This window comes from Castor canadensis, chromosome 17 (genome assembly GCF_047511655.1).
Source record: "Castor canadensis chromosome 17, mCasCan1.hap1v2, whole genome shotgun sequence".
In the NCBI taxonomy this organism is placed as follows: domain Eukaryota; kingdom Metazoa; phylum Chordata; class Mammalia; order Rodentia; family Castoridae; genus Castor; species Castor canadensis.
Window position 1 is genome coordinate 3405494 of NC_133402.1, and position 265523 is coordinate 3671016.

The 265523-nt window shown below is 45.6% G+C and overlaps 3 protein-coding genes, 1 long non-coding RNA gene and 1 other non-coding gene across 16 annotated transcripts; all 5 read right to left on the reverse strand.

The window, feature by feature from the left end:
* Positions 1-1064: 1064 nt before the first annotated feature.
* On the reverse strand, positions 1065-117519 carry Adcy9 (adenylate cyclase 9). Of its 2 annotated transcripts, none has more exons than XM_074059466.1 (11): positions 117033-117519; positions 115095-116830; positions 39788-39978; positions 29699-29860; positions 28402-28619; positions 24310-24412; positions 20446-20654; positions 16638-16797; positions 15113-15261; positions 12543-12584; positions 1065-6663 (listed from the first exon to the last, which is right to left on the reverse strand). In XM_074059466.1, exons 2-11 carry the CDS (start codon positions 116785-116787, stop codon positions 5472-5474), a joined length of 4119 nt encoding a protein of 1372 aa, XP_073915567.1. In that variant the 5' UTR covers positions 116788-116830; positions 117033-117519; the 3' UTR covers positions 1065-5471. The 2 variants fall into 2 exon arrangements, with proteins under 2 accessions (XP_073915567.1, XP_073915568.1); XM_074059467.1 differs by having other exon boundaries at positions 29756-29860; positions 117033-117518.
* An 11684-nt stretch (positions 117520-129203) lies between these two features.
* Positions 129204-153025, reverse strand: LOC141418554 (uncharacterized). The gene is made up of 3 exons (XR_012443184.1): positions 152984-153025; positions 134184-134266; positions 129204-130492 (listed from the first exon to the last, which is right to left on the reverse strand). It is a non-coding gene; the product is annotated as an uncharacterized lncRNA (long non-coding RNA).
* Positions 153026-176031: 23006 nt separating this feature from the next.
* Positions 176032-227389, reverse strand: Srl (sarcalumenin). Of its 8 annotated transcripts, XM_074060293.1 has the most exons (9): positions 227313-227389; positions 221666-221788; positions 220409-220489; positions 191167-192510; positions 188393-188494; positions 187330-187425; positions 182368-182484; positions 180954-181187; positions 176032-179241 (listed from the first exon to the last, which is right to left on the reverse strand). In XM_074060293.1, the coding sequence occupies exons 3-9, from the start codon at positions 220431-220433 to the stop codon at positions 178430-178432; spliced, it is 2730 nt and encodes a 909-aa protein (XP_073916394.1). In that variant the 5' UTR covers positions 220434-220489; positions 221666-221788; positions 227313-227389; the 3' UTR covers positions 176032-178429. The 8 variants fall into 8 exon arrangements, 7 of the variants coding, with proteins under 7 accessions (XP_073916394.1, XP_073916396.1, XP_073916395.1 ...); XR_012443280.1 differs by lacking the exons at positions 220409-220489; positions 221666-221788; positions 227313-227389 and adding an exon at positions 215412-215792 and having other exon boundaries at positions 176032-178182; positions 178216-179241; XM_074060295.1 differs by lacking the exon at positions 191167-192510.
* Positions 184187-184377, reverse strand: LOC141418753 (U2 spliceosomal RNA). Its single transcript, XR_012443398.1, has one exon. It is a non-coding gene; the product is annotated as a U2 spliceosomal RNA (small nuclear RNA).
* A 1080-nt stretch (positions 227390-228469) lies between the features above and the next one.
* Tfap4 (transcription factor AP-4) lies at positions 228470-241329 on the reverse strand. Of its 4 annotated transcripts, none has more exons than XM_020156539.2 (7): positions 241078-241329; positions 233775-233940; positions 233587-233685; positions 233043-233213; positions 231875-232015; positions 230868-231023; positions 228470-229476 (listed from the first exon to the last, which is right to left on the reverse strand). In XM_020156539.2, the coding sequence occupies exons 1-7, from the start codon at positions 241164-241166 to the stop codon at positions 229282-229284; spliced, it is 1017 nt and encodes a 338-aa protein (XP_020012128.1). In that variant the 5' UTR covers positions 241167-241329; the 3' UTR covers positions 228470-229281. The 4 variants fall into 4 exon arrangements, with proteins under 4 accessions (XP_020012128.1, XP_073915139.1, XP_073915140.1 ...); XM_074059038.1 differs by lacking the exon at positions 241078-241329 and adding an exon at positions 240159-240510; XM_074059039.1 differs by lacking the exon at positions 241078-241329 and adding an exon at positions 235439-240143.
* Positions 241330-265523: the final 24194 nt, after the last annotated feature.

The window sequence follows — 265523 nt, forward strand, 5'->3', positions numbered from 1 at the left end:
TGTGGGAAGTTATTCCCGAAAGACTCGCTCCAACTAAACCTTCCTAAGCTAGTGCTTGTTTGCCCAGCTCAGGGACCTTCATGCCAGGAGGAGAGGGCTGTTTTATTTTATTTATTTATTTCTTGCGGTACTGGGGCTTGAACTCAGGGCCTTCAACTTGCGCCATTCCACCAGCCCTATTTTTGTGAAGGGTTTTCAAGATAGGGTCTCACAGAACTATTTGCCCGGGCTGGCTTCAAACTGCGATCTTCCTGATCTCTGCCTCCTGAGTAGCTAGGATTACAGGTGTGAGCCACTGGCGCTCAGCAAGAGACTGTTTTAAAAGCAAAATGCATGTGGGATTGGTTCTGTTTTCAGTGAGGGACCAAAAGGACATGGGGTACAGGTATCTTCTCTGGATATTTCCATCTGTTGGTTTCTTCAAAGACTGAATATTCTGCAGAACTGTAAACAAGACTATAGCAAAAAGTGTCAATCCAGATATCGGAGTCCCTTAAGTTGACTGACTAGTGGAATTCACAGTGGGACAGCCATCATGAAAAGCAGTTTCTACTCACAGCTGCTTCTCACATGTTCTCCAGTATTGCAATAAATCTAACCACCTAAGCAAAGGGAGCTTTGGAGCATTACGTGGCACGTAGTAGGCCAATCCTGACGGAGTTTTACTCATCTGTTGGAAGTAGTTAGACTAACGTTGTATTTATATGCTGGACTAACTTTATATTTATATGCTGGAAAGTTCTTTGGGAGGCTCTTCAAATATATTTAGATAACACAGGCATAAAACGCCAAACTATAATTTTTTGGGTATTTTTTGCAGTACTGGGGTTTGAACTCAGGACCTTCACCTTGAGCCATTCCACCAGCCCTGTTTTTGTGATGGGGTTTTTTTTTTTTTTTTCAAGATAGGGTCTCATGAACCATTTGCCAGGACTGGCTTTGAACTACAATCCTCTTGATCTCCTCTTCCTGAGTAGCTAGGATTACAGGCGTGAGCCACCAGCACCCGGCTGCCAAATTATAATTTTGAAAAGCAATGCATATATAACTGGGTAGTACCACCATGTTGAATGGTGTTTCCAGTGGAGAGTCTCAAAATGGTTGGAAACTTTATACAGATGGTGGTGATTAAAAGTCACTGTTCCTTGGGTCACTGCAGGTCAGGGGTAGCTTTTTGGAATCCATGAACTTGACATCATATGCAACATCAAGAGGGTTGATTCTTATGTATACATTTCCAAAGGAAAAAAGCCACCCTTTCATCAAATTATCAACGGCTCTGGGAGGAAAAGAAAAGGTGAAGAATCATTGCTGTCACGAACGAACGAGATTCCAACAGGCACTTGGATTGCTTAATTCATGTCCTACAGACTTTCAGACCCAGCAGGAATATGAGAAATTCCCAAGTTTAAATTACCCTAATACCCAGGAGTAATTCTAAAGAGTCATGTTATATAATTTTTTTAAACAAAGGAACTGTATAAACACAGACATGTATATATAATGTACATAATGCGCAAATGTGTGCTTTTTCTTAATCACTCCTTCTCATTTGGCTCTCTTTCAGTTAGCTTCTTTTTCCTGGTCTTTGGGATCTTCTCCAATGACAGAGCTCTAAGCAGTGAAAAGGAACCATGCACAAAAACAATCTTAGAGAAACTGCAAATGCTAAGTTCTGGGGCTTACTGCGAAGATTAGAGGCTGTCTTCTCCCCTGTGTGGGCATCCCATTTTCATGAAGAATCTATTCCCAAGCCTGCGTTCCCAGGGATGCCCACAGTGCAGGGGGCATGGAGGTGCCCTCATTGGTGGGTAATATTCTGTCATTGAAGCCAGCAGACGATGGATCCCAAAAGCTGATGAATAGTAGCTGGAAGTGGGAGAGCCCATGGCCCTTCCCAGAATCTACAAGAGAACTTTTGGTACCCTGATATTGCTCACTTTTGTTTTTTTTTTTGTGGTGATACTTGGATAAATTCTTGACCCACCAGGAAAAGCCTTCAAAGGAAGCACCTCTAAACCCTAGAAGATCCGTATTTTGATCTCAGATTTGGAGGTGCTGTGTAGAAAATGGCATGTGTTTCCCTGTGAAGGACTCTTGGCTTTCAGTGTACTGAAATGGGCTGTGATGTCCCCAGGTTGTTTAGAGCCCTCATGTCACTGTGAGGGAGAGACCGCTCGGGCAACTTTTCAGAACTATTGTGTTTTCTCAACTTCTTTCAAGATGCTGCACAAAATCTATTTAGATGAAGCCCTAATGAAGTTAGCACAACATGTCCTGCAACCTGTTTTTTTTTTTAATTCTGCATAAAAATAAATACAAAGAAAAGTTAACTTATAGCCAGTGTATCCATTAACACCACACTCACACGCACCCTATCACACACAACAGGGCTTTTTCAGTTGTCCTGTTTGGGGTCATGATGTGAAAAGGAAAAGGAAATTCTATTTCAGCCTCTAGTTGCAGACACAAAGGAGTACCAGTTGGGGGATCGCCATCATCTCTGAGGTGGTACTAATCTTTTCAAAGAGGAAATACCACGTGCCAAGGTTAGATTTTAGAATATTTTAATGTCCATTTCTTCAGTGAATGCATTTTGAAATTCTTAGAATTAACAATTTAAAAAGAGCAGAGCAGAGGAAATGAAAAACACAAACAATTGGTTCTTGCTAATTTAATTTCAGATTGTAGACATGATGTGATTTTCAAAACAACCAATGAAAAATGCTTACCTCAAAAAAATCTAGAAATTCAAATGCAGCTGTATCTTTGGAGACTCTGAGTGATTACAGCCCAGGTAATGGTACACTGCCTTTGGCTTTCTGTGTCATGTGCAAATGTGCAGTGTGTCGTCCCCGTGAGTGACGTCAGTGACGAAGGAGCCATGCGAGGTGTGGCACAATGTGGGGGACCCTTTAAGCGATTTGAGGGTTCATAACTGACCTCTATATTTATTTGCGTCAGGTGAAATTATGTGCTTTTTCATCATACAGATGTACAAAATTTGATCTGAGATGGGGCTGAGAAGAAATGAGCAATTGCAACGCAAAGCTACTATTTACACACATTCAATTCTCAAGTATTGCTTCCTGCCCTAGGTTCCTAAGACGTATTGCCACCTGAAAGACGCCTCCATCCTGCTGACAGCACTTGAGCCCACTGCCTAGGAGCCGTCTGTCTCCTGCAACAACTATTTGTTCAATGCCAGCAGACCGAGACGCACGGCAGGTGTGCTGTGGAGATTCTGTGGTTCCGCACTGAGGTATGCTTTGGAGCAGGGAGCTGGGAAGGCCCCAAGAGGCCATCTGCACTGGTTCTTTAGGAAGGCTCGGGGTGTTTTTAAAGACAATTTACACTCTGCGTGAATTGCCCTTCTTTGGGGGCTCCATTTACACAACACTGAACAAGACCACTGGAGGTTAATGATTCTCTCCCATTGGTTTGCAGCTGTGGGGGTCCTGGGAGGAGAAGGGTATGGGTGGGAGGGCATCACAAACATCTTTGTGGTAGGGGAAGGAAAGTGGTTTGACAGGGAGGATATTGAGTGAGACAGAATGACAAGGGCAACTGGCCAGCCTCTCAAAGTTACACAGTCTGGAGGTGGAAGGCAGAGGACAGATGGACACTCAGATACAGGACCTTAATACTGACAGGAGGAAACCCAATGTGCCCACATCCCTAGCACGAGGAAAGTATCAGGTAGTGTTTTTTAAGGGAAAAAAAATCTACGGTATTTTATAAGAATACATTCTTCAGAAGCAAGAGGTATTGACCATCCTTTCCTCAGAGTTGGAAGACCAACAAACTGACAGTCAAACCTGAAGGAATATTTACAGTCACTAAAAACACTCTGGGTCCCGAGAAGGCAGGGCTGCTGGATGGCTATTCCATCCCCCGGGGAGGTGGCTGACCAGATGGAGATGTCATCATGCTGGACACAGCAGGTTCTGTCAATCTTTGGGGACGAGTGATGAGGGGTGAGGCTCTTCAATGAAGGAACACACAGGAAACAGCGTGAATATCTCCAACAGACTCAGAACTACTTCTTAGGCATGTCATGTTATCTGGGAAAATAACTATGACAGGGCCATTCCAGACTGAGTTACTTGACACAGACTTCAGACTCAATGTGAAAAAACATAATTACAAGCAGGATTGGCAGCCAAGAGCCCAGACATGATTTTCTTCAGGTTTTTTCTTTCCTGCCTCCTACTGGCTGGGTGACGGTTTGCACACAGGTGGTTCTGGCCCTCAGTGCACCGTAGGAAGCCCCTCTCAAGAGGGTTGTGTCGGCTCACAAGATTAAATCCTGCCAGCACTCAGCCTGTGCAGTGTGAGAGTGGGAGAGAATGGAGAAACTTCTTAGATCTGTAGAAGCCAAGAGATGCGGCCTGCAGGGATCTGCTTTGAGACCAACCGGTTTTGCTCCAGATCCCCACAAGAGGGAGCACCCTTGCTGGCAGCATGGCACCAAGTAGCCAAACATGAAACAGGAAGGGACCTCTTGTCACCAGTCTGTGGGGGCCCTTTGCAAATCACCCTTGCCAGCCTATTTTCCTCCACCAAAATGACCCAGCACCCCGCCCCCAAACACATAGCCTGATAAATAAATAAATAAATAAAAGCAACCCTCAGACGTTTGAATTTCTCCCTCAGGTGAGTCAGCTTCCAAGACAAACACCTTCACTCCCGACTGGAAGAGCCCTCAGCAGAGGGTCAGGATGAAAAAAAACGGCTTTGAGATACCTGAGGCCTGGGTTCACAAGCTTTGTGCCCAGTGAGCATTTGAAATGTTGGCCTGAATGCAGGTGAACCCCTGAACCCACCTGGTATCAGGAGCATGGTCCACCCACAGCCCACTTGGGCGAGGGCCCAGGTCCCAGGAGAGTGTGGGGAGGGTGCTCGCTGAGCTTTCTCAGCCCCACTTCCCCACACCCCTTCCTGGTGAGTTACTGGCACTTTATGTCAGGTTCATACACAAAAGTGTGTGCGTGTGTGTGCTCAGAAAGGCCAGGTGACTGGGAACACTACTGACATATATATAGAGAAACAAACTCAAAACACAGTATGAGCCAAAAAAAAAAAAGTCTTGTGAGAAAAGGCAATAAAAATGATATCTTAACCACTGCATTTTTTTTTAAAAGTCAAATAATACCAAGAGCCATGATTTCCACTGGTGGCCTCAGTCCTAGACTCAAGGCCAAGGCCATCCCCTGAAGGCACTTGTTCTCCTTCACTTGGCTGAACGAATCCCCCCAAAGGAGGCAGGTTTCCAGGGAAGAGAGCAAAGGAAAGAAGAAATGAGTGGAAATGAGCCCTAAATAACTGTGATCCACACAGAAATTAGGGCTGAAACGACCACATAACACCACGTCCAGGGACAGAAACTGAGGTGCATAGAAAGCACGACAGCCAGATACAAATATTATTGTGTTTTGATGAACAGAGCACCGTGGCAGCTCGGTGCTGCCTCACACACTTTTTGAGACGTTGAGCTTGGTGAGTTCGTTGGCTTCTTCCATTTCTGCCTCTTCACAGTCATCCTTCTCTATGGCTTTGCCAAATCGACACCTTTCTTCCGTTTTGATGGGCTCTTTCCAGGGTCTCTTAGAAGACAGATGCACGTCTTTGGCCTGTGTGTTGTCCTCGGAGCCCAGGGATGTCTTGTCCAAATACTGGACAGAAGGCACCAGGTTGGCAATCTCGTCCGTGGGAGACCGCCCAATGCTGCCATCCACCTGGACGCGGATGTCTGGGGAGATGGACAGCTGGTGCTGCGGCACGACCCCATTGTCCATGCACTTTGGGTAAAGGTAGGTCTTCATCTGCCCTTTCCCCTTGACGTTCACTGTCCCTCGGTAGTCAAAGTCATAGCCCATCTTGCTCAGGGCACGGTAGCTCTCCTCGCTCACCTGGATGCGGCACTCCACTCCGGTGGTGTCCATCCTGCTGGCGATGTTGACGGTGTCCCCCCAGATGTCGTACAGCAGCTTGGTGGTGCCGATGACGCCGGCTGTCAGGGGCCCATGGTTGAAGCCCACCCTGAGCTTGAAGTTGAACCACAGCATGTTGTTATTGAAGTCATCCACCACACGCATCATGTCCTTGGCAAACTCAAACAGGACCCGCAGGTGCTCCTGCGGGTGTCCGCCCTCCTGGCACTGGGCTGTGTTCAGCCCCGAAGCCGCCATGTACGTAGCCCCAATGGTCTTGATCTTCTCAATGCTGCTGTAGTCCGGCTTGCTCAGGAGCTCGTCGAAGTCTCCGATCAGCTCGTTGAGGACCCGGTAGCATTCCTTGCCCCCCTCGTAGTTCTCCTCGTAGAATTCGCTGAAGTTGACAATGCTGGCAAAGATGACTCCACCGCTGTCATGGTTCTTGGAGTAGGTCTGGGACACCTTGAGCTGCTCGGCCACGTGGTAGGGGATGATGTTCCTCAGCAGCCAGTCGGCCTGGTCCCTCATGCTCTGGATCTTGGTGCGGTGAAGATCTGCCTCCACATCCCCATGGTAGTGCAGGCGGTAGCTGACTTCGAACTCTCGGTTCAGGAACCAGACCAACAGAAGCAGGAGGAAGAAGGCGAGGATGAGTTCCTTGCCCACGAGGCTGGCTGGCCTCCTGCTGTCCTGCAGCAGCGAGCTGTTGCATGGGTTCCTCTGGGCACTGGGGAGCAGAGAGATGAGAAAGGACACGCCTACTGAGTGCATTTGTTCTGGGACACTTCCCAACCTCAGTGAACCAGCACCTGCCCCAGGTGCTGCACTCCACCCTTAACACAGGGAAGTCCAGAGCAGCCCGCTCCACAGCGACACTGATGCCTGCAACCAACTCTCTACCCAGGCCTTTAGAGATGACTTAGAAAGAAGTCTTCAGCTTCTTTAAAAAAATCTTTTTTTTTCCCTTAACTTTTTCTTTTGAAAAACCTCAACTTTATGGAAGAGTTAAATGTCTGGTGAAACAGACACTCACACACCCCTCACCTGGATTCAACAACTGTTAATATTTTGCCTCTTGCTCTTTCTCTTACACACACACTTTCTACTAAACGTTCTGATGTCATGACATGTCAGTCCAGAGCACTTTCGTATGCATCCCCTAAGATACACACTTCCCCATGTGAACATTACCATATCCAAGAAGTTTAATATTCTCTGCTATGTTTCCTTCTTAGATTTCCAATCCAACAGCCTCGTAATTTTACAAAGAATTTTTTTTATAAGTTCTCTATTTTTCTATTTGCATGAAAGTTTGACAAAGTATATTCCCCTGCTCTGGGTTAGTTCTGTTTTGCCAAAGTGATTTAAGACAATTTTAGCATTGGAAAAAAAAAGAATACAACCTACCCATTTTAACAGTAATCTATACACACCGTAAGAAAGTCAGGCAGTATAAGGATCTTCCCAGGCAGCCAATACGGTCATTTTCTAGTGGCTACATAGCATCCTGATTCGAGGAGACATCAGACCCCTGCTGAGGGAATGGCTTGTGTCCTTGACTTTTATGACCAGAAAAATGTTGCAAGGAACAATACTCCAGGACCTGTGTCTTTGCTCATATGGAACTGCTGGATCATTTTAGAGTCTCATTAGAAAATTTCAAACTAAGAGGCTGAACCAATTCCTGTTCCCACTGATCGATAACTGAGTGTACTTTTACTGGAGCTGCTCCACTGGACAGTGCTGGTGAGATTAGCAGTGACGGTAACAACCACTTTCAAAGTTTACTTTTTAAACCTGTTTTTTTCTCCTTTAAAAAATACTACATACTTGGTGGCAGAGCACTTGCTTAGCATGTGTGAGACCCTGAGTTTGATTCCTAGCACTTCAAAAAACAAACCAAAAACAAATTGCATACTCATCATAGAAAACTTAGGAAAGAAAAAGAAATTTAAAAATGATCACCCACAGTCTTAGGATCCAGACAGTCCCTGCAACATTTGCTGAATTTCCTTCACTCATCCTCTGTTCCTCCATCCCTCCCTTTCTTTTTTAATAGTGCTGTTATCATTCTGTTCATTGAAGTTTTATAACTTGATATATCTCTACAGTGCTGAGTGGGCAGATAGATTTTACCTTACAATGGCTTGGTCACTGCATTAAGTCTAGTTGTATACAGTTTAGATGGCTCAATTCTTTAGTCCAAGTACTTAATAAGTTTTGCTGTTACCTCTGTCTTAAAGATATTAAAAAATAATGAACTTGAGACAGTTACTGAAGGCCTCCCTAAAGCCCAGTCACAAAAGCCCTGGCTTTTGACTGGAACCCTGGACTGTCCTGATGGGACCGCTGGAGAGTTCCGGAACCTTGGGTAAGCCAGGCCTGTCTGCTGGGTCTCTATTTCCTTGTGTGTAAACTGTGAAGATGGGATGGAGCATGGCCAAGTCCCCTCTGGCCTAAGGTTCTGTGCAGAATGGTAAGCTCAGCAGGCCTGGGGCTGCTCTCTCCGAAAGGCTGGCTGTGAGGGGCCCTGGCTGGCATTAGGGAGCTGGAGTTCAGGATGGTTCCCACTGTTCCTAGGTAAGAGCAGCTCATGATGTCCAGGCTGCTTGTATAGACAATGTAGTTTATACTCCACACCTGCTTTCCTTCTGGAAGTCTGAAATACAGGTATGTATCAGGCACAGGCTGCCTATGTCACCACTACTAATAAAAATCCTCAGCAGGGCTGATGGAGCGACTCAAGGGGTAGAGCACCTGTCTAGTAAGTGTGAGGCCAAGCTCAAACCCCAACTATGGCCAAAAACAAAATAGAACAGAATTCCTATTCTAGAGCAATGAGACTCTACCAGGCTCCACATGCATTGTCACAGCTGACTGCTGAGGAACTAAGCTTGTCCTATGTGACGCCACTGGTAGAGAACTCTTAGAAGTAGCCTTCCCTTTGCTGATTTTGCTCTGTGTCATTTTCTGTAATGACCTATAGCCATGAGCACTGCAGTGTACTGAGTCCCCTGAGTCAAATCAGGGCTGGTCTTGGGGTCCCAACACAGGTTCTATCGTTCAACGAGTGTGAATTGGGGACTGACAAAGTACTCTATGGAAAGACACTCCACACTTACTTGTTTTTGACCACTGTCATTGAAACAAATGACAATATGTATGAATCTCAAGTGTTAAACAAAGTAATGCTTTACTTTAGATGAACAAGACATATTTCTGTCCAGCCCATGAAGCCTCTGGTTGGCTTTAGAGCAGAGCAGGCAGAAGCCTGGGATGGGAGGAGGTCTCCTCTCCTAGTGACAGCATCTCACTGGGCCGGGGGTAGGAACAGTCCCCATCAGTAGACCTCAGCAAGGTTTAATGCCATCTGAATGGTACAAGCTCTGTGGGAGAAAGGGGTGACGGTGCCTGGGTTTCCTCCTTCCAGCTATTGCTCTCCTAACTTTTCTGCCGTGCTGCAGCAGAGTTGACTCTGGAGGCAGAAAATGTGGGCCAGGGCGGGAGGTGAAGGGAAACAGATTACAGACGCTGCCCACCCTATGGTGGGTTATGTCCTGACAACCCACCGCGAGTGGAAAGCATCAAAAGTCAAACGTGCACTTACTCCCCTAACCCCCAATCACCATGGCTTAGCCTAGCGTAACTTTTTTTTTTTAAGCCTATAGCACCCAGTATTCCCAGGTGGCCTCCCATCCAAGTATTTACCAGGTTCAACTCCTCTTTAGCGTCCCAGATCACATGAGATCGGGCACATTCAGGGTGGCATGGCTGTAGACTAGCCTGTGCACCTAACGTGCTCAGAGCACTAACAGCAGCCTCACACTAGCCTCGACAGTCCAAACCATCTAACACAAAGCCTATTTTATAACAAAGTGCCAGACAGCTCACATAACTTCTCGGAAGTGAAAATAAGAACAGTTGCTTTCACACTGTGGTAAAGCGTAAGAATCATTAAGTCAAGCCATTGTAAGTCAGGGCCAGCTGTACACTGTTGCTTTTTACCTCTTCTTGTGAGGAAAAGAGCCCTGATATGCAGCATCACGTTTGTACCCAAAGGGGCTGCAGCTACAGAAGACATCTGTAACAAGCTGGGAAGAGTGCTGCCAGTCTATAACCTGCATTCCTTATTCTAAGACAGAAAGACAAAATTCAAATCACAAAGGTCAGTTTCAAAAAGGAATTTTTGGTGACTGACTGCAAGAGTCAATTTATGACTGAGTACCTGGTCATTAAATCACGCGTGGAAGTAAAATGTCGAGTAAGCCACTGTCATGGAGAAGAGAGATTTTAAAACAGAGAAAACAAAGACCAGCTAAGCATGGCATTATTTAACTCTGGTGTGTTTCCGTGCCATTTAAAATGTACTCTTGGGACTGTGGTAGGGGTAGGGTGTCACTAGGAGGGGCTGGAGGGGATCTGGGATGCTGGGAATATCTTTCTTCTTGGTCTGGGTGAAAGGTACACTGGTGGGTTCTCTTGTGCAGATTCACAGAGCTGTGCTCTTAGCATCTGGGGACTCGTGTATGCATGAGTTGTATGTCATTAAAAAGTTAATTTGAAAGACGATGCTAGTCTGGGCGCTGGTGGCTCACACCTATAATCCTGGCTACCCAGGAGGCTGAGATCAGGAGGATTGTAGTTCAAAGCCAGCCTGGGTAAATAGTTCCTGAGACCCTAACTTGAAAAAACCCATCACAAAAAAGGGCTGGTGGAGTAGCTCAAGGTGTAGGCCCTGAGTTCAAGCCCAGTTACAGAAAACAAAACAAAACAAAACAAAAACCCCAAACCAAACTAAACCCAAAAAAACTGATACTAGGTGTTTTGCTTTTGAATACTGTAGTTGTAATCATTAGTCATTATTACATTGTAAGCTCTATGTCTCTTACATTTTTTATAATGAAATACCTAGCAGTAGCTATAGTACAGAAACAATTTCACAAAATAAATGAAAATCATAAGTGTCTCCCATATTTGCAGTATTTGGTTATGTATATAATAATTTACATCCTTCATTACCAAAAACTGAAGCTGTTGGTGAATTTTCACTAATCACTGTGATCAGTGTTTTTAGGCATGCAGCCTTTACCCTATGCTGAATTCTTACCTCCGCAAATAAGCAAAAATGGAGTTATTAGGTTAAAGGCTATGAACCTTTTTATGACCGCATTTTAACAGATTGTCAAATTACTTCCCCAAACTACTGTAACATTCTGTGAAGTAATGAGGCATGGGGGGAAGACCACAGCCTGGAAGTGAGGAGACTATCCATGACCTGCTGTGTGACTAAGGGCGGCTCCTTAGCTTCTCTGAGCTTCAGCTTCCTCATCTGGAAATGGAGTAAAAGTTAGCTAACATCTCAGGTTATTGTGGGGATGAAATAAACATATCTAAAATGCCTTATAGCTAAAAGAAAAATCACCACTACTAGTAGTTTAATGACTGTATAAACGCTTGCCTACTCTGAACATTCATGTTACAACTTTTTGAAAGTCCAATTGAAAAGGCTAAAAGGAACTGGATGTGGTGCTGTATACCTGTAATCCCAGCACTCAGAAGGCAGAGGCAGGAAGACTATGAATTTGAGGCCAATTTTGGCTCTGTAGCAAGACCCTTTCTTATAAACCAACCAACCAACGAAACAACAACAAGAGGAAACTCAAAAGGGGCTGGGCAGAAATTTAAATGTGCAATGACTTCAGTAGTAAAGACACTGACAGCACTGCCATACTTATCGTTTACCCACATTTCCTGTGCTGTGAACTTTTTGGTCCTTCATCTGTGCAGGCCTTAATTAGCAGTGTGTGTGCGTGCATGTACACTGGGGATTGAACCCAGGGTCTTAGGTGCTTGCTAGGCAAGTGCTGGACCACTTGAGTTACACTCCAGTCCTTTTGTTTTTGTTTTTGAGGTAGTCTCCCTCTTCCTAGCTTTCCTTGGGCTGCCCTCAAACTTGAGCTCCTCCTGCCTCCGCCTCCCTGAGAGCTAGGATTACCAGTCTCCACACTGGTATTAGCTCTTTACAGAACAGTCTCACAAATGTTTTCATGTCTGTTTTGATATTCTTCCCTTTCTTTATAATTTATTGTCAGTTGTCTTTTTTGTGGACGTATTTATTACTTATAAGACTGGAAAGTTATTTTTGTCTAAGAGGCTTGAAAACTAATTTTTACTTTTTCTAGATTTTATGTAGTTTAATTTTTATTTTTGATCCTTCAATGTATTTAGAATTATTTGATGTTTATAGTAAAGGGCAGGTCAAATGTTTATTTCAAATTTCAAATATTTATATTTCAAATTCTATACAGTTATTTCAAAATATTTTAGGGGATAAAATATATTTCCTTGATGTGTGAGATTTCCTCTGTAACACATCTTACATAAAATTAAGCTAACTCTAATACATGCCTTCATCTTCATTTTATTTTCCCAGTAAGCTACAATTATAATCTGATAATTCAACAACTAGCTACTTTCCACTATCTCTTTTAGATTCATATTATTCCCTTTATTGTTGTATGACTGCTGTCAGAAAGCCCAGAAATAAGCAGTGATAAAACAGTCACTCTCATCTGCTCAGACCCAGGCCTCTCATTAAAGGCTTACCTGAAGTTCAGTGCTGCATCCAGAGGTGAAATTGCTATGGAACTGAAATGAAGATGCAGAAATTATTATTACAAAAAGCAAAGAAGACAATAAAGGCAGCGAGCGGGGGAGAGTTTAAGCAAACAACTTCCGTTTTTGGGAGCAACTAAACAACGCCCACGATCCACATGGCCACCTCTTTTTCCTCCCATCTGTGTCCCCAGCTCTGGACCGCTCAGTGCTCTGATGTCTCCTCTTCTTTTGCAAAAGCTGAGTTCAGGGCTTTTTTGAGCACTCCACATGCTCCCTGCCCTGCTAGGCCCAGCAATGGGGATGGGATGGGTGGGCTCATTGGGTTTTCCATGTAGGAGGGGGTCCAGGGAGCTCCATCCACCACCCCATCCCAAAACCTGCTGTTTGGAATTTGGGCAGGAAGGTGACGCGTGATCCCCACCACTTTGTCCTCTGAGTCCAAGTGAAAAAGCCCCACAGCTGTGACTAAATGTCAGTGTGAATGGCTGATGGGAGTAAATGTCACGGTGATGGGCCCGAGGTTAAAGGCTCTTCGTACAGAGCTCTGTAATGACTGTAATTCCAGATGACCACCATCCTTACAAAGGTAAAAGTCTGCTTTCTTCTGCTTGAGGCAACTTAACCACTCATTACAGTGTCCTCTCAGACACCGAGTGGCAGTTCCACTTTACATCCCTTTCTGAGCTTAAGAGTGAGGAAGGACGTGTGCCTTGCCCATTACTGACCGCTGCTTTGTTAACACCCAAGGACACACTGGGAATGCCACATTTGACACTGCTCATCCTGGGGTGGGTTGGCTCGTTTTGTGGCTTTTGCATTTACTAAAGCAGTGGTCCTCAGCGACAGTAGTGCCATTTTGGGGGTAACCTAGGAAATTTGGGGATCTCCCTGGTTATCATAATAACTTAGGGAACTAGAATGTTAGATGCAAAGCACAATGAAGAAATGTCTCATGTAACTCTAAAATAGCCTGCTTGTCTAAACCCTCTGTAAGTATGACTAGGTGCCTCTCCGATACATGCTAGCAGTGAAACACTTTTATAAGAAGCTACGGAAAAAGCCTGATGTTTAGGAGAGGTTTATTACACAAACAGAGCTTAATGTGCTAAAGAGATGGTGATATTTTTACATAAAGTTCTCACTCTGTGCATTCTGCTGCCCAAGGAGTTACTGTATTTCCAATTACATATTAAGTTGACAAAGCTTAAAAGCCACAAAACCAGTTGCAGATGTGCAACAGGCAATTTGAGACTCCCTTTAACAAACTGAGAACCAACACTATTCAATTAGTGGAGCCCACGGAAGAGCAAGCTCCCGGGCCTCCTCATTGCCATCTCGTATATTTTTATTTTTAAGATTTTTGTGGTAAAAATCTCAAATGAGAGCTGATCCTGTCCCCAGAGAACCTGGATGCCTGTTTCTTTGTCTGCATTCTCTACTCCTCAGCACCTGCCAGCCACAGTCTGAAGGCCATGGAGTCCCAGAGACTGAACCTCACTCCCTTGGATGTGGAGGGACTTCAAGATCAAAGACAGATGTCCCTGAAGGCTCCTTCTTCCTGGGTCTCATGTCATAACATGGGGACCGCTCTCATTTACAATAAGAGCCAGGTCAAGACTGTCACTTCCTCCACTCCAACAATATCTAGCCCGTCTTGGAACAGCAACCTACTTTGAGGAAGGTTAGAACAGCATTCTTTTCATCTCTGTGCCAACCTGGACATCTGCTCTAACTTTCGTGTGTGTGTGTGTGTGTGTGTGTGTGTGTGTGAGTTCTTTTCATTTTTTTTTAAGATTGGTTCTTGTTATGCAGCCCAGGCTGCAGTCAAGCTTGGGATCCTCCTGAGTGCAGAGATTTCAGGCGTGAGTCATCATGCTCGGCTTTCCTTCTGCTCTTTCATTGTCCTGATTGTGTTGTGTGACATGGCCTCAGATCTTACTTAGATTTCAACTTACTTGTACAAGTAAATTCAAGTGTGCTACACTACATTATATCTTCCAGGGCAGTCACCCAAGGACATCTATATTGATATATACACATATTGACCATCATTTACCCAAAATGTTTGGAGCAGACGTATTTTGAATTTCTGAATATTTGCAGACAAATAGAGACATTTTGGGGATAGGAACCAAGTCTAAACACAAAATTTGTTTATGTTTCATATATATCTCTCTTATAGGTATGTGTGTGTGTGTGTGCGTGTGTGTGTGTTGTACACACAGCCTAAAGATAACTGTATGCAATATTTTGAATAATTTTGTGCATACTGAACCACCAGGCCTTCTGGTGTCATGGCGATGCTCAACATGCTTTAGATTTCTCAGCATTTTGGATTTCAGATTTTCGGATTAGGGATGCTCAACATGTAGTATGCTGTTATAAATGATGCTTTCTACTGTGTATTTTCCCAGGGCAGTTGAAATGATGTATGCTGGAAGCTATCTCAGGCCATCACCACCTGCCAATGGGGAGGGAATCAGTGCTCACATGAAAACTCAGCTGAGCCTGAAGCAGCACCGCAAAGTGGTTGTGAGTTCAGGGTTCCAGTCACGTACCTGTCTGGGCACAGGGAAATATAGAGCAGAAGCAGCGGGCCGGCCCCCACAATGGTGGCAAGGGAGGACCTCATCCAGGAGCTGAGCTGGCAGAAGTTACAGTAGTGGACGACAGCCACCAGCACAGCTGAGCCAGTGAACATGGTGAACTGCAAGAGAAGCCAACATTAGCACAGCCCGTCCCCTTCTCCCTGTGCATTGCTCCCACATCCCACCTGAGTGGAGCATCCCAGACAAGAGGACCTGCTCACCTGCCCATGTCTCTGTTTAATATCAAACTTTGCCATTTCTGACATCACCAACTGGCCCGTCTATGTGCAGTAGCTCTTATGTTTGGCTAACCAGTGGTTTCAAGGACAGACTGCACATTTTTAGACTCATGATCCAGTGCTTTAGCTATAAGTTCACACTGGTATGAAAACTCTCCTCCAAGTGTGTGGAAATGGCACACATCATTTTGGTGGAAAGAAAGGGAAGCTGGATATGAATAATAAAAGAAAAAAAAAAAAGAAAGGGAAGCTGCCCCCCACTGGGGACCTACCACCTTGGGATCAGTTGTCTCCCAAACGCCTCTCCTTAACGTCCCTACTGTGAGTAGGCACTTAATGCTCTGTGGGTGTCAGAGCATCAAATGCAATGAGCCCAGCTGCTCACATCACCCGACTCACACCAAAGACATAACCCACACAGCAGAGTTCGCTCGCACTTCACGCAGCTTAACTTAAAACTCCTTCCTTGAACAGTGGCAGCTGATCCAGGTGCAAGTCAATTACTCCTACAGACTGGCTGGCACATTGTCTTGTATCATTTGGAAACATGAGACAGATGTTTCTTTGTAAAGAATGAAGAAAAACACAAATGCCACTCGATTTACAGTTGGGTTACACCCAACGAGCCCAACACAAATGTAAATAGTCAGACTGGGGCACAGCGCAGTGTAGAACACGGCCTATCATGTGCAAGGCCCAGAGTCCACCCCGGTACCACCAAAAAAAAAAGAAAAAGTGACAAACAAAACGATCGTACGCAATTAATACCACTAATGTCACTAATTTACCGAATGTCATAGCTTAGTCTAGTCGACCCTAACTGCTCAAGAATATCTGCATGAGCCTACAGTTGGGTGAAGTAATCCAACACCAAGCCCTTTGGCAATCAAGTGTTGACTACCCAGTGTAACTGACTGAGTGTGCCACTGAAAGTCAGAATTGAAATGGTTGTATGAAGTCAAAAACTTGAAAATTGAACCATGGAAAGGCAGGGACGGTTTGTAACTGATTTGAGACTTGGTAGAGACTGAAAAAAGTTGAAAAGGCTTCATGTCCACTGGGGAATCTTCCCAGTGTGGCAGTGGCAAGTCCACGTTGCCATGTTCTGAAAGACAAGCTGGAGGCACTCACAGAGTGCGGCTGGTTAAGGGGCTGTATTTAAATCACTGTCCTAAGTGACCAGGCTTGTTTAAAGAGAGGGAGGGAGGTTGTGTAGCCTAGAGAGCATGAAAATAAGATGGCCAGCCATTACTTACATGTATGTTTGTCTCAAACTCAGAGGTGATGTGTGAGTAGACAGCAAGGGCAGGCAGGGATACCAGGATGGCCCCGATGCAGTGACGAGGAAGCCAGCCAGCGATCCATTCCAGTAGCCGCTTCGCGCATGCCATGACGTCCTCCAAGAAGAACACCATCCTGGCTCAGAGGGGGGAGGGGAGCAGAGGGGCCCATGGTGAGCTCACCAGGACTGATAGCCTCAGTTCCCTCCACTGTCCTGTGCTGCTGCTGGCCCAGGGGGTGAAGGGGGTGAGTGCAGCAGGCTCTACATCCCTCACACTTGGAAAAAGCAAAATGAACTGGCCCCACTCAGTTCACTTTACCTGCCTCTAAGGTCACCAGTTGCATTGTGGTAAAATGTGCTTGTCAAGAGCCAAGCTTATGTCTCTGTAGGCTCAAAGGGGCATGTAAGACTAGTTAACAGTGAAGCCTACTGTGAGGCTACCATCCAGTTACCTGTTCCCACCTGCTTCTGGGGCAGGAGATCTTGAATAGGGCCATTCTGGAGGTGATCTCTGGGGCCTCTTTGTGGTCATAAAGGTGGAGGGCTGCTCCTAACAGAGCTGGACAGAGCTGGGGATGGGAATGGCCTGCAGGCACAGGCAAGGGCCACACAGTGGAGCTCTGCCTTGCATCCCACACAACTGCTACACACGCCTGGGGCCCACAGAGGTAAGAGTCCTGCCAACAACATCCCAGCCGAGGACCCAAGTATGTTTTTGTGTACAAACAGAAGTTTGGGAGGTGCAAACGCATGACTCTTCCAGGATTGCAACTCCTCTGCAGACCCAGTGAAGACTGTCCTTTATTTCACTTGGGACATCAAGGGTTGCTCACATTTGCAGTGGGGATCGTGAGCGTGAGGGAAACAGCAAATGACTCTGTTGTTTCCCAGCAGCAGTACCCTGGCATGGACCAGGTGAAGTAACTGTGTTTTTTAAGCGATTTTCTTTCATTTCTCCTGCACATTTCAGTGACAGCGCTACAACCAGGAGAATGATATTAATGTGATAAAACTCTTCTCATGAGTCTGGGGAGCTGAATATGTGGTCTGGGAGCCATGGGTGAGGAGAGGATGGGTCTTGGCTAAGCAGGAGGCTCCCTGAATTAGGGTGGGGTCAGCAGTGGGACACAGAAAAGAGGCACTGGGGGTCCTTTTGGAAGAGAGTCATGGACTTTGTCTCAAGTCCACTGCCTTTGCTTCTGGAGAGGCCAGGAGCCGCTGCTGTGATTCATCAGTGCAAGGACCCCTTGCACATGGCCAGGATCCAGGCCTTTGGTCCTGAATCTGTGGTCAGCGGCCAGGAACTCCTGACTCTCTTGCGTTGCCCACACAGCTGAGGTGCAGCCTAACTGTGACATCTAGAGAATAATGGAGGCCTTGGGGTATCTTTAAGAACAGCCACAAATCTGCTCACAAGGCAGGACAACAGGCCCTAAAAGGGGGAACAGAAGGAGCTGAGTCCCAGCCAGAAGATGGGGATGTTGGGGTTTCTTTGTGAAACAAAAGAAACAAAACCACAGAATCCTGAAGGTGAGACCAGCATGGTCTCAAGCTTGCCTGGGGCTGGAGTGGAGGAAAGAGAACTGGGCTAAGGTGCAGAAAGCCTTCTGGGTAAGGCAGGCGGCACCCTGACGTCACAGAGGAAGATGCAGAACTGGTTCCCTGGGGACCTACATATTTCACAGTATAGGTCTTGATATGGGATATAAACAGGGACCTCAGAGGGGCCAAAGGAAACCTTTCAAGGTCTCAACCTCTCCTAGGCTATGACAATTGCTGGCAAGCTGAACTCAGTCACCCCAGTGCTCAGGCAGGAGCAGAGTGGCCGCCTCACTTACCAATGGCCCAGCAACCACCTGCAGCCTTCAGCATCTGAGTCTAGTTAGCCTAGATTTTTTGGAACTGGGTCCAAAGGAGTAGGGTTAACGCTAATGGGTTAAAAGTAAGAAGGTATGGAGACAATGGCAGCGTCAGGAGACCAGGACCTACGTGCCCTGAATTAGACAGAAACTGGAGGGGAAGGGGACGGGAGGGTGGGGATGGGGGAGCGACTATCTGTGGGTAAGGAGATTCTTTTGGGGGTGATGGGGAAATGTCTTATAAATATATCATGGTATGTTTATACAGCTCTGTAAATTTGCTAGAATTCACAGAATTCTGCACTTGAATGTGTGAGTATATTGTATGTGAACTGTCACAATAAGGCTCATTTTAAAAAGTAGTTGGGATTCAAAGCCTTCACCGCCATGGCCTGGGTTCGCTCCCCTGTCAGGGAAGCCTTTTTGTACTGGAGGTGTGGCTCAAGCCACAAGTGCCTGTTCTGCAAGTGCAAAGCCCGGAGTTCAAACCCTAGTCCCACCAAAAAAATAAAAAACAAAAAATAAAGTCAACTCACCCCTTGTTTTGGGCTGGAAGCATGACTCAAGTAGCAGAGTACTTGCCTTGCAAGCACGAAGCCCTGAGTTCAGACCCCCATACCACCACAAAAATAAAAGAAAAACTAACTAGGGGCCAATGGATGTCTTAGCTTGAGTTCCGCAGAAGCAGAACTTGAGTGCAAGCACTTTCTTTGGGAATGGGACCCTGTGCCCAGGTGAGGGGTGGGGGCTGTGACAGGGAGGAGAGGTAGCCAGACAGGGTGGCTTGCTGTGGGTGGTGGCTTGATCCTGGTGGGGAACTGGGAGACAGCAGAGATATGCCATAGCACAATTGCAACCAGAGAAGAGGGTGTGGCCTCTGCAGTGGAGAAAGGCCTGGCACAGAGCCGCAGAGGCCTTCAGGATGGAGGAATCGAGGCAGGTATCCCAGCCAGCCCACTCCCAATAGGAGAAACTTATTTGGAAGCCTCGGGGCCAGATCCACACTGTTATTTTTTTTTTCTGCACTGAGATAATGGGTAAGAGTAGCAGAAACTCACAGTCAAGGCTTCTCCCCATTTCTGTTTTAGCCCCAGATCCTGGGAGCAATTACTTGTGGACTTTGCCAGGTGAGAGACTGTCCTATTGGATGTGACAAGACTGGGTAAAGTGGTTGTGGTGCAAAGACCCTCTGGTGTGGTACCCACGAAGCAGGAATGATCAGTGTACCTTTAAGAGGAATGCACCAGGAATCCGCACCTGGTCAGCAAAGATGAGAACTGTGAGCTTCCTCAGACTAGTCCTTTGTCTCTTTAAAATGGGCTCTTTAAAATTACTGAGCTGCAGGAGTTCTTTGCACACTAGGTATTAGACCCTTGTCATAGATGTGGTCCACTCTATGGGTCCCCTCACTTTCTCCATGGTGTTCTGCAGAGCACGAAAGTTTTAAATTTTGATAAAGTCCGGTTTATCTATTTTTCTTGTTGCTTCTGCCTTTGGTGTCATAGTTAATAAAGTTCTCAGAAGACTGACACCTGCGATTTCCTCTGATGTTTAGAAGAGGCGCCTACCAGGCATTTGTTCCCTAAGCACGTCTCCCTCTTCTTCCTCCCTTTCTCATTCCTGTCTTCCCACGTCTCTTAATCTCTGGTTTAGGGAATCTGGGGATGAGCTGTGGCAGCCAGGCTGCTGAGGGCACTAACCCTCCCTAGCAAGTGGGTCCCAACTGTGCCAGGGCCAGTGTCTGCAAGGATGGTGCTTTGAAGTAGGGTTGGGGGAGGAAATGAAGCCTGGCCTCCAGAAATATTAGCTCAGAAGGACAGCTGGCTTTGGACTCTTGGCCGTTGTGCCACAGTCAGGAGCCAGAAGAGGGAGCTAAAGGCTAAGCGCTGCAGAGCGGCCCCTGCAGCTGCAGCCGGTGCTCACCTGATGGACACCACAAGGGACAGCACCTCCAGCAGTAGGTTTGCGCCAAAGACAGCCAGGGCGGCAGGCGGGGGAGGCATGGCAGTGGCCCCATACTTCAGGAAGCAAGTGATGGAGAGAATCAGGAATACCGTTGTGGACAGACATACATCTAGGAGGGAGCTGAAGGTGGCACTGGCGAATGTCTTCACAGGAGAATTCTTTATGACCTGTTTGGAGCGGGAGGGACTTGGGATGAACTGACTTCACTACAGGTGGCAAAATTAGCAATGACTTCCCAGGGCCTGCCTACTGCAGACCAGCCAGTAGGTGAGCCATCACCTTGCTGTTGATTGCCCTGTGTAATGATGAGAAAACTAAGGCACAGAGAGGTTAAGAAACTTGTCCAGGGTCACACAGAAATCAATTACAAAACAGTATGTTCATGTAGACACATTACATTTTGAGCCTGAAAGGTGAGTTACTGCCTGGCAGAGTCAATGAGTTCATATCTGTATAGGCAAGCGAGTGGCAGCAAATGCTGCAACTGTCCCTGGAACAGCTGGGTCCAAGGTTAGGGGATGTGAATGCTGGCTTCACCACTTGGCAGCAGCAGAGAAGAGCTCCCATAGGCAGAATGAGAGCACACAGCTGTCAGCAAGAGAGACTTCATCTGAGCCTGCCTGGCCTGTGTGCTGGGTGCAGGGGTGGATGTAAACCAGCCCCCATGGGGGAGCTTGCAGCTTGAATGTGGGAAGGGACAGCAACAGGACATGCAGGAGGGCATGTGAAGTACAATGAAAAGCCATGCACGTGCTGTTAGGGAATTAAGGGACTTCTTTCGGTTTTGGTGGTTCTGGGGTTTGAACTCAGGGCCTTGCACTTGCTAGGCAGGTGCTCTGCCACTTGAGCCACTCCATCAGCCTGTTAGGGAATCAAGGGGGGAGGAAATAGCTAAGACATGTACATATCTGAGAGATGACTAATTCCAGCTCTGTGTGGGCCCTTCAGAGCCATGATCTCAGCTAACGAACTCAGTCAATGCTCACAACAACCCAAGGAGGAGGAAATGCTACTCTGCCGATGTTGGTGTGCAGGCCAAGGAGAGGTGGCAACCCCAAGGTCACAGAGCAGATGATGAGCTGATTCCTGTGTGTGCCTGGACCCTTCCTGGGGGCCACATACCCGGATCCATGGTGAGAAAAAAGAGGGGAAAACCACTGAGGTTGCCTTCCACTCAGCCTTGCAATCTCTGGCAACCCAAGCAGAGCTTGGAGCAGGGTGGGACTGGAGGTGTGTGGGAAGGAGAGGTCTGTACCTTGTCCTGGGTCTGGTGTGTGCTCCTTTCAGACAAACTGGTTTTGGTGCCCCTATCCCAGCCAGGCCCCATGAGCTGGATGAGATGAGAGAAGGGGGAGCTCAGACATGGGGCTGAGGTCACTAATCAGCCCTGATGTTGTCCTGGACCTGCCCAAGCAACCTGGGGGCAGGACTGGGTTCTGAATCCCATCCAAGGAACTCAGAGGCTCTGATACTGTCCTTGTGCCTGGTCCTAACTTCTGAAGGTCTGGCAGAAAGCCTGGGAATCTGGTAAGGCTGCCCACATTGACTCCCCTGCATAGACACATATACGTCGTTGATCTCTTTGGGGCTCCATCTACCACTGTGGGATTGCAGCCAGGGCTCAGCCAGGAGGCACAGGGCCTGCTGTGAGGCCCCATCAGGGCAGCAAGTGAGGGGACGTTCATTCACACTGAACACCAAGGTTTCTTGACTTTCCCAATTCCTGGCCCGGAGGGCAAAGGCCCCACATGCCTTGCTTTAGGGATTCTGAGAAATGCTGCAGGGATTACTGTTGAAAGAGGTGATGTCAAAGGTCTAACATGTATGACTAGAGAAGACCCTTGTATGGCTGGTCTCCTCTTACACAGGAGTTTCTGGTGCCAACAAACCCCTTCTTAGACTCTGGACTCAGGCCCCCTTCCATCTCCTTTATAGTCTCTCTTGCTGTGCTGCTTTGGGTCAGGCATCCCGGACTCACCTCCTTGGCTTGGCCTCTCCCTTCTGCCCATTTTCCCTTTGGGTTCATTCATAAACCTGATACAAAGGATCCCTGGGCCCACTCCATCCCTGTGACTCCATTGCTGTCCATGTCAGGCCCTGACCTGGGACAGTGCCATCCAAACTGGATGTGGGTGGCTGGCCTGCAGTATCTTACTGCCCACATTTAGTTAGGCTCCAAGTCATCAGAGCATGGCCCTGCAGTCTGGCTGCCTGGGCTCAGAGCCCAGCCCTACTACTACTTACTGATGTCTTGTGCCTGTTACCCAGTCTGCCTGTGCCTCAGTGTCCTTGCTGAGAGCAGGGATAAAATCAGTGCTGCACCTTATGAGTGGCAATGCTTACACAAGAAACACCATGCAGAGCACTGAGAATAGTGAGGGCCTAATGTGCAGCTAGCTTGGAAGCTCCTTGCTCCTGTCTCTCTTCCCCTCACCCCCTGGCCCTGCTTTGGATCTGTCCTGCACTCAGTAACATCTTCCCACCTATCTTGTCCATTCTCTGTCCCCTTCTACAACTCAGTTCCATGTTCTGTATAAAACACAGTCTGATGGAGACATTTCCTGCTCCTTTCTGGCCTTTGGCCTTTTACCACGCCCACCCCATCACCCCTCAGAAGCATCTGCAACTTGCTGGACCTGACTGTTCTGTGTCTCTAAGGTTTACTGGGCTGCCTCCTCTCTGGAATGCTCCCTCCTTCCCTCATTTGGTTAGTTCCTGGTCTTCCCACTGAAGTGGGCTTGGTGGTTACCTTCCTCTAAGCCCTCTATGTGGGGCTGCTACCTCACTATCTGGTTGCAGGGCAATTACTGGACCTTCAGCTCTGCTGTCAGAGTGCACCTTTCATCTCTTTATCCCAGCACCTAGAAGAAGGCACCACACATGCCTTCTGTATGGGAGGCTCTACAGCACAGCATGAGGAGTGGCTGAGATGCCTAGCCTTGAAGTCAGACAGGTCCAGCCCTCTCTATGGAATTGTGGGTCACCTACTTATCCTTTCTTATCCTTGGCTTTCTCTTGGAAAATATAGGACACTCATAAGCATCTGCAAAGGCTTTTGTGAGCATGATTTCACAGGCCACCAGCCAGCCGCCCTGGGAGGCCATGGGAGGACTGATTAACTGAGGTTAACGGTATTCACTGTCCCTTGGGGGTTAATAGAAGGTAGGACCTCCAACCCGTGAGGCACAAATTGGCTTTCTCTGATTCACCACGGTCTCTCTAGCACCTGAGCCAGTGCCTGGACATAACAGACCTAGAGTTCTGCAGAACACACAAGTGGACTTTGACCGAAAACTTTTTTGATCCTGGGCTGGGGCGGGTATATACTTTTGTACACCGGACTCCAAAGTGGGGTAGATGGGAAGAAGAAAAATGACATAGGAGAAGCAAAATTCAGCTGGGACCAGAGAGAGTTTCTTAGAGGAAACCATGTATGTTATGACTGAAAGGTCCAGGACAACACGAATTAAGGCAGTGGTGGGGTAGAGGGAACACAAGGCTGAGTGTTGTGGAATGTGGACACATTTCAGGGGGATGAAAGCCACAGGGGAGAGAAGTGAGGCTCAAGAACTGGAGACAGCTACAGGGGCCCAGAAACACCAGCTACGGAGGAAAGGCCTGGAGATAACTAGGCTTGGCTTTAGGATAAAGGACCACAGAATGTGTCCTTGGCAAAGATAAATTTATACACAGTTGCAACTTCAGGCTCACTGATTGTGGGAAATCCACATTAGTTTTCATTTTCCTGTCACTTGCTAAAGTACAAAACAAAGTGAATGATCTGTGAGACGACAGATTTCTGTTGTTGCAGAGAGAACTCACCTCTTCCTGGTAGCTGGTCCTGTATGATCGCTCCAACTCCTGATCCAGGAAATTCAGACTGAACTGATTGATGGGAGGCTTGAAAAAGTAATCTTTCATCAGGCTGGAAGACACAACAAATGTAATCCATCAATACTTATAGCACAATTGACGTATCAGAAAATCACATTTAGCTACCAAAACACCATTCAATGAGCACATCACAAAAACTGCCTCTGAAAGTCACCATGTGATAGGCACTGCTTGACTGCTCCTTGCAGAAACATATGTCCTTGTGTTTCTAGACATAATTGCATGTTATGTTTCACCCCATTAAAGAATGCCCAGAACACACATCATTAGGCCCCGCTTTTGAAAACATATTCCTCATATCTAGGATTCGAGGACTGCGAAGGCAGCTCTTTTGCCCTGTGAAATGACGTTTTCTGAAGAACCAGCAGATCCCCGTACTGAGAGCGCTTATGTTGATTTGGATCCTTCAAATGAAAACAACTCAGAAGCAGCTGCCCTCCCACCTAGGGTACCGACAGCAAATGCCACTGTAAAGCTAACAGGTTGCTGCTGCAAATGGTATTTAGAGTCAGTGTAACTGTAGCGCTGCTGTGCACATGTGGATTGCTGGCAGACCTGAAAGATGACAGAGCTCAATGATTTCAATAGCAGAGAAGTCAAATCTGCCTTACGTGACTCTCATTTTTCAAGAATTGCCAACAAATAGCAATATCCTTTTCATAAGCCAGAAAGTTATAATAAATTTAAAGGAACATTGGCATGACTTCAGACAGCAAATGTGGGTATGCAGTTTCTCTCCCTTGTACAGTGGCCGTTAGCGTGAAGTCAGATAGAACGCACAGGAGTCTGGCACGTGCCTGACACACAGTAGGACCCCATAGCTGCACTCTTTTCCTTGCTGCACAATGGACTCCTTTCCTGTAATAACTTATGGCCATCTCAGACTTACAGGGGAGAAAATGTCCCTGATGTCGGCCCTCTCTCCTCCCTTCTACTCAGGAAGTAGGACAGAGGGGAAAACAACAAAACGGCCAGGGGAGGACGTGCAATAGCCACATTCTAGCAGCTCAGTGGCTGAACCAATGCTGCTACAAGCTGTACTGCTCCTTTTAAGTTAATATTGGGAGGTTACACTTCTGGGAAGGTGTATAGTACAGCTCATTTTGAACCACTCCTTTTACAGAAAGCAACTATAAACTTTGGGAAAAAAACATACAAACAACTGCCAGGAGGCACAGAACAGTGACCAGGGCTGGCAGAGAATGGAGGGGAGTCACCCTTGGAAGAAGGGAACAGCACTAGGTACCTTTCCTATTTTTCACCTTTGTTGTTGTTTTTGGCCTGAAAACAGGTATTAGTCAGCACCGTATGCAGGGTGGCTAAAACTTGGACAGAAATGCCATAGTAGTGGAGTTGGGCATGCCTGTCATCCCAGCACTTAGGAAGTGGAGGCAGAGGGATATGAGTTCCAGGCAAGCCTGGACTACATAGTGAGACCCTGTCTCAAAAAAGAAAAGAAACAAGAGACTAGAAAGTACAGTTTGGGTGACCACAGACGGAGAATGAAGTTGTAAATATTAGAAGGGAGACAACCAGAGAAGGAGAACCCCAAATTCTGCATATAAACTGCTTAAATCTCTGGCTGACTCTTGAAATACACACATGCACGGCACACTCCAAGCAGCCCAGGTAATGCTGAAAGAACAGGGAGCAGAGTTTGGAGTTTGAATTCAGAAAGTTAACAGTTGAAATAAGAAAAAATTTACTTTTCAGAAGAGTATTGCAAAATGAGACTTTCTAGGCACCATACATAATATCCATAACACAACCCAAAGTCATAAGCCACACGGAGATTGGAAACCTAACCATACTCAACAGCAAAGCAATCAATGGGGAACAATTCAAGATTATGAGAGGTTGGAATTAAGAGGCTGGGGTTTATAGCATATGTAATGGAATACATGACAACTATGGCATAAGGACTAAGAAGGGAGTGATGGAACTATATTATAAGACATATTCATTTAAAATGAAGTGATACAATATTAACTCTAGAAGTCTATAACAAATTTAAGGATGTATATCTGAAACTCCTAGAGCAACCGCTAAACTGTGGTCTGAGGGTGTAGCTACAACTGAACTGAATCCCCAGATCACAGTTGGAGATTGTAATGCTTTTCTCTCAATAACTGATAGAATAATATACAGGAAATAAGTGAAGATACAGATAATCTGAACAATACTACTAACGACCTGGACTTAACTGATCACAGCATTCTACAAATACAGAATCAATCTCTCTCTCTCTCTCTCTCTCTCTCTCTCTCTCTCTCTCTCTCTCTCTCTCTCTCCCAGCAGTGCTGGGAAATGAATCCAGGGCCTTATGCATGGTAGGCAAACATTCTACCACTGAGCTACATCCCCAGCCCTTGAATTTCTGAGACAGGATCTGGCTGGCCTTGAACACACTACGTACCCCAGGATGGCTTTGTACTTGTGATCTTCCTGCCCTAATCTCCCCAGTGCTGGGATTACAGATTACAGGCTGTATCACTACACATGGCATATACACTCTTTTCAAGTGCAAATGATTTGTTCACCAAAATAGACCATACATGAGGCCATAAAAAAAGAGTCCCACAATTAATGTGAAAGGACGTGAAATCGCACAGAGCATGCTCTTGGACTACAACAACGGTAGCCATTAATAGCTAATACATCTAAAACCATTTCTCATTAAAAGGAGGCTCCTTGGAGAAAAGGCTAATCCCTGAGCAGGGGCAGGGAACATATAAAGTAATCCTGAAATACTCTGTTGTGCTGAAAAAATAAGGGAACTCCCCAAACAAATGAGGGGCCATGTCAAAGGACCCCAGGAGCCAGCATGAGGGCATATCTTGCTGGCTAGACTTGAGCATCCAAATATAAAAAGCACAAGGATGGATTATAGTCCAGGAAATAAAAGAGGAGTGCATGAGTTCAAGTTAATAACAGATGGATGATAAAGTAGCAAATGAAGAGGGTTCTTCCTTCCAGTGGAGGCTGAGCACCAAATGACAAGTGTGCTGGCAGTGCTGGAACTGGAACTCACTGATTTGAACCATCACAGTAAAGACTGTTTTAGGCAAGACTTATCAATGGATATTAAAGTAAGGAAGTCTGATAAGGAGTGGGATAAGTACAAGATATTAAAGTATCTTCCCACAGATGGCTTATTAGGCATAAGGAGAAAATAATCACCATAGAGGAACTGGTGACACCTCGATTGGTTAATCAAGATTATCATCACTAATGAGGACAAATGTACACCATGTGCCTCTGGATGCAACACCCTGAGGGCCAAAGCCACAGAACCTGAATCTAATCATAAGGAAATGTCACACAAATCCAGCCTCAGAATATTTTGTAAGAGAACTGGCCTGTAATTTCTAAAAATAGCAACATCATGAAAGACAAAGCAGGGCTGAGGAACTGTCTCAGATGAAAAAGACTAAAGAGGGGCTGGCGGAGAGGCTCAAGTGGTAGAGTGCCTCGCAAGTGTGAGGCCCTGAGTTCAGTCACCAACAACACACACACAGACAAAAGAGGCCTGACAACTAAAGGAAGCAACATGTGCTCCCAGACGATTCTGGGCTGGAGGGAGTGTCGGATCATCTGACAGAACTGGAATACCGACAGTGAGTTAGACTGGACATCACATCAATGTTAAATTCCCTGAGTTTGGCAATGAGTTATGTAAAACAACATCCCTGTTTTTAGGAAATGCAGTGTGAAAGGGTAAAGACGATATAGCCACCATACTGCCAAATGATTCAGGAAGAAACAAAATAAATTTCATACAGAAAGGAGAATGGAGGAAAGAGGGATAAAACAGACTTAATGTTAAAAATTGGTAGACTAGGCAGAATACAAAGGAATTATACATAGTATTTTTGCACATTTTTAAGTTTCAAATTACTTCAGAATAAAAATAAATAAGTTTGTATAATGACAATGGAGGACAAATGCAAGGATAAGGCAACTCAGAAAGCGAGAGCTACTTCTGCGACCCTTCACCACTCTGCGATGGCCCCGTCTTACCTGTCTTCTTTGATAACGTCCACGAAATGGGCGTCGGTTTTCTCACGGATGTTCTTGAACCTCAGTGGAAGGAGGGCAGACTGGTCTAAGCTCACACCTGCCCACCGACCTTTTTCCTGCAGGATCTCACACAGGGAGGTTTGGCTATTGGTGAGCTTTTCCTCCTGAGGAGGGCTCAGAAGTCCATTCTGGGTTTTGGAGTTGGGCCCTCCAGAAGCCTGCCTCAAGACAAAGAGGAAGCAAGCACGAGAAGTGAAGTAGGGGACTAGAGCACTGCTGAGTCCCACCTGACCCCATGCCATTCTGAAGCCCTTGCCTTAAGTGCTGGATGCCCTGACCTGTCTGAGGGACCTTGCCTGCAAATCTGCCTCCACCTACCTCTCTACTAGCCTGCTTCCCCTGTGAATCTGCTTTGGAAGGGCATCTCCAGCTTGTCAGGAGTCAGAACAGTGATGTTGTGGGAGGGCTGAGGGTCAGGAGCTTGATTACACAGAACTAGGGCTCTAGGGAGCTGCAGGAAGGTCTGGGGCAAGGAGGGGTCCAGGGAAAGGAAACCCAGGCTGCCAGTGCAGCACTCAGAAGCAGGTGGATTAATAGCAGCTTGTGTTTTGGGGGCCTCTGTGGCTTCAAGTAAATGGGCTGACCTGCACACACAAGTCCTTTGGCAGATGCTGGGGATTGGAGAATGACAGAGATCGTGCCTCGAAGTCTTACTGTAGTGCTCAGGTTCAGGCTCTACTCTGCTTTCCACTCTGGTCCTGCCTAGGTCTCTAAGCTCTGTTTTCCAGCAGCCTCCCTGTTGCTGCCCTGCCTCCAGCCTCTCTGAGGAGTGTGATTCTCACTTGAAAGAGGCCCTTCTTCTCTTTGCACATCTGAATTCTACCTTATGTTGAATCAGGCTTCCAGTCCACAAATCCTCTCACCACTCTAACTCATGTGTCTTAAAACTTATTGGTCCTGAAGGAGGCTGTTCAGCCCATAATCATTCGTTCAATCATTTTACTTCACTTGGGTTAGGGTTGACTCTCTATACTGTTCTCCCTCCTTCCCCCACCCTTCCCCTTTTTTTCTCTTCCTCCCTCCCTCCCCCTCCAGTCCCTCCCCTAGTCCCACCCTTCCTCTCTCTCTTGTAGTGGGTAGTGGGGACTGAACCAGGGCCTTACATATGCTATACAGCACATACGCTACTCAGCCCTGCCATCCTGTCCTCAAAACCCAAAGACTAGAAGGTATGGAATGCTATTACCTAAGAGGAGTTATGCTCAGAACTAAGAAGTTGACGAGACAGGAATGTCACCTTAGGTGGATGCGCCAGGAGAGGAACTGACAGGAACAACAGCCATGAGCTTGTTACCTTGGTGCTGGCCTTGGGCTCGTCTTGACAGCCATTTTGCACAGCTCCTCCTTCTGCACCAGCTTCAGATTTGGGAGCAAATGTGATTCCACATGAAGAGCAAGTCTATAAGAAAAACACAGTCCGTAGGAACACGCCAGGAAACATCACCATGACATGCAATTCAAACAAGTCCGTCAGTGTTGTTGTCATTTTCTGTCACACAGGAATGTCATGACCAAAATGGAAGGCTTACTGGGCCACTCAGGGAGGAGCTAACAGTGAACTGGCAAAGTGAAGATGGAAACAGGCAGAGCAGCATTGTCCACAACAGCCAGAGCGGAAACTCCGATGTCAATAAACTGTGGGTTAGCTGTAGAAAGGGGTCGCATTCATCTCAAAAACAATGAAGTGAGGGCATGCAACAACACAGAGAAACTTGAAAACTCTGTCCTTAATGAAAAAAGTGAGACACAAAAGGCCACATATGGTGTGATGCCATCTACATGACATGTCCAGAGAAGGTGGCTCCATAGAGATAGAAAGCAAATTAGTAGTTGCCAGGGGTGAGGGGAATAGGGGATGGAGAGTGAATTCATGCAAAATCCTAATTCCCAAGGTGATGGTAGTAGGAGGTGGGGCCTCTGGGAGGTGACTAGGATTACTGCCTTTATAAAAGAGACCCCCAGAACTCCGTCACTTCTATCCTGTGAGAAGGGGTCACCTATGAACCACAAAGTGGTCCCTCACAGGACATCAAATCTGTTGGCATCCTGCTCTTGGACTTCCAGTTTCCAGAATGGTAAGGAATAAATTGCTGTTGATTACAAGTCACCTAGTTGATGGAATTTTGTTACAGTAGCCAAATACACTAAGATAGACATTTTTCAGGGGTGATGGAAATGCTCTGAAATAACTGGGGTAACAGTTTCATTTCCTTGTGGATATTCTAAAAAACACTGGATTGCACACTTTAAAACAGTCAATTTTAGGGGAGGCTGGAGGTGTGGCTCAAGCAGTAGAGCACCTGCTCTGCAAGCATGAAGCCCTGAGTTCAAACCCTAGTTCCACCAAAATAAATAAATAGTCAATTTTATTGTATATGAGTCATATCTCAACAAAGCAGTTACTAAGTAAAGAAACTAGCCACCAACTTATTCTAGAACACTAACAAAGCTGAGGTTCTTGAGCCCTCTGTGACAGAGAGCTATCCTCTTAAGTCAGGCTGAAGCAAAGGTAAAACTCAATCTGACAGGTGCAGCAGAGAGAGCAAGACTGCCATTTCTCATAAACCAGAGTTTAAGTTGTCACTAAATTACTTACTAGCATGGAGACCCCACTCCAATCACTTTATCTCAGTCCCCTCATGTGTAAGATAAGAGGGCAAACGCTTTTCTTAGAGATAGGTTCTAAGGAGTAACTGAAATAAGTATGTACACAGCCGAGCACAGTTCTTGGCACTTGTACGTCCTTATCAGACGTATTATTAAGGTGATGAAGCAGCCTAGGAGCTGTCACTGGGATGGCAAGGAATGTTTCCAGTGAAGAAGACAAACTGCAGCCGGAGAGACAATTTCCTTGCAGTAAGAACTATTAAACTAGCCAGAAACAGTGGCTCATTGCTGTAATCCTAGCTACTCAGGAGGCAGAGATTGGGAGGATCGTGGTTCAAGGCCAGACCAGGCAAAAAGCCCACGAGACCCCCATCTCAACCAATAAAGGCTGAATAATAATAATAATAATATAAAAGGGAAACTTTTGGGGGGAACCAGAGGAAGGAGAAGGGGGAGGAGGAAAAAGAGGGTGGAAAGGGGACCATACGTATGTATGGGACTATTGTCATGAACAGCTTTTTACAATTAATATATGCTAATAACTTTTTTCTAAAAAGAGCTGCGTAGTTTAGGTATCTGATGTCATGTGGTTTGAACATTTGTATTCACCTGAAAGATGGAAACAGATGTGTTAAAGTAGCTCACAAAATCAGTAACTAACATATCTGAGCAAATTTTAGCTCCTAGGTAAAATTTGCTAATAGCTCTTTAACTGATAATATACTACAATAAAATTATTTTAAAGAATCTCATGGTATTGGCTAAGTTAAACTTCAAAACATTTTGCCAATGGAGTCACTGATCTTCTCAAATGAAACACACCCACATACACCCCCCCCACACTCTCTCCAATACCAAGCACACAGAGTGACCCTCAAAGCCCCCAATGGAAAAGTGAAGCAAGTGTGTCCAACAGACATACTCAGCAGGACCCCAGAAGGTTGGGGGAGAGAGCAACTGGCCTTGGTGCTGGTGGAGGTGGCTAACTTGCTCCTCCTGGGGACACAACGATCATTTTAGGGACCAACTGGTAGATCAGGTAAGGGAGAGACACAGCTTGGTGTGTAGGGACAGACTGACAGACATTATAGATTGAGACACTAATCTAAGTTAAAACTGTAGGTTTGGCAGGAGCTGTGGCTTATGTGTATAATCCTAGCTATCCCAGAGGTGAAGACTAGGAGGATAGAGGTTCCAGGCCAGCCCGGGCAAAAAGTTTGTGAGACCACTGTAAAAAAAGAGATTCCAATAAAAGCTGGGCATGGTGGTTCACACCTGTCATTGCAGCTACTCAGGAAGCAAAAATAGGAGGATCTTGGTCCGTGCTGGCTGGGCATAAAGTGAGATCTTATCTCAAAAATAACAGTGAAAAGGGCAGGTGGTGTAGTGGTACAGTTCCTGCCCAACAAGCAGGAAGCCCTGAGTTTGACCCATAGGGTGTCCAATATAAAACAAAATGTAAGTTCTAAGGACTTTCACCAATTTCAAAATGAGAACAAAAGAGTAAAAAGCAATTTCTCTGACCCCTTTTAACACTGAGACTAGACAAGTAGCATACCCCAAAAGTCCTGGCTTTGGAATCACCTTGTCATGGACTGAATCTTGGTTCTACCACCTAAAAGGTGAAACTTTTAGGTGAAACTGAGCCTCAGTTTCTTTCTTTGCAAAATGGGGTTATGACTACCTTGAGGAATTATCATAAGGGCAAAATGAGAAAATACATGTAAAGTGTGTCAGAGGTCTTTCCATGCAGTTTTTATTTTTTATTTTTTGTGAAACAGGATTTGGCTATATAGTAGCTGGCCTGGAACTCACATAGCCCAGGCTGGCCCCAAGCTGGTGATCCTCTTCTGCCTCTAGCCTCTGAATGCTAGGATTATGGTTGTGCACCACCACACTTGGCTTCAGCAGCTTCATTTTGTGCACCAGGTCCACTCACACAGTGCTGACTTCATGGAATACGGAACGGAGAAGCATTAGGAGGACACAGCCTTGCTCTGTGGGAGAACTGGTTGGTTGGTGACCTCTCTCATGGGCAAAGGTCGGGCGAGTGGGCACAGAATCCCAGGCCCCCGGCAGGGCCCCAGGCAGGAATCTGAACACTGCAGGAGGTTACTTCATCGCACTTTGAAAATGCTGCTCTTTGCTACTCTCTTTCTTCCTTAGCTCCTCTCCTTTGAGGGAGCGTTGATCACAATTTAAAACAAGACAACCACCTTAGAGAAAACCACGCTACTCAGCGCAGACATCTCCCATCTCAACACTCCCTTCTGGTCTACAGAGAAAGACCCCCTTCTGAACCAGAAGAGTCCCTTCATAAAACAGCGGGTGGGTTTGCTTCCCTCTCTACACCACCGCAGCCATTTTCCTTTCACTCTTTCCCATTTCTTAATTTTAGTCTGGATTAAAACATCCCTTACAACTTTACTGATATCCCTTACAAGTACTGTTACCCCTGTGAAACTCTCCCAATCCATTAAACATCCATCTCTCCCACAGCTACAGGTACCTCCACCCCTGTGGAGACACCCAGGAACCAGGTGGAGACACACCTCACCATGTGAGGAAGCATGGCTCACAGAGCAGCAATGCTGGCAGGCATGTTAGATAAAATCACTGTTGTAATGATAACTGCTATGATTCAGGAACCTCTATGTGCTGAGGACACAGCAACAGGTAGGTCTGCAGCTTCACGTATATGATGTCAGTGGATCTGTATAACCACACTGAGGCAGAAATGAGCCTTCTGAAGATGCAAGAGCTCATGGACAGAGGGGTTAGACTCCAGGGCTCCAGCCCCTGACCACCACAGGGTTTCCCTTTGGCTGCCTCTCCTGGCACAAAGAGGGCCCAGGAATAATCCTGGCACTTTGATCTCCTGGACTACCATCCCCTAAAATGACCCAGCCACAATGACTGTACTCCTGGTTCTTCTGAGTGACTCCAGGGAAGCTTCTAAGGTCATTCCAACAGCATATTCCTCAGGCCAAGGAGTTTGCTGGCCGTTGCCTAGGTAATCTGAGATTCCTTGGAGAAGATCCAAGAATGCACTGTACAGCTTCCCAGACTATCTGTGCCTCCTCCCCCCACCTCCATGGATGTGGGCTTTGCAGGAGTTACTCTTAACACATGTGGGCACCTTCACATTAGGTCTTTTCTTCAAGACTGCTTCTCACAGCAAGGTAAGTCATTCTGAAGCCAACAGTTATCCCTTTCCATAACTGTCACAGGTCGGGCAAGGAAGCCCCTCTGGAGAAGAAAACATCAGAGAAGTCCTGCTTTGCCTGGTTAGTCTGCTGAACATGCCTAGCCAGCAGGGTATTCGGATTCTAGAAGATGCATACTCTTAACAAGAAACTCTTGTTGAATGTGGCAGGCAGGGGGAAGAATGACAACAACAAACATGAGTCACTGATAAGTTCTTCATGTGTATCAGTTTATGATGCAGTCACTATGATTAGTCCCATTTTACATAGAGGACAGAGAAAACAAGGAATTGCGTGGAGTCACACAGTTGGAAAGTGGTGGAGTGTCAGTCCAGGCAGCAGTGCCTACAACCCTGACGCCACGCACACAACACTGCCATGTAAGGCAGAAGTCGTGGAGCTAACTCCTATGCCACTGGTGGCCAGGGCTTTGTTATTTAAGCAAATGCATTAGGTACAGGTAGGAACACTTCAAAATAGATGATTTCTGCTCAGACAACATTAAAGGAAAACAGAAGCAGCAATTAATCACAGAAAAAGAAACACATCCCAGAAGCTGTAAGAACAGGAAGCAGACTGCTATGGATGCTGAAGGCAAAATAACAAACACACACCTGTAAAACTCAGACAGACTATCTCAAGGCCACACTGTGTGGTGCCCAAGGACCATCAGCCCTTCACGACCATTGCGCTTAAAACTCTTATGTCGACAGTTTTGGTGCAGCCACAGGATGTGCAACCATGGCCATTATCAGTTCACACGCCCACCTAAAACAAATGTAATTTCTAAACTTCGTGTGTGTGTGTAAAACATAGGCTTATATTTTCAGTTTCTATAATGGACTAAAGGCCCTTTACTCCCTCAAACTGGGCCACCTGAGTCTATTCATAATGACTTAACATCCAGGTATAAAGAGGCAAAAGAAGTGATATTTATTTAGTGTGATTTTAAAACATCACAGAGACTGTCACGAAAGAATGTTTCTGGGCCTCAAAGGGAAAGAATGAGCATTCTGAACACAGGACACGCCCTCTCTGAATCATCCCTATGGGGCAAATCCATACCGTTAGCTTCATAACTGGCTGAAACCCTGTAGAAATGCCCAGGTTCTGAATAACAGATTAAGCAACTTACAGAGATCTCCAAGCAGGTACATTCTTGGTGAGGCCTTTCAGAGATAAACTAAGATGTTTTAAAGCTCAACGAGTTCATGGGTTAGGACTAATTTGGTTTTCATTTTCTTTGTTCTTCACAAAGACACTGGAAAAGCTATTTTCATTGACAAACTTGCAGTCTTGATCCAACCATCACCCAGTGTTGGTAACAACACCTGCTCCAGAGCTGTCACACTCAGCAGGCCAGTATGCCCATGTTTCTATATCCTATTTTTGACTTGGTTATATCAGATAGCATCTATCCCCACATCAACAATTGACTGCAATAATTTTAAGAATCTCCTTCAAACCAGAATGGAAAGGGTAAGCCCTTCCCAAGAGAGTCCACAGCTTCCTGTGACCAAATCTGACATCATCTCTGCCTCCTCCCAGCCTCTTCTTCTCCTGCTATTGTCAGCATCCATTGTTCTGCCTGGAGGGAGCAGATGTATGCCCAGTACTGACCCGGCTTCGACTCCAAATCTGTCATTCGTGGGCATGGCTTCACCTCATCTCAGACAGCTCTGAGAGGTTTCCTCCTCAGTACCATCTTGCCTATGAGAAACACTGGGTTAAAGAAATCCTGTGATTTCTTCACAGACCCAAAGGCAAGGCTTTGAGAAGGACCAGCAGTTTGTAGTCATGGCTCTTTCCATGATACCTCTGCTGCCCCTCAAGTCTGACGGGCAGAGTCCTTGTCTCGTTCTGTTTGTCCCTCTCAACTGTCCTCAAGGTTCCAAACGTGGACCTTGGAAGCATCAATATACACTCAGCTGCAAAGCTGAGTTGCCACGGTTTTGGCATCTCTCTCCACCCCACTGTGTGGGGCAGCGCCCTCCTCACAAGGAACTCTCACTTCTTATCACTTCAAAAAGCCAATACTGGGGTGTGGGAAGGGTTCCTTTGACCTATAACCTCAGGACCAAAGCCCTTGGCCCATGACATTGCTATCATTTCCTGGTAGGTGGTTATAGTACTCGAGTGTTTTATGAGAGAGTAGATAAGAATTTGCCAGCCAAGAGGTAGAGAATTTAAAGACATATAGGATACAGTGGAAAATAGATTCTTCCTGGATGTTACCTTGGTTCTAAATAGTTCTGCCAAGGTTTCTAAGTTTGGTCCTCTTTATCTACTTCTCTCTGTGTATCATTATGGAATTAGAACTTAGGTCAAAAGAAGTTGTAATTATTGACTGCATTCCGGGCACTGTGCTGGACACTTGGGAAATGTCTAAGTAATTTAACTTACAGTCCCTGTACTCAGAGCACACAGAAAGAGCACAGGAGAGGAAGGTTTAAGATTGCAGTTGATAGAGCCAAGGGTACAGACTATAAGAAGTAAGAAGGTGGAGATGAAGAAACAGCACCACCAGCTAGGGAGGCACAGGAAGTTGCAGAGAAATTAATTAGAGATGCTGTAGTGGCAAAGGCCAGGAGAGGATTCCAGGAGGAGGAGGGGCATGCACCCCCTCAGTGACTGCTTACTGACCACACTCCTCTAAGTTTTGGTCCTGGGAATGATGCTCCCACTATACAAGCACCCCCCAAACAGTGTCACCCACAGCATGTGCCCCGCAAGGTACAACTTGAGAAAAGACACGTGCAAAGAGGCCTAAGAATGCCACGCATCCCCGCCTCATGGGAGGCAGCAATGCCTACGGGCACACTAATGTCTCTGAGAAGCCCTGCAGTAGAGAAAGCCCTTCTGTGCTGTTTAATCCAGAATTTCTCAAATCAACTGGAGCGCACAGCCTCTTTGTGTATGTAACACCATCCTACCTCCCCAGGATCCTTCCTGAGAAACTACAGCTCAAGGAAACAGACTTTGAAAGTGTGTTTCCGACTCAGCAAGGCAGGTGAGGGCAAGAGAGTGAGGATGGAGTCAGAAATCCATAGGGAGTTCACTCTTGAATGAGGTGGCAACAGCAAAGGAAAAGCGGCCTGCTGACAAGAAGAGCCAAGAACCCTGGTAAGGGATTAGGAAGGGCTAGAGTCAGCACATTGGAAAAGCTCATCGCGGTGCAGATGGTAACCACTAAGGCAACAAACCAATGCCACCTGTGCAAGGCACAGACAAATTTGTATAAATCCACCCAAAGGACACAGGAGTGAGTCACTGGTATTTTACATTTCTACTGTCCAAAACCTCTTACTTGAGGGAAGGTCTTATAGGTCAGATCATAATTTATATAATCTTTAAAGCAGACTTAGTTTTCCATCTTTCCAGCTTAGGATCATAGCGAATATGATTTGTTCATAGTAATCCAGTGCTTGTGATTATGAGGTGCTTAGACACCTACTCTCCTGTGAGCCTGGGAGGCAGCATGGTAAGAAGAGCCCTCTATGGCGGCTACATGGGTCTTTTAGCTCCTTGCATCTTCCGCCCCAACTATGGAATCCACATAACTCCAGTGTTCTGAGACAGCCTATCCAAACCATTCAAACATCTCAGAAACTATACTTCTCTACCTGATTCATCTTTGCCTCCTTAAAGGGACACAAAGATTTTGTTGTTGTTGTTATTGTTGTTGTTGCTCAAATGCCTTTGGCAGCAGTCCACAGATCACTAGATTTTTCAGGAAACTTTCCAATTATTTGGAAAATATACATGACATAGAGTATGCTAAACCATTTGCCCACCCAGAACGAAACAGCTATCTATGACTAGAACGAAATGCTCTTTCAGGATGAATGAAAACCTGAAAGCAATTTGGCATAGACTCTGCTACAAAAACTGCAAGTGTGTGATATGGTGACCTCAGCCACTGCAACCCCTGATGGGTGGAAACACAACACGCACAATTCAAAATGTCAGGCGACTACAACAAATCATTTATTTTGGGCTTTGAGCTCTGTTTCTCTACTTAAATACAGCTCTGTGTGAAGCCTGGAGGAAGCCATTTCTCCCACGCAATCAAACCATATTTGGAAAGCCACATTCGTTTATCCCTCCCTTCCCATGCTCAGTAACATTAGCTGAGAGCCCCTCCATCTGATGCTTCAAAACGCCAGGCTAGTGCGGAAGCTGTCTCTAAGGAGGACAGGCATTCAGGAGATTTCAGATGAATCACCTGTCCTAAGCGTGCAGAAGTGGCATGAGAGAGTCGAACACTACCGTCCCAGGGGCCCACTCACTGTGGCTCTGCCCTCCCCCTGCCCCAGGGAACACAGGGAAATGTCAGGAGATGTTTTTGGTTGTGGCACTGGGGAAGGGTGGGATTACTGGCATCCAGTTGGCAGAGGCCAGAGATGATCCTGACTGCACAACGAGCCTAACTACACAGCACTATCAAGTCATGGTAAGAGTGCCAAGGCTGAGAAGCTGCATTAAATTAGCAAAGCGCACCGGGAAAATAATCAACGAGCTTTCTCAATAAGCCTGAACGCAGTAGTTACCAGTAACTGCATGACAGGCATGATGGAGCCCAACATGGTAAAATAACCTGAATACCCCAGCTGGCTGCCTCATTATGAAGACTGTTAAGCTTAAAGACCATCAGCTAGCTTTCAAGTCTGCTAACAAATGTGGGTAAGTAGAATGTGCTGGATGAAAGCTGTTACAATAGCCCATCATCCTAACATAACATTTGTTATCTGGGAGCACAGAATAGTGAATTAGAACCATTATAATGATCTTGTTTTCTTTTTAAAAATGGAAACAGCAAATATTTGAACTGTAAAAATAAGCAGAAGGTAACAGTGGGGAAACTAACTCAAGTCAATGTGAAAACTGAGGAATAGCAGTTACAAGAAACAAGAATGATTTCAAATGCCCAAAGTTGAGCATGTTAATTCCTGGGTTATTTATCATGACATAATGTCGATCTAGAAACAGGCACTTCTAGACCAGATGATGTCTGTTCCAATAATGAAACACCTAACACTCTTGACAATGTGACTTGTTCCAGTGAGCTACATGGTAAGATTCACCCACAGCAACAAAATTCAAGATAATCACAAAACTTGATTTCAAGAGACACAGGAGTATTTGAGAAAGTGGTTTCTAAAATAAAATAGAAACCAGCTCTGCAAGCAAGATGCAAAGAAAATTACCTTTACTGTCGTTTATCATTAGCTTTTAGAAATCCCAAAAGATACCACAGGCCGCAGAACAAGAAAATAACTAAACTCAAGTGAGAAACAACTTTATGTGAGGCAGAAAGGAAATGGAGGTGTGTCATGTCAAAAAACAAGGATATTAAAAATGCAAAATGCTGCTAACTTTATATTAATTTTAAAAATGTAAAAGCCAAATTGAAAGGCATTCCAAGTTGTTTGCCACAGGCTGCCTATTACTTTACATGTTCTATTGCAGAATTAATATAAAGTTTTAGAAGAAAGAAAAAAAAAAAAACTAACCTTAACGTTATCAAAGGTTTTGACAGTCTGCGCCAAGTCACTGACACTCCCTGATGATGCTGTCCCCTGTCCCCTAGGGCCTGAGGACAACCGTGAGCCGTCAATGACCTCAAAGCCAGAAAGCAAGGCCTCTGCACAGCTGCAGTGAGACTCCTTGGCTCTCTGACCCGATATCAGGTATGTCTTCAAACCTATGATGGATAAAAATTACAATCAGCACAGATTGAAACCACCGTTGGTTGAACTGCAGCTTGATCTTGCTCTCTGTGGAGAACACACTCCTGAAAGGTGGAAGTAAAGTGAAAATGTGAGTTTGTCATATTTTGTAACTACCTTCCCGGTCTTCTCAGACAGATGTAGCCTCGGGGAGACCATTTGCCTCCAAGACACACCATTTACTCATACTGCATTCTCTTTGAAGAATGCTGCATGTTTTACCTTCAGGGACTCAAATGAACATTAAAAATTCCTCCACGAAGGGGTCACGTGACTTCTTTGTAATGGCAGCAGAGCAGATTGATGGTTAGCTCTCCACACTGCTCAGGTTGGTTGTGATCTGTAAACACCTATTCCTGACATTTTTAAGGGGCAGTTGGGATGCAGGGGAGACCTCAACCCCAGGGAGAGTCCTTTGTCCAGACAACTGCCCATCTGCTCCCTGCCCAGCTCCAGCACTGCAAGAGAATATACAGACAGCTTTTCCTGGAGCATGCAGCACAGAATGCAGAAAGGAGGCTGAGCAAGGAGACGTAAAAAGACCTGAGCCATAGAGGACAGTAACAAAGTCCCAAGGTTGAGTGTGCCCTCAGCAGGAAGCACTAGCAGCAGCTGCCTGCCTTTGCTGTCACGAGCCCTAACAGAATGCCTTGACACTCACATCTCTGAGGTCTGTCACCACTTGGTAATTGTGATACCAGATCGCTGTTCATTCACCAAACATTTACTAAACATTTCTGTTTACCACATGCTGTGGCAGGTACAGAGGCGATGAGAGTTGCCCCCTCAGTCATGGTTCAACTTGTGTGGAGCCCATCACATGAAATGGGCCCAGGCCACAAGCTGATGTGACACAGTCAGGTTGCAATGCGTGGGAGGAAGGCACACGGGGGGCACTCTGGGAAGCACAAGACAAGGCATCTTGCAAAGACTTGGGAAAGTGAGTGCTGTGGTTTGAGTTTTTTTCCCTCCAAAATTCAGGGGTTGCCAATGTGACAGTACTAAGAAGTCACGAGGGCTCCTACCCCATGCATGGGGCTGAGGCCCTTGTTATAAGAAGATTCATGCAGCATTCTGACATCTTGCCTTCCCACCTTCTGCCCTGTGAAGACACTGTTCCTCTCCTCTGAAGGATGAAGCCCTCTACAGTCAACCAAATTGTATCAGTGCCTTGATTTTTGGACTTCCTAGTCTTCAGAGCTGTGAGAAATAAATTTCTGTTCGTTATAAATTATCCAGCCTGTGGTGTTCTGTGATACCAGCATGAGCAGACTTAAGACAGAAGACCACCAAGATAACATGTCCCCCAGGTAAGGTCAACCCAGGCAGCAGGTGTTTCTAGAATAGTCCATGGAGGTCCTTCTAATAAAGCTTTTGGCAGGCACAGTCAAAAAATGGTACTGAGTTAGTGCAGCTGGGACAGAGAGTGTGTGTGGGATAATGGCCAGGGGGAGCAGGGCCGATGGGCATCACCACAGTCTGCATCCTGGAAGCTACTAAGAAGCAGGGAAAAAAGAAGGCCAGCTGGAGGGCCAGCCCAAGGCTGAAGATGAGCCAAGGAGCTGGTGGAATGCCACCTACCGTGGGTGGGAGGGGAGTGGGAGACATGGTGGAAATGGGGAACTTAACCCCTAAATGTGGGGATGACAGGCAACATTCAGAGATACAGTGAGCAAGGGCTTGGCTTTGGGAAAGGAGTCCTGAGAGTTGAGCTTGAGCTCCATCACCTCCGAAATGTGGCACCTACATGGACTACTTCATCCCTCTACCATTTGGTTCCTATAAGGTGGGCTGAGAACAGGACCACTCCATGGCAAGGCTCCAATGATTCTTACATGTAGCCTTCACAGGGCCTGGTGCACAGTGTGTACTTGGTAACAGCACCTATTATTATCAACATAGAGTGTGACCTGTTTGTCACCAAGAGCCCTTTTCATACTCCTTCTATGTACAAAAGTATGTGCAGAGCTTTTCAATCAAAATTGTTCCAAATCTGTTTCTACACTTGAATTTTTCTTTAGGGAGCTCTGAATGACCAACTGTAATGACAACGCTGCTAGTGTTACAAAGGTCAAACACACCTAAGTGGCCACAGCAAGGAAGTTTGGTGGATAAAATTAATACATTTTTATTTAGGGTTCAATAGAAAGAGCTAGTTTAAAGTGAAGCCATTTGTCCAAACCAGAAAGATATCAGAATGATACAGTAAGACAAGGCTTAGTTACCCAAAGGACACACCTTGAGAAAGGTGTTAGGACAAAGTTTCTGAGCTCAAGCTTAGTAGAAGCCTTAAGTCAGCAGAGTTAACGGTTTAATGAGTAACCACACACATGGATCCTGGGTCCAACACTTCACAGAATGGCTCTTCTGGAGCAGAGGGTCAGAATAAGGCAGCTAAATGATTTATTTTGTTAAACACACACACAGAGAATAAACATCATTTCTGTTTTTCTTTCCTGGTAGTTGATTTTCAATCTCACCAGCACTTATGTCTTTTATTAGCTTCATTTTACAATGGCTGCAGAGGGGGAGGCATTTCCTAACATGTTCCTGTCTGGTGGAGGAATCTGTCTGCAGCTGTGTGCTGGGATGATTAACATGGTCAACATCCCTGAGTGTTCTTAAGTACCATCAGTCTTCCTCATCAGTGGATTCTGCATCCATGGGTTAAACTGACCATGGATCAAAAATATTTGAAAAAACTGCTTCTGTACTGAACCAGTATAGATTTTTTCCTGGTCACTAGTCCTTAAACAATATAGTACACCAAATATTTAAATCATCTAGAGATGATTTAAAATATACGAGAGGATTATAGGTTATATGCAGATATTATGCCATTTCACAGAAGGCACCTGTGTGTCCTCAGACTTGTGTCTATGGGGGTCCTGGAGCTAACCCCCATGGATACTGAGGGATGAATGTATATCAACACTTTGAGGACAAAAACTGCTATGCATACATGGGCGATCAGTTTTGGTGAACTGAGTATAATCTGAGGGAGTGACAAAGTCCATTTTGGAAAATAACAAGGATTCAGATATATTTTATCCTGGTCTTTTTCTGAGAGACTCTTGCTTTGGAGTGAGAAATCTTTAGTCTCTAGGAATCAAGGACAAGACTGTCAATGCAACAGAAAGGGAAGAATAACTAGTATGTTTAAAACATAATAAATGCCTAGAAGCTGACATCACTGATGATTTAAACAATAAACACAGAGAGGCAATCAGCTTGGGCTGGTTCATAAACATTCTTTTCACTTTGCCTTATATTTTTCCTCACAAGTAGGTCTGAAATGGCCAAAATTACTTAAACTAAAATGCAATCAGTCAATAAAGAAAATAAAGATTAAAGGCACTTTGTCATTATTTTTTAAGACAGGGTCTTCCTAGGTAGCTCAGGCTGGCCTTGTACTCATGATCCTCCTGTCTTAGCCTCCTGAGTGCTGGGATTATAGATGTATGCCACCATGCCTAGCTTTGAAGCACTCAACCTACCAGGTAGTGTAGGGCCTATAAGGTTAGATATGATATTGTATAATTATCTGTTGCTTCTTAAGAAGACCAAAAGTTTTGATGAAAGTAAAATCATCTGGTGTTAACATTAAAACACTCTAGATGGCTTTTAGTCCTGCCACTTCTATGTAAAATAAATGATCACCAAAATGGACAAGTTCTGGTTTGCCCAATAGTTGATGACAAATCACAGATTCTAACAGCAGGTGGCTCTTGGTGAAATTGAACGTCTTTTTTTTAAAATGCAGTCCAAGCAATAACATATGGACAGATTTAACCCAACAAGGTGAAGAAATAAAAGCCTGTTTAATTTGACCTTGAGTAAAACTTCAGCCTAAGAAAACACACACACACACACACACACACACACACATCCTCTACATCTGAAAGGATTTTTTTTTTTTTTTTTTTTTTGGTGGTGGTATTAGGGATTGAACCCAGAGCTTCATGCAGGCAAGAGCTTTAGCATTTAAGCCACACCTTCAGTCCTTTAGTTGGTGTTTTGTTTTAGAGACTGGATCCTGCTATCTTTTTTCCTTGGTTGGCCTCAAACTCTCAATCCTCCTGCCTCCACCACGCCTGGCTCTGAACAGGAACTTTTTTACACCCAGCTTCCCCCTCTCTACTTGTCATGGGTAATGTGCTGCCACCAAGGTCAATGTGGGTGACTGGGCATCCACTTAGTGACCATGTCCTGTCGTCCTCTTCTAACGTCTACATTTGGTGTTCTAAGTACTGTGATACTGAATGCTAATACTATACGACGGTCCAGTGGTAACAAAGGTCAGCGGTCATGCCTCCTCCTCTAAACAACCTTAGAGCCATGCTTTAATATCATGAATCTTCACCAAAGCCCCAGAGTCAAGTGCTCTGGAAGATCCTATTTGGCACACCTGCCATGTACTATTCCATTCATTCATCTCACTTATTTGATCATTCATTTACCCAGCAAATTAAGTCTGTATTGGGTCCTTACTTAGGGTTAGGACTGGGCTAAGGGTTGAAAGACAAAAAGTGCTCCAGCTGTCAAAACTGAGTCAGATGGAAATTTTTACTTCTATGCTTGACTTCAGTTCCCTTGTCTTTGAAATGGAAATATTACATCATAGGGCTGCTGTGAGAGTTAAATGGGTTGGTATGTGGAAACAGGGAAATGCAAAAAAGAAAGACAGCACTTCTTCTGAGGAGTAACTCAGAGAACACCAGGATAAGAAAGAATAATACAGGGAGTGAATTTGATCAAAGTACATTATATATATGTGCATATGGAAATATCACAATGAAACCTCTTTATACAATTAATACATAGTAGTAAAAAATTCAGAAGGCAAAGAAAAGAGTAAACTGAGGAAGGGCATGAATAAGCAGTAGAGTTGCTGGTCAGCAGTGAAGAGGAGGACAGGCAAGTGGTGACACAACCTCCAAGAGAGAGTTACAAGGATCCCAGCTTATGCTGACAGTGTTCAAGAGGCATGAAAGCACTTTTACAATGAGTTGTAGACAATAAAAGGGAAGAAGTAGAGGTCCAGGCTAACAGTATGGAGGACCATAAGATACCAGAGGTTAAATAGCCGTGAGCCCAGACTGCTGGGAGGAAAGGCACCAGGAACTGAGAAATATGACCAACCAGTCAACTTCTGTTTGCCAAGTAACACCACCACCAATTCACCAGACCCCAGAAGAGGCCAGGCTATCTATGCAGTGGTACCAGTTAATGGAAACTATATTCTGTTCCAACAGAATTAAGAAATAACAGCTAATTTGAAAGGTTAAGAGGTCCAGATTTACGTATAGGACAAGCATAATGGAAAAAAGATTCTAGGAAGAAGAGAAATGAAAAACTAGATTTAAAATCTGAGAATAGGACTGGGGGTACAGCTCAGCGGTAGAGCAATTGCCCTGTGTGTCTGAGATCCTGGGTTTGATCCCCAACACTGTAAAAAACAAACAAACAAAGATCATTTATATGAAACGCCCACAACGGGGAACTCTGAGGAGACAGAAAGCACACTAGTGTTCTCTAAGGGTCTAAGAGGTGAGGCAACTGCAAATGAATATAGGGTTACTTTTTTGGGGTAAGAGATATATAAGACTGTGGTAGTGGCAGTACAGCTTTTGAATATGCTAAATGTCACAAAATTGCACACTTTAGAGGGTTAGTTGATAGTATTTGAATTATCGCTCAACAAAGCAATTTTTTTAAAAGAGAAAAGAATCAAACTGTGAACTTCAATGAAACACAACAGTTCTGAGATTTTGAGAAGGAACAAAGCCAGAAGAAATTTATACTCCCTGAGAATTCAAGGTAAAGGAGTGGACAGTGGCAGGTAAAAGAAAAATACTAAAAACAAAAGTTTAGAGATAGATAACATGGCATAACACATAAATAAGAAGCAAGGCCAAACAACCTTGAGGAACTGAAAATTCTACATGGCAAAACTCAGAAGTCTGGAAGAGATTAAACACAACAAAACAAAAGAAAATTTGACCTTCATAAGATACCTCCAAGAATCACCAGATTTTCAGCTCTTACTTTTGCAGTATAGTCCAAAAAGGTTGGGCCAACACCGAGCCAGAGTGTCAAACCACCAACACAGCACCCTGTGGCATATGTGCACCGCACTGCTCAGCTGGCCTCACCACGCACCCAGTGCCTGGCCACACAGGCAGGAGCTGCAAGCTGTCCTTGCCATCTTGGATGGTACTTCATCTTCATCCAGGAGGAAATTCACATGCAAGGATGCTTTCCACTCACCCTTGGTGGTTCCACCTCCATGCACATCTCTGATGGGCATCTTTGACTGGGAAGGACAGACATATGGACAATGGAACCAGCTTTCCTGTAAGTCTTAGATTAGGCAAAGGGCAATACTTGATTCAAAGGATTCCTGACTAACTCTTGGTGGGAGCAGCCATATAGGTCTTTGCCATCTGTTACTCTGTGGGATCTTTACCCAGACTCTGACTTCCTTCCAAATCACTTGCTGTGAATTTCCGTAGTTTTCAAATCACCCAGGTTGCATTTAGGTTTTCTCACTTTGGATGGGCATTTTGCATCCTGGCTGATACAGTCACTGAAGCAGTTTCTCAGACTGCATTCTCTTGTTTATTGGGCACATGGCAGACTGATTGAGCCCCAAGCCCCTTCTCTTCTTAGATACCTTCAAGGTCTGCAATTTCATTTCAGCACCAGTGGCAGTCTTTCTTTTTCAGCCTTCTTCAGAAGAATTCAAGCTGTGTTTGTGTGTATTTCCAATAACCTCCCAAGTGCTGCTGCACAGAGTGAGAGGCTGAGAACAGAGACCCTCTGCCCCTTGGAGACGTCAGGGGCTGAGGGACTTGCCCTCCCACTGCACAGTATGGGATTCTCATTTAGTTATGCCCCAAGAAAATCGCAACTACGTTGTAGACTCAGGCACAATCCAATTGAAAGTGAAAGCAAGGCAATGAGTAGTTGAGTGCCTTTGTTCAAAAGGGCAGGACAAGAATGGGTTGTGGGGCATCTGACTCACAGAGACTTGGTTTACACAAAACACTGACCTTGAGCTGTCATGTACAATGCAGCCCTCACTCACACAATAGGGCTGGAGAAGTCCTCAGAGGTTCCCTGGTCACATGGTGGAAAGTGAGCTCTGGTCCAGACCCTAGAAGAACCACTGTTGTTAAAGAAGAGATGGAAGTGGGCAGAAGTCCAGGAAGGAAGGTTCCAGACCAGGAGAGATGCTGGGCCCAAAGAAGATGGCACAATACTCAGAGAAGAAGAGACATAAAGACAACTAGCACTATGGGAAAGAGATAGTATTCTACACTGCACTAGACCACGCTTAAAAAAAAAAAAAAGCCAAAAAACAGAAATACACCAATACACAATCACAGAAAACAGTAATTTTCTATAGCAGTAAATATTTTTCTTATTTACATCATATTTTAAAAGAACACGAAAATTATGAAAATTATTACAAAATGTCTTAGAAACAGAAACATGAGGAAATATAAACTGAAGACTGGCGGTCCTCTGGTCTGAGGTGCTTTGAGCCCCGGGCTATACAGGCTTTCCCTTTGTTGAACATGGCACACTACACAACAAGCAGTCCTAAGGTGCTCCTGCTCAGACTCTGTCTGTTTGCTCATGTTTGGTGGCACTGGGATGTGAACTCGCCCTTGCTAGGTAGGTGTCAACTACTTGAGACAGGCTCTCAGTCAAAGCTGCTTTTTTTCTTAGCATTATATTTGAGATTCATCCATATTAATCCATGTGATTCATGTTCATCTGTTTTCAGTATTATGAGGCTTTTCACTGAAGAGTCTATAATTTGGAAAAGAAAAACTGGAAGTATTAAATTAATTGACACCAGTTAGAAACTCTGTGTCCTATTAAAAATAAGTTGGGCCTGGTGCTTCATGCCTGTAATCCCAGCACTTGAGATGCTGAGGCAAGAGAATCATAAGTTCCAGGCCACTCAAGGCTACACAGTGAGACCATTTCAAAAAACAAACAAATAAACAACAACAAAAAAGAAATACGACAAATAGGGCAAAAATATGGAAAAATACCTTTGATTCAAAGAGCACATCTTAAGTATAAATTTAAGAAGAAATAGAACCGCAGTTTAAAAACATCAGGAGAGAAACAAGAATGAAAGTAATGTTACTGAAAGAAAAAGTTACAGAAATCAAACATGGAGAAGATGGCAGGGCAAGATGAGGCACCATAAGATCATGTTAAAGTGGACAAAAATCAGAACAGAAATAAAAGGAATGCTGAGAGGTAATACGCCACTGACCCCAGTATAGAAAACCCTCATAACTGCAGTCCAGGCTGATGTGCCTGCACCAGCTGTGATTGAGAAATGAGAGAGGCGTCACAGCAATCACCCAAGACCAAGTATCTGCCTGGTCCGAGCCAGGGCCTGGGTGCTGCTGGTGAAAGGAGCCTGGATACTTCACCTCGCACAGCTGGGTTTAGAAGACAGACAGAAGTGGGACCCAAGGAAGAACTTCTGCAAAGTTCCTAAAACACTGAGGACCTGAAAGCTACTTCGAGAGATAAGGTGATACCCAGGGAGCAAGGGAGTGGCCTGGATGCACAGAGACCTGTGCTGTGCAAGAGGACTTCCTGTGACTGTGGCAATGCCCTACTTCTGTCCAGGTCAGGAGCCTCTAGCATATACTGAGTACTTGAAACAAGGCTCGGATGAATATGGAGCTGAGCTTGCTGGGGTTTTTTGTTTGTTTGTTTTTGCGGTGCTGGCGTTTGAACTCAGGGCCTACGCCTTAAGCCACTCCACCAGCCCTTTTTTTGAGAAGGGTTTTTTTGAGATAGAGTCTTATGGAACTATTTTTCTGGTCTGGCTTTCACCTGAGATCCTCCTGATCTCTGACTCCTGAGTAGCTAGGATGACAGGCTTGAGTCACCAGCACCTGGCCTGAGCTTGCTGTTTTTGAAGTATAATTTAAATTTTAAGTATGGAAACTATTGTAGTGAACAGTGAAGATCCACATCCTTCCTTACTGGTGGAAAGGAATCAACCAGAAACAGAAAGCTCTTTTTTAATCTTTATTAAATAGAAAGGAGGTAGTAAAAACTACTAAAAGGATGGCTAGGATAAAAAGAAAAGCTAAGTACAAACTGGCAAGCATTAACTCTGAACTTATCATACATGATGACTGGTAGCAAATACAGGGAGAAATTGCTGCATTAACAGTAGACTAGTTAATGCAGAAACAAAAAAGCAGGAGATACCAAACAAAATGGCAGATAATCACTAAGAATAAGGAAACAGGAGAGCTTGGAAACACTTGAATATTTTCAACAAATCTTTAAAGACAGTGCCGGGCATAGTAGTGCATACATGCAGTCCTAGCACTTGGGAGGTTAAGGCAGGAGGATCAAAAGTTGGAGGCCAACCTAGACTATATAGTGAGATCATGTCTCAAAAGACAAAAAACAAAATAAGACAAAAAAAAAAAAAAAAAAAGCCCTTAAAATGGGATGGAAGATTGACTCAAAATCTCATCTGGAGCCTGTATCTATGTTGCTTGACCTTGCTTGACATATATTATTTAGAAAGAATGTTTGTAATACGAATATTTAAAGATACCAGAATTTCCCCCTTTGAATTTTACCACAATTCCTAAAAACAAACACCCGAGCTCTTTGATCTTTCACACCATTACAAGCGACACACATATTTTACAACATGCCACTGTACAAATGACCAGGCTGGGGGCCCTCTGACACCTCAGGGCCTAATGTTTAACTAGGCCACGGTGCTAACAGGACTGGACAGAAACAGCAGGCTGGTGGGAGCAGGTCTTCCAGGAAAGGTTTTACTCCAGTGTTCCTTGCGCTCAGGACTTATCCCAGGAAAGTTCAGGAAGCAAGGAGAATACAATCCAGGTCACCTAAGCCAATGTCCACTGTCTGCTTTGCCCCCTCCTAGACCACCCTGCATCTTGGACGCCTCTACCTTCCCACCAACCTGCAGTGTGGTCATCCAGCAGCAGCCCACCAGGACCAAGGCTGTGGAGTGTGCACTGTGGTGGAGTGGCTCTGAGTGTTAAGTGAACCTCAGAAAACAAACTCCTCCTTACTGCCTCCATGCTCCATCTGGGCCAGGACATCAGCCCTTGTGGCTGATTGACTTACATATCGTGCCTTCCTGGCATGAATGTGGGTGACAATACCTGGTCCCCAGTCACAGACTAGAAGTCACTGGATCTTGACATCTGCTCAGTGTCAGTGTAAGGCTCTCCCTCCTCTGGGTTCACCATAACAGCCCTGTTAGGCCTTGTGAAGTTCCCGCCAGGATCCACACTGACACCTCTGGAATCCAGGCAGTGAGCCACTCGTTCTCAGTCCTAATGGCTACCTTACATTGCACATTTATTATGCTTTTGCCACATATTTAACTTGTAATGTCCTGTTCCCATTCAGAAATAAAATTAAATTCATGTTCATCACCTTTAATCACTGAGACCATCAAAAATATCTCTAGAGGGCTGGTGGAGGGGCCTGCCTAGCAAGCATGAGGCCCTGAATTCAGACCCCAGTACCACCAAAATTTATTTTTTAATTCTAGGAAATAAAAGGAAAAACAAAAACAGAAACAAAAATATCTCTAGGTCTAGAGGAGTGGTGGAGTGCCTGCCTCACAAGTGCAAGATCCTTAGTTTAAACTTCAGTATCACAAAACAAGAACAAAACAACTCCAGTAAATTTGCAAACAGCCTCCGTGCAGCCTTCCATCAGTCACCCTTGGATGCAGTAGTAGGTGCTCAGCAGAGGTGATGACACCAAAGCTGTGGGCTTTAAAAAGTGGCCACAGCCAGGCATGGTGGTAGATGCCTATATACCAGCACTTGGGAGGCTGATGTAGGAGAAGCGTGAGCTTGAGGACAGCCTGAGCTGACAAGTGAGTTCAAGATGAGCCTGGACTATATAGTGAGACCCTGCCTCAAAAAAACTAAATAAGTAAGTAAAATAAATAAGACAAAAGTGGCCCTGAAACACATATGCTCTCTCTATGCTTCTCTCTCCTGCCAAGACAGGATCAGCTGGAGGATATTTTAGAGACTAAGTAATCTGAAGTTCGGTGCATGTGTAAAAGCATATATATGTTTATGAGAATATGTGTACATGTGTGTATATGTGTATATGAACATCTGAAGCAATTTGAAAAGGGAAACATTTCTTAACTTTTTTTGGGTGGTACTGGGGTTGAGCTCAGGGCCTCACACTGGCTAGGTAGGTGCTCTACCACTTGAGCCACACCCCCAGCACTTTTTTGCTTTCGTTATTTTTTCAGATAGGTTCTTGTATTTTTGCTAGGGCTGGCCTCAGACAGAGATCCTCCCACTTACAGTCTTCCATGTAGTTGGGAACACAGGCACATGCCCACCATACCTGGCTTATTGGTCAAGATGGGGAAGATAGGGTGTCTCACTAACTTTTTGTCCAGGCTGACCTTGAACCATGATCTTCCCCAGTCTCTATCTCCCAAGTACCTGGGATTAGAGCCATGAGTCACTGTGCCTAGTCATTTCTTAATTTTTATCCTGTCCATTTTTCAATTAATAATAAGATCCTAAAATGAATCAAGAATGGACTAGGCCTGTTATAAATCCTTACACTGTAATCACCTTATTCTGACTGTGTCTTGCTACCCTCAGGACCTACAGTACCTCACTGAAGGCCTAACACAAGGGATATTCAGATATGTAAAGAACTGAAGCCATTTCTACCAGGATGGTGCATTTGCAAATAGCATTACAACCAAGGAAGAGTAGAATAAAGTACTGTGTGTGTGTCATTTCTCTAGGGACTGAATTCTTCAACCTTCCTCACATAGTGAGGAATAGGATATTTATTGGTTCTGAGTCCCCATTATAGACCAGGCTAGAGACCAGGAAGAAAACTGTGAGCAGGTGACAAAAGCTCTCTACAATAGGGAACAAGTGAGCAGAGGGGCTGTTTGGGACACAGTCAGAGAAGCCCTCTCAGAAGAAATGACATGCGTGGTGCGGAGATGATTGTGGCATGGCTATGGGGAAATGCCCCAGATGGAGGAACCAGTGTGGGAAAGACTGTGGCATGTTCAGCTGGCTGAAAAGAAGGCCACTGTTGCTGAGTGAGGGAAGAAGAGTGGCACTGGAATGGCGCTGGAGAGATGTGCAAGGTCCTGGAAGACATCGAGGGGCATCTGGATTACATGCTAGGCCAGTAGAGGACTCTGCAGAATTTTAAGAGGGCACAAAAACCAGTTTTATTTTTATTTACATTTTAATTTGTTCTAAATTTTTTCATTTGAACTAATTTTAGACATACAGAAAAGATGTAACTATATTCCAAGGATTTCCCTTATATCTCTCACCCCACTTCTCCTAATGTGAACGTCTTATTGTACTATACCAAGCATAAACTGTATTTGAATTTCATCAACTTTTTGTCTCCTTTCTGTTTCAGCATCTATCCAAGACCCCACATTGCTTGTTGTTCTTCTCTCTCTCTCTCTCTCTCTCTCTGCTTCCCTGAGTAGCAAGGATTACAGGTGTGAGCCACTGGAGCTTTTCAAAAGTCACTCAGTCACAGGTGGCGCGAGTGGCTTTGGAGACAGGAGCAACCTCAAGGCTCAAGACAAGGTTGTTAATGTGGTGAAGGCAAAGGAAGAGGGCCTGGTCCAGTGCCCCTGCAGGACACAAGCAGGCATATTCGTGATTTAAAGTCAGGGCAGAATGGACAGGTTGTAGCGTATGAGTGTAAAGATGCTCCCCAGGTTCTGCCTGCGCACACAGATAGAGAGTAATACCTTTACTGAGACAAGTCAGACCAGAGGAGGCAAACATTTGGGGGCAAAATCAGGAGCTCAATTCTGGACCCCTCAGGTTGAAGGTGAGTGTGACATACCCAAGAAGAGGTGACGGAAGTAACTATACCACCGAAAACACAAGGGAGATCTATGTGAGAGATGGACTGTCCATCCTATCCCCACGAAGAGTTCAGTGAAGGAAGTGAGCCTGAGGTAGTACAACGTTCAAAAATAATGAAGGAAGGGCACTCAAGCAATGGAGTCTGAGGAGGGACAGGAGGGATCAGGGGACAGGTGGGACCATAGGATTCAGAGGAAGCCAAGAGAAGGGGAAAATCAAGAGGGGACTGGCCACCATATCAAATGCTGCTGAGGAAGTGCGAGGCCATCTGAGAAGTGAGGCTGGACAAAGGAGGACCATGAGGTCCATGCTGGCCACAGGCCAGATAGGGTGGGACGGGGTGTGAAGGTAAGTGGAGAAAGCAAATATATTTATCCTTCAGAGCAATGTGGCCATGCAGCATGCCAGTGGAATGGGGTGGTGTAGCAGCCTGGAAGGATCAGTGCAGGGCGGGGGAAATGAAGAACACTGGGTGCTGGTGGAAGACCCAGTTGAGGGGGAGATTAAAGATGCAGGAAAAGGGAGTAGGCTAAACAGTGAAGTTGCTGAAAATGGGAGAAAAGAGAGAACCCAGAACTCAAGTGAAAGGACCGGGCATCACCAGCAAGATTATGTAGACTTCCTCTATCAGAAAGGAAAGAAGAAAGAAAAAATATACGACAAGCCCATTTGTGGGCTTTTGGGAAAAGGGCACATTTGGCTTTGTGATGTGGGAACAGGAAAGTAGTATGACTGAGGCAATGCCACGGCATCAGGTGACGTGGGGTTCAGAATGCTGTAGATGCTCTTGTGAGAAAGAATCTAGAATCTTCCAGGTGATTGTGCTGTAGCTGGATAGGTGACAGTGGGAACTTGCCCTCTCAAAACAGTACTCAGAGGCAAAGAAATAGCAAAACTGTAAGCGAGGTACAAAGGTGAGTACATCAATGAGTGGGCAAGCTGACGTATCAAGAAGTCAGTTCATGAACTAAAGCCTATTTTAAGGGTAAAGTGGAAAGAAGACAGGGGAATAGAACAATATGATATGACGTGGATGCCTGGTGATGAAGTGCACAAATTGAATTGACAACTAATTCAATTTTTTAAAGGCAAAGTATCTGAATAGATATTCCTCCAGAGAAGACATATGAACAGTCAATAAGCATATGAAAAGCTCAACACCATTAGTCATCGAGAAAATGCAGACCAAACCCACAATGAGCTACCTCTTCACACCCCACAGGATGGCTCAAAACAACACACAAGAACACGCATGAACAAAAACCAGAACTCTAGTCTTTAGCTGGTAGAAATGTAAAATGGTGCAGCTATCACAGAAAATGTCTGCGATTCCTGAAAATGCTAAACACCAAGTTACCACGCGACCTAGGAATTCCACTCCTAGGTACATCCCTAAGAGAAAAGAAAACATTCATTCATTCAAAAACTTGTAATCTGATATTCACAGCAGCATTATTCACACTAGCCAACAAGCAGAAACAACACAAAGGTCCATAATTGACGGTCTATACGTACGGTGGAGTACTGTTCTTCCAGAGAAAGGAAAGCAGCCCTGACACATGCTACAACACAGTGAACCTTGAAAACACTGCACTGAATGAAAGAAGCCAGACCCAAAAGGTCACATATGCTTTGAATCCATTTCTATAATGTCCTGCAAAAAACAGTAGGGAAACCTTGTTTCACAGACTTAAATACCTCCCACAAAGCCATGGTAGTTAAAACAGTGGAATACCAACATAAAGACAAATCAACAGACAAAAGAGTGAAGAGATCCGAAGTAGACTCTCAAACACATAAAAGTGCCAGTACTGAGCCCGGGGAAAGGCTGTCCCTTAAAAAATAGTGTTCAGCATGTTTGAAATAGTGGAACTGCACTAGGGAACTTGGGGGAGGAGGGAAAGGAAAAAAGAGTGACAGCCAACAATATGGAAATACTTCATATCTGTGCAGGTAGAGGATGTAATGATATGTACTGGAAGCTGCCAAACAACAGGGGGTAGAAGAGAAGGGGTAAGAGAGAGTAATGGAGAGGGTCAAACTGACCAAAGTAAAGTGTATTCATAGCTTGGATACACTGAGAAACCCCTGTCAATATTGACTTTGGAATTAATAATGAAAGACAAGACTGTAAAATAGGTATGGTGTGTGTGGGGGTACTTGTGAATGGAAGAGATGAAGGTGAAAGAACAGGGTTCATGGACTTCATATATATAAAGGAAGCAGAACAATGAAACCTCTTATAATTGCTTTAAGTAGGACAGGGAGGGGGTTGGGGGAGGGGTAGATGGAGGGGAGGAGGTGATCTGACCAGTGTACAATGTAAGGCTATTCAGAACTGTCACAACAAATCCAGCTCCCTGCCCCATACAATGAATATATAACTATAAAAATGACAAAAAATTAGTGTTCAGTTCAGGTTGGATACCTGCTGTTTCATTTGCTGCCGGCTCTAATATGTGCATGAAAAAGTGTCCCACATCAATCATTTAGGAAATGCAAATTATAACCACAATGAGACATCACTATACACCTGATAATATGACTAAAATGAAAAACAAAACATCAAACCCAGATGAGGATGTGGAATAGAGTAAAAGAAACTGTGTGTGTGTGTGTGTGTGTGTGTGTGTGTGTTACTAGGGAGCAAACCCAGGGCTTTGTGCATGTTAGTCAAGCACTCTTACCACTGAGCTACATCCCAGCTCAGTAATAGGAACTCTTATCACATACCACTGGTAGCAACACAAAATGTGATAACCCCTGTGGAAAGACCTCCAGATAAACAGTCACTTACAGATATACTCCATCATGTGCCCTAGCAACCCCAACCCTGCATTTTCACCCTGGAGAACTGAACCTTATGTTCACACAAAATACTATACATGAATGTTTATAGTAATTCTATATTTAATTGTCAAAACCTGAAAGCAAACCATTCTCCAGAGGCTAAATGGATCAACGTTATAGTCCATCCACACGTCGGGACACTGCTCAGCGTTCCCAGGGATGTGCTACAGACAGACTCGTCAACTAGGGTGAATCCAAGGAAAAGAAACCAGTCTTTAACGGCCAGGTACCATAAGGTTCCATTTTAATGACGTGCTTCAAAGGCTCCCAGATTTGGGAGAGGGCCAGAGTTGAGCCTACAAATGGTCAACATAAGGGAAAAATTGGGGGTGACAGAACTGTGGTGTCCTGATTGTACTGGTGGCAACAGAATCTATACACATGTTAAAAATCTATGGAGTTTATTCCAAGAGAAAAAAGCCACTTTGCAAAAGATAATGAGCAAAATAAAGTTGCACAAGTATTACTAAACAATCTTGCAATTCCAACCCAAGTTTCTACTCGTGAGAAGTTATAACATCTATCCAAACTTTGTTCAGAGCAGCTTTATTTGTTGCAACCAAGATGTGGAAATAATCCAAATATACAACAGCTGGTGAATGGATAAACAAGCTGTGGTAAATCCATACTGTGGGACTGACTCGGTATGAAGGAACTAAACACGTGATCCACACTACAGTGAGGGTGAACCTCAAACACAATATGCTGAAGGAGTCAGATGCAACAGACTACATATCGCGTCACCCCATTTCTACAAAGTGGCTAGAAAAGACAAATCCGCAGAGACAAAACGTAGATCCACATCTTGGGGCTGGGAGCAGACACTACCTGACGATGAACAGGGAGGGCTTGGCGGGCTACGGGAAATAAGGTGAATCATACACTTTGAACAGTCAAGTGCTATGATGTGCCCATTATACCTTAATAAAACTGTTAATAAATAGAGCTCAGATAATTAGATGTTCCTATTTTTAAAAAAATGAAAATGTGACCCATCTCACAGTGCACAAGAAAAATTGATTGCAGATACAACTCTGAATAAACGGCAGAGGGCTTGGGAACTAAGACAAGGTCGTACTACCCCAGAGGTAGAAGCACCACAGTCTGACAAAAGGAGAGACTAGCAAACCTGACATGAGGTGGATCCTCATGTCAATGCCAACATTTCTCCATCTTGATCCATAAAAGCAGCCATTTCACAGTAAAAAGGCGAGATCAGAGTGGGAGAAGGTGCTTGCCTCACACATAACTAGCAAAGGGCGGGTAATCCGAATATAAAGAACTCCTTCAAATCAGTAGGAAAACAAAACCAGGCCATTCCATGGAAAAGGCGCAAGAAACTCCAACAGACACTTCACAAAAGATCAAATCCAGCCTGCCAACAGGCTAACGAAAAGGCACTCAATCAGAGAAATGTAAACCAAATGCAGAATCACAAATTAAAACCACCAAAAGAAGCTTCCCACACCCATCAGAGTGGCTAAGATTAGACTAACCAGGAGCAACAGGGGCTCTCAATCCTTGCAGGCAGACACATACACGGTAAAGCACTGGGAGAACCATCTGGCACTAGCTACTAGAGTTAAAGACACTTACTCCATGGCCCAACCATTCCTTTTAATCATTTGTCCAACAGCAATGCATGCAAGTGTGCACCAGGATACTGTGTATCAGTTTTCACAGGAACATTGCAAAAGCCAGACAGAAACAACCTAAATGTCCAAGGACACTAGGGAGAGTGGTTTTATTATAATCAGCCAATATGCTACAAAATGAAAATAAACAAACCTCAGCAACAGGTATAAGTCTCACCAACACAGCATGGAATGGTGGAAGCTGCAGAAGAACACATTCGACAGCTTCCACTTAACTGGATGGAACTCAAAGACAAGCAAAAGGAGTTTAGTGGGGCCAGAAGTCAGGACAGCGACTCCCTTTAGGAGGAGGAAGTGGGTAGTACTGAGAGGGGCATGAGGCGGCCTTCAGAGATTTTCTAGTTCATCTGGGTGCCGGTTGTGGATTGTTGCCCATTTTGTGATAATTCTTCAAACTGTACACTTACCTGAATTTTTATGTATGCACATTGTATATCAATGCACATTTTTATTTTTAAAAATAGGCGATATCTTCAAAAAATGCCAATATCATTAAAGGAAAAAAAAAAGAGGCTGGGCACTATTAATTGACTGATTGACTCGTTGATTGTGGTAATGAGGTTTGAACGCAAGGCCTCATGCTAGGTACTGTTTTAGATCAAAGGGCACTGAACAGATATGATGACTAAATGCACTACATTAACCTTGACTAGATCCTGGGTGAAAATAATAAAAGCTCCCAAGGATATTACTGGAGATGGGAACACTTGAATATTAATTACGTACTTGACCTGAGCATTTTCCAGTATTAAATTTCTTCTTCTTCTTCTTCTTCTTCTTTCCCCCCAGTGATGGGGACTGAACCCAGGGCCTCTAGTATGCTAGACAAGTACTTGACCATTGAGCTACATCCCCAGTCCTTGTTTTTGTTTTGTTGTTGTTGTTTTGAGACAGCGTCTTATTATGTAGCCTAAACTGACCCCACAAACCTCTTGCCACAGTCTCCTGAGTGCTGGGATTACAAGTGTGTGTCACTACACTGACAATGTTAAATTTCTTGAGTGAGATGACTTGTTTGTCTATGCAGGAGAATGTCCTTGTTCTTAGAAGATACATGCTGAAAAATATAAGAATGCAGGGCCATGATACCTGCAATTTACTGTGTAATGGTTCAATGGCTCACAAAGAAGACAGACCTAGCTGGGCACAGTGGTGTGCACCTGTTGTCCCAGCAACTCAGGAAGCTGAAGCAGAAGGGTCATATGGGCCCAGAAGTGGAGGCTAGCTTGGGCAACATAGTGAAGACCCCATCACACAAAAATTAAAAAGCAGATATAGATTACATGCATAAGTGGGCAGATGTATGCATACACATGCACATATGTAAAGGAAATACACATACACAAATGCATAACACAGGGTACAATACATACATGTATGTGTGTAATTATTTATACACATTTAGAGAGTGCACAAATTCAGCAAAATGTTAACAATCAGGAAAACTTGGTCAAGCGGCATATTAGTGTTTTGTTATACTATTCTTTCAACTTTTCTTTAAGTATCAAAATGAAAAGTTGGGGGAAGAAAAAGCAAAAATAAGAGCAAGCCAAAGACCAGGAACAGCCAAATAACCCAAACCAAGAGCTTAAGGGTGCACACTTGGGTAAGCAAACTAGAAAAGAAGAAAGTAACAGCAAGACCATGGCCACCCTTGGGGACAGAAGGCAGTGTCTAGAGGGGGTGAATGGAGCAGGGTGTGTGGAAGGGGGTTTCTGCTCTTTTTTGCACCTGGCTGGTAGATATAGGGATGCTCACGTTACAATAATCAGCTGTACATTATGTTTTGTGGTCTTCCACATCATATCATATTTCACTATTTTTAAAAGGAGGTTTTACAAAAGCACAAACAGATTGAGCAAGTAAAGTTGCCTCCCGTGGCGCAGCCCAGTCTCTGAGCTCTGTACTGCCATGGGCTTGGCTCCCACCGTCTGCCGCCCCACGGTATAGTTACACAATCGCAACACTACTGTCTGCATTTCAAGGGCCCTTCCTATTTGGTTGCAATGATAACAGGCCTAACTTACCCTTCTGATTGATGTAATACAGGTCCTGCATAGTGGTCACTCTTTGTTTTTTTGTTTTGTTTTGGGTTTTTTTGTGGTACTGGGGCTTGAACTCAGAACCTACACCTTGAGCCACTCCACCAGCCCTTTTTTGTGATGGCTTTTTTCAAGATAGAATCTTGCAAACTATTTACCTCGGCTGGCTTTGAATTGTGAGCCTCCTGATCTCTGCCTCCTGAGTAGCTAGGATTACAGATGTGAGCCACTCACGCTTGGCCATGGTGGTCACTCTGTGAAATGAAGTTGTTTTCCAGGAAGTTACTTACCCATAAATCACATATAAACACTTACCAAAAGATAAGGAAAACTCCCATAGGTTTTGGTCCTTAATTCTTTCATCCTGCGATTGCTATGAAGTTAACAGAGACAAAATATTATATACAGCTACTTGGACTGTAATTCCAGTTGAGCTGGTCAGAATGCAGTGGTGGTATAGTGGTGAGCATAACTGCCTTTCAATTGAGCTGGGCAGAATTCAATTATTATGGAGCTAAACATGCCTGATTCCAAGCTGAGGACAAGTCCTCTCTAGCTCTAGGATGAAGGATCCCTATACTCCCCTCTTACTGAAGGTACCTTGACAGGCTGGCTTCAGAGCTAAACTGCCTGGGTTTGGACCCCATCCGCTCTGGACAGCCTGTGCAGCCTGAAGCAATAACTTAACCTTTCTGTGCCTCAATTTCTCAGTCTGGCAGGATGTGACAACACTTCCTGCCTTACAAGCCTGTTGAGGATTAAATGAGTAAATACCATAAAGTACTTACAACTGTGCCTGGCACATACTAGCACTGACCCTGCCTATTCCAAAATGTTATTATTTGGTGGCCAGCTAAAGACAGAAAAAAGCTGTTTGTCATAGATGTAGATGGGTGGAATAATCAAAGATTCTTAAATAATGACTGCCCTACCCCAGCAAGGTGAGCACCAGATCATGGCAACACGCACCGGCCACAACCCCTCCTGCTGCCCTGAGCTTACTCTGGGAGGGTGGAGAGAACACACCTGTTGCTGCCTAGAAGCACTGTTGCTTCTAGGTCCCCTGCCAACTCCCTCTTGTGGACCAGGCTACACACAAAATTCCAATTTCACCAAGCTGACACATGTAGCCTCAGTACAGTCAACCCCTTGGGGCATCTACATATACTCAACTCATTCCTCTCTTTTATAACCACTCTTTTTTTTTGGTACTGGGCTTAAACTCAGGGCCTCACACTTGCTAGGCAGATGCCCTACCACTTGAACCACTCCATCAGCTCACCAACTATTCTTAACTTCCAAATAAAGTTAATAGTGACCAGGTTCTACCTAGTATAATGTTATTATCCTTTTTGTGTGTGTGGGATTGGGATTTGAACTCAGAGCTTCGTGCTCCCAAAACAAGTGCTCTACACTTGAGCCACTCTTCTAGTCCATTTGGGTCTAGTTACTTTGGAGAGCTATTTGCCTAGGCTGGTCTTGAACCGTGATCCTCCCAATTTCAGCCTCCCAAGTAGACAGGATTAGCGGCATGAGCCAACAGCACCCAGCTGCTACTATCCTTATTAAATTAAAAAGTATGCTCTCCTCTCCCTTTATGTCCATTTCCTCTACCTGAGTCATCTCTCTTGGCTGCCCCGTGGAACAAGGAGAGCAAGGCGTGACACACAGCTGAAGAGTTGATGGTGCCCTGAGGTGCAGCTGTGAAGGAGGCTGTAGCACAAGTTCCTGTAGTCTTTACTATTCAGGACAGAAGACAAATGTGTTCACCAGCACTCTAGGTGCCTGGAAACATGCTGATTTGTTCTAGAAACAGGGCTATAATTGGCATCACAATTGCAAAAAGAGTCAACATCAGTTAAGTTTATAAGTCAATGCCATTCTCCAAGAATCACCCACCTGTCCTTTTTTTTTTTTTTTTTTTTTGAGACAGGGTCTCGCAATGTAGCTGAGACTGGCCTTAAACCCAAGATCCTCCTGCCTCAGCTTCCTGAGTGCCACTCTTTCATCTCTCAAGTGCTTCATTGTGGCACCAGCCTCAGCCATCCTAGGAATGTGCTACTGTTTTTGGTTTCCTATTTGGGGAGGCAGAGGCAGTTCTGGTATCTTCTACTTGGCCTTTCTGAACCAGTCCTCACTCCAGGGATCCACTGTCCAATGCTGCCAGGAGCTGAATATGTATACTTCAATTATGCCTTCCAAAACTAGAGAACAGGATTATGTTGATATTTTAGTAACTACCTAATATATAATATGCAATACTATTTGGGTATTAAGTATTATATATTAATTACTCTGAAGTTGATGAAAGTTGATGTAGTTGACATCTTGAGTAATTATGTGAGCTCATTCAAAAGTTAGCCATATTTATTTACTAAGCAAAAACACACTCCATGTGGCCTGCAAAGCTGGTGTGCATGTAACATCGCTCTCATGCAAGAGGAAAGGAAGGACAGCTGCACTGTCTTCAGGGAACTCTCTTCTCTTTTTTCCCTTCTCAGGGAGACTTTCACTTTTCTGGTTTTCTTCTGATTTGGTTTCAGGATTGCTTCGCTACATCTCAAACTTCCAGGACATGGGCATGAGGAGTCCCCCAGCCCTCTGTCTTCACCAAAGACAAGCCAGCTCCTCAGAATCCATGCCATGAGGATTAGGTCTTCCATCTCCTCCCAGCAGACAGGAGGAACTCCATGCATCTCCCACATCCCAACAGGCTTTCAGGTTCCCACAGCCAGATGAACTTGGGATGCAATCCAGGAGCTGGTGCTTCTCATGACAGTGTCATAGTAGACTCTGGTCCCTCCAACTTCTTTAAGAACTCACAAACATGCCACATGTCCTTAGGAAGGTTGTGCAGAATGCTTCTAACTGACCTTGCTCACACTGCCCAGCTGTGTGTTAGCAAAGACCTGTACCATAGAGGATTGCACAAGATTGGGGAGAAGTATAAAATGCAGTGGATGGAGGTGAGGACATCAATGAGTACCAGAAAGGAGACAGCCAGCTGCAGCTGCTACTCATCTCTGAAACCCAGTGACTAAACAGCCATCAAAGGATGAAGTCCTCAGAGCCTCATCTGGGAAAGGATAAGCAGCATGGTTAGATCTCATCCCCACAAACCTGCTCTTCTCCCCTACTCTCTAGGGTGTTGTAGTTCCCTAATCATTCAAACCAAAGGCTCCCATTCACTTCTTTCTCCTTCCTCTCTGCTGAATCAGTCACCTTCTCTCCACTCCCCATGTTCTGCACCTTAATTTCCCCTAGGTGCTAGCAAGTAACTCTGGCCAGTCTTCTGGCTTCTCTTTCTCCCCTTCCAATTCATCTTCTACCTTGTTACCCAATATATTTGGATCTAAAACCTGTTATGGTTGTCTCTTATAAAAAAAAAATAATAGAGTAGGTGAGGTAATATGTGCCTGTCATCTCAGCTATTCAAGAGGCTGAGACAGGAAGATCAATTGAGCCCAGGAGTTCAAAGCCAGCCTGAGCAACACAGTAAGAGTCCTTAAAGAAATGAGGACTGGGGATATAACTCAGGATGAAAGCACTTGTGTAGCATGGTAAGGCCCTGGGTTTGATCCCTGGCTCTACAATAACTAAGTTAATCAATTTTCAAAGGGATAATTTTTAATTAAATTCAATAAAAAATACAGTAATAGCAACAACTCCTACAATTCGCATTTGGAGAACATTTGCCATGTGTTGCTGTGCAGAGCGGTTTCCAGGCTTTAGTACCACATTTAACACATGGCCATCCTGTGAGCAGGTGACACTACAAATGACTGCTAACACAGTACAGCAGTCACTCCTGGATGGCATGCAAAGTTGGTCACCGCCTGCCCTGAACTGCCTTTCCAACCCATCTTCCATGACCACAGTCATGGCCAGCTCCCCGGATATGTGAGGTACTGTTTCTCAAACACTCTACACACTTACAAACCCTCCTGCTCTCTCCTGCTCCTGTGGGGATTCTACTTAATGTCCCCATGCTTGTCTTTTTAAAGGTTTCAATCACACTTGAAAACTGCTTAGAGTACACGACTTTACCCTTGAAAAGTAAACATTTCCTTTTACTGAAACAGCTGCACTTTAAATGTCCTTTCATACAAATAACTCCAGTGATGGCTTTAATCTAGTCTAAAATTTTGGTTTCTGTGAACACAGCATTTTATTAATAATTTGATGGTCACTTATACTTCAAGACAGACTTCCTGGATTTGCAAGTGTCTGAAGAACCTAGGTTTTAGAACATTAAGCTGTACTATTACCCCAAACTATTGTGGCTTGGATGGTAATGTCAAAGGTTTTTTTTCTTCTGTTTTTTTTTTTTCATTTTTATTTTAACCAATAAAGCCTCTATAGAAGGAGGAAGTTACAAAGTAATCAATACTCTCTAGACTTCTTTTTCGTCTGAGGATGGTTGCTTTTGCAAAGACAAACACTCGGGGAGATTGTAGAGCACTGTCTTGCTTCCTGTGCCTTCTTGACTAAAAGGGAGTTGCTCATAAAGATGGCATTCACACTGACAAGCAGTTAAGGAGTGTCTTCTGAACGTTAGCTATTGATCCCAGGTGAGGGTAGTAAAACAAGATTATTAACCTGTTGATTGAGTTGTCTTTATTAATGGTGCTTGTGTGTGTGGCACTTGGCATCTACCTCACCTTGTTTGATTTTCCGATGAGACAGCTCTGTCCCCAGCAGAGACAGGGACGTGAAAACACTTATCCCCAGTGTTCATTTCAAGCCAGAGGTGAACATTCATCCAAACCTTCAGGATGGAAAAGACCACCCAAGACAAGATAGAAAAATCAAACTCAAAGAGGAAAACCATACACAAAGCCTTGGAGACCAGCAAGGCCCTAAGAACAACAGGGTTGAAGAGAAGCAGAGTTTGTGCAGGAGCTTGCTCTCAGAGGGGAGACCGCCTCACTCATCATTCTGTCTCCGCCCTTACTTTAGCCTTCTAACAGTTACACTTCGGGGATGGAGGTATAGCTCAAGTGGTAGAGCGCTTGCCTAGAAGGTATAGGGCCAGCGTCTAATCTTCAATTAGACCCTGGGGGAAAAAAGAAAGTTAGATTCTTTTCTAAATTTCTAGATCTCAAACTCAAGCTCACTTTATTACAATAGCATCTAACTCTGGATTCGCAAATAAAACACTAGCAAATTCCATCTTTATATGTTAGTATTTTAAGGCCAATGCTAGATTTGAAAGAGAAAATAATGTGTAAAGAAAAAGTTGTTGGTTCATAAGTTTAAACAAAAAGTCTTCTTATTTTTATTTATCTAAATTCATTTTTTAAAAAGAAAAAGGAAATATATGACTTCTTCTTCCCACTATAATTTGATTAGGTGATTTTATAAACTGAATTGTTGGAATAATTTGTCTTTTTCTGTGCACTGTGAGATGGAGTATATTAAAAATTCATTAAAAAAGAGTACATGAAGCAATAACAAGGTTGGAGGCGGGGTCATAGCTCAAGAGGCACGGCACCTGACTAGCAAGTATGAGGCCCCAGGTTTGGCATCCAGTACCGCAGGAGGGAAAAAAAAAACAAAGAAAAAAGAAAAGGAAAATAACAAGGTTACTAAATATCTTTGTGACCTTGGGCAGGGCACTGAAGTTCCATGGGCCTTAGTTTTTTCCTTTTAAAAATGAAATAGAGCTGGACACTGGTGGCTCATGCTTGTAATCCTAGCAACTCAGGAGGCAGAGATGAGGAGGATCAAGGTTTGAAGTCAGTCCTGGCAAATAGTTCGTAAGACCTTATCTTGAAAACACCTATCACAAAAAAAGGGCTGGTGGAGTGGCTCAAGGTATAGGCCCTGAGTTCAAGCCCCAGTATGGAAAACGAAAGAAAAGGGAGGGAGGGAGGGAGGGAGGGAGGGAAGGAAGGAAGGAAGGAAGGAAGGAAGGAAGGAAGGAAGAAAGAAATAGCTCCTAGCAAGCACAAAGTCCCCCCACAAAAATAAATAAGTAAACTGTAGCTTAACTAGAATCATCTAAACTACAAGGTGCTTTTAATCAATTCTAAAAATAGTAGGAATTATAAAATATAATGCTATGATTTGAGGGGGCCATTTCTTCTCAAGATGGTTGCCAATACATGGTAAAGGAAGTCAAAAAAAGGGTTTGCAAAGAGAAAGACATATGAGAGATCTGGACTTCTTAGTTATAAGCCTATGGAGCCAAATTATTTCAATCTACTTCTCAGGGAAACCACAGTTTAATATCAACAAGCATGTTACATTTACTCTTGAAATCAGAGGTTTACAGCCACTTGAATGTAAATCAGTTTTAGCTCTGGATACTCGTAAATCCCAATATAGAAGGCCTGCTCTATTTTAGGAGAAACACAGCGAGAGTAACCCTTACACATTTAAAGAGTGTCTCCAGCCTGAGAACCTGGGTCTCCTGTCTCAGTCCCACTGAGTTCTCAGGACCTTGCTCTGAGGCCACACAGCACTAAGGACAGGCAGATGGACTCTGTGCCTGCCTCCGCTGTGTCCATGACAATAAATCTTTCCCCAGACAAACATTCTTCTTGCTGGCTCCTTCTTCTTGCATGGTGATTGGCTCCGGCTCCCCTCTCCAACTGTAAATTCTTTGAGTGATGAGCCCGTGCTGGCTCTCTGTTGCACATGAGGCAAACATGTGATAAATATTTATTAACATAAACCCATATAAATTAATTCAATCCTCTTAGTTTATGGGTATAAGTACAAACTACAAAAACATCATAATTAAATCTTTGGGCAAAGTCCCGAATGGAAGAGTCTGGCTCGTTTTTAGACCATTTGAAAATATGTGAGGGAGCTGAGAATAAAGTGGCTATGAGGAAAGAGCCCAAGCCTGCATTAGAGAAAGTAGTCTGAGCTCTGCTGTGCTCAGGGACAGCCAGTTGTGCCTCACAATTTTCTTGATCCATCTAAGAGAAGAGCTCAGACATTAACTAGCTTAAGAAAATCCTTATGAATTTACAATTCATGTTAATGATGGAGAACCTGAGTTTTACTAAGCTGCCCAAAGTCACAGAGAAAGCGACAGGCGTTAAGCAGGGCTAGCACTACCTACAGGCTGTGTGTGCTCCCCGTGTCCTCACACAGGTGTGTAGGGCACTGCTGCCATCTTGTATTAGCGTTGTAAACAAGGAAAAACAGTGCCGGCTAGCAATCGTTGTTGCTTGTGTGCGTGTGCGTGTATGCTGTAAGCCTTGCCAGAACACATGAAGAAGCCAACCACATTTCCTCTCAAGCAGAGCAAATCATGGATTCTAAACGACTAATGGCAATTTCCAAAGCAGAGATAAACGTGTGCACTGTGCACAGTATCGTGGCTCTTGTGCGGCCACTGAGTTGAGACCTAGTAATGATGCCTACATTAGAGTTCGTGAGAAAGCAGTTGCTCTAGCAGTGCTGGGCTACTTACTAATCACTGTAGATAATCTTCGGTACCAGTGACTGAACTCAGGACTGGACTTGAGCCATGCCCCCTATACTTTTGCTTCAGTTTGTTTTTCAGATAGGATCTCAGGCTTTTGCCCAGGCCAGCCTCTGACCACTGTTCTTTTACCCCTGCCTCCCTGAGTACTTGGATTATAGGAGTGTACCACCGTGCCAGCCCAATGTAGAAAATCTTAAACCAAGATTTTTCACACACCTCACTTATCAAGAAAACATGTCTCTCCCATTGATGATCAGGGGATTTGTATATGTGAGACAAAGCCATTATACTGAAAAGGAAGGAAGGGAGTGAAGGAGGGAGGAAGGAAGGAGAGAAAGAGAGAAAGAGAGGAGGGGAGGGGAGGGGAGAGAAGAGGAGAGGAGAGGAGAAAAGAAAAAAGAAAAAAAACATCTGTTCTCTTTGTTGGGGGCAACCAGTTGACTTATGTGTCTAATTCTGGTATTCATTCAGTACAGAAAGCACAAAGACCTGGACCTGAACTAAGTCCTAGTGGCTCTGCCTGCGCAGAACTAAGAAGGGGCTCTTGGTTCAGAGTTTTGCTGTGACAGAAACTAGAGATCTGTCCTCCTGGCCCCCACTCCACACTCATACTTGGGAGATGAACGGATGTCTCTCATTCTTTGTTCACAGGCAGATTTGAGGGCTTCTGGAGAGTACAGTTCTCCTCCACGGCAAGGACACGGCTACGCCTAGCTTTCGTAGGGTGGATTAGAGGAAATACATTTCTTTTCCCAAAACACCCAAATGCTGAGCCTCATGCAGGTGAGGTAGAGGTCAGGGAAGTGGGGAGAGCCCTGCTCTTGGAGCTCTGCTGGCCTGAGCAGGAGGTGGCCCAACAGAGGCAGGTATGTTGTTGCAGCCGAGGCCAGAACAGGGGCGGGAGACTGCTCCAAAACTATGTAGGCTGAGTTTACAGTGCCTCAAAATCACAGACTAAATTCTGAGCACATAATAGGAGAAAGATCTTAATTTTTGGATGAATTCTCATTCCCTTAAATATTTGTTGCTGTTGTTTTCAAGGCAGACATCCCCCAATTTGCGACTAAACCTCTTCTGCAGGCAGCAATAAGACCTCTGGGAAACAGTGACTGTACAGTGTGCACTTGCCCTTCCTGCAGGGCCTACCTTGACCCACTGGGAAACACGGTGCCACCCTCCCTTCAGTCCACACAAGGACCCACTCTGTTCTGCACTCATTCTGGACAGAACAGGTCTTAGTCAGGGAAGCGTGACAAGGAGAGAGCTTTCCATTGGTCCTGGTCCCTGTCATTGGGGTGAGGGAGAAGCACAGAAATACCCAATAATCAGAATTGTCAGACAGACATCAAAGAAATCTAATTAAATATACCTATTTTAAAGTTATATTTGCACTGTCATTTTAAAATCAGAAAACACTAACATTAAAATGAAGTCTGTTTAAAAAAAAAAGTGGCAACACATCGTTCAAATTTCAATTAGTACTTTGACAATGAAAAATCATCCTAAATTGGTCCCATACACTGACTGTGAAACACAACTTATTCCTTTGTCATATCTTCCCCTTTGTGTAACTTCTGTTTCACAAATGACAGTACAATGCCAAGATGGAATTTATTAGGAAAACTGATCTACTCAAACCTAGGTGAGGCTAACACAACCCTACAGCTCCTGTCACTGAAAAGGAGCACAGGAGAAAGAAATATCTGCAACATCAACATACAGACACTCAATTCACAACAAGAGTAAGGCCCAAATGGCAAACAACAGCGACACAACCATGTCCAACTCCCTGCTTTCCCAAGAGTGGCCCATTTCTGACCTGGTAGATGAGGTTAGGAATCTCACTGGTTATTTTTCACTCTCTCCTGGAACTTTCATGGTACTCTCATACAGGAAGTATGCAACAGGTGTCAATTTGGGTGATGTAACAGCTAAGTCTTTCCACTGAGGCCACTCAAGCAAGCTGCTCTAGTCCCCTGACCACTCCTAATCCTGAGGTTCTCTGGAATCACCTGAGCAGTGCCTCTGATCACTCACTGGAAAGGACTCAAATAATATCCCCAACAAACAAAACCCCTGGTCCACATCACAACTCAAAACCCAAGCGAGTGAACAGAGTTCCTAATGCCACCAGGACTTGAGATGACCAAGCGTCAGTCATGATTTCAATTAGGAAACAGTAATTCCTGGCCAAAAAAAGGCTTTTAATACAGGCGAGCAGAGGACTGGGACAACAAAGGTCACTCCTAGAAGCAAGTGACTCACAACAGCTCACCCAAAAAGGCATTACAAAGAGGGATTTTAAGAAGTATTGCTACCAAGCTCACGTACAGGTTGTGGAAAACCTGCTCTCTGCCACCTGCCTACAGGTCTGCTGCAAATTGCCATGGACAATGAGGGGGTCTCCCCTGCCTCCCAGAGCCGTGTAGAACCTAACCTGGGACCACACAAAACACAGCTGCAGGCTGTTCCCTGTGAAGAAGAGAAAAGACAGGAAGCAGGTAGCACCCAACCTTGGCTGGCCACAGAAAACCAGGTACAGATAAGCGCCCTGGGTAGCTGGACCAGATGAGGCCCAAGCCCAGCCCAAGGATCTCAGCTAATCAGAAGGGAGAGGAATGCCTTTCTGCAAGGTCACCCTCAAAAAACAGTGTCAACCTAAATCTGTCATCACTGTCTAAGCCACTTGAGTCCAAACTGGGTGAAAACGGATTTTTCTTCTGACTATAAAAGTGGCCCTCTGAGTTAGAGGCACTCCTGTAAACTCACCTCATGCTTCCAGTCCAGCTCTTCCTCATCCACAGTCCCAACGCTGACAGAGCAGGCTGGTTCTTCTGGGTCAGAGATGTTCAACAAGAAGATTTTTTCTCAGCTTGTGTTGCATATGTAGTTTCATTTGGGCTACTGCTATAAAGAACTATCCATAGACTAACAGAACCACCTTTTAAGGCAAAAGTGTAGATTTAAAAACACTATATTGCTTGCTGGCACAGACTAATATGAGTTTGCCCACTGTAAGGGTAGGGCTCCATAGCTGCCACTCTCCTGAGCCAGGGAACAAGAGCCAGGCCTAGAGGTCAGAAGGTTGGTTATATACAAGGGGACTGACAAAACAAGTAGTAAAGATTATAGGAAATACCCGTTCCTCTTATAATTGGGTTAGAGACACAACCAGGGAACACGGTAAAGTTAAAATAAACCATGTGGCTGGTACAGTGGTTCATGCCTTAATCCCAGCTATTCAGGAGGTGGAGATCAGGAGGATCACAGTTTGAGGACAGCCTGGGCAAAAGTTAGCAAGTCCCTATCTCAACCAATAAGCTGAGCATGGTGGTGCATGGCTGTGATCCCAGCTACTTGGGAGGCCATAGGTAGGAGGATTTCTATCTGAGGCCAGTCCTGGGCAACATGGACATGAGACCCTTTCTGAAAAATAACTAAAGCAAAAAAAAAGGGCTGGGTGTGGCCTAAGAAGTGCAAGGCCCTGACTTCCAAATGCAGCACTGCAAAAAATCACGCGGTGTGGGCTACAGGCCGCCTCTCAATGCTTACGGCTTATGGGGGGACAGGCGTAGAGTTATAAACGTGTGTGTGCACAGATGTGTGTGGGAGCACAGATATATAATTCACTATCTACGTCCATTAAGAAGGTCTAACATCCATGACTCCCCAGTAGAAAAATACACGTAGTATTCAGACCCGTTTCTAAAAACCATTCTCTGCTGAAAGGAACCAGGGTTTATTGGCTGATCCAGGGCTGGGGCAAGGAACATTCAAGATGAGCCTGGAACATGCTATGTCAAAAATTAAAGGAGTGCTCAGAGAATAACACAAAAACACCAAAAGGACACAGAAGGCAGAATGAAGGGACTCCCACTGGCCTAACATGGAATAAGCTGAACATCAAAGCAAATGATAGTAATTATAACCCAATGAAAAATAGAATATATGAGTCTACTGCTGGACAAATGGAAGGAAAGAAAGAAAGAAGGGAGGGAGGGAGGAAAGCAAATTCTCTTATAGCAGAATGCCAACCAGTAAACATAAAAGAAATGACACTATTAGAAGATCACCATTTGGCAACTATCATCCTAACTGATTCAGGCAAGAATCGTCAAAGGATGCTAAAATTAGTGGGTGAAAGTTTATTGAGAAACAAGATATTCACATAGTCTCAAAATACCTCCCCATAAACTAGTACTTTTTAACTGACAATTACTAAATGATAACTAATTTTACAGTGAAGAAACCTGGTAGACATCACCTCAAATGACAAAAGTTACCATCTCTAGAAACGCGAAAACTGAAACTGCATGTCTCACCACGATGCTCCTGGAAGGACACAATTCCTTCTGCAAAGCTCCTGCCCAAGACCTACGCTCGGAGTCTAATCATGAGCAAACGCAAGACAAACCTCAACTGAGGGACATTCCACAAAGCAACTGGCCTGCTCTCTTCAGAAATGTCATGGTCATGAAAGACAACAAAAGAACTGTCACAGATTGAAGGAGACCAAAGATCTGTGACAACTTATGGGGTGTGTGATCCTGGACTGGCGACAGGGCCTCCGAAGAATGGTCCGGGGCAAGTGGCAGAACACGAAGGCCTATGGAGTAGGTGGTGTGTAGGACAATTTAAACTTCTTGATTTGGGTGGGTGTGCAGTGGCTGTACAGAACCTTGTCCTTGCTTTTAGGAAACACCACAGAAGTACTTAGAGGCACTGTCGGTACTCTAATTCTCAAATGAATCAGAAAAAAGAGGACGGGCACATGCGTGAGAGGCATATGCATGTGTGTGTCTGTGAGTACATGCTTAGAGAGAGAGAAACAGAAAAAGGAAACGTTAATTTAGGGACTTTGGGTGAAGGATATTTGGAAATTTTTGTGTTATTTTGAACCGTTTCTATACCTTAGGAATACATCAAAGTGAGAACACAACGTGCAAAGCCCTTCATGTGCTCAGCATTCCTACAGGGTTGTTCAGTGAGGGAGCCCCTGTTACAAGAAGTCACAAATATTACATGAGTTGTCCCAGGCTCTCCTCATGCCAGGCCATGACACTGGCATAATCCTCTTGGTTCATAGAAAACAATAGCAGATCACGGAGTGCAGCTCCCAAGGTCATGTCACAGAAGCTACTGTCTACCTCCTTCCCACAGGACAATGACTACGGACATGATCATTATCCCCCTCAGCTGGAGTGACTGAGGAGGCAAGTTGAAAATGACAATTTTTAAGATTTATTTATTTATGCCAGTACTGAAGGTTGAACCTGGGGCTTGCTCTTGCTAAGCAAGTGCTCTACCATTTGAGGCACAACCCCAATCATTTTTTTTTAAGTTTCTTTTTCAGGTAGGGTCGCTCAGTTTTGCTTGGGCTGGCTTTGGACCACAAGCAATCCTCCTACCACCTCCATCTCCTGAGAAGATGGGATTGCATGTATGTGCCACCACATCTGGTGCCAATTTGTTTTTGTGGATGTTTTTCTCCTATAGCTTCTTGATGTGCTCTACTCTGGACTAGTAGAAAATGACCATTTTAATTCTCAAAGCAAATGCTGTTTGCCTCTGAGCATGGCTGAGCCCTGTCACTAGGAACTCAGGCTTGTGAGGTGAGGCGGGAAATGCAGGGCCAGAGCTATGGAGCCAAGGTAGAGCAGGGCTTAGAGATGTACACTGGCTCACTCCCCTGGTGGCTACCACAGGATTTCTGGGTTCTCCAGACACCCAAACCACATAGTGCACATCACACTCACCAGGTGACAACTCTTCAGGCTTGGGCAGGATACCAAGACAGAAATGTGTGTTGGTGCTTCCCCTTACTTTAAATACCGAACGGCATCTGATCACCTACATCAAGAAGGAAGAACGTGACAGAACACTTCTTTAGTCTCTTTTAGTTAAGTGCTCTGGACTTAGCGTCCTGCCACACACTATACATAGCTTCTCTCTGGCATTATACTGCTTTTCAGCTGCACCGAGAACAATACAGACTTCATTACAGACCAAGAGTGGCACACTGTATCTTTTTCTTAAGAGACCAACTGAGGGGCTGGGAATGTAGCTCAGAGGAACACTTGCCTTGCGTATGTATACAAGGCCCTAGGTTCGATCTCCAGCACTGCAAAAGAGAAAGAGAGAATACTAAGAACCTACTATATAAATGGCACCATTTTAAGATGTTTTGACATGTCACACATAAACTACTATAAAAATTTCTTGAAACGGGCTACAATATGGAATGAACATGATATTTACCAGGCACTCATTTCCAGCCATGAATCACAGCACATTATCATAAATCTGCCATTTGAAAGTGGGCCATACAAAATTTTCAAATGCAATGAAGTGGGCCACCAAGCAACCTCTACCAAGCAAGCACAAGATCTTCCTAGAATTAACAGTAAAGGCATAAAAGCATTCGGATCAGAACCGCACAAATAGTTAAGTTGGGTAGCGCTTTCATAGTTGTTTTTAATTCATTCAGTGCAACATAAAATAATATTGATCTTTGAGAAGGGCTTTCAACAAGGACAGCAGTTGGCATTTGTCCCCAGTGACTTGCCCTTCATCTGGAGTTCCACATGGGAGCCTCTGTCTATTTATAACAGTGGGGCCCTTGTCACTACAATGGGGGATTGTCTCGTGTAGCTGTGTGTGTGTATCAAGACGGGCAGGATGGACAGGCTGCACTTTCATGTTTCCCTTTTTTTTGCAGATTTAAAATAACATTTTTAAAAAGCTGCCAACCAGCAAGGTCACCAAATATTTTTGGATGGCACAGGGAGTGATTGCAGAGCTGTGGTTCACATCAGATGTGGAGGGCTGGGGCACAGCCAGCAAGCCCTGTTGCACAATATCCTGCCAGTGCCAACTTCAAAAGTCCCCTGCTTCAGCTCACAGGCGACTCTTTCCTGGTAGTAAAACAGCATTGCATAAACTTGCAGGGTCTGCCTGAGAGAAGATGCCAAAGGAACAGGAATTCCCTGGCCATTCTAGTCACCACTGTAACTACCACCACCAGGCCTCTGGCTGCCCTGGCCCCACCCCATCCCTGTCCTTGTGAACCCCTGCCCGTCCCTGCTTTATTTCCTCAAAGCCTTAACCACAGCCATACTACATGTTTTTCTAACATGTGTCTTTTTTTTTTGACTCATTACCCCATTCTATTATATGCTACCTACAAAAGCAGAGCTTAGTGCCTGTCCTTTTGGCTGATGTATGCCTGGCATGTGACATTTATTGAGCTCATACCTGTGGAATTAACTAAGCAGCAGGGACAATGGTGTCAGGAAACACATGGAAATACTGAGGACCGGTACTAAATTCCAGAATTTTATGGCTACCTCTTTCCACTCCTCACAAAGATTCCACATTTTGCTTCCATTGTTTATATAATTATAGAATGTGAGGATGGAAATGGAGTAAACAAATACCTGATTTTCTCAAAGTGTTGTACAATAAAAAAAACTAAGACCTTATAGGGCTCAATTCTGAAATAATGTTCATTCAAATTTATCTCTAATAACTCTTGAGATTCTTCTTTTTACATTTTACCACCTTCTTGCTGAAGATGTTAGACACAGGAAGCACACAGCTAATGGAAAAGTATATCCCTAAGGAAATGAATATTTTAAAAATCATCAAGTTTTGCAAAAGAACCCCACATGTCATCCAACAACTTGACATTACAGTTTTCTTTCAGGGTTTTATAGCAACATATTATGAAACCCTAACAAATTAATTTCAATAAATTCAACAATATATCCACACCTCAAAACCATGGGAGGTAAATAAGAGGCAGGGAGCAGTTCCCCAAAGGAAGGGAAGGGACACAAAGCAGAGAGAGACAGGGGGCTGCGTGGCCCACTCTGCAAAGCCATTCTCCCATATACTGAAAGGATGGGCAGGCTGTGCTTGAACACATGATCTTTGTGCCTCAGCCTCCTGATTGCTAGGGTTCCAGGTGTGTGTCTCCATGCCTGGCTTTGGATTTTTGAATTAGTTCTTCACCATCAAATCTAGAACATTTACAAAAGAATATCCTATACATGCCTAAGAAGTTTTCCATTGTGTACAAAAGTACTGGGGCTTCAAAGCCAAGCCTAGCAGAGGTCTGGCTGACAGCTGGGTTCTAGAGTCACCTGCTCTGATGAGCCCACATTGATCTTCTCCTCTATTACTCATGGTTATCATGGGTCTGCAAGCTAAAACAAGATTATCTTTTAAAAATTTGTGTTTATTTTCTCATTAAAAAGGCAGTACATTTTTTTGCTGGAAATACTTAAAAGAGTCAAAGGACAATACAACAAAAAGTAATAATAAAGCTGGGAGTGGCAGCACACACCTACACTCACCTGGGAGGCTGAAGCACGAGAATTGTGAGTTCAAAGCTAGTCTGGGCAACAGAGTGAGACCTTCTTTCAAAACAAAATTTTAAAAATTTAAAGGGCTGGAGGTATAGCTCAGCATGTGCAAGGCCCTGGGTTTGATCCCATAAAAAAATAAAGACAATCACTAACCCCACCCAGGGTTATCAACACTTTTACACTTTTTAACTTCTTCAGAACTCAGGCCAGGTGAAGTATAAAAATTATACAAGTCTTAGCATTCTGTCTTGTCAGAAGAAAGCTACTAGTCTTTTATTCAAAATAATTACTGCCAATTAAGTTTCTGTCCGCAACTGGAGGAAGGTAAAAGAAGTCTCTGAATTGGACTCCTTTGTAGTGAGGAGTAAAGGAATTTGGTAAGGGGACACCACCAAAAACACAATAGCTAAAGCACACCTAAAAGGCAGTTCACTGACTTAATAAAAGTGGCTGTTTTTAAAGAACAGGATTAGTAAAGATTTTTCATTTCCATTTTATACATTTCTATGCTGCTGAACCTTTTTTTATTTTAATTTTTATTATTGTTGTACTGAAGGTATGTTGTGACATTTACAAAAGTGCTTACAATATAATATATCTTAGTTAAATTCACCCCCTCTATCATTCTCCTTTATTCCCCGCCCCCTTCTTAGAACAGTTTCAACAGGTCTCATTGTTCCATTTTCATACATGAATACGTAGTATTTCCACCATATTTACCCTCCTTCACCCTCCTTTCCTTATGTCCTCCCCCTGTCCAGCTTCTGAACATTTTATAATGAGCTTATTATATTCAAAAAGTTGGAGCAACCCCCAAAGATGTAGTCAGAAGGCTTGGGGTAGGGACAAATCTTCTGGAGCAACAGAACGAGAAACTTGGCAAAACCTCTCCTCAAAAAGTAATTATAAAACTGGACAAGTTTGTCAAAAACAACCATTTCAGGATTGGAAGTCTACCAAAGGCATACAACAAATTGAGAAGTGTTTGTTCAGGAGAAATACTGAGCCTTGGGTTGGAACCATGCAGTCTGTGGGGTTAACCTGACATGCCCCTTCGCTCACCCCAGCTCTGTGGAATGGATCTACCAGGGCAGGCCAGGCTCTAAAAAACTGGCAGCTCTGCTGCTGGAGGGGTTGGCTTGATTTGGAGCAGAGCACATGCCCAAGGGCATTGTCACAAACAACAGTGGTCATGGAAAACTGTCAAAGGTCAATATCTCAGCCAGCCCAAGGCTGCAATTCTGGTATGGCAGTTATCAGATGAGCACACTAGCTCATCTACCTGATGGACAGACTCAGAGAATAAGACAGTTGTTATGGCAGATAGGTGACTTCCCACAAGGCCCTAGTGACCTAGAAGGCTGTACACATGCAAGAGAGAATGGAAATGGCCCTTCATCTCTATCCATTCCTGGCAAAACAAAGACTCATGCACTCACAGAGGAGGCAAGAGGCAGAGAGGAAAAGCCAAGGTTGGTTTCTACATGCCTGATCTCTGCATGTGCTCCTCAACCCACATGCAGATCCTCTGCAAATTATGAGAAACCTTAGTGCCTAGAGAAACTTTAGTCTCTACACAATCAATACAGACAAAAAAACAATCAATGAACCTGGATTTTGTCAATGGTAACTATAATCAAGAGTTCCTATAATATATTAACTAAGATTTCTATTTAAAAAGTGCAGTATGAGATATGTAAAGAAACATGAAGTATTGTGGACTCTACCCAGGAAAAAGAGACATCACTAGAAACTCTGAGGGGACCCAATATTAGACTTAAAGATTTCAAAGTAGCTGTTATAACTATGCTCAAAGAGCAGAAGGAATTCATGTTTAAAGAAATGAAGGAAAGTATGATGGCAGTGACCCATCAGATGGAGAATACCAATAAATAGATAGATAGTTATTATAAAAAGGAGCCAAGTAAAAATTCTTGAGTTCAAAAACATAATAAGTAAAATGAAAACTTCACTAGAGGGACTAAACAGCAGATTTGGGATGGCAGACGAAACGATCCATGAACTTAAAATTATCCAATCTGAAGAAGTAAAAAAGAATGATGAAATGTGAACAGACCTCAGACACGAGGAACACCATCAAGTACACCGATGCCCATGTAAAGGAAGTCCAAAAAGGAGAATAAAAAAAAGTGAGCAGAAAAAAATTTGACAAATTGATGACATTTCCCAAATTTAATTTCAAAAAATTAATCCTCACACCCAACAAACTCGATATGAAAAAAATGACATAAATACATTCACCATGATACATTATAGTTAAACCGCTGAAAGCCAAAAAACAAAGAAAAAAACTTGAGTGCATCAGGAGTCTTCATGCGAAGGGAAAGGTTAACAGCTGACCTCACATTAAAAACAACAGGGACCAAACAGCAGTGAAATGACATGTTCAAAATACTAAAATAAAAACTACCAATCAAAACGAAAAGATAGGGAGGGCGGAGAGGACGGCAGCATATGTATATACACGTGGAGACAGCAGAACGAACCCCACCCAACACTGTTTGAAACAAAGGGTAAGAGGAAGAGCAAGTAGAAACAGAACTGAGAAGGTGGACTTGTTCAAGGTGCCCTGTACATGTGTGGGGTTATCACAATGAAACCCCTCATATTATTAATGTACAATAATTCAAAAAGAAAAATAAAAATAAATTAAAGCTTGCCAATCAAGAATTCTATATCAAACAAAACTATATTTTAATAATAATGTAGAAATAAAGCTTTCCCTTTGAAAAGAAAGACTGAGATAATTTGCTGACTTATAAGAAATAATAAATTTAGGAAGTCCTTTAGGCTGAAAGGAAAGGGCACCAGATGGCAAACTGAATCAACACAACACGTTCAAGAACAGTAAGAGTATTACATAGGTAAATATCAAGGAGTGTTATAAATATTTTCTTCTCTTTTTTAGTCCTAGCCAATGTAAAATACATAAAACAATAGGTACAGATACTAGGCTTATATAAGACACATAAAGATTAAATATATAACATGATACCACAAAGGGGGAGGAGCACATAGAGATTTAATGGAGCAAAGCTGCCATATTTTATTGGAAATAACTGGTATTAATCTAAAATAGACTGTGATGAGGTGCATACTGCCATCTCCAGAGCAATCACTGAAAATATAACTCAAGAAAATTTGCTTTTAAAAGCTCACTAAAGGGTCTGGGAGTGTAGCTCGGTAGTAGAGTGCTCAACTAGCATGCTCTAAACTCTGGGTCTAATCCCCAGCATTACTCAAAAACTCAAAGTTTATGTATCCAGCTACAGGAAGAAGTGCTTCGTGAGAAATTTATAACATTAAATGTATGGACTAGGGGGAAAAAGTCTAGAGTCAATGAGCTAATGTTTCTATCTTAAGGAAAAAAAAAACGTTTTTTAAAGGAACCTAAACTAAACCAAACCCAAAATAAGCAGAAGGAAGGAAATAATAAATACTAAAATAGAAATCAACAAAACAGAGAAGAATCAATAAAACCGGCAGCTGGTTCTTTGATCAGGAACAAGGTAAGGATGTTTGCTCTTTCCACTTCTACTCATCCTGCTCCAGAAGTCATTCCAGCCAGTGCACTAAAGCAAGAAACAGAAGCTAAAATGCAGACTGGAAAAGAAGTACTCACATTCACTAATGACAGAAAAATCCTAAGGAGTCTACAACAAACTACTAGAACTAATAAGCAAATTTACAATGTTCTTAACACACAAAATCAACATCAGAAAATCAACTATTTCTAAACACCAGCAATGACCAATCCAAAAATATATATATAAAATAATTCCATGCCAGAGAAGGTAGTCCACACATGTAACCACAGCACTTAGGCAACTGAGGCAGGAAGATACTGAGTTCAAGGCCAGCATGGGCTAGCACAGGGAAAAAGGCCTGCTTGAGCAACAAAAGGACTCTGTTTCAAAAAAAAAGAAAGAAAAGAAAGGAAGGAAGGGTGAGAGGGAGAGAGGAAGGGAGGAAAGAAGGAAGGAGGAAGGAGGGAAGGAGAAAAAGAAAAGAAAGGAATAGTTCTATCTATGATAGCATCAAAACTAGTAACTACGTAGAAACAAATGTAACAAAAGAGGTACAAAGCTATAGACTGATATTAAACAATGTCTAAATAAATGAAGAGACACTGTGTTCTTGGTTTGTAAGACTCAATATTGTTAAAAGGCATTTATTCTCAAATCAAACCTACCACTTCAAAATAGTCCCAAAAGCTCTTTATAGAAATCAGCAAAAATGGCCATGAGCAGATAACTGCTTGAAGCTTGGACAGCATTCTCTTCACTTTCGTATATGTTTGAAATTGTCCATAATAAAGTGCTTTTTGTTTGTTTGCTTAAAAAAAAAAAGACCAGAGAAAAGAAATAAATGAACAACTAATTCAAGGGCGGTCTTCATATTCCTCATTCTTCACCCTCAGCCTGCATCACCTACCTACAGGCTGATCCTTCTCCTTGCTCCCAGCCCACTCTTGTCACACACTGGCAGTAGGGAAAGTGGATGAGGAAAATAAAGAGCAAAAAACTAGGCAGACAAGGAAAAAAGTGGAAGATCACGGGCTCTAGCTGCAGTCAGTCCTGTAGCACAGCCATCAGCAGAATTCAATCTGACAGCTCACAGTGACTCCACCCTGCACATGCCAATCTCTGACTGCCCACGTGCCAGTGTGGAAGCTACAGGAGACCTTGACAAAATGCCTACTACTGTTATGTTACGCTCAGCAATTTTCTGAGATCTGAACTGGGTACAATTATTGGTGCTCTAAGATCAAAGCATCTAGGTCTTTAAAGATGGCATCTTCAACAATCCCCGTCCCCCCACTCCCACCCATCCTGTCCCAAACACCTGCGTAGGCCTTTCACTTTCAATTCTCAAGTGCACACTCTAAAGCATGGGCTGAAAGGGAAAGCAAGCCCTGTCTCTGTTTCCTGCCAAACATTTGGTACTTTCCAAATTTATTCCTTGTTTCTCTAATGGGATTATACTTTACATTTGTAAAACATCACGTGCCTCCTCTCCAGAGCCTCATAGCACATCACGACAGGCAGGGCAGGGGCAGATCTGAAATGAGGGGAGAAGTCTAATGTCACTTGGCAGGACCCAGCCTCCTATCTAGGCCCATGACTTAACAAGCGGGATGTGTTTTCCTCTTCCTGCACTGCCTCTTAACACACAGGGACAATTCCTACCAGCAGAGAAGGGAACCCTATTCTAGGAATTGGTACAAAATACAAATCTGCCTGAACAGTCTATGATGGAAAATTGGGAAGTTTCATCTACTTTTCACTATGGAATCCACTCCCCTCCCAACAAAAACTTAGAAACATACAATGCTGGACTTTTAAGAAGTATTAAACTGTTCTAATATGTACTTCCCCATAAATCTTTGACTATTAAAAACATATCTGGGCACCGGGGGCATGGCTCAAGTGGTAGAGCACCTGCCTAGCAAGCGTGAGGCCTGGTCTTCTCATTCTGAGCTACCAAGTCAAACCTCTTGTCACTCCTTTACTATATTTGCTTTTCTTTCTCCTCTCCCTAGTCTCAAACAACAATTCTGCTTTTTAATGTGACAGACCAGATTATCCAATAAGATTTCTGTGAAATCCATGAAAAAGTGAGTAAAACTCTTCAGAAAAATAAGTAATTCATTTTAAAACTTAGCTTTAAAAAATTCCCACTGGTAGAAGCTCTCAGAATTTAAAAGCTGCCCAAACATACCCTTACATACAATTCAACGAGGGCTTACTGTTGCGTGAATGTTCGATGTTCTCAGATGAGGGGAACATTTTGATTACATTAAAGCACGTGCAGTTTCACTGTTCAGTTACCTTATCTTTTACACAATTAAACACAATTGAAGTCATCATCTGAGACAGATTTAGAGAAAACTGCTGCTGATGCCCAGCTCTTATGAAAGTGAATTTTAAAGAGCTAAAATGATAGGTTAAAAAACTATCAGAGTAATGAGACAGGGCAGGGGGGAAAGAGAAAAAAATTCACCCCAATTCAAAAATAAATATGCAGATTTTTTTAAATGGATTTGTAAAGCAGATTGGAACAATATTTATAACCAACATTACTTCATAAGCACAGTAAAATAAAATACTAATTTTTTAAAATCCTTCCTCTTGTACAACAGCTATTTTTGTGTAGACCAACCAAGTCACTTCCTTTCCCGGGGCTTCTAACAATGAACATAATTTGACAGCATTATACACACCACAACGCCACTGTGGACCAAGATGATTCTGGGTCAAACTCAAGACTTCTGCTTCAAATTAGAATAGTTATCAAATTAAGATAGCTCTGGAGCAACTGAGTCATCCTACACAGGCAGCTGTGTCAATTTCAAAGCTAAATGCCTGCTGTGGTGTAACCCTACACACAACATCCCAGATGGCTGTATTTTAGGGTCTGTCCTGAACAGAAATGTCCTAAAACCAGCCCAGACTCCAGGTGACCTTTGGGAGCAGGGTACTTCAGGGATTTCACTAACTAAGAGGAAGCATCTCCCTTACCAGGATAATGTACCTCATGCTATGAGCCAAGTGTGCAAATATTCACCTCATGAATGTGTGTCTTCACTAAGTCAGCAAAAGCAAATCTCTGAACCTTTTTTTTAGAGACTGAACTAACAGCAGTTTCACTTTTGTTGAAAAATTGACTCCTTTAGTTAAACAGGCCAGGAGGGAAAAACCTAGCAGGGACATTTTCCTTTCCTCTTTCACTTTTAGGTTTTGAAGGTGTTTTAATAAGGAGTTTTTCTGTGAGGGGAAAACAAGAGTCTTTTAATATTGCAATTTATAATTTAAGCAGCTTAGGAAATACAGTAGACCCATGGTATCTGCAAGTACATGGTTCTAAAGAGACTGCATGGAGGAGAAACTGCTTATGTTCGGGACGCATAGAGCTCGGTACCATGAGTGCGGCAGGCCTGAACATCCCTAACTTGAAACCGCATAAGTCGGTTACACTGTTGTCACAAAAATTACTATTGTGCACATTAATACTACTCACCAAAAAACTTGATCTCACTTCGTGCTCTTTATTTTGAATACTTTGGATGTATGATTTATTTTTCCCCTAATGCCACCCAACTTCCACAAAAGACATGCCACCTTTTTAGCAAATCCAAAATTTTCACTATCACTTAAACACAGTAACTTTGACCTTGCTTTTTGGCACCATTTGCTTTTTAGAAAGCAGATTTTCACAAAATGAAGGGCAGAGAAGGATTCAGCAGATCACATGATTTCAAAACAAGTGAAAATAACAAGGGACTGACTGAGAGTGCCTTCACATACACTGAGCTGCGGAACACACGTGCTGGAATTTTTAATTTTTTTTTTATTTCCTTTTTTTTTCTTGAAGTACTGGGGTTTGAACTCAGGGCCTTCACCTTGAGCCACTCCACCAGCCCTTTTTTGTGATGGGTATTTTTGAGATAGGGTCTCATGGTCTATTTGCCTGGGCTGGCTTCAAATCCCAATCCTCCTAAAGAGCTAGGATTACCCGCATGAGCCACCCTGCCTGCCTCCTTTGATTTTTAATTTATTATTTTGTTACTACACTTGGTCAAAAGTGCATGTAATAAATCACAAATAAGGCAGGCTTCCTGAAAAGAACACAGAGAACATTATACTCTCCCATCAAGACAGGCTCACATCTGATCCACACCCAATGATCTTATATCAGTTTTCTTCACTTAAGTGCCTTAAACATGCACTTCCACCAGTTAGAACGACTCATATAATGACTTGCTAAGAAGCACAGTTGTTTTCCGTAAATAAAATACGTGTCTACTGCAGAAAAACTCAAACAACAAGAAGTAGAACACAAAGTAGACTGTTGATAAAATGTAAGTTAGTCCAGCCACTATGGACCTTCCTCAAAACTAAATACAGAACTACCATATGACCCAGCACCCAGTTCCTGGGCATCTATACCTGAAGGAATCTGAGCACATAGTAGAGATACCTGGCGGCCATGTTTATTGTAGCACTATTCCCAATAGCCAAGTCACGGAATCAGCTTAGGTACCATCAACAGACAGACAGATAAATGTGGTATGTACACACAATGGAGTTTTATTTTGTCATAAAGAAGAATGAAATTATCATTTGCAGGACAATGGATGGAACTGGAGATTACCATGTTAAGTGAAATAAGCCAGACTCAGAAAGACAAATATTTCATGTTCTCTCTTATAAGCAGAATCCAGATTTAAAACAAAAAAGACAGGAAAGCAAAAGGGGGACTATTTGGGAAAAGGAAGGGGAGCAGTGGGAGGAGAGACAAGAAAATGTAATGAGTAAGGAAGGTGAATACGATCAAAGTAGATTTTATACATATGTGAAGGAAATGACTTATGTAACCCATTATTTGTACAATTAATACATGTTAATAAAAATGAATGAAAAAAAGAAAAAGAAAAAATTCAGAACAGAAGTTCCTCTGATCCCACTCTGAAGGATCATCACTGTCTGTAACTTTGTGTATATCCCTTAATCCATACATTATCATCTCTGTACACACATACCTCAGATACCTCTGCTTATGGAAAATGGATCATGTTTTACAGATGGTAAAGTCTTCTGCCTTTTCCAGTAAACAATTAATGGTGGTGTTTTGCCCACATTAGTACATGCAGATGTACCTGGTTCTTAGAAATGTTTTAAAATGTTCTACTTTATGAGTAGACCATAATTTACACTTGACAGATAGTCAAGTGATTTCCAATTTTCTGCTATTACAAGACAGCAACCAAGATCCTCATAAATGCCTTTCTGCATGCTCATGCAAGCACCACCATGGGGTAAATTCCTAAAAGTAGAATGGCTTGGTCAAATGGTATGACATGTACAATTCTGAGACATGTGGCCAAATGCTCTCTAAAAAGGTTTTCTCAGTTTGTATTCCCAATTACTGTGTTTCCAAGTGACTGATTTACCCAACTCCTCATCAACAGCAACTGTAATCAATCTTTTTCATCTTAGAAATGAAAGAGATTTACTTTTTTTCATTCTTATTCCTTTGTGAAAGGAAGTGTGATGCCTCCTTCCTGGGAGAACTATGAAGGCTTAATGAGGAAAGTTATCTATCTAGGATGGAGCCTGGCACTCAGGAAGTACACAACAAAGGTTTATGAACAATGAATACTTCATACCGTCTGCCTAGCAAGCGTGAGGTCCTGAGTTCAAACCACACACAAACCACACACACAAAAAAAAACCCAATAAATACATAGTCCGTGCTATCGCATTGACTTGTCAATTTCCTCACCAATTAATTACCTGTTGGTGGGAATTTGGATGTTGTTCACTTTTTATTATTATCGTCACGTTCCCATCTTTGAGTAAATTGCTCCCTTGTATCTACAGGGCATTTCCTGGGCATCCTCCCAGTGTTGAGGAAGGTGCAGCTCTTCCCTCTGTCCTTTAGAAAATGGGAACCAGCACCACCATGCACACATTCAATTCTACAACTTCTTCTTCTGGTTTAAAAAGTATGTAACTCTTCCCTTTTGCAGCCATTGTTGAAGCAGCAGTGGCCAAAATGAAGTTGAATCTCTTTGTGACTTCTGAGGCAAGCAGGGATTGTAAAGGGCATTTCGATGCTCCCTCCCATGGTAGTGGGAGTACATAGCCCCTTTCCAAAAAGCTGAGCAAAGGGACAATGCTCAATTCATGCCCACCTGAAGGATGATGGAGTTCAGGTGGTGCGAGGACACTACATGACCTTGTCAGCAAATTGACAAGGTAGCCCAGGTCTACACAAAGAAACATGTCATCCACACACTGGGTGCAGTGGGAAAAGCTAATGGCGTAAGCGTCCACGTGGACATTCAATTCAGCAAGGGGACAAGACAGCAAAAGGATCCTGGGGCAGAAAGCTGAGTCTTGCCACGTAGGCAAGGAAAGGGCAAGTATGAGGAAGAAGCAAATGAGAGGACTCGGGAGTAGAGGAAGCTTATACACAACTTTGAGTAAAAACATGGATTGTTCCGGTTGAGGCAAAGCTCAAGAGAAGACATGGCCACCACACAGATGGGCCTCACAGGACAGGTGGAAAACAGCAGGAACAGACTGAAAGTCACAACATGGAGATGGAAATGAGAAAGAATCAATGGGAACAACAGAAATAATAAACGCCTTCTTTTCAAACCATCTCAGGAACTCTTAGTTCCTCTGCATGTCACATGGACTTACTGACAAACCTACCACAGCCAAAGTAAGACTCAGTAAAGTTGAAAATAGATCAACAGAATCCCAGAAAAAAGAAAAAACAGGAACTATTTAAAGAGGTATTGGCTAAGAATTTTTCCAACATAATTAAAAGACATTAAACCACAAATCCAACAAGTGTAGAAGACCCCAGAAGAGATAAAGCCTCATGTCACATCATGTCCAAATTGCTAAAAACTAAAAATAAAGAGAAAACCTGAGAAGCTGTGAGAGTAGGGGTAGGGGGAAATGGGACAACACATCACATAATAGAGAAGAATTACAGCAGATTTCTTATCCAACAATGTCATTCAGAAGACAACAACTTCAAAGTGCTGAAAGAAACATGAAATTCTATACCCTGAAAAGATCTTAAAAGTAAATGGGATTCAAGCTCCGTGGCTTATGCCTGTAATCCCAGCTACATGGGAGGCTGAGATCAGGAGGATTGCAGTTTGAGGCCAGCCCAGACAAATAGTTCACAAGACCCCATCTCCAAAATACCCAGAGCAAAATGGAGTGTTGGTGTGGCTTAAGCAGTAAAACACCTGCTTTGTAAGCACAAAGCCCTCAGTTCAAACCCGAGTGCCACCCCCAAATTTAAAAATGAGTGGAAAAATCTGGGTACGGAACCACAGCATTCCTTAGAGGCAGGAGGATCTTAAGGCCAGCCTGAGCTACCAAAGCAAGCAAACAAAAAGGAATAAAGACTTTTTCAGCCAGGCAAAAATTGAAAAATTGAGATCATATATTCACAGAAATGGTCAATAAGAATAGGTAAAGAGGTTCCTTGGTTGGAACCCAGGTTCACACAAAGAAATAAGGAGTTCCTGAGAAGGTTTTAAAAGAGGGGAAGTACAAAACTCTTTTCTAAAATCTTTAATTGTTCTAAGATCACACTGGGTGATATTGCAGCCACTACCCACAGGTAACTTCTTAAATTTAAATTATTTAAAAGTCAGCTGTTCAGTCCCAACTAGCCACTTTTCAAGGACTCAGTGGCCACAGCTAGCTAGCAGCTACTTGCTGTACAGCGCAAATCTAAAATACTCCCATCATTGCAGAAAGCAGGAAGGCTGGTCAGAGAACTCGGCTCTCACAGGCAATTTATGGCAAAAATAATGTATTATGGGGTTTATAACATGTCAGATACAGTACAACAACAGTCGCAAGAACTCTCACAAGGTTCTTCTTCTACAATGGGAAAGCCATATGCTATCTGAAGCCAGACTGTGAAAGCTAAAGGTGTATGTTGTAAACTTTGGGCAGCCGCTAAAATGTACTAGAATAGGAATAGAGCAAATAAGTCAGTAGAGGAAAGAAAAATGCAATTGGAATAGAAAAAAAAAAAACGAAGAAAAAGGACCAAAGAATCTACACAGGGCATGAGTATTATCTGTTCCCAAGAGACTGGATTCTAGTACAGGTCAATTATGCCTCACTAAACCTGACTTTATTTTTAATGAGAGAAACAAAAAAAAAAACAAGTAAGGAGTCATCATCCTGATGAGCTAATGAGGCTTAGTCCCAAAACAGAGGCATATAAAACTCAAGGCTTGTTTTGCCATACATATAAAGCATCATTTATTGAGAAGTGCTACACTTTTAACGGACTATAAAGTCCCATGAAGTGGGCAAGTACCGGGGTCCCTTGCAGGATTCACACAGTTTATAAGCAACAAAGTGTCTTGAACGTTAAAGTCTATCCTTTGATCACTATGCTAAATTCAACAGGATTCTGAATTTGAAGAGTTTATAAATGGGGTTACAGAGCCCACTTTTGAAGAAACAGGACGGGGCTTGCCCACTGTAGGCACTAGAAGCGCCGGTATGATGCGCACTTTGCCAAAGGCAACACTGGTTGTCCTGATGGGGTACCACGCTGTCAATCTGACAAACAAGACAGGAGGCCAGCAGCAGTGGACACAGCGCACAGGGGTGACCGCGGCCATTCGTCCACTGCGCGCGGACGACTGCGCGTGCCAGACGCGAGGAAGGTGCCCGCCCCTGCCACGGAGCGGGGCTGATCCGCGGCCTTACGCACACTGGCGCGTCCACACCGGCAGAAAGAAAACAGCAGCCAACTCCGCAAAGAGAGGCTGAAAGGTGACAGAGGAAAAAGAAGTTCAGCTTTTCTACGGATGCAAAATTCAGAAAGTTACTTTGAAGCTTACAAAGATTTAAGTAAAACCGTTACACTTTTACGAGCCATTTTATACAGAATATTGAAGTAGATGGGAAGATCATCCTGCCAGTGTTAAGAATGTGTGACACTCACTTATTTTTAGTATTTCTACAACTTAAAGAAAACAGAGTGAGAATATTCTGCTCCTGTTAAGCTTCTTTTTAATCCCTAAATTATTTTCTAAACTCTAGAGGAACATTGATTTATGGTAGATGTGAAGGGGGAAAACTGGATTATTTAAAAGAAATGTTTACGAACAAACACGTGGCCCACATCTGCTAAGCACCATACAACCGGGATATAAACGGTGTCCTAAATAGTAAAAGGAAGAGACACTCACTCCAAAGACTCATCAGAGCAACAGGAAGTAGGGGGCAGTGAGAGAATGAAGCCCTGAGAGGTAAGGGAAAGCCAGACTAAGGGGAAGACAGTGGGTCTGTATCCTAGAGCAGCAGGGGTTCAGCCAATTAAATACCTGGCTGATGAGGGAACGGAAATGCAGACAGGGTGGTATGGAGTGAGTGGTGGACTCTCAAGTCTGGAAACGTTGGTTTGGGTCCTATCATTCTGAAATGCATTAGTACCATTTCCTAAGTGACAGATACCCAGCTTGTGAGTAGGAAAGGAAGGCACAGATATACTAGCTGATGAGGAATCAAATGCAAAACAGAATTGGAGCCCAATACCTCTGGCTGGTGATCAGTGGCTAATCTGTGACATCTCTTCTAGAAAAGCCAACTAGAGCTCAATAGAAAAACCCAATCTAATCCAGGATTTATGATGTTAAGTTTATATAACTTTCCATTTAAAAATTCAACAAACAAGAGATGTAGGTTTTGCTTCTTATGTGTCCAAAGAAAAAAGCTCCAGTTTTCTACCTCACATTCACTTTACGTCATCTAGCTCTTGACACACAAAGAGAGATGAGTGATTTCCCTTGCAGATGAGGTATTCCCAAGCTTTTACCTGTAGTGTCTAAGTGGACCTCGTGATGATAAACCTGAAGTAAGGCACCTCAGGGCTTAAGAATGCCCAAAATGAAGCCAGGTATGGTACTGCACACCTGTAATCCCAGCACTCAGGAGGATTACAAATTTGAGGGAAAATGAGACTTGCACCATCCAGCAGCTGTTATCAAAAGGTCCTTCATCCACTTGATAGAGGATATATTGACAAAGTGGAGTAGTTTATTAGTAACACTTCAAAGCAATCCAAATGATCTCTATATGCTTCCCACAGCTGGTGTGCAGACAAGCTATTCCAAGTAATTGGATTGTCAGGTATGAAAGAAGCCCAAAATCTAAGCCTTATTCAGGGAAATTAGTTTTTTCAAAGCTTGCTCACATGGAGAGTAGCCGAGCTCACAACTGAATAGAATAGCATAACCTTATTCCATCTTAGCACAGTTCCTCGTGCCCTCTAGAGAGAGAGAACATACCGGCAGGCCTTGGAGCATTTCTGTGCAGTGTCTTTGGATAGAGAGATCAAACTCCCACTCCCCAGAGCCAGTGACTAATTTTCTTACACACACACACACACACAGAGAGACGTAGATACACACACCGACATGCACAGACACATACAGAGTTTAATGTCACTATAACTCTTAAGACAAAAGGCATATTTTTGGCCTCTACATTTCAGCTTGATAAAAAAATGAGTTATAAAGACAAAAAAAGGGAGGGATTTTAAATTTATATGGTTATTCAACCACGAAACCTAAGACTATCTGATTTTTTAAAAATCAAACACAATAAACATTTGATTAACTGGCTAGTTATAAGAAGAGCATTTCCAGCTCTGTGGTTTCTTATGAAGTTAAGCACACTCACCATATAACACACTCATTCTACTCTTCTGCATTTGAACAAGAGAAATGAAAATGAATGCCCAAAAATGAGCTGTGGATATTCACAGAAGCTTCATTCATAATATCTAGACAGGTGCTTTACAACTTGAGCCAAGTCCCAGCTATAATATCTAAGAACTGGAAACAAGCAAATGTCCATTAATTGATAAATGGATTTTTTTAATTACAATAGATCAAAACAGAAGAATACTATCCAGCAATCAAAAAGAATGAACTATTGGTACATGCAACAAGGACAAATCTTCCTTCCAAGTGAAAGAAACTAGTCACCAAAGACGGCACACTGTGTGATTCTGTGGCATTCTGCAGAAGGCAGAACTACAGTGACATAGGGCCGCCTGGCAGGCAGAGAGAACCTTTGGGCCTCGGAATTACACATATCTCACTTGTGCTCAGGGTTATACAACTTAAGGTTTTTGATAAAACTTATCCAACTGTGCACTTACCTGTGAATTTTATTGTATGCAAATGATAAATACAACTCTCCTAAATCCCAACAATAGCTAGCTAGAAAATGGAAAAAAGGTCCAATTTACCATAGTAATGAAAAAATAGCAAAATTTAAGAATAAATTTTTAAAAACCTAACAAACTTTACCGAGCAACGTAAGAGAGACTTGCATAAGTGACGAAATAAGCCAGTCTGCTGGATAAGAAGACTGAGCTGTCAAGATGTCAAGTTAATCTATAACCTGACAGTACTGGAATCAAATTGCCAACAGGAGCTTGTGGGGAAACAAGAAGTTACAAAGTCTTATGAACAGAGGTCATCAATGGTAATAGGAGTCACAGAACTGTATTTGACCTTTTCATACGAAATTAATTTATTGAAGGAAATAAGAAACCCATCACTTTCAGAACCACTACAGTATAAACAGCATAAAATTTTTTGGCATGCTTCTGTGTGGATTTTACATTCTAAAAACATCCCTCAGAGCAAGATACAGTCAACAGAGAGCACTTTTTTCCCTTTGCATCTTACCTGAACTCCTATCTTAATCCACATTTTGATTTTCAATAACCTGCCCAACAACATCGACAACAAATCTCACAGAGAAATGCCTAACTCCTGGGAAATGGAGCACAGAGTTTCCTTTGTCTCTGTATGTGCTTTTTTTCTGTTTTCTGGTTAAGGAAAACATTTCCATGTTCATAAAAACAAGGAACTAAAATTAGATAGAGAAGAACTGAACCTTGACTCACGGTAGGGAAAACATTATTTTTAAACTGGGGAATATTTATAGGTCTGTGCTTTATGAAGAAGGCAGACAGGCGGCGTGCTCATGAACACATGCGTGTGGTGTGGCGTGGGGAGGCCAGGGCTGGAGGAAGGAACTCTCCACCACACGCTTACTTTTATGTTCCCGGAACGGCAGGCACCTTGCATATTCCTTGTCTCATGGGACACAGATTAGAGCTGACAGTTACAGAGCACCTGGGAAATCTGTCTCCTTCGAATTAAAGAAAGGGGTATCCACTACTCACACCAGACCATAAGGCCAGCTGCTGCTTCTGTCCCCACCTCAGGCCCAGGAGGAGCTGGCCACGATAGACACTCATCCCTGCAGAGCAAGTGATGCTTCCCAGTGCTCCAGGCGAAAGTTGAAAAATTAGACACATCAGTGAAATCACAAACACTTCACAGGTGACTATTAAAAGAATAAATCTGTTCAACACATTAAAACCACATTCATTTTGACATTCACAGCTCTGCTCAGAAACCTTCCAAGGGACTTTGCCTCATACCACATCAAGTGGAAGTATCTTCCTTTCATTCACACCCACGAACTCACTGTCATGTGTCACAGCACTTGCAGGGAGCCCAGGGTTGTGTGGGGAGGAGGGCCTGTCTGGAGGGCAGGGGTATGAAAAGGGGCCACAAGGTAGTGGAGGCCAGGAGGATAGGGCTGGGAGAAGACCAATCATTCCATTATGGAGGCTGTGGACAGTGGGGGAGGGGAGGGATGATGAAGACAGTGACACAAAAGGAGTCATATCTCTAATGTTTTCCATGGAGGGTCAGCTGAAACCTCATGCTATGAACTGTGGGCTACAGGACCAGGAAGGGGTGCTGAGGCAATGACAACCAAGCCTCGAGGTCAGAGGGCATTCAGAATGCGAAACCAGTCAAGTCAGAGTGAAGCCCTGAGACTGGGAGTCCTCACATTGCCCAGACCTTCCAAGATTCTAATGAAGGGAAGAGCAGGCTCATCTCAGATAGCATCTGAGATGACACAACCCAGAAGGATGTATGAAGAGAAAGAGCCCACTGGCCAGGAGGGGGAGTATCAATAGAATAATGCAATTAAATCCACGTAAGGGAAGGTCTCATTCTTAGCACCAGTGTAAGCTATAGATTATTATTCAATGATATTTCAGTGAATATCTCTTAAAAATAACACTTTAAAATATAGTCCAGCCGGGCACCAGTGGCTCACGACGGTAATCCTAGCTATTCGGGAGGCAGAGATCAGGAAGTTCACAGCTCAAAGCCAGCCCCAGGCAAATAGTTCTCGAGACCCTACCTTGAAAATAACCAACATGAAAAAAGTGCTGGCAGAGCTGTTCAAGTGGTAGAGCACCTGCCTAGCAAGCATGAGGCCTTGAGTTCAAACTCCAGTACCACCACAAAAAAAAAAAAAAAAAATGTGATCGAGAAGCTGGGAAGGCGACGCAGAGGTAGAACGCTTGCCTAGCATGGACAAGGCTCTGGGTTCAGTCTCCAGTTCTGAAAAAAATGTGACCGGGAAGTAATAAGGGGAGCCTAAGAATTCAGATTCAACACAGTGGAGAAAATGAACTTACCAAGACGCCAGTTTGTAAGGAAGCACCAGGACAGACGTGCTCACATCTGTCCTGCCTGACCTCACATGATCCCGCCTCCTCAAATGGGCCATCAGTAACTATGCTGCCCGTCCCGCCTCTGCCTGCGGTATCTGCTCAGTCAGGTGACCACTCAACCCACGTCTCTGGAACACTCATCCTGGTTGTTCTTTTTCTGCTCACTGTTACACTTCTCTGAGATGGGTAGGCTCCAACCCTCCCCACCCCAGCACTGCCACACCAACTCCACGCTGAGGTGACCTCCCAGTCTCTCTAACTCCAGATGACAGCAGGTCAGGTCAATATGCATGTGAAATCAGTAACACAGCAGCCCCTTGGTATCTGCGGGTATCCGGCTCCAAGGAGGACAGTTACTGAGGAAATCTGCACGTGCTCAGGATGCATAGGGTTCAGTGCTGTACTGTGGATGCTTTATTCTTCTTTCCCATAATGCCACAGGCCCTGACCATGCTGAAGACATGCCACCTGTCAACAGATCTCAAATTCTCACTTTAATGAAGCACGTTCACTTTTACTTTGCTTTTGGCACACCATTTGCCTTTTGGGAGGCAGATTTCCACCAAAAAAAAGGGCACAGAAACCCTCAGCAGCTCACACAGTGATTTAAACACAATGATTATGTGGGATTGACTGAGAACTCCACAACAACTGAGCTGCATAATGCATGTGCAAGAATTTAAAACTTTTGTTTTTGAAATGTCTTTGGATTTATTTTTATGTTTTGACTGTGTTGGTCAAAGTCAAATAACAAATCCACAAATAAGGTGAGCTTACTGTACAACAAAGTTACCATAACCTGCTGGCCCATTTCTGGGGGGCACTTCTTATTCTCTGGCAATGAACTCGTGTCTGCCCAACAAGCCTTGGGACCCTAAGAGGCAGACCTCCCAATCTAGCCTCTGTCTATGAACTTGTGTCTGCCCAACAAGCCTTGGGACCCTAAGAGGCAGACCTCCCAATCTAGCCTCTGTCTGTGCCTCTGGCTGGTCCGTTACTTGATGACTTTCACCTGCACACTGTTGATGAGGACACCATCTTGTCTGTATTTATAAGCATTTATACATACATTTGCACACCTTATGAAGGAGGGACTTCTGGCTTTCAGGGTAAGGCTGTTTTGCATACAGGTTGATGTTTTGTGGCACCTGTTTCGTTTAAGGAGAGCAACGAGTCAGAGCTTGGTGATGCTCACTCTGCACAGCTCAGAAGTGTACTCCATCCAGTGCGCATTGAGTTCTCAGCCCCCAGTGATATGTGCTGTGACTTCCCCATGGCTGAATAAATAAGACCCTGCACTCAGACACTACACTCCTTCATAGTGACTACTAAGTAGACCGCCCAGATACCTTGATCTCAGGAGGCAGTGCCCTGAGCAATAGGTATGACTCCTCCTGCCACTGGAAAAGCACATCCTATTCCCCAAGGTAAACTGATACACTGGCACCTCGTTCACAGATCAGTCTCATGCCCAGCATGAATCAGTCCTCCTAAACTGCACAACTCTGAACACTGACAGAAATGAAGGCTCTGAATCTCCAATATGGTGATCCTCATCCCCAAAGCCTGGTGATTCCCCGAGGCCCTCTGTCACTCCCAAAAGGCTGCACTAGCACCATCCACCTCATCCCCCTCTGCTCCATGATTTACACAATCACTGTTCTAATCTTATTTCTTAAACCTACCACTGCCTTTCCTACAATATAGCCTAACTATTTGTTAACACTAATCAGATAGGCTTGTTTTTCATAACAGCTTGACTGAAATATAATTCATAAACCACATAATTCACTACCCAAAAGTATGATTCTTAGTATACTCACAACTTCAGAACATTTTCATCATTCCAAAAAGAAACCTCTCTCTCCCTTAAGCAGTCATTCCCCATTCTCTAAACCCCAGCACCTGGCTACCACTCATTTGCTTTCTGTCTCTAGGATTTCCCCATTCTGAACATTTCATGTAAGTGGAACCCTATGATACGTGGCCTCTTGCATCTGCCTTCCTTCGTGTGTCATAATATTTTGAAGGTTTGTCCATGCTATAGTCTGTGTCAGTGCTTTTTTTCCCCTTTTATTTCTTTATTATCATTACTATTTATTTATTTATTTTGCAGTACTGGGGCTTGAACTCAGGACCTTCACCTTGAGCCACTCCACCAGCCTGTTTAGTGATGGGTTTTTTTTGAGATAGGGTCTCACAAACTATTTGCCCAGGCTGTATCTGAACCACGATCCCCCTGATTTCTGCCTCCTGAGTAGCTAGGATCACAGGTGAGAGCCACGAGCACCCAGCCTCTTTATTATTTTTATTGGTACTGGGGTTTGAACTCAGGTCCTCTGCTTGCTAGGCAGGAGCTCTACCACTTGAGCCACTCTGCCAGCTTTTTTGTATTGGTTATCTCTGACATCAGCGACTCACTTTATGCCTGGCTGGGACTGGACCACAATCCTCCTATTTATGCTTCCCTGCATAGCTGGGATGACAGGCATGTGCCACCACACCTAGCCTTAGTTGAGATGGGGGCCTCACAAACTTTTTACCTCAACTGGCCTCAAGCTGTGATCCTCTCAATCTCCGCCTCCCAAGTGACTAGGATTATAGGCTTGAACCACCATGCCCTGCCTTGCTCCATTCCTTTTATGGCTCAATAATATTGTATTACATGGACAGACTGAATTTTGTTTCTCCATTCATCCACTGATAGACATTCAGGTGATTTCTGCTTTTTGGCTGTCATAAATAATGGTACTGTGAATATCTATACAGAACTCTCCATGTTATTTATGTCCTCAGCATTCCCAGGCATACACCTGGGGGTGGACTTACCGGGACATGAGGTAGCTGTGAGGTTAGCCTCTTTTGAGGAGCTGCCAGACTCCTGTCCATGGCAGCTGCCCCATCTCATATCCCTACTAGCAGTGCTGGGGGTAGTCTGGGGAGGTCCTGAGAGAAGGACTACGCTTTATGCATCCTCATCTTCAATAGGTGCTCAAGAGCTTCACTCAACCAATGGATTAATGCAAAAGTGGTTTTAAAAGAAAAAGCAAAATGAAGTCTGGCCAGAGTAAAGGGTCGCCTTCCAGAACATCTCTGCCTGATGTCCATTGTGCTCTCCTCATGTCTCCTAGGGAAGCTCCCCTGATTCCTTGGACAGTTTTATCTGTCTGCAGCTTGAACAACACCCAAACAAACAATAAAGGACATCTGCAGAGCTAAAAACTTTGGTGGTCCGCCGCAACTATAATTCCAGCTTCCCACAAGGGCATCTTCTCAAGTGGACCAACACACACAGGTGGGGAGCCATGCATTGGCAAGAGGGCCCTGTGGCCATGGCCAGCGCCAGGGCAGGGTAACACCCTCATACCCTGGGCATTACCACCCTACTCAACTTCTCAGCAAGCACAGGCTGGAGGCCCTGCCCACCTCCAATGTCACCTTTCAGCCGCAGTGGACCCCTGCCTCTTCCTCTGCAATCCTCTGCTGATTAGAAACTCTATCTTCTCCTTTTCACTACACCACACTAACACTCAGTTCCATCAGCAAGTTTAGATATTACTCCTTGTGTTAACTACATGAGAACAAAATAAAAATGAACTATGAACCGATGACCATGTTTGGGAGTGCAGCTCTCTTGGTGGCCAGTGTTTCTTTTGAAAATGTTCTATATTAAGGAAGTGTGTGGGAACGCTCTGCTCTGGAAAGTATCCCACACCCCAGGCTCTCAGGACAGCTGGCAAGAGGAGGGTGCCAGTTGGGCACAGGGGCATGGGCCCGCCTAGCCCCACGGAAACCAGGGGAAGCCTAATTTTACCACACCATATTAGACGGTTTGAGCTTGTTTGAACAAGAAAGTTCCTAGAGTTGTTTGGGATATTTTTTTCCTCAGTATTTAAATAATACTTTTTAAAGCTCATCCTAGACACCAATTGTTATCTCACCCACAATCCCAAAGCATTAAAGCCAATGCCAGCTCGAGGGGCACAGCCAAAACCCATGTCTATCACCCAAAAAGTCTCTCGACTATTAGATCTATACCATAATTAATCCTGATTACAACATTACTCCAACTTATAGTGGTCAAAATAATTATTCCAATCACGATTATGTAATTCAAAGATGGGTGTGGTGGTACATGTCTGTAATTCCAGCAGTTGGGAGGCTGACGCAGGGGAATCACAAGTTAGAGGCCAACCTGGGTCACACAGTGGCCACATCAAAAAATGATTACATAATTCACAGAGTATCCATTATTCTGAATTTTCATAGTATTTTCTACAGGGTCATTTTTACAAGTTCCTTCTTTGAAAGTGGCAGAGTTTGGTCAAAAAGTTGAAGAGTTACTATGTGACCCAGAAATTCCACTCCTTGGCAGTATGCCCCAAAAAACTGAAAACATGAACTCAAAACTTGCACACAAATATTCACAGCAGCATTATTCACAATAGCAAAGGCAGAAACAGCCCACAAATGAGTAGACGGAAAAACAAAATGCAGTCTAGCCATACAACGGAGCGTTATGCAGCCATAAAAGGGAATGAGCAATGATACATGCTACAACATAGATGAAACTTGAAAAGCTGTAAGGGAGAAAAGCCAGACACAAGAGAACGCACCCTGTAGGATTCCACTTTACAGGAAATGTTCTGAGTAGGCGAATCCTAGAGGGAGAAAGCAGGTGAGTGGCAGCAGGTCCTGGGGTACGAGAGAATGAGAAATGACCGCCTGATGGGTGCAGGACTTTTCTTTTGTGATGACAATATTTTAGAATTAGACAGAGGCAATGGTTGTACAACATTACAAATATACTTAATGTTGTTGGATTGTCTGCTTTAAAACAGTGTATTTTGTTATGTGAATTTCACCTTAATGTTTTAAAAAATTGACAGAGTATCAGGAGTCCACCGGATAATAGCAAGTGGCAGAATATGAGCCCTGGGAAAGTCTCCCAGCTAACCAGGAGAGAAAGCTTTTGAATGCAATTGGGAAGAGCAGCCACAGGCCAGCACTTCAGATGGAAGGTCACCTAAGTCAGGAGAAACCCTAAGAATCCCTACCCCATGTTTTTTTTTTTTTGTCAGTCGTGGAGCTTGAACTCAGGGCCTGGCACTTGCCAGAAAGTGCTCTACTGCTTGAGCCTTGCCCCAGTCCCCTGAAGGATTTTTGAGTCACAGAGAAGCAGAAATGTTAGCCTCTGGAATCCAAGGGCTGTCTGAGTGGGACATGATTCCCTGTGGAAAGACTGAGCTGAGCACCTGATGTGTGAATTGCCCATGGGGCGGACATCAGAGCAGCATTCACCGTCTTGAATCAGCCTCAATATTAATAATGGTCTACCAGAGGAGGCTGATGCAGCTTTCACCCACCAGACGGGAAATTGCTCACTTCAGTGTCTAAGTCCCCACCCTGATTTATTTTTCTGCACAGCTGGCAGCACCACAGGACACAGTATGCAGCTTCTTGTGTATCTGGTTTTTTATCAGTCTCCCGTATTGTGGTAAGTTCCCCAGGGTGAGGGCTTCTGTCGCCATGTGTGTCACCACTGAGAATGGGGTCTGGCATGTGTTCTGTAGACAAGCAAAAGCCTGAACGCAGACACACTCTAGTTTTCCTCTGAGCTGTGGTCACAGAAAGCAGCCCTGTGCCCAGGGACGTGGCTTGGGGGAGGCTGTAGACACTGATACCCAGAGATCATGACCTGAGGAAGTACAGGCAAGGGCAAGGTGCCACTGGAGGTGAGGGCCTGCCCCCCACACCCCCATGCCACTGCCTGGCTTAAGATTCTACCTTTCTTACTTTCTTTTTTCTTTTTTTGCAGTGCTGGGGTTTGAACTCCAGGCCTTCCACTTGAGTCACACCTCCAGCCCTTTTTCCTGTAGTTATCTTTCAGATAGGATCTCACACTTTTGCCCAGAGCAGGCCTTGGACTGCTTGGTATCTGTCTCTGCCTCCCACATAGGTGGGGGCACACACCACCTCACTGGACCAGGTTTCCTCACTTCCATATGGCACTGCTCATGGGATGACATCAAATATGTGGTTTTCAGTACTGATGGAAGCAGGTTTCAGGGGGATGGCAGTAGGGTAAAACTAGCATTCTCTGGACACCTACCTAGGGCCACATGGTTTTGTATGTATGATCTCATGTAATACTAACCCACATACTTCAGGAAGAAGGGAGGAAGGGAGAGACAGAGGATGGAAGGAAAGAAGGAAGGAAGGAAGGAAGGAAGGAAGGAAGGAAGGAAGGAAGGAAGGAAGGAAGGAAGGAAGGAAGGAAAATAGATATGCAAATTGCCTTTGGGAGGGCATTGGGGTTTTGAACTCAGGGCCTGTGCTTGCTAGACGGGCACTCTACCACGTGAGCATACCACCAGCACTTTTTACTCTAATTAATTTTGAGATAGGGTCTCAATTTTTGCCCCAGCCTGGCCTGGACCACAATCTTCCTGATCTCAGTCTCCCATGTAGTTAGGATTACAGGCCTGTACCACCATGCCAGGCTCAAATTGGTTGGGTTTTTTTCTTTAAGTAAACCACATATCATGGCAAAGTAACTACAGATTGACTATTCTGAAAATTAAGACACTGACAACCTGCATCAGGCAGGCTGGCTGCTGACAGGGCCCTTCAGTAAGAACAAACCTTCCTAAAATAAATGACAACAAGCCAGCACTACTGATGTCAGGTGGCCAATCTCTAGCATGAAAATTCACCTTCCATTTAAACCAAAGGGAAAGAAATGTGGCCAGTTCTTCCCTGGCCACAGATTTCAGCTTTACAATATAAGTAGGTGTAGAATTAACTTAATTTAAATTAACTGTTAATTACAGAACATAATCTACAATTCTCTTTCTCTCTCTTTTTTTTCAGCACTGGGGTTTGTACTTAGAAGACCTTGAGTTTGCTGGGCAGGGGCTATATCACTTAAACTACACCCCAGTCTTTTTTTTTTTTTTCGCTTTAGTTATTTTTCAAATAGGGTCTTGAATTTTTGCTGGCTGACCTCACACTGCAGTCCTCCTACCTATACCTCCCATATAACTGGAATTATAATGTGCTCTACCACACCCAGTTTATTTGTCAAGATAGGGTCATGGAACTTTTTTTTTTTTTTTTGGTCAGGGCTGGCCTCAAGAACCTCAATCCTCCCAATCTCCAACTCCTGCGTAGCTAGGATTACACGTGTAAGCCACTACACCCCCATTTTCTATTTTTACATGTACAAAAGAAATCTGCTTTTTGGTCTGTGGAAAACATGCTGTGTTTACTAAGACAAATTTTGATTCAAATTTCTCTTTTTCCTTCTCTCCTCCCCTTTAAAAATATGCTAAAAATAACTGTAATAACATCTTACTCATCCTGAACTCAAGTACCTAGCAACCTCATTTATTCAGAGTGTAACTGACAACTAAAAACTGGCATGAAGACCAAATTCTTACTCTTTTTAGTCAAACTATATCTTTAGGATTAGCATGCTTGATTGCTTTTTAAATTTTCTTCTGTCTTTTTGCAGAACAAAGTAAAAGCCAGAAGCAAATCTGTTACAGGAAAGCATACCAACAGCTACATTTACTCATAGAAAGAACCAAGCAGAAAAAGTTATTTTGTAAAATAAAAGTGGAAAATACAGAGCAATCTGGGTTTATTTAAAGCAAAGCAAGGAAATCTTATTTTTATAGAGAAATTGCTATATTAGTAAAAGCCAAATAACAAGAAGTAAAAATAATTGAGTCAAGAAAATTACATTTTATTTGGTATATTTCATTGGGCATTTCATTTTTATGAAAGTAAGAAAGTGTTTCATACATTTCAGAAATATAAAACCAAATGCTTGAGCTGATTAAAACAGGAAAACTTATGATTGACTTAACGGGGAAAACTCTCAGCTCTTCAGAAAACTCAACCATCCAAAAAGACTTACTGAAATTAGTATTTTTATCTACCAACATATCAAGTGAGGCTGGCTTCAAACTCAACCATATGCTTCCCCTAAAGCCCTCTATTAACAAACTAGGAGAAATAGAAAAAAATCCCAGAATTTAATATTTAATCAACCTGGAGCAAGCTAGCAAAGAAGCCAGCTGTTAAAAAAAAAAAACTAAACTGGTTATTTGAAATATTTACATCAAATTATAATTCAGTACTAAGTTTCATTTAATCATGTCTTTCAGGAAAACCTGTAAACACTAGTGAAAATGAAATGGCTAAATTTTTGTCAACATGTAATATTAAATAATAAAAGGTTTTTTTTATCATTTCAACTTATTTTCAAACAATCAGCTTCATTATTGGGTTTTTTAAGAAAAAAAAGAATACCTTTTTAATCAACTGATGAATGGATAAAGAAAATGTGGTCTATCCATACAATGGAGTAATACCTGACTAGAAAGAGGAATGAAGCACCAACGCCTGCTACAGCAGGGATGAATCCTGAAAGCGCGATGCTGTCTGGGGTGAAGATGGTACAACACTTACCCAACTTGCACAAGGTCCTGGGTTCAAGCCCCAGCACCACAAAACCAAACAAAAGCCATGCTGTTCAGCGAGTGAAGCCAGATACCAAAGGCCGTGTATTGTGAGATCCCGTTTGTGTGAGATGCCCAGAGCAGGCAAATGCACAGACAGAGACTGAAGGGCCTGGGGGATGGGAAGTGACTGCCAGTGGGTACAGAGTTCCCTTCTAGCATGATCTTTAAAAAGTTCTACAATTGACTGTGGTGATGGCGGCAGAGCTCTTTCAATCTACTATAAACCATTGGATTGTATACTTTAAATGAGTGAATAGCATGGCATGTGAACTCTATTTCAAAACAAAGCTAGTATAAAAAAGTAAATCCTTGCTTAGGAAAACTCCACATACCACACGCAGCCCTGTTTGAAGAGACAGAAGCCTTGGTGCAAGCCAGAGCACCTCCAGGGGAGTACATGGAATTGGAAATTTAATAGTTACTAAATAAAGTAACAGCATGACTACAGTTATGACAGCAAACACTTCCATGAACTCTGAATGGCAGAGAGACAAAGTTGACATTTTAGAACCATCAGGTCTCAAAGTGCTCATGATCACAATTTCTTTCAGGAGCCAGAAAGAACACTGAGATAAGTCATTCCAGTTGAGAAATTCACTGTGAGATGTGTGTAAGAGATAAGGGAAGGCCTCTGAAATGGTTCATCTGCATGGCAGCCCTCAAAGGTTTTAACCTTCCCCATTGTGTGCACACCACGTTGGTCACTTTGGTCCTTGGAAAACATGGCTGGAGCAGGCAGGCTCTGAGCAACACATTCTCTCAAGGAAGCTACAGTTTCACCACCTGGGTGTTTGTTGGGGTGAAATTTTCCCACAGGCAGAGTGACACAGGACCCCAATGACAACACCATCTTTCAGGATGAAGGATAGCTTTTCCTCTTTCTATTTGATTTCAGGTGGCCGGAAAACGCAGCTAAAGTTACATTACTTGCCACAAGCTTCTTGCTGTTCCTTAGAAAGGGTAAGAAATCCTCTTCGGGAAAGGCTACTTTCAAATCAATAGAAAAGGGAGATGCTAACAGCCTATGCAGCTGGGTGGCAGAGGGCTTGCCTCAAATGCATACACAAGGCCTTGGGTTAGATCCCCAGTACTACAAGGAGGGAGGAGCAAGGGACTGTGGACAAGCAAGAAAACATGACAGAGGGTGCTGCCACCTGCCCACCCAGGCCACCGCTGCTCAGGGAGGATGGCTTTCTGATGTGTGCCCATCATGTAAGTAGAAAGGAAGACACACACCTGGAGAAAGAGCCTCTGGAGAGGTGGTGTGGTGGGCACACCTGTGATCCCACTTACTTGGGGGCTGAGGCAGGAGAAATGAAAGTTCAAGGCCAGCATGGGCGACCTGGCAGCTCTGCCTCAGAAACTTTAAGAAGGAGGAGGCCATGGCTCAGAGGCTGTACACTTGTGCCCAAGTTCAATCCCTGCACCAGAGAGAGACAGACAGATACAGATAGAGACAGAACTGCAGAGACAGAGGAAAGAGATATCTGGAACAAAGAAAATGGAAATGAGACCGGAGTATACCTCAGTGGAAGAGTTCGCAGGCCCTGGGTTCCATCCCCACCACTAGGGAAAATAAAGGGAAATGGCAAGGGATCAAGTTCTGCACCAGTGGTCATAGCAAGAAAAATATTCAGAGAAAACCACACACCTTTATAATACCCAAGGACTAAGTAATGTGGAGATGCCTGGAGGCCCTGCATGTTTCCAGCAAGTGGAATTGGATGCCAGGAGCAGGCGCGTCCTTTACCGATGGGAAACTTGCTATAGACATGGTAGGTCCAGTGTTTGCTTAGTTCTTCTTGTGAAGCCATGACACTATGGCATTCATTTTATTGGCAACTAACCTTCTAATCTCTCTCGAAATGATGTTCACATGGGAACCAAAGAACATTTTTTTAAAGAATTTATTCACTTCACATTTTTCCCAAGCCATTTCAAAAGCGTTTCTCAAACTCTCAAAGCCAAGTGAGGTTCCTCTAGCAAAACCCTGCTTTATACAATGAATGTGATCCTGAAAAACATCTGTAAATTATACTTCTAAAATTCAATCTTACTTATACTTAAAGGAAGTAAAGAACCCTTTATAAAGTTAAGAATCTCACACATACCCTGCAATTTAGTGGTTCTGTAAATCTGCGTTTCCCTATGCTAAATTTGTCTAAATGAGGGTTCACAGCTTAAACAAATGGACAAAGGAGAAACCACTTCTCCGTATTAAGAAAAGTACTCTTTCCCAAGCATGAGAGAATCTTGGCTATTCTGGGAGAACACTGGGGCTCTAACGGCACAGCTACTGCAATGTTTACATTTCACAAATACGAGGAAACTGGGAACCAGCAAGATTAAGCAGAAACACAGAGATTTCTGCCCAAATGTGCTGAACTTATTGGCAAAAAAAAAAACATCATAAGATAGAAAGCTAATCTGTGAAAACAAATTCATTTTACAAATAAGATAATTCTGTAACAGTGTTTTCCTTTCAGAAAACCTGCCTCTCCTCGGTTTTTAGACAGCTCATTCACAAAACAAAAATTAACACTGGTACCCAGAGGAAGCAACATTTTCTCCTGGGGAGAAGAACTCAGTTATGAATAGAAAACACAATAAAATCCATACTTTAAACAGTAATGCTTAATAGAGTAAAACTAACTGAATCAATATACAAAAAACCCTTTTACTTAAAATGTCATAGCTTTAGTGATATACTGTATTTTAATACCCATAACAAGAACATAAATCACATGCCTGTGGGTTTTCCTCCTCTCTCCACACAAGGTTGCTTAAAAAAAAAAATGAAGCTAGTATTTCCCAAACAACTCAAACACAAAAATAAATTATTCAAAAGCTGCTTTCTGTACTACATTTTTCTTTGGAAGAAAAAAAGAAACGGAACAGAACTTAATAGCATTACATAAAAATCCTGGAAATTATGCCTAAAAACTAGCCTGGAGTTTTGCCATTCAAAGGGCATGCTGACTTTTATGTGCACAAATGATAATCAAATAAGAATTATCTGGAGCTACACTATTATTAAAGACAAATATGCTTAAAATATCCATTTTTGAAGCTTAAAAATAATTGCCTAAGCTAAGCCATTCGCGCCCACATTCTCTGGACCTCAACTGGGCTGAGGGTTTCAATCTGCGCTTTCCTGCCCATAAACCCTGGCTGCTCTCCCTCCCTCCGGCTAGGAGCCCAGCAGCCCCATTTCATATCCCCAGGCCCTGTGCACTGACCAGCTCTCTCCACCACTGCCCTCTAGCTCAAGACCCTCCCCTCCAGGGTGGAAATTGAGCTCAGCACTCGCCTAGCAAGAGAGAAGCCCTGGTTCAGTCTCCAGTACAGGCACGCACACACACAAAAGAAACAAAAACAAACCAAAAACTGCCCTACCTGCTGCCTCTAGTCAATGAACCACTCTGCCATCCCTAGAAAAACTCTGTTGCCTTTCCTGACCTTCCAGTTTGTTCTGTGTAGATGCTCGGGGTGTGGTCTCATGCATAACAGAGTGTGTCCACATGTGACACACGTGAATAGTTAAAATACTCACTGATAGGATGAACACAATCGTCCCTCAGTATTGGGGGAGGGATAGGTTTCAGGACCTCCCTATAGGCACCAATATTCATGGATACTCCAACCCCTTATATAAAACAGCAGAATATTTGCACACTCTCCTGTGAACCTTCAGTTACCTTTAGGGTACTCGTAAGACCTAACACAATCTAGATGCCATGTAAGTAGCTGTTACATTGTACTGCTTCGGGAATAAAAACAAGAAAGAAAAGGCTACATATTCAGCACAGATGCAGTTTCTTCTGAATATTTCCCATCTGCAGTTGAATCCAAGGACGTGCAAACCACGTTTACAGAGGACCAGCTGTACAACTGAGCCGCTTCTACCCACTAGGCTGTATTCCCGGCACTACAAGTACAGCAGTACATAAAACATCAAAATTCCTGATCTCAAGTCACACTGCAGTGGGGTGGAGAAAGATCAGGAGTAAATGAGCCAAACACACATGATGTCCAAGTGGCCAGCACTTCCTTCCTGGGGGCACTGCTCACAGCAAGTTTCCTAGGAAGGGAATTCCTAGAGAGGAGCCTTCTGAAACCTTCCACATCAGTCCTGGGGTTGAGGCTTCTGAGACAGGGGCACTCCTCAGTCTGCAAACAGGTCATCTACACTTTGGTTTAGGGTTTCTTTTTATTGTTCCTTAATGCTATTTACCTACATTCACAGACACCTGTCTCTTAACAGGCATTAGTGGGAAGCTAGTGTGCTACAATTGCTCTATAATTGTCAACTGTAAGAATGCAAATTAAAGCTTCCAAAGAGCTTGAAGATGCACAGGGCTTTCTTCTGTGGGTAAACAAGCATATGCTATTAATTTTCTTTTCAAAACTGAAGAGGGTCTCACTGAATAAACATATCAGAAAAAAAAAACAGAATTAACGAGATCTTAATACCTATCATTTTAAGGAGCAATTTCTCTGTTCCTTAAAAATGTTACTGAGAAGAGCAATCGGAGACAACTGGGGTTACATGAAGAGGCCACGGAGGTCGACCTGAAGAGGTTTCCCATGGTGTGATTTGAGTATCGAAAATAAGATATCTGTAATGGAATGAAATATATGAAACAAAGTCCAAAAGTCCACATGGATTCTTGAAGAAAGCCACTGGTCACCTTTGGAGGATGTTAAGAAACCAGCTCAGTCTGAAAAGTGTTATATGAAGGAAGGAATGGAGACCAGAAATCTAAACCTTTAGGCATACTCTTGGTCCTGAGATTTCACAGTGGCTAGGACAACACCATGCACTCTTGTGCTGAATGAACTGGAAAGAACTAGAGAAAGGCACCGTTGTTTTGGTGTTGCTGGGCTGAGGAAAGTATCCCTACCTTTAATAACACTAGTTAGTGAATCTATTCTCCCATGAGAGTTACTATGTGACAAGTACTTTGCTAAGTACTTAACACATACTTAACATCTGATCTTTATAACAATTCCATGAGGTGGGAACTGCTGTTCTCTAATACAGTACTTTAGGTTTAAGTACTGACTCCACCACTTAGTAGCTCTTTCTGACTGTGTGACCATCACAAGTTACTGAAGCTTTCTGTGCTTCACTTCCCTCACTTGTAAAATCCAGGTAAGAGTCCCTGCCTTCCACCCTATCCTACACAATTGGTAAGTCTGTCTATTACATGATTGTTCATACTACCTCATCCTTCTAGGTTATATTCTACCACATGGGCAGGACCACGGCTCTGTCTCTAGAACCTTGTCCAGAACTCACGAATAGTATGAACTCGTTCAATAATTTAGTGAATAAATAAATGAGTTTACAGTAAAATAACCACTGTAGCGCAAACTTCAGTCAATATCTCCAGGTTCACAAAGCTGAGGATTTTCCCATAATTCCTCAATTATCAAGGGCCACATCACTGTAAGTACCTCAAAGCTCTAGGGACTTGAAGCAGCCCAAGAACAATATTGCCTGAGCTCCCCAGGGTTTTCAGTAAAGAGTTGCCAAGCTCAGCAGCTACAGTTTAACCAGGGCAAGCTATCAGTGTTTTGGATTTTGGACACTTGCCCTTTTTAATTTGAGAAACTGACACAATCATAGTCCCTGGTGTGTTCTGGGTTTCAGTACTGCATTATACAAGATGTGCACCAAACAAAGTGTAGGAGAAAAGCAACCCTTTTCAGTACAGTCACAATATGACTCGCGGAGAGTTGGTTCTTAGTGACTGAATGGCCCTTGCAACTGTGCCAATAAGTCACTATGCTAATAAGTGCTTCACACTTCACTTATCTCATCTGGTTCTCCCAACAACCCTGCAGGGGTTCAGTTGTCCCTATAAATTGTAGAGCCCCTAGGCAGCTTGTCCAGGTCTTGCAGTAAAGAAATTGTAAAACTGAGAATTTAATTCAAACGTATTAGAAACCAAACACCTAGTCACTAAATTAAACTGCCAAAGGGTGAGCACTTTAAAAAAAATTTTTTTAAGCAAAGTTGATGTTCTCACTAAGGACTGTTAGGATTGACTGGGTAAGACAATTTAACATTTCAAACTAGAGTCACTTGCTACTTTACAATAAATGTGAAATGTCTGTCATAATGCCAGCTTGCTTCACATTCAAGACAACGCATGGTGAGATGCGTTATTTACAAAGTGTTTCATCTTTTTATCACACAGCGCAGGGAAGCAGTTCTCAACGTGGAGCCCCTGGATTCCCACAGGTCCCTGAGATCTTTACAGGACATTTATGAGGACAAAACTATTTTCACCATACCACTAAGACCTTATTCTCCTTCTTCAGTGTTGACATTTGCACATGATGTACAAAGCCACAGTGGGTAAAACTGCTAATGCTGGAACATAGGTGTCACTATGCTCTGACGCCTCGCTCTCGCAAAAGGAAAACACAGTTTCACTGAAGAATGTCCTTGGTGAAGCAGTAAAGATTAATAACTGGCCAGGCACAGGGGCTCACACCTATAACCCCAGCTACTTGGGAGGCAGAGATCAGGAGGATCTCCATTCAAGGACAGCCCAGCACTTTTTGGTGAGACCCCACGTCAACCAACAAAAAGCTGGGCAAGTGGTAGGCACCTGTCATCCCAGCTTTGTGGGAGGCATAAACAGAAGGACTGGGGCTCTGGCAAAAGATGGAGATGCTGTTCAAAAAATAAGTAAAGTAAGGAAGACTGGAGGTGTAGCTCAAGTGATAGAGTGTTTGCCTAGCAAGAGTGAGGCCCTGATTCAACACCCACACCACTGAGTTAAAAGAAATTTAATGATTGTGTTAAATTTCAACCTGGGGTACATGCCTTTTTAACAGCCTGTGTGATAAAATGCAAAACTATTGTGTCCCACATCAAAGTTCCATGGGTGTCAGGTAAAGCAGCTGTGCAGCTGAGGGCTGCAAGGTGAACTTCCCACTCTTCCATGGATCACCGCCTATACTTGAACCATAGGCAAATTGTGGTCATTTAGACCTGAGTGCTGGCAGGCTGTTCCTGAAAAATAAGTGAAATGAGCCTGTCATTTCAAGGAAAATAACTGACAGTACTTGCTGCTTATGATAAAATTCAAACTTTTAAGTGAAGGCCAGAATTTTGAAAATTTGTATCAGCCACTGTGAAGTCAGCATCGGCCCAATATTTAAAGACTTTCCTGATGTCAGCACTTGTAACATCTCATCACTCAAGAAACCAATGGTTTCCTAATGACCAATGCATGATATTACAAAAAACATACCTGGAGAGAAAATCCCATTTAAAAATCCAAAGGGATGGATTATAATGGCACACAGGTTCCATGTCTAATGAAGCTTTGACCAACTACCACTTATTGGGTGTTGGTGAGTATCAAAGAAAACACCCACAACCACCTACCTATTCAAATGCTTCTCCACTCTCCAACGACACATCTGTATAAAGCCAGATTTTCTATACTTTTTTCAACTTCCAGAAACACACTGAATGCCAAAGTGTTAAGAAAATTCAACTAACACACTTAAATGTATAAAATGGTAGATTTGTGTTATGTATATTTTATAGTTTTTTTTTAATTTCAGTTTTTGATTAATCCAGACGTTAAACAGACTTGTTAAAATGTCAAGTGGTAACCCTCTTCTCATCAAAGTTCTTTTTGTCTTTGAGAATATACTTTTGAAATAAATGTTTTTTTATAAAAATGTTTGTATTGACAGGTGATGGTTTTATTACTACTTTGAAATGAATTAAGGAAACATTTGCTTCAGCTTCTCAGTTTGTTCCAGTTTCTCATAAGGCAAATATCGATAGATAAACCAACATAAACAAAAGCTCTTTAATGTCCCAGTAACTTTTAGGAGTATAAAGGGATCCTGAGACCAAAAAGTTGGACAACTACTGGTCTATGGAAAGGCTCTATTCTGACTGTCCCAATCCCAGGACTGCACTCTGTTCTCAAATCCATCCTGTCCTCCAGCTCTCCACCCTCCTGGCCAGGGCTACAGCCACCACTACTGCTACCTCCACTGCTCTGCCTCCATTGCCACAGCCAGCCCCTGGGTGGGGGCTGATGCTCCTGACTATTCCCAGGAACTGAGCCTTTCCTCTTAACACAGTAAGATGCTGGAAACCTTTCACCAGTACATTGCTGGAAAATGCTGGATATGCAATTTAAAAAAAAAAAAAGCTGATTTTCAAGAGCAGGCAAGTTCTGTAAAGTATTGTTTCCTTCACCAAAGTTGATTCAAGTTTAGCCACATGTTATCTTGGTTAATGCAGTACGCCAGGTTCAGCAGCAGCAGACTAACAGAAACATCACTGCCTTCTCCAGTCTTCCTAGAGGAAGCCTACCTTTCACCTGGCCACCTCTCTGTCTGAGCATACCTGGTCATTGCTGCAAGGGCTCCCTCTGATGTAGCTTAGTTCCTTCCCTTCTATTCTGAAATGTGTAAGCCTAGCCAGTCTAGAGGTCACAAGTCAGTTCCCTTCCCATTTCAAAAACTCACATCCATTTATAAAATTCCCTCCAGTGATGCTAGATCCTGTTGGAAAAGGTCTCTAGGTGTCTCATGTACAAAGTACAAATGGTGACCAGTGCCAAATGAATGACATGCCACTGAGAGCAGCTCTGCTGGTGGTCAGCACAGTGGGCCTGCTGAATGCTAAGGATGGGTGGGCATGCTCATACAATGTCAAAACAGAAATACCAATACTGAGCTCACCAGCCAACAGACACACAAAGGCGTGGATACATACATGCACCCGCATGTGCAAAATTCAATGCAGTTTTTCAAGATTATTATTGCACAACAACATAAATAGGCAACAATGACCTGTCAGTAGAAACGCAATTACTACTTGAGCCAGGCTGATTAGTTAGTAAACCAGGATCCCAAAGCTTCTTTACTTACTCTATTTGGTCCTTTTTAATTGTTCCCTTTTTTAATAATACTGCCTGAAAAGATTACCTTTCTTCCTTCCTTCTGCATTATACCAGCAGTTCAGCAAACCTCATCCTTAACTTTCTTGGTCAAAGGCTAATTCTACTAAAAAGCTTGCCTTCAGAATTAACAGCCACGTTTAACCTACTGGAAGCCACATAATTTAGTCTCAAATAGCTGAAAAGGCTGTCAAGGGGGCTCCTTGGACATTTACTCAGCAGGATTGTAGTTACCCTTCCCAGTTGTTGAGCCATATTTTCTGCACCATCTTATCTCTGCCACTTGCTGCCCAAAAGGCTGGTTAGATACGCCCAAGAAACCCCAGTCAAGAATGCAGGTAACAGCTGGGTTGTCACTCAGGGGTGCAGCTTAGACCGAGAATGTGCAAGGCCCTGGGCTCCAGCCATAGCACTAAAAAATAGAAGAATGCTGGTAAGCAGAGTTTCCAAGAGGGGAAGTAAAGATGTCAACTAACAAGTTAGGACCACAGTGGCAAGGGTTACATGCTTAGGGACAAGCCATAATACTATCATCAGGAGCAAGGGAGACACCTGAGCCTGTGACAGCAACTGGCTATGACTCTTAGTTGTGAGCTAAAGGCTCATACCCAAGGGGCAACAGGGAGTCCATACTTCCAGCATGGGACTGGTATCACCAAAGGATAAAGCATAGAGTGTCTTGGTCCACCCACACAGGGGCTGGGTAGGGACTCTTTCTTCTTCAGTGCCACTTGTTAGAAAAGGTGAAGATCTCAGTCCCTGAGGTGACCAAAGACTGATAATCTGTCCAAACACACATGTGCAGCTCTCTCCCCCAGGGGCTCCACAAGTCTAAAGTTTGGCTTGGGGAAAAGTCTCTCTCTCTTTTTTTTTTTTTTTGTATCTGTACATCTATTGGGTCATCAGACTACCAGACATTCCTTCCTGCAAAGATGTAATAGTAAGTGGTGACTTGAAGGAACTGAGCATCTCTGCTCTATCTTCCTGACATCTATGAGGGAAAGAGAAGACAACTGGAGATGTTTTCTAAGTTTCACTTTCTGTCCCTGTAAGTCTACATCTATGAAAGGAAAAACCAACAGCTCTGAGTAATATTCCTCACCTTTTTGGTCAAGGCCCATGGCAGAACAGAACAACCAAAATCCCTCAGGCTTTGGGGTGCAACCCAAATGCTACACTATTCTCTTTATATTTAGAATTGCCCTTCACTTTGTGGATCATTCAAAAATCCCAAGCCTATGCTGAAAATACCTTCAACCTTGGCCATGCTACTTAAGATTTCACACACACACACACACACACACACACACACACACACACCCCACATCCTTTTAGAATTTGACATAAAACAAATGCTGTGTTTTACTTATTTGTTCATTTTTGGACTCCCCTCATGACTCTACTATCAGAACTCCCCTATTAGAAGACCAATTATTAGTTTAAAATTCCTGCCCTTATAATAAGGGCACTGTTTTGGCCACTGCTGTCCTCTGCATTACAACTGTGCCTAGCACAGAATAAATAATTTGTTGAATAAATGAACAAGTCAAGGGTTCCAGGCCTGTCTCACATTCTGCAACAGGATCCTGCATTCTCCATTCACACCACAGACATGGCAAAGGCATCTTACCCTTTCTGACATCATACCACATCCCAGTCACTTCAACTCCAGAAACGTAAAAGACCAACTCTGATTCAAACCATCAACCTCTCCTCACCAGTTCTTATTTAAGTCTAGCTTGAAGTCCTATCTTTTTTTTTTTTTTGGTAGTTTGGGGTTTGAACTCAGGGCCTCATGCTTGCTAGGCAAGTATTCTACCACTTGAGCCACTCCATCAGCCCTTTCTTGTGATGGATATTTTCGAGATAAGGACTGGCTTCCAACTGCAATCCTCCTGATCTCTGCTTCCTAAGTAGCTAGGATTAAGGTCTGAGCCATGAGTGCCTGGCTAAAGTCATCTTAACACTGCTCACACCTGCCCCATCATCTCCACTGTCACTGCAGTTACCTTTGTAACTTCCCACCCTTGGGATTTGACAGGCTACACTCCCTAGAACAGAGAGTGCACTTTCTAAAACTGCAGTTCAGATCACCTAGGCCTTGTGCTTAAGCATATCAATGGCTGTCCCTCGAATCCAAACTCCATGCTATCCACAGCCTTCCTCATCCTGATGAACTAGTACAACTGCCCAACTCACCAAGAAACATGATTTCAAACCTCTGCCTGTGTCATCCACTCTGAACTCACTGTTCTTCCTTGGTTCACCTGGGAAGCCGAGGCTTGATCTCAGGACCCACTCAAGCATGCATCCCTCTCTAACTAAGGCATTCCTGACTCACAAACACACTCTGCCACCACACCGATAACCAGGAGCTCACCGAAGTCAGGAACTGTCACGAGTCCATCTTCACATCCGCAGTGCCAGGCGTGCGGAGTAGGGGCACAATAAAGGATTTTAGAGAGAGAGTGACTGTGCAGAAATAATGAACCACCACCCTTCCTTGTTCAGATTAATTGGGCGGAAGCAGCTTCCTTTCATGCTGCCAGGCTAATTCTAGAATCCCCTGCTCATCCCACTGATGTTCCCTTCTGCAGAGTCTTCTACTGGATACTTTTTAACCCTGTAATCAGGAAAGAGGATGAGAGGTAAAGGCTAACACGAATATGCAGAGAAAATAGCCATCACAAGCTCAAAAACAGGAGACTAAGTTAAATCTTACATGCTTAAGTCTAACCAAGTGCATAAGAGGTGTCCTACAAACTGCTATGGTCTCCCATTAGCAGCTTTGTACATTGGGACAGTTTCAAAAGGGGTCAGGAAGTTGTATAGACACATTCTATTACTGAAGTCTTGTCCACAAAGGTTTTCAAAAGAAGCTGAAGAAAGCAAAAATCACAGTCTTAGGGGAAACAGTTAAAAGGGAGAATATAAATACACTTAAAAAAATAGCTAAGCTGTCTATCTTCCTCCCTCCATGAAGTACTAAAACTTCTTTCCATTCAGAAATACACAATGTACACAATTTGTTAAAAGCTAATTTACCAAATCTACACTATTTGAAATTAAAAAACACTATTTGAAATTAAAAAAAAAAAATCAACAAACCTCTCTACGATTTTGGTGTAGGGCCAGTGTCTTTGAGACCCTTGGTCTATAATTTCAATTTTAAATTACCAATAAATTAACAAAAATGATTAATGCTAAAGGTTCAATGATTTGATGATTTCCAAATATACTTAATAACTATACTTGTTTTTATTTTTGAAATTCGAATAATATACCATATGAAGTACAACTCACACAACTGCCATCATTGTCCTCTGACACAGCACATCTGAGTATTACATAGAACGCAGGGCAGCCCAGCACCACAGGCTAGACTCTAATCCTTGACGACATAACCTGTGTTCCTGGGTCCTAAAGATGCCAAAATGTCAAGGAAAGATTACATCCACACCCCAGTCCACTGACACCTTCAGGCTCAAGAGTAAGTGCCAACTTCCTAACGGGAAAGACATTCATCGCAGCAGAATCTTTCAGGTGAACTGCAAGGTGTCCTTTCCAACCTTGTTAAAGTTCTCTAGGTCAGGGGACCTCTTGGGTGAAAATATTTTGCTACTACATCTATAAATTCTTCAACAACTAACAAAATAAATACAATGAAGAAAAGCCAGGAGAGGCTGAGTGCTGGTGGCTCATGCCTGTAATCCTAACTACTCAGCAGGTAGAGATCAGGAGGATCATGGTTCAGAGCCAACCCAGGCAAACTGTTCATGAGACGCTATCTCAAAAATACCTAACACAAAAAAAGGGCTGGTGGAGTGGCTCAAGGTATAGGCCCCGAGTTCAAGCCCCAGTACCACAAAAATAAATAAATAAATAAAGGCCAAGAGAAGGGGATAAAGTCCCCTTGCCAATAACAAGTAAATAAATGACATGGGGAGCTGAGGAGTTCAGATCACAAGCCAGAGAAAGAAATGCCCAAGAGCATACAGCACTAGTGTGTGACCAACAGCCTACTCGAGCTCAGCTACTGCCATCTCTGGTCTATACTCTCACTTCTCCCATGTCTGATTAAAGCATTGCATCTCCTTTACAGGATTCCCTCTCCTGGGGCTGTTAGCTGTGTAATTATGCAGCATGTTGACACCACAAATACAATACAGCTTTACAAATGGAGGCTTTTAAAAATTGAGGCTATTTTCTCTACATACTTCTAAAATAAATGTTCCCCTCAATCTGGAAGACTTTTGGTAAAACTTAAGAACTGCTTAAAAGAGCAGACAGGGGGTAAGAAATGTAGCAGATTGCTTAGAATCCTTGTTTTTGGTCCCACTTTATTTATATACCATTTTCCCAACCTCAAAAATGTGTCCTATATAAAAAAAATTAATAATAAGAAGCAGCCCAGTAAATCTATCAAGACCAACAGCAAGGAGCTTTAGACTAGGGACAAGGACACAAATCTGAGAGGATGGGGGAGGGAGACACAAAAACTCCCTAGGAGCCTTTCTCACTTTCAAAACATCTGGTGGCTTGTGTAGTTCAATGTTCTAAAACGCTGGGGTTTATGTGGTAAACATTGATAATAAACCTTCATTAAACAAATGAAAGCTGAAAATACAAACATTTTTTAAAAAGAGACCTAGGCAAAGGCAGTGTGCATTGAGAGGTATATAAGTCCATCTAATTTCCCAACCCAACTCACTCTTCCCGTAAGCAAAGGGAGGCCTGGAGAGGACAAAGATTCAGTTTTCACAGTTTTGGCAAAAGGCATAGAGAAATGTTTGCAAGGGACTTACGGGTGAGCAGATGAAACGCAAAGGCAATTTCCTGAAGAGCTAAAAACCTGTGACTGCTGAAGAGCTCTGATGCCCATTTATTCACGGGACATGCCCGCAGAATTTCAGAAACATCAATGGCCAACTGGTAGTATGTAAATTTTCAAATCCTCCTTCCTTCTAGAGGTCTCACCTAGGTTGGCTCTGTCCCAGCATCTCTGTCTGCAGCGTGACTAAGTCTGCAATGTTTGACTCACTGGAGAAAAAGGAACACTGATCCCGAGACAGCTGAGCTGCCTCAGACGCTAATGCTAAAAACAATGTCATTATTTAATAGCAACAGGATGGGGAGGGAGATGAGGAGGCGAGGAAACACACATACCTTTCAACTGGTCAGCAACCACGCTCTGGCCAAGACGTTCAATAACTTTCCCATCTTCCATTTCGTACCGGTCATCTAAGTACTTTGCAGTAGCCTCAGATATGTGAACTTTGCCGGCCACGCCCAGCTGCTCCATGAGATTGGCCAAGTTCACATCATTGGACCACACGTCAAATTTAAATCTCCTCATGCCCAAGATGCCACATAAGACGGTCCCCGTGTGAACCCCAACGCGCATGTTCACCATCTCTTTCTTCTCCTGACAGAACTGCTCAATGGCTTTTATCATGCCTAAGCCCATTTCAATACAGCAGTAGGCATGGTCTGCTCGGGGCTCAGGACACCCTGCCACACAGTAGTAGCAGTCTCCCAGGGTGCTGATTTTCTCACACTTGGTCTCCTCACACAGCCGATCAAAGCGGCCAAACAGATCATTGAGGAGACCCACCAGCGCGTGAGCAGACTTGTTGGCACTCATCTTGGTGAAGCCTACAATATCTGCAAATAAAATACTGACTTCTTCGATCTGCTGCATCTTAAAAGGGCGAAATGCTATAGGAGCTTTCTGGATGGAGGACTTTTTCTTCCTGTTCTTGGGACTGGAGGTGGCATGCCTCTTGACAGAATTCTCACTCTCCTCATCGCCCTGTTTCATTAAGTCGTCAGCTATGATTCTTGGCATGACAGAATGAATCATCCTCTCTTTGAGGGCTTTTTCTACTTCCAGATCTTTTCCGTGCATGATAGACTGTCCCACCTTGAGGAAGGTGCTCCTGGACCTCACCTGAGACATGACGAATAGGTGGACCCCGATGGCATGAATGCAGACATGGAGCAGGGCCCTGCTCAGCAGCTCCCAGTGCAAGGCGCCAGCTCCAGACGAAGGAAAGCAGTTTTCATCTCGAAAATGATAGCCAAAGGTCTCAAAAAGGACAGAATAGGCCACCCCCAAAAACAAGCTCAAGTACAAAGGCAAGTGCATGACAGTGTAGAGCAAAAAGAGCACTTCGATGCACATGGAAAAGCTCCCCACTTGAGATAAGCAAGTGACTGTGGGCCTGGCTGCCAGAGTATGATTGGAGCTGTCAACGCGTCCTGAGAGAGGCGTCAAAACCTGAAACTGCACAGCCAGGGTCAAGGAGAACACTAGCAGGGTGAGAGCCAGCGAGGTCCACGCGTAATGCCGGGCATACAGCTTGGTAAAGGTAAACAGAAAAAAGCCCACACACACCACGAGGAAGCACAGCGCGGGCACCACCATGACAATCAGTTTAGATCTCATGTGGACAGCAAAATAGATGCTCCAGAGAAGGCAGGCGAAGCCCACGTAGAAGAGCGCGTACCGGAAGCGGCGCTGGGTCTGCGGGAAGCAGCGCTCCAGGCAGGCCTCCTCCAGGTTCACGGAGTCGAACTTGGGGTCCCACCATCGGCTGGAGGCCCTCTCGAACAGCTGGGGCAGCTTCTTTTGCCTGCGCAGGCGGCCGCCGCCGCCCATCCGCCGGGGAAGCCCCCCGGAGTCTCCGGAGCTGCTACAGCTGGACGAGATGCTGTACTTGCAGTGCTTGGGGTGGGTGTTGGAGGACAGCTGCTTGGGGTTGATCTTGACCCTCACGCTGTTGCTGTCTCCACTGGAGTCGCAGCTCACCTCGGTGCTGTGGTGATGCAGCAGCTGCTGGTGGGGCGGGGAAGCCATGTTGCCGAGCTCTCGGAACCTTTCCCGGCCGAGTCAGGAGTACCTGAGGGCAAAACAACCACAGTTAGAACGGCCTTGCTACACGCACGCCCCGAGAGCCACGCGATCTGTGCGTGTCCCGAGTGCGGGCTCTGGCGAGCGACTTGGGAAGACACCATATGTTTACAAAAACTGCCGATAAAGGCTAATTTGAAGCCCTCCGCTGCCCCCACTTCCGAGGCGAGCGAGAACTGCTTGGGACATACCTGATGCTCCCGGGGGGTCCCGGCGTGCGGCCACTCTGGGTCTGAGACGCGGCGCGCTCCCCTCCGGCACCGTCGCCTGCTGGTGGCCTCCGCGCCGTGCGCCTCCAACTGCGGCTCGGGAGGGAAGTTCAGACCTTGAGCGCTCCCAGCGCTGCGAGCCGCGTTCGCAAAAACAACTCCGCCGGCGGCGGGCAGCGCTTCATCCTGCAGCAGTGGCGCCCGGTGCGTCAAAGGCGTGCGGGCCGAACCTGCGGCACTGGCCGCGTCCCCTCTCGGTGCGGCCGAGCACCCGCGGGCGACCCCGGCCCCCGCCCCTGGTGGCCGCCCCCACGCTCTAGTCGGCCGTGCCCAAGGCGGGGGTTTGCGCCCAAGCCCGCGAGTTTGCGGAGCCCGCAGGCGGGCTGCCGGGCGGCCGCCCGAGTCTAAGCGGCCGGTCTAGCGGGGCCTGCTGTCCGAGCAGAACACGCCGCGCCCCCGCCCGGGGACCAACGACGCCCCGGGCCGAGCCGCGGGGCCGAACGCAGGGCGCCGCGAGGGCCCCTCCGCGGGCGGCGGTGAGGGCTGCCGCAGAGCCCGGCTCCCGCGACACCGGACCGGACTCACGCCTGCCCGCCCGCCGTGCCCACGCCCCGGGGGTCTTGCCCGAGCTAGAGATGCCGCTGCGGCCGCGCCCGCCGCCGGCCCTCCCACGGCCGCTGCCTCATGTCGGAAGAGCCGCCACCGCCACCATCTCCGGCCCCCTCCCCCTCCCGCTGTCACTGACAGACGCGCGCCCGCGCCGCCCCTCGCCCAGCCGCAGCGCGCACGCGCAGCCTGAGCACGCCGCCGCCGCCGGGTGCTGGGCACGCGCACCAGCCGCGCACCGCCCCTCCTTGGAGCGCGCGCTTGGCTCGGGGCTGCGGCGGGCGGGCGCGCGCTCGGCTCCGCCCTCTGCCTGGGGCAGCTCTGCGCCCAGGCTGCCTGCTGTGGATACCGCGGCCCGGCCTCCCGCCGTGGCCCCACGCGCCGGGAGAATCACCTGCCCCGTCACCGGGCTCCCAGGTCCCCAGGAAAGGCGCAGCTAAACGCAAGGTATAGGAGGGAAATCATCTTATGTATACATCGAAGTGTTCAACCACTGGATACAAAAGAGGGCATATACCACGCACTGCGATGCGTGCATGACCCCAGTGGCACTAGGACCTCCCTGAAACTGCTCTTGGGCGGCCATCGCAGTCCAAGCTTCGCCTGTGGTGGCCTCTAAAGACACCTCCTCCTGCCCAAAGAAAGTTTGCCGTCCCCTCTCTAGGTGCCTCTCCCCTCCTCCTGAACAACTGCTTTCTCCTTTTCACAAATGAAACTTTGAAAAGAATCTCCTTCCCTCGAACACTTCAATACTGGCCTCCGTAAACACTGATACCAGTAAACACAGTCGTGCTGTCCTGACACCTTCTCCTCTCTACACAATACTGAGCCTCCTGCCAGTCACACGGGTTTCCCAGATCCATTCTGGGGCCTACACGAATTCTCACTGTGGAATTAGAGAATAGAAAAGCAAAGTGTGGGCTCTCCATACAATGGCATATTATTTGGCCATAAAAAGCTATGAAGTAGTGACACTTGCTACAAGGTGGATGGACCTTGATTACAAGCTAAGTGATACAAAGGCCACATTACATGATTGGGCTCATATGAAATACTCAGACCAGACAAATGCCTTGAGACAGAACACAGATTGGTGGATGCCAGGGGCTGGAAGAAGAATTGAAAAGTGACTCCTAATGGGGTTGGGGTTTCCTTTTGCTGTGATGAAAAAAGTCTGGAAGTAGAGGTAACACAGCATTGTAAATTACTCCGTGGCTCCTCAACGCTATGGACTTAATGCCTTTGAGTTATATACTTTAACATGGTTTAAATGGCAAGTTTTATGTTGCGTGTATTGTACGATAGTAACGGGAGAACTCAAAGTAGCACATCATTGCGTGATATTCCTGCCAAAAGTGCATAATTTCAATCCAATCATGAGAAAACATCAGACAAACCCAAACTGAGAAATATCCAAAGTAATTAAGCAGTATCCATCAAAAATGTCAAGGTCATGACAGAGACCCAGGAGTCCTCACAAATTAGAAAATGGCACTAAAGGGCTATAACAACTAAGTGGAACATGGGACATGTCTCAAACATGGAACAGAAAAGGACCGTAAGGGGAATACTGGTGAGATTTGCATAAGGTCTGCAGTTTAGTTAATGGCATTGTGCCATTGTTAATTTTCTGATTTTGATCTTTGTCCCATGGTTATGTAAGACATTAATTAACATTAGGGAAGGGAGGGGGTGGGGCACAGGGGAGAAATGACCCAAACCTTGTATGCACATATGAATAATAAAATAAAAAAAATTAACATTAGGGGAGGCTGGGTGTTGAGTATAGAGGAACTCCCCAGCATTTTTTGCAACTTTAAATCTAAAATTACTTCAAAACAGAAAGTTAAGGGCTGGACGTGTGGCTCAAGTGGTACAGCACCTGCCTAGCAAGTGTGAGGCCCCAAGTTCAAACCCCAGGACCACAAAGAAAAAGTTAAAAATAAAAAGAACACTTATCAGGCATCAACCATGTGCCAGGCGCTCTCGTGTATCTGAGGTTCCAAAAAGTAGGGTACACAGCGCAAGCTAGTGAACCTACTGGACACTTTCACTTGTGACCTGTCTGGCCCTCGCTTCGCTCCTCTGAGGTGGGTGTTATAGGCCCTCATTGAGAACTGTGGAACCAGGGATTGGAGAGTAACATGCCTGAAGTCCCATAAAGGGCGAGTCACAAGTTCACATCTGAAACCAGACCTCAGACTTCTGAAGCCATGACACTCCAAGTGGCTCTGGCACAGCTTTCTGTAGGTCTCATGGTGGTCCAGCACAGACCCTGTCTCTTTCCTTGACCCAGCTGGTTGGGAGGTCCTTCTGGAAGATGGGGTCATAACTTCATTTCTCTCTGCTAATGCATTGCTGTCCTCCCTTCTTCCTGGTTTCCTTAGAGAATCAGAAAGTTCTCCTGTCTGTATTTTTCCTCCCCTCCCTAAATCATTTCAGTTCCCCCACTACTTGCAGTAACTTTGGAATTTCTGAGTTAAGTTAATCATGTCATGGGTAGTGACTACACCTATCCCCCCTGTCTTGAGTGCACTTCTGGAAGCAGTTGGGCTGCATTTCCTACTATGGAAACTTCTGTTGAAACCTAAGGGCTGCCAGACATGTCCTGACCTCCAGATTAGGGTGTGAGTCATTCAATAAACCCTCAGAGACTGGTGGACATGATCCTAGCACCATGCACGGAGCCCCGAGGCACAATTGTATGCCATCCCTCTCTCCAAGAGGCCAAGAAAAACGCTTGACTTATGAAAATGGGATCAATTAGGCTTGGAAATAGTCGGATGTAAGGGAGAGTTCTCATGATGCCAAAACCCAGAGGAAAATCCCAGAAGAATTTAGGGTCCTTCCTCTCCACCCCCAGAAAACACAAAGATGCCTGATCCCCAGAAGGTATGGGACAGGTGTAATAGCCTTCTCCAGCCATCCCATCTAGGTTGTTGCCAAATCTGCAGGGCTTTCCCCATTTGTTATGTATACAGACTCTCACTCCAATGCAGTGTGAATCAGAATGATTCCATACAAACTCTACAAAAGCTTACAGAAGTCTCACCTGCCCCAGCCTCTCATCCTCACTCTCCCTCACTTTGCCTGCTCTGTGAGGACCTAGGTGCCAAGCCATCAGAAGTCACATAGGGTGACAACCATGTCTGGCTTTGAGATAATCAGCCTGCTGTTTGAGCTCTGACCAGCGTGACTGTCAGCATGCTGGATCCTGATGTCTTGGCAATACCCATGCTAGTTTTGGCTGTCAGGTGGACAACAATCTTGGAGAGCTGCCCACTGAATGATGGGATCTGGTGTCCAAAGCAGCAACTATACAGCTTTTGCTTCAACTTATGAGGTTTAGCTTGTAGGACTCTACCACATTTTTACCACCACTCACTTCTTTGATCCAGTCGCTGTCACAAGTCTCGAACAGCTGCCTTCACTTTGATGAGACCAGGCATTCCAGAAAAGCAAAAGAAGACTGATTAGAGATTACCAAAATCCCTTGCAGACTCCCCCATAATCTAGGAGTATTTTGACCTAGCCATGTATACAGATTTTAAACCTTGCGGTGCCCGAGCCTCAGCTAGTAAGTATTCACTGAATGCATGGGAATTAAAGGAGTTAAGGTAGGGTCTTTACTCACATTTCCTGCATGGGGAGCAGGAAATATTTCTCCTTTCCCCACCCTATTTCTCCCTACTTTATCCTGCTATACTAAAACAAATCCTTGCTAAAAAAAATATTTTAAGATATAACGTATAAAAATGCTCACCATCTCTAGCAATAAAGGAAATGCAAATTAAAACCACGCTAAGATTCCACCTCACCCCTGTTAGAATAGCCATCATCAGCAACACCACCAACAACAGTTGTTGGTGAGGATGCAGGGAAAAAAGAACCCTCTTACACTGTTGGTGGGAATGTAGACTAGTACAACCACTCTGGAAAAAAATTTGGAGGCTACTTAAAAAGCTAGACATGGATCTACCATTTGATCCAGCAATACCACTCTTGGGGATATACCCAAAAGACTGTGACACAGGTTACTCCAGAGGCACCTGCACACCCATGTTTATTGCAGCACTATTCACAATAGCCAAGTTATGGAAACAGCCAAGATGTCCCACCACTGACGAATGGATTAAGAAAATGTGGTATCTATACACAATGGAATTCTATGCAGCCATGAAGAAGAACGAAATGTTATCATTCGCTGGTAAATGGATGGAATTGGAGAACATCATTCTGAGTGAGGTTAGCCTGGCCCAAAAGACCAAAAATCGTATGTTCTCCCTCATATGTGGACATTAGATCAAGGGCAAACACAACAAGGGGATTGGAGTTTGAGCACATGATAAAAGCGAGAGCACACAAGGTAGGGGTGAGGATAGGTAAGACACCTAAAAAACTAGCTAGCATTTGTTGCCCTTAACGCAGAGAAACTAAAGCAGATACCGTAAAGCAACTGAGGCCAATAGGAAAAGGGGAACAGGTACTAGAGAAAAGGTGAGATCAAAAAGAATTAACCTAGAAGGTAACACCCACGCACAGGAAATCAATGTGAGTCAATGCCCTGTATAGCTATCCTTATCTCAACCAGCAAAAACCCTTGTTCCTTCCTATTATTGCTTATACTCTCTCTACAACAAAATTAGAAATAAGGGCAAAATAGTTTCTGCTGGGTATTGAGGGGGGGAGCGGGAGGGGGTGGAGTGGGTGGTAAGGGAGGGGGTGGGGGCAGGGGGGAGAAATGAACCAAGCCTTGTATGCACATATGAATAATAAAAGAAAAATGAAAATAAAATAAAATAAAATAAAAATAAAAATAAAAAGATATAACGTATATGTGAAGTAATTTGTTCTTAATTGTTTTTAACAAGCACAGTAAGCAACATTTTATATACTGATGAGTTGACAGCTCTTCTCTACCTCCACTTATACTAGAGTTTTTTGAACCTAAAACTAAACTTTGGAGTGGGCATGGAAGGACAAGCCTTCTGCGGGGGGGATCACATTTTGAAGTAAGGAGGATGGGAGAAACTGAGTAAAGCTCAACTGTTTGTTGTTCTCATCCTGTCCTGTGAGTAATGGCGAGGAACAGAGGAATGGGTGCAAGAAACTGCAAGAGCTATGTAGTGGGTTGAACAGTGTCCCCTCAAAATTCTCGACCACTAGGAACCTCAGGATGTGATCTTGCTTGGAAAGAAAGTTTTTTTTTATTGTAGGGACAGGGTCTTACTATGTAACTGAGGCTGGGCTCAAACTCAAGGTCCTTCTGTCTCTGCCTCCCAAGTGCTGAGATTACAAGCATGTACCACTACACCTGGCATGAAAATAGGGTCTTTGCACATGTAATTAGTTAAGATGGAATTTTACTGGATTAGGGTGGTCTTAAATCCAGTGACTTGTGTCCTTAAAAGAAAAGGAGAAGGTACACAGATAGGGAAGAAGGCCATCTGAGGACAGAGGCAACGACACAGAGGCGCATTGCCTAGAATTTGCCAGGAGCCACCAGAGGCTGAAAGAGGCAAGGGGGGATCCTCCCCTAGAGCTTTCAGAAGGAGTATGGTCCTGCTGGAACTCTGATTTCAGACTTCTGGCCTCTAGAACTGTAAAGTAATAAATTTTTGTTGTTCTAAACCATCCATATTATGGCAATTTGTTATGGGGGCCAGAGGAAATGAATACAAGCCATTTCATTTCAAACTCTGCAAGAGCGCATGGTATAATTAGCACTGCTGAGTGATCCATCTGACAGAGTGGACAAAGGGAGGGGGCTTTCCCCCACTTCACAGCAGACTGAAGCAAACCTTTAGTATCACAAGAGTTCAAGAGCTGCTAGAGGTTCCCAAGGACACCACAGGGGAATGGAGATCAGCCCTGACCACATGGGGGAAGGGAGAGGAGGAATCTGCTCATTTTTGTACAGAACAGCTTTGGAGTGGTCTGAAGAAACTCAGGTTATACTTCACTGTGCTGATTTTCTACACACAAGGACATTGAGCTAAGAGAAATAAAATGCTTTGCCTATACTGTTTGTTGTCAAGAGGCTTTTGGCTTCCAGGGTTGGTGCTGCAAGCTCAGATGCCATTCTAATTCTTGATTCTCTGTCTAGAACCTATTTTTTTCCTCTCTGGAAGGTGTCTCTGTAGTTTTTTGTTTTGCTTTGTTGCAGCACTGGGGTTTGAACTCAGGGCTTCATGCTTTCTATACAGGCACTCTTACCACTTGAGCCACACCTCCAGCCCTCCCTCTGTAGTTCTGAAGTTTCACGAAGATATATCTTGGTGTGGGTCTGTTTTTACCCATTGAGTTGGGCACCTGCTGGTCCCTTTCAGTCATGTTCTTAATTGTTTCTTGAAGTGTTTCTTTGAGGATCTCCACTCTGTTTTCTCTGGTCTCTTTCTGAAACTCCCTATTATTTGGACAGTGGGCTTCCTGGGCTCTTCCTCTCATTTTCTTGTCTCTACTTTCCATCTCTGCGACTTTCTTATTTCTGTCTTTGACTTTTTGCTCAATGTTCTGGAAGATTTCCTCAACTTTCCCTTTAATTGAGGTTTCTCTTTCCATCTTATTTTGGTTTTCTCTTCAAGAATTTTGCACAACAGTAATTCTACTCTCAAAATTTTTTCTGACAGAAATTTTTCTGTCTTCTGAATTTTTAATCCTATCCTTTTTTCATTTCACTAATTAATAACTTCTCATTTCTCAGAAGATACCAAAGCATAAATTTAATTTTTTTTTTGCTTAGTGTTCATTTTTCTAGTCATTCGGCCTTTTTAAAGTTAGAAGCTGTTCTTAAATAGTGACAATGCCTTGACTGTCAATGCAATTAGGAGGAGTTACTAAAGAGCTGGTCAGAAATTCAGAGCCAGTGGTGGCACTTGTCAACCACAGGCTTCATTGAACATCAGTGGTTCACAGCCCTGGCCACGCACAGTAGTCATTTGGGATGCTTTTTAACATTAACATCCTGACCCCATTCTTACGTTTTCTGACATAACCATTTGATGATGGGGAGGGGCACCACATAGGTATGTAAAGCTTCCCAGGTGATTCTATTGCTATTCAGACCATTCTGCTTTAGAATATTCCAGCCTAGTCATTTTGTAGGGAACTCTCCCTTTCCTCCACTCCCCACACCTTGGATTAATCAGGCACTCCAGAGAAGACACTTCTAGCCTGCTGCCACTCAGCTGGGAGAGACAACTGGCTAGAAGTCTCAACTATCACTAAGCAAGCCATTCTTGGGGATTGTTTCAATCCTGGTGGAGGGCTGCAGGTTTTAATCAAAGCCCTGCTATGACAGTCACTTGCAGATGTTGCCATATCTACTATGACAAATATGAACATCCTGGGAAGCATTCATCTTTATCCACCACAGTCAAGTCTGGAAAACTTACTCTAAGGACATATGTCTACAATAGGCACATGGGAATACTGAATTATCATTAAAGTTACTCAGATACAAGGTCAGGAGCCAGAAAAATATGAGCAAAATGTCAAACAGAGAAACTACAGGAGAAAGTATACAGCAGCATCCATAATAAAGAGCATCCAAAACAGTGTTAGCTGCCAGCTCCAGGCTGCAAATAACCAGGACAGTTCTTCCTGGAGCTCTCAGGAAGAATGAGGAGTCACGTGTTTTGATGGTCCCTGGCAGAATGCTTACACAAGATGTGATCGAAACCCACCATTGCCAAGTGTGGCGGTACATGCCTATAATCCCAATACTTGGGAGTTCTAGGCCCTAGCTCAAAAAACAAAACAAAAAAAACTTAAAACAAATAAAAAGCACCATTGCAGTAATGGAGAGGGGATCATTTGAGTGAGACCAGTCTCTCTCATGAAGAGTAGAGGCCTATATAAGAGCCTGATAGTTCTAAACAACACTCTTGACTAGCTGCCAACCCTTGTTACTCACTTAGGGAGGCCTTTGGTTCTAAGAGTTGTGCTGCTCTTGGTAGCCATAACTTACAATCCAGAATAGCAGTGTCATTTGCAGCAGCGTCTCCACACTCTCTTACTACAGCCATCAGACAGCTAACCTGGGAAGAGGAGCAAACAGGTGTGTCTGACTTGGTTTGGGTCTGGGCCTCTTCTTGTCGCAGCAGAGTTAGATATGGGTCTTTAGCAATCTGTAGTGTTGCTGAGAGAGAGACACACATCTGTAGGAAAAATTGCTGGACATCTGCACTACAAATTCATGAGAAGTGCTTGTGTTTAATGGGCCTTACTTCAGTGCTCTCCATCGATCTGAGAAATGAGTTCTGTCTTCCCAAGGTGGAATGGATTCCAGGGAGGAGTTGAGCAGGTAGCAGGAGATAGGAACGGAATAGCTTCATAACTCCTCCTGAACCAGCTCTTCAGTATCTTATGTGAAGTGAATTCCCAGAGCACTTGACACATCTATGTCCCAGTGTAAGTACAGAATCAATCTATGAGCCAAATGTAGGCCAAACATTTGCCTGCCGTCTTTCTCCAAGGACACCATTTGACCCTTTGCCCTTCATAGTGTGGAACATTTATCTTCCCATTTGGAGGGGACTTAAAGGGAACTACAACTGAAAATGGACCAGAGACAGGCCAAATTGAGGACATTAAGGCTTGGGAACCAAGAGCCAGATTTTAAGGAAAAGCACCGTATTAATAGGTAACTTGCAGTCTCTCACTTCCCCCCATCAGGCTATAGCAGCTGGCCATGCTCTTAACCTTGCACTAATGATTTGCCTGGAGCTGTGGATAATCATATCCTGAGTAAGAATCTCAAGAAAAACATCTGGCAAAACTCATCCTTGGACTGAAAAGAGACCTTGTTAAAGGAAAATAAATATCTTCTAAAAGAAAACACCTCAAACATATAATAACTATATCAACGAAGGCGACTTTGTCTCTGGGAATCCCAAATATCAGTTCTAAGAACATAAGATGCAATTAGAGGAAGGTTGTCACAGCAAATGATTAACAAGCCAGATGGTGGAAATGAAGAACACACAGAGATAAGGACCTATAGATCCCTGGACGGACTCAAGTCTTATAAATATGTCTTAAACAAAAGACTTGGCATGCTTTCTCCAGTCTGTTGGGATGTGCTTTGTTTCCTGCTTTTCTACTTTCCTAAAAAAAATTCTATACTTCTTACCTAAGCAGACACACCCTTAAATTCTTTCCTGTGATGTCAAGAACAAAGTCACAACAAAGGCCACAAACACAGTACCCTCTGCTACAAACTCTGTACTCCAGGTTGAGGTTAAGGTCTATGGGAACTTTCCCAGGTTTGACCTGATCCTAGTTCCAGTGACAAAACCAAGAGCATAGAAGTCTCAAGTTCAAGCTTCATTCTGCTTTTCCAAAGACCTAGGGATGTTTGGCTTTGACTGAAAAATTAATTCCTTCTGCATAACACTATCACTCTCCCCAGCACACTTCACCATGGCTCCTGGCCCAGCCCATGGATCCATGGAGGTAGGGATGTGAGATGAGACAACCCCTTCATACTCCAAAGACCTATTCAGAAGATTCTGCTTAGACCAAAATGGGTGAGCTGGGGCTTGGAAGATTTATACACCACTTTTAGTCACCCTGATGCTCTTTGGGCCATAATGTTCCCCCAATAAAAACAAGATCTCTACTGTAAGGCTACATCTGAGATACTTTAGAGACTATCAAAATAATTTTGACGTTGAAGAAGAAAGTCTTAGTTCTAGGAATGATACCTGAGTACCTACAGAGCTCTTCCCAGACCCACCCTCTCTCCCATTCAGAATTATGAGGAATAAGTTTCTACTGATTAAGCCACCCAGTCTGTGAAACTTTGTTATGGCAGCCCTAACAAATGAATATAGGTGATATATTTTTGTTCTGTGTATTTTCCCACAATTAATAATAATAACAAGCCTATGAATCCACCTTCATGGCTTCCTTGAGGGCCCAGACTCCTCCACAGCTCAGAACAAAGCAGGCCATGGGAAAGGCCCTAAGAAAGGGACCCAGTAGGGTGGGGTAAGAGCATGAGGGTCATTTAGATAGAGAGTTTGGAAAGTACCTTCAGTATAGGTGGGGTAAGGACCTTGACAGGCAAATCTGGGGTCAAGAGGAAAGATGTTCCAGGCAGAGGGTGGGGGAGTGCTCTCAAAGAAAGGCAGGTATCCAGAGAGTACACTGGTGTCCAGGCAGATAGGAGCTGGGTTGGGAGATGCATTGGTGAGCCAACAAAGGGATAGGTAGGGCCAGAGTCAAAGATTAGAGCAATCATTCCAAATTCTGCCCTATTATACCAGAAATACTTTTCTACTTCTTCTGCCCATTTTTATGTCTCTTCCTTCCCCATCCCTCACCCATTACTACTACCCCTTTTATATCTCTGTAATCAAGAATCTTCAGGGACAGGAATATCAAGTTCTTGAGATAAGATTTATCATGGGAATAGACTCAAGAAAAGCTGCTGTGTGAAGCTTTCATCCACATCCCCAAAACTTACAAGTCAATCCCTCTTCTGTGTTCTCCCAGCAGTGTGGATCTGCTCTGTAATTTACCATAAGGAAATTTAAAATTAGGTGTATGTGTGTCTGTGTGTGTGTGTGTCTCGTACTGTCTTAAGCAGCTGGAAGGTCACATTTCTCCCACCTGAGGGCATAATCTCCATCTTGCAGACCTACTGAGGCTCAGTGGTTCAGGCTTGTCCCATACAGGGTGCAGGAGCACCTGCTGTGAGAAGTCATTTGGTGATCACAGTAGGAGAGAGGGGAGGCCACACAAAGCAAGACCCCAGCTGCAAAATCGTGGACTGCTAAATAGGCAACATGTGTTTGCATATTAATTCTGTTTGGAGCCAAGTTTCTTTAATAAGCACAATTCAAATCCAGGTAACAGTAAGAGCTTGGAAACCATCTTCCCTCCTGTGAAAGCACACAAAGGCACTTTCAATGATACCAAGGTGCAAACACACTGGGACACAGATAATCACAGTGTAACCAGAATGCACACAGCTGAGGTTGGTGAATACAATTTGCAAGAGGCTTGCCCCCAAACCCCTTCCTTTGAGTCTCACAATTGTCCTGTGAGTCAGAGGACAGGTCAAACTGGCCCCTGAGACAAATGGACAGATGCAGGCACTGAGAATCTCTGAAGAGCTCTCTGAAGAACACAGGCATTCCATGACACAGGCAAGTCTAGAATTCCAGGTTTCCCAGCCGAGCCCTCTACTCTGGTCTACCCCAAGAGTAATAACCACCACTTATAGCTGCTTACTCTGCACTTGGCATTTTCCATTTCTTGTTTCCTTCAATCCTTCACTGCTGTTTGAGGAAACCAAAGTTTAGTCAACAAATACTAGAGGAAGGATTTAGACTCAGGTACATTCTTGAAGCCACCTTCTAATTCTGTTGCATTCAATTTACTTTTGTTCCCACGAGTTCAATTCCACTCATTTTTTTATTGTTTTATTATTCATATGTGCATACAAGGCTTGGGTCATTTCTCCCCCCTGCCCCCACCCCCTCCCTTACCACCCACTCCGCCCCCTCCCTCTCCCCCCTACCCCCTCAATACCCAGCAGAAACTATTTTGCCCTTATCTCTAATTTTGTTGTAGAGAGAGTATAAGCAATAATAGGAAGGAACAAGGGTTTTTTCTGGTTGAGATAAGGATAGCTATACAGGGAGTTGACTCACATTGATTTCCTGTGTATGTGTGTTACCTACTAGGTTAATTCTTTTTGATCTCACCTTTTCTCTAGTTCCTGGTCCCCTTTTCCTATTGGCCTCAGTTGCTTTTAAGGTACCTGCTTTAGTTTCTCTGAGTTAAGGGCAACAAATGCTAGCTAGTTTTTTAGGTGTCTTACCTATCCTCACCCCTACCTTGTGTGCTCTCGCTTTTATCATGTGCTCAAACTCCAATCCCCTTGTTGTGTTTGCCCTTGATCTAATGTCCACATATGAGGGAGAACATACGATTTTTGGTCTTTTGGGCCAGGCTAACCTCACTCAGAATGATGTTCTCCAATTCCATCCATTTACCAGCGAATGATAACATTTCGTTCTTCTTCATGGCTGCATAAAATTCCATTGTGTATAGATACCACATTTTCTTAATCCATTCGTCAGTGCTGGGGCATCTTGGCTGTTTCCATAACTTGGCTATTATGAATAGTGCCGCAATAAACATGGGTGTGCAGGTGCCTCTGGAGTAACCTGTGTCACAGTCTTTTGGGTATATCCCCAAGAGAATTCCACTCATTTTTATTGGGTATCTGCTGCATACAAGGTGCTATACAGCCAGGCAATAGGCTGGCTAGACCAAGGCTCCCAAGACCCAGGTTCCTAAGGCAGGATAGTGCCAGGCTGGATAACACCAGGAAGGTCTTGCTTCTCCAGACCCCAAACCCATGACTAGGGTATGTGTTAATTCCTTAGGGCTGCCATAACTAATTGCCATTAATTGGATGGTTTACAACAATAGAAGTATATTCTCTCACAGTTCTGGAGCCAGAAGTTCAAGATCAAGGTATCAATAGGCTCTACAGGACAATCCTCCTCTCTGGATAAGTTCTCCCTCCACAGGCTCTACAAAAGGATCTTTCCTTGCCTCTTCCAACATCTGGGAACTCCCATTGTTCCTTGATTTAGTGCTGATGACTTCAGTCTCTGCCTCTATCTGCACATGGCCTCATCTGTCTCAGGATCTCTAAGCTGTCTCTGTCTTATTCTTGAAAAGACACCTGTCGCTCTCTGCTTTTGGCTGTCATCGTGGATTAGCAGCTCTGCTCCATCCTGCCATGTCCTCCATGGTGTCTGCCTTGCCTCAGGCTCACAGCAATGAAGCCAGCCTATCATAGACTGAGACCTCTGAAACAGCAACCGAGAATGAAAGAATATAAGCATGTAGAAATGAAGAGGCAGTTGTCAGAGAAACAGAGGAAAACCAAATGGGCTACTGAAGAATTAGGGAGCTATAAGAGAAGAATTCAGGCTGAGTCCACCTACAAACACCAGATTGTCCTTCAGGAAAAAGAGCCTCAAGGTCACTGGGTAGGGGTCATGGCTCTGAAGAAGGAGGTGGTGGAGCAGAATTGAAGGGAGGAGAGCAGAGCAGGGAGGCTACCAGTTGTAGCAGATATTGGACATAATCCCAAAAACAGAAGCAACCAGTGGGACATTGGAGGCAGATGCTAGCACCAGGAGAATCAAATTTGAAGTACCCTCCATAGAGAGAGTTGAGATCTCATATAGTTCCCATGAAGAACCAGAGCTCATTCTCTACTGAGGGCAGAGAAAAACAAAAAGTGTGGGTGCAAGAGGATCCCCTGCTTTCCCAGGATGGCTCTACATGTCCTGCTCCACTGATAGGCCATTCATCATTAATTGTGGGCCCTGGGCAACTTTGTCCATCGTGGTGGATCCTCCACCACCTCCACAGCCACCATTTGGACAATCATAACCAAATATGAAGAGGACTCTAAATGATGACATGCATGCCATCACTATAGTCTATTTAAAAATTGCCAAGAATATTGTCTGAATATTTTCCCTTTTTATCTTCTACAGTGTTTCCCCTAATAAATTTTTTCCAGACCTAAAAAAAAAAAAAAAGGACACCTGCCAGGTGCTGGTGACTCACACCTGTAATCCTAGCTACTCAGGAGACAGAGATCAGGAAGATCACAGTATAAAGCCAGCCCAGGCAAATAGCTCGTGAGACCTTATTTCGAAAAAACCCTTCTCGGAAAAAGGACTGGTGGAGTGGCTCAAGGTGTAGCCCCTGAGTTCAAACCCCAGTACCATTAAAAAAAAAAAAAAAGGACATTATCATTAGATTTAGGACCCATCCAGGTAATAGCTCAAGATCCTTAGGTTAATTTTATCCCCAAACACCCATTTTTCAAATAAGGTCATATTCACAGGTTGAACATAACTTTTGTTTTGGGGGATGGGGAGATACCTATCCCGAGGAAGGGGTAAATTTAAGCTCACAGTGTTACCTCATTCCTCTGGCCAAGCCTTGAGCAGGCAGGTAATGGGAAAGCAACCTCAATCCCCTGGAGCCAAGGCTTGGGCAGGGCTAGTGTGTTGGCTCCCATGGCAGTGGGTGAGAGTAATGCAGGGCCAGGCAGGACTGAAATCAGTGGTTTGTGAGATCTTATGAGATTCAGGGGGCTGGGGAAAGAAAGCTAAACCTGTAGGGTTCAGAACAGTGAACAGGGCTAAAATTGCATTCCTGGGCTACTTAAGTATCCTGAGAAGGCAGAGATTGTGTTAATAGCCTCTGCTATGGCCAGGCTACAGTGCCTTCTTGGGGCTAACCTCATTTGACTCTTCAAACCAGAGCCATTATCAGCTGAGGCTGGGAGGACTAAGTAGCCTGTGATCACAGGCCAGAGACAGTGGCCAGGCAGGAGTGCCTGGCTGCTGGATGGGGGACATGACAGAGAGAAGTCAGAGATGCCTGGCCACAGGCAATCTTGAACTGCATTCATATTTAACAAACCTACTATCTATTCCCAACAAGTAGGAAAAGGGGTAAGACATGGGCAGATGAAGGAAGATGTTTCTAAGACCTGAAAGTTACAATAGTACCATGACTCAGGAGGTGAGCAGAGTCTCTGGCAACTCCAGAGGGCTGTAGGACCCTGTGCAGCTAAAGCAGTGGGCCTTGAAGTGGGAGTGCCTGGCCCCATATCCCAGCTCCTCAGCTTGCTGTGCAACCTTGGACTAGTTTTTCAACTTCTCTCAACATTGACCCTCTTTTCTATAAACTAAGGATCAAAACAGAACCTACATCATAGGGCTGTTATGAGGATTAAATCAAATGAACCAAAGAAAGCACTAACACAATACCTGTTACAGAGCAAATACTCAGCTAATGACAGCTAGAAATAGCCAGCCACATTGGAAGGAAACCCTTAAGGAATGTAGATGGGTCGATTTTGCCAGGCTATGGAACCTAGTCATTTGGTCAAACGCCAATACAGATGCTGCTGGGGGAGTAATTTTTAGGTGTGATTAACATTTAAATCAGTAGACTTGAGTAAAGCAGGTCACCCTCCATAACGTGGGTGGGCCTCATTCAATCAGTTCAAGATCTTAAGAGAAAAGAATTTAGTTCCTTGAAGAAGAAGAAATTCTGCCTCTAGAGACAGCTCTCAGACTCAAGAGTGCAATATCAACTTTTTCCTGGGCTTCAGTCTGCTGTACTGTCCCATAGATTTGGGACTTGCCAGTTCCTAAAATTACATGAGCCAATTCCTTACAATAAACTGGTGGATGTTTTACAATAGATAGATAGATAGATAGATAGATAGATAGATAGATAGGTAGGTAGACAGATAGATGATAGATAAAGGGATGGATGGATGTAGATCTGTTTATCTGTCTATCTATCCATTCTACTAGTTGGATTCCCTGGATAACTCTAATACAAGACTAATGGCCAGGAGCCACAAGGACAAACATCACAGGTAGAAGCCCAAAAGTGTGAGCTATAATTGCTGTAGAGGATGAAGAGGCCAGCAAAGCCACAGCACAGGGCCCAACAGGAGGCGTCAGGAAATTACACAGGACAGGCTGGTTGAGAGAAGGCTCAGAGGCCAAATGGAAGCCTTTGGAAGATTTGTGAGTCAGAGTGTGTCCTTGCAGAAGAGACACTGCCCAAAATAAGTCAAACAGACTCCCCAGGTTGTATCTGTTTCTGAAGTAGAACCAGGACAATCACAGAGCATGCTTCAGATTAAGAAGAAACATACCTCTTGCTTTGGATAAAGGATGTCATGCACAAATGCAGAAGCAGGCCACATCACTGCCTGACAGTCATGCTCAAAGTCATGGGGCAGACACACCTGAAGAGGGGAAGGCCTGCAGGAGGAGCAAGGGCTGCCAAGGTTCTCATTTGGAATCTGGGTGAGGCCACCCTACACAGGGATCTGGAATGTGCTGTGCTTCAAAGTGAATTCTTGGTGCATTTTTGAGACTCAGGTAATTCTGAAAGTTGACTGTCATGAGAGAGCAGAATCCACTGACAGAAGGTTCTACTAGGCTAGCAGAGGGGACCTGGCTTTGTCCAGGAGCCCTGCTCACAGCCTAGTGCCACGTAGATGTCATAGATGTCACACTCACAGAAGCTCCAAGAGCTAACCTTGGTCTGTAAATCTGGCTCACTCAGGGCAGATGAACTGATACCACTGCCTGCCTCCCATGAGGAATTGGCCAGGGCTTCCCTCGTAAAAGGGAAGCTTTTATCTTCTTTATGAACAAGCGGGGAGAAGGTGATACCTGCCTTTTTTTCCCTTTTGTCATTGTTGTTGCCATTGATAGTGGTGGTTTTTGAAACAGGGTCATATCATATAGCCTAAGATGGGTCTGGACTCATGATCCTCCTGCCTGTACCTCCCGAGTAGCTGGGGGTCACAGGCTCACACCAACATGCTCGGCCTTTTGTCACCCTTTCTAATGGCTGGTTACTATGTGTCATTTATTTGCACTCATTCTTTCTTCCAATTACATAAACGCCAAGATAGGACAAGGACATGAGCTATCAACCTACATGCTTTAGATGTCAGGGCCAGGGTTCTGTCTCTAGCAGCATAGAGGCCTGGCTGTGCTGGAAAATCCTCCTGTTTGAAACACCTGAAAAAGAAAAAATAATAATAATATTGTGGTAAAATACACAACTTTAACTATTTTTAAGTATATAGTATGTATAGTGGCATTAAGTCATTTCAGATTGCTGTGCAGCTGTCACCATCATTCATCTTTATTTTTTTTTTCATTTTTCTTTTATTATTCATATGTGCATACAAGGCTTGGTTTATTTCTCCCCCCTGCCCCCACCCCCTCCCTTACCACCCACTCCACCCCCTCCCGCTCCCCCCCTCAATACCCAGCAGAAACTATTTTGCCCTTATCTCTAATTTTGTTGTAGAGAGAGTATAAGCAATAATAGGAAGGAACAAGGGGTTTTGCTGGTTGAGATAAGGATAGCTATACAGGGCATTGACTCACATTGATTTCCTGTGCGTGGGTGTTACCTTCTAGGTTAATTCTTTTTAATCTAACCTTTTCTCTAGTTCCTGGTCCCCTTTTCCTATTGGCCTCAGTTGCTTTAAGGTATCTGCTTTAGTTTCTCTGCATTAAGGGCAACAAATGCTAGCTAGTTTTTTAGGTGTCTTACCTATCCTCACCCCTCCCTTGTGTGCTCTCGCTTTTATCATGTGCTCATAGTCCAATCCCCTTGTTGTGTTTGCCCTTGATCTAATGTCCACATATGAGGGAGAACATACGATTTTTGGTCTTTTGAGCCAGGCTAACCTCACTCAGAACATCATTCATCTTTAAACTTTTCATCCTCCCAAATGGAAACTCTGCCTCCATTCAATGCTAACTCTTAATGTTCCCCCTCCCCAAGACCCTGGCAATCACTCTCTCTATATAAATTTGACCATTCTAGAAACCTCATGAAATGAATCGTATAGTACTTGTCCTTTAATGTCTTTCACGTAGCATAATATCTTCAATGTTGCTATAGCATGGGTCACAATTTCATTCCTTTGTTTTGTTTTTTTTTGAGATGTCTCCGTTTGCCTAGGCTGGTCTCGAACTCGTGAGCTCGTGATCCTCTCACATCAGTCTCCCCAGTGCAGGAGTTATAGGCATGTACCAGTAGTTTCATTCCTTTTTAAGGCTAAATAATATCCCCTGCCATGTTTTGTTTATCCATTCCCATATTAATGACCATTTTGGCTACTGTAAATAATAAGTATACAAATAGCTTTCTTTTTTCATCAAATAAATGTTTTGTCAGCATATACTAATTGTACAAAGAGGTTTAATTATGCTATTTCCATATTTGTATATAATGAACTTTGATCAAATTCAACAAAAAACTTTCAAGTCTCTGCTTTTTCTTGACAGCTCTGGTGATTTCCCCTTAGAAACACATTCATTTTTTTCTGAATGTGAAAGGCTATCAATATAAAATTTTTCATGTTCTCTTGTGGTCTTTACAGTCTCTGCTATTATGTCCCTGCACAGACTCAGCTTGGCCTGACTGCAGCCATCTTGAGTCATAGGCATCACAGATGCCGTTGAGAAGCCCTGGCCTCTTTCCTTGCATTGTTTGCCAGCACACTATAGATAAACAAACCAGTAGAGTAGTGTGTGAGTTGTATGACCAGACCTTGACACTGGCAGCACCAGGAATGTGCCTGTAGTCATTATACTGCCTTAAGAAAAACCGGGAACATTCTTGACAAAGTTATTATTTCCTGACCATTTATGAGCCCCCTCCTTCTGATCCAAATTGTGAGAATCCATCAGCCTTGCTGCTACCTAGGACCATGCTTCTATCAGTAGAATACACCGCACTCTGCAATCGTGAATCTGTCTGTCTCTTGTCTTTGCTCTCACAGTACCTTCACACTGGTTCTTGTGTGCTAGGGGCTTGTTTAGGAACAATCCCCTTCCTAAATATTCAAATTGTGTATTTGTGTCTTATCTTCGTTTTTATAGATTATTTTGTCAGATGTTTACCAACTATTTGACTTTTAAAATAAGTAGCCATATTAGTTAGAACTGGGTTCAGCTCTGGGTTAGAAGAAACAGTTTAATGAAATATATTCTTTTTCCTCCTTGTTGAAGTGTCCAGAAGATTCAGTTCAGCACTGGTCTGGTAACCTATGGGGTCAGGGAACCAAGGTCCTTAGATCTTGTTGCCACTTCTTTTCCCAAGGAAGGAAAAGTCAGGGTCCAAGGTGTAAAGGTCACTTTTTGTCTGAGATAGCTGCTGAAGCTCTAGCCAGAAATGCAGGCAGGAAAGAGGAGGGAGGAGCAACATGCACTGTCTTTACATCTCCTGAGAATTGCATACAGATCAGCTACCCATAAGCCATTGGTCAGAACATGGTCAGACGGCCATATCAACTTGCAAGAGTCAAGGAAATGTTAGCTTCTTGTTTTCCCTTTTTCATGCTATGGATGCCATCTTTGTACTTCAACATATGCTGTAAACTCTACAACACAATGTTTTCTTTAAGAGCTGAATTATCTTTTAAGGAAAAGTTTTTTTGTGTGTTTTGCTGGGGATGGAACCCAGGGCCATGTGCATGCTAGGGAAGCACTCTTCCACTGAGCCACACTCCCTGACCTTTATCCCCTGCCCTTTAAACAACGTTTTTTGTTTTTCTTTGGGGAGGGCTGGGGTTTGAATCAGAACTTTGCTCTTGCAAAGCAGGTGCTCTACTGCTTGAGTCACATCTCCAGTCCGTTTTGGAGATAGGGCCTCATGAACTATTTGTCCAGGCTGGCCTCGAACCGAAATTCTCCCGATCTCTGCTTCCCATGTAGCTAGGATTATGGGTGTGAGTCACCAGTGCCCAGCCTGGTTATTTTTTAAACATTCTCCACTTCTCTCCTTATATGTAAGTGATTTCTTTTATATTTTTGAACATATTTCTACAAGTGATTTTTATTTTATTTCAATTTTTGGCAGTAGTGGGATTTGAACTCAGGATCTTGCACTTGCTAGGCAAGGCTCGACCCCCTGAGCCATGCACCCAGCTCAATAGGTGTTTTACAGTCCTTGTCTTTTAATGACATCATCTCCATAATTTGAGTCCATTTCTATTGACTGATTTTACTCCTGATTATGAATTGTATTTTACTGCCCGTTCTGCAGTCCAGTATTTTTTACTGTATGCTGGACATTTCTGAATTCTACATTACTGAATGTTAGATTTCACATTGGACTTTTTAAGAGTATCAGAGTTGGGTTACTTGCGGATTCAGCTGATTCCTTCAAAGGAGAAATAGCCTTTACTCTAGAAATAGCCAGATTGCTAAGGCTGACTTCTAGGGTCTCTGCTAGATGCTAAACACACTCAACAGGACTTTCCTCTGTAGTTAGGCAGAACTCAGATGTTTCCCAGCCCTCGTTGGCTCTGGGAATAGTTTCCTTTACAGTTCTCCAGTCTCCTTTGAACAGCCTTATGGAGCTTCACCCTGTGGTAGGTGACTCTGTTCTGCAAAAGTCTCCAGATTGCTGGAGCTTTTCCTCTGCATAGGATCATTCTCTCCAGGACTGTGCTCTGCAACTCCCACCTGCTTCCACCTCCCTGGATTCCCATCTGCCTCCTCATCTCCATCAAGATTACTGTTTACTCCCTCATGACCAGCTGGAGTATTCCAGAAATGCAAGCTGATTTTGGACTAGAAAACCTAATGCAATCAGCCTTATGTTACCATGCTAAAGGAGAAGACATAATGATATCAGTAGATTGATACAGAAAAAGTCTATAAAATTAGACAAAAATCATTAAATTACTTAACCTAATTTTTTAAAAAGTTCATTGCAAACCTAATACTTAATGGTAAAATGTGAAAATCAGGACCAGAACAAGAATAATATCTTTTACTGCTCTGTGTATGTGTGTGTCTTGAGATAGGGTCTCACTATATGCAGCCCAGGCTGGCCTCAATCTCTCAACCCTCCTGCTTCAGCCTCCCAAGTGCAGGGATTATAGGAGTACACCACTGTTTCTATTTTAAACAGGGCAATCAGAATAGATTTCACTAAGAAGGAAGGATTTGGGCAAAGACTTGAAGGATGTGAGTTGTGTGAACTCACCTGCCTTCTGGCAGAGTGAGGTGTCATGGCTGAGGGACTAGCTTTGAGATGGAGTCTGTCTCTGTGTCTGAGGAAGGGCAATGAGCCCTGTGTGGAGTGAGTTCAGTGGGGAGTGAAAGGAGATAAGTTCAGGGAGGCCCAGGGGCCATAAGCACAATCACTAAGCAGAATCGGGTCTAAACAGCTCCTAGCACAGAATTTGCATGAGTTCTCTTATAGTTTTTAAAAGAATGGTTCTACTTCCTGAGTTGAGCCAGGAAGGCAGAGGCAGAAGCATGGAGGTGCTTTCAACAGCCCCAGGGTGAAGTGTGTCATCTTGGTCTACCATAGTGCCTACAGGGGTAGTTAAAAGTTGTCAGATTATGCACACAGTCCCAAAATAAAGTCAAGAGGGCTTGCTGATGGGTCTGGAAGCAACTGGGAAATAAAGAGGGGTCAAGATGACTTCAAGGTTATTGATCTAAGCACTTGGAATGACTGAAGACTGGAGGAGATACTCCTAACAAAGAATGAGAAGGAGAGCTTGACCTCACACATGCCAAGACTAGAACTTTCTAGGAAGCTCTCGTCATCAAAATATGGAAGCACTAGTCATGGAAGCACACACCTATAATCCCAACACTCAAGACACTGAGGCAGGAGGGTCTCTAGTTTGAGGCCAGGCTGGGCTACATAGCAAGACGTTACATAGCACAAATCACAATCTGACAAATCCAAGTATAGGCAAGGAAGTGGGATCAGCTGTTGGTGAGAGAATAAATTCTACCAGCTTTTTGGAAAATGATTTTGTGTTGTGAAGGAAAGTTGAAGATATATATATATATATATCCTACAAACTAGCAATTCTATTCCTGAAAATATATTCCAGAGACATCACCAATATTCACTGGGAATAATCCTAACATCATTGTTTACAACAGCAAAAAATTGGAAACACCCTAAATGGAGAATGAATAAATAAATTGTGGCATATTCATAAGACAGAATGCTATCTAGCAGTAAAATGAAATAGAGTTACACTCATCTTCAGAGACAAATCTTATGAACACAGTTGAGAGAAAAGGCAAGTGAGATCCATACACCATTGATATGAAGTTCAAAAGTAGGCAAAAATAAATAGTATATGGGTTAGGATATTTTATATTTGGCAAAACCATATAGAAAACAAGGAATAATGAGCACAAATTTTGTGATGAGGATATATCTGAGAGAGAGGGAGCCACAAAGAAGAGCATCCAGGAAGTTCAAAGATATTGGAAATATTTTGCTTATTAAGTGAGTGGTACTTGTGGATCTTCTCTTTTTTTTAAGTCTGTCAGTGCCTCTGTGTCTCTTTCTCTTTTGAGAGAGAAAAGAGAGAATTTACATACAATAATATACACACACTTTTGTATGTATTATTTCAAATAATTAAAAATTGGATAAAGAAGGAAAAAAAATGAGAGGTAGAACTCACAAGTTAGTCCCCCTAATTTTACCAGCATTAGGTCACCCCTCTGGGCAAAAGTAAAGCTAGAGTCAGCAGAACCTGCCTCCTGTGCCTTGATTCATTTGACCTTGCCATCTTTTCTTTATTGGAAATAAATAAAATAGCAACAATCAGGCCATTGTACTCGGAAAAGAAGTGAGGGGTAGGCAGTTGCTCGAGGTTTGCCACCCAGGGTTTTTGAGCAATGAAGTCTCTAAGCCCCCCTCTCACAGAGCTGAGCCAAGACCCTCTCCCACCCCAGTTTTTGCTTTGACATGAGGTCTACCTCATCATCACCATGAAGAGGCATGTCCAGCTCTGGGCCTCAGTAATGAATCTTCAAAATCGAGTGCATAATAACAACTGTGGATAGAAAAACAGGAAATGGGCCCTAGCCCTTCTCCATTGTCATCTCAGAGAAGTTATGTCACTGCACTCAAGGATGGAGATAACACCAACCCTGCCTACCACTCAGGGTGGTATGAAGAGGACCCAAGGACCCCACAGAGAACACCTGAGAATTATGCTATCAAGTAGTGTCTATCTAGCCCAACACCACATCTGTATCCATGAAAGTGGGTGGCTCTGAAGATCTAAATAACTCCCCTCAAGTCACATCCTGCAGGACCTGCCAACCACACCACATTCAGCATCTTATCCCCCAGGGCAGCCCCTTGATCTGCAGTGATGGAAAGCTGACCAGCATGGTTGAGGCCCTGTGTTCCATCCTTTGCAAGACCTGCAGCCAGTGATGTCCAGTTTCAGACTAGTAAAAGCAGGAAAGCAAAAACTATCATGAGTTTTCCTTGATGAAAGCAAGTTTAAGTTCAGGCCTTCATCTCCTTGACAGTTGTTTATTTTAAAACATGGTTTTAAGTCATGAACTAACCACAGAATACACAGCACATTTTAAATTGTTTTTCTGATTGTGGTGTCAAAATTCCAATGATCAATTCATTGAGTAAGTTTGTCTCCCAGAATTATCCAGTAAATTTTTATTAAGTCCTGCTAGGATCTGAATGTTTGTGTCTCCCAAAATCTTATGTTGAAATCTTAACCCTAAGATTATGGTATTAGGAGGTGAGGCCTTTGGAAGGCGATTAAGACATTAGGGTGAAGCCCTCGTGATTGGAATCAGCACCTTATAAAAGAGGCCCCAGAGAGCTGCTCTGTCTCTCCCTCCATGTGAGAACATGGCAAAAAGGCACCATTTATGAACCTAGAGGCGACCCCTTATCAGACACTGAATCTGCCAGCACCTGTGAATCTGTGAGATAAATAAAGCTCTGTTGTTTATAAACTACCCAGTCTGTGGCACTTTGTTCTAGCAGCCCAAACGAGCTACAATAAGAACCTATTTTGTGCCTCAATACTGAAAACAGAGGAAAAGCTGGCAATGGAGAATTGATCATCAGTCTGACCCCTGCGCAGTCAACAATTTTCTTACTTAACACTACATCCAAACACCGTGCCTTTGTTTTAAGTGGACAGATTTATATTATTGTGCCTATCTAGTGGTTGCACTTGATCCTGCCTTGTGGTCTGTATGATTATGAATCAATTACAGATTTTTCTCCCAGACTCTTGTGACCTGGCATCAGGGTGGGGATGGACCTCTGTTATATACACACAGGCTTTAGAAAGATGAATGAGCTGCTGGTTTTGCTTTCTGTTTTCTAACCATGTTTAATTCTATCACAGCCAACAGGAAACTCACTTGGAGATGGGTTATGTCTTGTTTTCTTTTCTTTTGCCATATACTCAGAGTGGGGCTGTTAAGAGCATTCCTTCATCTGTGTGACCTATGTTCCAGCAGAAGACGACACTTTCAGTCCAGAGAATTCCCTCCAGGTAGCAGATACCTATCTGAAAGCAAGGCTAGAAACACACAGAAGGAGAGAGACCCTTGGCAGGGAAGGCAATGAACAAGGCTGAGTATAAGACAAGGCCTCATCTTGTCCCAGATGCACCCTCCCCACCCAATGTAAGGGGCAGCAGGGAAGAAGAGCTGCCCAAGGCTGGGCCTGTGCGCCACTGAAGCACATGGCCTGTCTCTACCTTTTCCTACTCTGTGCTTGATGCTCCTTGACCCATACCCAGCCAGAAAGGACGCTGGGCCTGGGATAAGCCCACTCACAGAGTTGCCAGTTGGATGCCTCGGGTGGGCAAGTTACAATTAACCTCTCCAATTCCTGGAAAACAATGATATTCTAAATCCTTCCTTGCCCATCTCACAGAGTTTTGTGAGACCTAAAAGAAAAACTTAATGATGACATGTCCTGTGTATATGATAAAAAATAGGCTGGAAAAAAATGTGCTTTTGTGGGCAGGCAGAATGGTTCGAGTGGTAGAGCGCCTGCCTAGAAGCACCCAGTACTGCCAAAAAAAAAAAAAAAAAAAAGTGCTATTGTTACTGATAGTCTGAGCTCCTCCACTTAGAGTGTGACCCTGGGCAAACTCCACAAATTCTCTGAGTCTAAGTTCCCTCATCTGTGAGGCAGAGAAAATTTTGCCTATTTCAGAGGGTTAAATAAGTTAATACAAATAAGACAGTGTTAGTTGGTTTATCTAAGACCTAGGAAGACTTCCTCCTCCAGAATAAGAAGGTAAGAGCTTGCTAAGGGAAAGCCCTTCATCCTTTCACCCTCCCTCCTTATTCCTGACTGGAACATAAATGTGAGGTCAGGAGGTACAGAAGCCATTTTGCAACCCTGAGACAAGAGGCCTGAGAATGAAGATGTATGCCAGAGCAACAGAAACATGGAAAGAACCTTGGCTCCTGGTGATCATTACCACCAGTCACAGAGTGCCCGCCTATGAATTTTTTGCTACATAGAAAGGAGGAATTCTTCATTTATATCAGCCTCTAAAGTAGGGCTTTCTGCATCCCAGACTGATATACTGTGTTAATTTATGTTAACTCTGGTCCCTAGAGAGCACAGCTAAGGAAAAGGGCCCAGTAAGCAGTTTTTACTGAGCTGAGCAAGACTGCTGAAGTGAAATTAAAGTTTAAGGACTGAAGGGAAAATGTTAATCATGAAAACTGTAAGTAAACTGAGAATCTGCATACATTGTTTGAATGGGGTTTTTAGGTTCTGGGGTTTGAGCTCAGCCTCATGCTTGCAAGGCAGGTGCTCAATCACTTGAACCACTCCCCCAGCTCTCACCTACATTTCATAAGTGATGAGAATTAGAGTCATCGAGTTAAAACAAAGAAAGTTATCAGTCAAAGTGTTCCTAACTAGAAAAGGTTTTTTAACTGGAGAACATCATGTTAAGTGAAGTTACCTAGGTTTAGAGAGACAAAGGTCACATGTTTTCTCTTGTATGTGGAAGACAGATCCAAATACAAATACAAACATATAAACACACACACACACACACACACACACACATGCAGAACATGTTTCTAAAAGTGGGACTATTAGAGATGGCTAATGGAGGAGGGAAAGAAGAAAAGAATGGTAGAGAGTGAATAACTGAAATACACCACATCTGTGTAGGAACAAGACACAATGAAATGTACTGAAAACTGTTGAACAATGCAGGGTAGGAAGCCATAGAGGTTAGACTGATTAAAATACAATACATTTACATGTAAAATACCAAGGCAAAACCCCACGGAACAATGAACAGACACTTAAACAATGAAGGACAGGAACGTAAAACAGATTGTGTTAAGGGGAGGGTAACAGTGGAAGAAGAAGGTAAATGAAGAGGGTAAAGGGGGATAAATATGGTTGAGGTACTTTCTATACATGTATGAATATGGAACACTGAAACCTGTCAAAGTCATTTTAAGAAGGTGAGTGGGGGAAGAGGGAGATCAATAGAGAGGATGAACCAAGCCAGGGTACAATATATGTATATATGGAAATGTTACAATAAAACCCCCTGTATGACTATCATATACTAATAAAACACTTTTTTTAAAAAAAAGTCTTTTGGACTAATTCTTTCTCTTTCTTTACTTATTTATTTATTTATTCATTCATTCATTCCTTTTTTCTTTTCACTTTTTTTCAAAACTGGATCCCAATATGCTACCCCTACTTGCCTCACATTCATGATCATCCTGCCTGTGCCTCCCAAATGCTGGGATTGTAGATCTGAACCTCCAAGCCCAGATTACAAATACTTTATTTATTTATTTATTTTAATTATTCATATGTGCATACAATGCTTGGGTCATTTCTCCCCCCCTCCCACCCCCCCTTACCACCCAATCCACCCCCTCCCTCTCTCCCCCACCCTTTCGATACCCGGCAGAAACTATTTTGCCCTTATTTCTAATTTTGTTGTAGAGAGAGTATAAGCAATAATAGGAAGGAACAAGGGGTTTTGCTGGTTGAGATAAGGATAGCTATACAGGGAGTTGACTCACATTGATTTCCTGTGTGTGTGTGTGTGTTACCTTCTAGTTAATTCTTACAAATACTTTCCTTTAAATAAGTATAACAAAAGAAGTGCAAGACTTGTATACTTAAAACTGCACAACACCATGAGCCAAAGAGTAGATTAGTGACAGCCAGGTCCAGGAGGTGGGGTGCAGAGTTAATGTTAATGGTCTTCTTTGTAGTAATGAAGATGTTGTAGAATTAGAGAATGGTGATGGTTGTGGTTGTACATCTTTGTGAATATATTAAGTATCATCTGAGCCGGGCGCCGGTGGCTCACACCTGTAATCCTACCTACTCAGGAGGCAGAGATCAGGAGGATCGCCATTTGAAGCCAGCCCAGGCAAATAGTTCATGAGACCCTATCTCAAAAAAGCCCATCACAAAAAAGGGCTGGTGTAGTGGCTCAAGGTGTAGGCACTGAGTTCAAACCCAAGTACCTCAAAAAAAATCTGATTATTCACTTATATAAAAGGGTGAATTTGGGGCAGGGGATCTAGCTTGGAGGTAGAGCACACTTGCAGCATCGCAAAAGAGAAGAAATGGATTTTGATATTGTGAATTTCACAGAGTGTGAATTATGTCGCGATAAGAAAGGAGTGAGTGGAGAAGGAAAAAACAAAGCAAACAGAGTAATGAAACTGACTAGGTCATCAGAGTCCTTTTCAGACTTCCACCGAGTGCATCCTTCTCCACCAAAGATTGCTTCTTTGGCCACGTGCCAGACACATCCCTCTGGTGACATCAACATGGCTCATAAAACAATGAAAAAAAGCCATTTCTGTCCCCCTATCTTATGACAGACAAGGTAGAGAAAATACTCAACACCCTTTCATTCGATTCTCAGCATCTGTCACTTTGATTCAGTATTTGTGGACAGGGTGGCACAGTCTCAACCCTGTGCCTGCACTCATAATTAAAGAACATGCTAAACATCCACTAGGGCTTAATAAAAGATAGAATTTTTCCATCTAAAAAATATAAATGGATAGACATACAATGCCTTGCACAGTTACTGGCCTACAGTGACTGCTCGATAGATGTTAGCTATTATAATTATTGGCAAAATTCAAAGGTGGTCCATTACTTTTTTATTTTTTCCCTACAGTACTGGGAATTGAACCCAGGATCTCACACATGCTAGGCAAGTGATCTACAACTCAAGCCACGCTCCAGCCCTATTATTTGTATTTTGTTTTTGAAAGAGGGTCTTGCTACCTTTGCCTGGGCTGACTTCAAACTTGTGATCCTCCTTCCTCCCCATCCTGAGTAGCTAGGATTACAGACAGGAATCACCATACCCAGCCTCCATTATTACTCTTTCTGAGTTGATTTCTTCTCTCCTCCCAAGGCTCAATATTTCTCCCCATAAGCCTCCTACATCCTGATGGTGGCTGTGAGATCCAAAAACCTGACTCAAGCATCAATGGTTAGCAAGGTTCATTGCAGGACCTTCCTTCTCCTCCCCCAGCTGTCTGCTCTTGAGCAAATCATTCCTTGGGCTCTGTCACACCTAAGTCATCCATACTTGACACCCACCCACGTGGCTGAAAGAATGCACCATTATCCACTGATGAAATGACCCTATTGTCTCCCAAAGTGTTTCAACAGGAAAGAAGAATATGGGTCTGCACTGAGACAGTGAGGTCTCCACAGTAACAAAGCAGGCCAAGACACCCAAAGGATTGGACTTTTGACTGCAGCCCAATGCAGTGACCAATGAAAGAACCAATCTTAGGCTGCCACAGCCCTCACACCACCTCCCCAACACCCCAAGCTGCACTCCCAGTGAGAGTGACAGAGAGGCCAAGCTGGGGGAAGTGGTGCGCCAGACACACGCAGGGTGTTGTCACCACTTCTCCAAGCCCAACGCCCCGGTTGAAAGAGAAGTGAAACCTATAGATAGTCAAGGCTTGCTTCCAACCTCGAGTTCCCCGACTCCGGCCTGTGTGTGTGTGTGTGTGTGTGTGTGTGTGTGTACACAGGCACAGACATACATAGGGGTACATCTCACTTAGACACTTGACACACATTTTCTGATTTAGTCCTGCCTGCCTGAGAAATGTTATCTATTTTATTAATGCAAACACTAACATCTATAGTGACGTTTTTTTCCTATATCAGGAAACTGAAGTAAGGCTGGACTGGTTGAGGACTCCAAAGTCACCCCAACACCCTTCTCTGTCTCATTTTCACCAGGCTCCTAGAACTCTACCCTGAACTGCACTGGGTTTCTTGCCATGGCTCAGATGAGCCTGACACTGTCCAAGGGCTGTGGCTGTGTCCAGGGCTTGTTTCCTTGTACAGTATCCTTGCCTCCTTCTTTGGAGACCCTCCTTGTACAATAGGCCCCAGCTGAACACTGCCTCCCTGCCAGAGCCTGCCCCAAACACCAGGCAGACTTAATTCATCATGGTTGTTTGTTTGGAGACAGGGTTTTACTGCACAGCTCAAGTTGGCCTCAGATTCACAGTTCTCCTCTCAGCCACCCTTGTTCTTGGATTATAGGTATGTGCCACGATGCCCAGCTATGAAATTTACCAGTTCTTCCTTGTCCTTTCCTCTCTTCCCCAGAAAACAAACCTCACTCACTAAATTATGGCTCGTGGGCAAAGTCATTGTCCCTATCCTCAGAGCTTAGCTCTGGAAGAGCACACATGGGACTGACTCTCTACCCTCAAGCTCGGCTCAGGGGTCTGACAGGCCAGATAGCTGAGGAGTGCTGGGTGAGTAAATGAACAAGCACAGCAATATCTTCACATCTCACAAGTGTTGGTTGACAGTATTTCCTTTCAGAAATAATTGATGATATCATGATTTAATTTTTAGGATGCTGATTAAACTATACAAACACATTTTTCTTTTGGTAAAATAGACATAATATAAAATGTTATGTGCACAATTCAGTGGTGCTAAGTACATTTGCACTGGAGTGCTGCCATCACCACCATCTATCCCCAGAGCTCTTTGTCTTCCCAAACTAAAACTCTCCTCACTGACACTAACTCACATCTGTCCCCTGCCCCAGCCCCTGACAACCATGACTCCACTTCTGTCTCTATGAAGATACTCTATCTCATTTAAATAATAATTGCATCTGACTTATTTCACATAGCATAATAAACTCATATTGCAGCATGTATTGAAATCATAAAAAAAACTGAAAGACACTCACTGAATCATCATAAAGTATTTATGAGCCCCTTCTATAGGCAGGGCCTGTACTCATGACTCCAACAAAAAAGAGGTAAATGCCAGTCTCTGCTCCAAGTGTCGGCCAAGCAATTTCCCTTTTCAAGGGTCTAATGTGCTACTTGTGCTACTCGATGGGCGCACCTGGCCTACCTGCCTCCTCTCCACTCTTGATAATAGCTTTCTACACTCCCGTCTATGACTACAGTCTACTTCTCCAGGTGAGCCTATTGATTCCACAAGATAATAAAAAATGGAAATGACTAATAAGAAGAACTTCAAACCACATCAAGGGTAATGAGCAAACAATAGATGGCATCTGCATCCACCTCTCAAGTCACCCTCTGGAATAACAGAACATGGCCACTTCCTCTCTCTGCACCACTCTGGGGGCTCTAAAAGGAACCAAGACTTTCCATCAATAAACCTCCTTCGACACCCATCACTGAAGCATCACTGAACTCCTGGTCAAAGCCAAGTACCACACCAGGCGTCTCCACCTACAGTATCTTCCCGGATATTCTCAACAACCAAGTACCAGAAATGCCACTGCCTCATGTTTCTTGGTGGAGAAACTGAGGTTCCAGTGAACAAATCAGCTACCTAGGGTCACACAGGTAATTTGCATTGGGACCAGCAAATTCAGGCTTTCTAACCTCAAGATTCTTTTCTTTCTTTTTTTAATTTTGTAGTGCTAGAAACAGAACCCAAGCCCTTATGCATGCTAGGCAAGCACTCTACTGCTGAGTTAAATCCCCAGCCCATGGCTCTTTTCCTTACCCAGGATGGCAGTGATGCATTTTCACCCATAGTCCCCTGCACTGCTCACCACTTGAACCCCAGGCACGTGTCTTGGGAAGATACATCCACATTGGAACCAGCAGAAAGCACAGGGAAAGAGTGCCATCCTCTCTACCTGCAGAAACCAGGAAGATAGCCACTGGGAAGAACAAGTCTTCTCCAAGACCTTAAATGAGGAAGGAGCAAATGTCTACAGCAGCAACAGCTTGAGTATGAGCAGAGTTTCAGATTAAAGTAAAGAATTCTCAGGCAATTTTTCTAATTAATGATGACTGAGTCATAGAAGAAAGAGAAGCTGGGTCTGAGCTGATGCTGGAAAAAGGGTGCATCCGTGAATGCACGAGTAGGTGTCCTGCAACTGCATCCTCCACTCCTCCAGCCCGGATGCCACCCCTTCTGGCATTTTCTCAGGGATAGCACTGCACAGAGGCAGGAATCCTAGCTCAACTGGTTTGGGGCAGCTCAGTTTGGCCAAATGATTAGTGAAGATATGGATGGGGAAGGCATTTCCACACAGTGGAGTAGATTCTGGCTGATTTCGTATGCCAGCTATTGTACATATTTGAGGGGCAATGGCAAATTCTTGGCCAAAAACAACTCTGAACATTGATATCACCTCTCCCAGAATTTCTCCTTCAAAAATGTCTTCCTTTGGGGTCCTCTCCCAGGAAAGGCCCTTGTGGGATGAAAACATTAACTGACTCATAGAAAGTATCAGAGACAGAATCAGATGGACCTTGAAGTTCCTATTACCCTGTCCAAAGCAGGATCTTCTGGGGTATAAAAATCTCAGAGAAGCAAGAAAGTGTGGAGTTGTACAGCTCCTGTAAAGTTCTTTAATTGAGCCAAAATATTTTACCTGTAGTTTCCTCTGGAACTGGAAGGCCACTGGAATGCAAAGTGTTCTGAGAGCAGAGCTCTCAGAGTATGCATGGCCTTCCACTCAGGTGCTCTGCCATTAAAGTCACTCAGCTCCCTCCCATGCTGGGCCTCTTCTCATCACCTCTTCTTTCTCCTCCCCTACAAAGTACAGCTTGATTCTTCTACATTTTCCAGTCCACTGGGTCTCCAAGCCAGGCCCTCACAAAGGCCACTACTGCTGTTGTTCAGAGAATAGGCTGAGGAGGCCCAGTTTCTCTTGAGAGGGGACCAGGAGTATAGCCAGTCTGTGACTGACCTGTGTAGAGTACCCAGGGTCCAGAAGGGAGCATTAAGGAGGCACTCATTTCAATGGCTATAGAGAATAAGAGAACACAGACTTCTTGGCTATCATGTCCTCAGAGAATCCACTTGATTCTGAAATCCAGGGATATCAGATTTTAGCCCCACTGTCTGTAAGTCTACAACTTTACCTTCACCCCACTGGGGCTTTTAATTTCCTCTGTTAAAATTAAAGTGCTTCTTGGGAATGAATTCAATGAAAGATATGTAAATCTTCTGAAAGAAATTAAAGAAGAGCTAAATAAATGAAGAAATGTACCATGTTGTTTATGGATTAGAAAACTTGACACTGTTAAGATGTCAATTATCTCAAATTCATCTATAGATTCAGTATTATCCCAATCAAAAGTCTAGAAGCCAATTTTGCTAAAAATTGAAGATTCTAAAATTGAAGTGGAAATGAAAAAGACCTACAAAGTAGGCCAGGTGTGGTGGCAAATGGATGTAATCCCAGCTATGCAGAAGGTAGAAACAGGAATATCATGGTTTGAGATCAGACCAGGCAAAAAAGTTAGGAAGATCTTGTAGAGGGCCTGTTTAACAGGTGTGAGGCCCTGAGTTCAAGCCCCAGTACCAACAACAACAACAAAAAGTTAGGAAGATCCTATCTCAAAATATAGGCTGGGGCTGAGTGCAGTGGATCATGGCTGTAATCCTAGCTACTCAGAAGGTGGAGATTGGGAAGATCGTGGTTCATCAGCCCAGGCAAAAAGTTAGTGAGATCCCATCTCAACAAATAAACTGGGTATGATGGTTCACATCTGTAATCTCAACTATACAGGAGGCATCAGTAGGAGGATTGTGGTCCCAGATCAGCCCAGGCACAAAGTTAGATCCTATCTACAAAATAGCCTAAAGCCAAAAAAAAAAAAAGGCTGGAGATGTGAATCAAGGAGCAGAGCACTTGCCCAGTGAGCTCTAGACCCTGAGTTCAAAACCCAGTACTGCCAAAACACACACACACACACACACACACACACACACACACACACACACACACACAATGTGTTCACTCCTGCAATCCCAGCTGTGCAGAAGGAGAAGGTGTGGGAATCACAGTCTAAGGCTGGCCTTGGGCAAAAAGAGGAGACCCTGCCTGAAAAATAAACTAAAGTGAAAGGGACTGGGGGTGTGGCTGAAGTGGTAGTGCACCTGCCTAGGAAGTTCGAGTCCCTGAGTTCCAACCCCAGTGCCACCAAAAAAAAGACCTAAAATAGCCAAAATCTTCCTACTAAAGAACAAAGTTATAGTACTTACACTAGGTGACTTTTTCAAACATCCTGTAAACAGCAGTAATGAAGACAGTTTGGTACTGCATCAGGATACACAAAGACATCAATGGAGCTGAACTACAGAGTCCAGAAAGAGCCCTGCATAAGTGTAGCTTCTCAACAAAGTACTGAAAAAGAAAATCTTCCTAATAAACTATCTCCAAGGGGGAACAAATTAAATTGAAATAGATCCTAGACTTAAATGAAAAACTAAAATCATACATCTAAGAGAAAACACAGGAGTGTATCTTCATGAGTTTGCTAGATAAATGTTACTTAATCAAACACAAAAAGCATTAACCATGAAACAATAATCAGAAATTCATCAATTTCAACACATCCACCAGAATGGCTGCAGTTAAAGACTGACCATACCCAGTGTTGGTGAGGATGTAGAGCAGCCTGAACTCTCATGCACCAATAATATGAGTATAACATGATAAAATCACCTTAGAAAAAGATTGATTGATTTCTTCATTAAACTACAAAATAAAACCCTAGGACCCAGCAATTCCATTTCAAATGTCCACAAAAAGCCTAGTACAAGAATATTCATAGCAGTTTTCCTTATAATAGTAAAAAACTGGAAATGGACCAGGTGTCCATCTATAAAGAAAGAAACTGGTTGATCATATACTTCATGAGAAAAAAGGCACAAATGCTATCACAAGAACATGTAGAACTCTCACAAGCACTATGCTGAGTTAAAAAAAAAAAAAGCCACTATAAAAATGAGTACCTAATGAGACCTGTTGAAATGATTCTAGGAATCAGGAAGGAAATAAAAGAGAATGATGGAGGGGTGAATTCAACTATGATATGTTGTAAGAACTTTTGTAATGTCACAGTGTACCCCATACAACAGTAATAAAATAAAATAAGTGAATAATGGGCGCCTAACACACAACTCCAGTCTCAGGCAAGCACCACAAAATGAATGGCACCTCAGTCAACAGGCTGTGTATACATGATGTCTGTCATATGGACGGACCATTTTTTAATGCATTCATTTATCATTTCAGTTGAGGTACATTTGGGGAGGAAGTTGATGGAAAAGGTATAAGGGAGCATTGTGGAGCAATGGAAATGTTCTTGACTGACATGGGAGTTGCATGGGTGTACATATTTGTCAAAACTTACTGAGCTGTAGGGCTGGAGGTATGGCTCAAGTGGTACAGCACCTGCTTAGCACAAAGCCCTGAATTCAAACCCCAATACCCAAAAAAAAAAAAAAAAACCTCACTGAGTTGTAATTTAAAATATGTACATTCTAGCTAGCTGGGCACCAGTAAGCTCATGCTTATGATCCTAGCTACTCAGGAGGCAGAGATCAGGAGGATCGCAGTTTGAAGCCAGCCCGGGCAAATAGTTCCATGAGACCGTATCTTGAAAAACACCATCACAAAAAAGTGCTGGTGGAGTGGCTCAAGGTGTAGGCCCTGAGTTCAAGCCCCAGTACAGCAAAGTAAAATAAAATATATGCATTTTATTGTAAGTAAACTATAATTCAAAAAAAGAAGCCCTGGAAGAAAGGGAGGGAAAGAGGGATGAAGGAAGGAAGGAAGGGAGGAAAGGAAGGGAGGGAGGAAAGGAAGACGGAAAGAAGGATGGAGAGGAGAGGAAAATACTTTCCAGAAAGTGATCCTCTTGATTTAGCATTGGCCATCATTGGTTGTTTGAAGGACAGAAAATCAGGGCTGGAGATGTGGCTCAAGTGTGACTTGCCAAACAAAAACAAGACCCTGAGTTCAAACCCCAGGAATAAAGGAAGAAAAGAATAGAAGAGAGAGAGGAGAGGGGAGGAGAGGGGAAAAGAAAAGAAGAGAAGAGAAAAGAAAACTCACCCGTCAAATGCCACTGGTGACGCTGGTGAGCTGTTGCCAACTGCTCACAATGGAGACCATGCCATGCTTGGGATTACCCCATGCCCTCCTGTTTATCTGAGCACGCTCCCTGATCAATACTCACCTGAATCAGGGCACATTCTGTCCTGCAGAGCCAAACGGGCTTATTCTGTGGCTGTGGCTCTACTTGCTGAAGAAGGGAGCCTGCAGGGCTACAGCCTGTCTGCTTTGGCTTGGTCCATCCCTGAGCCCTAGAGCTGAGCAGCACTCTCTCTCTCTCTCTCTCTCTCTCTCTCTCTCTCTCTCTCTCTGTACTGGAGTTTGAACTCAGGGCTTCGTACTTGCAAAGCAGGCATTATACCACTTGAGCCACACCTTCAGTCCATTTTTGCTCTGGTTATTTTGGAGATGGGGTCTCCAGCTGGCCTCAAACCTTGATTTTCCAATCTTGGCCTCCCAAGTAGCTAGGATTATAGTCGTGAACCCAGCAAGCATCCTGTCCTTGAAATCATCTAAGCCCTTTGCTTACCAAGCAATTGAAAAGCTGCCCTCCAGGGTAGATTTTCCTGCTGCAAGAGAGAGAGAACATCTGGTTAAAGTGGTGGTTCTATTTCTCAATGTAAATTAGTAAATTGACATCCAACTTCACATTTAAAAAACAATTTGGTTTAAGCCAGAGGGAAGCCATGTCAGAGAGTGGTAAGAATCACAAAGTGGGTAAGAATACCCGCTCCCTCCAACCCTGTGAGGGAGGATACAGCCAGGGTCAGGACACCCTGAGCAATAAACACTTTGTCTTCTGAGAAGACACTAGTTAGTCTGTAGGTTAAAACGGTCAAATCCTTGTATGTTCATTTGCTTCAACCTGGGAGAACACTAGTGTTTGCAAGACCCAGTTCCAATGTGTTTGGCAGTGGGGGGTTGGCAGCAGAGTATGTGCAGAAAGCAAATACTGACAAGTCCCAAGTGTTGTGCCAATGAGGACTACAGATTGTGAACACCATGGACGTTCAAATGGCAGAGGCTTTCCTGCCACTCTGTCTGCACATGCTGTATGCCGAGGTCTGCACCAATGCCTGGTGTCAGAGGTAACCCGGTGCTCAGAGGCTCACTCATTGTCTGGGCCTCTAACTACACAGCCAACAAAGAATCAGAATACACTGTGGTAGTCATTAAAGTGGAGTGATAATCTGAGTTCTGCTAATCTAGGGCCTCTGCCTGAGAGCAAGGGAATGGGGTGTGGTGAACAGCTTTGTACAAGAGGGAAGATAGGCTGGGGTCAAGCTGGGAACATTCCAGAGAGAAGGAGGGCTCTTGGAGTAAAGGCTCAGATGAGGAAACATTGGCCAAAGAAGTGCTCATGGTCAAGCAAGATCCTGTTCATGGATCTTGTCCACAGTGCAAATCTGGGCCAGGGACTGTATCCACAGAGGAGGAGCACAAGAGGAGCTGTAGTAAATACCAAGGGGGAAGGTTTTACAAATAATTTTTTAAATTATTGCTGCTTAAGACTCTAGAGCCTGAGAAACAACAGTTTTTTCCTCCCTAAGCAATCAGAAATAAATAAAAGGAGTCCTCTCTGTGCTTAGTAAGTCTAGGTTGGTGTGAGCCCACACTCAGATCATGGTGGAGGGGGTGGGCAAAGTGAGGGAGAGCCTGAACCAAGTCCCAGATGGTGCAGGCGTGGGGACGGGGGCTGGGGAACTGCAGCAGAAAGGGCAGAACGCCAACCAGGAGAGAGGACTGTTCCAAAGAAAGCCACAGGAGCAACATGTAGGAAAGTCAGATGTTTGTGGCTCAAATGGACACAGGTCCTCTGGAGTGGACATCCCCATCTTTGCTCCTCTGCAGCAACGGATGCTCCAGAAACAGCTGCTGACTGGGCTCCAGCAGGTGTGTGGAGCTTGAAGGAAACATATGCAGGAAGAGACCAGGAGCTCTAGCTTACTGCTCACTGGCCAGTCATTGCCTCTCTCTGAACCATTTGAAGGGGGAGGGAGTGGAGAGAACACAGTCTCTTTGGTAAACACCTAAGATCTATAGAAGTCCTGTTGGAAGAGAGGACATTGTCAACCCCCTACCCCAAACTTTACAAAAATATGTTCCTAGCACCTCTAACCTTGAACTCTCTGCCAGCTTTCCTCCAGCTTTATTTACCACCTATCTTTATTACTATGCAGGCAGTGAGCTCGTAAGGAAGAAGCCCTCCAGATTTTCTAGCACACCTGATAAGTAGGACACACACAGAGCTTGTACATGTATAAGTCTGTTGCTAAAGTCCAAAGTCTCGAAGTCTGTGAAAGCCCAGAGATTTGGTCGCTTTTATGGTACGGCTACAGACCCACTACGAGCCTCCTTTCCCCATGTGGACATGTGCATGGCTATCTTTCCACATAAGGGTTTTTTTTCACCAAGTCACCAAAACTTGATTCTTAAGTTTTTTTTTTTTTTTTTCAGTATTGGGGTTTGAATTCAGGAGCTCACATTTGCTAGGCAGGTGCTCTACCACTTGAGCCACGCCCCTTGTCCCTCTTGTACCTTTGAAACCTTGCTTTGGTTACACTGATATCACAACTTGTGATAGTAGTCAGCATGTTAATAACCCATAAGAGGAACAAATAAATGGGGGACTTCAGCCCCACTGAAGGTGGGGAATGACAGGTGTGGTAATTAGAAGGGAATTTTTAAGGCCCTGTCTACCACAGCTGAGGTAATGGCTCACCCCATTCCTGACTAGACCCACCATCCAAAATGTTCTCTCTGGTAGCCTCCACAAATTTGGGGTTGTGGTGGGGTGTGAGAACCAGAGACACTACAAGCTGGCTTACTCTTCCTGTCAAAGTTTCTACTTCTAAATGCCAAAGGAAGTTTGCTTGTCCCTCAAATGAAATAAGGTTTCCTAGACTAAAAAAACTAAGAAACTCATGTAAAATAAGGACTGATTTTGAAAACTAGGGGGAAACTGGAGGTGGGGAGAGGCAATGACTAAAATTCTGGGTATGAATGTAAATTCACCAAAAATGTGTAACATTTGCTACCAATGGATGGAGTTGGCTAATGAAGTGGGAATATTTGCTATTACCAGTGTTACTGTCTCAGTCCCACTTTCAAAGGCAGCATTTTATTTGTTTGTTTATTTATTTATGGTACTGGGGTTTGAACTTAGGGCCTTTGCTTGCTAGGCAGGCACTGTCCCACTTAGGCTACTCCCAGCAAAAGTGGCATTTTGAAACAGTTTTGTGGAGATATAGGTCACATAACTTAAAATTCACACAGGTAAACTTCACTATTCAATGGTTTCTAGTATGTTCACAGACTTGTGTGACCATCACCACCAACTAATTTTGTAACTTTTCATTACTCTATAAAGAAACTTCTACCCAGGACCAGTCATTACTCATTCTGTCCCTGCCCACTCCCAGTCCTAGGTCAACGCTAATCTCCTCTCCGTCTCCATAAATTTAAAACATAGTATTTTGTCCCTTTAGGTGCATTTTCATAATTAGAATATACCATTATCATATGGAAGTGATGTTTTAGTCAAGCTCTCATGACCCAGCCAGGCACGTCAGTGGCTCATACCTGTAATCTTAGCTATTTGCAAGGCTGAGTGAGATGAGGAGAATCATGATTCAAGGCCAATCTGGGCAAATACTTTGCAAGATCCCATCTCCAAAATAACCACAGAAAACAGACTGGAGTTGTGGCTCAAGCAGTAGAGTGCCTGATTTGCAAGTGCAAAGTCCTGAGCTCAAACCCCAGTCTCACCAAAACTACACAAATGATCAATGAGTACATGAGTTCAAAACCCCTAATCGTTATGGAAACGTAAATCAAAAACTGCAATGAGTAGTACCTCACACCTAGAAGAATGGCTACTTTAAAAAACCCATAAAATAAGAAGAGTTGGCCAAGATCTGGAGAAACTGGAATTTCTTCATACTGTTGGTGGGAGCGCAAAATGGAGAAGTTGCTGTAAAGACAGTATGGCAGGTAAAAACACAACTATCAGAAATTTCACTTTGGGACACACACCCAAGAGAATTGAAAGTAGGGTATCTAAGAGACATTGGTATACTCATGTTCACAGCTACCCACTATTGAGCAGCAGTCTCCTCAATGATCAAAAGATAGAAGGAGCCCAAGAGTTGTCCAAATCCAAGGATGAGTGCAAAATTGGAATACATACACACACACACACACGCGTGTGCACACACACACACACGGAATATTATTCAACCACAAAAAAGGAAAAAATTCTGACACATGCTATGACATAAATGAACCTTGAGGAAATTATGCAAAGTAATCCTGCAAAAAATGATCAATGCTATATGATTCCACTTGTATGAGGTATCTAGAGTAGCTAAATTCATAGAGACAAAAAAGCAGAATAATGGTTGGCAGGGGTTGAGGGGAAAGGAAATGAGGAGTTAGTGCTTAATGGGGACAGAGTTTCAGTGTGCAACATGAAGAGTTAGAAGATCAATGGTGATTGTTACCCTACAGTGTGAATGTACTTAATACCATTTAAGTATACACTTAAAAATGTTTATGATAGTAAGTATTTTACAACAATTTTTAAAAAATCTCATGACCCATGCCAAAAGGCCAGGGGTGCCCTTCTTATAACACTCAAAAATACTGCTTTTCTTCCTTTTAAAAACAAAAATATAACCCTTATTAAACAGTTAAACATATGCAACATTAGCAAATGCTGTTTTTAAATATATATTACACAAAGCATACTTAAAAAATAAACATTCAAGCACAATTTGTTCTTTTCCCATTAACTTTCGACTATTAGCAAATAGGTTTAATCAATAATATTTGTAAGATCACACTTACTGAATGCTTAAATGCAAAGAAGAATGGCAAACACATTAACACACACTAATCCATATACTCTAACACTGAGATAGATCTTAATATTTATCCCATTCACAGATGTAGGGCTGAGACTCAGAGATACTAAAGAACTTGCCCAAAGCAAAGCCACAAAGGCTGAGTCTCCGTCCTGTCCTCTGATTCCTAGATTGATCATATTTCTATTAAGGACAACAGTTCTTGAGAAACACAGGAACATCCTTTCTCTCATCAGTTAGGGGCCTGATTCAACAAATACACTCAAATAAATAAATAAACTTTTTTTTTTTTAGCATTCTCTACCAACAGCTTACAAACTGTCTTCCAAGAATAAATTTTTTTTTGGTGGTACTGGGTTTAAACTGAGGGCTTCACACTTGCTAGGCAGGTACTCTATTACTTGAGCCATCCCACCAGCCCTTTCTTGTGTTTGCCTGGGCTGGGTTTGGACCAAGATCCTCTTGATCTCTTCCTTCTGAGTAGCTAGGAATTTTTTCTTCTTTTTTTTAATTAGGATATATTCATTTTAAGTGGGGATTTATTGTGACAATTCTAAATGGGCTTATATTGTACATTGTTTAGATCACCCCCACCATCTCTCCTCCTCTACCCCCTCCCTGCCCCACTTAAACCAATTGCAAGAGGTGTCTTTGCTCTATTTCATGTAAGTATATAAAGTCCATCTGCCATATTCCCTCACCTTCATCTCCTTCGTTCACCCTCCCCCTCTCACAAGTACCCCTACACACTGTACCTATTTTACAGTCCTGTCTTTTGATATTACTATTTAAGTTGATGTTCCAAGGGTTTCTCAATGTGTCCCAGCTGTGAGTCTACTTTACTTGTCCATTCAACCCCTTCCATTGTTCTCCCTTGCCCTTTACCTCCCACCCTCCATTTTCAACAGCTTTCAATACACATCCTTGTGTCCTCCACCTTCACAGATGTGATGTTTTACAACACTGTTGACACTATCACTCTCTTTTCCTTCCCTCCTTCCCCAAGTTCCACACAGCAGTTCCACTGTCACAGACATGTTCTACATCTGAGTTTGTATGTGATCATGTTTGTTTTTGTGTGTATGTTTATCTTTGGATCTATCTTCCACATATGAGAGAAAATATGTGATGTTTGTCTTTCTGAACCTGGCTTACTTCACTTAACATGATGTCCTCCAATTGCATCCATTTACCTTCACACCCCATGTCATTATTCCTTGTGACTGAGTAAAACTCCATTGCGTATATATATCACATTTTCTTGATCCATTCATCAGTTGTAGGGCATCTGGGTTGTTTCCAGAGCTTGGCTATTGTGAATAGTGCTGTGATGAACATTGGTGAACAGGTGTCTCTACTGTATCCTAACTTACGTTCCTTTGGGTATAGCCCAGGAGCAGTATTACTGGATCATATAGCAGTTCTATCATTAGCTTATTGAGTCATCTCCATACTGCTTTCCATAGTGGTTGTACTAACTTGTATTCCTACCAACAGTGTGTAAGTGTTCCTGTTTCACCATATCCTCTCCAGCATTTGTTGTTGTTATTGCCCTTGATTATGGCCATTCTAACTGGGATGAGATGAAATCTTAGTGTAGTTTTAAATTGTATCTCTTTTATAGCTAGGGAAGTTGAACACTTCATGTATTTACTGGCCATCTGTACCTCTTCCTAAGAATTCCCTGTTTAATTCATGTGTCATTTCTTCATTGGGATGTTGATTCTTTTGGGAGTTGAGGTTTTTGAGTTCCCTGTAGATTCTAGATATTAGTCCCTTATTGGGTAAATAGCTGGTAAAGATTTTCTCCCATTCTGTGGGATGCCTCTTGACTCTAGTGACTGTTTCCTTTACTGTGCAGAACTCTTTAGTTTTATGAAGTGCCATTTGTTCATTCTTTCTCTTAGATGCTGAGCCTTTTGAGTTCATTCCCTATACCTATCTGTTCCAGTGTATTTCCTACTGCTTCTTGTAGTTGTTTCAAAGTTTTGGGCCTTATATTAAGGTCTTTGATCCACTCTGAGATGATTTTGGTACAAGGTGAGAAAAAGGGATCTGATTTCAGTCTTCTACATGTTTTCCCAACAACATTTGTTGAAGAAGCTGTCTTTTCTCCATCATGTGTTTTGGGCTCCTTTGTTGAAGATCAGTTGACTATAGCTGTGTGGGTTCATGTCTGGATCATTATTCTAATCCATTGGTCTTCATGTCTGTTTTTGTGCGAGAACCATACTGTTTTTATTGTTACAGCTCTGTAGTATAGTTTGAAGTCAGGTATTGTGATACCTCCAGCATTAGACTTTTTGCTCAGAATTGCTTTGGCTATTTGAGGTCTTTTGTGTTAGGACTGATTTTTCTATCTCTGTGAAGATTGCCACTGGAATTTTGATAGGGATTGTGTTGAACATGTAGATTGCTTTTGGTAGTATGGTCATTTTCACAATGTTGATTCTACCAATCCACAAGCATGGGAGATATTTCCATTTTCTGATGTCTTCTTCAATTTCTTTCTTCAGTGATTTGCAGTTTTCATTGAGAAGGTCTTTGGTTTCCTTTGTTAAATTTATTCCAAGGTACTTTACTATTTTGAGGCCATTGTAAATAGGATTGCTTCCCTGATTTCTTTCTCAAACTGTTCATTCTTAGTATATAAGAAGGCTACTGATTTCTGTGTATTAATTTTGTATCTGCTCCAAAGTATCTAGGATTATAGCCATGAGCCACTGGCACCCAGACCCAAGAGTAATTTTAAATTGAAATGATTTATCCAAAGTCAGAGTCCTTTTAAGAGCATCAAATCAGGTTAAATGTTTAGCAAAGAAGAGTTTCTGTTTTCAGCTCTTAATGCTGCCATTGGCTAGTATTAGCTCCCTTCTCCCTCACCCTACTTGGCTCATGCACCTCAGGGTTCTCAGCTTTTTCTAGACCTTGAGACAGTTACCAGGGGTCAAGATACACAGCTGAGTGACTCTGATCTCTCCTCACTAAAAAAGCCAACTTATCTAAGGCCAAAAGGCATGGATTTACAGAACCTAAGGATATAAAGAATTTGAAACCCACACAGAAACAGGATGCTGTTGCTGTAGGGCTGAAATAGTCCTTGGGTATACTTCTATCCATGACCCTACTGTCTCTTCATACTCAGCACTTTGGATCATCTGGGGTCCTCTCCTTTTGCTCCCCAGTGCCCCAGTTCTCCTCTCCTACCCCTCTTCTCATCCAAGATAGCCAAGTAGAATTAAGAAGCTTTAGAACTGGGCAGAGCTTCTGTTTAGTGGCTATTTTCTTGTCCTTGAGTGCCAGTGTTCTCACAAATCAAATGAGGAAATGAGAATAATACCTGCCTTTTAGTTTTGCTGTGAGGATGGTGGTGTCACTTGTGAAAATGTGGGGTATAGTGCTTGCTGTACCTTAGCTTCTGTTCTTTCTTCCACACTCCTCAGCCCACACCTGAGGTTAGCCCCTCATAAGTTTTTATACTAATATATTTGTTACAGGCAGAACCTCAATACTACCCCCACCACCATCACCAAGATGTCCCACTGCACTCCTGAGAACTGGGACTATGTTAGATTACCAGGTAAGGGGATTTTGCAGGTGTAAGTAAGCTTACTAGTCAACTGATTTTGAGCTGACCCAAAGGAGATCATCCAAGCGGGCTTGATCTATTCTCATGAGTGCTCTAAATGCAGAATATTTCTTCCAGCTGGTACCAGAGAGGTGGTCAGAAGTTCCAGGCATGAGGAGGTTGGACACACTGTTGTGAGACTGAAAATGGAGGAATCACAAGGACAGGACTTGAGAGTGGCCTCTAGGAGCTGAGAACTATCCCCAACTGACAGCCATCAGGGAAACAGTTACCTCAGTCCCACAAGTACAAGGAATTGAATTCTGCCACCACTTCAATGAGCTTGAATTTGACCCAAGGTCATTTCCCAGAACCTCCAAACAAGCACCAGTCAACTTATACCCTGATTTCAGTCTTGTGATGCCTAGAGCAGGGAACCAAATCACACCATACTGGGACTTAACTTCTAAGTGATAAATGAATGCCCGTTTAAACTACTAAGTTTGTTATATTTTGTTATGCAGCAAATGGAAACTAATACATTCTTCTAACTGAAGTCAAAATAAGAAAGAAGTATTCTGAGGGGACAGGTAGATCTCGTAATTGCCTTTATCTCCTTCACATACTTCCACCTGCACTAGAAAACCTCTAGATCATCTGCTTTCCATGTCAGTGATTATCTACTATGCCTTTGGCCCTGTACAAACACTGCCTGCAAGCAGGAAAACCTCTCCAGTCATCCTCTTAACTTTAGTGTAAGCACTGCCACTCAGAAGCTGCAATTTACCTTCTTCATACTCCCCAAAGCACCCAGAACAGGGTTACACACAAAAAAAATACAAATATTTGACAAGCCATTTTCCTTTGAATCCAGTGACCAGCAGGACCACTGAAGAGGTTCAAACACTACCTGGCCACAGGCAGACAGCCCTGCCTTCACAGTCCCCTAGGATTGACATAGCACCTGGATGGTAACACTGCACTTCTGAAGGGTGGCCTTGCATTGACACTGGCCAATCACACTTTTACGTGCCAGCTGGGCCGCCATTTCTCTGAATCATGCTCCGGTTTCTCATGTTTATCTACAATTAGAATTTGCAAACACAAAGGAAGTGAGAATGAGGGTGATAAGAAGGTCTCATAAAATGCACTACTTGGATTTTGTTCAACAAACATATTCTCCTGAATTCCTGCTGTGTCTAGATACCAAACTTGCCCTAGAGACAGACAGACAGAGTGGTCCTTACACTTGAGCTATAATCAAAGTATCCTCCGAGCACAGCAGACAGGCAGTCTTTTGACTATTTAGAAACCAGGAGATTAAATTTCTTCAAGTCAGAAAAATGATTGACAACCGTATCAGGTCTTCTACAGGCAGGCAGTGGGTGGAGCTCCCTTCTGTATTTTACCCTGCCCCATGACTCTGGGTCTGTCTTCAGTGCCCCACCCTGGACTCCAACAACATGTATATGAGGTCACTGTCTAGATGTGCAACGGCCTTGGCAAATTTCATCCAGAGCCCTCAAGCACAGATTAAAAACTAAATCCACAGCAGTTGTACAGATCTTGACAGACTGTAAGACACTGTCACATTCATAGTCTCATTTCATTCACCCAGTAGCCCTAGGAGTTAGGTAGGGTACAGATAATTATCTCCACTTTGTAGATGAGGAAACTAAAAGCTCAGAGTTGGGGTGATCTACCCAAAGCCACCTGACTTTGAAACAAAATACAAAACAGAAAAACAAACAACAACAAAAATAGCAGTTCTCTCTGTACTATTTTGGAACTGATCTTTGGAACTAAACAGAGACTCAAATGGATATTGGTTAAATTCTTTCAAACTGACATTAGTTACTGATGTTTTGAGAGCTTTATTTATGGAAATAATGAAGGGTTAGAGGTGTAACTCAGTGGTAGAGTGCTTGCCTAGCATGTGCAAGGTCCTGAGTCCAATACCCAGCACTGCAAAAAAAAAAAAAATATATATATATATATATACATATATATATATACACACACACATATATATTCTATGGAGATCAGGAAGCAAGAGAAAACTATATGGATGCTTAATATGCAAGTAACACTTTGTACATTCTAAAGAATTCACATATTTCTTATTTGATTTACATACCATAAGGTTAACAAGCCAATATAATGTCACCAGATATCCGTCAGAACTAGTCTCCAACTCCAGTTATGATTCCATAAGCTAGGGAAGAGCATTTTTGCCTTTCATACCCACTTTTGTCCCTTTGGTCCTGAAAGGTCAAGACCAAAGGGAGATTGGACACTTTTATCTTTTGTATGTCCATACAAATCCTACTTAAAATGACTTATAATCTCTCTATATCTTCTTCTGCCAGAAATTGGCCCCAAAAAAGGAAAAGAGAAGGACAGAAACTCAACAATACCAAAATGCGTTACATGGGTGCAGGTAGAGGACATAATGGTAAGTACTGAAAGCTGTTGAATAATGGGGGATGGGAAGGAAGAGATAATGAAGGGCGGGGGGAGGTGTTAACTGACCAAAATAAAGTATATTCACAGCTGGCATACACTGAGAAACCCCTTTGACCACTGACTTTGGAATTAAAAAGGAAAGACGGGACTATAAAATAGGTACAGTGTTGGGGGGGGTACTTGATGGGCTTCATATACATATCTGAAACAGAGCAATGAAACCTCTCGCAATTGCTTTAAGTGGGGTGGGGAGGGGTTGTGAGGGGGAAGATAGTGGGGCAATCTAATCAATGGATAATGTACATTGTATTCAAAATTGGCACAATGAATCCCCCATACAATGAATATATGGTAACAAAAATGAAAAAAATCAGTAAATAAAGGCCTTCTCCTATTTACAAGGGAACGACCCCTTGCAAGTTGAAAAAAAAAAAAAGGAAAGAAATTGGCCCCCAAAAACAGGACCTTCCCCTTCTGGTTTTAGGATTATTTTTATAGAACCCATTCTATATAACTGAGATACCAGAAAGAATGTAATCTGTTAGACAGTTTGTTGTTCATCCGTTTATCAGACACTTCCTGAGCAGGGTCCCCCTCTAGGCTAGTGACTGGGAGTTAGAACAATAAATCAGAGATAGGCCCTGCTAACAAGCAGCTCACAATCTACTGGAACTGACAAAAACACTCACAAATATATGACAAGATGTAACAAGTTTAACAATAACCTTGTTAGCAAAGGGCTGTAGAGGAACAGAGAAGATAGCAACAATTTTGACAGGTGGTAGAAAAAAAAGAAGCATTTGGCCTGGGCCTTGAAGAAGGATTTAGGGAAACCATGAACATTTGCATAATAGGAAATAGCCCTATATGAAAGTCACGAAAAAGTGCTACTTGACCTCCAAGGTCACACCAAGACTAGCTGGATCCAGCTTAGAACCTTGGGTTAGATCTAGGTAGACCCAGCTCCCACCGGAGGCAACCAGAGACCTAGACCATTTGTTCCTTCTTCCTTCTTGGGTTGTATGGTATTTGAAGGCTGAACCACTCAATCCTAACTGTCCTCATAAGTACTCATCTTCTCTGTCCTTTAGTAGGCTATCATGGTTTTGCTGTCTCATAGCAGTCTTCTTATTCCTTGAGAACAGTTAGGAGGCATCTATATCCTACCCCAGCTTCTATTAGGCTGGACACACTGTGGGTTACCAAGAACCCATCTGTTGACTGATTACTACAGTCTAGTAGACCATGGGATGACAGCTTTACAAGTAGAGCAGGAAAGTGTTGCCCTTATTCCTAGCCATTTTCAAGGATAGCTCAAGTGGCATCTCTTCAGTTAAATCTAACCCCACTTGTTCACTTCCCCTCAGAAGAATGAGCTAGTTTCTCTTCCATACTCCAAAACACCTAAATATAGGATTTAGTATCCAGACTTGTATTTACAGATGGAGAGATCAGCTTGTATAGGGGATAGATTTTTTTTTTTTTTTTGGCTTCACATAACCCTCCCTACCCTTAATACAATAGGAGGTGATCAAAAGAAAACAGAACTGCCAGATGCTGGTGGCCCATGCCTGTAATCCTAGCTACTCTGTAGGCAAAGATCAGGAGGATCACGGTTCAAAGCGAGCCTGGGCAAATTGTTCTCAAGACCCTATCTCAAAAAACCCTTCACAAAAAATAACAGGGCTGGTGGAGTGGCTCAAGGTAAAGGCCCTGAGTTCAAGCCCAGTACCAAAAAAAAAAGTTTACCTAGGGGTGGCTGAGTGACTCAAGTGGTAGACCACCTATCTAGCAAGTGTGAGGCTCTGAGTCTAACCTCCCAGTACACACAAAAAAAAAAGTGTTTCCTTCATGGAAGTATCATGAGTTCCTGGCAGAACCCAACTAAAAATTTAGGTCATCTGATGCCCACATCAGGGCACTAATTTCAAAGGTTGCTGCTTCTATTTGTTTCCCATGAACATCCTGCTGCATGACTCCTCACTGGCCTGGACTTTGAAACACAGGGACAACATCAGGACAATGACCAATATTTGCAGACTTAAAGGAACCCAAGCTGCTATCTCTAAGGAGAGCCTTCTGTGCCTCTTCTAAGGAAATGTTTTGCTTCTCAAGGGCTTTTAGCCGAGCTGTAGGCGGCAACAGACCAGGTGAGTCATCCCAGCCCACACCCGTTCTCTGCTGAAGGGCCCAGCATCTGTCTGCCTTGGGTGATATGGGAAATGAGTACTCTGAGCCAACTCAGGTCCCAGGGAGGAAGGGCTGTCGTTATGGCCAAGGTTTCCCTCATTACTGGTGATGAAAGCAAGAGGAAGGATGGCCTTTGCTATCTGAACAAACATAAAAGAATGGCTTCAGAAAAGCTGCAGCACCTGATAAAGGTCAAGGGACACAGCTCACTACTCTGTTGGGCCCCATCTGGAAAGAAAGATACATGGCACCTGGAGGCCTTCTTTCTAAGCAGCCTGTTCACTGCCTGATCTTATTGGTGCCTCTTCATTTGAAGCTCTCAGGAAAAAACACAAGGAACTTCTCCTTTTTGGATATACCACCACCACCCTAGATTCAACCAAGATACTTGCCTTTCAGTTGAATCTTGTTTTAAGCAAGGTCAATGCACTAAGTTGAGGGATAAATCTTTACTCTGCAAACTCTTTTCACCATAAAAGAGCCCCCGATGCAAATGTACCCTGTGACTTACAGCATGTTAGGAACTGGAGAGATTCAAATTCTAACACACAACAATCCCTACTCCTCCTCCAACAAAGAAAATAAGTACATACCCAAATTACTGTAACGCAGGGAGAATGTACTTATCCTTTAGGGAAGGCCTACAAAAGTGAGCTTGAGAATCTAGAGGCAGAAGTAGTTGGAGGGACATTGTGGGGAAAGTGGCATTTGAGTTGGGCTGGGTTGCATGTTACCAGTAGAAATAGGTGAGATGGCCTCTAGATGGAGCACTCACCACCAGCAAAGGTTTACAGGAGGGTACCTAGGCTATACATGTCATCAAATGAGGGCAAATCCATGTGGAAACCCGCAAAGGCAAGTTCAAACACTACATCTGACATGCCCAAGCCCCAGGGACACAGACAATGGCATGAGGAAAAGGTTCTGAATAGCAAAATATAAAACAAACCCAAATACTGCAGAGCAGGATTTATTCTGAATGAGAAGTGTGTCAGGATGAATCTTGGGATTAAACCAGAGTTCAAATGCCAGCACTAGCCTTAAATGTCTGAAATCTTCAATAAGTTCTTTAAACAAAGTCTGAGTTCTCTCATCTGCAAGGTCCTATTTTCTATCTAACAGACTGCCATGGAATTAAATAATAGATATGAAGCATCTCTCACAGTGTTAGGCACATAGTACAAAGGCAATGGATATTCCATTCCTTTTCCATGATGAGGAACTTGGATTAGGATCAACAAATGGCTTTCTTTCCTCTGGGAAAGAAAAGGCCAATAAAAAAGGAATTCTGAAGAGAGGAGATGGTGGCAGTAGAGGAAAAATGGGGAAAGAGCCCAACACTTTTAAACTGAGTCTTCTGTTCTGTAGCAACCATTTTAGGGATGCTGCTAAAATTCTCCCCACCAAACTTGTTAGTTCATCCCTAAGGAACACTGGGTTCCAACAGCCACACCAGCAATGCAATTAGCAGAACTGAGCTGTGGGTGGATCAGAGAGTAGGAGTTAAGCAGAGAGAGAGGCAGCACCCTGGGCCCCTGTCCAGATTGTGGGGGTATCAGAAATCAGGGGGTGGGTAAAGATGGCTTCAAAGAGAAATTTTTATTTGCAAAATCTCTCCTCCACTAGCAAAGCCAAGTATAAATCCAAGATATTTTTTTCAAACTTCCATACCTGTTCTTTTAACCTGAAGAAGCTGGCTTATTGCAAATCAGTCCCACCAATAGGCATGGGATTCAACTCTGCAGAGAGCCTCCAGTCCCTGCAACTGACCCTCCACAAGCCCATGGAGGACAGGCATGGCAAAGTGTCTTCAGTGAGTTCTACCACCTAACCCTATCTATATTTGCTCCTCATTCATTCTTTCTTTCATTCCACAAACATTCATAGTGGAACTACCATTTACAATATGGGATTCTGTCAGCCCTCTAACCCTCAAGTTGGTTCATTAGTCAGTTTCATTATCTGTCAAAATAGAGAAAATATGAGATTATGGGAAGATGCAATGAAACCATGGGGATGCGTGGAACAGAGTAAATGCTCAAGAAATACAAACTACATAGAGTTAAAATACAAATGTAAACTTTATATTAGAAGCAAGATTGCATGTTATGCTGGATATGCTTTACCTGCCCTTCTAACTACATTCTTCATTCCTTTACACCCTGTGCTGTCCCCTAAAACTGTCCTGTTTGAACCACAACAAGACTCCATTGTCCTGACTTCCAGTTCTGTTTGGTGCATGGGAAGCCCTGACAGACCACAGGGAGGAAGAAAGTGAAGACAGTTTTTGTTCCCCCAATTCCCTTCCTGAATCCTTGACCCGAAATCCCAGCTCTATCCAGTAAGGTGACTCTCCATACAGCGTCTCTGCCTCCAGAAGTAGCGGTGAAAAGAGCACAGTTACCAGCCCCAGAATATTTCACTATCAGTAATTGCTTCCCTATACTCTGCTTCAGATTACCCAGTTTAAATGGGCCATCTGTTTTCTGCTGGATGCTAACCTACAAAGTGTAGAATGAGAACAGATGTGGGGATGAGACTTGAATTTAAGTCTCATCTCTACTACTAGCTCACTCTGACCCTGGACCATTTCCTTTTCTAGGCCTCAGCTCCCTAGCCTGTAAAATGGATGGGACAACATAGCTCTTTTGTGCTACAATCCCCTGCCCCTACTAGGTGTTCTGTGAAGTTTAACCCAAGAAAAGGATGTGCATAAGGGAACTGGGCAACATAGCTCTTTTGTGCTACAATCCCTTGCCTCTACTGTGTGCCCTGTGAAGTTTAACCCAAGATGTACAAAAAGGAATAAAGCTCCCTACTAAAGAAGGCAAGAAGGGGCAGGTTAGTCAGCTGAGCAGCAATCCTTATTTACCCAACCAGCTCATTCTGTGTGTGTGATCTCAGAGCTTCATACTTGCTAGGCAGAAAATACCACTTGAGCCACACCTCCAACCCTTTCTGCTCTGGTTATTTTGGAGATAGGGTCTCAATTTTTGCCCAGGCCAGCCTGGACTGTGATCCTCTTATTTAAGCTTTTGGCTTTTGCTGGCAAGACAGGTGCATGCCATCACATTCAGCTGTAAGTTAAGATGCAGTCTTCCAAACTTTTTGCCTGGGCTGGCGTCAAACCAAGATCCTCCGACCTTGGCCTCCCAAATAGCTAAGATTACAGGTGTGAGCCACCAGTGCCCAGCCTAGCTCATTCTTACCCATCCCTTTCCAAGGAGTTTCTTTTTCCTCTCAGGCTGTCAGGGTAGCAGATGCCTAAATGACCTCCACTTCAAAGCAACAGTCAAAACACCACCCAGGAAATTAAAAGCAAACTTTTTCCTTTCAATAACCAACTGACCAACCCATTTAGTCACAGAAATCCCTTCCTAGGTTCTAACATACCTATGGGGCCATGCAGGGAAGCAGTTGTACAGTCTATTCTCAGCCTGCCCAGAGAAACAAGATTTGTGTCTGCACTGGGAAATGCTGAGGAGATCCCTGGCTTCTAAGACAGAAGAATGACCTTAAATTAACCTGCATCCTGTTAGAAGACATGAAGTCCCCTGGACTGAGATCCCTACCACTGGACATTTTTCAAATAGATGCTAACGACCTTTTTCCTTTCTTTTTTGATTTTTCAGATTTTTTTGGGGGGAAGAGGGTGTTTTGTTTTGCTGCTGGGGATGGAACCCAGGGCCTCACATATACTAAGCAAGTGCTCTACCACTGAGCTACACTCCTAACCTATATCTAATGATAAGAATATTACACAATCCCTTAAATCCTTTCCAGCTCCTAGCATTTGTGATTCAGAGGCCCACCAGTAGCCACAAGAGCCATTTTAATCAGAATATTACCCAGTCCCCCACAGCTCGAGGTGGGCTCCCCCAGAAGTAGGGTTAGGTGGACAGGGCTTGTTTTCAATGACAGAAGAGGGCAGTTGGGATTTCAGTCTTGTCAGATCATGTCTTAACATCCTCATTTCCTATTGTACCTTGGGGCGCTGGCCTCAGGTGAAAACACCACCCTAATAACTGCAAGAACCAAACTGTCTCTGAAGTTCTCTCCACAGCAAACTCGGCTCCTTAGCGGGTCCAAAAGCAGGGCTTTGGAGATCCTGCCAGGGCTTCCAGGTGGCCGGTCCCTCCCACGGCCTACCAAACCGGGATGGGTGTGAGCAACACCCGTCTTCGGGGCACAGTCTCGGCTCTAGGGTGGCCCCGGGCTGGCCCCGGGCTTGGGCCTCCTCGGCGCCCTCTAGCGCGTGGGTGAATGGCTGAAAGGGCGGCCACCGAGCTCGCGCCCCGTTCAACCCCAGCCCAGGAACAACGCCGGGCGCGAGGAGCGCACTCGCGACCAGGCTGTGGCGGTCGGGCTGCCGTCCGCCCCCAGCACCTAGTCACCGGACCCGGGAGGCTCAGCTCCTCGCCGGCGCCGCACGCCACGTCTGCGCCTGCGCTTGGGCGGTCACGTGACTCGGCTGGCACGCCTAGTACCGGAGCGGTGCCCACTCCGGCGGCCGTGCGCATGCGCCGGTGGCTCCCGGAAGCGGTTCGCTTCAGCTGCATTCTTCTGGAGGTCTGTGGATGAATGACTGACTGAGCAGCCACCAGTTCGATCGGCAGGGTCGGGTTCTGACTCCCCACTCTAGGGAGAGCTGTTTGCAGGAAAAGAGCTTGGCTTGAGGAACGAGGCCACAGAGTCCTCTTCCTCCACGTTCAGAACCACGGTCCAGAATTGCCCTGATGCCGGCCCCAGTAAGGAGAGGAGGTGCACTAGGGGAGGCTGAAGCCCCTCCAGCTGCAGTGTGGGAGCAGTGGCCTGACTTCGGCGCGGGCTGCACCCCTCCCCTCCCCCTTCCCTCTTCCCTCCTGACCCGATCACAAGGGCAAGTCGTGGCTGCAGATCCGACCAGGAGTGCCATCTCTCCCAGCCTTGTTGCCCAACGGGATGCGGCCCCTGCCTGTGCCCATGCCCCTGCGCTCCCAGGGAGCCCATCCACAAGAGATGGGAAGATGGAGGACCAGCAGCCCCTGTGTCCTCCTCGCAGGGCCTCAGAGGCCTGTAGGACAATGTGACCTCGTTTTCGCAGGGTCTGTTATCTTCACTGGCTCCACAGAGATGGTATGTACCCAGATATCACAAGGATCCAGAGAAGGGACACCCCAGAGCCAAAAGGAGCTCCCAAGCAGGGCCAGATTGGCGAGGTGGGCTTCGCAGGCCTCCCTCTGAGGCTCCATTAGCTGGTTCCCAGCTCTTAGGGAGGAGGGCAGAGTTGGAAAGAACAGAGGCCCTCTGAGTACCCTCTCCCGGGAGGTTCAGGGGCAGGCAGTAGGATCCCGGGTGCCAAACTCTAGCCTCTGCAGTCAACCGCAGTGCCATTGCCAGTTGGGTCTTCTGTGTCTCACTCTGCAGTGGCCTCAAGCCCAGACTCCCTGGACTTTAACTTAAGGCCCAGTTTTCCTTAACTCGCCTCATCTCTCCTTGGCTTGCTTTCTGCCTTATCACTGCCACACACAGAGTTCTACCTCTTCACAAGTGTAAACTCTTGATCTTACCCAGGATCCATCTCCCTAGTCTGGGACTTGCTGAACTTGTCTGTCTCTTAAAAGTGTAACTAAAATTCTACTCCCTCTCCAAGTTTGTTGGTTTTTTGTTGTTGTTGTTTGCAGTACTGGAGTTTGAACTCAGGGCCTACACCTTGAGCCACTCCACCAGCCCTTTTTTGTGATGGGTTTTTTTGAGATAGGGTCTTGTGAACTGTTTGCCTGGGCTGGCTTTGACCCACGATCCTCCTGATCTCTGCCTCCTAAGTAGCTAGGATTACCGGCATGAGCCACCAGCACTGGCTCTTTGTTTTTTGGGTTTTGGCAGTACTGAGGTTTGAACGCATGGCACTCCCACTCAAGCCACACTCTCAGCCCTTTTTGCTTTAGTTTCTTTTTCAGGTAGGGTCTGACTGAGATCCTCCCATTTATGCTTTCTGGGAAGCTGGGATGACAGGTGGGTACCATCACATCTAGCTTTTATTGGTTGAGACAGGGTCTTTCAAACTTTTTTTTTTTTTGCCATGGCTGTCCTCTAACTGGGACCCGCCAGATCTTGGCCTCCTAAGTAGCTAGGATTACAGGTGTAAGCTACCAGGCGCAGCCTGGCTTGTTCTTTGAGAGAGCATCTCACTAACTTTTTGCCCAGACTGGCCACAAACGTCAGTCCTCCTATCTCTGCCTCCCAAGTAGCTGGGATTTCAGGTGTGAACCACCTCACTCTGCTATTCTGATATTCTCTGAGAAGTCTTGATGTTGTAAATAGAGTCTTCTCAGCAGAGGTAATCAATTACTGTTTAAATAAATTTAACAATTTATATGCTTTGATCCTTTTCAAATAAAATAGCACACTAGGCACTGATGGCTCACACCTATACCTACTCAGGAGGCAGAGATTGGGAGGATCGTTGTTTGAAACCAACCCAGACAAATAGTTTGCAAGACCCTATCTTGAAAATACCCTTGACAAAAAAGGGCTGGTGGAGTGGCTCAAGGTGTAGGCTCTGAGTTTAGGCCCCAGTACCACAAAAAAAGAAAAGAAAAGAAAAAGCACTTAGGAGGCTGAGGCATGAGAGTCACTTGAGTCCAGGAGTTTGAGACTAGCCTGGGCAATATAGCAAGACTTCACCTGAAAACAAATAAACAAATATACAAACGAGAAAGTAAATCTTATGTCTGACCATGTATTCTGATTTGGGGTTTGGAAAATGTTACTTTATCCCGATGGACTTCCCTAATCAGCCCCCTTCCTGTAGCTTGTATCCTTTTATATAAAATATAGATGGCTACTTCCCCCAGAGGGGAAACCATGCCTTTAACAAATATACAAAACTTCCAAATCTTTTGAAATTGTGTTAAGAAAATGGAAATATAACAAATATTTTTGCACTTTTCACAACTACAAAATCACTTTTTTGTTGTGTTTTTGTCAGCACTGGGGTTTGACCTCAGGGCCTCACACTTGCTAGGCAGGCGCTCTTACCACTTGAGCCACTCCATCAGCCCCAAAATCACTTTTTTTAATGTGTGAGAAAATTATATTGGCATCACAAGTTTAGACTGCAGATTAGCGCAAATCAGAATTTAGTAAAATGATAGAATTATCTGTTTACTAATAGGACTTAGTAGATTCAGGCACGGAGGCAGATGCTTACAACTAGAGCACTGTGGAGGCTGAGAGAGAAGAGTCAAGTTAGAGGCCAGCCTGGGCTACATAGTGAGGCCCTGCCTCAAAAAAAATATACACATACACGTATAGTTGAAAAATATTGGAATGGGTAGAAAATAAGAAAATTGCCTTTTGGTTTGGTTTTTCATGTATTACTTTTCATGTATTTCTTGAAGGAACTTGGGCAGAACTTTCTGGACTTCTCTGGAGGTACAGTTTTCTCCTTGGATTTGGATTTAGGGATAATAAATATACCTGCCTACATCTACTATACATGATCACAGGGAGGATAAAATATGCAATGAGGTTAAGATTTATCATTCCTGTAAGTATTTTTTCAGGAAACAGTCCTCAAATTAATTTTCTGATGAAAGTTACTTTTCAATATTTTAAATTTTTTAACTTACCAAGATTCAAAATGTTAACTGATCATTAAAAAAAAAAAAAAAATGAGGCAATTCTGAATCTGCCAGTTTGTGAAGAAGGGGGAAAGACTTGGGTCAGAAAGATACAGTGTCACCTAAAAACCCTGAGCAAGTAACCTAGCATTACACAGAGGAAGAGTCAGGTATTGGGTAGAATCCTGGCCCTCCCATATGTAAATATGCCCTCATCCCAATCACTGTGGCCATCAGTCTCGTTGGTAAAACATGAATGACAACAGTAATAACAACTGATAGTGACTGAATGCTCTCTCTGAATGTGAGCTGGGTACTGTTCTAAGCACATTGCACATAGCAAATCATTTAATCCCCACAACAATCAACAATCCCATGAGGGAGGAACCATCAGTATCTCCGTTTTCTGAATAAGGAAAGTGAGAACGTTTAGTCATTTATCTAAGCCAAGCAAATGAGGAAGCCCAGGATCAACAATCTGATTCCAGTCTGTTCTCTTAACTGTGCTAGCCAGCTACCTCCCGATGGGGTTATTGTACAGCTTAAAGGAAATAATGCACAGAAAGCCCCAGTGTAGCAGCCATTCTGATCATTCCACCATTCTTAGGTGTAATTGTGATAATGCCTATAGGCCTGAAGCCCAGTTCCTGACACAAAGGAAGTGCTTGAAAACTGCTTCCCTTTCCTACAAACAGTGTGGGAAATTAGGTAACATGCTCCATAGTGCAAGCAGGTACAGAAAATGCCCCTTTGTACATGGTAGTTTATCCTTAGGATGAGAGGTGGGCACAACTTGTGGAAAACACCTTTCCTACAGACAGCCTTGTGTTATTACTTTCAGTTTCTTTTTCTCTAATGTTTCTTTTTTATTGCCTTTATGGTCCTCTATAGAGAAAAATTAAGATTTCCCTAGGTTGGGAAAAGCTTGAGCCTAATGTCACAGAAGGTAGAACTGGCATGAAATGTTGCCAGTATTTGAGTTTTCTAACACTGGGGTAAGACACAGCTACAAAGCCAGGGACTGGCAAGATGTCCTCCCACTGCTACCTCTTCCTGGATCTCCACTCTGGGTGGGCCATCCAGGTTCACCTTACACACATCTGCCTACACATGTTCTTCCATAATCTGTAATCCACTCCCACACACTCACATAATTACTCCATCACAAGCACAGCCACTTACCAACCCCAGACATACTTCTCCCCCAAGACCATCTACACACAACACAAACCATACAGCCAAGCCAGGTGTGGTGGTGCACACCTGTAATCCCAGTACTCAAAAGACCAAGGCAGGAGGGAGAACCACAAGTTCGAGGCCAGGTTGGACTATATAGCAAGATCTCAAAAGAAAAAAATGAAACAAAAAACATAGTCACCTTCTTTATTCCTCCAATGCCCACATTTTCATTTCAGTGGTGCACAGGTGAAGCGCTCCCATGCATCAGGCGCTGTGCTAGGAACCTGGACATCATTTGGCCACAAAATTGCACATGTGCATCTGCTTCTGCACACGTTGTGTCTGCTTCTGCACACACAGACTTCACATGCATGTGTTTGCACACCCATCCTATGTATAACCACATGTAATGTCCAGATGATACCTACACATGCCCTTAAAGACACTTTCCATTCTCAACCCTCCTATTACCTGGCAATGTTTAGAACAGTCTTTGATTTTGCTCCCCCTGTTTTCTGTTTGTTTCCCTCACAATAAGAGAGAAAGGTGGTAGGGGGTATGAGGCTGTAAAACAGCGTATTTTGAAGCAGGATCTGGCATATGTCTGTCTTTTCAAAACAGACCTCACCTGCCTTCCCTCTTCCGAGGAAAACCTCTATTTTTCTGGGTGGGAAAGAGACTGGAGGGGGTGAGCAAACAGGCAAGGCCTTACTTAGGTAAGGTTGCTCAGCTGTTCAAGACTGTGGGCTGTGGACCACAGCCTTCTCCTAGTCAGGAGGTGGGCAAGGAAGAGCATGGCCCTTGTTTGCTCACTCAGCAATAAAATCAGCCCCTCCCAAGCTGGGGGAACCCAGAGACGTCTGCCACAGCCACTAAATCTGGCACCCTCTCTCACATGACTGCATGGGTGGTGGCCTGGGTCTGCAGGTCTTGTTCTTCCTTTTTCATTCTTTCCAACCTCCACCTCCTTCCCAGGACCCAGTTCTTTTCCTTTCAAACTGACCTTCATGCCATGGTGTGAAACTTCTTGAAGTTTCCTCAAGGAGAACTTCAAAATTAAAGAAGCCCTGCTCTAAACAGGACGCCAGAAACAAGGAAATGTCGTGGAAAGGGCGCCAGCTCAGGGAGTCGGGGATGCATTCTGCATCTCTACAGACAGGTACAAGCAGGAGGCACACCTTCACCAGGTAGAGGGGTGCTCACTTTCTGGAGTAGCCAGGGCAGATGATCATCCCTACCATTCCTGCAGACCTTAAGCCGGAATGGAACCTGGAGCCTGGGGGTCATGAGGCAACTATGCTGTGGAGGCTGTAAGCCAAATGGTATTATAGCCTGAGCCACCTCTGTGAGGGATCTGGGGACAAAAGTTTCAAATAACCCCCATGTGACAGCGCTGCCACCCTGGATGCCAGAGAAAATGATGGAGTGAGGTGCTGAGGAGAGAGAGTACTTCTTCAGGTTTCCTACTACACAAAAGAGGGCTGTGGCTTTATGGCCAGCGGGGACAGTGACTCCTCTTCAACACCTGGCAGGCTAAAGCAGGAAGGAGCTAGCAAAAGAAGGTGTCAGAAAACATCCAAAAGAAGAGCAAGCAATTTATAAACTTCCGTCCTACCTCAAACAAGCTTGAAAATGACTATGCTCTTCCAGATAAAAGAAAAATAAGAGGATCACCCGGCTGGAGACAATCAGGAAGGACACGGTATTAAAGAGAGACTGGAACTTTATTGAGACGTTCTTCCTGCTGAAATCAGAATGGAAAGAACACTGGAAAGGGTCAGCTACTGATCTGGCACAGACATTCAAAGGTACTCCTTTTGGGGAATCTCTAGTTCCCAGCCCCCTGTCCCAAAGACTCAGAATTCTGCTTGAAATCCATCTGCACAGAGCTGGGCAGAGAAAAGGTCCGAGAACCTGTGCTGAGAGATCAATAGGCCTACGGACAGTATAGGAAAGGTTAGTCAGCATGTGAGAAGAAGAACAGAACGAAGAGAGAAAAAGAAAAGAAATGGAGAAAGGAAAAATCCAGAGGGGGCAAACTAACAAGGTGCACTCCCCAAAATACAAATATTGCTTGAATTTATTAGCCTCATTCCACCTGCTTCCCCCAAAGCTATGACAAGGCCCATACAGTTCCACATTTTTTATTTCCCTGACTGCATTGAGAAAAAAATACACCAAAAGCAGCCCAAAGGCATGAGGAGCACGAAGAAGAAAGGTGGGAAGGACAGTCTCCCAAAAGGGCAAGCGATGGAGAAGGAGGAAGGGGCTAGGGAATTTTTGTTTGTTTTAATGAGAAGAAAAGTCCAAGACAGATTGCAGCACATCTGCCCTGGCCACTAGGCATCATGGATGGGCCCTTACCGAACTCACTTTTCTTTTCCTGTTGACTTGCTCGTTGGAAACAGTGTCCTGGCAGCTTTGAGGCCTCTGGCTCTGTGTTGGGAGATACCAGACCCTACACAGACCCCAAAGCAGCAGTCTCCCTTGTAGCAGCCACTGGACAGCTAAGAATTCTGAGAAACGCGAACTCCTAAGTTGTGGTTGTCCATGTGAACCCCACTGGTCACCAGTCCGTGTATACTAACTGATCCTCAGAGGAAGTAAGTCTGGCTTAGCCTTCTCTCCGCTTTCCCTCTGGTCTAGATTACTTTCTGGTGCTGGTGGATACTAAGACCAAGTCAAGGCCTCCAAGACAGCTTACTTCCAAAAGGAGCTGCCAGCTGTGCTGAAAGGAGTCCCTTGAGGTAGCCCTGGCCTCTTCTGGATGCACAGAGACTTCATCTTGCATGCTCCATCAGAAGGCTGTTCATGTCCACACCCCTCCAAGGTGGCAGTGTACGCTGGCCTTGCAGGACTCTCGATGAGTCCTTTCTTTGTGCCCTTGGGTATGTCATCTCCCCAATCTCTCTCTCTGGTGATGTCCACATAAATTCACACCCACTGGTGTTTGAAGGCCCTGATTTTCCTGTGGTGCATTTAGCAGATGTCTGCATCACACACAGGTGGGATGAGCCTTAGGCTTTGGTTGCCACCAACACCGAGTGACTGAGACTGGTTCTGATCCTAGGAAAATTTTCTTGAGTTTTAAGTGTTGGTGCATCAGGGAATGGAAAGGAAAGGAAAAGCCATGGTAATGGGAACTGGAAAGGGCAACTCCTCTGCCAAGTGCTTCCACAGAGAAGTTGTGGAAATAGCTAAACTTGGGAGAGGCTGGCTATTCAGAGATGTCCCCAGGGACAAGAGACAAGGCCTCCGTTGTCCTCTCTGAACCCAGCGCCTTTGAGATCTGAATTTTCCAAGACATGCAATAGACAAAGACACACTGCAAACCAACTAACCCCCTGAGCCCTTCTAGTACCTTCATGTAAATCAGTTTTAAGAAGGGAATTACCCGAATACACCTTACTCTTGGGGCTGGTGAAGTATCTAAGCTCCCCAGCTGAGACATCACAGAAATGGCACTTGGGGAGGAAGAACGTCACCCTCACCTGGGAACTCTTATCCTCTTCCAGTGTGCTGGTGGGCAAGCCACTGCTTCACCTTTTGGGGAAACAAGAGTTTCCAGGGATGGGCTCAAAACCCTGGTAGATTTAAACCCAAGAGACTGTCCACTGCTGAAAGGACTCGGCCTGGGAAAGAGCATAGGAGGGATGGGGAACAACAAGACTATGTGTGGAAGGAGGTGACACAGACTTGAGAGCTCCATTACTCAGGTTACACTATTCACCTAGCTTACCAGGGAAAAAGGAATTTCAGCTGCATAGAGCTTATTTGACCTTCATGAATTAATATGCACTACAGTTTAGCTGCTCTCTGTCCCTCCAAGACAGAACCCAGGAAAAGCAAAGGAAGCCTGGGTGCCTCACCCAGGCCTCCTCACTGAAGCAATATGACAAGCACACTATAATTCACAGTTTCCACTCTCCTCCCCAGATCCATGCACCTGCCCCCACCACCAACCTCAATGAATTCCCAATTCTCCAATGTACACTGATCCTCACCAGTGTGGCTCAAAGGGTTAATAAACCAGGACTTCTCAGACATTTAGGACACAAGCTCATTCATCAACAGGGACCCGAGAAAGAAAGGCTATACCCAACCTAGTGCTTCTTGTAGCGATTCTTTGGGGTCTCGCCACACCCTGTTTTGTCACAGTTGGAAGCACCTGGATTCTTCCCAAGCCCAAGACTACCCAGGAGGCTGGGAAGCTCCTGAGTGATGGCCCGCTCAATCTTCTCCAGAAAACAACCTCCCATGTAAGAGCACTGTTGAGAGAGGAGTTTGAAATTGGAAATGGGGTTGATGCCAAAGAAGTCCTTGTAGGCCTCACGGTTGGGAAGGTCAAATTTGCTGACATTGGTCTTTGCCAGGATGGTCTTGAAGATGTAGAATTTATCAGGATCTTCCACAATGTCCTTAAAGACCAGTTCTCCATCACTGAAGAAGGTCATTTTTTCCCTGTAAGTCTGCAGGTAGCGGTCAACCAAGAGGGCGTGAATACGGACCCGGATGGCATGCTGACGGATGAATGCGATCTTGTTCTCCAACCTGTTCTCGATCACCTGGTTCAGGTCTTCCAGGAGCGAGATCTCTTCTTTGAGGAACAGTTCCCAGTGAGTGTCGGGTTTATAGTCTTGTGGCCAGAAGGAGCTGACGTAAACCCGAGGGGGCTCTGTGACATTGATGAGAGGAGCCAAGCTCCAGAAAAGGGCCCCATACACCCGCATGAGCATTTGGGTGGCCAGGTTGTCAGCCTTGTTCAGGATGATCCTTATCTGGGACTCACGTCCCTTCAGCTGACGGAAGAGCATCTCCAGCTCCAGACCCACGTCTAGCTTGGTGGGGTCAAAGACGACAAAGATGAGGTCGGCTCTGTCAATGAACCACTGGCACACATCATTGAAGGGGTAGCCTTGAGGAGACAGGAATGAGAAGTCAAGATGAGTGGGGTTCATGCAAAGCCCTTAACCTCCCTTCTGAACCAGACCATTTTGTATGTTGAAAGAAGTCACAGCATGCAAAATGAATTGCATGTCTTCTACCCTTTGTCAACCTTCAACCAAGAACAGTCTGATCCTTACTTTAATCTACAGAGGAATCTAAATCTCCAGAGAAGCAAAATATTTGCTCAAAATGGAGACTTTCAAAATGTCTAAAAAGATCTAGGGCAATGGCAAAGATGTTAAAAGAAGAAATCAAAGAACTGGAAGAATGTGAGAGGATGCCTAATTTATGGGAAAGAAATGTAGACACCGTGTCAAGACCTGGACTAGAATTTGGGGTTTGCCACTGACCACCTGGTTGGTAAATGCTACAAAATGACAGGAAGAGTAATAATACAGAAGCTGACATGAAGATTACTATGTTGTTATAAAATACGAAAGCACCTAATTAATGCTGCCAGTCATATAGGGGTGCCTAATATAGTTTAGTTCGTGTGTGTGTGTGTGTGTGTACTGAGGTTTAAACTAAGAATTTACTTGCTACATAGGTGCTGTTCTGCTTGAGCCACATCTCTAGCCCTTCCTGCTCTGGTTATTTTGAAGATAAGGTCTCGTTTTTTTCCTAGGCTACAATCCTATTTTATGCTTCCCTGCTGGGATGATGAAAGGCTTGGCTTCTTTCTATTGAGTGGGGTCTCAAAAACTTTTTTGCCCAGGCTGACCTGGAAACAAAATCCTACCCATCTCAGTCTCCCAAGTAGCTAGGATTACAGACATACACTACTGATACCTGGGTTAGTTTAAGTTCCTTTTGCTTCATATTTCTTTAATTTTCTTATTTACAAATTGAGGAGATGAGGAACACCTATCTTGAAAACACTGAATTTTTTTTACGATGACAAACCAATAATGTATAAAATTATCCAATACACAATGGGGATACAATAAGATTAATTTGTTACTATAGTTATGACTAATGATATTGTTACTAATAAAACAGGATTTGGGTATAACCCAAACAGGAGTCATAACTATAAACGAAGACCTGCCGTCTGGCCACACAGTCCTATGACTACCCCATTTAGGACTCATCGATGCAGAAAGCTGTGTTACCACAGTATTCAGAAGCCTATGCCATTACCTCATGCTTGCCAGACCCAAGTGGCATTCCTCTGCCACCTGGAGACAAGCAGGGTTCTGGAAAGCCTGACACAAGTTTAGACTGAAACAGGACTGACAAAGCAGAAACTGGGCATAAGAAAAGTTAAAGGGAACACAGAGGAAGTCCAGGAGCCCCAGACCCAGTTTAGCCAGAAATCAAATATACCTGATTGAGATCCCATCAACCCAGGCCCCTCACTGGCCAAGACAGACTGGGCCTCCCAAGGACAACTCAGCTGCAGCTCCAGTCTGGACTTCTAGACTGTCTTGGAAAGAAGCCTGGTATTCTCCCTAGGAAAATGCTGGCCATCTCTAAACTAAATCAGTCCTTGAGAAAGGTGGGAGAACTAGGCTCTCCAAAATCCAAGTGACAGCAGAGCAATGGAAAGAGGAGGAAGTAAAGAATGCATTTCCTGCCCTCAGAAAACACTGCTGCATGCACTCCCATACCCCCGTCTGTCACTGTGGATGACAGTTTTCTAAGAGAGCTCCTGCCCTTTAGAAATGGCCACTAAATTACCTCTCTCTTGCTGTTTGCGGTTCTCAATAATGCCTGGTGTATCCACAAAAGTGACCCGCTCCAGAAGTTTGTGGGGAACCTCAATGCCAATTAGCTTCTCCAGGAAATTCTGGCCAAACTTCTCCAGGGGTGAGAAGGATCGGGCACTGTCGGCAGCCATGACAATGCCCTCGATGGTTTTCAGCTTGGGCCCGTGCATGAGGACCGTGAACTCAGAGGTGGTGGGCTCAGCACCTGCAAGTATGAGTGAGATGTGGGAAAACACTGATCTCTGTGAGACACACAACTACAAAAGATGTGGAAGGAAGGTTTGGTTTGCTACGCTAGTAGCTTCTTTTATTTGTTTATTTGTTTTTGGCAGAACTGCGGTTTGAACTCGGGGTATCACACTTGCCAGGCGGGCACTCTACCACTTGAGCCATGCTCTAAGCCCTTTTGGCTCTCGTTATTTTTCATTATTTGTTATGCCCAAGCCAGCCTGGACTGCCATCATCCTATTTACATTGCCTGCATAGCTGGGATGACAGGTGCTCATTACCACACCCAGCTTTTTATTGGTTGAGATTTGGTCTTGCTGACTTTCTTTATCTGGGCCAGCCTCCAACCAAGACCCTCCCGGTCTCTGTCTTCTGAATAACTAGGATTATAGTGTGAGCCATGAGAAGGTGAACACAGTTCAGCTTCTTTTTTCTTTTATAATTATGGTAAAATGCACATTAACATAAAAGTTACCATTTTAACCATATTTAAATGTAGAATTCAGTGAGATTAAGTACATTGACATTGATATGCCATCATCACCACCATCCATCTCAGAACTTTTCATCTTTCCAAACTGAAACTCCCTCCCCTTTTTTCCCTTCCCCAGCCCCCAGCAACCTCTCTTCGACTTTCTGTCTCTGTGAACTTTCCTACTTGTAGATTCCTTAGAGGAATGGAATCCTGCAGCATTTGTCCTTTTGTGCCTGACTTATTTCACTTAGCATAATGTCTTCAAGTTTACCCACAGCTGGCATGTGTCACGTATGTCTGATGCATTCTGATAGCATGCAGCATTCCTTCTGAAGACTGAGTACCATTCCATTGTATACACAGACCACATTTTGGTCATCCATTCATCTGTCTGTGGACATTTGTGTGGCTTCTGCTCTTGACTACTGCGAATAATGCTCTTGTTACAAGCATAGTGTGGCTGCTGGTTTGCTGAATATAGTTTTCATTATTATTTCGAAGACATTCATACATGTTTTAATTTTTAATAGTGTTTTCACATGTGACATTCAAATATTAACAATTATACACATAAAAAATAAATTCTTGGGCTGGAGGCATGGCTCAAGTGGTAAAGCACCTGCCTAGCAAACATGAGGCTCTGAGTTCAAATCCTAGTGCCATCAAAAAAAAAATCTCTTACCTGTATAGAGCTGGTAGCGAGTGTTTTCCAATCCAAGGAGGTAGTTTATCATGGTGGACTTGCCAACACTCCACGGTCCCAGGAACAGCACCATTGGTTTGGAAGTAATCTCCCCATCTGTGGGCAGCAAGAATAGAAACAAGTGAAATAACTATGATTCTTACTGTAGGAGGGGCTCTATTCTCCAAAGCACTCCACTCCCAACCATCATCCAACTGAGTTGTGGGATTCTACATGGATCCGTGTAGATCTGCATGGATCAATGTATTCTCTTAGTTAAAACACTAGAAGTCATTATTTTTCCAGTGGGACTGGGGTTTGAATTCAGGAATTTGTGCTTGTAAAGCAGGTTCTCTACCACTTGAGCCACACCTCCAGTCCATTTTGCTCTGGTTATTTTGGAAATAGAGTCTTGTGAGCTATTTTCCCGGGCTGGCCTCGAACTGTAATTCTCCCAATCTCAGCTTCCCACAGGCATGAGCTATGGGTGCCTGGCTGAAAAGTCACTGTTTTGACTTTACCCAGATCCTTGGCACCTCTGTCTGCACCAGGAGGAAGATCTAAGCGAAGTATCACTGTCTCAGTGCTCACTCCAGGTGAGGTCTCCTGGCTAAATCTGAAGGAGTATGATTCATAGAAAGGGAGGGCAGAGCTTCCACATGGAGAGAGTTAATTTCTGCTGCCTGGATTAAAAATAGAGAAAAAGGATATGGAAGAAACTTACACAATCTTAGACTATCTGGACTCTGCCCTGCCTGTCTCCAGCTCTGCAACTCTCCTCTCCTCTCCTTTTCGTTGTGACTCCCCAAATCCCCACCTCAGACTCAGCCCAACCTTAGGCACTAAGGTCTCAAATATTAGGCTCCAAAATACATGTCAAATTAGCCAGTGTCCAAAAGCAAACACTGATCCTTATATTCAAGACTAGTCCTTGGATTCTTGAGCCCTGTGTCCCTGGTCCTTCTAGAGGCCATGCTGGGGAGCATACACTGGCTGAGTTACTCCAGCTTGGTCCCTAAGGAAAAAAATCAGAGTTCTCTAGTGTTTTCAAAAGAAGGTACAGGAGATCTCAGGGTGTAGCTCAGTGATAGAGCACTTGCTTAGCATGTACAAGACCCAGGGTTCCATCCTCAGTATTGCAAAAATGAAAAATTAAAATGAAAAAGCACGACTAGGGAGAGGAGAGTAAGAGACTTTCAACACAAGATGCAGTTGATCTTGTTGCTGATTTGCAACCTCTGCTTTCTCAGCTCTTCTCTGAACTCTCAGTCCTGCACAAGTGAGCACCAAAGTTCTTTGTCTTCCTGAGCCTTCAGATAGTCTTTAAAATGGTAGACCCTACTTTTTCATATATTTCTTATAATCTAACTTAATTTCTTGGCTAAAAAGTCCATAGTAGGACTGAAGGCATGGCTCAAATGGTAGAGCACACCTAGCAAGCACAAAGCCCTGAGTTCAAACTGCAAATAAATAAATGAAAAAATGTCAGAAGTATAAAAATATATATAATGAAAAGACTCATCACTATCTTTGTCCCCAGTTTCTCTGGGCCATAACATCCTCTCTAATAGTTATAATAGGTAACTACTGCTAATTTTTTTCTGACAAAGCCTCACTATGTTGCCCAGGCTGGTCTCCAAACTCCTGGGCTCAAGTGATCGTCCTACCTCAGCTTCTGGAGGAACCGTGACTGCAGATGCACACTGTGGCACCTGGCACCAGGGCCGATTTCTTTTTCTTTTCTTTTTTTTTTTTTTTTTGAGCCTTACTTGTAAGTCCAGAAAAGAATATCTTCTAAAATAGCAACCATAGTTCTAGGAGGGGATATACTGTTCCTGGAGGTATTGCAATACCAGGTTGATGCATGGAATAAACTGAACAAGCTCCTATTCCAGCTCCCTGCTCCAAAAATCCATTTAAGATATCTTCCTCAGATAGAGGATGTATCACATATTAAACTGAAAAGAACAGATACTACACTTGATCTTAGCTGAAAAGTCGAGAAATGAGTTCTAGTTTTGCTGTTGTTTTGAAACAGTGTCTCACTAGGTAGCCCGGGCTGACCAGAACTCTCAATCCTCCTGCTTCATTCAGCCTCCTGAAGAGATGCACATTAACCATTGTACCAGGTACCAGTGCTAATTTCTGACACATTAAGAGCTTTCTTTTTTTTTTAAGTGGGACTGGAGTTTGAACTCAGGGCTTCCTGCTTACAAAGCAGGCGCTCTTACCACTTGAGCTACATGTCTAGTCCATTTTGGTCTGATTATTTTGAAGATGGGGTCTCGAGAACTATTTGCCTAGGCTGGTCTTGAACCACAATTCTCCTGATCTCAGCTTCCTAAGTAGCTAGGATTACAGGTGTGAGCCACTGGCATCCAACTGTTAAAGACACCTTAATGCACATATAAGCAGTGCTGTAGATATCATATCCTCTCTGTTTTTACAGAGAGTACCGTATGCTTCCTCTTCTGTACCTGGCTTTAGAATTTTCTATCTGATTTTTGAACTACCACACTATGTATGACATTAACAATACAAGGAGATTTCATTGTGATGATCCAATTCATTCCTACAGTGTACCTGGAACAAGTCCAGTCCCTCCATTGTATTTCCATTCCCGCCTTTATCAAACAGTGCGTGTTTCATTACGCTGTCTTTGTATTTGGCTTTTTGATGCTCTGGTTTTCTTTCTCTGGAGTGAAGTTAAGTCCTAAAAGATGACATCTTGTAAGTGGATGGCATATATGCATTGCTGAAAAGCCCCACCCCTTCCTTCCCTGCCTGTAAATACACGAGAGACCCCCATCTGGCTGGGGCAGGAGGATGAGGAAGGCTGAGAGAGTGGCAGAAGTTCTTATGCATAGCCAGAGATTTCACTGAAAGTCTCTTTACAGGCCCAGCTAAATGCCAAGGCCAGTGCTGGACCTGCAAGTTCTGAGACAGACCACAGACAGGGCTTCCCAGAGCTGCTGTTCCAGATCTCCACAGCAGGGGGCGTTGTGGACATATGTGGGAGGTCAATGATGAGCCTGGAGGGACAGGAGGTCATTCAGGAAGCTGTTCAGAGAACCAAGTCCGGAAAGTACCACCCAGAGTCCGGAACAGAGAGAAGGAGGGAGGAAGGAATTATAAAACATTGTGAAAGCTTTAAAATATGAGTAACAGTAGCTAGGGATGTTGCTGAGTGGTAGGGCACCTTCCTAGCCTGTATGAAGGGCTGGGTTACATCCCCAGCACTGCAATGATGAGTAATACTTTTAAAAATGACATAGCTATGAGAAAACAAGAACTCTCCTTTATGGTTCTAATGAGTACAAATTGGTCTGCTTGAAGGCAATTTGGCAACAACTTTCAAAATGTTTAATTCCAGTGTTACACTTTAAAAACATAACCTACAAATATACTTGCATGACATACACAATGATTAGGGTGGTTTGAAACATTTTTAAAGATGGAAAATGGAAAGTACCCTGTTGCCCCTCAGGAGGGTACTGGCTATGCAAAGCATGGTGCATTATGAAGGAGAGGATCAAGTAGCCACCAGAAGAATAAAGAAAATTCTACAGATGACACACACACACACAGCATCCATATACATGCATAAACAAGTGAGCACACACACACCATGATGTATATACATGCACACATGTGCATGTATGCACATATCCACAAACATACACACAGTCAGAATAATATGATCCTGTGTATAAAAAAGACATACTTTTCTATGTGTACAGATGCAGAGGAAATGTCTGGAAGCATTCACAAGAAACTGTGACAGTAGGTGTCTCTGGGAATGAAATTAGAGAAGCTGGATATTAAGAATAGAATTGTATAGCTCTTTTGTGAGGGTGGGTACCAATGAGAGGGGGGTGGCATTTGGAAAGGGTGAATGAGGGTGAATATGGTGGATGTATTTTACAGTCATATATGAAAACAGAAGAATGAAACCTGTTGAAATAGTTCTAAGAAGAGGGAAGGCGGGAAAGAGAGAGAACGGATGGAGGGGGTAAATTTAAGATATATTGTAAGCATATATGTAAATATCACAGTGTATTCCCCTGTACAGCTATTACTTGCTAATTAAAATTAAAAAAATTTTTAAAGAAAGGAATTTTATTTTCAATTTATACTATCCTGTACTATTTGAGGAATAGTGCATACTTGGCACAAATATGTCTTATTTTCATCATTTTGAAAACTAATTTTTAGATCAGGGTTGCATACACCTATAATCTCAGTTATGTGGGAGGTGTAGATAGAAGGTTCACAGTCCAGTCCAGGCCCTGGCAAAAACACAAGGTAAAATAACTAAAGCAAAACTGGGCTGCAGCGTGGCTCAAGTGGTAGAGCACCTGCCTAGCAAGTGCAAGACCCTGAGTTCAAACCCCAATGCTGCATAAAAGAAAAAAGAAACTATTTTTAAAAGAACTCAGGCCTTAGCAGGGTGTAGTGGTTCACACACCTGAAATCCCAGCACTTGAGAGGCAGAGTTAGGAGTATTAAGAGTTTGAGGTCAGCCTGGACTATATACCACATCCCTATAAATACAAAGCAAAACAAAGTAAGAATTCAGGCCCAAGGGAATCTACCCAGAAAGAGCAATAAGGATGAAGGGAGGAATTCAAGCCAATCAGAGGACTCAGACATGATCCCTAAGTGAACAGGATGCCTTTGAGGGCTCCTGAGCACATTGGCATCATTGCCTTGGAAATCCAAGTCTGTGCTACTGAGTGCTTAACAATGAAATGCTGTTTGTCAAACCCTTGTACAGTACTAAGCACTCCTCCATGACAGTGTGCTCCACAGGACTGAGGTGTCTGTCCTGTCCACTCCTCAGGAGAGCTTGGTCCCTGGTATCCAAGCACATCTCATGTGGGGAGCCTGTGAGCTCATGTGGGCACCAGGGTGGTCTAGGTGGGTCAGAGGTGCAACCCTGACTTCAAGCTCTTGCTGTACCTGTGATTTCATGCTGCCGAAGCTCGTTGTACTTGTAAGACTGCTCCAAGGGCTTGATGGATGCATGGTAGATCTTCCGCAGCCGCTGCAGCACCGCTGAGGGCAGAGAGGAGTGAGGGGAAAGCGCCAGGCAAGACAGACTCTAGGCTGTTCTTCACTGTGTAGCAATCTCACACCCACACAGCTCTACCTGCCTGGTGGGGAGCAGGGGCCATTTGCAGCCCAGAGACTTTGTGGAGGAAACTGGTCTACATCCCAAACCTCAGAAATTCTCAAACCAAAAACATTCTCCTATACACCCTGCAAAGCTTCCTGTGCTTTTTTCTTTTTGAAACCTCTCTGCTCCCTCCCCACCTCATTAGTGTGTCCAGAAACATTGACCAATCCTGCAGCCTAACTGAAGGCCCTTTCTTTGGGAGACAGAATCCTGTGTCTTTCTCCGCTGTGCATCTCTGCTTGTGCTGCCCTAGGCCCAGACACAGCATGGCCACCCTTGCTTTGATCCATTACTGCACCCCCAGTGCTTCTGGGAGGATCCAGAAATGCTGTGTGTTCTCCTGGGAAAGCAGAATGATTGGGAGTGGCTGGGTGTGCATGGGACCAAGGGTCAGGCTAGCAAGGTTCTAGCCATTGCTTTGCCACTCTCTGGCTGCGTGCCAAGAGTAAATCACTGCTTGCCGTGAGCTTGCCTAGATATGGGTTAAGAGAGGACAACCAGTCCCGCTGAAATCCTTGGATCATTATGAGGATGAAATGAAACACCAGACATGAAGCAGCTTTGTACACTAAAAATCAAAGTAAATGGGATAAGTTCTTATTAACTATCCTCCCTGCCAGAGGACGGAGGTCGGCCCATCCTACAGTCGGTAGCCCTGGGATTTGCCCTCTATCTACACTTACATTGGTCCCTCTGCTTGGATTGCCCCCTCTCACAGCCCCCACCTCCAGGGCTCTCTTCCCTGTGTCCCCCCCCACCTCTGGCCTCAGAGCTACAGCCCTTGGTTCCCTGTCGCCTGGCTGCCAGCCATGGAGCTGCCCCAGTCCAACTCCTTCCTCTGGTTACCGGAGTAATCATCAGATGGCTTGTCCTCACTCAGCATCAGAGTTTTCTCAATGTGGGAGCGGTCCCTCATTGGGGCTTCTTCACTCACATCATCCGTCTCTTCTGGGGAGAGAAACACAATTGGGTCAGGGCAAAGCTAAGCCACTACAGGTGGACCAGGGCTGGACCTCAGGTAGGTGCCAAGTTGAACTGAACTGAACTGAGTCCTGGAACTTAAAAATCCAAACTCAGTTTCTAAGACCCGTGATCTATTTTATTTATTTAAGAAAAATGGAGGGTGGGAGAGGGGGGCATGGGGGAGAAATGACCCAAACAGTGTATGCACATGTGAATAAATGAATAATAAAAAAAAGAAAAAGAAAAATGTATTGCATGCTAGGTGTAGTTGCTCATGTCTATAATCCTAGCACTTGGGAGGCTAAGACAAGAAGATCACAAATTCAAGGTCAGTCTGGGCTACATTCTGTCTCCAAAAAAAGATGACTACAGCCAGGTGCTGATGGCTAATGCCTATAATCCTAGCTACTTGGGAGGCTGAGATTGGGAGAATTGCAGTTTGAGGCAGCCCTGGCAAATAGTTTGTAAGATCCCATCTCCAAACCAACCAGAGCAAAATGGACTGGAGGTGTGGCTCAAGTGGTAGAGCTCCTGCTTTGTAAGGACAAAGCCCTGAGTTCAAGTCCCAAAAAAAAAAAAAAAGACTACATGCTAAGTACCAAGCATCACCCTGAGAATACAGAGGGGCCAACACAGACATAGCTCCTGCCCTTTTGGAGCTGTCCTGCAATTCAGAGGGAGAGAGCAAGCTGATGAATGGTCTTTAAAATATGTGGTAATTATGAACAGTGAAGAGGCTGCAGAAGGGACACTCCCAACAGTTATGAGAACCTAAGACCTAAGAAGTATCCTGCAGGCTTAGCAGGGGGAGCCAGAGAAACTGTCCCTAAGAATCACTGGTGAGGAGTTACTAATAAAGAAGGGAGAAGATGCCTGCACGCCTGTAATCCTAGCTCCTTAGGAGGTAGCAATGAGGAAGATCGAGGTTTGAAGCCAGCCCGGGAAAATAGTTTGTGAGACCCTGTCTTGAAAAAACCCATCACAAAAAAAAAGAACTGATGGGGTGGCTCAAGTGGTAGAGTACCTGTCTAGCAAGCATGAGACCCTAAGTTCAAACCCCAGTCAGTGCTACCAAAAAAAAAAAAAACACAAAAAACAGAAGCAGGAAGAAGGTGGTGGTCAGTCACAGGGAAGGTGGGAGGGTTCTGGGAAGACAGAGGTCCATAGGAACTAACCAGGCAACCTTAAAGGTCACTGTCTCATTCCAAGGCAACTGGAGTTATTAAGGGGCTCCAAGCAAACAACTGACCAATAGATGAGCACCTTATCAGGACTGCAGAAATGTGAGGAAGGAACTACTGGGGTGAGGGGGTGTATGTGTGTGTGTGTGTGTGTGTGTGTGTGTGTGTGTGTGTGTCTCTCTCTCTCTCTCTCTCTCTCTCTCTCTCTCTCTCTCTCTCTCAGGGGTCAGCTGTGAGCTGCCCTTCTAGGCAAACAAGAGATGTGTATGCCCCACTGCCATCAGCACCTAGCTTCTATGCTGGGTGTTTCTCATGACCTTGAGCCTCTAAGGTCACAGCCATTTTCTAGCCAGGCTGCCTGCTCAGAGGATCTTAGACTTAGGCCTGTGGAGCAGAAGGAGGCCAGTGTTACTATGCCTCCTATAGCATCTCAGGAGATCAAACCCAGAGAACTCCTGACCCCAGACCCAGAACAAGGAGGACGGGAAAAGGGCAGGGGCTTACTGATGACAGCCCCATCTGATGACAATATGAACATTGAGGAAACATGGAGAAGCCATCTGAGAAATACAACCTGACCCCAACCTCCACCCTGAAAGCCACCTTTTGCTCTACCCATGCAGATAGTGGGTGAGGTCTGTGGGTCCTGCCCATCTGGGCATCAGACACAGCCTAACATTACCCCTGCCCTCTCCCCTACCCTCACCACTCCCCATCCCTTTTTTATTTTATTTTATTTTACTTTATTTTATTTATCTTGCAGTACTGGGGCTTGAACTCAGGGCCTACCTCTTGAGCCGCTCCACCAGCCCTTTTTTGTGAAGGATTTTTTCAAGATAGGGTCTCACAAACTATTTTCCCGGGCTGGCTTCAAATCATGATCCTCCTGATCTCTGCCTCCTGAGCAACTAGGATTACAGGCGTGAGCCACTGGCGCCCGGCTCTCCATCCCTTTGACAGCTGCTCTAGGTGGATGTTTGAGAGACAGCAGTAGTCACAGTCAGCCTCAGTTCTCAGATACCTAAATCCTGATCCCTTGGTTCCTGTTCCCCACACCTCCTATGGGAGGTCTTCAAGGGGAGACCCAAGTTTTGGTGCACAAGGTAAGCACCTGATGGTTCCCAACCCACCCACCAACTGCCTGCACCTCCTCCACTAGCTGATCCCAGCGCCTGAACCTGCCATCAGTCCTCATCCTTAAGGTACTGTTCCACATTAAAGTACGCCTGGCAACTCTAGAAGGAGCTTTCTGAGGGCCTGACTCCCTCTGGATCCTCTCACTCAGTTCCTCCACACTGGAGGTAAGTGGGTGAGAAATCATCCAAAGGTACCTCCCTGGGCCAGTACCTGGGATGGAGACCCATCTGACAAACCCAGGCCTAGGTAGAGGCTCTCCTACCCATGCCATCCCTGCCTGCCACTCTACATGTAAGACTTCCACAAAGAATGCATCTGCCCTAAGGAATTAAATCCTACCCTGAGCAGCAATTACAGGATTCCCCGTCCCCTGATGTCCCTCTTCAGGCTCCTCTGCCTCAGTGTCCTGGGCCTTGCCATCCCTGGACCTTGTATTCAAATCCTCTGTGCTGAGCTGGGCCCCTTTCTCCCTAGGGCCTGTGGTTCTTGATGCTTCCTGGGGCTCCCCAGCCTCCTCAGGAGTACCCTCTTCTTCTTCTGAGCTAGCCCCATCACCGCTGTCTTCTCCAGACTCTTCTTTATCTAGAACTCCTTCTTCCTCCTCACTTTCGCCTTCTTCACCCTCCTCTTCAGAGGAGGAGGTGTCATCCGGGTCCTCCTCAGGCATCCCTGGCACCTGGCCCTTGGATGGGTTCTCCTCCTCAGTCTCCTTAGCCCCAGAGCTCTGTGTACCCCCAGACTCTTCACTGGCTTCTGGGGATAGGCCAGCCTCCTGGCTGGGGCTGGACTCCCCTTGGTCCTCAGCCCTCTCCTCGGTTTCTGTATCTATCTCAGCCTCTGACTCTACTCCTGCAGACATGGCCTCAGGGGTTCCATCTAGCTCTGAGTGCTGGTGATTAGACTCTGGGCTGCCTTTGTCTTCTGTCTCTGGGGTGTGGGCCTGGGACTGGGACTGGTCCTCAGCTACCTTCCCAGCTTCTGCATCACTGGCAGTCTCTGACTCTTCTGCAGATACTCTGCCAGCATCCTGGATTCCATCTAGCTCTGCTGGCTGGTGATCAGGTCCTGAGCTGTCCTTACCTTCCACCTCTGGGGCATGGACCTCTTCACCCTCTAAACTAGGAGAGGCTCCTATGGTTTCAGGCTCTGCTATGGCTGCTGCTGCCTGTACAAGGCTGTCTCCTACAACAACCTTGACTTCCCCCTCACTATTCTCCACCTGTACTTCTGCCTCCCCACTGGCAGCCCCCTTCATAGAGAGCTCCATCTCAGCCTCCTCCTCTCCTGGTTCCTCTCTGGAACTGAGCTCTGGCCTCCCTTCTTCCATGGGCCCCTTGTCCCCTCCTGGAAGAAGGGCACCTGCTGCTGGTGAGACCTCCTCTCCCTCCCCAGGCTCTGCAGCACCCCCAGATGGAGCTGACTCTGTAGCTGAGGCATTGGAGAGGCTGGCTTCAGACTCAGAGCCCAGGCCGGTGGCAGCAGGAGGGACCCCAGCGGTGGTCTGCTCCAAGCTCTCAGCCTCCCTGCTGTCTGGGTAGTGAAGGAGCAGATTCTTGTCTCCAGGGGCCGCATCTGCATAAACCGCCCTTTCTTTCTCCTCTAGACTTGCATCTCCAGCAGAGAAATGATTCTCCAACAAATTGCCAACATCTTCTGTGCCACCCGAAGCAGGGACTTGCAGTTCTAAATGATTAGAACATGATTGGTCAGTTCACAGGGTTGGCACTTTGCTCTGCTTTTCAAGAGTCTACATTAGTCTAGCTTCCTTTCCTGGGAGGGTGGTGTGTGTTTAGTGTGTAGTGTTATATCTCCAACCCTGGCTCTTCATGACCACCTGCCTCCCTCCCAGGATATGGGGACCACAGATCAGGGAGTTAAAGGCTCGGCCTGCTGTCCATCACTAAAGAAGTAAGCAGCTGCACTAGCCTGAGAGTCCCAATACCCTGACCCTGACCTTCAAGTCTTCCCACTCAGTCCTGATGACTGAGTATGGATGGAAACTTGGATAAGCCCTCCCAGTCCTTCCTCAACCTTGCTGACAGGCACGTGCAGCCTGGATCATGAGGAGATACTTCCAAGATAGGACAAATGCTTGTACATTCTACCCCTAGTCAGTTCCTAGAGTCATTAACCAGCATGCTTTTTATACTGCTATCAGCAAAGGGGTGAAAACAGTTGTTTGCAGGCCAGATAATCTTAGGTTACAAGGCAAAGTACTCAGGGGATTACTTGTGGCTCTCAACCTTATTAAGTCACACATCTAACCCTGTCCCCTTAAGGGCAGGCATTTGCTGGCCTCACTACCTCAGGGACAGGGCCTGAGGAGGAGATATCCAAAATGGGCAGGGCCTCGGCTTCCCAGTGGCCTCAGCCAACCCATTCTGAGGGGATCCCCTTCTAAGGGCCTATAGTTTTATCCAGAGAACAGAGGGCACAGGAAAAGCAGAGCGGGAGATAGCAGACAGAAGCCTTGTGTCAGAGACCACTGCCAAGGGTTAAGTTTAATATCTTTGGGAAAGGGTTGAGAATTAAGGGTTGGGCCTATCCTGCCCAGGCTAGGATCTGTTTAATGAGGAAGCCTGCCGTCAGAGGACACAGGTGCCCCATTGTGGTATGGCTGAGATAGACAAAGCCCCAGTTCCCTTGACTCTCAGGGCTTCTTTCTCTACCTCTCTAGTGGGTACGGTACTCTCTCTCAGGACAACCCTGGTGCTCCCAACTCTGCCTCCATGAAGAAAAGCCCTTCTGCCTTGGGGAAGTTGCCTTACCAGTTCTCAGAAAGCTGGGGCAGCTTCCGGGGATTAGGAACAGACATTTTTTCATCTGTCCCCACAGAAGGCCAACCTGTGTCAACTTCAGAAGGATGGGAGGTTTTGGGGCCTTTATTTAAAGGAGCCCTGTATATTAATGTATAAAACTTTTCCCAAGCACTTTAATACACATGACTGCCTTTAACCTCCCTCATTACTGCCAGGCAGATTTTAGAACCAAATCAGTGACGGTCTTTAGTCTGCCCCAGCCCCGAGGTGGCTAAGAGATGACCAGAACCCAGAACTGACAACTCCTGGTCCATGAGTGTTCAGAGGGCACAGGGAACTCCTTCCCATGAGGACCTCAGACCCTGCCTGAAGTCCAGAATCATGTTCCTGGCCCCCGGATGCCAGGAATCATGTCTTAATTTGGTGTTCCCAGGGCCCATGAGCCACTGCCTGGCCCACAGAAAGTGCTAGAAGAGGTCTGTGGTTACATGTGAGTAACCAGCAAGAATTCCTGGTTCCTTGGTTGTGTGTGGTGGGGCAGGATAGGGAGCTGGATGTCACTTATTTAAATGTTCTTTCATTAGCACCTAAATAGCCTAAGCCCTGATTCCTTCACCTCTAGCACCCCAACTCTTGGCCCTGGAGAAGAATTCATGGCAGGAACTTGGTTTAACCCAAGTCCCCTAAGCAACAAGACATATCTATAAAACATATGATATATATATGACATATTTATATAAATACTCACAGTGCCAGGCAATAGAAAACATTAACTTAATCTCACTGAATTTACTCAAACTCACTGAATTTGCTTAACCTTACTTGCTCCTAGAAAACAAGTATTAGTTGTAGCTCTGTTTTACATGTGAGAAGACTGAACGAGAAGCATTGAAGACCTTACCAAGATCATGTTGCTAGTAACTAGCTTAGGCCATTTGACTTCAGGGCTGCAAAGGAGATGGCCCAAACTCCAAGCCGGGCTTTTGCTACTCAAATCATGGTTCAAAGCCACTGCCTCAGCATTGCCTGGGAGTTGCTGGAGATGCAGGTCTCAGGCTCCAGCCAGGACTCCCTGATTGGAATCTGCATTTAACAAAACACCCAAGTGACTGATTTACATAGTAGTTTGAGAGGTGCTAGTCTATACTACTCATAAAACTGCCTATCTACCTGTGGCTCTCAGCACTAACTGTATGGTGGAGTCACCTGGCTTTTGTTCCCATGGTTCCTCCCTTTCCACAATGGTTCTGATTTAAATAGTCCAGGGTATAGTCCCAGCACAGCACTTAAAAGACTTCTTCAGTAATTCTAACATGCCAAGTTGCAAATCACTGCAACTGTCAAGCCAAATAACCCTGACTCCAAGGCTTCTGTTCCCAGAAGCCCCATTGTGAGAATGCCCCTTACAGACTCCCAAGTTGGGGTGGGTCTCCTTGGACCTGGCATTTGCCCTTGGAACAGCAGTGGTTGAGGCTTTATCTCTGGGTAACTTATCCATTTCCACAGGCCCCTGTTGCTTGATGAGGGTGATGATATGACGATGAAGATGATGATGACTGATGATGATGACAATGATGACCATGGTGATGGTGGCAATTGGTAGAAATAATGGTGATGCTGGTGTTGATGATGATGACAACCATGGTGATATTTATGATGGTTGTGGTGATGATGATACTGAGTTGAATGGACTCTAGATTTGGTGTCCTGTAACATTTCAGATATTCTCAAAAGACACTCTGCCCCTTGTAGGAGTTAGAGGCCTGCATAGCTCCAAAGGGGATGAGGACCCCACATGTTAGGGGTTTACCACAACTTTCACACTGCTGTATATTTCCATTCTTGGGCCCTGAACAAAAAGTCCAGCATGTACATGTGTGTATACACAATTACATCCATACCACCTCCTGGTTTTTATACCTTAAAGCCAAGCTGCCTCTAACCTTCTGCTAAATGATTCAGGGTGACAAAGACTAAGGGTGATGGCTTCAAGCCCTATTGACCTTCCTTCCCAGGATAAAAATAACTTCTGACAGAAAGTCTCTCAATGAAACCAGCTGTCCTATTGGGCCCCCAGAGCTTGACTTCAGGAAGCAGCTGTGCCACTGGACCCGAGTCTGTCCTGGGAGGCATGTCCGATGCGCAGGGAGCCTCCCGATATGCTCAGCTCAATTCCCTCACATCAAAGGCTGATATCCTTCTTTCCCTCCCTGGCCTCCTTAGCATCTTGCTGAAACCCTATTGGCAGCTGGATTAGGAGGTGTGGGAGGGCACAGAAAATCCCAAGTGGGTTGAGATGTGGTGAAATGAGTCTGGGTCCATCGCAGGACATGAAGTACCATACTGTATATGCTGTTGCCAACACAGCCACCCCAGCCCCGGACAGGCCTGTATGTTGACATCAGGGCACATGAATAGACCCCCAGAAAGGCCTGAATTCCTGATAGGCTGGGCCCCAGCCCCAAGCACCCAAGCAGAGCACTACACAAGCCAGTCCTGCTTCTCTCCAGGTGCCATCTCTGCACCAGCTCCCTCTTTGGGAGCCAGGCTTTCAGCTCTCCCACCAGCCCACAGTCCCAGCAGTTCCTCTTTTCTCTCCTCACCAACGACCAAGCACCCTGAATTTGTTTCCTCAGCTCCTCCCTCGTTCCACAGCACTTGCCATGAACTCAGAGTGTTGTGGAATGCCAAGGGCCAGGGAGTCCAACTGGGAAAGAAGTCTGGCTAGGAAGGTGAGCTTAAAAGGCTTGCCAGAGGCCAGCATCAGATTGAGACAGAGCCCACATCAGTGGCCCTCAGTCTAGAGTTCTTTCAACACCCCAGGTATTTTACCTGCTAGAGTTCTGCAGAAAGAGAAGATTAAACAGTCTGGGGTTAGCCAGACTAACTTTGTACTTCCTGCCCTCCTTGAATCTGTCTGCCACACTGTTTACAGGGAGATGGGTGGAAGGAAATTGACAATCATTGCTCCCTTCCTCTCCGTGTCTCCCTAAAAATACCTCCCTCTAGTCTCCTCTCCATTGTTTTCTCCAACACCTCAAGAAGCCTACCTTACAGCATCTCTTTTCACTTTACTGATCCACATGTGCAAGGCTCTGGCTAGATTCTGTGTTGCCCTCACTGGGACTTCATGACTTCAAGTGCTCTTACTCTTTTATCCTCTTACCAGCCCTCTCTGGCAGAAAAGGCAAGAATTATCAACCTCTCTTGAAACCAGGAAGCAGACACAGCATAGGTAAGATGTTTGCTGAACAAGCCATTCCAGCAGAACTCTGCTCAATGGGAGTGTGTGCTGCACCTGCAGAAGTTTTCATGCCTGGAGCCCAGGCTCTTAGGTCAGGCCAGTGCATAGTTGTGTTTTTCACAAGGTAATTCCAAAGAACACCAAGGCCTGAGACCCTCCACACTTAACCTTCCTCAGCACCAAGCCAGGAAGCTCTGTCCTAAAGTTAAAAATGGGAATCAAAAGAACAGAGCTCAAAACCTAAGCGCTTTCACTTTATTTAATCTTCTTTGATCTCACCTCAGCATAAACCTCCATTCTGTCCAAGTCTCCTTAACACACATTTCCAACAAGGATCTGCCAAGATTCTTCTTCCACACAACTTATCTATTTGAACAGAAAGTCCAAAGTCACACGTAAGTAAAATACCTTTAACCCATCACTCATACCCAACTATACAAATGACAAAAATCCCAGGGGAAAAATCTTTTTCAATTCTATGCCTAGATCAGTCTATCCCAGCGGGGTCAGGACCCCCCATCCTTGAAATGCAGAGGAATCCCAAGTCATCTGCCAGCTGCCCGTGGCCCATACGTCACTTTCTCATAGGATATATCTCCAGTATGGGGGTAGGAGCACATCAGAACACAGAGTCCACACGGCCAGGGTGGCAACCTGACCTTTCCTTCTTCTAGATCTCATCTCTGGATACTGCTGTGCAAATGTGCGTCAATGGTCTCTTCTACTGTCTCTCTTCTTGTTGTCCATATTCCACAGAGTAAATGTTCATTGCTCAGGGCCCCATGTTCTTCCACTTCATAGAAGAAGCCTTCATCAGACAACCTGGCAGAAAGCTGATGCCCAAGGACTCAGCAGGGAAATGCTTTCGAGAGGAAGGGTTTTCCACATCCTCCCAAGATCAGAGACTCTCTGGCCTTTTTTTTTTTTTTTTTTTTTTTTTTGGCCCTTACCTCTTCTCAAGACAAGGATGTCAGGGTGCAGTGGAAGAGGCAGTCAATCTTGGAAGGTTTCTTTGGCTTCCTGGCTTACCTCCTAAAGTCAAGGCTAATCCCACCAGGACAACATGTCTCTGGCTAAACTGCAGCCCCAAAATGATTCACCCACAGGATAGGATACAACAGCAAAAGCAGCCATCAGAGAGAAATGAGAAACTTCAGGGTTTGAAGGGAACCATCAAACCCTGGGGGTCAAAGGGACCATCTCACAGACCAACTAGTTTGATTTCACTAATGAGCAAAACCCTGAGACATGCTTGTCCTGACGCCAGAGGGCCCCATGGCTGCTTATAGAGAACTGGGCTCTCCAAACTATCCCTACATTGGGCCATGCCTCCACCTTTCCACCCACACTCACCAACGACAGCAGCTGTTTACCTTAGGACAGTGGTTTCTTAACCCACCCAATTCTTCCTCCTTTTAAAAAGAATTAAAGACTTCACTGGGTGCTGGTGACTCACACCTGTAATCCTAGCTGCTCAGGAGACAGAGATCAGGAGGACTGCAGTTTGAAGCCAGCCTGGGCAAATAGTTGGTAAAACCTATCTCAAAAAAACCCATCATAAAAAAGGGCTGGTGGAGTGGCTCAAGGTGTAGATCCTGAACTCAAGCCCCAGTACCACCAAAAAAAAAAAAAAAAAAAGAAAAGAATTAAAGACTTCAACACAACTGTTTTTTTGACCTATGAAGTATAGACAATTGACAGAATAACTTTGTATCTCCACCCCACCCCAATTCCTGGGACTCTTTAGTTTGAAAGGTACATAGAGAAATTGCAGGAAATTCTATGACCTATACATAATATATATACATATAGATATATATATGGATAGATACATACATACATATATATGCTTGTCACAGATGCCTGGAGGATTCATGAGTATATCTGATGCTTACTCATTTTTGAAAGGCAAACACCTTTGGAAGAAGCAACATGTTAAGTCCTACCCCCTCCGTATAAACTGACTGTTAGAAGGGATTACTTTGTTTAGCACCCAGGTTTTCCAGAGTCTAGCACAGAAATCCTTGCAGGAGTCATTGTGCAATAACTTCCTCCCCTTGGAGAGGCTAAGCTTGGTAGAAGGCGGCAAGGAAGGAGGAAGCCATGCAGGCTGGATTCTGAGACAGACAGAGGCAGGTGACTGGTTTCTCCCACCTCCCAGGCTGAAGAAACTGAATCTCCCTGGGATCTGTGGGGAGGGATGCTGGGAGGGCCAATGGTTTAACTTTTGGGCACCAGGCAAGAAGAAACCCACTGGGAGCCAAAGGAGATGTAGCTCCCATTTGGATGCCTTGGGTTAAAGTCAGAACTATTGGTGCTTGGCAGGTAAAAGGAGCAATGACACCAGACCCATCTCTTTCCCAACCCAGGGAAGCTGGAAGAAGTCTGCTTGATTCTCCAGCTTGGGAAGTGAATCTGATACCTTCCCCAGCCTGGTCCAGGACCACAGTTCGTGGCTTTCCTTTGCCATGCTTCAAGGGCTGAGGAGGCTCCTAGCCCTTTGAATGAAAGACTAGTTTCCCTGGATGCACTTAAAATCAGGATTGCTGGGCTCTGGCCCTTGCTGTTTTACCAGCTGCTATGACCTTGGATTGCTCCTTAATCCTCCTGTACTCAATTTTATCTACCCACAAAATATAGATCATAATACCTGCTTTGGGAACCCCCTCGGAGTGTGATGTTTAAAAGCCCTCAACAGATGTCAGGTATGATAACAATTATTTCCTAGATGAGCAAAAACACCTGGCCAAAACCCAAGTTCACTAAGTAGCCAAAAGAGAACCAGGTTCGAAGAAGAGCCCAGCTAGCTCATCCATACTTTACTCGATTGACCCTCTGGGTCTGGGAATTCAGTCGGGGGCTAGGGAGTTCTATTTGCCCAGGGCTTCTTCTCCTTTGCTGCCAGCCACAAGCAACTCAGGAAGAGTCTGTCTTGGAGTGGCCCTTCTCTCTTCGGAGGCTCTGGCTGGTCTGGGGACAGGAATGGGCCTGGGCTATAAGCCCATTTCCACACCTACTCACAGTAAGTGATGAAGGAAGGTCAAGCCAAGGGCAGAGACTGGGGCAGCAACAGAACAGCTATTCTGCCCTGGCCCAAAAACACTTCTGGAAAAACTGTTGTCCAGACACAAAGAAGCCAGAGGTTTCCACCTTCTTCCTCAGAGGGTGTCACCAAATCCATAAAAGATGGGCTCAACCTCCAGGCCCTATGTTCACAGCCCCCAAATTTTTTGTGGCATTCTGGGATTTGAACTCAGGATTTCATGCTTGCTAGGCTGGCACTCTAACACTCGAGCTGTGTCTCATACCCCCAAATCTTATATTATTATCCATCCTTATGTTATTTTTTGCATTTGAGACTCTTAAAACTAAAAGGGAACTTAGAAATTAACTAGTTCAAGCTGGGCATGGTGGCACATGTCTGTAATCCCAACCACTTGGGAGGTAGAAGCAAGAAGATCAAGAGTTTGAGGCCAGCCCTAAGCAAAGTTAGTAATTCTGTATCTCAAAAAAAAGGAAGGATGACCCAAGCCTTGTATGCATATGAATAATAAAATAATAATAATAAAAAGAAATTGAAGGATTAAATGAAAAAAAAATAGAATAAAATCCTGATTCGTGCTCAAAAAAAAAATAATAATAATAAGGAGGGAGAAGCCTGGGGATGTGGCTCAAGTAGTAGAGCCACATGTGTGAGGCCCTAGGTTCAATTGTGGGGGAAGATTAATAGTTCAATTCTTTCTCTTCACAGATGAGGAAAACAAGGTCCAGGGAGGGAAAGGAAGGTATTGGAAGTTCCCCAGTGGGCTGAAATAGAGCCAGAACTACATAAAAGCTTTCCTGACTTCTCATTCATAGTCTTCACATGCGGGATCCCAAACAAATATGACCTCTTTTCTTCTCTGGTATTTCTAACCCTTTCAGGCTCACATTTCACCGTGTCTCTGATACCTGGTGCCTGGGCTTGCTCATTCACTTGTTCCTACAAAGGGCAGCTTCCTGATGAGGGTTAGGCAAGAGGCACCCACAGCAGAACTGAAGTCTTGCTAGTTCCCCATGCCCAGCTCCACATGGAGATTTTAGAAAGGATCTGGGTGAGACATAAGCTGCAGCCTTTGCTATAAGGCCTGCAGTATTCCCAATGTCACCAGAAGAATGCAGGGAGGGTCTCTCTGGGGTCATTACTAGAAATCAAAGGACAGTCAGTTCCAAGAGAGCCATGTGAAATCAGTTCTTAGTTGTCTGAGTTCAAGACAGTAAGGCCATGGCATCTGAGACCAGAAGAGCCCTCCAGAATCTGGTCACTAGAACAAGGAAAGGACCCTGCCCTTGGTGCTCCATGAGTAGTACATACTCTCAAAGCCTCCAGAGAAAATCCACCCATTACCCCGAATTCTTCTTCCAGAGCTTGGAATGCCACAGGAAAGGATATCTACCATACTCAGGTCACCCCAAAGGGACCATTCTAGAAATCTTATGTCTGCTCAGACAGCAGCCTTGCTAGAGCCTCAGATACCTGGGACATGCCCCTTAGACCTGTAAGTGTAAGGCCTCCTACAAAGCCCCCTCTCTGGATATTCTACCACAACAGGTAATCTTGAGAGTAGCCTCCTCCTCTGGTGGCTTTAGCATCATCAAGAGCCTGAGCTCTCTGCGTCCCATCTTGTCTATTCTAATACTGAAACTAGATGAGGCTCTTGCCACCAGGAACCCTTGAGCTATTACATATATTTTTCCTTTGGCAGCCTCGTGGCCACACAGAGGGCCAGGATAGGTCATCTATTCCTTAGTTCCCATGGGGCTCACCCCAGAGACAGGAAGGTCAACACCAAGGGCAGGGCTAGAACTAGTGCATGTTCTACACTCACTGACCCAGGCTGACCCTGCCTGTCAATGCTGAGGGCCACATGTAGCCACCCCCAGGCTGCACAAGAGGGGTTCTGCAGGCCAGACTGCTCTAAGGGTCCTTTCATCTGAATAAGGACCAAATTCCTGCATCAAAGCCTAAACACAGTCTTGTATTACTGTCCTACAGCTGCCTTTAAAGGATAGAAGGCCAGAAGTCTGAATTAAGGTGTCAACAGGGCTCCAATCCCTCTGAACCCTGTCAGTCAGAATGCAACCTGCCTTTCCAGGTCCTGGTGTCTGCCAGCAATCCCTAACTTGCAGCTGCCTTCCTGTAGGCTGCCTCCATCTTCACATGACCTTCTCGGTCTGTGACTTCTTTTCCCATAATGAAACCACCATAATGGATATAGGGCCCACCCTTTTCCAGTAGGACCTGGTCTTAACTAACAACATCTACAATGACCCCATTTACAAATAAAGGTACCATTGTGAAGTATTGAGATTAGGACTTCAACATATCTTCTTGGGAAACAGAATCCAACCCATACAGGTATACTGATGGCCTGCATGGAAGCCCCTCCTGCTTCCCTAGGTCCCAGGCTCACCTGTTTTGCACAGTCCATGCCCCTATCCTGTCTCTCGTGATGTCTTCTGGTTCTTACCATCCCAAGTCACATGGATCCCTCTATCTGGCCTCAACTTACTCATATCTGAGGGTCTACACTGAGCAAAGTGACAAGGCACAGACCCTGCCTTCTGTGGTAGTGACCTTGAGGGACAGTACATGTGTGTCCTATCTTCCCTTCCAGGTTGAAGTCTCTGGGTCAAGGGCTATGTCCAGCACCTCTTTAGGTCCCCACATGGTCTGAAAAAGTACTAGGCATAAAGACACAATTCAGGTCTGCAGAATTATTCTTAATGAATCAATTTCACACAGGGTGTATTTCTAACCAGTCTCTGGAGTGCCAATCCCCCTGCCATACCTTGCCCCTGGGTTAATTCCAGCTCTTACTTCAGAGCTCAGTTTTGAAGCCTGACCCCAGGAGTTTCCCTCCTCCACTCCTCAGTACTGAATTAAGTTTGTGTGTCTGCTCTGTGTTCCTGCAGCACCTGTGCGATGGCCTTTGTGATGGCTTTTGTTCCCAGGGGGATCACAGGTATTCAGCTAGGGCTTGGCAGATAGTCCTGCACTGTAAGCACCAGCTGGATGCACTGAAAGAATCTAAAAACAATGAGCCTCCTCTCCCAGTTAGTGCCTCTAGGTGGCTCAAAGGTCATCTGCAAAAGGACCCAAAGGAGCTTAGTGAAAAGCAGGACTCCTGGGCCTGTTCCGCAGACCCTCTGCACCACACTCAGGGGAGCAGGAGACCTTTAGAGAGCCTTTTTAACATGCTCCCAGATGGTCCTCACACACACTAATATCTGGCCCAAGAACCATTGTCCTTGGGCCTTGACTGTGGGAATTACACCTGTCCTGCCAGAGACCTGCAGGCTGCAAAGCATGGAACCCACCACCAGCCCTATCCAGGAATTCTGCTTTGAATTTACTTCATCTCCAAGTCCACAAACTGCTAACTGGGACTGAAGCCCATCAGCTCTAAGTCTGGGTATAACTAGCCTTACTGCCCTGCCAGACAGCAAAGAGGCAGGAGTGGCTGGCACTGGGAGGCCTTTGCAGAACCGCCCATAGACAGAATGCTGGTGGTCAGGCAGAGCTTCCCAGTGGAGTATGGTGGGGGACCAGCCTTGGAGACTTTGAAGAAGGAAGAAGAGAAAGGAAGGAGCCAGTGAAAATCAGGATCAAGGACCTGTTTTCTCCCCTAATCAGCAGCGGCAACTTCAGCAAGTAACTGAATTTTTCTGGGCTTGTTTCATCAGTAATAAAACAGAAAAGAAAATACCATACTGCCCACATCCCAGCCCCTTGTGCCATTTCCTTCTCAGCCACCCCTTTGCATTCCTCCCGTGTGTGCTCCACAAAGCCAAGAGTGATCAGCTGACAACCCTCCTCAGTGCACCCTCTCCAGAGGCCCCATGGAAGACTGTCTCCCAGTCAGCCATCCCATCTCCTACCCAAAGCTTTATTTTTCACCACTGCATCTACCATCTCCTAATAAACTATGTAACTTACTTATTTGGCTTAGTGCCTGTCAGTGACACTAAACAGCCATTTGGACAGATGGATGGATGGATGGATGGGTGAGTGGGTAGATGGAAATGGATGGATGGATGGGAAGTATGTGGACGAATGGATGGATGACTGATGGCAAAATGAAAGATATTTCCCCAACTCAATAGCAAAGAATTTTAGATGAGAGGATCAGGATTCAGAAACAGAGATGTGCCATGAAGCTGTGTGTTCACTGGCCAAGTCACTTAAGTTTCCCAGGTCGAGTCCTCATGTTACTAAAGGGCCCTAGGAAGAGCTGCTTTCCCAGCTAGCTTCTCATCATGTGCTAACCAAAATGAACTTAATTGCTGAACTGAAGCACTTTCCTTTGAAGACGTTAGGATCTAATTGAAGGGGGAGAGGAGCAGGTAGGAAGAGAAAACTGACTAGCCAGCAGCAGAGTCTCAGGTGCTGGGTGGGGATGTGGATCCCAGGGACTCTGACAGGTTGCTCATGAGGGTGCAAGGTCATCTGACATCAGACAGAAAGAAGCCAAGCCACATTGGAAGGGAACCAGTGGCTGTGGTTAGCAGGGTAGGAGAGAGTTGGATAGAAGGGAGACAATAACACCAGGCTCAAAAGAGAGAGACTGGGCCCCTTGACCCAGGCCTCTGTCGTAATTGGTGAACATCTCTGAAAAGGCCTGAAGACTGCGGAGAGGGCCTGAAGAGGTGGAGACCAGTCTCCCCACCCTGCTTTCTCCAGAATCAGGTTGTCTCACAATGACTAGATTCCAGAACTGCCTTGACACCCCAGACTCAGGTTTGGAGACCCAGGGACTCCGCCCTTCCAGGGGGAGACCTCTACTATTGGCAGGAGTGGACTGTGAGAATAGGAATCTCAGAGAGGAGTCCCTCAGAAGTTTGTCCCAAGCAGCTTCTACAGAGGATTAGGAGGGTCCCCCACATCCTGCATATCAACTGCTTGGTTCCCACTGCATAGAGGGGTCGAGACTCAGAGAGGTTCGGTGCAGGGGGGTCACACAGAAAGCAAACTGAGCCTGGGTTTCCAGCTTCTCAGTCCTTGCTTTTTGCATTGCACAGCCATCCAGGAACCAGCCCTCCCTCCCTCAGGACCTGTCCCCTCTGGGTATGCAGCAAAGTACCCCCAGGCAGTTACCCTCCTCCCCAGCACCACCACAGGCTCAGAAGCTACTTCTAAAATTTTCCGCTCCAGCCAGCTGTGCATACATTCATTCAACACCCTCACTCTGTGTCAGCAGAGCTCCAAATTAACCACTGAGGCCACTGTAGGGACCATGGAGGCAGGGGAGACCAAGAAAACAGTTGCTACCTCTTCCTAGCATACTATTGCCTAGAAAAGAGGCGAGAAGTAAACATTCAGAGGTAGCAACTCTAGACAACCTGGGATCCAAGGCTAAGGAACTGTAGTGGGTTAAATGGTGTCCTCCTAACGTTCGTGTCCACTAAGAACCTGAGAATGGGACTTTATCTGGAAATATGGTCTTTACAGATGTAGTAAATTAAGATGAGGCTGTACTGGATTAGGATAGGCCCTAAATACAATGTTCTCGATGTCTTATATGATGAGAGGACACAGGCACACAGACCAGGAGAAGGCAGAAGGGAAGACAGGAGCAGAGATTGGAGCAATAAGACTAGAGAGCCAAAGAATTCCAAGGATGGCTGGCAGCTACCAGAGGCTGGAAGAAGCAAGGTTCTAGGTCCTCTCCTAGAGCCTTCAGGAGTGTGGCCCTTCCAACATCTTGTTTTTGGACTTTTCTGACCTCTAAAACTGTGAAATAATACATTCCTTTTGTTTTAAGCCTTGTCATAATTTGCTATGGCAGCCACAGGAAAATAATATAGGAACCAACATCTAAGCCTAGCACTATGAAATCTTCCTGACACACTCTCACACTAAGCTGGTTATGTTTTCGCCAGCCCCAAAGTCCCAGGGCCTGCCCCTATCATCCTGGTATCTACATGCTCTGACACCCAGTTCAAGCCCCCCCCAACCACAATGCCTCTCCAACAACTGCTGCCCCTTCTATGATCTCTCAGGCTGTTTATTTTTAGCCCCTGATTCTATCTGCCTTATAAGGCTCTCTATTCATCTCATAAGCATGGACTATCCCCTCTCCTAGTTTGTAAGCTCTTTGAGGACAGAGAATCCCAAGGATATTAACAGTCCTGAGTAGGAGCAGAAATGTAGATAGATTTCCTGGGTTGTTCGTGTCTCTTGATGTCTGAGGAAACTGATGGCAAATGGTAAGGTGCAGCATTTGTTCAATACCACATTCTCACAGTCCTTTCAACCTTAAAAAGTATCTGGTATCAAAGAATATCTTAAGTACTAATAGCCATTTCCTTAATTTAATCATACAACAGCTCCATGCTGTAAACAGGGCAAGTATTATAATCCCCATTTTATAGGTGAAGAAACAAGTACAGAGATAATAAAGGACTTGGTGGCTAATTGAGCCCTGGTGCTCTACCAGCTCAAAAAGGAAACTGCGGCAGGAAGATGAGGCAAAGAAAAGAGATCACCACCAGCCTTCTAGTATCATCACTGCTGTCCTCAATCTCATTCTGCTAGTCTCTGCCTGTCCAGGGAAAGTGCTTGATCCCAATATTTTCTAGTGCCCCTTCCAGGTCCCAGAGACCATTTCTAGTCTCCAGTCCCCCTGGGTCAGTGCTAGAAAAATAAGTAATCTTAAACTGACACTTGGAATAAAGGTAGGAGGGAAAACTGAGTCATCAACACACTGGCTAGAGGCTCCTCTGGCATATGCAAGCATGTAGGGAGGTGCTACCAGGACTGACACTCGGTACAAGTCAGATGCACATCAGAGACGTATTTTTTCAAGGGAATGACTTTGTTAAGCCTTTACCTATTGCCATCTAGGGGAAATTCTATGAGATAACTGGGTGGCCTAGGTCCTAACCCAATGGCCACTTGGAGGAAGACCAAGGGCAGCAGTTCTGGCAGTGATCTACTAGAGGAGGGAGGAAAGGTGGGGACTAGCAAACCCCAGGGCTCTCCCCTGGCTTGGTTCTGGGCTGAGCTCCCAGCTCAACCCACTTCCTGTGAGTACAGAACTCCAGGCCAGGCTTTGCCTGCACCTGTTTGAGCTCAGAATGCAGTCCCTGCTCTAGAAGGATCCAAAAATATCTGAGAAGGAGGGAAAGGAGGAGGGACTAGCCTGAAGGGGAACAGGCTAGGGAGACAGCCACTTGGCTTGGCATTCAAGGCCCTTCTCAACTGGCCCCAACCCATCAGGGTGGCCTCATCTCCCCTGAATATGAGCCTCACATTCTAGCCAGAGCTGCTCTCACCCCATCCCTGCCAATGTGATGCTCTGAGCTCCCCCACTCCTGGCTTTGAGCACCATCTTCAGATGTCTCTGCCTACACAAATCATCTGCTCATTCATTAGACATTGTTAAATGTCTTCAGTGAGCTAAGCGCTGTGCTAAGCATTCGTGATGCAGTACAACAGTCCTTCTGAGTTGCAGGGGATATGTTCCAAGCCCCCAGAGGAGGCCTGAAACCACACATGGTGCTAAACCCTGTATGTGCTGTTTTTTCCTATGATAATTTTAATTTATAAATTAGGCACAGTAGGAGATTAACAACATAACTACTGATAAAATAGAACAATTATAATAATATACTCTATAAAAGTTATTTAATGAACTGTTTATTTCTGGAATTTTCCATTTAATATTTTCATACCATGGTTGATCACAGGTAACTGAAAGCAAAACCACAGATAAGGGGACTACCTTACCTACCATATGAGCAAATTCAACTGAAGTACAGACTCCTGTCCTCTCAGAATTGACAGTCCAGTGATTGTCCCCTTCCTACAAATGTGGCTGACACTCTGCCCCTCCATGGGGCTGACCTTCCCAGCCATCCTCTGCACTCCAACCAGAGTGTAGGCTGCTGGGGGTGTTAGTTACATTTTTTTTTCAGTGCGAGTCATCGCCCCAAATAGAAGGTCAACTCTTGGGGGCAGAGACACAGCCTGTTCCTGCCTGTACCATGCAACCCAGCCAGAACCTTGCAGGGCTGACAAGGGTCTGAGAGCTGGCCCTACATCTGCCTTACCTCTCCCTCCTCTCACATCAAATGCCCCTCTCCTTCTGCCTGCTCAAGTTCCTGAAGCATCCGAGTAGACTGCTCACCCTACACTTCTTCCTGATCTCATCCTGCCCCTTGCCCTTATCTGAGTACACCTTGCTTTCCCTGACTGAAGGGAGGCCTCCCCAAGAAGATTGCACTGCCATTCTCGAGGACTCTGTTGAGCCTTCTGCTCTTAAGGACTGGCACACAGTCCACACTAACTTGATGTCTGGCATGCTCTGAATTTAGGGAAGAGGCAAAGGATCTCAAGGCTGTGTAAGAGCTCCTTCTTATTTACTAATGCCCTTGCAGTAGCTCACCCTGCCTGACCCAGTGTTCTACCCAGAACTCTCTTGGACCCAGAATCTGAAGCTACAAGCAACAATGGCCACTCTGCTTTCCTACACTCTCCACAGTGTGGTCTCAGGAAAGACAGGCTCCAGAAGCTGGGCATTATGGTGCATGTCTATAATCCTGGCTTCTTGGAGGCAGAAACAGGAAGATTGCAAGTTCAAGGGCAGCCAACCAAAGTTAGTGAGATCCTAACTCAAAAACAAAATGCAAACAAAAGGGCTGGGGGTGTGGCTCAAGTGGTAGAGTGCTTGCCTAGCAAGTGTGAAGCCCTGGGTTCAATCCTGAATATCAAAAAAATAAAAGGGAAAAAAAAAACAGGCACCAGCAGCTCACACCTGTATCCTAGCTACTTGGGGGACTAAAATTGGGGATCAAGGTTTGAGGCCAACCGGGCAGATAGCTTGTGAGACTCCATCTCCAAAATAATCAGAGCAAAATGGACTGGAGGTGTGGCTCAAGCAGTAGAGCACCTACTTTGCAAGCACAAACCCCTGAGTTGAAACCCCAATCCTGCCAAAAAAAAAAAGACAGGAATGGCACCAACCAGCACCAAGGTCTCATGGTGCCCTTAGAATTCAGTTTCTGGGCACACCAACCCCCAAGGCCATTCAAGGCAGCCTCCACTCCACACCAGATGGGTAGCAGATAGTACCATAAGGCCCTAGGCTGGGTGGTGTGAATAGTTGAGCTATTTTCCAGGACTCTCTGATCCTGGAAAAACACAACAGCACAGACGAACACAGCTAAGAATGAGATTAGTCTCCAGAAACAGCTAAATCTGACCCATTCCACTCACTAAATTATGCCTGCCACCTTCAGCTCCTGCTGAGCACACCAGGTTGGGATGGGCACAGAGGGCAGACACCTCAGAAGCACAGGGCATACCCAGTTTGGCAGCCCCACAGCTGGGCTTGCCATAGTTGCAATTCATTCATTCACTCACTCACTCACTCAACATCACGTACAGCTCAGCCTCTTTGCCCATCTATTGCCCCTATGCTGTGACTAAAGGACTTGGTAAGACCTTGCTCACCAACACAACGGGAAATTCCACCTGGAGTTCAAGTCTTCTGAATCCTCTAAACAGTGGTCTAAGAAAGGGACAGTCCAATTGGTTGAGCCCCAGAGTGAGTATAGCCTTTCCTGATTGCAGTAGTAAAGGACAGAGCAGGTGCCAGTGTGGGGGTAGGAATGGGAGCCACCAAAAGGGAATACAGGAGCCAAACGGGATGGGTGAGAATCAGAACACAGATGCTCCAGCTCTGAGCCCTGCCTGAGGAAGCAGGTGAGGACAGGGCTGGGGTCTCGGATGAGCCTGGACTCCCAGAGCAGATTCATGAGGGACACAAGCCCGCCCGTCAGCTTGCTGCTCTTGCTCCTTCCCCTTCTATCAAGCAGCCCCACTGAGCCACAAGAATTGTACAGGCCTCACGGCCAGGAAGACACAAAGGACGAGGCTACAGCCTGCACTTCTGTCTCCATTTTACAAGGAAGAATGAGAATAAGGTTGTCATCCAGGAAACTCAGACCATGTACCTGCCACGACAATTGCCACTTAAAAAGAAACTAATCCTGACAGGGTTAAAACACTGTACTTTACTCAAAGTAGACTCGATAACATTTGCTTAATACGCAGTTTAGATGATGGAGTTTGGAGGAACACCTTTACTTAAGGTGTTCTGGCTGGAGATGGCGGGCTCACAGCATCACTGAGATGAAAACACTGGCTTAGGACTTTGCCTTCGCCCTCCTCGTTCAGGCATCACCCAGCTCATCTCCATTATTTGAAACTGGGATCTAGGCTTCACTTCAACATCATAAGCTCAGGCAATTGGGCTCCCTTTCTACCTCACAGGATTCTTAGAAGATTCAGCTGTTCCCTCCCCTCTGTGATCCCCCACACCCTCCAAAGCAATCCCCAGTGTACACCAGAATCCCACAGCCTCGCTCCCTAGCTGGGATTGTTGGCTAGCATGGAGTCACTGAGTCTCCTCGAACCCAGGGTGTCCACCTGAGCTCTCCTCAGAGCTTCTCATCAGAGGCATACCACTTGTTCCCATGAGACCTTCTTTGGACACTGCCCTCCTTGAGCATTCTGAGGTCTTGGACACGCCATCTCCACCTCTTCCTTGTGTTCTTTAACCTTCCCTCTCTACCGAATCCTTCCCCATTGTCCCATAAACACACATGTCTTCTTTAGTGTTGAATCAAAATTTCTCTACTTCTGCAAACCCCCACATTCTGTTATCCATCTTTATCTCTCCTAACTTTTCTTTTGGCAGTACTGGGATTTGAACTCAGGGCCTTGCACTTGCTAAGCAGGCGCTCTACCACTTGAGCAATGCCCTCAGCCCACCACCTTAATTTTTAAGTCTCTACATTTAAATATGTTGCTTCCATGCACTCACTAAATACTCTTAAATCCTTCATAGCCTGTCAGTGACTGCTGGGTTGCCAAAATTAACACCTCATCATCCTCTGCAACTCTGTGACATTTAATCTTATTGACCATCCTTCCCCTAGAAGACCTCTTTCCCTTGGCCTACAGGCCACTGTCTCTCTTTAGTTCTCTTCCCATCCTTCTGAAACTCATTTATCATCTTCTTCCTCTTCCTATGGTTCAAGCCCAGTGTTCTTCAGCCCTTGGATCTCATGTCTCTTTCTGCAGTGGCTCCCTCAATCTCAGCTTCACTCTTGTCTTTACATAAGTGAATCTCATTTCTAGATTCACAGGCCTGCCTTTTCAGTCCCACTTTTTTGTTTGTTTGCTTTTTTGTTTAAAACAGGGTCTCATTATGTAGCTGAGGCTGCCCTTGAACTTGCAATCTTCCTGACTCAGCCTCGAGTGCTGCCTTCACCACCACTCATCCATTCCCACCTTTCTAACCTCCATGAGATGACCCCATCCACATGTCCTGTGGGCACTAACATTTATAACGATCCAACTGAACTTTTAGAATGTGTTCTCCTTTCTTATACTCCCAGTGTCTTTTTTCCAGCCAGATCATTCCTCCAGTGACCTAAAGGAGGTTCCCTTCCCACACTGGCTCAACAGATTGAGAAGTTCAGTTGATCCAACCCCAACTCTCTGTTGGTATTAGTCCCTTCTCCCCACTCTCATGGCTCACCAGAGGACAAACCCTCATACTTGCATTCCTGACGTGGCTGACTAATCCACTTTCCCTCACTTTGCTCCCTCATTTTATTCCTTCCCTATCAACATTCCCAGATGCATTTTCCCAAAACCATCCACAACTACCTACTGCTCACAGAATAAAGCCCCCTTCCTCAGGCTACCACTCAAGGGCCTTCACACTTCAGCTCCAACCTGACCTTCCAAATGGATTTCCCAATGCCTCCACTCCCAGGTACCCATCTTTATTCAAGACTGAATGATGACCTTTCCTGATTCTCCCTACAACCCCATTCTTCTGACTCCATGAGTTGGCTCACCCTGTTCCCTTTACATGGAATTCCCTTCCTGCCATCTTTTCATGTCTGAATCCTACTTTCTTCAAGACCCAGATTGAAGTTCTCTCATCTTAAAATACTACCTCAACACAAGACAATTTCCTCCTTCCTTCAGCTCCTTGCTTTTCCAAACTTCCCTTATGACACATTGGTACAGTCCATACTGAACCACAAGCATGCCGAGGACAAAATGCCTATCTGGATTCCTCTAGTCACATACATAAAAAACAGTAGGGATGCAGTACATATGGGATGAGTTCATGAAACAAAGCAACGTGGCAAGGTGTTTGAATGAAGGGCTTTACATACTCAAGCAACATTTCATCTAAGAGCTGTGCCATGGAGGTCTGGACTTATGTTTATGGTATGCCCATCCCACTACCTCACAGCAGCAGACCCTACCCCATCCCACTCCTCCAGATGTCACCTGCACAGTACCCAGTTCTGTCCTTGGCTCCTCAGGCCAGGACAGAGGCAGAAGCAGCTATCTTCCTTCTATATTCATAGGGGGCTGGGCCCCTTTTCATCCCACACACCCAAGTGAGCACCAAATGGCCAGTTAGATGCAACTGGCCTTGTCTACACCTCCCTCTGGTGATAAGTGGACAAAAGCACTGACCGAGCAGGAAAGAGATTTAAGTCCCAGCTCTGGCCTGCCATGAACTAGCTGTTTGACCTTCACAGTAACAACCGGACATCGAACAAAACCAGCATTTACCAAATTGCAGTTCCTCAGACCACCAGACAAGGTGTCACTGTTTTGAGGGGGGACACATTTATAAGCATATCTTGGGCTAGCACTCTGTAGACTTGATGTAGGAAATGAGAAATGGGATGCTCCCTATGGGTTTATCCAGTCATAATAAGTTAGGAGTTGGGAACTCAACTTCAGGCTGTTGGAAAGGCTTCTGAGGTCTCTTCCATAGACCCCTGAGCTCAAGCCTTTCTCTCAGTGGCCTCCTCACAGTGGAAGGTAATAGATGGGATGCCCTGTTGAAGAAACAGGAATGAGGCCTTCTTCTGGAAATATCAGTCTCCAAGAAGAGGAGGGTGTGGAGAGGCATGGACACATTAAGCCTGGACTCACAGATGGGTACCCCCGGTGTGCACCAACCCCTTGACATTGGGATGGCAAGGTGGAAACCAAACAGATACACAGGTCTGTAAACCAGGACTGGGCTGGGAGTGGATGACGATGAAGTATGGAAAGACACAAAATCCCAAGGTCCCCCATCTCTGCCTCAAACAACAGGAGGGACAACAGGAAGCAAAGGTGTCCTGAATCAGCCTTTAGCAATAAATGCTAATGGTTTAAACCCAAAGAAATGCTTTCTTGGCACCATCGACCCACCCCCACCTTCGAGGGAGTCAAAGAACCAAAAGCATCATGCCCAGAAACTTTCCCTGGGTGACCTTATTCCCAGCCCCCTTTCATAGCTACATACAGGCAGGGTCTGCCAGAAAGAGGCAGGCAAGGAAGGAAAGGAATCCCTGGGTGGAATGAGAACAGCACTGCTGGGTGTGCCTCTGTCACTGGCTAGAATAGGTCCCTTCATTTCTCTGGGTTTCCTCCTCTTCCCTGGACAATGAGACCAATCAAACCATCTCTAAGGTCCCTCCCCTGCCCTTAAATAAACCTATCCCCATGTCAGGTTCTCAAACCATGGAGAGGATCCAGGTAATTACAAAGACCTGGATGTTACAACACCTGGATGGGTGTTGTAAGTCAGGGGTAGAAACCAGGGAGGCATCTGGTGATGGGGGCCAGGCTGCTCCATCTGAGTTTTGACATTGGCACTAGTGACTGGAGGCCAAAGAATGAGGGTTGCTTGATCTCCTGGCAGGGAGGTGATGGGTACTGAAGAACCTACCAGACATCTACAGAGAACATGGAAGCAACATGGGGAGAAAAGAAGGGTAATGCTCCAGGGTCCCACCCTGAGAAGCAGGTAGGCGGTAGACTTAGAACATCTGCTCCACACAACCTAGGGCTGAGCAAAATGAGAAGGAAGGTAGAGTAGGGAAAAGAGTTCAGGGGCAAAGATCTGACCTTTCACCAGATGGCAAATTCCTGGGGAAAATCAACCATTAGGAAGGACTGTCATCCCAGGTGGTGTGGGAAAGCCACCTGGTAGCTTGGACCCTCTTGTTAGGTGCAGGAGGAAGCCATTTTTGCACACCCAACTGGGCATAGTGGCAATAAGGTGAGTGGACACCAGGAGGGAGACAAGCTTGCACACTGATGCACAGCAGCAGGCGCACACCTCTAGGCCCCAGAAACAGCCAAAGAGAGGACCCTCACACAAAGCACTTGTCTCGCTTCTCCACAAGACAAGCCCCCAGCACAGCCTGTGGAACATTCTAGATGTCTAGTTTCCTCGGTGGGAGGAAAAATAAATGATGTCCCTAAAAGGCTAAAAATTCCTGGTGCCCTGCTATGTGGAAGCCTCGAGGTGGCAGCTGGGGCTTGGCCCAGTAGAGGAGGGGCGGGGAAGGGGAGAGGGTGGCAGTGGCTTGGGGCTCAAGATCCTATTACATGGCTGTTTCCATACTTAGCCACCTGACAGCCGCTTGGAATACTCATCACTCCAGCTACTGCAGCCCTGCAGAGACCAAATTAACTCAAGGGCAGACAAGGGCAGGGCCCAGCAGTGCACAGTGGCTGGAGCCCCCCCACCTTACCTCTCTAACCCAAAAGGAATGGCTTCTGCTCCTCCTAATACCTTCTCTCCTCATTGTCCTGAAGCCCCTATTCTTAGGAGACAGAATCTCAGAGACCTGAAAAACTGGGACCTGAGATTCCCCAGTCCCATGTGCAGAAAAAAAACTAAGGGCTGGTTGGAAGACAAAGTGGAGAGCCCTAGATTTCTAGAGGGGATTCCAGAGCACCTCCCTGAAACATCCCCAAGGGGAAGCGAGCCCCAGGAATCTTAGAAACAAGAGAGGTGGCAAAATGATCGGGTGTCCCCTCCACAGCCTATAAATAACCCTTGGGCTGCAACCCAAGCCAGCACCTCTGCCATACAAAGTGCTGAGATGTCAAAGGGAAGCCAGGGTGCATAAAGCCAGGCCCCTTCCTGATGAAACCCCCTCCCTCCCCCTTGCAGAGGCTCTTCCCCAAAATGGGTCCCATTCCTCCAGTCTCTGTGTCCAATTCTGTTTGCAGCCCGTCCTCCAACTTCAGTTCTGGTGCAACTGTATGACTCACTGTTCACAAAGTGATCCCAATTTTGCCTACCTCTGTCCTCAGCTATAGCCAAGGCCTCCACCCTATCTTCCACCAGTTGAGAGGGTTGCCCAAACAACCTCCAGCTCCAAGATTGGGTTTTTTTTGCCCATCTCAGAGGCTCCTGCAGGCTTGACTTTTGGTGTTCTCTTTTCTAGAAACTGTGGGCCAGACTTCTCTGTCCCTGGCCCAGGCCGCTGGTCCATCTGCCTCTCTACACTTTCTCTAGCCTCCTGAGAGCCCCAATGCTGGCTCCCAGTTCTCTCCAGCACCTCACTCTCCAGAGTCAGGCCCAGAAAAGGGTGATAAGTGACACCAGCAAGGAGCAAAACTTTGCCATCAGTCCCAGTCCCTACCCCACTGGAAACCCCAGGGGAGTGACAGGGGACACAGTGGGGGCCACTCATGCAAGAGGCCATACCTGCTTGTCCAGAGAGCAGAAGTGAGGCCAGGAAGCAGCAGAGCAGGAGCAGCGCCCTCATGGTGACTGCCAAGAGAGCCCAGCTGCTCCTCGCCTCTATTTATATGGTGGGTGAGGCAGCAGCAGCAGGCAGTGGAGGGAGGGGGAGGAGGGTCACACAGTCACTAGGGCAACTGTGCGGTTGTGATGGGGAAGAAACCCAGACCCCAAAGGTAACTGCTGACCCAAGACAGGCCCAAGACTAAAGTCTCTGCTTCCACCCCCAGCAGGGATCACATGATGTAGGTCACAGGGTAGAGGCATGGGATAGAAAGTGGGGTGTCCTTTGGGCTGAAGTCCAGAAGTTAGGAACTCAAATCTTCCCAGAACTTGCACTAACCTTGCCCTAAGTCTCATGCTGGTCAAGGACCTGCACATGCCTCTGGATGAAGGAATAAGTTGTAGGGCAAATCAAGACACATCCTATTTGATAGCCACTGATAAGCTAGCAAATGGCCAGCATTTCCTTAACTAGCAAATGGCCAGTTAAGGAAAACCTGTGACATCTGACCTTTGCATTTGATGGCTGGGGTTTAGCCTTCCTCTGTAGAGAGAGTGCTGAGCAGAGGGAAAAAGGGAACACTAACAGGAGTGGTTGAGAGACATGGTGTAAGTCGGAGGAGGAACTACAGAGATCCACTTCACTGGATCCATGTCCAGGCATCTCTGCAAAGCACTATTTGATTCCGTCTTCCCAAGGGCATGTGGTGTCCCTAAGAGCCAGTTATAGGATGCTGGGGGACAGGAGACACTGGTTTCTGGCTGGGAGTGGGTGGGAGGGGGGCACGGTATCTCCATAACAAGAGGTAGCATTCCACGATGGAGGAAAGGAACTGAAAGTAAGCTAGACATGTTATATGCTAGGGGAGTTACATTTTTAATACAGCTTTACTGAGATATAATCAATAGAAACAAGCAACACGTTTAAGGGGTACAAATTGGGCTGGGCAAGGTGGCTTGTGCCTATAAATCCTAGCCACTTGGAAAGATTGGGAAGATCACAGTTGCAGGCCAGCTAAGGCAAAAAGTTGGTAAGACCTCCATCTCAACAAATCATTTAGGTACGGTGCTGCGCTTTGTAATCTCAGCAAGCAGGAAGCTTATAGGCAGAACGATCACAGTCTGAGCCCAGCCCCAGAAAAAAAACACGAGACCCAGTTTTAGCTTCTCTGCTCCACGGGATGCACGTCAAACACAAAGTGCTTTTGCTTCTCTTTTCTATTTTTCTCTACTTTATCCTGTTTTGCTAAATAACTTGCTAGCAAAAAAAAAAAAAAAAGAGAGAGAGAGAGAAGAAAGAAAGAAATGAGACACTATCTGAAAAAAAAAATCTAAAACACAAAGGACTGGAGGCATGGTTCAAGTGGTAAAGTCCTTGTCTAGCAAGCTCAAGGTCCTGAGTTCAAAACCTGAGCCTTGCAAAAAAACAAAGGTTACAAACTGATAAATTGTGGCATAAGTCCTTAACTGTGTGGCCAACAGCACAAGCAAGATAATTAGCAGATTCCTCACCCCAGTGTTCCTCCTGTTCCTCCACAGTTTCTCCCTCTGACCACTCCCAGGCAATCACCCATGTGCTTGCTGTCACCAAACATGGGTTTGCATTTCCTAGATTTTGCTATAAATGGAGTCATACAGAGCTGGAGGGAGAGGCTCATGTAGTAGAACACCTGCCTAGCAATCATGAAGCCCTGAGTTCAAATCCCAGTACCACAGGGGGAAAAAAAGGAACCATGCCATGTTTTTAACTGCTTCTTTCACACAGCATAACTGAGATGTATTCGTATTGTGTCAACAGTTCGTTCCTTTGTATTACTGAGAAGTCTTCCTCTGTATGACAGACCACAATTTGTTATTCATTCACCTGTCAATGGACGTGAGGGTCATTTCCAAGGTGGGGCTATTACAAATGAAGGTGCTATGAACACCTGCATTCGTGTCGACTTACGTAGGCTTTCGTTTCTCTCTGGTAAGTGCCTAGCGGTGGAAGGCTTGATAGCTGTACCATTTTATAGTCCCACCAACAGTACATGAGAGTTCCAACAGCTGATCTGGCTTCTGCGTCTATGTGCTGGCGATGGAACCCAAGGCCTTGTGCATACAAGGTACGCCCTCTATCACTGAGCCACAACCACCAGTCCCTTAAGTTGGACCATTCTAGTAGTCTCACTGTCATTTTAAACTGTATTTTCCTAATAACTAAGGATATCAAACATATTTTATTGTATTTATCACATACTTCTTTGGTGTGTTTTTGATGAATTATCTATTCAAATATTTTAGCTATTTATTATGGGCTTTGTTAGTCATTTGTACATGCGGAATATAAATCCTTTATCAGATATATGATCTACATTTTCTCCTAGTCTGTAACTCATCTTTCCATTCACTGAAATGTCTTTCAAAGAACATAATGAGAACAGGTTGTTCTTGCTTTAGAGACAACCCGCTTTCAATCTATTGAAAGTGTATTCCTTTCCTAGCGAACTTTACTATCACTTACACTACAAAAAAATTATTCAATTTTATCAAATCCACATTTACAAACTATGAATTTTTTTGTCTTTTGTTTGTTTGTTTGGTGTTTTTTGGCTTTGGGTTTGTTTGTTTGTTTTTTTTTTGCCCTACTGGGGTTCGAACTTAGGGCTTTGCACTTGCTAGACAGGTGCTCTACTGCTTGAGCCACACCTCCAGCCCTGAATTGTGCTTCTGGTGTCATATCTAAGAATTCTTTGCCTAAATCAGGCATGGTGGTGCATGTCTTTAATCCCAACATTCAGGAGGCTAAACAGGAGGATCTCAAATTTGAGGCCTGCATACATAGTGAGACCCTATCTCCAAAAAACCAAAACAAATGAACAAAATCAACAATAATAGCAAAAAAAAAAAAAAAAAAAAAACAAAAAAAAAAAACCTCTTTTCCTAACCTAGGGTGACAAGGATTGTCTTCTACATTTTCTTCCAGAAGTAAAATAGTTTTAAGTTTTACAACTAGATCTATGATCCACTGTTTTTAGATATATTTGTAAACAATGGACCCCAGTTTAGTTTTGACATACGGATATTCATTTGCTCAAGCACCATTTGTTGAAGACTATCCTTTCTCCTCTGAATTGCTTTTGCATCTTTTTTGAAAATCAACTGACTTTGCATATGCATGATGGTATTCTGGACTGTATCCCTTTCAAATACTGTTTTTCTATCATTTCGCTAACACACTGCCTTGATGGGTTTCCAGTTAAGTCTTGAAATCAGGTAGTGCAAATCCTCCAGCATTCTCCTTTGGAATTCTACACAGACAAAATTCTAGCTCCTGTGCACCTCCATATAATTTTTTTTTAAGATAAGACCTTGCTATGTAATCCAGGCTGTCCTCAAACTTGTGATCCTCCTGTCTCCGCCTCCTGAATTGAGCCAGGATTACAAGCTTGTGCCATCATGATCAGCTCCATATGAATTTTATAATCAGTCTGTTAATTTTAATGAGACTTGGATTTTAATTGGGATTACAATGAATCTACATGTCAGTTGTGAGAACAAGTTACTGATTATGATGGTGGATTTTATGTTTCTACTTGGCTAAGCTACAGTGTCAGTTGTTTGGTCACACACCAGTTTGGATACTACTGTAAAGGTTTGGTTTTGTTTGGTAGTACTAAGGTTTGAACTCAGGCCCTTGTACCTGCTAGGCCCTTGCACTCTACCACTTGAGTCATGACTCTAACTCACTGTGAAGGTATTAACACTTAAAGATTGTGAGTAAAGCTCTGGAGGCAGATGCAGGAGAATCAAGAGTTTGAGACCAGTCTGGGCTACATAGTGAGACCATGTCTCAAAAAACAAAACAAAAAAGGCCTTGAATAAAGTAGATTGCCCTCTATAATGTAAAAAGGCCTCGTGCAGTCATCAAAGGCCTCAGAAAGAGACCGAAAGTTCCTGAGGAAGGAATTCTGTCTTGAGACTGGCTTTAGACTCATGACATCAAGTCTTGGAATTTCCAGCTTGCCAGCATCCCCTGCAAATTTCAGACTTGCCATCTTCCACACACTCTCTCTAAATACACATCCTATTGGCTCTGATTCTCTGGAGAACCCTACTACATCAATACAGAGTCTTTCACCTTGTGCATGGCTGGGGGAGGATCTCACTGTAGAAGAGGAAGAAGTAGTCAGTCATGAGAGAAAAGAAACTAAAAGTAGATGAAGCAATCCCTCTGTGTTAGGTACTTTACATATAATGAAACATAAGCATATCCTTACTCACAGGAGATCAAGGGTCAGGGAGCAACTGGTTCAATGTCACACAATGAATGGAGTTGTCTGGATTTGAACCCAGCTCTGTCTAACTCATACACCTCACTGTTTTCATCACTCCAGTGAACACCATCAGGGAAGAAAGGAGGCAGTAGAAAGGTGCAGAGAGCATATGAAGGGCACAGGCTGAAGGATCAAAGCAACCCACACAGGAAGGAAAAGGGTGAGCCCAGCACTACTTAGATGGACAGATACTTGCATGGTATCCTTGCACACCCTGTTCCTAGCAGCACCATTCACAAAAGACAAAAGGTAGAAACAACCCAAGCGTCCACCAGCAGATGAACAGAAGCAAAATGTAGTCTCTAATCTCAGCTATTTGGGAGTCAGAGATAGGATCACAGTTCTAGGCCATCACAGGCCAAAAAAAGAGTCAGTGAGATCTTATCTCAAAAAAATAAGCCAGGGGCACCAGTGGCTCACACCTGTAATCCCAGCTACTTAGGAGGCTTGAGATCAGGAGGTCTGACGTTCAAGGCCAGCCTGGAGAACAGTTTGTGAAGATTCCTCCCCCATCTCCAACACAATCAGAGCAAAATGGACTAGTGGTGTGCTCAAGTGGTAGAGCACCTTCTTTGCAAGCACACTGTCCCCACCAAAAAGAAAAAAAAAAGAAAGAAAAAGGCCAGGCATGGTAGTACATACCTGTAATTCCAGCTACTTGGGACATGGAGATTAGGAGGATGGAGGTCTGAGGCCAGTCCAAGGAACAAAGCAAGACTCCATCTGAAAAATAATTTAAAAGGTCTGCGGATGCAGCTCAAGTGGTAGAGTGCTTGCCTAGTGAGCATGAGGCCCTGAGTTCAAACTTCAGTACCACTAAGAAAAAAAAAGGAAAGGTTGACCCATACTTCAGCATGGGTCAACCTTGAAAATGTAACACTAAATAGCCTGGCACAGTGGCACATGCCTGGAATCCTAGCTACTCAGGAAGAGAAGATTGGGAAGATCATTGTTTGAGGCCAACTCCAACAAAAAGTTTGAGAAACCCCACTTCAACCAGTAAAAAGCTGGGTGTGGTGGTGTGCGCCTATCATCCCAGGTACATGGGAGATATAAGTAGGATAGTATAAATAGCAGGTGTAATGGCATAAAAATGAGGACCTATTCAAAAAATAACTAAAGCAAAAAAAAAAAAAAGCTAAATTAGAAAAAACAAAACAGACAAAAAAAAAGCTAAACTAAGTAAAATAGGCCAGACACAAAAAGGACGATGTATTAGTTTGCTTGGCTACTGTAACAAAATATCCCAGAATGGGTGTCTTAAACAACATAAATTTATTGTCTAACAATTCTGGAGGCTAGCAGGCTGAGATTAAGACATCAGCAGGTTTGATTTCTTCTAAGACCTCTGTACTTGGCTTGCAGATGGCACCTTCTACGTGCCTTCACATGGTCTTCCCTCTGTGTGTGTCCTAATCTCTTCTTACAAGGACGCCAGTTAGATTGGATTAGGACCACTCTTATGACCTCATTTTACCTCAATTAGCTCTTTTAAGGCCCTATCTTGAAATATAGTCCTATTCTGAGGTACTGAGGGTTAGGGTTCAGCATGTAAATTGGAGGGGGGCACAATTCAGTCTACGACAGACAAATATTGAATGACTCCATTATATGCTGTGCCTAGAATATTCAAATTAATAGATGCATGATGCTATTAATAGTCAAATTAATAGATGGGAATTAAGTACATCTGTATATTGTAATGTTATGTACTCACACTTCCTTCTAATTTAAGGGGGAAACGGTGACCTGTTTGGAAAACAACAGATTAAAAAGAAAGGCAGGCCTGAATGAAAATAAACTCTCAAATCACAAATTCTCAACCAGACCTCATGCAGCCCTGAGTTCACACCGATATCATCTCACATCACTCACCACTGCTGGGTCCCAGAACCTCACCTTTGCCAGCTCCACCTGTAGACAGGAACCCTTGGCTTAAGGATCCTCAGCCCTGTTTTCAGAAGCTTCCAATCCCTGTGAACACCTGCTCCTGGCCATCTTGGAATGGCATTCCTCAGATGACTGGGGAGGAAGCATGTCAGAGAACAAGAGGCGGGACACAGGAAAATAACCATATACGCACCCCTTCAGGTCCCACTTCTAATACCCTGAACAGGGGCTGCCAGCCTCTCCTATAAGGGACTAAACAGTAGAAAGTTTAGATTTTTGCAGCCATCTGCAACTCCTCAAAGATGCTTTTTGCAAGAGGAGCTACAGACAATGGGAACAAATCATGTGGATTATGTTCCAAAATTTTTTATCTATGAAAGCAAGCAAGCAGTGGGCTAGTTTTGGGCTGTAATTTCTGAGAAATCATTTGGTGAATTATTTTGTAATGTGTAAAGTCTTTTGGTAAAGAATCACTCACATCGGTGCTTTACACATCTGGGGTTTCCTATCTGGCTGCCTTAAATTGGGGATAAGGGCCTGAAAGGGTAGAAGGTAGAGCAGTGTCTTAGGGTGAAGAGACAGCAGGTTTGTGAAGGGCTACTTGTGGATCTGAGTCTGGGGCCATTTGCTCCAAAAGAAAACATAGGAAGAGTTTCTAAAAGTGAAAAGAAGTAGGTACATCCCTGGAAAACTTTCTCCTGTGGAATGAGAAGAGGCCCCAGAATTGGGTAATTAGTGTTTGGGTCACCAGTGTTTATTTGGAGAACCCAACAGCTCCTTTTAATTGCTAAAGTGCTACCATGTCAAAGAACTGTCAGGCTTGTCCTGTGTGGCTCCTGAGGGCAGAGCCAGGTGAGGGCTATGTGAGGCATCTCATTTCAATGTGAGAGAGAATATTCTGGTTTAACCTGACTGAGAGGAACAGGTATGCTGACAGAGTGAGTGCCCCATCCCCACAGGGTACCAGCAGAGACCAGCTGTTAAAGGAGGGGCACTCTACTGGGGCCTCCTTCCCTCCTTACCCAAGAGTCTTGAGTCTAAGGAAGCCTTTGAGGAAATATCTTCGGGAAACTAGCAGGGTCTGAATTTGGGTAATGTCCCCCAAAGGTCCTTATCAAAGGTTTGGTCCGGGTGCCATATTGGAAGGTGCTGTGGACCCTTAGGCGGTAAAGCCTGGTGGGAGATTTAGAGTGCGCTCTCAGAAGGGGTTGTGGATCCCTGCTGTCCTCTCTGCCTGGGCTCAGGACATGAACACTCACGCTAGCACGGCTCCCACCATGACGAGCCACCCTCATCAGATCCCCAAGTCTATGGGCTCCCAGTCTTGAACTTGAACCTCCAGAACTGTGAGCCAAAATAAACCTGTATACTTTGCAAGTAGCCTGTCAGGTATTTCATTATAATGCCATGAAGATTATGAAGACAGAGACCCTGCTCAACTCCACTATCTTTTATCTCAGCTCAGGCCTGCCTGGCTCTCTGGGTCGAACCCAGCCCATGTCCTTTTCTCAGAATTATGTGCAGAGTCCAGTGGCCCTGCACATGTTGGATAAAGAGTGATGAGAGATTTATCCAGCAAATGGTGGCCTTTAGCAAATGCTGATCTTGACTGCAGGGACAAGCCACAGCAGGATGGACTCTTGGGAAGCTGAGGGCTATGAAGGAAAGTAAAGCTTTTGTCACAGGCTGTTTCACCGCTTCCAGGAGGATCTCCTCACCCACCACCTTTTTTTCCACTTTATTTTCAGATGACTGCTCCTTCCAAAGTGCTCCTATCAAGGAACCACCACCTCTTGTCTGGTGGACAAAACACCTGGGGTTGAGCTCAGAACCACACACCTAAGAGGAGGGAAGACCCCAGTCTCCTCAGTTGTCAAATGGGGCGACCAACCTCACGGAACTGCTAAGACACACATGGATGCCAGTGTTCCTTGCTTGTTTGCTTGTGACAGGGTCTCATTATGGCGCCCATGCTGGCCTCAAACTCACTATGCAACACAAGATGGCCTCAAACTCCCAATCCTCCTGCCTCAGCCTCCTGAGTGCTGAGATCACAGATGCGCATCACTGTGCCGGGCTCTTTTCACTGAATTCTAACCCACGTACTGGTTAAGCACGCAGGTATGTAAGCATGTAAGTTACTGAACCAGCACAAAGTGTGAAGAGCAGGAGACGGTGGGAATGGGGGGAGCAATGTGAAAAGCTACAGACCCCTTTACTTGGGTGCTAGAATGTTACAGCTCTAGATACACAGTTCCTGCAGTTTGCTCTCTTTAGCAGCTGACTTGCCAGATCAATCCATACCTCAAATATCCCTGAAGGGTCTGAGAAAATGAGGTCCAATCCTGACAACTCAAGCAGCATTCATTTGGATCTGCTGCACATTCTATACTGACCAGGAGCAACAACTGACCCTCACTGAAAGGACTGCCCGATTTAGTTAGAAATTACAGGTCATCTAATTAGAAGGACTCCAATTCCCACTCAATGCAAAATCCCTTCCAGAACACTGATGGATACTCATCAACTTGTTTGAATATCCCCAGCAAGCAACAGAGCAACAGTTCTGCTGTTGAATTCAGTGAAGGCCTAGAACCAGCCAGAGTGCTGCATCTCTTCTATCTGCCATCTTAACATCCCCCAAAAAGGTACACTGCCTGTTCCCTGATGGCAAGCAGGCCACCTGCAACTAACCCTCAGAACCCATCTACCTTCACTGGCATTTCCTTCTCCTACAAGAACACATTTTTGTCATTTCTCACAACATTCAGAATTTCCAAAGCCCTGTTTTAAGCTCTGACAGAGCAGGAGGTAACAGGAGTCAGGCTAGTCTCTGATGTCCAAGGAGCACATATACCTCCTCCAATCGCTTGCTTGTTGCCTACTTAATTTAATCTTGAGAATGTCCACCAAGACAGGCCACACCCTAGAGGAACCTTTGACTTGGGCCCCCTAATTCAGGAAGCTTTGCAGCTGTCACTCCTAGCTCCTTTTTCAATACAGGAGTGTGGTAAGGGGGGAGAGCCAGTTTGAGGATCTCATTCCTTTGTACAGCTGCCTGCTTTAGGGCCAGTCCTGCCCACAGCCCCCAGTCCTATCTGCTCATGTTGGTCAGCACACGTTCTTGTCAATCAACAGAAGAAACTTGCAATTCAGCAAGGCAAGAGAAGAGAGGAGATAAGGCAGAGGGGGTATAAGCCCCACTTCCACTGAAGACTTTTAGGGCAAGGAGGGCAAGTAGAGCACGAGAGGGAGTGAAAAAGATAAGTGCCACACAGCCACCACCAGCACTGAGAAAAGTACAGAGAAGTAGCTGGATACAGGCGGGACAGGAGGATGAGTTTGGGTGGGGACAGGGTGGAGCCAGGGCCAATAACATCTAAGGCTAAGGACAGCACGGCCAGCCAGCTCTGGGAGGCTGCTTGAGGATTTGTATGAGCTCTACACACTGGTCTGGGGCCAGCAGTCATCACTAAGGAGGCCAAGGTCAGAGGAAGGGTCTCCCTTTTCCATTAGACAGTTCTTTAAGCATCTAACAGAGCTGAGACATTGCTCTGCTGCATAGCCAACGATGCCAACCAAATCATGACCCAGGAGAATATATTTATTATAACACACACTACAGCAGAAAAATATAAAGATGACTCCCAGGAACTCATAAAATATAGTAAGAAAGCAAAAAAGAATTGGAAGTAGCAGAAGAGAAAAGGGAAGGAAAAAATGATAGTTCATATTTAAGTACCTCACATGTGTGTAACTTGACCACTTGCCCAATTCAGAGTTCTTAAAATAAGAACAAACCAAATGCTTGGAAGAAGTGAAATTATTTCTGCTACTGAGACTCGACAAGAATTTCTTCTGAGAATCATAAAGATGACAGGTAATGTAATGACCCGTGACAACATTCTTAGAGCAGAGACAATACATTTTCCAAGAAGCTTTAGTGACCCTAAAAAAGGCCTAGGAGGCCATCAGGAACCAAGAACACACAAATCCCCTTCCAAAGAAGCCACCACTAAAAAGATAGCAAATGACATACACTTAGGGCAAATCTCCTGACTTGCCACTTACTAGTTGACATCTTGTGAGGAGGGAAAACTGAAACAAAGTATTTGAGGGATAATATCTACTAAAATAGAGTCACGATAGCCATAAGTTAGAAACAACCTAAATGTCCACCAGTAGGTAAAAGGATAAATTGTGGAATAGCCATTCAACTGAATAGTACTCAGCAATAAAAATGAAAAAACTGGTGATAATGTATTAGAGATATTATGTTGAGCAAAAGAAGACACAAAGAAAATACATGCTGTATGGTTTATGTGAAGTTTTAAAATTGGCAAAAATTTATCCATGGTGACAGAAATGAGAACCACCATAAGAAAGCCTAAAATTGTCATTACCATCTGACAATAGAACCAACTGGAACTCACATGTCACAGGTACAGAACTACATACGAACACAGGTAACTTAGTGTAAAATGTGAACAAGCCCGGTGGATGACACCAGTGTCATTTACCTGGCTTCTAACTGCACTGCAGTTATGCAGGATGTTAGCATTTGGAGAAGCTGGGTGAAAGGTACACAGAATCTCCCTGTTACTTTTAAATGTGAACAACTGAAAAGAAAAACCACTTGAGGGATAGTGACAGGAAGAAAGCATGAAGAGGCTTGGTGGGGAGCTGGCTACATGGGTGTGTGCGCTTGTGAAAATTCCTGAAGCTAGATGCTTAAATTGCTTAAATATGAATAAAAAAAAAAAGGGGAGCTTTAAAAAATGTTCTGAAAAGAAAAATGGAGGGGATGAGCTAATTCGGTATTTAAGTGTATATATATACATATATGTATATATATACATACTACATATATATATGTATATATATGAAAAGGTCATAATGAAACTCCCTGTGTAGCTATCTTAAATAAAATAGCTTTTTAAAATGAAGAACATGAAGGCAAACAGGTCCCATCTGGGAGTTGGTATCAGTGAGAGGGGAAAGGACATAAGGAAAGGAGGGTGAAGGAGGGTAAATATGGTGGAAATACTACGTATTCATGTATGAAAATGGAACAATGAGACCTGTTGAAACTGTTCTAAGAAGCGGGAGAGGGGGAGATAAAGGAGAATGACGGAGGGAGTGAATTTAACTAAGATACATTGTAAGCACTTTTGTAAATGCCACAATGTACCCCTAGTACAGTAACATAATAAAAAAGTAAAATACAAAAATGTTGCATTGATCTTATCACTCCCTGCCCATCTCCCCTTCATAAACGCAAACTCCAAACTGGTTTTTTTTGGCAGTACTGGGGTTTGAACTCAGGGTTTCGCGCTTCCTAGGCTTGCTACGGTTTAAGTCACTAAACTTCTTGGCGCACCGAGGAGCCCCTCAGCTTCCCACCTGTCCCTCGCAGGCGGGTCACAGCGGCTGCTGACCCCGGCACCGGCGACCCGCGCCACGCTGCGAGTGCGGGACCCGCTCGGGCTTGGGGCTTAGCAGGAACAAGGAAGGAGCCTAAATGCCTGGCATCCATCATATGCTAAGGTGACGGTGTTCCGGACACTTTGGGTGAAAATTAAACGTATTATGAAAATCTGTGTCACCGATTCTTTGGCTGTCTCACTGAAACTTCGAGAAAACTTTTAAGTCACACCTGAGGCTGAACTCCCGGGACCTCGATCGCGGGTCCGCGCTGCGGAGTTGGAGCAGGACTTGCGCGTTTACGTCGCCTACGACGTCAGCGCGCCGGGCGTGCGTGGGAGTGCCGGCGCCGGGCGCGGGGGCGGAACCAGACAAGCGTGCTGGCGAGAGCGCGCGCAAGACGCCCTGAGGCTCCAAGGAGCATGCGTACTAATGAGGTTGGGGGAGAGGGCTAGCCTGGGAAGGGGCGGAGTCTCGATCTAGCCCCCGACTTCCGCCGCCTATAAGGATACCGCCTACCATCGTGAAGCGCGCGTTTGCTGCTTGGGGGAGTCGGGGATTCCCCTGGCCCCGCCCCCAGTCCCCACCTCTGGCCTATGGGAATGGAGGAACCCTTAGGGACCGGAAGGAGGTGGAGCCTCAGTCCTCTCCCAGGCCGGATGTCTTGGGCCCACAGCGCCCTCTGTTGACCCTGTCCAGAGCTGTGTGCACTCTGCGGGATCTGCCGCCTCGCACCTGGCCGAAAGGGGTCGCTCTGCGACCTCAGAGGAGCATTTAACTGATGTAAATTTAGGTGAACGCAATCCCAAAAAAGAAAGTTAGTGCTGGAGGCGTGGCTCATAAGATGCAGTGCCTGCCTAGCAAGCGCGAAGCCCTGAGTTCAAATTCTACTACCACCAAAAAAAAAAAAAATTAGACATAATGCTACCTGGAAACCAGACTCAAAAAGCTACCTACGGAAGGATTTCCTTCATTTGACATTTTGAAAAAGGGAAAACTAGAGCAGCAGAGAATAGATCAGGGGTTGCCTTGGCCTGGAATGACCACAGAGGAGTCTGGGGGGAGCTCTAAGAATGAGGGAACTACTTCCTACCTTGATTGTGTTGGTGGCTCCAACCCAGGAAGTACAAGTCCCCGAGTTCAAACCCCAGCACTGGAAAATATATGTAAGAGTTGAGAACCACTCCCTCCACCCATGGCACTATCTCTGGGGGCCACCCAATACTTAAGAGTAATCCCAGGGAATCTGGGGCCCCAATTTCTCATCTCAACAGCACACCCTAAAATCAAGGGAGCTCATGCTGTCCCCTCCAGATTTGGGGTCCAAAAATCACCCCCTAGTCTAGACAAGGTATGCAGGGCAGTGCACTCACAAGAGATACAAAAATCTAAAAAACAAAGTACAAACTTTTATTTTGTTTCTTTACAAAGGCACAGTGGCCTCTTGGTTTTTTGCTCCCCACTTTCTTAACAAAATATAATAGCTTCTCCTTGGACACAAAGACCAAAATTGTTTTAAAAAAAAATACAGAAACCAAAAACAAAATAAAACCAACAACAAACAAAAAGAGAGAGACAAAGACATTTTTGGGGGTCAAAGATGGGAACCCTGGAGGGAAAGGTGGGGGGGTGGAGAGTGGTGGGTCCCGGTGCTGAGATGGGGAGGGGGAGGGAAGAAGGGCAGCAGCAAACCCCAACCGAGAAGCAACAAAGACCCCCGGGCCCCCAGAAAGCCCCAACCCAGCCTGACCCCCAACCCATGTAAGTGCTTAAAGGAGAAAGAAGAAAACCAAACAGAGGAGGGAAGCGGGATTAAGGGCTGAGTCGCAGAGCTGGCTCTGGGGAGGGAGGAAATGCCTTGGGGTTTTGTTTGATTTTCCCTGTTCTTAAAAAAATGAAAAAAATGCTTTTTGGCAGAGAGAGGCCAGGCACCTCAGTGTCAGCTTCTCCAGCCCCCAGGGCCGAGGCCCAGCCCTGGGGTCCCGGTGCTCCCACGCGCTCTGCACCACCCCAGCTCCGGAACCTTGGCTTGAGTGGCTTCGTTCAAAGGTCGATTTACAGTATTGAAAAAGAGGTCATAAAAGAGACCCAAATGACATCGTAATTTTGTAAAAATTTCTCACTCATTCACCCACATTTCTCCCTGTTGCTGCCCCGGCCCCCTCCAGCCCCCAGAAGGGAGAGGAGGGCTGGGGGGGTGGTCAGGGAAGCTCCCCATCCCCCAACGGCTCCTCCCGGCTCTGGTCCATGGCATCGCTGTCTGAGGCCTCAGAGTCTGAGGCGGTGTCAGAGGTGTGGACCTCCGGGCAGCTGCGGACCGGCTTCACGATGACAGCTCGCCGCTGCTCCTCCTCCATCTCCTGCTTGTCCTGGGTGCCCTCGATGTGCTGGATCGCCTGGAAAGGGACAGGCCAATGAGGGGGCTTGTCCTATCTCTCACATACCCTGAGACTGTCCAGAAATAAACCTGGCAGAGCAGGGAGGGGTCTGCCAGAGTCTGAGGGTAGCAAACTTTACAAAACCCTTCTGCTGAGTAAAAGACCCCTTCCAGGAAGACCCAGTGCTGCCTAGAACTGACACAATCTCTCATGTTTAGATTTTTAAAGTCTGCCTAGCTATTAAGGGCCTGACCTTATTATTAATTGCATTTTCTGTTTGCTAGGTTTATATGCAATGACAGTTCTGCAAGTTGATGGAGTTGTTTTTGGTTTTTTTCTGTTTTGGCTTTTTGTTTGTTTATTTCATTATTTATTTATTTTTGTGGCACTACGGTTTAAATCCAGGCCTCAGGCATGCTAAGCAAATGCTCTACCACTTCGGCCATATCCACAACACTTTTATGTTTGTTTTGTTTTGTTTCGTTTTGTTCGTGGTACTGGGGTGTGAATTCAGGGCCTACACCTTGAGCTACTCCACCAGCCTATTTTTGTGATGGGTTTCTTTTGACAGAGGGTCTCTCGAACTATTTGCCTGGGCTGGCTTTGAACCATGATCCTCCTGATCTCTGCCTCCTAAGTAAGCTAGGATTATAAGTGTGAGCCACTGGTGACCAGCTTATGTTTTGCTTTTAAGATAGGGTCTCACTGGCTTTTCCTGAGCTATCCTTGAACTCATGACCCTCCTTGCCTCCACCAAGTAGCTAGGATTACAAGTGTGCACCACCAACTCCTATACATTTTTAATGTTGCCCACAGTGCTGATAGGAGAAATAAGTGCCATCCACAGTCACTCCTGCCTCCACCCCCACCCCAAGTTCTGGGAAGTTGGGCTGGCACAGTGGCTCAAGCAGTAGAGCGCCTGCCTAGCAAATGTGAGCCGAGTTCAACCCCCAGTAGTGTTAAAAAAAAAAAAAAAAAAAAAAGTCTGGCTAGCAGAGTGGCTCAAGTGGTAGTGCGCCTGCCTAGCAAGTGTGAGATCCTGGGTTCATACGCCAGCACCCACCAAAAAAAAGAGAGAAAGAAAGGAAAAAAAAAAAATACAAGTTTTGGGAAGTGAAAGTGAGAGAAAGTTCTCATCCAAAAGTTGGACACAGTTACTCTGTAACTGTGAGCCACAGAACTCTGTTCCTGAGCTCCAGGAACAAAGGTGCCTCTCAACACAACCCCCACGTTAAGAGAAAGGACTTAGCTCCTCTTCTGGAACTCTGTCCCCAAAGACACAGGAGGGAGACCCACCCAGGCATCCAAACCTTTACCTGCTCCTCCTTCATCCCTCATTTCCGTCTCTCCTAAAAAGTCTGTCCCCAGATGTCCACTCCAACAAGTCACCTTTCCCCAAGCCCAGGTACCTGCACAATGGTGTCCAGATTTTGCCGGGATGTGGAAACGGAGTTGATGACAGAGGAGGGACCCATGGTGACGACGTTGATGTGGTGCGAGGGAGGAGGGGCTGGTGCAGGCACAATCACCGTGGGGTGGTGGGTAGGGGCCGGAGGGGGCAGGAGCTGCAAGACAGAAGTCCTCACTCTTTTTCCCACACGATCCTCCAGCCCAGTGTCTGGGGTGTCTGCTATAGTTTGAATCTTAAGTGTCCCCCAAAAAGGTCCATGTGCTAATGGCTTGGCCCCCAACTTGACACTACCAGAAGATGGTAGAAACTTGAAGTAGCAGGGCCCAGGGGGAGGTCTTTAAGTCATTGGAGGGCATGCCCTAGAAGGGAGTAGTGGGACCCTGGCCACTTTTTCTTCCTCTGGTTTCCCACCCACAAGGTGAACGGTCATATGCTCCCACCATGGCAAGCTGCCTCACCACAGGCCCAACAGTACTGGACTGAAACTCCAAAATTGCGGGCCAAAATAACCTTTTTCTCCTTCTAAGCTGATTATCTCAGGTCTCTGTTATAGTGGCAAAAACATGACAGACACAGGAAGCAGCCAGTTTGCATCCTTACCTCACCCATATAATATTAAGAAAAGAAGAAATGGCAGCCTAGAGATTGGCGTCTGGCCATCCCAGATCCACAGCCCCTTCACCTCCCGAGCCAAGCAGCAGTTCAACGTCAAATACGGTGCTGCTCAAAACTACAGACTCTGGAGCTAGAAGTGTCAGTCAGTGACAGAGCGCTTGCCTAGCACCCACCCGGCTGTGGGTTCCATACCTGGCACTACGAAAAAAAGTGTGCCCTCTGGCTTGAGATAGCCAGGATTCACATCTCAGGCTTGAATAGGCAGTTGTGAGGATTCAATGTACTAATGGAACAGCTCAGGAAATGCCTGATCGTGATGGTTTAGCCTCATCTGCCTTTTAAGGCACCACTATGCAGTTGTGGTGGCCCCTCCTGGAGCCTCCTGCTCACCTGGGTCCGCAGGTGCTGCTGTTCCCGCTCCAGCTTCTCCTGGTGCAGCAGCCGCACCTGCTCCTGCTGCTGCTGCAGCTGCACCTGCTGTGCGATCACCTTGAGCTTTTCCGGGTACATATGGGCCTCAAGCGAGCGCACCTGCAGGTGGAGCAGCAAAGCACTCAAGGAAGGCCGGAAGCTGGCCATTAACTAAAACATCAAATCTGAGCTCTGAACAGATCAAAACCTAGAACCCTAGAGTGGAGTGCCCTCCTCAGGGCAGAGACCAAAATCCTTACCCAACCCACAGGCCTCCGTTCCCCCTCCTCAGGTCTTTCTTTGTCTACACTGTTACTCTGCCAGAGACATCCTTCTCCTTTATTTGCCTTGGTTAGCTTGTTTCCTTGTAGAAGCAGTGGGGTGCTACTTGGGGAACCAGGTCAAACCCCTTCTGTGTCCAAGCTTCCGCATGGCCTTATCTCAGTTGTTTGGGGGGTTTGTGTGTGTGTGTGTGTGTGTGTGGTTTTTTTTGGCAGTACTGGGGGGCTTGAACTCAGGGCCTCACACTTGCTAGGCAGGTGCTCTAACACTTGAGCCACTCCGTCAGCCCTTTTTTGTGTTGAGTATTTTCCAGACAGGGTCTGTCTATTTGCCCCTGATGGCTTTGACCTGCAATCCTCCTGATCTCTGCTTCCCTAGTACCTAGAATTACAGGTGAGAGCCACTGGTGCTCAACCACTTTTTTCCCCCTCTTTGTGCACACTGGAGATAGAACCCCAGGGGCCTTACATGCTAAGTGCCTGCTCCACCACTGAGCTACACTCCTGGCCTTCCATTGCATTTTCCCCCCTTTGACTTTTTTTGTTTTTGAGACAGGGTCTTTGTAGATAGTCTAGGCAGATCTAGAATTCTCTATGTGCCTCAGCCTCCCAAGAGCTGAGATTACAGGTGAGCACCACCACCTAGCCTTTCATTGCATTTTTTACAAGTGAGGTCCTTTGACTTTGGAGGGCAGAACCCTGACTGGCTTACTCCCTGTTCCTAGGCCTGGCACAGAGCAGGCATTTATGTAAATGTAAATTACCTGCGGAAGGAAGGCATGGATGGACAGAAAACTCAAGGGACCACAGCTCGCACCCTCCACGCAAGCGGCACGGCACCTGGCCAGCAGAGGGCGCCACCTCACCTGCTCCTCCAGCATCATGCGCACGGAGCGCTCCTTGTCCAGCTGCTGCCGCAGCTCGATCATCTCCCGCCGCAGGTCCTCGGCTTTCTCGTCCTCCCAGATATCAGGCGAGCCAATGCCCTCGTCCTTGTCCTCTGCCCGCCGCCGCTTGGGGGATGAACCGCTCAGCTCCTGGAGACCCCAAAGGGTCGTAAGTGTGCTGAGACACCCCCCCTCCATATCACCACCACCATGGAGGTTGTGGGGCTCCATTGCAGTCTCCCAAAGCTGCCAACACAGGCAGACCAGCGCTTGGGAGCCCATTCTGCAGTTCTCCCAAATGAGCCACATGCCCGGAAGAGAAGCAGAACGGCTTGCTTTCCAGAGCATACTCCACCGCATTTGACAGATGGGGAAACTGAGGCCAGCAGGAAGGCAAATGCTGAAGGTGAGTCAGGAGGCAAGATGGGACCAGCTGCCTCATCTTCAGCCCAGGCCTGTGGCTGGTGCGCGCGGGTAAGGACCCGGGAGGTTAGTCACTGAGGGGAGCAGCCCTTCTCCATACCTGGATGAAACGCTTGAGCTGTGTGTTCTGCTGCAGAAGCCTGGTCTTCTCCTGCTCCAAGGAGAAGATGTATTCAGCTGTCTGCTGGAGAATGGCTGCCTAAGGACAGGAGGGGCCACGTGTCAGGCTCCTTTCTTCTCCTACCAGAGCCTGCCACCTCCTCCAGGAGGTCCCCCTGCCCCGCCCACCTTGCTGAGTTTCTCCCCATCCGTGTGAGGAATGAGGGTCTTGAGAGACTGAAAGCCTGCGTTGATGCTCTGCATACGCCTCCGCTCGTTGCTGTTGGCGATCTCCCTTCGAATCCTCCGCTCCTGGTCTCGCTGGGTCTCAGGAGTTAGTGGAATGTTGGCAAGGCTGCCAGGAAGGGACACGGACAGGCTCAGACGAGGCATCCTCCGAACCCTGCCCCCAGTGGGCCCGTCTCCATCATTCCTCTCCCGGGGTAACCTGCATCCCTTCCCTCCTGCAGACAGGCCCGCTGGCCCTGATGCTTGCTCCCTAGCACAGCACCCTCCCAGGGTGGTGGGAATGCTCCCCTGGATGCCCAGCAGAATCAGCCGGCTGCCTACACAACCTGCTGCCTTCCTTCCTGGAAGAACTGTGTTCCTCCAGAACACAGTTTTCTAGTGGTGCATGGGAATCAAAACACCCAGAGGCTTATGGCAGCACAGGCCCCAGCACCTGCCTAGCAGGGCTTGGTGAGACCCAGAAACCCCCATGGCTAATCTCTGTGATTCTGATGCAGGTGGACTCTTGGCACTAATCAAGACACCTGCTCCTAGGACACTTCTGAGCTCCTCGCTGTGCACCTGGACCACCTCCTTCAGAGTCTCAGGCTTTGCCATTCCAGTTCTGAGAAACTATCCATCCATTCACCCTGACCATTGCCACAGCTATGTCTCCGGCCACAAGCCCCAACCTGCCCCCAGTAGGTCCACTCTCCCCTGGGCTAAGATTGAACTGAAGACAAGTACCACTCACTCACTCTGCAGAGGGGACACCAGACCAACAATCCCTGGGGACAATTCTCCCAAAGCCCACCCACTCCAAAAGGCAGACCCTCACTGTGCCAAAGAAGTGATGCTCCAAACACGGTATAGGCAGTGTTACTGCATGTTGCAGGAGCAGCAGCCAGTGGGGTGAGGGAGAAGACAGCCAGGGAACAGGGCGAGGCTGTCAGCCGAGAAGCACTGGCGGGAAGCAAGACAGCAGCAGAGCCTGTGGGCCCAAAGCCACTGTTCCCGAGGGGTGGGCCTGTGTGTGGCCGCATGGAGGCATGCCCCTCCTTCCCAGCCCTCCCCTGCAACTCCCCCCACCCTGGCCTGATGGCTTCCAGATGCTGACTCCCAGCAGAGGCCACCAGCCCCACCCAAAGCCACAGCCTGGCCTCTTCCTGAGGGGCCCTCCCAGGGTGACCTGTTCCAGGCTCCAACCAAGGCAGCTCATGCCCCTGGGTCTGGAGGAATAGGAAAAGGCCTCTGGGCAGCTCTCATCTCATTGACAGGGAGTCTGGGGTCAAGGAAGTACCTGGTGTGACTCCCTTGATGTGATTTGCCCCTTTCCCTATCCGCAGGAGAAAGAAACTACACAGCAGCACAGGAGGGCAACACATCTACAACAGCTAGAAGCAGCTAAGGCCTGTCCTGTCCCACCCAGCCTACCCCATCAGTCCCGCCTCAGATCCCGGAGGGACCCTGTACGCATCCCTGCCCCTTCCTGGGCCCCCTGGGCTTTCTCTCCCAATAAAGAGGGTGGATGGCTAGGAATGAGTTCCCTGTTGGTTGCAGCTGAAAGTCTGGAGGAAAGCGGCCCCTCCTCCATCAGGGCCCAAAGGCCCAGGACCCCAACTCACCCAGCGCCTGCCTGGCCCCTCCACCAGGATGCAGGTCCCTCACGGGTCTAGGAATATCAGCACTGGGAGGGCCAGGTCCCCTACTTTACAGACAAGGCTTGAGATCCTTTGACTTAGGGCTCAGACATGGTTTTAAGGTCAAACAGCCGGATGTCCCCCACTTCAGGCCAGGGCACCTCCCTGCCCTGACAATGGGTGATGAGGTATCTGGAAGGAGAGGAGGCAGAGCAGGGCAAGAGCTGATGCCATCTGTCCCTGGAGCCTGGCCCTCAGACCACACCTCCTCAGAGAGCCCAGCAGGCCAGCACTGCTCTGCAATGAGGGGATTAACATCAGGGGTCTTTGAGGGCAAGAAGAGACAGGGAAAGATGTTACAGGCAGCCACATTTTTCTCCCCTAAAGAGAGATGTGGGAAGACACCCCACACACTCAAAAAGGCCCTGGCAGGGGACGTAGCTCAAGTGCCAGAGCACTTTCATAGCATGTATGAAATCCTGGTTTCAATCCCAAGAACCACAGAAAAAAAAAAAAAAAGACCCCTGGGTATACCCTTAGACCACCTGAGAGTTAGACCTAGCAACAGAATTAAGGTTAAAATCCTAGCTACTCAGGAGGCAAAGATTGGGAGGATCCTGGTTGGCCTCCCAAAGTTCACAAGACAGGGCTGGAGGCATGGCTCAAGTGGTAGAGTGCCTGCATAGCAAGCACGAAGCCCTGAGTTCAAACTCCAGTACTGCCAAAAAGTAATAATATCTTGGCTGGGCACTGATGGCTTACTCCTGTAATCAGGCAGCAATCAGGAGGATTGTGGTTCAAAGCCAGCCTAGGCAGAGTTCTTGAAACCCTATTTCGGAAAAAAAAAAAAAAATCGTGAATTCTTTATATAATATGCTAATAACTCACTTTGCTAGAATTTCCTCACTAAACTGTCATATTTTTCCTGAGTCAGGTGGCTTGATGATTCCCAGGTAAAGAGAATACAGAGTCAGGAAGGGACCAACTACTGTAACCAGTGGCACTGGGGCCCAAGAGAAGGTGTTGCACCATCCCACAGATCAACAGGTGACTGTCACCCTTGTAGAAGAGGACCATATGCTGCGGGAATGCTGTCATTGTATTGACTCTTCTTAACATTCACAGACTTGTGCACGTTTTTCTCTGACCCTCCCTGAAGCCCAGTGGAGTGGCTGCAGCAATGGGCAGCACTGGGTCCTGCGATGTGCAGACAGCCTGACCAGGGCACAGCTGACAGTGCAGCCTACTGACAGCTCACACACAGCCAGCTACTACTCAATGAAGGGGTGTTGCTGCAAGAACAAACTCATGAAGGGAGGGACTTGCCCAAGGTCACACCAGGCAGAGCAGGGAGACAGACAGGTGAATGCAACCTCCTACAGCCCCCAGGGGGAGTCCCACCAACTCAGCCCTCAAAACCTCAGCTCAAAGAGCTGGCCCTCAGTCTCTCCCTTCCTCCAGGATGCCCACTAACTGGGGAACCCAAAGGAGACTTCAGGGCCCCAGCCTGGAAACCCCAGCCCCAAATTCCCAGAAGAGGTCCTGGCTCTGGCCTAGGCCCCTCCTTTGCATCAGAAAGCCACCAGCCTGATTCCTTCAAGTGTTCCGTCCAACCCCTTTGCCTCCAAAACCATTAGCACAGCCTCGCAGCTCAGGAACCAGCTGCTGGACTTAACTCTGAACAGAGACTTGGCTGTGAGTCGACAGCTCCTCACCGGGACTTGGATTTGCCACCAAGTCCCTCAATTATAACTCACCTAAACTGCCCAGAAAGTACCAGGTGATAGTTGTTTAACAGACTACATGCTAACCAGGGATTCTGACTGGTGGAATTCAGGCCAACCAGGGGTTCTGATTGCTGACCAACCCAAGGTTTCTATTGATTAAGGAGGGTTAATTTCCAGGTAATGCTGAACTAGAAAATGTGGATTTTTCTACAAATGCCTTAAAGTTCCTTATAGTTCTTTCTGGGTTTTGCATAAGTAAACAAATTCACAGTGTGGTAAAAGTCCCACTATCCCTTCCCTCCCAACATCAGACTCCCCCAGGTAAGTAGTGAAACTAGCAGAGACCACTGATCCATGGAAGCTACGGCTTGTCCGTCTGTCTCCCTCCAATCTGTTGTGGTTTGGCCAGGGGCTGCTCAACCTTAGGAGTAAGAAGGTAGGGCACTGGACAGCCAATGGCCCCAGAACAAATTTGGCCATCAGCCTTAAATGCGGAGAGCAAAGGTGCCATTCCTCCCACCAGAATACCCAAAAATCTCTTGGGAAGAATGCTGACATCCCAACCAGATGCTCAGGGGTACCCCCCACCTACCTGCCCCAGTTTCAGTCTCCAATAGCTACTAAGAACTCTCATTTCACACCATCTTGAACTCCCTTGACATCACTGAGCATCTTAACATCCACACAAACGTGAGAAGTTCACACAGGATTTCTCTCATTTCTTCTAAAAAGGAATGAAGGGTCCCTGAATTCCCACCAACGGTGCCCAAAGTATTGATCCCTCTCTCAGTGGTGGGTTCCACTGCCTCTACCCATACATCCCTTTCCAAACAGACCGTGGTCCCCCTGCTTGCTGCCCTCTCCTCAGTCCCAGGACACACTATGACAGGATCTCCTAGCCGTTCCTATCGGAGCCATCCTGCCCTCCTCCTCCCTGAAGCCCTTCCAACCCATCAGAGGGAACCCTGCACTGGATTCAGATGGCAACTCCAGCCTTGACACTTGCTTGTTGCAGAACCCCAAGCCTAGCCAGTGTGCATCAGTTTCCCCCACCTGAAAAAAGTGGAAATGCTGCCTCACTTCACAGGGTTGTGATAAAGCTTAAAAGAGATCAAAAGGCACTGAGAGAATGTAACAGGATGTCCTGTTTCCAGGGTTTCTACCCAGGCATCCAGGACAACCTACAGCTCTTTCAGGGCTAACAGGACCTCCAGCACCATCAGTAGGTGAGCTGCTAAGACAAGGATCAGGTCTTGTCCCTTGCTGTATCCTCAGTCCTGGCATCAAGCTGATGCTTTGTAAATTCAGGGACCCAACAAACACACCAACCAAACCCTAATCTTCCCTAACTTCTTAAAGAAACTTTTAAGAGCTTATCCTACAAGGATAGGGACCACCACACACCCACTCTTCAGTCTGAATGTCATTTTAATAGTGTCTGGGCACTTCCCACACCCAATTATCACACATGTTCCATTATACAGTCTGAGAACCATTAGCCAATAGGTATAAAACCTCAAGGTGTGACACCGTCCCTTGTGGTTGGCCTGGGAGACAGAGAGGCAGGAAGAGACCAACTAGACACTGAGGGACGGAGCAAAGTCCACCAGCCTGAGACAACCCCGAGAAATGAGTCCATCCAGCCATAAGGTTCCCTCCTACCTCACCCTGCAACTCCAGCTGAAAACGAACAGACGCAGAGATCCAGACTCCATGCCCAGTGTGCAGCTAACAACAGTCAAAACAGGGTGGGCTGAGGACTTGTGCACTTAAGGTCCTGCCTCTTTAAGCATTGGCCTGCTAAGGTCCAGTCCCTCTAAGAGAAGGACTGGAGGAAGAGCTCAGAGGAGGAGCTCCTGGAACTTGGTACGGGGACAAAGTGAAGCCAACAGTCCTAGGAGGTCCTGAGAGGTCTCAACCAAGGTGCAGGAAAGGCAGCTAGAGTCCCAATGCCCCCAAGCCTGCTCAGGGTCAGAGTAATGTCCACTCCAGTGTATGAAGCAGCTCCTGTCCACCTCCCCACTCACTGTCCAGGTCAACTAGGAGTAGCCAGCAGAAAAGCAGGACCCTGACATTAAAAGTTCCAGTCCCAAATCGGGCACCGGTGGCTCACGCCTGTAATTCTAGCTTCTCAGGAGGCAGAAATCAGGAGGATCGAGGTTAGAAGCCAGCCTGGGCAAATAGTCCAAGACCCTATCTTGAAAAATCCCATCTCAAAAATGGCTGGTGGAGTGGCTCAAGGTGTAGGCCCTGAGTTCAAGCCCCAGTACCGCAAAAAATATATATACAATAATAATAATCCCTAGGAAGATTAATGTTGACTTTGTGAGAAAATCCTTGCAAAGTGGCTCCCCAAAACATATAAAAAGCTCAAGAGTTTGTTGTTTTTTACTTATTACTACTGGACCCTGGGGTGGGGAGGGGGGCTTGTCTAAGGATGGCCGCGCCAGTTGCCAGACCCATCAACTAGCCTATCCATTCCTAGGTATTGGCTGTAGGAATTGAGAGTAAAGGTGTGACCCTTGGGGTGGGTGCAGCAGCCTGACTCCCTAGTCCCTGTCCACAGGCGCGGGCTCCTCCTCCCTCAATCCCTGCCCTGCCTACCTAAAGCACGGGAGCACGTGGTCCCAGCCCTGGGGAGCCATTTCGCTCCTGGAGCAGCGGGGCAGGAAAAGGACCGCAGGTCCCAATCTTAAGCATGCTGGAGAATGCACCCCCAACTGGTTCAACAGGTAGATACCCAGGCCCTGCAAACGGAGTTCCAGGCTTGTGCATTTTAACAAAAGTCCAGGGTGATTCGGCTGCTGGTGTTACCTTTGGTAACGAGTGGATCTGGGGCAACCTAGGGTCAAGCCTACAAAGCGGTTTCTGGGAAGGGTTGCCGATCCGGGGCACCCACCCGGCTGAGAGCCCCGACGCTTTTAGTTCGTGGTTGGGAGAAGGGGCGTGGGATGGGAAAGTTTGCAGAGGAGACCCACGTGCTTTGGAGAGCGGCCTGGTCATGCTAGAGGCGTCCTCAGGTGCCCCCTCCCCAAAAGGCCTTCCCACCTGGCCTGCCTTGCCCACCCTGTCCGCGGGGGCCGAGCTTTGTGTGCGGAAAGCGTGGCTCCGGAGCGCCTACAAGTCCCACAATGCCGCACCAGCCAGGCGCGGGGAACTACAGCTCCCGCGAGGCCACGCGCACGGAGGTCCGCCTACTCCAAGAGGGCTGCAGAGTCACGTCCAGGCCTCGCTAGTAAACAGCGCCCGGGCGCGGGCAAGCGATCGAGCTAGCAAGCTGCAACCAACGTGCCAGGAACCGCGGCGCCCGGGCCGGCTGCATGGGCCCCCCACCTCCGCAGCCTTACGCGAGCACCCCAAAACCCCACTGCAGCTCGGCTCTGTGCAAATACGCGCACCACCCGGCTCCCAGCACCCCCCCCACTGCGCCAGGAGCCGCGGCATGCCTCCATTGAGCCACCCTCACCGCGGCCCCACGCGCGCCCCGATTCCCCAATACCCCTTATGAGGGGCGCCCAGAGAGCGCGAGGAAACAGGGAGGGGAAGGAAGCCGCCGCGGGAGGGGGGAAGAGGAAGCGCGGGGGAAGCCACCAGCACCAAGCATGGCCGGGACTGCTGCAGAACCACGTGGGTCTGTTTGCAATTTACAAACGTCGCGACTCGTCCGCCTGCAGCGGACAAAAGTGGCCGGGGCCACTAAGGATCCCCACATTCCAAGGGAGAAGAGTCCCCAAGCGACACGAGCCGGGCTCGCGGGGCTGCAGCAGCCCCAGCAGCTAAGAAAGACGAGCGGGGTCCGCGGCGCGGGCCATGCGTGCGCACACGCGCGCCCGCTCGGGCGGGCTGGCCAGGGGCTGCAATGGGAGGAAAGGGTTGGGGGGGAGGAGGAGTACACACCTACAGAGCCCTCCTATCACTTCTTTCTCTGTTTTCCTGAAATGTTGCAAAGAGGGCACCTTCTGAGTGGGCACCATGAAATACTCCATAGCGATCGGCCCCCCTCCTCTGCACGAGCCAGATCCCGCGGTCCGCCGGAGAATGCAAGATGGAAATCCGAATCAAAGGGCAGCGCCGGACGGAGGTGCAGAATCGGCCGGTCCCAGATGCTGGCGGCGGCGGCGGCGAGGGGAGGGAGGCGGGCGGGAGGGGCGGGAGGGAGGTCTCTCCGGCCTGCCTCCCCGGGCGTGTGTATGTGTGTGTGTGTGTTTGCAGCTGATCAGATGTCTGTTTCAAGGCGGGAAACAGCTGGTGAAAACTCAGCACTCCCCCGGCCTCCTTCCGCGGAGTAAGGAATTGCATGTAAACAAAGGACTATTTGCAGCGCCCCCCGGGCGGCGCGAGGCCGGGGCGAGTGGGGCGCGGGCCCTGGGGGACTGGCTGCAACCCGGGTCTGCAGACTTAACCCCAGGCGCAGGGGGCCCCGGGCTGCGGGCGGGCTTAGGGGGGCGCGGCGTGAATGGAGCGAGCTGCGGCCCAGCTACATGCGCCACTATGGGTGATGAGGTTCATCAGCTGACAGGTTGGCAAGCATTGCAAAAAAAAAAAAAAAAGGCCAGCCACCGCGAGGGAGCCCAGCCTTTGCAGCCCAGGGTCCGGCGGGGACTGCCCAGTGTAGGGTCTTAGCTCACCCTGGCCCTGAGGGGCGCGCGGCTGGGCGGGGCGTGCGGCGGCAGCGGGAAGGCGGCCTGGAGTGCGTGCTTGCTTGGGGCTTTTGATTTTTCACGATTGCAACTGCTCGGAGCGGAGCCGCTCTGGCTCGCTCCCCTCCGAGCCGACCCAGGGCCCCCTAGAAACTTGCGTCACAGCCACCACTTCCCACATGTAACTTGGGGCTGCCTCCGGAGGCCGGCCAGCCACCTCCCTCGTCTGCCCAGCTGGCCACCCGGCCCACTCTCCGGAGCCTGGGAATCCCGGAGCGCAAAGGGGACAGGCAAAGCCAGGCGTGCCTGGCATCTGGGATGCTGGGACGACCCTAGGAAGTGAGGTTGGAGGGGGGGTGAAGGGACAGGCAGGGAAGGGTGGAGGCCAGCCAGAACGGCAGCGGCTCCTGGGGGTAGGCTCTCAGCGCGGTCCGCAGGGCTAGTAGAGGTGTGGCGATTGCTACCGGGTCCCCTCCTGTTCCCTCGCTCCCCACTTTCCACCGTGGGCCGGAGTCTGCAGCTTCTCATTCATGACGAAACCTGGGTAGAACTTGCTCCTCCGCCAGGGTGCGCTCTCTACGAGGGGCTAATGTCTTGAGCCCTGAAAGGAGGGGTGGCACACTGTAGGGGTGAGCTTCTGTCCTCCTCCCCCGCGTCCCGACCTTCCGGCCCCAGGCCCTCTCCTGACTCCTGGACGCTTGGCCACTGGCTCAGGAAGCCGACGCCTGCTTTGGAATGTCCTCGCTCCTGCCCGCCGCCTTTTCCACCATCCGCCTTCCCTGTTTCCGTCCAAATCGTGCCTCCTAACTGGGACACTATTACTAGCAATTGTGGGTTCGTATTAGGGAACATTATTGTAGTAAATATCACCGGCGCCGCCAGATGCCAGGTTTTGCATACATATTCCGCCAGTCTTCAGAGTAACCTGTTAGGTAGTTTCTTTTAGGTACAGATACCAGAGCAGTTAGCTTCTAAATCCTTGGAAGACTTAACTTAAAATGTAGCATTCTTGAACCCTAACCCAGGGCTACTGAATCAGCTGCTTGGAATTCACCTTTAACTGCCCTCAATAAGCAGACCATTCTGATTTGCTACTTTTTTTTTTTTGAGACGGGTTTTTTGTTTGTTTTGTTTTTTGTATCCCACCGCCCCCGCTCTGTTGCACTTGACCTTAAATTATCTCTAGATATCTACCTGGTCCAGTTTGGCCTCCCATAGAACTGGGACTGTGCCGGCTCCCATGGCTCATTGAAACCAGCCTGGGCAGATAGTTCAAAAGACCCTATCCCGAAAATATGCAACACAGGGCTGGCAGAGTGGCTCAATAAGTAAAGCACCTACATAATAAGCGTGAGGTCCTGGGTGCAAACCCCAGTAGCGGGGGGGAAAAATTTGATTTCACTTATCCAGGCACAACAATTCATGCCTGTAGTCCTAACCTCTCAGGAGGTAGAGACAAGAGGATGGCAAGTTCAAGGCCAGTTTAGGCAAAGTTGCAGAGACCCTATCTCAGTAACGAAAATAAAACCAAGGGAACAACTGGGCACCGGTGGCTCCTGCTGGTAATCCTATCTACTCAGGAGATGGAAATCAGGAGGATGGAGGTTTGAAGCCAGCTGGGAAAAATAGTTCGGGAGACCCTATCTCCGTTAAAAAAAAAAAAAAAATCACAAAAAAGGGCTAGTGGAGTGGCTCATGGTGTAGGCCCTGAGTTCAAGTCCCAGTCTGAAAAAAGAAAAGGTTCAGGGTGTGGCTGAAGTGGTAGGACATTTACCTAAGGCCCACAGCCCTGGGCTCAATTAAAAAAATAAAACTTTCTTGATCAGTGAGTTTTTTGGTTATCACTTCATTTTGTTCCCCAAGCAAGTGCCTGCTGCTGTCCCCACAACCCTGCCTCACAATCATCCCCCCTTTTGCTGAATGGAGTGGCTCCCTGTGACTCAGAGCAGGAGGTAGCAGGGTGAGGGCTGCCCATTGGCTGCCCCCAACCCCCCTCTGGGTCTCAGCTTGGGCACTATTTGCACAACAGGTAGGCAGCCTCAGAATTCCTGCAGGTGCTTTTCTCGCTCTTAACAGGCAACAAGTCCCACAACAAGTCCGAAGCTGGCAATATAAGGGTCAGAGGAGACACACCGCCCTCAGGGAGCTCACAGACGCACCACGACGGCAGGAAATATGCTTAGGAAATAATGCCACTGGGGGGCAACATGTAATAACAGGACCACCAAGATGTACAACTGAGCGTTCATCCCGTGCCTGAATGAATGAGTGAAGGCTGGGAGGAGAGCGTCTGCTGCTTGCCTTTCTCCTGCAGAACTGCCTTCACTGAGCCTGGGTCCCACTGTGTCCACTATCACTTAAAATGACTTCACCCCTGCTGTGGAGGCCCTTTCTCTCACTGCTGTGCCCAGCCCAGAGCCCTCAAGTGTCGCAGAGGCATGAACCCAAACACCCCTTTTCTTGTTCAGCCCACTCCTGCCCCAAACTGAAATACCACCATAAGCACCACTCCCCACCCCAACTCCCTCCTGTCACTTATCCCTCTTTCTGGAAGCAACACAAGAAGTCCGCAAAGTCCATTTCCACCAGATACCTGTGGTTCATGCCTGTAATCTTAACTACTCAGAAGGCAGAGATCAGGAGGATCATGGTTCAAAGCCAGCCCGAGCAAATAATTTTCATGAGAACTTATCTTGGAAAAACCTATCACAAAAGAAGGGCTGGTGGAGTTGCTCAAGGTGTAGTAGTCCCTGAGTTCAAACTCCAGCCCTGCAAAAAAATAATTCATTTGCATGAGGCTGTGTATAACCCTCAGTGTGAGTCCCTTCCCAGCTCCTCAGATCCAGGGCATGGAGCCATCAGAAAAACCCGTTAGATAGATCTTTAACCCTTTCTCTTGACTATCCCCTTCTTGCTCTAAACTAGGGGTCAGCAAATGTTTTTTTTCTATAAAGGATCAGAATAAATATTGGGTTTTGTAGGCCACATGATCTCTTGTAAAGAAAGGAAGGCAGGCAGGCTGAATGTTGACTAAAACCAAGGTGTCAGCAGGGCTGACTGCATTACTCCTGAAAGCTCTAAAAAAGTTGCTTTTCTGCTTCCCACCCATATTCCTTGGCTTGTGTTTCATCCTCCATCTTTTTTTTTTTTTTTGACAGCACTGGGGTTTGAACTCAGAGCCTTGAGCTTTTTGAGCAGGTGCTCTACCACTTGAGCCACTCCACCAGCCCAATGTTCCATCTTTAAAGTGCATCCTTCCAATGCTAGGCAGTAGTCATTCTAGGCTAAAGCAGGGGGAGCACGTGAGCTAGGAGCCCTGGATGACAAAATGAGACCCTGTGAGAAAGAGTTAGGGAATGGGGCTCAAGCAATAGAGCACCTGCCCTGAGTTCAAACTCCAGTACTGCAAGAGAGAGAGAGAAAAAGGACGGAGAGAGGAAAGAAGGAAGGAAGCTAGGAAAGAAGGAAGGAACAGATGGAGGGAGGGAAAAAATGCCAGATATGGTGGTTCAAACCTTTAATTTCAGCACCAGCACTCCAGAGGCTGAGGCAGAAGGATAGAGTGTTTGAGGCCAGCCTGAGCTACTTAACAAGATCCTATCTCAAACAAAAAGAGCCAAGTGCTGGTGGCTCACACCTATAATCTTAGCTACTCGGGAGTCAGAGATCAGGAGGATCAAGATTCAAAGCAAATAGTTCGCCAGACCGTATTTTGAAAAAAACCTTCACAAAAACAGGTAGGTGGAGTGGCTCAAGGTGTAGGCCTGAGTTCAAACCACAGTACTACAAAAAAAAAAAAAAAGGAAAAAAGAATTATGATTGCACAACTCTGAGTGTACTAGAAACCACTGAATTGTACATTTTATATGGGTGAATTAAATGACATGTGCATTACATCTAATAAATGAGGTTTCTTTTTTTTTTTTTTTTCACCCCCGGCATCTGTACGCCACTGAGCTATACTCCCAGCTCACAGACTTACAGCCAGAAGTCCAAGCGGCCCCAGAAAGCACAGAGATCCCATGGAGCAGCGAGTTTGGCGCTCCTCCCCTCAACCCAGGTGGGACTTTCCTCGCCGACCTGAATCCCAGCAGGCCACGCTGAGTGCCACCAGCACTGCCCTCATCCCAGGCTGGCGGTTCCTGCTGACGTGACAGATGTGCGATCATAAGAACTACAGCCAGGGGGCGCTGCAGCAGGTTACCTGCCTGTGCTGGGGTGGAACCCAGGCCCTCTCCCATACTGGGCAAGGGCTCTACCACTGAGCCCTCTGCAGATTCGGACTCTACAGACTGACAGCATGCACGTGGAGGGAGGATAGTTATTTCTCATTGCTAAATTGTTCTACTTGTGTCCATGATACCGTTCTTCTCTTTGGACAGAAGATTATTAGTTTATTACTGCATAAAAATTTCCACAATCAGTGGCTTAAAACAACACCTGTGTATCAATGAATGGGCACCTCTGTGTGCCAATAATACTTTGTTTATGGACACAAAGGGAATTTCATGCCATTGCCTTGTGTCACAAGAAACATTCACTTGATTTTTTATCAGGATGTCAGAAGGCCAGGCACATTGTGGCCAGGTCCTCTTCTGGGAGTCTTGTCAGCTGGAATCAAGGTGTTGACCAGGGCTGTTGTCACATCCCTGGCTTCGGCTCCTCCTCCAAACCCACTGGTTGTCTGCAGAACTCTGTTCCTTTTGACTGTAGGGCTGAGGACCTTACTGTCTCAGTGACTGTCGTCTAGGGGTGGCTTTCACAAGTTCTTACCCTGTGGTTCCCTCCATCTGAAAGTATCCCTCACTGAAAGCTCTTTTCTCTTTTCTGGGCTCAACTCTTGCCTCAGCCTCCTAAGCAGTTAGAAAAACACAACCATGCCTGGCTCTTTTCTTGCTTCGATGCTCTGACTTCCTCCTCCCAAGGCAACTGGAGAAAACCCTGTTTGTAAAGGGCTCATATGACTAGGTCAGGCCCACCAGATCATCTACCTCAAGATCACCTGTGCCAAACAACATAGCCCAATCACAGAGTTGATAGATTCATGGGTTCATGGCTTAGAGGGGATCAAAATAGGGTGAAGGTCACTAGAGGTCATAAGAGAATTCTGTTACTATAGATACAGAAAACAAAAAGGAGAAATGTGTCCTATGAAGAAATTTTCTATGCACATATAGAGAACTAGAGATTCCTAACCAGGAATCTACGTCCCCAACCTTAGTTTGAGGCTCTTTACTGTGTACATATATTCCAGGAACATGGAGACAGACCAGTTGGCCTTCTGAACCCTAATATGTTCTGTGGGGAACCAGAGCCTAGTGGGGGCAGAAGTAGGGTGGGGGCATGAATCCTAGCAGTTGAAGCCAGGATGAGACGTGTAGAAGGAAAGAGGCCTGGGGAAGTACCCTAAGAGCTTCCTGGGAGTCAAAAATGAGGGTCAGATGCCCTGATTGGGGTTGAGAGCAAAGCCTAATATCCCCCAAATGCCCTGGCCCCTTCTTGTCCCTGTGCTCAGGGAGGTCTCTGGACCCACAAGGCTGGGATCCCCCAACCACTAGAGGGCACCCAGCACACATGCTGCATACATGAGGGCAAACTCATGGACATATAGGGGAAACCAAGGCAATTTTGGGGGGAGGGGCTGGCTGATCCCTTCTCCTTCTCCCCCCAAAACCTTACAGATCCAAGTAGTTCTCAGCTTGTTTAGGGGCCCCAAAGGATGTGAACAATGCCCCCTCCTTCATCCAGCTGGATCTGACTCACTTTGGTTTTGGGGGAGTTTTTTGGTGGTACTGGGGTTTGAACTCAGGGCCTCACACTTGCTAGGCAGGCACTCTACCACTTGAGCCACTCTGCCAACCCTGTTTCTGTGTTGGATTTTTTTGAGATAGGGTCTTGTAAACCATCTACCTTGGCTGGCTTTGAACCTTGATCCTCCTGATCTCTGCCTCCTGAGTAGCTAGGATTACAAGCATGAGCCACTAGCACCTGGCCACATTGGACATGAGTAAATCCTTCAAAATGGGCTACTCAAGATGGCCGGAGTCCTTTCTATGTCTTCTCCCAGTCCCCTGCTTCTGTCACTGTGGGTTCCTGCCCTTGTCTCCTTCTCCCCTCCATTGGTATATCCTGTCCTTTTTACTATTCAACTCCTCCTCCCACACTCAGCTCTCTTAGGGACTTTTCCCCCTGGGAAGGTTTCTGCTCCTCCATGTGTCAACAAGAGACCAGGTGCTTGGGCTGAATCAATTGGACACAGCCCCTTAATAAACACTGCTATATCCTCATGGCTGGACTATTTCTGTTTCAGTCAGAAATGGCTGTCTGACCACTTCCTCAATGGAGTCTCTGTAAGGCAGGTGGAGCTGTTATAACACTTACAATAATCCCACCAGGTGCGTCAGGAGACTGAGTATGCCCTTGCTGAAGATGCAAAGAATCAGCAAGGAAGACCAGACCAGCCCTGAGGCACCTGACACCCAGCTGGGCCCCTCTCACCAGGTGTGAAGGAGGAGGGAAAGGACAGGTAAATTAAAAGACCTAGTGAATATAAAAGGATACGTTGGTCAAGGAGGCAAGGGGGTGGCCCTGGAGAGGGCCAAGGGCCAGAGGAAGCCCACAAGAAACCAGAAAGGAAACCAGGAGCATGTGGCTCATGCCTGTAGTCCTAACTACTCAGGAGGTAGAGATCAGGAGGATCACGGTTCAAAGCCAACCCCAGGCAAATAGTTTGTGAGCCCCTATCTCAAAAAAAACCCTTCACAAAAAAGGGCTGATAGAATAGCTCACGGTCTAGGCCCAAGTTCAAATCCCAGTACCAAAAAAAAAAAAAAGAAAGAAAGAAACCAGAAAGGAGTATTTGGGGTTCAGGAGAAAACAGAGGGGTAATATAGAGAACAACTGGGAGGTGCTGTCTCCAGTGTCCCACCAGAAGCTGGCTGTTCTCCCACAAAGTGGACAGAAGTAGGAGAGAGAGCAGATTAACAAGTCCCCACACACACACTTTTTTTTTTTTTTTTTGCAGTACTAGAGAATCAAACCCAGGGCCTATCATGCTAGGCAAACTCTACAACTGAGCTATATCTCCAGCCCCGTCACACCCCTTTTGTGATGGAAAAGAAAGGGCTGGGACTGGCCAGGCCAGAGGAGTAATCTGGGGCTACTCTAGTGAGAAAGCAGACCCAGAAGGGCTGCAAGGTGGGAGGAACCATGTGAAGCTCTCCCTGGGCGGGGAGGCAGCTCAGCACCAGCTGTGCACTGGGAGGTGTAGGCCACAGTACTCTAGTGCTCGCCTCTTCCTGAATGCTGCTTTGACGGCTTTGCTTATTGCCAGAACCCAGGTCCTTTTAGGCTCCTTCTACCCGCTGTGAGCCAAACTCAAGAGCTCACCTGGTCATAGTGGCCCAGCCTGGCCAAGGAAAGTCAGGTGCCAGAGAAAGCCCAGTGGGGTGCAGGAAGGAATACAAAGGGAGAATCATAGCCATTTGTGAAAAATCAAGGTCAAGTACAAGGTGACAGGCAATCCATGGTCTGTGATCTGATTATTAGTGCCTTGGGGCTTTGGCTTCCAGTTTTAGCAGACAAGGAGGGGGCAAGATGAGCACTGCAGCGCGGGGGACAAATGGACTGCTTTTAGGAGGACTCTCTTCCCTCAAGCCCCTCAAACCTTGAGCCTGGGCTTCCCACTCCTGCTGCTGCTGCCAGCACCCCGGGGGTTAACATCTGCCTGGCGCAACTGCCTAAGCAGGAACAGCAGCAGCAGTAGCTCGGGGCTGCCAGTAACTCAGAAGCTGAAATGTGAGACACCAGACACCAGGGGCAGCGCTGGGAAAGGCTGAGAGCAGCGCTGGGAGGAGAGAGGGTTTCCCTGGCAGGAGCCAGAGCAGACTGCCTGGTCCTCCCTTCCTTGGCTCAGGTCCCTGCCACACGGCTACCCCTCCTGCCTCAGGCGGGGGGCTGTGGCACCCACACAGGGCAGTTCACAGTCACAGCCAGCATCCAAGCCCTTTGGCCACCAGGCAGCAGGTCCATGCTGCAGATCTGGGACAGGGCAATGGGGCTGTGTTGTCTGCAGAAATGAGGAAGAGGACAAGGGATGTTTAAAGGACTCAACCTCAGGTCCACCCTCCGTGTTCCCCACCTCCCACAGAACTGAGAGGTGGGATGCCTCCCAGGCAACTGAACCTCCACATGCTCAGGAAAGATGCAAGACTCCTGGGTTTGGGGACCAGCTACCCTTTGTACAGAACCCTGAGCACACAGTAAGGACCAATAGAGGCAGAAGATGCTAGGCACAGCTGAATACCACAGCTCCATTCTCTCAGCCAGACACGCAGTCACCATATGAATAGGCACTCATATTATTGTGCCATTTCCCCTCTTTGCCCCCCAGTCTACAGATGAGCAAATAGAATCTCAGAGAGGTTCAGAAGCTTGCTTAAAGGACCACACAGCCAGACAGTAGCAAAGCTGATTTGCACCTGGTCTTGTCTGACAGGTGAACTCACACCCACCATGCCACGGGGGGGGGGGGAAGCAGCAAAGTTCATTACCAGGTAAACACAGGTCTGTGTGCCAAATCCAAGGTGACAAAAAATGAAATGCAGTCTTGGAACTCAAAGGAAGTGGTCAATGACAAATGGAAGGGGCAGTGGGGGCGGGGAGGGAGAATAGACTGACAGCAGCATCCAGAGAATGCTGGGGGAAAGCCTGGGTCCTAGATCTGGGGACATGATTCTCCACAACAGGACAGGAGGGACCTCCCATGACCCTGAGGTTCAGCCCCTGGGGCCACAGGTCATAGCTGAGCAGGTGACCAGCGCTCACCTGCACAGATCACAGAGGTTCCTGAGGTTTGAGGTTTGCATGGCTCTGTTTGATGAGCCCACACATTTGCTTTGGGGGAAAAGTTCCCAATGCAATGCTGAAAATGACCAGAAAGGCCTTTGTAGCCAGACAATCCCAGCTCCAGTGCCTGAGCCAATCCTGTGTGACCTGCAGCCTCCATTTCCTTGTCTGCAGGAGGGAGTGAATGCCAACACCTACACTGAAAAAAGGTGCTTGTCAAAAGTCCTTAAAACCAGGCACCAGTGGCTCACATCTGTAATTCTAGCTACTTGGGAGGTAAGATCTGGAGAACTGCAGTTTGAGGATAGCCCAGGCAAACAGTTCTCAAAATCCTATCTCCAAAATAACTAGAGCAAAATGGACCAGAGGTGTGACTCAAGCAGTACAGCACCTGCTTTACAAGCATGAGCCCTGAGTTCAAACCACAGTCCCATCAAAAAAAGTCTTTAAAGAAGGCTAGGAGTGTGGCTCAGTGGCATAGGACATGCCAAGCATGCGCCAGACCCTGGGCTCCATTCCAAACACTGAAAAAATAAATAAAAAATAAAAAACCTAGCCGGGCACCAGTGGCCCACACCTGTAATCCTAGCTACTCAGGAGGCTGAGATCAGGAGGATTGAGGTTTGAAGCCAGCCATGGCAAATAGTTCATGAGACCCTATCTTGAAAAAAAAAAAAATCACAAAAATAGGGCTGGCGGAGTGGCTCAAGGTGAAGGCCAAGTTTAAGCCCCAGTACTGCAAGATAAATAAATAAAATTAAAAACCTACATCCATACAAGAAACTTGTACATGACTGTTCATACCATGTTAGTAACAGCAAAAGGTAAAAACAACCCAAATGTATGACAAATAAGATACAAGAGAATATTATTCAGCCTTGAAAAGAAACAAGAGATCTGGGAAGACCCATTTAATTTTAAGTTAATCTGCATGCTATAAATATGTTTAATGTTTAAATAAAGAGAAATTTCTGATGGTACTAGAATTTGAATTCAGGGTCTTTCGCTTGAGTTCTACCACTTGAGCCACACCACAACCCTTTTGCTATATTTTTTTTAATAGGTTCTTACATTTATGCCTAGACTGCAATCCTCCTATATATCTCTCCCAAGTAACTGGGAAAACAGATGTGTACCACCATACTCAATTTACTGATTGAGATAGGAACCTCAGTAACTTTTAGCCTGGGCTAGCCTGGAACCTTGATCCTCCCAATCTCTGCCTCCCAAGTAGCGAGGATTACAATGTGTGAGCAACCGTGCCTGGCTTGCAGGAAGGTTTTTTTGAAATGTAAAAAATAAATATGTATGAAATAGCTGGATATTGTGGTGTGCATCTGTAATCCCAGCACTCTGGTCTTTTTTTCTTTTTCTTTTTGACTCAGGATCTTGAATTTGAGGCCAGCCTTGGTTATGTAGCAAGTTCAAGGGCAGCTTGAGCTACATAGTGAACCCTGTGTCAAAAAAATGGAAACAAAATAAATAAATAATAAAAAGGAACAAGGTATTGATCCATGTTACAAGAATGAGCCTCAACAATATATGAACATGAGTAAAAATAAAAACGATTATATATATATATAAAGATTGAGCCTCAGAAACATTATGTTAAGTGAAAAAGCCAATCACAAAAGGCTACACATTAGCCAGGTGCCGGTGGCTCACAGCTGTAATCCTAGCCACTCAAGAGGCAGAGATCACAGGATTGTGGTTTGAAGCCAGCCCGGGCAAATAGTTCCGTGAGACCCTATCTAGAAAAAAACCTTCACAAAAAAAGGGCTGGTGGAGTGGCTCAAGGTATAGGCCCTGAGTTCAAGTTCCAGCACCACAAAAAAAAAAAAAAGGGCCAAGCAGTGTGGACTTAGCATGGACAGAACTGCCACCAAGCATACTTGTTGAATGTGGGATATGGATGAGTGACCAGACACCGGACCAGTCAAACAGGAGTTGCTGCCATGTTGACTGATGCAGTGTTCCCATTAAGCTCCAAACAGACATCATGAACCCATGGCCACCTGTGGAGATAAGAATAATCACAAGTTTGAGTGGCTGCTCCGGAAAGATCTCTCTAAGGAGGGTGGTAGGGACAGGGTACCTATGAACCTAGGACTGCTCATAGGTGTGACAGTGAGCAGGGTTAGTTAAGACTGGAGGTCCCTGTGCCCTGGGAGATCACACATGTTCTAACACTCCCTCTGCCCTAAATGAATTCCAGCATGTGCTTTGCTCCTGGCTCATAAACAGTAGCATAAGCTTAGAGGAGGACTCCACATTCCTGGGGGCTCCTGATTCTCCCCAGGCATCTGAAAAGCTCTGCTGGGGCGTTGGGTCATCTCTTCTGAGAAGACCCAGGTCCTGGAGCTGCTCCCATCCCTTTTTTCTTTTCTTTTTCTTTTTTTTTTTTTTTTGCGGTACTGGGGCTTGAACTCAGGGCCTACACCTTGAGCCACTCCACCAGCCCTTTTTTTGAAGGGTTTTTTTGAGATAGGGTCTCACGGAACTATTTGCCTGGGCTGGCTTCAAACCACAATCCTTCTGATCTCTGCCTCCTGAGTACCTAGGATTACAGGTGTGAGCCACCACTGCCTGGCCCCTTTTTTATTTATTTATTGCTATACTGGGATTTGAATTTAGGGCCTACACCTTGCATAAAGGCCAGAACTTTTTGTGATTTTTTTTTTTTTTTGAGATAGGGTCTTTCAGAAAAATTTTTTTAAAAACAAAGAGATAGTTTCTTTCAAAGTATTTTGCCTGGGCTGGCTTTGAACCTCAATTCTCCTGATCTCTGCCTCTTAAGTGGCTGAGATTATAGGTGTGAGCCACCAGCGCCCAGCTATTTTTTTATTTTCTTTTAAACTCAGGGCTTCATGTTTGCAAAGCAGGAACTCTACTGCTTGAGTTATACCTCCATCCATTTTGCTCTGGTTATTTTGAAGATGGGGTCTTGCAAACTATTTGCTTGGACTGGCCTCCAACAGCAATCCTCCCATTGTCAGCCTCCCAAGTAGTGAGGATTACAGGTGTGAGTCACTTGCACCTGGCATGCCTTCCCTTTCTTACCCACCACCATCATTCTCCATCCAAGGTTCCAGGAGGGAGAACAGAGATGACCTTCAAGGCTGATTCTGAGACCTTCCAATGTCAAATGACTAGACATGCTCCTGAAGTAGCTGGGGAGGGACATGGATGGAGTGGAGGACTCCAGGGCCCCTCCTTCAGCCCCAGTTGCAGCTGAGGTCCACGAAGTTGCCTCTCAGAGGCAGGCCTGGGCCTGCAGGCCCAGCAGCTGAGACACACGCTGGGACTGGACAGTGTTTTCTTCTCCTTCCACCAGCTTCCTGCCCCCTGTCCCCATCAGCTCTCCTGTGTTGTCTCCTCTGCAGGGGAGTTGAACAACAACAAAAACCTGGAGATCAGAAAGGGGCTTTCAAGCCAGGTGCCGGTGGCTCATGCCGATAATCCTAGCTACTTAAGAGGCTGAGATCAGGAGAGGCACAGTTCGAGGACAGCCAGGCAAATACTTCGAGAGACCCCCCCCATCTCCAGAGTAACCAATGCAAAATGGGCAGCAGGTGTGGCGCAAGTGTTGGAGCACCTGCTTGGTAAGCATGAAGCCCTGAGTTCAAACTTCAGTCTTGCCAAAAAAAAAAAGGGGAGGGGAGGACTTCCATGAGTACACATACACACACACACACACACACACACACACACACGCATACACGTGAGCACACCCATCATCCTTGCCGATGACGTAGAACCTACATCTATCATCCAGAACTGTCATTGTGCTTCTGCTGGCCTTAGGTGTATGCCAAGGGATTTGTATGCATCCTCTCATTCAATCTTTTTAAGAATCCTAGGAGATTTCATAGATGAAGCAAATGAGCTTCCGAGTGCTTAAGACAGAGACTTAAACAAAGGTACAGCTGCTAGATTAAACCGCATAAAGCCAGGCCCAATGCCTGGCACAAGCTCCAGTAGCCGGTCCTATTACTCCTTTAGCACCCCTACTCCCACTTTCTCCATGTGACTTTAGGGGGTATCAGCCTTATGCTGGGGTGGTTCTTCTGAGCCACACCTGTCCAATCAGCTGCATGGTGATCCCTTCAGGGAGGAGCTGGAACCTGACTGTGGCCAAGGAGAGACATGCTTAGGAGCTTGCTGGAACTCACAGCGGAAGCAAGCTGGGAATTCACAGTCCTGTGATGTCTTCTCCCCTTGGGAAGCACTGGCCCCAGAGCAAAGCAAATGCTGAGTGAACTTGGCTGGGAGGTGTGAGCCAGCATCCCAGGGACACTGCTGAGTGCTGGACCCAGTTAGCCTTTGGCTCTTGCAATTACAGGAGCTGTGAAGTAACTGGTCTTTGAACTCGGGTCTGACTGAGGAGCTGGGCTCCTGTCCCTGCCTCAGGCTGTCCCAGTAGAGGCTCTAGTAACTTAGGGGCTACAGGTCAAGGCCAGGGCTGTGGCTTCTCCTCTCTCCCACATCCTGGAGGGAGTGATGGACGTTTTCAGCCCTCTCCTAAAGCAGTTCCATCACTTAGTTCGACCTTCAGAGTTGGCATCTGCTTGCAGAAATCCTCTCTCCTTCTGGAATTCAGCCTCCAGATGTCAGATCCAAGGCTGCACAGCGGCAGAGGCACAAGGCTCCCCTCAGAGTGAATCAGCCACATTCCAAAGGTGCAAACACAGACGCCACACCCGCGGCAGCCTGGGGTTGCAGACTTCCTCCCTAGGCCCAGCAGCCCCCCTCCACCCCACTTCGCCTCCTCCCAGCCAGACCAGGCTTTAGGCTTCCTTTCCAGAGACATTCTATTGGCACTGGAACACAAAGGGAGAAGACTGCTGGGGCTGGAGACACCCTGAACTGCTGGGCTGCTCCTCCCTGCACCAAGCGCTAAGCCCAGCCTGGACTGTCGCAAGGCACTCACAATTATCAATATATGTGGATTCATTCATTCAGCAGGTAGTTACTGATCACCTACTATGTAGGGAACAAGATATAGACAAGGCTTTCACCTCATAGACCTCAAAATCAAGTCCACAGCCAGGTGCCAGGGCTCACGCCCATAATCCTGGCTACTTGAGAGGCAGAGATTAGGAAGATTGCCAGTACTGGAAAAAAGTGAGATCCTATCTCAAAAATACCCAATGCAAAAAAAGGGGTGACAGAGTGACTCATGTGGTAGACCGCCTGCTTACCAATCATGAGACGCAAGTTCAAACCTCAGTACCACACAAAAAAAAAAGAAAATCAGACAGAGAAAGGAAAGAATTCCAAGTGTGGGAAGAGCTCCTAGAGGAAGAAACTGTCTAAAACAGATGACAAAGTGGTGGAGGGAATACCGGGTGCTGGTGGCTCAGGCCTGTAATCTTAGCTACTCAGGAGACAGAGATCAGGAGGATGGCAGTTCAAAGCCAGCCTGGGCAAATAGTTTGTGAGACCCTATCTCGAAAAACCCTTCACAAAAAAGGGCTGGTGGAGTGGGTCAAGGTGTAGGCCCTGAGTTCAAGCCCCAGTACTGCAAAAAAATAAAAACAAAGTGTCCAAGGGAGGGTTATGGGATGGGGGGGCCTCTCTTGGGGATAACCAGTGCTGAGGCTGGAAGGATGACTAGGAACCTCCGCTTATGAAAAGCATACAGTGTCCCCCAGTGCGTTTCCTGAAAGCATTTAGCAAGGTCTTGAGTCTTTCGGTGCCTTCTGTCAGCATTAAAATGGAAAGTTGGGCTGATTTTTTTTTCTTTGGTGGGACTGGGGTTTTGAACTCAGGGCCTCATGCTTACTAGGCAGGTGCTCTACTGCTTGAACCACACCCCTGCCCCCCCCTCAACTTTTTTTTTCTTGGACAGGGTCTCACTATGTAGCACAGGATGGCTGTGAACTTTTGATCCTCCTGCCTCTGAGTACTGGGATTACAGATATGTACCACCACGTCCCGCCCCTCACTGATTTTTTTATAGAACTTCAGTGAGACATAATTCATATACAGTTCACACTTTGCAATTCAATGATTTTCTTTACAATTCTGCAATATTTTCATCACTCCAAAAAGAAATCCTACTTTAGAAAAAAAATAAAATGGAAAAGAGCTGAAGGTGTCACTCAAGTGGTAGATTATTTGCCTAGAAAATGAGAATTCCTGAGTTCAAACCCCAGTTCCACAAAAAAAAGTAAAGAAACCCTGATTAGCAGTGGACATTCCCCACAGACCCTGCAGCACCAGCACCAACCTCAGGTAGCCCCTACTCTATTTCCTTTCTCGTCAATTTGCTTATTCTGGACATTCCATATAAAAAGAACCATACAATATGTGGGTGGTTGTGTCTGGTTTCTTTCATTAAGCATAAAATTTTCAAGGTTATTCCATGTTGTAGGGTGAGTCTGCGCTTTGTTCTTTTTCATGAATCAGTAATATTCTTCCACAGCTTATGTATCCATCTCTCTACGACCATTTGGGTTTTTTCCACTTTTCAAGTATTATGAATAATGCTGCAATAAACATTCCCATTTGTGTTTTGATGTGGACAGAAATTTTCATTTTCACCTTGCAATGGATTGCTGGGTTGTTAACTCCATGCTTAGTATTTTGAGGGGTAACCAGTCCCACCAATTCCTCCATATCCTTGTTAACTCTTGGGTTTTTGTTGTTGTTGTTGTTATTGTGGCATCCTTGTGGGTATGAAGTTATGGTGGTAGTGCTTTGAAGTTTGCCTTATGAAACATGACTTTTTTTTTTCCAGCACTGGGGTTTAAACTCAGGGCCTCATGCTTGCTAGGCAGGCACTCTACCACTTGAGCCACTCCACCAGCCCTGAAACAGGACTTTTGGTACCATCCTTGATGCTATAAACCAGGAAACCTCAGCGATTTCAAGGCACCTGTCAGTCATAAGGCTGGTAGGTGCAAAACCAAGATCTGAACAAAACATACCTGGGGCTGGGCTTTGACCCAGGTGGTGTGACTCTAACACAGGTGGAGGAAAGATGGGTAGGTCTCTGAGCAGGTGGCAGTAGGATGGTCCAGCATTTGCCAGAACACTGTGGGGGGCTCTCAGCAAAGTTGGCAGGGCTTCTGAGACCCCTTGTTAGAGAACCTTCCTGGGCTAGGGGGAGGGAGGCAGATAGCAGATAGCATGAAGAGCCCTGGAGGCTTGGAGCCTGTGGCACTAGACTGGACCCAACTAGGATAGGGGGTTGGACACAAGAAGTTGAGATAGTACTCTGAGTGCTGTTAGGAAAAGCAAAAATACGAGAAGTCTATCCAGAAAAGCTCCATGTGTGCCAGACGCCAGGTGCAAACACCAAGGAACTCTAAAGATGGGACTCCCCGCACTTTTGCCCCTTCAACTAAGTCCAAGGATAGACCCTTAGGGACACCTGGTTTCAGAGTGTCACAGGCAGTCCCCAGAGGTACTTAGGATGTCAGAAGAACCCCAAAAGGAAAGCCAGTCGCTTTGGGGTCTCAGTGGGGAACAGGTCACAGTGTGCAGTGCTGCTTGAGGGACAGTTTTGGACCCAGCAGCTTGGTGGTGTGGAGACCCAGGGTAGCCTACTCTAGAGAAAATTAGCAGGGGAGAGAGTTGGAGACAAGGCCATGGCTGAGGCATTTCTTTTAACCAGTGAGAAGCTCACTGATGACAGCACTCTGCTGAGATCAGAATGCGTTTAAATCTAGCAGCAGCTGCTGGAAGAAGGGGTTTCTCCTGGCTGCCTGGATGAGGTCCAGGACAATGGGTTTCAAGATTTAGTCAGAGGACCATGTGTATGACAATCTCTTGAGGACGTGTTAAAAACACTGGTCCTTGGGACCCGCCCTGGACTTTCAGCTCAGACTCAGAATGTGGACAGAGGCGAAGACACAGGAAAAAGTGAGGACCAGCTCAATAAGCAACAATGCCCAGAGTGACCGTTTCCCACAAGCTCCTTCTCCTTTTCTGTCTTCCTCTCCACAGAGGAGCCTTGTAACTCATATGTATGGCTTGGACTACTCTGTGGCCACTTAGAGAATCCCACCCCCTTCTCCCAGCACCCCACCTGGTCAGTGCTGTAGCTCCAGCAGCTTCTGAAGTTAATTTAAGGCCGGGGTAAGCAGAGGAGCCCCAGGAATCTAATGTGCCTAGCTCTACCAGCAACCTCCAACCTTCACACAGAAAGAGGGCCTGGCTGCCTCCTAAGGTACCTCTGGCTCCACCTACACCTGTGTCACCTTGACGAGGGATGTCTGACTCGCCCCAAATACCCACTGCCCGTGTGGCTGAGAAGAGTAGAAAGTGTCTCCATCTCCTTTGGCCATTACCCATCTGCTGTCCCTGTGTACCACCCAGAGTATGTGTGTGGGGAGGGGGCTCTTAGTAAGGTAACCACCAGGTTTGTGCTTGGATTTGACGCCTTTCCCTGCTACTTTACAGCTGTGTGCTCTTGGGCTAGCCACAGAACTCTGAAACTTCCTTTCAAATAGGTCTGATGAGTTCCATTTTGGTCTTGTCTTACCAGTACTTCAGACTTACTGGTGATCTGAGGCAGGGGTTCATGTAACAGCCTAGTTCCCTAAACAAACCAAGGGTTGGGTCCTGCTCCTGACCGAGCCGATTCACACCAGAGCCCAGTGGACAGGACTGGGAGTTTCACTAGGCTGCAGAAGGGGTGAATTCTAGACTATGCACCATCCCTGTCTCCCTTAGTGACCTCAGTGCCTTGGGACCAGAGGAATAGACAGATCTTGACTACAGCAGGAAGGTACTCCCTGCCTGCCCCCTGCAAGGAGCCTTCAGCACCTTGGCAGAGCCTAGACGGGCAATCCTGAGGCTCTTCCCTTCTTCCTGGACAGCAGGCGCGAATCAGTGGGTTTTGTGTGCATGCTTTAATCTATCCAGGCTGGGAGGGATGATTGGGTGATTCTTCCTGTTCTGCAGTTGCTGGCTGCAGAGGCAGCCTGCCTGGCTGACATTGCCTTTGTTACTGATCCAGAGTGCTCAGCCATGCGGGACTCCTCCACCCACACCCTCTCCTCTCCACCTCTTCCCTGGCTCCCACCCTTCCGCCTCCCTCCCCAAAGCCACTTGTACCTGCTCCAGAGCCTGGAGAGGTGACAAGTGCTTCCCGGACAACAAAAACATCTCCCAGGAGAACACACATCCATGCAGGTTCTGCATGCCCTTCTTCTGTCCCAGATGCAGGGTGGTCATGACAGCAGGCCAGCAGCAGAAATGGCCCTTCTTGACTACTCTTCGCCTCTGGAGCTCAATCTGCCCCCCTTCCCCAGTACTTAGGGAAGAAAGGGAGGTCCAGTGTGGAGACCTGTTTTGGTCAAGGTCACCCCACCCTGTGTTTCAGGCAATGACGTCAGCCTGGGGTTCCAATACTGATCTGGCCACTGTTGGGCTGTATGACCTTGGGCAAGTTATTTAACTACCCTGAACCTGATTTCCTCCCAGATAGATAGTGACCACCTCCCACCTTCTGCTGTCCTAAGGATGAAACATGCATTAAAGCACTTGGCATGTTGCCTGGCACCTGCTCAAAACCACGAATCATTACCATCATGACTCCATCCTTCTTATTCTCTTTCTTTACTCCAGCCACCCCAGGGCAGCCTTATAGCCCTGCTGCCCCGGCCTCCTCGACCTAGAATGCTCTTTCTTTCTGGAATGTTCTTTCTTTAGCTCCTTGCATGATTTGGTCCTTGAGGTCTTGACTCAGCGGCCCTCCTCCCCTCTTTATGCCCTCGCCTTGGCCTCATACGACAGCCTACACGTATTAGTTATTAGTACCGTGGGTGGCCTCTCGGGCTGGGAACGGAAGCCGCTCGAGGACGGGGTTATTCTACTTTTCACTCCCGTAACCCCACGGCCCAGACGAATGGACGATTATTAGCGCGCGTGGGAGCCTGGCTCTGGGGCTGGAGACCGCCAGTCCTGGGGACAAAGCACGGCCACACCTGCGTGGCGACGTGGGTGCCTCCCGCCGGGCGGGAGGCTCCGGCGCGCGCCCGCGAGGTCACGTCCGGGGCGCGCCGGCCGGAAGGAGGCCCCGCGCAGGGCGGGAGGGGCGGGGCGTTAGGACCAGGCCACGCCCCCCGCACCGGGCCCGTGGCGTGGGCGGGGCCAGCCGGCTGGGGCCTCTTCACACTTCCGCTCTCCAGTTGGCTCATTCATATTCATATTCATGAGGCGGTGGGGGGCGGGGCCCGGCTCGCCCGAGGCGCCCCGCCCCCGGGGCTGGGATCCTGCCCCGCGGAGGCTCAGGCCCCAGTGGGGCGCCCCCGGCTTCCGCCTAAGGGAGGGAGTTTCCACTTGGTCACGACTCAAAAATGTGTGTCGCGCCCGCACCTCCACCCCTCGTCCCTGCTTGGGGAGGGCAGGAGGGAGAAGGGGATCTCCTCCCTTGGAAGGCAGAGGGGGCGGAGCTAGGAGGAACACCGCCCCCTCCCCGGCTGAGGTCCGTAGGGATGCCAGGCAGACCCCACCCCTCTTTCCGAGAGGATGCCCGCAATCATCTTTTTAAAATTCTTTTGCGGTCAGTGCTGGGTATCGAACCCAGGGACTACAGTGCTAGGCAAGCGCTCCTCATTTTATTTATTTGGCGGCACTGGGGTTTGAACTCATGGCCTCACGTTTGCTAGGCAGGCACTCTATCATTTTAGCCACTCCATGTCACGTCCTTTATATGAACTACCTCTCTCTTTCTCTCCTTTTTTTTTTTTTTTTGAGGTACTGGGGCATGAATTCTGGGCTTACACCTTGAGTCACTTCACTTCACCAGCCCTTTTTTGTGATGGGTTTTTTTCAAGATAGGGTCTCGTGAACCATTTTGTCCAGGCTGGCTTCGAACTGCTATCCTTCTGATCTCTGCCTCCTAAGTAGCTAGGATTACAGGTGTGAGCCACGGGCACCTGGTATGAACTACTTCGCTTAAACCTCCCAACAGTTCCACGTAAGTAAGTACAATTTTATCACACCTAGAAGCTCCTGTCTTGCTGGGTGAGGTGAAGGCTTGATCTCAATGCACTAATGTGAGGGAAAGGCTACCTGAAGACAAGACAGGCTGCACAAAGCAAAATGACAATGTGGGGCCTAGTGACAGCTCAACCCAAGTTGGTCTCTGCGCCTACACCATTTGGATGTCCATGAAGGCAGCCTGACTGGGGCGGAGTGGGGGGGGGTGTCGCTCAGTCAGCATGGGCATTCTTATCTGAGATTTCATTCTCCCCCAAAGCCCAGGAGCCTCACTTTGTCTGGGCATCCAGGGTGCAGTCCCCAGACTTCCAAAAGCTGACCATTCAGGCTCTCCAGGGCAGGTTTCTTGGGTCTCCCTCAGAGAGGGTGACTCCCAAACCTGCAAGACCCAGTCAGACCCCTGGGCTGTGCCTTGGGGACATATTCAAGCCGGGCCCTGTGGTAATGTAGGGCCACATTGTAGGACCAGGCTGTGTGGACCTTGCTTCCAACCCAAAGCCCTCTTTTTCCCCTGGAGCAGGGCATGAGGAGCACCCAGAGCTACTTCCCAGAAAAAAACACTCCACCCATGGACAACCCTAGCCCTGCAGGCTCAGCAAGCCAGCACCAACCAACAGAGCTGCTCACCAGGCGGCCTGCTCAAGGTTAATAAGTCATCCTGCTCGCTCTCTCTCTCTCCCTCCCTCCTCCCTCCTTCCCTCCCCTCTCCCTCCCTCCTTCATTATGCCTGGGTCCTGCTCACCATGGGTTGCAGCTTCATTAAAAACAATAATAGCTACCATTTGTTTCCCTCTTCCTCCCAGCCAGGCGCCAGTGAAAGCATTCTCCTGATGCTCTCCACTGAGCCTCCCACAGCCTGTGATAAGGACCCTGAGGACTTGGTTAAGGACAAAGGGTCAGAGTTCCAGATCTGCTGCCACCACTTATCCATCCTGGTCCCTGTTATCTCTCCTGTGCCTGCAACATAGGCCTTGAGACTCACTTCTCAGCTTGGTTTAAGTGGTAGAGCATCTGTCTCATAAGCACAAGGTCCTGAGTTCAAACCTCAGTAATGGAAAAAAAAAAAAAAAGACTTGCCTCTTTATGTGTTGCCTTGTATCTTTTTTTTTTTTTTTTTGCAGTACTGGGGTTTGAACTCAGGGCCTACACCTTGAGCCACTCCATCAGCCCTTTTTTGTGTTGGGTTTTTTCAAGACAGGGTCTCGAACTATTTTGTCCAGGCTGGCTTCGAACTGCTATCCTTCTGATCTCTGCCTCCTGAGTAGCTAGGATTACAGCATGAGCCACCAGTGCCCTGCTGTTGTCTTGTATCTTCTGCTCAGGCTCTGAAAAGATAGAAACCTCTGATTTCCTGCCACTAACCTAGCACCATGGTTTAATTTTTGAAGAACCATTTACTGTTCTGTATTATGTAGACACCCTCCTTGCATGATGAGTGAGCGACATCCTCTCAGTACTGACAGGTGAGGGGCTCCCCATTAGACCTGGAGATCTCCTTAAAGGCATGGGTGGGGTTGCCTAGACTAGGTCTGCAAATAAGTATTGAATGAGACCACTTAATAAGAAGTTAGTAAGAATCTGCGGAATGAATGGGAACCTAGGACATGTTTAATAAATGCTTATTGGTGAAGAGTTAGAGCATCAAATTCAGCTTCCAAATTTATCAGCCCAGCAACATGTAGGAAGCATTTTCTATATGCCAGGCCCTGTGCAGGACCCTGCAGGGGGAGTGACAGAGCAGACAATGTGCCCAAGTCCTACTCTTTGAGGAACTCACAGTTTAAACTGTGAAGGAAGGATGTGTGATCAGAGGACTCCAAAGGAAGAAGCCGAGCAAGAAAGCAGGGGGCCAGGTGCTGGAGGCTCAGCCGGTAATACTGGCTACTCAGGAGGCAGAGATCAGGAGGATTGTGGTTCAAAGCCAGCCTGAACAAATAGTTCATGAGACTCGATCTCAAGAATACCCAACACAAAATAGGGCTGGTGGAGTAGCTCAAGTGGTAGAACCCCTGCCTAGAAAGTGTGAAGCCCAGAGTTTAAAACCCCAGTAACCGACAAAAAACCAAAACCCTTGGCTACATTAATTTTCTTTTGACTCAGTTTCCCTCAGTAAAATAGGAATGGGATCTTTGGAAATATAATGCAAATATCTGGTAGAGAGATAGAGAGAAGGAACTGGTCTGCTGAGGATAGAGGGTTTCTGGCTGGGGGTTGAACTTAGGGTCGAACTTAGGGTCTCACATTGGCCAGGCAGGTGCTCTATCACTTCAGCCACGCCCCCAGCCTTTTTTGCTTTGGCTATTTTTGAGATAGGGTTTCCCTTTATTTGGGGGCTGGCCTGGACTGTGATCTTCCTATTGTGGCTTCCCGTGCACCTGGGATGACAGGCACGTGCCACCAAATCCAGCTTTTATTGGTTGAGATGGGATCTCAGACTTTTTGCCTATGCTGACCTTGAACCGTAAGCCTCCTGGTCTCAGCCTCCTAAATAGCTAGGATTACAGGTGTGAGGCACCGGCGCCCGGCTTGATGAGCATTTTTGCTAACAGATCTATACTAGCGCTACCTCCCACCCTCCCCGACCCCCACCCGCCTGGGCTGCAGCCCCTGCCGGGCTGCGACTCGGTTGGTGTAGTGACTCCCAGAGCCGGGAGGGGGCGCTCTTCAGCCCTCAGCCTCCGCCCTTGAGACGCCCGGCCTGTCCGTGGACCTGAGAGTCGGCCTTTAACAGCCCCCTCCTGAAAGCTTTAGGTTCCCTCGGGCCCATCTGCCGGCTAATGTTTAACCCAGCCACACTCCACCTTATCCACACTCGGGAAAAGGGAAGCGGCAGTACCTTCCAAATCACCACTTTATAGCCTTTGCTCCGGCTAAACCGGCCTTCCTAAATCCCTTTCATGTATGACAGGTCATGGGCACCTACTACGCGCCCACTCGCCAACAGTTCATATGTATTTAATATGGGTCCATTAGTTCAAAATATAAGGAGCAGCTGTTAAGTGCCCACATAACCGGTCCTACTACGTGTCCATTTGCTCACCATGTCCACCTGCGCACCGGATCAGAAGTGTGTGCCAAGCGTGGCGCCCGGTGCTGGGCGTATGTGTGTGATCGAGACCCACGTGCTTCATTGTGGCTCGGGCTGGGACCTCAGCATCAAGTGCCCGAATGAAAGCGGAATTCAGCCGGAGTCAGTGCCTCGCCTGTAGGGGATGCTAAATCTAAAAGCGCTCTTCAAGGCCAACTGCGAAGCGGGTTGGCTGGCAGGATGAAGGCTGTTTTTGAACCAGGATTTGCCACCAGACAGAATTGCAAGAAGATACTGGGCGGGGGCTCGGGATTCGCCCAAACAAAACACTCAAAGAAGCTGAGTCCGAGGTTTACTCAGAAGGTAGAAAGCAGCTCAGCGGCCAGGTGCCGGCGTTCTCACTCACCCTTCTCAATGTCTACGCACTGCACTACTGACTGTAATGCAAGCGCCGAGGGTGCAGGCGGGTTCGAGGACCCCTGCAGAGCTCCGGCTGGAAGGGGGGAGACGGACTCAGGTTGTACCAGCTGCCGACTCCAAGATATCGGACGCGGGATTGGTTGGGGCCGGGCTTCGTCCTTATTCCACGGCGAGAGAAACTTAGGCCGAGGGCAAGGCAGGGACCAGCCTGGCGTCGCACAGGCACGAAAGGCTGAGCCGGGCTTCGAACCCGGTCTGCACCTCCCGGAATCGGGAGAGGCCTTTGCTCGCGCGTTCCTGGAACTGGACTGGGCGGAGAAATCAGGGCCGGCGGAGAGGCATTCCCACCGCCTTCCCCGCTGCCCGGGGCCGCAGGGGGCCTGGCCAAGGTGACCCCGCAGGAAGAGCCGAGGGTCCCCGCCCCCTCGACCACGGAGACCTCCTCCATCTTC

What these genes read in the sequence shown, in the direction of transcription:
- Srl (XM_020156541.2), bottom strand. Translation starts at nt 215,472, where the DNA reads ATGAGGGCGCTGCTCCTGCTCTGCTGCTTCCTGGCCTCACTTCTGCTC. An exon ending in GCCATCTGATGATTACTCCG is followed by an intron (nt 187,426 to 188,392) that starts GTAACCAGAGGA and finishes CTCTGCCCTCAG; the next exon opens with CGGTGCTGCAGCGGCTGCGG. An exon ending in CCGCAAACAGCAAGAGAGAG is followed by an intron (nt 179,242 to 180,953) that starts GTAATTTAGTGG and finishes TGTCTCCTCAAG; the next exon opens with GCTACCCCTTCAATGATGTG.
- Adcy9 (XM_074059466.1), bottom strand. Translation starts at nt 116,787, where the DNA reads ATGGCTTCCCCGCCCCACCAGCAGCTGCTGCATCACCACAGCACCGAG. An exon ending in GACGTTATCAAAGAAGACAG is followed by an intron (nt 24,413 to 28,401) that starts GTAAGACGGGGC and finishes TGTGTCTTCCAG; the next exon opens with CCTGATGAAAGATTACTTTT. An exon ending in AGTTTGAGACAAACATACAT is followed by an intron (nt 15,262 to 16,637) that starts GTAAGTAATGGC and finishes CTTCTCTTGCAG; the next exon opens with TTCACCATGTTCACTGGCTC.
- Tfap4 (XM_020156539.2), bottom strand. Translation starts at nt 241,166, where the DNA reads ATGGAGTATTTCATGGTGCCCACTCAGAAGGTGCCCTCTTTGCAACAT. An exon ending in ATGGGGAGAAACTCAGCAAG is followed by an intron (nt 233,686 to 233,774) that starts GTGGGCGGGGCA and finishes TCCTGTCCTTAG; the next exon opens with GCAGCCATTCTCCAGCAGAC. An exon ending in ATCTGGACACCATTGTGCAG is followed by an intron (nt 229,477 to 230,867) that starts GTACCTGGGCTT and finishes GTCCCTTTCCAG; the next exon opens with GCGATCCAGCACATCGAGGG.